Source organism: Molothrus aeneus, chromosome 6 (genome assembly GCF_037042795.1).
Source record: "Molothrus aeneus isolate 106 chromosome 6, BPBGC_Maene_1.0, whole genome shotgun sequence".
Taxonomy (NCBI): Eukaryota; Metazoa; Chordata; class Aves; order Passeriformes; family Icteridae; genus Molothrus; species Molothrus aeneus.
In genome coordinates, this window is record NC_089651.1 from 37463917 (window position 1) to 37707709 (window position 243793).

At 40.2% G+C, this 243793-nt stretch overlaps 7 protein-coding genes across 12 annotated transcripts in view; 3 read left to right on the plus strand and 4 right to left on the minus strand.

The window, feature by feature from the left end:
- CFL2 (cofilin 2) overlaps positions 1 to 2773 on the minus strand; it is a 5716-nt gene extending 2943 nt beyond the window's left edge. The window contains exons 1-4 of one of the 3 annotated variants that reach the window (XM_066551633.1): positions 2652 to 2773; positions 893 to 1200; positions 721 to 797; positions 1 to 629 (exon numbers count right to left, since the gene is read on the minus strand). The exon at positions 1 to 629 is cut by the window's left edge and continues 2943 nt beyond it. In XM_066551633.1, coding sequence (XP_066407730.1) covers positions 517 to 629; positions 721 to 797; positions 893 to 1200; positions 2652 to 2654 — 501 coding nt within the window. In that variant the 5' untranslated portion in view covers positions 2655 to 2773 and the 3' untranslated portion in view covers positions 1 to 516. Of the gene's footprint in view, positions 630 to 720; positions 798 to 892; positions 1201 to 1328; positions 2047 to 2495; positions 2594 to 2651 lie in introns of those variants that run through there. The other 2 variants (XM_066551635.1, XM_066551636.1) reach the window with 2 other exon arrangements.
- An 11467-nt stretch (positions 2774 to 14240) lies between these two features.
- Positions 14241 to 78939, minus strand: BAZ1A (bromodomain adjacent to zinc finger domain 1A). The gene is made up of 27 exons (XM_066552499.1): positions 78901 to 78939; positions 78066 to 78215; positions 70872 to 71150; positions 58152 to 58295; positions 51601 to 51702; positions 49622 to 49709; positions 47923 to 48057; positions 47286 to 47388; positions 45057 to 45223; positions 44135 to 44230; positions 41601 to 41739; positions 41005 to 41151; positions 38556 to 38651; positions 38204 to 38428; positions 37396 to 37561; positions 36995 to 37108; positions 36248 to 36372; positions 34053 to 34661; positions 31292 to 31455; positions 30955 to 31109; positions 28243 to 28391; positions 20764 to 21011; positions 20448 to 20671; positions 18693 to 19162; positions 17507 to 17649; positions 15787 to 15874; positions 14241 to 15254 (listed from the first exon to the last, which is right to left on the minus strand). Exons 2-27 carry the CDS (start codon positions 78176 to 78178, stop codon positions 15064 to 15066), a joined length of 4680 nt encoding a protein of 1559 aa, XP_066408596.1. The 5' UTR covers positions 78179 to 78215; positions 78901 to 78939; the 3' UTR covers positions 14241 to 15063.
- A 32463-nt stretch (positions 78940 to 111402) lies between these two features.
- On the minus strand, positions 111403 to 132572 carry LOC136558080 (uncharacterized). The gene is made up of 8 exons (XM_066552358.1): positions 132473 to 132572; positions 121596 to 121717; positions 120370 to 120508; positions 119426 to 119547; positions 117606 to 117716; positions 114207 to 114313; positions 112735 to 112825; positions 111403 to 111615 (listed from the first exon to the last, which is right to left on the minus strand). Exons 1-8 carry the CDS (start codon positions 132567 to 132569, stop codon positions 111499 to 111501), a joined length of 906 nt encoding a protein of 301 aa, XP_066408455.1. The 5' UTR covers positions 132570 to 132572; the 3' UTR covers positions 111403 to 111498.
- Positions 132573 to 133004: 432 nt separating this feature from the next.
- On the plus strand, positions 133005 to 168419 carry LOC136558317 (signal recognition particle subunit SRP54). 3 transcript variants are annotated; one of them, XM_066552681.1, is made up of 17 exons: positions 133005 to 133150; positions 136670 to 136778; positions 138164 to 138255; positions 138837 to 138921; positions 139811 to 139915; positions 141555 to 141621; positions 141708 to 141765; positions 142451 to 142601; positions 143492 to 143640; positions 145011 to 145111; positions 145219 to 145305; positions 145715 to 145788; positions 145988 to 146096; positions 146867 to 147037; positions 147502 to 147597; positions 165279 to 165376; positions 166195 to 168419. In XM_066552681.1, the coding sequence occupies exons 2-17, from the start codon at positions 136701 to 136703 to the stop codon at positions 166405 to 166407; spliced, it is 1734 nt and encodes a 577-aa protein (XP_066408778.1). In that variant the 5' UTR covers positions 133005 to 133150; positions 136670 to 136700; the 3' UTR covers positions 166408 to 168419. The 3 variants fall into 3 exon arrangements, with proteins under 3 accessions (XP_066408778.1, XP_066408776.1, XP_066408777.1); XM_066552679.1 differs by lacking the exons at positions 165279 to 165376; positions 166195 to 168419 and adding an exon at positions 148225 to 148687; XM_066552680.1 differs by lacking the exons at positions 133005 to 133150; positions 136670 to 136778; positions 138164 to 138255; ... (10 more) ...; positions 146867 to 147037; positions 147502 to 147597 and adding exons at positions 152150 to 152284; positions 156312 to 156488; positions 163518 to 163584.
- Positions 168420 to 169185: 766 nt separating this feature from the next.
- PPP2R3C (protein phosphatase 2 regulatory subunit B''gamma) lies at positions 169186 to 182878 on the minus strand. The gene is made up of 13 exons (XM_066552682.1): positions 182746 to 182878; positions 181938 to 182065; positions 180705 to 180809; positions 179969 to 180081; positions 179098 to 179195; positions 176621 to 176691; positions 175761 to 175893; positions 174617 to 174672; positions 174469 to 174544; positions 173720 to 173856; positions 171998 to 172135; positions 170315 to 170374; positions 169186 to 169623 (listed from the first exon to the last, which is right to left on the minus strand). Exons 1-13 carry the CDS (start codon positions 182792 to 182794, stop codon positions 169435 to 169437), a joined length of 1353 nt encoding a protein of 450 aa, XP_066408779.1. The 5' UTR covers positions 182795 to 182878; the 3' UTR covers positions 169186 to 169434.
- A 109-nt stretch (positions 182879 to 182987) lies between these two features.
- Positions 182988 to 221952, plus strand: PRORP (protein only RNase P catalytic subunit). 2 transcript variants are annotated; one of them, XM_066551982.1, is made up of 8 exons: positions 182988 to 183070; positions 183560 to 184958; positions 186033 to 186080; positions 187421 to 187553; positions 198215 to 198322; positions 218792 to 218940; positions 219563 to 219758; positions 221475 to 221952. In XM_066551982.1, the coding sequence occupies exons 2-8, from the start codon at positions 183961 to 183963 to the stop codon at positions 221601 to 221603; spliced, it is 1761 nt and encodes a 586-aa protein (XP_066408079.1). In that variant the 5' UTR covers positions 182988 to 183070; positions 183560 to 183960; the 3' UTR covers positions 221604 to 221952. The 2 variants fall into 2 exon arrangements, with proteins under 2 accessions (XP_066408079.1, XP_066408080.1); XM_066551983.1 differs by lacking the exon at positions 182988 to 183070 and adding an exon at positions 183133 to 183235.
- A 3712-nt stretch (positions 221953 to 225664) lies between these two features.
- On the plus strand, positions 225665 to 236597 carry PSMA6 (proteasome 20S subunit alpha 6). The gene is made up of 7 exons (XM_066552698.1): positions 225665 to 225836; positions 229707 to 229801; positions 230565 to 230646; positions 230806 to 230961; positions 233907 to 234085; positions 234729 to 234823; positions 236388 to 236597. Exons 1-7 carry the CDS (start codon positions 225761 to 225763, stop codon positions 236443 to 236445), a joined length of 741 nt encoding a protein of 246 aa, XP_066408795.1. The 5' UTR covers positions 225665 to 225760; the 3' UTR covers positions 236446 to 236597.
- Positions 236598 to 243793: the final 7196 nt, after the last annotated feature.

Here is a 243793-nt window from a genome sequence, read left to right on the forward strand (position 1 = left end):
GGTCAAACATATTACAAAAAAGTGCTTTAAATGCATAGTGTTGTGTGCTGCCATGTCACAAAAATAGGCTTGTCAAGGCAGGTGAGGTGTATGAATGCACAAGAGCCTCATGGAACTGCAATCAAGTGCAACTGTAAGTAATACTGTAGAGAGTCTACCATCCGACCAGTGGACAATACTTTCAAGGCATTCGATTAGCTTACCCTTTGCTGTCTGCTAGACTATTTACATTAACTATCACATTCATTGAACATGTTGCAAGGAATGCCTGCAACGTCAGTTTTGGCCAAGAGGATGACGTGAAAGCATTCCTTGGATCCTACATAAAACTACCAGGATCAAACAGTCTAATGGCAATCACTGGTAGACTGCTTAACAATGACATCTCCTTCAGGGTGGTGGGGAAGGGGCTTATTTTTTTGAGGAGGGGAGGGGATGGGGAGACTAATACTATTCCAATTGAACGAGCTGCAGAAATGGAAGCTCCTTAGATCCAGATGGCACTTGTCTGTCTTTTTATAAGGGTTTTCCTTCAAGTGAAACTACCACGTTGCCTCCCAATTTCTCTCCAAGTGTTGAACGGTCCTTAATATCATCCAAACCATTTACTTGCCACTCATGTTTAATACCTGAAAGACAGATGGACAACAATGTACTTGTGAGAACCTCAACATCTAAATGGCACAGTGGTTAACGAGAAAAACATTTTTAGGTCCATACCTGTAAATTTCTTTTTAATGGCATCTTTAGAGCTTGCGTAGATCATCTTGCTTTTTAAAGGTGCACTTTCAGGAGCCCTTTAAAGAAAAAAGCCAACAACAAACAGTTACTAAGTCATCCAGTGGTAGCTCCAGAATATTCATTTTTGACAGCAAGCTTTACTTTCACACACCAGAATATAAATACCAGGTCTTCTTTCTTAGATTCCTTTGTCTCGTATGTGGCATCGTACAAAGCGTATCGGCAATCATTCAAAGGTAGCAACTTCACAAAGGCTGTGTAGGGGTCCTCCACAGTATCACCAATGTCACCAACCAATATCTGCTTTGCCTCCTCTACAATTATTTGTTTTTTGTCATCACTTAAGCAGAAGAGAACAGCTTTCTTTCTTTTTTTAATCTCTTCTGGGGTTGAAGATTTCCTTACTTTCATGTCATTAAAAACCTTTATGACTTCATCATTCACTGTTACTCCAGAAGCCTGTAAAATGAGATCAAAGGAATAATTTAAACAGCAAAAATTAACACTCACCAGAAGACGATGATAGCCCACAGTGCTAGATAAAGAAGTCTGCCTGCCCCTGTAAGAATAAAAATACTATACTCGACCTGAACACACTATGAATTTAGTAATATTGGTAGGACTGGAGCAGAGGATACAAAGGAGGCGTGAATTCAGTAGTTTCTTGTTGTGGATCGCAGCATTTTCAGCTCAGCAGTTCTGGGTAGCAGTTTCATACAAATAGTCACACAACTGTACTGCTCAAACAGTTTTCCTTTACCTTATCATGCATTTGGCTTATTTGGGGGGGAGGGGAAGAGGCAGTGATGGGGGGGTAGGAACTGAAGACAGGAGAGGAGTTTGTAATTTTCGGTTGGGATAGGAGGGGGTGGGGTTTTGGTGGATAGATTTTTGTTGGCTTTTTTTTTTTCTAGTAGAGCAAACACTACAGCAGCAGCTCACATCCAGCACTGTCATGATTCTCATTTTGTTGCGTGAGGTAAGGCTCTACAAGCAGCAGAAATGCTTTCTGCATTGTGTCAGCTTCAACACCGCGCCTTAAGAACTCCCGAATTTTACTTCATACTGCTGCGGGAGTATTGTTTGACTGCTCTTCGTTCATATAAAAATACCGATTACAACTGTACAGCTCCCCATCAGGCTCGCAAGCCGCTCAAAATAAGAGCCTAAAACAGCAAGAAAACAAAACACCGGCAGGGCAAACGGGCAGCTCCAGGCAAAATGAAAATAATTTAGCAAACCCCGCTGCGAGTGAGCAACCGAGCTCAGCCCATCTGCAGCGCCCTTGCTCTCGGTCCAGCAATTACATCTGCCGAGGCAGCGCTGCCAGCGCAGGCTGCCGGGGAGGGAAGGCAGGTGCTCGCAGGGAGCCGCCGGCTTTGTCCCCGGGGGCAAAGCCGCGGGCCCCTCTCCCAGCTTTGTTCACGGGGCCGGTGGAGCCCCGCCGCCCCGCACCCCCCGTCCCTGCGCGCCGGCACCCCCGCCCTGCCCCAGCGCTCCCCCGCGGCCGCTCCCGGGTGCCCCTCGGGCCCGGGCACCGGGCGGCTCCTCGGGAGGAGTGCGGGACCCCTCTCTCCGCGCCCACCGCCCCTCACCGCCCCGTCGGGCACTCGCACGCCCGGGCGGTGCCGCAGGGAGCGCTGCGCCGCCCGCCCGGCCAGGCCCCAGGCCCCAGGGCCCGGTCCCGGCCCCAGCCCCAGCCCCGCCGCCCGCAGCTGCCCCGCGGCCGCTCCCGCGTCCTCTTCCCCCCGCACCCGGCTAAAATTAGACTAAAATGGCCGCCGGAGGCCGCGGGGCCGCGCCGGGCCGGGCCTGCTCCGCTCAGGCTCGCTCGGCTCCGCCGGGCCGCGCCAGCCGCCCGCACCGCCCTCCCCGCCCGTCCACGCCGTGCCGCGCCGCGCCGCCCTTACCATGGCGCCGGGTCCCGGGGCGGCGGCGGCTGCCTGCGGTGCGGGGCTGCTGCACGCAGAGAGCGCTGCGCTGCGCTGGGGGCGAGGCGGGCGGGGACTCGGCCGGGCGGGGGATGAGCCGCAGCGGCCGGGGAGGGCCGGTCACATGGGCCGCGCCGCCACCACGTGCCGCCGCCGGGCCGCGCTGGGCCGGCCCCCGCGGGGAAGGGCCCGCAGGCGGCGGGACCCGCCCGACCGAGGCAGCGCCGACGCCGGACTGCGGGTGCCTGGCCTGGGCCCCGCAGCCCCGGGCGGCCCCTTCAGCGGGCCCCGGCAGCGGCCGGCTGGCTGCGAGGGGGCGAGGCGGCCCCTCGGCTGGGCCCGGAGCAGCAGCGTCAGGCCGGGGCACGATGGCGGCGCGGCCGCTCGGAGCCAGCCACCCTGCCCGCCCTGCCCGGCGCCGCTCCCCGGGCCGAGGCGCTCTGTGCTGCTCTGAGGGGTTTGCCCCCTGCTCACGGCTCGTGGCCCGGCGCTGCCAGGCTGCCCCAGCAGGCGGCACAGGCGGCATTGTGCCGCTGCCGTGTGCCACGCCGCCCTGTCCCCGCGGGAAGGGGATCTGTGCTGCGGCTGCCCCGGGCTGTGCAGGGAAGGGCCCTGGGCACACAGGGACCCGGCACAAAGAGTGCTCTTTCTGCCGTCTTGGCAGAGCTGCTCAGACAGTGGGGCGGGACACAGCACGTAGGGCGGAAGGTGCATTAAAAGATGAGAAAATGACTTACAGGAAAACAAGGAAGGACAGCTTTCCCGACAGTGTTTTACTGTTCCATACTGAGCTGGACAGGGCTTCAGGCACAGGGCAACAAACACAGCATTTTATCTCTAGCCCATCCAAGTGGACAAGAGGATTCTCAGTCCTGTGTGACTCTTCACCCTGAACTGGTGTGTTTGAAAACCAAGGAATCCTAAACACTGAGGACCTCAAGGAGCTGTACCTGTGAGCCTCCAGCCTGCGTTGTGACCAGCCAGCTCTCTCCCCCGAACACTTGAACCGACAAGCCAGTGTTTGTCAGCACGTGTGAATGTGTATTAGATTCCTCTATGTGTTTTAGATACATATATATTCGTATATTCATACTGCATTGTGTGAGGGATGTGTTGACATTTCTCCCCCCATTCTCCATTACTATACATTACCTTGTTGATCAGCTGAGACACTATGTTTCCAATATCCTTTTTGCGTTACAGCCGGCCCTCTGGGTATATCCTGCCCTCTGGATGCAGAATTCAAGACTGATTTGCATAATCAATATTCAAAATTTGATTCATCAGCCTTGAAATCACTAATCCGGAGCTGTATTTACCCCTCAGCTCCTTACAGCCACACATTCCAGACTTCCTGCTGCCACTGAGCTCTGTTTGACTCAAGTCTTTTTTTTCCAGATGACTCGGTTACTTTTACTGCCTGTGTAAGTACCAGCAATGTGGGACTCAGGAAGGAGTACCTTTATTGTATATTTGGCAAGCAGGTGTAGCTGTGCTCATGTGCACTACATCCTCTGGTGCTGCTGACCACGCTTGCTGCCATGGGCTCAGCAAACTTCTAACATGTGCACAGGAGCAGGAATCTGCTGTGTGTGAGTGCCCTAGTCTCATGTCCTGGCCGAGCACCCTCAGCCACCTACATGGTGTTCCAGGCTCCTAAAATGAAAAGTGTGGAGTTACCAGCTCCAGAGTTGTGTGGCTGGATAGGTGCTCCAGGGATGACAACTGCAAAACTGTGCATGACTCACCCTCTGTTTTTAACACCATGGAAACTGAATAATGAATCAGGAGTGCTTGATACTCTCTTCACCTCACAAGGTGCATACTTGAGGTACCCAGGCACCAAGGGCTGCTGCTTCTGCTGCTGCACATCACTGACTGATACTTGGCAGTCACCAGAGTACAGAAGCAGCACAGGCTGAAGGAGTGTGACTTTACAGAAATCTCTGACACAGAAATGAGTTTGCCAGAATTTGAGAGCATTTCTTAAAGGTGAAAAACAGGTCACAGGTAAACAGAAAGGGGTTTCTCATTTTCAAGGAAATTAATTTTGAACTCCCGGTGACTGCAGTGATCAGAGAAGGAATTTGTGACAGAGCCCACTGGTGAACTTTGGAGGCCACGGAAATGGCCAGTATCCAGCCAAAAGCAGTAATGACCAAGCAAATCTTACTGCTGAAGCACACTCAGACAAAGCTGGTTCCTCACTTCGGCATCTCACTGCATTGGGAAGCATCAAGTTTCACTACCCCTGTGCCACAAGACCTGCATCCCACCAGGCACCACCGAAATAGCCCAATGATTCAGAGAGCCCAGCAGCAGCAGCAGCAGCAGCACTAAAAGCTTTGTGAATGATACCCTCTGTGGAGCACATGCCTCTGAGGAAGCCCTCCAAGGCTCCCTTCACCCTCTGTGGATGGAAGCAATGACTCACCGTGGAGCAGGAGGCACTCTTTGTTTGGATTCAGCTCCTGGGTGCTCATTAGTGAGAAATCGACTAAGCTGCCTTATGCACTGAAGCTCTTTGGTATCACAGTCTTTTCCTTTAGTGCTCTGTGCATCCTATTTGTTTTTCTGTGGTCCTCGCTGAGCTCAGTGTTACCACTTCAGCTTCATTTCCCATGGAAGCAAGGCCTCTGCTTGGCCTCCTCAGGCATCCCCTCTCTGACTTGGGCTAGTCCTTGTCTCAGTGACTTTTTGACTTGTTAGCTTGTTTGAGTTAAGTCTGACACAAGAATAGAGGTCACAAAAGTAATTAAGATCCATAATTAAGTAATTAAATTTTATAAAATAATCTCATAATTCTTTGAGATAGAAGAAAGTGAGGCTATATGTCTACCAGTCCAATTCAGGAACCTGTTGGTTTCTGCTAGGGGCATTGGAGCTGTTACGGTGTAGCCAGATTACCTTCAAGAGGACAGAGCAGAGGGAAAGGAAAAGCAGAGAAACTTGCATAGATGCACACTGAAATGACAGAGAGTCTTAATACCATTCAGTTCAAAAAATCAACCTGTCAAGGAAGAGAAATCCATAGGAAACTGCATCTGATGTGATCTTTTGCTCAGGACACTTCTTTTTCTCCTTTGCTGTCCTGTGTACCTCTGCAAAATACCGAGTTTCCCTCTAACAATTCTGTATTTTCAGTGGGAGTGCAAAGAAAGCCAGACAAAGTCTAACTTTTGGTAATGTAAGAGAGCATTAGAGAAAAGCTGTGAAATGCTAACACTGAGTTTTTCAGTTTTTCTCTTTCCTTACATTGCAGATACATTCCTCAAAAAAAACCCAAAAAACCTCCCCAAAAACAAAAACCAACCCCCCCCAAAAAAACCCCACAAACAAACAAAAAACCACCCCAAAACAAACAAACAAACAAAAAACCACAAGCAAAAAAACAACAGTAAATATATTTGTCTCTTAAGTTGTGGATCCTGGCACGATTTTGCTGCAAGTTAGGAAGACCTGCAGTGCCTCCCTGTGAGCTAATTCCGGAGCCTGAAGCGAGGGGCAGTGTGCGTGTGCTGGTGTGAGGCACGGATCCGCAGCCAGCCCCATCAGGGCAGCTCCAGACTCCACTATCCCTTTCCCACGGGTCACTTGTGCAGGTTTAAGCGGCCTCGTCCAGCGGAGCGGTCCCCGAATCCCCCTCGGGCGCCTCGAGCTCTCAGCGCACCGGGCGGGGCAGCGGCTCCTGCCGGGGGCCGGTCCCGCCCGGGGCTCTGCCCGCGGCGGGGCGGGCGCGCCGAGCCCCTTGCGTCACCCTCACCGGGAGCCGCGGCCGCCCGTGCCAGGAATTCCCGGGCTGAGTCACGGCCCGGCTGCTCCCGCCGCCGCCGCCTCGCAGCCCCGGCCTGCCAGCTGCTGCCCCAGGGCTGGGAGCGCTGCCCGCCTTGCCGCCGCCTTGCCCGGGGCTCCCGGAGCCTTTGCCGCCGCCCCGCTGGCTGCGGCGCGGGGATGCGCCGGGAGGGGCGGCGAGCGCGGTCCCGGGGCGGCGATGCCGGCCTGAGCGCTGCGATGCCTCACTTGGGTTAAGCAGCCTCTTCCCCTGCCAGGTGGGGAAGGCCCTTTCCAGCCCGTGCAGGGATGCGGCCGAGGAAAAGCTCCTTTTTCCCCTCCTCGCTTGTAAAGCTCGTCAGCCATCCGCGTTCCCTGGACGAGCTGACCTGATGCCGTATGCCGGAAGGGCAGGCAGGAGGAGGCAGCAGGGAGCGGCACCAGCGTAAGCCCAGCAAGGATGCTTGAGGAGCAGCAGCCGCATGTTTTTCGGGGCAGGGTGGAATTCCCCCTCTCACACGTGTCACTGAATCACAACGCCGGGCAGCCACGGGCCTGTCAATGGACAGCAAAAGAGAGATTTAATTAAAATGTTATGTCTTGTAATGACGTCGTGTTAGGGATGGTATTTAAACACAGCAAAAAAAGGAAATAAAAATTCGTCTTGTGAGAGAAACATGAAAAATAATGGCAGAACAGAACAAAAAATTCCTCTACAGTTTAAAATACAGGGAAACTTCGCTCAGCCTTATTAATAAAAACAGAAGACAAAAACGAGCACATATTCGACTTTTACAAGGGTTTACACATTTGTAGCACTAGAAGAAATTGCTACTTTTATCCTGCTAGCCTTTGTAATTCCCTATGCCCTACAAAATGTGTCTCCAACTGCTGCAGTGCCCTTTTGCTAGGCACATGCATAAACAGCACTCAGCAATTTTTACAGTTTCCCCATGTCTTACAAAATAAGCGATAGTCCATATGCTGGCAGTCTCCAAGTTTCTATCCTCAAGCTTAGAAAGTCAAATTCTGGTGCCTCTTATGCTAGGATTTTAGTAGACTTACCACAGCACAGAAGCAGAAGTTTTTGTTTCTTTTTGAAATCAGAAGAGAGATAAAAGTGTGATTTCTTTCCTTACTCTGTATTGTGGCTCAACTGTTGGTTCTTTGCTCACAAGATTATATTAATTATATTCTATTACATATTATATTATATTTAGTATCTAAATATAATAGATCTTACACAAAGAAGGAGTAAGGACAGCAGTAGTGTTACTGAAGTTCACATCTACAATTCTCTTAGCAGTGAGTTCATCTTGTTTATGTTTCTGAAAACCTGTTGAGCCACAGAGCAGTGACTCCTCTCAGCAGACAAGCATGACAGCTGGAAAGGGTCATTTCTTGAACAGCCTCAGCCTGGTTTGCAGGACAGCTGCCAAAAGTTAGGAAACAGCCAGCCATCTCAGCAGATGGCACAGTTTAAACTGGTGCACCTCCAGGAAAAAGTGGCAATGGTTTCCAAAAGCTCTTTTCCTTTAGGATAGGTGCGTGCAGACCTTTGAGTTGCTGGGGCTGGCTAGCACGTAACATGTATAATGATTCAATTTTGTTATGTTCTTTTTTACAGGAGAGCCCCCCCTGAGACAGGGCTCCTGGTAGGACAAGGAATCCTTGTTTTTCTGTGCTGGACAAGTGCAAAGCACTACTGTACACAGATTGTACAGATCTTTCAGGCATTAATCCCAAGTCTTCCAGGCTTGGCCTGATTCTGCTACTAACCTTCATTGCTCTGTGCCTCTTTTCCTGCTGGGGTTCTGTCATCATGTTGGAATAAAGTCCTTGGAAAATGGACTGTTTCTAATCACGATCAGCACTTCTATGGTATTGCAGGTCTGATTTAAGGAGACATCTTTTAAATACAAAAAAGAATCGCTAGTAAAGGATCAAATACTCTCCAGGAGGTAGATAAAGCCATGACTAAAGTGTGAACATGGCAGAGATTAATTCAAATGGCCTGTTTTGACTGGAAGTTTTAAAGGTCAGACAAAAAGGAGGACAGATGTTTGATGAAGGTTGACCTCAAGGGTTGGTTCTAAGAAACCTCTTAAAAGCAACAACTATGGAACCAAAAGATGCACCGTCTAAACCTATTCAAGCATTTCAAAGCCCACTCACAAGATACAGTGCTTAAAAAGTTGATGGTGCCTTTTAAAACCACAAAGTTTTTCTTTTTCAGACAGCAATCTAAAAATAGAACTTTAGCTCAGCCTAACATGCTAAATACATGAGTTGAGATCACTTTCTGGTGGTTGAGGATGGGCTTTAGGATGACTGAGGCCCAGGAATATTTATAACCATTGCTGGATCGTGGGGCCTGTCGGTCAGTGCAGAAGTGTCCTCTGGTGACAGCAGCATTCACGAGCTGTGCCAGGACTGCAGAGCCCAGCATGTGACTGATGGTGGGATCTGCACAGGAATGCTCATGAAAAGCAACTATGAAGCCCCACGCTGCCCAGTGTCAAATGCAGAACTGCCATCCAAACCCCAAACATTTTAACATCCTGGCTCCCATTTCTGCCATTCTGAACACAGAATTCACAGCAGATGAGCCACAGCACTGCCTGTCTCTTCAAAGTCCTTTCCTCTCCAAGCTAATTTTATCTGTAGAGCGCTCGAAAGAGAAAAATTGGAAAGCACGTAGATTATAATACACATTCTTATAGGACTGTTACCCTAGGAACTATCAATATAAATCCTAAATATATTGGTAAGACAAGACTATCAAATTGGCAAAGCTGAAGTTGGACTGTGTGCTATCCTAGCAGAGCAAGGTAATCCTTGTAGAGGATTCCTTCCAACCCTGTAACAGGGAAATTCTGGGACAAGCATGCCCTCCACATGGCATGGTTAAACTGGGCAGCATGAGCACCAGAATAACCCCAGACCACGATGCTGTGACACAGTGCTGGTGCAGCAGCTCTGTGTTATTCAAATAAAGACCCTTTCTTTCATGGTTCTTTGAAATCAATCTAAGGAAAGAGACGAACAACAGCAGAGAAGACAGAAGTGAAAGCTGATCTTGCATGGCGATCGGCCAGCGTTTTGGAGAGTATGCTGTCATGTAACATCCTTGTAGGAAACTTGGCCCAATCAAACATTTCTCTCATCAAAAGCGAGTGACCTGAACAGCTGGATAAACGTTGTGAGCAAGCAGGGAGGCTCAGGCAGAATGCTGGAGCTTTGCTGCCTTCTCCCCCCTCTGGCAAAGGCTGCAGGACATGGTGTGGGCTGAGCACCTCCAGCCTGGCCGGCTGCTGCGTACCCAGAGCCACTCACAGGGCAGCCGCTGATACAGCCCTGTCTTTGCAGACCCAGGAACACTTTTTTCCCTTCTTTCACCTCTAAAAAAATTTAAAGGTTGAGTTGCACCTTAAAAATATATATTTAAAATAAATTCAGCAGTTTTCCAGGAAAGAAGCACTACAAACCCAGGAACTGATATATTACGGTAAAAAAACAAACCTAAAGTTTTTCTCAGTGCACTTTTTGGAAAACACATGCAATCTGTGGCTTTCTGCCCCAAGAACGTTTCAGGTGTAGCTTGTATTGATGTGCATTTTAATGCAGTCCAAAAAATGCCTTCCAATACCTGAAGGGAGCTCACAAGAAAGCTAGAGGCTCTTTTTACAAGGGCATGGAGTGACAGGACAAGGGAGAATGGCTTCCCGCTACCAGAGAGCGGGTTTAGATTATGTAAGAGGAAGAAATTCTTCACTGTGAGGTTGGTGAGGCACTGGGACAGGTTGTCCAGAAAAGTTGTGGCAGTGTTCAAGGCCATATTGGATGGGTCTGTGAGCAACCTGGTCAAATAGAAGGTGTCCCTGCCTATGGCAGCAGGGTTGGAACAAGATGATTTTTTGAGGTCCCTTCTAACCCAAGCCATTCTCTTAAGTTCTAGGATTCATGAATGTTAACCATTGTTTTAATAGTCAGTGACTTAGAGCAGTTAAAAATCCCAAACTTTGCCTAAGTATATACAAATACATCCACAAATACACAAACGTGTTTTAGAGATGGAGCTACATCAGCATCCCTATTGGGAAACAAGGTAATCAGTTTATTTACCTGCATTTATAATTCTGATTTGCAGCACAAATTATTTTACCTTTTGCATCCGTCTTCATCCAGATATCATCTTCAAACCCGAGTGCCCTGAAATGGGAAGTGTTCTTATTGGTGATAATTGGAGATGAGGAGTTTTTACACAGGCCTGATACTGGACATATACTCAATTGAGCACTTCAAAGGCAAGCTTTTAATTGCACTGCCTAAGGAAGCACCAAATTAAGGGAAGTGGGTAGCTGATGAAGGGCAGGAGGAAGAATGCATCACTTGGTAGCAGGCTGAGAAATCTCAGAGTATGCCCTTGCAGCAGGCTGGGTAAAGCACCAGGAGCAGCCCTGCAGAACTAGACTATGTCACTGTTGGGAAGATCAAGGCACTTGAGCAGTGCAAGGGAAAGATCTCTCAGAGTTACAGCCAAATGCTGTACAAGAAACTTCCTGCAGTTGTCTGGACACTGGCAACTTCTTTAGAGTGAGAAGGCTTTTTGAGGGCAGAAATAGTCCTTGCTAGCCTCAAGAAGTGTTATCTAGAATCACTGTGATCAGTTACAACAGGGATCCCCAATAGGTAACGTGACCTGCGTTAGATGTTATTTATTGAATACAAACAGATAAAACTTGGAAGAGAAAGATCACTGCAGGGTAAGGGTTAACTCAGTGGTTACATCAATGATTCATAGACCACAAATGTAATCTCCTAAATCCTAAAGCACCAGATTACCAGTGCAGCACAAACATGGTGCTGGGTAGGACTCTGGCACGGTCTGCTGTCCCCAGAGACCTGCTCCCTGCACATGTCCATGGAAGGCTCTTCACTTCTGCACTGTGACAGATGCAGGGACAGCTGGTTCTGGGGCAGCTGGTGACTGCAGTGGGGCTGTTCAGGGTCTGCCTCCCTGGAACTATATATGTACATTCAAACTGGTTTTCAGCTGCTACGTACTGGTTTCTAATGCCCCTATTTGCTAAGATTATGCTAAGATAATATTTTTTTTATTGTTAATACTAGTTTAAGTGCTCTGTGCTAAGTCCTTAAAACCTCACCCTCCACAAAAGAGGCATCCAGTAGTGGGTGCTGGGGCACTGGCCCCAACTCATACCCCTCACAAAGAAGAGTGCTAGCTCACATCTATCATGGGCTGCCACACCAAAGCAACACAAGCTTTCCAGCATTGTTACAGACTTCCAGAAATCAGACTTCCAGCAGGTGAATCTGACACTGGATATGCCAGTCAAGGTCATCACCTGCCTCCTAATACAGGTGAAGGGACTTGATACAACAAGTCCTAGCTACGCTGGTGTTGACACCTAAACAGCCAATATCAGCTTGACTGCAACCACCACAGAAGGCTACAGCCAGCATTTGAAGTGGCCTTCACCTTGTGACCTCATCCTGCTTGGGTAGGAAGGGCTGCTTCTAGTACCAGCAGTCACTGTGGGGATTGGTCTTCTGCAGCTTTGGTAGCCTGTGGTGGCCAGAAGGTGAGCAAGCTTTCTTTGAGGAAATTCTGGTGTTCCCTGGACAAGAGAATCCTTTGGATTCTTTGGGCTCTCAAAAACTATTCCAAGAGAATAGTTTTTGAGAGCCCAAAGGGACTGGTCCCACGGCTACTGAAGAGTCATGTACAAAAAAAACATCAGAAGAAATTACCTAGGGCAGTTACTCAGCTCTGAAATGAATGAAAGGGGCAGAATTTGCACAGCAGGAAAAGCAGCTGGTGTTGCAGTATCCGGATACATGCCAGGGCTAAGATCTATGGAAGCTACCAAGAAGGGCAAGACTTTCACTGTTGCATCTTGTTAAAATGCTTAGAGCACAGATGCTACACTTGATGCTACACTTACACTCAACTAAGCCTACTGCCTCTTTTCTATAGCCTCATCAGTCTGAATCCAAAACGAAGCTGTTCACCCTCTCCATTTTGACACCTTTGTGAAAAACTTGCCTGAAGCCCTGACAGATACTGTACAGATCTTACTCTGATGGTAACATCAGGTGGGATGGCTGATCATGGTAACACACTTTCAGGGGGAAAAGATGGATGAGGAGCATGAATATTTCAGCCCTTAAGACAAGGAGGGAGATAGAAGTAACCCCCCTTTTCCCAAAGCCCATAAAAAAGATGTCCTGACACAGCTAAGAAAAAGCATCACTGAAGTCTGAAAAAGCATCAAAGAAAGTACCAGACCGGGCAGTCTGCTCTGAGGACTTGGTTCATGCCTCACAAGCACCACCAAAGCCAAGGACAGTCAGAGCTGAACTGCACATATGGCAGACAGGAGTATTTTGAGCACAGCTGTTCAAAGCAGAATAGCACCTCCTGTATTTCACCTTCAGTGTATGTAAGTGAGGCCTCAGGCTTGCAAACTTAAAGGGAAATCAGTAACTTTGCTGAGCACAAGCATACAAACACCATTGTCAAGCAGAGATTTGGGTTGGACTGTTCCCACTTGCTCTATCCAAACCCAAAAATTATAGCTGCATTGTTAAGGGGATGCTATTGAAGGAAATAGGAATGAACAGCTGGGAGTAGGTTTGGAACAGAAATTATTTAACTTACATCTGCCACAGACAGACTTACTCAGCTCACTGTGCCCCTCCTCAAAATGTATTCACACTCAAGTCAATGGGGATTATTCACGTGAACAAGAATGAGCACAACTGTTTGTGCAACCTACTAGTCAGGACTTTGACAGCCTCACAGGACTGGACAGATGCAGGGGTACCAAGTACAGCTTACACCCTGCAACCAAGTCTTCTGCTGCTCATATTCCTTGCAGAATTTAGCATTCTTTATTGGGAGCATTTCTTTTGTGGGAACAAAAAATGTCTCTTAAATATAGACAGAGATGTCAGCTCTGAACGGAGAGCTTTCTGTGGAAAGCTCCCACAGAAACTCAGAAGTATTAGCAGACATTTCTAAACATCCCTCCCTCTTCTCATTCTTATAATTTTTAAAAATTATTTTTAAAAATCACCAACCCACAACTGCAACACTGAACTGATCAGTCTCCTATCCACCACCACCCATTCCCTGAATTCAAGAGAATGCCCATTCTCACACATCTAAGGCAAGGTAAGCACTACAGCAGCCAAAGAAAGCCCACAATTACATAGCAAGTAATTGTTAGGAGCATATTCAGGCTTTAACCCTTTAACACAAGCTGCATAAACACAGGCGGAAAGATGCTGCAGCAGCAGCAAGCCTCATGTTTGTTTTTCCTACAGCTCCTTCCTATCCCCAGACTTCCACTCCATAGTTTTTTCTCGGATTATGGCATATCTCCAAGAGGACAGGACTGATTTAAACCTATTAACTCAAACTGAGCTTAATAAATTTACATTAATAAATATTGAAAATAAAACTCTCAAGCATACTAAGGATACTTTAAAGAAGCTGCTGGTCAGCTGAACAAATCTGTGAGTTTTACACAGTAGAGATGCAAATTAAAGATCCATACAACTTACACTACTCACGTTACTCCAGACAAACTGATGGACACTTGCATACCTCAGAGACCAGCTAGCACAGTGGCTGCAGCTGCCCAGAGTGCTGGCTGGGGTACTCATACTGGAACCACATTCTGCTGTGTTGCCTCCAGCAAACTGTCCTCAGAAATTAATGGAAAGGTGGTGCAGCAGTACAACTCAAGAGGAAGTCCAAACTCAACATACTTTGAAAAAATGTGTCATTTTATTTGTACACTTCCAAAGTTGAATGTAGAAATTTAAGAGTACAGTCCTGCAAATTTACTCATTGCTAGAAGAACTGCCAGGGACACAAGAAAGTATTTATTGATTGATCATCAAGTCAGAGGGGAAAAAACAAACAAACAAACAAAACCCCACCCTCCAAAATTTAAAAAGTTATGGGACTTTTTTTTTTTTTTTGCCCCAAGTACAAATTTTATAAATACAAAACAAATTCACAAATTACTTTGAATGCTAAATAAATATCTACTTAATAAACTCAGACCGAATACCTCCAGCCAGCACTGGTACAGTACTTGAAAAGATATGCAGTTGTACTCATTAGTGTTGAGAAGATATGCTCAAACAAGTTTTAACAACACACACAGTTTCTTCAACTGTGCTACAGCAGAAGATTTTCTCTGAGTTGATAAAGCCCTCAATACCACAGCTCCTACAAAATCTAGAGGATGAAACAACGTTATTTTGTGCAGGAAAAAACAAAGTACTTCTGGAAGATATCTGGACACATGAATGTATTAAAAATGTACAAAACCTCTGTAAACCAGTACTGTATCCAGTACATCTATCAAAATTATTAGACACTGAATAAAACTGTAGCAAAGGTAATCTTTCCTACATTCTCCTGAGTGCTTAATATTATATTGAGAATATAGTGCAGGCCACACTTCAAGGTGGTTAAACAGTTGTTATTGCTTTAAATAGACATGACGACTGGGTAATTTAACAATCCATTTTAATGAATGTAATAAATTCCGTCAAGAACTCCTTTGGAAGGCAGAGGTTAGATTCGAGATTTCTTCGCCGCGGGAGCGGTGTGGTCCACGTTACCAGATGTGATGGGAAGTCCAAGCTTTTGAGCCTGAATGTGGAAGAAAGCTTGAAGTCTAGTTCCAGCTTTTGCTTCACTTGTGTTACGAGGGTTGTATTCAAAGCAGTTCGAAAACATCAGCTCAATATCTTCAATGAATTCAGCTAGGGAATAAAATAAGTTAATTTAGCATGTTTCAAGTCATCAGCAGTCTGACAAACAGTATGACACCAATAAATCAGTACAGTGATCCTATGCAGAGCCGCAACACAAAAACGTCTTTACGTGTATCGAGTTTCTATCCTTGTATCAGTGCTGTTCCATGTCAACATTCTTCAGTTTCTCTGATTATCAATACAGGAAATACAAATCAGAGACAGGAACAACAGTACCTTTTCTAATTATTCCATCAGTGTCACTCTTTGATATTAAAGGCTTGAGAACTACCAGAAGTTTCATAGCTGCCCATTTCTTATCTATCCATCATGCATGTTAGTAGGAAAGGAACTATGTTCAACAGATTTTATTTAAAAAAAATATTAGTAATTGCTCTTTAAAAAAAACCTAAAACACCACAAAACCCCAAAGCAAACACAATTTCAGCTTTCTAATCATCCAACACAGTTCTATTTTAGGACAAGGATTTAAAGTGAGAGAACATGGTACAATATACCCCTTTCAATAAATAATACTTACATGCTAACTTATATTCACATTTATTCACTTTTTCACGGATTATATTTAAGGCAATAGGTTTTTTGATTATATCATAGTAGTCTGGTACCTAAAAGAAAAAATTCAAACAAAAAGATCAACGGACAAACAAAGGGAAGCTTAAATTCTGCCTATGTAAAACATTAAAACAAATAATGTATCAGCAAAAGGCATTTATATTTTGCTTTTGAATAAACAGAGGAGTCTTACACAACTACCTTCATTCCCTGAACTGAATACTAGTTTTCAGGCACTGGTTGTTTTTTTTTTCTATCATTCAAGTAGCAGATTACAACAAACATTAGCCAGCAATTTAATAAATAAATCTACTCCTAAATGCCCTGTGAACAACTATAAGAAAATTGCATGAGCAGATAAGCATTGTGCTGTTCCAGCTATTCCCATCTGTCCAGTACAAAAATTATTTCCAATCTTTTAAATTTTTTATTTTTCCCGCAATATATTACAATGTTAAAAGCTCTTTAATCATGAGTAATAATCATTTTGACTCCACCACTATTCATTCAAAATTCAGAGATTCCATTCACTTGTGTTGAAGAGCAGGAAGCAGGAGACTCTACGCAAGTACTATGGGATCAAGAGTCAGGGGAGGAAAAGGACTGCCTAACCCTTAAGTGTACTGATCATTTGGATCCAGTTTTGAATTCCAGTAAGCACCAAGTCTAGGGTGCCCGTCTCACAAAGTGGGGTGGGGGAAGCAAAAGAAAAAGGTATCTGATCCAAACATGCCTTTCCCTCCTCCAAGGAAAGGTACCCACATGCACTACCATGTATGTTTTAAAACCAAGGTTTTGGTTATGGCCTGCAATTTTACTCTAGATCAACTGCAACCTGCAAACAAACCTAAAGGAAGAATCAGTAAAGAAACAGAATTAAACTGAAATATTTTTTTTTCCTTTAGGAGTGCTGTTTATGTAATTACTAAAAAGAAAAGTATTTTTCTCTTTCTGGCTTGCTGTGCACTGCCCATTCAATGTATCCTTTACATTGTCTTAAAGGCAGCTAAAAGTTTAAACCAAAATATCTATCATGATGAAGAAAATCTGGGTCTGGTATGGATTTCTCCTTCCAACTATATAGAGACTATCCCTTAATGATGGATTCAGGCAAACCAGAATGCACTGAATTCTAGCAGTTTAGTTTCAGCACCAAAACTAAGTTGAATTCTCCATCTTTCTTTGCATTCACCAGATTCTTGCCCTTCCCAACATAATTCCAATAGTCTATTATTAGGCAGTCACTATTCTCCATTTCATTCAAAATTCCTCTCCTCCTCTATGCTTACTTTGTTCATTCACATTTGTACATCATTCTCTTTGTCCAGATAGATTACCCCTCCAACTATTTGTGACTCTGAATTCAGCATTTCAGGTCTTTATTAAACAGCTATCATTGCTAGTTTTAGCAGAGCCTCAAACACCAAACTCTGGGTTTTTTAAAACCAAAGCATTTCACATTTTAAAATGCCCAGTGAAAAGTTTATGTAAAATTTTGCCAATACCACATAAATTGTGGAAGTTTTTTCTGACACCAAATATCTGAGCTGAAATGCAAGAGTTCTCCTGAATCCCATTGCTTGGCTCTATCCTGCCGTTTGCACCATGCTGTAAATTCCCCAGGTTTACCAGCAGCAAGCAGGGCTCTCAGCCATTACTGCTGCCTCTAGAGTTGTGTCAGTTACCTGGATTTTGGAAACCAGTTTCATGAAAGGCCAGCTGTCATCATGCCGCACCAGCTCCACTATCAGCTGTTCAAAAGCTGAGAGTTCATGGACTCCGCCCTGACGTCCTGAACTTCTCCTGCTCAATACTGGAGGAGATGATTCTGGAAAAAAAACCAACCCAACATCCCCCCAGATAAAGATTAAAAGCCTGACAAATAAAATAAAATTTTAAAAAATTAATAAAAAGCTGAAACACCATTATTTTGGGGTACTAAAACTGTAGTTTAAAAGCACAAGGCATGTAGTTTGACCTAAAGTAGTAACTATACTCCAGTCTTGTCATTTACTACTAAAATGTCTCTCTTGCCATACAGAATGCTAAGTACCAGGCCTTAGCTGGGTGCCTCCTCCATTGCATTAATTTTGGACGTGATTTTTTTCACTGATTTCAATCTTAAAACAATTTGTTAAACACTTGAAGAAAAGCCCTGTTAGAGAAAAACAAGAATAAGCTGGCTGCTCCTAACTTTTACTTTCACAAAAACCTCTATTCAGATTGGTTTTATCTGCTTTCAAGAGTAGTCAGCAGGGTAGTTAAAGGAAAAGTTCAGACATTCTGAATAGTGACAGACAGAAATGGTGAAGAATACAAGGCTGCTACACTGGAGTGCAAGCTCTTTTATGCTCTTCAGTCTCACACTGGGTCCTTTTTGTTTTAAAAGTTATTGTATCTTTCCAAATATTTCCTTACCATCAAAATATTACTTTAACAAGCACAGACACCGTTAGTCCTATACCAGGCAGACAACATTTTTCTTCTGGAAGCAGTTTATTGTTCTGTGTGTATATTCCCAATTTCACTACGTTCCCTCTATATGTGCTCTTCACTGTTTAATTCTTTAATAAAATAAAATCATAAAAGCTACAAGTAAGCATTTCCATTTGTGTGGATTGAGGCACTTCCAAACTTTCAATCCACTTATTATAGAGCATATTGTGTGCAAATATGAAATTTCAAATATGGATACAATAAATCTCAGATGGCTGAAAATTTTAAGGTTCTGTCAGTGTGAAAGAAAAACTGTCTCATTGGAAGTGGCAAAACTGCCTTCAACCACTACTCATGATCTCCATGCTCTACCACGCAAGTATTTTATCAAGGAACAGAATGTGGATTTTGCTGTGATAAACACATTTCTCTAACCTGTAGATTGTCGTTTTCTGCCTCTTCTCTTGGGTTCAGCAACAGGAAGGGAAAGCTTTGAAGCAGCAACTGGCAGTTTCCTGAGCCGCTCAGCGGGCTCTGCAGTATCCACAACTCGGAACCCGAGGGAGTTGGAGGGGCTGCTTCCCAGTGGGCTCTCAGCGCTCTTTCGTCCTCTCCGTCTTCTTCGAGGACCGAGTAGCTCCACAAAAACATCTGCTGGTAATGAACTTTGGCTCTGACGAGTGGTCCGGCTGTGAAATCTTAAAGTGGGCTTAGTCACTGCTGAGGAGGCTGATTTTATGTTTCTCAAACCCCTTCTGGTCGTTTTTGACGAAGATTCAATTGGCTGGCTCCGAGAAGCATATCTTGCCTGACGCTGGCTGTTCTGACTTGAGAATGGATTGTTGAGCTTGGCTGCTCTCATTTTTAATGGAAACTTGACCTGAGATCTTCCTTGTTTTGATGGGCTATAAAGTGAACAATTATGTTTATTTATTCCAAAATTCCATGCGTCTCTCTTCCCTGTTTTCTAATTCAGCATTTAAAAAACCCAGCCATTCAAGATTGAACTGGTAAGCAGCTGGCTTACAACCTGATGCAGTCAGTCACCCAAAATTACCATTATCTTAAATACTCCTCTGGGGTCTCTTAGTGAAATATTATGTGGAGTACATACCTTAAAGGAATTTTCAGAATTATGATCACCTTTGCAGCTTATGCAATAAGAATACATTAACTGGAGCACCAGCTATCAATTTCTTTAAATCACTTATTTCTCACAGCAAATGTTAGCTACTAAAATTTCTGAACATTATTATCAGCCAGATAAATAAAGCGCAGTTGTAAAATGCTACTTATACGAGTTATGCTCTGGTCAGGTTTTGTAACTAATATTTGAGACTCCCCTTCCTTTACAGGGAAGAGACAAGATCCCAGAGATAAATTTATTTCCCAAGGACATGCACATTCTCTCCAACTACTGAATCTCAACTGTCAGAGCTGCTTGCCTTAGTCAATTCAAAAGACTGTACAAAAAAGAGAAGAAAAATACTCTGAGATTAGAAAAGTGTCCTTCAATTTTTATGTTGTTGACATGTGCATCAAATAAAATTTTTATTGAAATTATCACTTTGTATTATTTAGTTGATTGTATAGTGTTTTTTGGTCGGCTGTTTTTCAAAGATATTTTCTTGGGTTGGTTGTTTGGGTTTTGTTTGTTTTGGTGTTGTTATGGTTTTGGGGGGCTTTTTTGGGGGTAAGGTGGTTTGGTTTGTTTGTTGGCCTTTTTTAAACAGCTACTGCATTAGTCCTCAGGGACTCCCAATGTCCTGTGGCCTCCAATGGATTGTTTTCTCTAATGTTCTAATACTGTATGCATCTAGTCCTCAAAAATTCAAAAGTGGACAAAAATAACTCTGGGTTTTCTCCAGAAAACCTTTACTGTTTGAAACTCTTTCCACTTCACATTCACACAGCAGCTGTACAGAAATAAAGCTCAGATGGCCTTCTCTCACCCATACATTCAAAGCTGGAATTTTTATCCTGAAAATGAACCCAAGTCCAGAGGCCCTAGCTTTTGTATTCACTATTTTGTATTCAGTATTAAATCTTTTGGTAAGGGCCAAATTTGCAACAAGCTGCCATTTTTCTAAAAATAAACATTTTTTTCATACTAGAGTTTCAAGATACATGCTTATGTGAACAACTACTCCAAATTAACGATCAAGGTGATATTTTAACAAGTCTGTTTACCTTATCTCTTCCTCCTCTTGCGATTCATCCTCCTCATCTTGCTCTTCTTCATAATGCTCCTCCTCACTTTGTCCCATCTCATCATAGTTTGCCTCTTCTTCCCCTTCTAGTTGCTCAGCAGTCTCTTCATCACTTTCCACAGAAGGTCTCTGTCTGGAGGAGAGGCGTCTAGAGCGCTGTTTTGGTCGGCACTCTGGGCAAAACCAATCTCCTTCAGGAATGACCTAGAAACAGAAGGGGAAATGAAAAAGCATTAGCATTATAAGAACTATTCAAGCTCTGTGTGAAAAGGAAGCAGTCCTTTCTCCTGAGGTACCTTCAGCTTGGGCCTGATGCAGTAGGTGTGATAGCCTCGGTCGCAGCCATCACACAGCACCATGCTTTCCGCATCGCCTTTCTTCCGGCACACCTTGCAGCGAGCGTTGAGGATGGACTTGGACCAGATGACGCTGCGGTCCAACGTCGACAGGTGAAGGAAGACTTGGGACAAGCTGGTAGAAGAAAGAAGTGACTCTCTCCAGCGATCCAGAACTGTTTTATAGGACCGTCCACCATCACTGGCATCTTCCATTGGAGAAGGGGATTTAAAAAAATAAGAAAAATGACAAAACCCCACAGAATTATCAAACTTCTTTTTCAAAGATCCAGGTTATTCTAGAGTAAGAGGTAATACTCTGTCAAACAGACAGCAAGTAGCAAAATGGGAAAATAATTTTGTCTTATCTCTTCAGTACTGGAGTATTTTCTACATAGTTTCCAAGATGCTGGAGCTTTAGTATTTTACTCTTCAATACCTATTAAGCTTAGAACTTGCACATACATAGGTCCTTAATAAGACAGTAAACTCAGATATGAACCTCGAAACCTAATTTGATTCAATTTATAAAGTATAAAACATAACTTAAGATCATGAAAAAAGGATCACATATCCAATTTACCTTCCTTTGTATTTACATCTGGAAATCCCACAATGTTTAAAGAAAGTACCTGAAACTTCACTGGCAAAGAACAGCTTGAAGGGCACTTTTCACCCACACTTGCTCCAGTACGATCTACCAGAGAGCCTTTCAGCCCTCTGCCCATGCCTCACTGCCTTCAATCCTGCCCTGCACTCACTCTGCCTTCACAAGCACCTGCATCTCTGTGTGGCTGACCAGGCTGGATGACTGACCTGGATGAAATGTAACTGTTTCCTTAATACCTTTTAAGCAATGTAACACACAGGAGGGACCCGTGGTACACATCAAGTGTCAAACCAAGTGACACCTGAGTCTCTAATTAAGTTAAAAATAAACGGGGGAGGGAACAAGGGTGAGAAATTAGATGGTATTTTCAAATAGTTTTGGTTTGCAATCCAGGCCATGGGAGCAGCTACGCAAACACACACACTGAGTAACGAGGGGGACAGTACTGAATGGGAATGGGCAGCTGGGAACTAGAGAAGCAAACAGGCTGTTTGAGAACCTGAGAGAAAACAGAAGGTATAAATGACACCCTGCACTGCTGCTCCTGAGCAGGAAGCTGGTTTCTTTATTGAAGCCAAAAGTTATTTCTTGCATTTTAAAGTAAGAGGGTTTGAGAACAGGAAGAGACCATACAACAGTGCTTGTGGTTATGGAGATGTCTGCAGACTTCCCTTCTAAAAGTGATAGTCCAGCTACTACTGAGTGATCTCAGTTGATTAATGATGCACTCCAGTATATAATGCCACCCTGCCTGCTGGACTACTGACAGCGGGCACACGAATGGCCTGTGATGCACCTGTCTGCCAAATGATTTATTCCCAGGACTACAAGAGAAAATATCTAATAACAAATAAGATGAAAGAACAAAAATGAGACTAATTGCTCTCCTGGCAAGGCCCTTCTGCCTTCTCATCAACTGGCTGCCAGGATTTGTCTAATCTTGCATACATTTGCATTAGCAGCAAGCAGCACAAGAGAAGTGATGGGAGAAGGCAGAGGATAAACAGGCAACACAGCTTCATAAATAAAATACAGCCACTCCTGAACTGCAAACCTGTATTTCCTAACATTTTCTAGTACTTAGATCTTAGGCTTGCTGTGTTAAATTCAGTCTTCTGAAGACAGTAGACAAGGTCCTTTTCACAGTACTGCAGTATATTTCCATGGTTTTTTTTAATTCAGTAAGAAAATGAAAATTGCTTAAATCAGATTTGTACTGTAACTCTTACTCTTAAAGACACTTTATCTTAAGCATATATATAGTCTGGCAAGCATTTCTTTGGCTAACAATGACAGCTTGAGCATTATTACTTTTATTTGGAGGTTATTTTCAGCCTGGATTGGCTTATCAATATAGTTCATCACACAACAAAACAAATATATTGCAACTGTGAATTTGCAGAGCAAGTAGAGATGAAAATTCCTGACCACAACCTGCTTCAGTATGTCCTGCTGCTGAAACAAGCAAGCCAAACAACACTCACTGTTTCAGATCCCAATTTGTAAAATAAGAATAACACTTTTTTCTTCCATCCATCATCTTTCTCATTTATATTGTTAACTCAGAGGGAGAAATGGCCTCTTTCTTTGTGTCTGAGCAGCTCTACACCGCGCAGTGGGATACCCTTCTGTCAGCTAAGTCCTCCAAGCCTTGCTACAATGCAAATGAAGTCATTTGACAGATCTATGCACTCATCTATCAATAGCTAATTGAGTTCAGGGAAGGGTTTTCCATTTTAGTTTTTCTAGAAAGGATATGCAGTTGCACAATGCAGTCAAGTTTCAGAAAAAAAAATGGGGACATTAAAAGAAAGGGGGAAAAAACCCCAGGATTATGTGAACAGGCAGATTTTGGTCCCAAAGTGAAAAAAAAAATACAGTTCTTTATTTCTGGTTGCAGAAACCTTTTTCTTAGTTTTAAATATTTGAGCTATATTTGTTTCATGCTTAAACCTTTGGCTTCAATACCTTCAATGTAAGGAACTGGCTACAAAATTAAGTAAAAACCAATAAAAAAAGAAAACCTGATAAAATATTCAATGCTTTCTAATTCTTAGCAATACAAGTAACATTTAAAATTTACCATCACTCTGACTAGTCTTGTCTTTCACTCTCTTCCTCCTTTTATACCCCCAGTGGTGCCTTTCATCATCTTCTGCATTACCTAACATTAAATTCATAGAGTTATTTCAAATACCTTTTTGAAGCATGGCAGATTATTTTTTAATTAATTTTTATATTCCATAAATGTGTAGTCTAAAAACATGACTTGAACAGTGAACAGTGGTTCTCAATATGTGCAGACAGTGAAGGGTAGGGGAGTACTGTGCATGGAGGAATTGCACATCCCAGTGTTTACTCTGACTCCCACTACAAACAGAATGCTTGAACTAAAGGCTCTGAATCCTACCCTGCCTTACCTTTCTGTCCAACTCTGGTGCAAATGGCCACAGGAGCAGATACTAACCACAGGTTTTTCTCAGCAAACAATTTGTTTGGTCTGTGGTACCACAAACCTCCTCAGCTCAAAAAATGTAGCCATGTTATGGGCACAGTTCTCAAGGACCAAGAGAATTAGTTCATCTGTCCACTTGAAACAATGTATTTTGGATGGTTTTATGCAGGTGTGTTCTGGAGTATTAAAATGATTAAATTAACCTCTCAGGAAGGAAGAGCCATGGTCAACCTCATCTGCTCCAATTACAAGGCACCTTCTTTGACTGTCTTCTCTGAAGAGTAAACAAAAATTCTGTATCATAAAAAAGCCCATTTCCACCTTTGCTGCCTCTGCTCATGAAACTCTGCAGGGAAGTAATGGAAGCATAAGAAAAAAGTCTGTGCATATACCTATCATATCCTAGGATACTGTTGGAAGATGTCTGATGCTATTATGAGGACAATTATAAATAGGAAAGGAAACAGCTATGGGAGTACAGGAAACAAAGATAAAATCTAAAAAGAAAGGAATTGAATAAAGACAAGCAAAAAGGAACAAAAAAGTTGGTTTGGATTTTTTTTGTCATGCAAGGAGTGCGTGGCACAAGTTACAAAGCAGGCAAATGGTTCCCTCCATCAATCTCAAAGGTGCTCCCATGAATTAGAATCCAACCTTTTGCATGGAAATTTGAAGGATGCTTAAATGACTGAAGTCCTGAACTACTGTAGAAGGCAGACTTTTTTGTGCGTGCCTCACTGAACTCCAGGGCAACCAAATCACTTCATCATTTTATAACTCAACTTTCACATCTCTGTAAAAGGAATGATGAGACCTATTACTGCACTGCAAAGTATTTTGAAATGCAAGGAAGAGTCAATTTATGTCAAAAAAGAAGCAAAATTCATAATAAAAACCGCTTGTATTTCTTCCTTCTCAAACAATTTTTTTCTGAGAAGCAGGACTTCAGAGTTTCCTTCAAACAACTATTCAAAAAAGAAAAAAGGCTTTTTTACATCTTAACTCTGAAAATTTTGCAGGAAAACAATGTACTGCAACTGCACTCCCTCCCTTCCATGAGTCTCCTGTAACATTACCTTGGGCTGCACTGAAGGAAGAAAAACCAAATTTTCATAGTAATATTTAATGAAAAGATTTCAAAAAGACAGTTCATAATTAAGAAATGCATACAATTAAAATCATGTTACATTTCATCACCAGACAACAGAAGATTAGTGGGCATCTAGCAGCTCTGTGAGGCTGAAGGGGCCATTTCTGGGGTTTCCAGATCTCTTTTCACATCGCTATCTTCTCTGTCAGTCTTTTCTTGCTCTTCCACTTGAACATTTGGTATGCACCTCAACTCTAAACCTATCAGAATCACCAGCAAGGCTCTTGGCAGCCTGATAGAGCCTCAAACAAAAACGGAGCTGAGAGGAGCAGCTGGTCCTTTTATTGCTGTGCTGGGTCCCTTTGTCTGCTCTGCACCCTGGAGGCCACCAGCATAAACCTGCCAGTGACTGCAGGGAATTTCACTGTGCTGGCTTTAGGACTAGCAGCCATAAATGAAAACTAAAAACTGTTAAGTATAGCTCCATTCCCTAATAGGAACAGAGCAAAGTAAAGGGAGGGATAGAGAGGGCAAATAAACTTTGCAGTGAAAGCAAGAACTGAAATAATGACAAAGAGCATTTTCAGTGTGGTTTAAAGCAGAAATGCAAGGGCACTCTTTTTACTGCAAGTGTTCCCCCTGTACTGCTACAAAAACAGAACTCCCAGCACTTGCTTGACTTCCAATATTTTTACTTCAATAGTAACTCAATCAGCCAAAAAAGTTGGGATTATCAGATTGAACATGAAAAACAGATATACAAGGCATTTTGTCGGGAGGGGTGGGGGGGATTTACCTTAAATAATTCGAACAACTATTAAAAAAAATCCCTCCTGTTAGGAAAAAACCCCAGAACAAATGAGTGCAGAGACACAGTAATCTATATAAGAACAGTAAAACAAAACTAAAAACTCCTCAAACTAAACCCCAGTGGTTACAAACTTAAGAGTTAATTTCTATCATCAGAAAACTGTTGGTCACACTTTAGAGGGGTCGGGGAAAAAATGCATCACAGCTCTGAGCACACAGCAGTCCTGAAGAACAAGTGTCCACTTGTCATTAAAAGCACTACAAACACCTTGTCAAGCTGAGTAGGGAACTTTTCTATGTCTGTTGTACATACACAATCTTGCCTTCATTCAGATTCACCTCCTGTTAAAAGCAGCCCATTACGCAACTGAAAACATGAGACATTTGGCACCAAAAAGCAAGAGGGAACCTGACACTGTCACTTAATGATTAGGGCAGCAAGCCAGACCAGAGGACACCTGGGATCCTTCCTGCTTCTCAGCAATGTAGGTTATTCTATACATTACTGTCATCTTAGAGCAGTAGTATTTTTCACAGCAGAAGAGATCCACAGGCAAATTACAGTAAACAAACATCAGAGATTTAAGATATGCAAAACACATCTATTTGCTTTCCTTATATACTCCCTTTGCCACTCAGTATAAAACACCTAAGAGAACAGGATTTCCAGGTGAAAAAAAAAGCCAACCCACCATCATTCCAAAGGTAAGGCAAAAACATGAACCAACATAAGATTATGGCAGAGTTGAAACGCCAAAAAGAAGACAGAAGACTGCTAAAAAATTTTCTCTCCAATACTTCTGGGGCATTTTTCTTCTTTTAGTCTTTTTCCTCTAACTCAGGATGCACGATCAATGGCCACAGCCTGCTAATAACCATATTTTTCCCCTTAGGGGAATAGTAAACTTATAACTGTCAGCAAGGGGCTGTCAGCAAAATACTCACAGACCTTGTATGGAAATGGAGGCACATAATGCACAATGTATTTACAACTTGTACATGAAAAGTAGGACAAATGCTAGAGGCACTGTCAATTAACTATTGCACAGGTTGCAATCTAGTCATATAGCAGGAAATAAGCTGTATCATGCCTGGCTTGGAAAGTGCAGACATATTTGAGTTGACCAAGCACTCAGCCAAGTAAAGCTTTTAAACAGCTGCGGTTTCAACTATTCCTGTGCTCTCCCCTTTCATCTCAATCATTTGCTGCACTTCCCTCTTCTAGAGGTCATCACACTGATATCTAAAGCTTGTGGAAGGGAACCCATGCCCACGGTGTCAGTCTCTGGCACAAATCTAGCTTAAAGCCATCTTCAGTGGCAACTGATACCCAGACAGCAGGCTCCATGCAGGAGCAGCCAAGATGCAGAAAAAATTTCAGGTCAACTGCGCAACAGGGTACCTAACATCTTGTGTTAACACACCAAAACCTGCACTTTTGTCTTCAACTACTACAGCAGAGTCTGCCAGAGCAGAAGGATTTTATACACAGTGACTTTCAGAAGAGTATCAGTCTACCAGAGTGTAGCAGTTGTTGCTCTGGAATGTACTGCACTGGCAAACCAGAGGTGAGAGGTAAAGCAGCCCAGCAAGCACAGAGCACAGCTCATCCTCAGTGTGCCATCAAGACAGGAAGTCTGACCAAGACAGCCACCTTGGGAAGGAGGAACTACCTTTACACATTTCTTTAAGATCAAAGTCCACTTCTGAATTGCAAAAGGATCCTAAGGAATCCAGACCTGAGGGATCATGGGAAAACAAACTGACTTTATGCACTTTGGATCCTCTCTCTCACCTCCAGAGCCTCATCAGAGGAAGCCAAGTAAGAAATACGTGTCAAAGTCAAGCTGTAATCCTACTTTTGTTTAAATTTTTCTTGCAACCTTTTATTTCCAAGTTTTACTGCACAAACACAAAACCAGAGAATCTTAATGTCTGCAATGTAAGTATTTCCTACACTTTACTGTAAGTATTCTGTTATTGCTGAACAAGGTGATCCAGGTAAACTAGGTCTATATTGCTTTCATTGAAACGGTATAAAAAGAAGCAAACAAAATAAAAGAACTGCATGATATACTGGCCTCAACAGTAATTCTGAACTATAGTGTTCCCCCAGAAAGCTTGATCATTTCTGCCTAAGGGTACATTTTGTCTGCCAATGCATCAGTATAACTGTAGCACCACATAAACAAGGTCACTGGAAAAAAATCTATGTTCAATAAGCATGCATTTAAGAATTTGCTTGTTAATTAATACATTTTATATATATATATATATATATATCAATATATATGTGGGTGTGTTAACTTTTTGTTCTTTTCCCCAAGATGTCCTTCTAAAGCATCCAGTCTTACAAAACAAGCAAGTGGGTTAGGGGTCAGGGGTATTACTGCAGTGCTGGGATGGATGTGTTTGGTTTGTTAGTTAGAAAATCCTACACAAGACTAGAGACAGAGTTTCAATTCTGAGACTTACCAAGAGGTGCTTTGAGGAACCTGCGTTCAATTCCTTGTTCTATCTGAAGCAGTGCAGATGCCAAGTAGTGGACCACATTACTGACTGGCTGAGGAGTACTTGTGCTTGTTGATGCAGCACTTGGAGCTTCGGTTTTTAACCCAACAAGTCTAAAAGAGAAATGTATTAAATTATCTTTTGAAGTCTCTGAAGTTAATACCAGAGATTCTTGCAAATGTATCTACAGAAGCTTCTTGTTTTAACTCCACGTACTCACATGGATTACTGACATGAACAGATAGCACACAGTGTGATGAGCTATCCTAATGCTTATGTTTGCTCAGCTAGCCTGGCTGATCTAGACAATTCATCTTTAGGTAACAGTTTTATAAATTGCAAGAAATATGGATGACAAATTTCAAAACAACTCAGACTTCCAAAAAATCTGATGTGACATCCATCAGCTAGTTTATGATAGATTTCTGTGAAGAATGTAGTTCCAACAATTCTTCAATGAAAACACTTCCAGTGGCAAAATGTAGTCTTTTAGAACACATCCACCTGCAGAAGTTCAATTACATAGATCCCTACAATTCAAAAGATTTTTGAAAAGAAAATTAAAAAAAAAAAAACAAAGTAATTTTTAAATGTAAATCAGGAATTGTTAACTTGTATGTCCTCATGCTTGGAGGATCTTTATAAAATACTAACTTCTTATGTAAGGGTGGTTAAAAAACCTCCCAAACAATACAAAAAACCCAAAAACCAACAACCTAAAAAACCCCCTGAAACCAACCATACAAACGCCACAAACAAAAAACAAGCAGACCACCAAAGAGGCAGTTTTCCAACAGAACAGAACAGGACCAAAAGACTAAGCAATAATTTCAAAATGTAGCTAATCTTTCTGAACCACAAACATTAAATAATGTGTAGGAGAGCAGCTCACACTACTGAAAGTAAAATTCCATTTCTACTTGGGGTTTATAAAAAATTAACTAATTAAAACTGTCTGGATTCTGCCTTATTCTCGTGAATAAGCAATGCTTTTGGTTGTCCCTGTTCTTTTTTCACACTTAAAAGCTGTTCATTATATTTTGCAGTCACACACATTTTGAGAGCCTGAAAGCAAACAGAAAGAAAGCTGCAGTGTTATTTACATTTCACTAGTCAAACTCCAAGGTCTTAATGAGATGTCACTTGCTCTGAGGTGGATAAAAAGCCCCACATCAAAAGCAATCTGTCACATGATTTCAGAATCCCATACTCTGATTTAACAAGCAAGACTTTATTAGAGTAGACTTTATTCAGAAACTCTGATGGAGTCAGTATCAAATGGAAAAAAATTAAGCTACAAAGTTCTGCAGTTGAATTAAGAGTTGGCAATGGAACAAGTACCCAACATTAAGTGGAAACAGATAAATTTCAGCTTCTTAGTTAAAACAGTGGAATACTTCTATATTGTGGTTTTCAGGAACCAAATGTCTGTATACTGCATAATTAATATAAAAGATGATCCCACCTATTTTGCATGGAACTAGAGAACTCTGACTCAAAGGACAGTCTAACAGGAAAATTCTAATTCACAGTGATGAATGAGAACTGAAATAAAATGAGAAAAATACCTGAAGAACTTCAAATTCCTAACATCCAACACAGCATTCATTAGTCCACTCAGAAATACAGCTTTTATAGAAGTCTAACAGCAGAAATGCCTCACAAAATATGTAAGGCAAACAATATGTTAGTACAATGACTGTCTCAAATCTTTTTTCCTGATGTATTTCAATATTCACATCCTATCAAGAGATACAATTTCATATGCATTAACTATATTAAGGTAGACATTTATTTTTGACAAGTATGCAACTTTGGAGAATTAAGAATTTGGAAATCTTCACCATTTCTGTGATTTCTCAAGTTTGATTTACAACAAGAACTGCTATCAGAGAGCCACATCTGTCTCAAATGTTTAAAAACTAAACACCACAAAACACTTTACAGCTACAACACTGTAGGATTTGAGGTTTCCTTCCTTCATTATGTTGCAGCTTGCTCCACAGAAGTATTATCATTCCTAAAGTTGTAAGATCACATCTCCATTTTGCTGCTAAGCTTAAAGTTAATCCAGACCATGGCCTGTTGCCCCAGTGGTTCTAACCATGACTCACAAGGTAAGTGAACAGGCCAGTTCAACCAGAGATTTGTTACTATTACCATTTTTCCTTTACAATACCCCTATACTCTTCTCAGAAATTGAAGAGTTTTGATTTTGTTGTTTTGTTTGGTGGGTTTTGGTTTTGTGTCTTATTGGACGTTTTTTTGTTTGTGTGAGGGTTTTTTGGTTTGGGGTTTTTTTGAGGGGGAGGTTCTTCTGGGAAACACATCATCAATTGCCAGTGTAATTTTTTCCCTGCATTTAATATTACTTCAAAATGAATCCACATGTTCCTTCTTTGATAATTAATGTTTACTTTGAGCAGTGTAATATCTGAATACTGAAAGATGTAGAAATTGGTGCCTTAGTCTTAGATGGTAATAGAACAGCATCATTTACAGACTATAAACCAAAGTAAAATCCTGCTTTTTAAGATACACAGTCTTAAAAATCACCATGTAGAAGAATTTGAGGGTAATAATAACTTGAAGGTCAAAATGTTCCCAGCCAAACAAAGCCAGAGCACTGGTATAAAACTCAGAGAGAAGAACCATTATTTAAACTATAGCTCTTACCTGTCTTTCACAATAAACTTATCATGATCATCAGTTTCCATTTCTTCAGATTCTTCATTCACAGTTTTAATAATGCCATTTTCTTTGTTTTCATCATTCAGAAACTCATATCGCCCATGTTCTAGGGCTGCTCTCCAAGCCTGTCTGTCTGTAACCTGAAGCAAATATACAAATTTGAGGTTTCTAAAGAATCAAAGGACACAAGCTTTTAGTACCCATTACTATCTACATTTAATTTAATTATGCTTTCAGTAAAACCATTGCATGCAAGAGTTCTCATTTAAGTTACAGACTTGATGGCACCATGAAGTTCCCACATTCTACCATTTACAAATACCTTAATAGCCCCCAATGTTCCTTGGTAGATCCTGTCTTCAATGTCCAAAAGAAAGTCCCTAAGTCTCAGTTCAAGTTGCTTCTCTGCAGATGGATGAGATCCATCATGGACATTCTGCATCCTTCCCCTTCCTACAGGAGGTCTGACATCACTCTGAGGTTTTTCTGCAAGAACAGCAAGTAATTTGGTGTTAGTAGATCTTGTTCCTTTAAAGCAGCTGTTGGCAGAGGGAACAATAGTACAAGACAGAACAAGCTGAATACATGAGTTCAAAATTCCCTTCTTGTAACGAGGTGCCAACACCAACATCTGTGCCAGCTAAGGAATCTGATTCAGCCAGGCAGGGTAATGATGACCAAGAGATGGCCAATAGAGAGGATTGGCATCCACTCATAACAACTCATGAGAGAAACCCTCGCTAATTTAAAAGTAGTTCTTTTGTCTTAAAATCCTTTCAAAAATAGTAGATAAGTAACATCAACCTTACTTTAGGAGGAGAACAAAAAGAGAGAGAATAAAGTCACATTTCTATTATTTGATTGCTCCTACTTTACAAGAGAACTCTTCAACTGTCTTTCCCGCGTGTATCTTTATCATAGAAACACTTAAAATAAGCATGTGCAATTGAAAATCATAAAACCTAACAGAACAAGACAAGATAAAATCTCTTTTGAAAACCTAACCTTAGAACAAAACAAAAAGATAAGATGATACAGGCACAGACAAGACTGACTGTGTCCTCTAATTAAAGGCAGGGAAAAAGGAGCAAGACAACTAATTTATGAAAATAAGGTGAGAGCTGATGATGATGGGCTTTCAAGTAAAAACCTACTCCCAAGAGAACTCAAAGTTCATGCAAAAACTCAAAAGCCACAGGAAAGAGCTGAAAGTCTGCCCAAATCCTAAATTAATGCTTGCAAGTCTGCATAGGTGGTGAACATTTTTGTTCACAGGATTTACCTTAAAACCTTTGAGTGCAGTGATAAGAAGGTACATGCAACAATTTAAGAGGTATTTAATAGATAATATAAATAAAGCTGCTGCTAAGAAAGCACAGGATGAATTTCTAAAGTGCTCTCAAATTGCTGAAAGAATTCCCTGTAACTGAAAGCAATCATGCAAATACTCTCAAATGTGGACTAGCAACTCCACTGCTTGGATGTGGGAAAAGTCCTTTTTGATTTAAAAGCAGAGAAGAAATGCAGTATTTTTTCTTGAGCAGAACTAGAAAAGCAGCAACTGCTTTTCAAATAATTGACAAGGAGAATTTAGCGGATACTGGAATAAAATCAAGTAATAGCACATACCGATTTTACTTCCATGCTCTTTTGAGCAGGAACTTGAAAAGGCAGAAGAGCAGCCTACACTGCAGGAGAATCCCTCTTGTCCTACAAGTCATTTGAGTGAAGGCAATAGGGCAGCATCAGGAGTCCACAGCAGAAAAGCTCCCAACCCAGTACACCTACACGTGGCTATTTATCCCTGCTTATCACACAGTGGTGTGGCACCATTGGTATTGGACCACTGCATTTGAATTTTCTTGATCTCTAATAAAGTGAAGTTCAAAGCTGCCTCTCTTTTTTTTTAAATGAAAATCAATATTATTCAACAGTTCTAACTTAATTAAAAGAGAAGAAAAATCTGTGACTATGGACATCAAGTTGATTCGGAGCAGAAAGCAACACCCAAAACACAGATAAAGATGCAGGGGTTAAGAAAATAAGGAACCACACATAAAGCTCAAAACGTATCAGAAGATGACAGATATTTGCACAAAAAAGAACCCAATATAGAAAGAAGGCCTCAAAATAAAGCTTAATCACTATGCAAAAACTCTGTCCTGTGCTAGTTTCCACCAAAAGAGATGGTGGATCAGTCATAAATTTAGCAGTATCTGATGTGCTCACAGTGTGTCCTAGCATACCCACTCCAGGAAAACAGAATTTGTGTCTGCTGTGAATAATATTCCCTTGCCCCAATACAGATAACCCCAAATCCTCAAGGTAATTTGTCATAATTAAACATAAAATGCAATTTCTTAAACATCACCCTAGGGAGTCTCACTTTGATAACACTGTCTACCCACCAACATGCTATAAGCAAGCCAGCTGTAAGCTGTATGTGCAGAATTTTATCAGCGATTGGAGCCAATGCCTTGCCAATAAATGCCAAAATACTTGGCTAGGAGAAAAAGGAAACAGCCCCAAACCCTAGGTCTAGGATGGTGTTCAGTACACTTCTATGTTTAAAAAGCTATAAAAACATCTGCTATCCTGCTGCTTCCTTCTGCACTGAGTGTCTGCCAAAGGAAGAAAAGGGAAACAAAACCCAGAAAAGAATAATATCACAAAATGCCACTGCACAGATGTAAATCCATCTAACAACCAACCCAGCTACATGGCTTTTTAACATGTATTAACTTTTATTCCTCAGTTAATCTTTTTCCAAAGCTAAAATTACTTCCTAAAGTTGTCTGTTTAAAAGCCAATCCCGGTTTACTAAGCAGTAAGATCACAGAAAAATTATTGCTTTTTTTTTAGCATGAAACACCAGAAAATACCACAAAGGTCTCTCAAGTAGGATGAAAAAAGAAATAGAAGGCAGGGAAAAAACCAAACTTGTCTTCCATTGAGTCAAAAAAAGCTTAAGGATAATTCTTAGACCCTAGAAATTACAGTTAAATTAGAACTAGAGATTTCTATAATATTATATAGAAATTTAATCCATAGAATCAAATTAAGACCAAGAGCCTTTCATTTACCTGGAATATGGAATTTCTCCACAGGAAAACTGCTTAGTTGTTCATATATTCTACTTTTCTCTTGTAAAAGAGTTTCTTTTAAGGCACTCTCCCTGTGTCCTCGGGAATTGAGAGCCTCTAGGAGTTGGTCCAGTTGTTCCCGAGAACTGTAAAAGCACCAACGGTTTGGTTTGTATACTGGCCTTGGCACCTCTACGACAACACTGGTACGTGAATCTTGGTCAATATTGGAGGTAGATTCAGAGGATTTCAAAGACTCTCCAGTTTTACTGAATACCTGAGGTTCATTTGTGCAAGACTGTCCACTATTCTGAAAGGAAGAGGTTCGAGGCAACAACATGTCTTCTGTGAGACCAGAATAGTCCTCCTCGACAAACAATCCAGGAACAGAAGGGAAAATCCAGTAGCGTCGGTACAGGCGGTCACGACCCAACGGGGTGATATTTGTGCAGGCTGTTGCATTCTGAATCTTTTCTAACAGTTCCTTCTCTTTCTTTTGCTGTTCCTGTTTTAAAGCTTCTTCATCTTCAGCAGTAAGAGGTTCGCTCTTTTCACAAGTGGTCTCTTCTTGTCTTGTAAATTCTTTAAATCCATTTTGCCCTCTCCTTCCTAAGTTAAAAGAAGTGTGATAGGAATTAATTCACAAATTTTTTAAACCAAAAACTCAAGTAAAGGGCAAGTTTTAGTTCTGTCCCTTTTTGGTTATCCAAACTTGCACTGTCAAAGACCATCAGCTCAGTCAAGAGACAATACTGGTTTTATAAAAGAAAAACTCACGTGATTAACCCCCATTCCCTTGAAGAACAGGTAACCACTTTAAATACATCCTCTCTTTGCAGAAACTAGACCAAATCTCATTTACTGACACTGTAATCTTCAATATCATACAAAAAGAACCAAAATTTTAAGAATGCAAAAATGTGTAATAGAAACATCTTATATAAAGTAGAATTCTAGCAATTTCAGTACTGAATACAAACTATGATCCTGACTTTATTTACCATACTCAAAATGATGATCTTAAACCACCAAAGGTCTCAAGAAAGACCACAATCCCTACATAGCAGCTTATATAGCAAACTCAGGCATCTTACATTTAAAAATTAAACTGATCAAGTATTTACTATTATTTTCCCCCCTCAATTTGTACCAGCTGAAAACATTTCAGTTCACATCTTTCATTTACACCAACATATTAAAGTCCTGGTTGTCATCTAGACCAGTATGTCTCATAATTGATGCATGCAACCTGAAAAGTGCAGTCAACACTCAAGTTCTATGCATTTCCAGTGTGACCTTCAGTTCCTTAGCTGCATGAATGAAATAATAACACTTGTTTGTCATCCAGTCGCAATGTTTCACACATGGGTATTTGAGAAACCTGAAATTCTGTTTAAGATCTCATTGCTTTTTCATGGCAAAGCTCTAACAAACATGTTAGCCTGTATTACTGAATGACTCAGAATTCCCAGGTACTGTTAGGAACTGTACAAGTTTGCAACTTAAGTCCACAATCATCCAGGACTTTCACTGGCACAGACACCAGCATGAAGCCTACCCAGCAGAAAGACAAAGATGAGCTAGCGGCCCAAAGCCATCAACGATTCTTCCTCCTGTAGTGACATCTATGTTTAGTTAGGAACAGCAGGCAGCACCATTTACTGCACTGCAGTTCCTACTAGCACACTGCTGAGAAAATTAAATCTAGGCATAAGTCTGGTTTTATTCTTGTATAGGAGGCATGCTGCTTCATTAACAAAGGAAAACTATACCTAAATGCATGATCTAACGTTTTCTTCTGAAATATCAGTTGGTTTTGCACTTTACTAAAAAGAAAAATTTAAAAATATCAAACCCATACCATATCCTATTAGATGAAACTCCTACAACTCTCTCTATGAGGGCAAGTACTTGTAATGGCAACACCGTAACATTTTTTAGACAACAGAGGAATCCACACAGCATGTATGGAAGACAAGAAGAAACAGAAATGTGAAGGAACATACAGCTGACTAGAACTACACCAGGCTGGCTCAATGTACTTAAGAGCCCATTATGATCATATTCTAGTGTGGGTTTGTTTCCTTAAAAGAAAATTACAGCAAAGATCGATGCTTTTACTATGAAACACAAGAGCTTGCCAGGTGCATGCATGCAGGTGCACAGGCACACAAACAAATCCATTATAGCATTACCTCTCCGGCGTTTTTTGTTTGGTCCCAGCTCTTCTTCATCCTCTGTGACTGTGTCCACATCTTGCTCTTTACGTTCCATCTCTTTGCTCTCTGTGCTAGTATCAAGCTCTTCCCGTTCCTCCTCACTGACACAGCAAAATAAACAAACTGTGACTAACCAACCGTAAGAAAGACACAATAAAACATGGCATCTTTGACACAAAGAGTACTTTTATCTCCCAAGTACTTAACTGGTAAAATGCCTATAATGCTCTTAAAAAATCAACTGTAAATCACAGACTATATTAAAGCCCAGAAGAAACCCACTGAACTGTAAATGTGAAGTTCTATATTAAGGACTAAAACCTGTTCTTTGGTGCCCACACTTTCATTTCAAGAGTATTATTATTATAATCAGACCATTTTTGGAGACAGCTTAGTGTAGTTCTATTGCTGTGAGTTTTTCTCATGTCTAAGTAAAGTTTCCTTCCCAAAAGGAATGTACCATTCTGTAAAATGCTTGTTACACATTTATGCCTCATCTTGCAAATATAATTAATTTCCTACAGAAAAACAGGCAGTTTTTACAAGGTAACTTTTTTACCAATTCTACACCACTATGAAGAAAAATAAAATCAACATTAAGGACAATATTCTTAAAATATAGCTTTGTATATGATCTAGTCAATGAAACTACACATGTGAGATCTGGCCACAAAGCTGAAAAGTGCTCTATGTTATACATAACAGTAATACTATGTATCATACCCAACAGATATTTCTACAGCAGGAATCCTTTGCTCCTCTTCTTTCAGCTTTTCTTGTTTCTCTTTCATTTTTAACTCTTGTTCTTTTAACCTTTCTTCTCTTTTCTTACGTATCCTAATAGTAAGAAGGATATAAAAAAACAGTTGCAATTAATCTAATATCTAGTCTGTCCACCAGATAGTTTTCTTTTATACTACAACATCATCCAAAAATAGCAGAAATATGGGAAAACAACATTTAGCCCAACAACATTTAGCACAACTAAGTTTCACTTCTGTCTACTGTCCCAGGAAACCAGCATAGAACAGAAACATTACTACTGTTTCTCATATGCCTTCTGCAGCTGAGACAATAATCTCAATTGTAGCACCAAACTTTAGTTCTCCATATCCTAGTTCTACCTGGCTGCTGCTGCCTCTCGTTCCTTGCGGTGCTGTTCTGCCTTTAGCTCCCGGAACTCCTGTTTTGCTTGTCGTAGCACATCAACAGAGTCCTCAATGAAATCTCGAGTGGAAACGAGAGTCAGAAGTTTCCCACAGAGAGCATGAAGGATCTTCATCTTTTCTCCTAATAAAATTTGCACCAATGTTTATATTTCACTATGTAACTGATAATAAGCCTAAATCTTACAGACTCCAAACTGGATTTGTTCTCACTTAAGAACAAGCGAACAAACATTTGTAGCACATGCAGACACATTTCCTGAAAGCATATCTGCTTTGTTCACAGACACAAGCATTATTTTTAATTTATTAACTTTTACCACCAAAATTAGTAAAATGCAGTATTATCTTCAAAGTAGAGACAAAGGAAGAATTGACAGAAATTTTTCTCCATTTCCAAATAATGAACAAAAGACCCAAATACAAACAGGGAAAAAAAAGCAGGGGCTGAATCAAACACGCCAATGCTTCTTCCAGAGAGATCCCCTTATTCAAGTAACACTGACATTTTTAAAATGAGATGAAAGAAAAGCTACTCAGAAGTAATGAAACTGCCTAGCACTGCAATCTCTGATGTGGTGGGATGTGCTTGTGGGGACTGAAGCATAGGGGGTGAGTGTTGGTCTACATAAAGCCCCCAGAGATCCTTTCCAAACTCGATTATTCTATGATACAATTAATTTTGACCATTATTGGTCTAAAGCAGTTGCAAAATTAATCACTTATAGAGCAATCTAATAATGCCTAACATGTATTCTTTTATTACCTGGCAACAAATCATATACTGAGGTACTTGAAAGTTTCTTCAAGAGACCAGGATTACTTAATCTCAGCTCCATGCAAGCATCATCAGTAGTATCAAACCCTCCTCGTTTCTGGTAACGGTATTTTGCATTGGCTGATGTTATATCAGCACCTGATGCTAGAATGTGAAGTCTGAGAATCTCAGAAAGAGTGCAGCTATCAAGATCCAAGCTTTTCAAATTGCAGCCTACAGTTGAGAAGAATGAACAGTTATTTTATACAGATATTTAAATGTACATAAATATAAAATAGTTCTTTAAAATACAGAGCAAAATAATAACAGTAACAAAACAAGAAGTGAAACCCACACATACCCTGATGTAACTGGGGCCATGCAGCTGCCAAAGTTGCAACTGCAGACAGTGCAGATTTTGTGGGGTCTGCATCTTCATCCAAAGCCTCTGTTAAATCTTTAAGGAAATAAACACTTTATTCTAGTGCAAATTAAAATTTGTACTGTGAAGGGGAGGAAAGGAAGCTGCGTTTCGAGAATTGCAGACAAAGCAAAAAGAGGGATGGTATTTACAGATGCATCAATGTATTCAAAACTCAATTCAACATCCAGACAAAAATTTACAGATCTTGAAATGCAACTAAAAAAATCCATCTAAAAGCTAAGGACATGCACCACATGCTATATATAGGGAGAACAACATCTAAGCTGTTAAAGCAACCACAACACGCAGAACATGCACAATGGCAACATTAAAGGCAGCAAGAACAAATCCAGAAACACACTTGAAAGTGCAGACAAGTAGCAATGCAAGAACACCTGTATTTCCTTTCCTCAAACAAATTGTTTTTCTTATCATAATTTTGTTTTTAGGAAGCAAAACTCAAACCAATAATGTATTTTGATACTGGCTATCACCATACACTTTCTATCTATAACTCACATACAGCCTGTTCTGCACAAACATAATTACTAAGACATTACAAATAAATCATATTTCACCAAATCAAGCACCTGCACTTAATGACCATCATACATAAGCAAACTGACCAGGAAAGCAGGGAAGTGAAAGGGAGAAACAGCAAGTTCCTGTTTCTTAAACAAAGGTTTCCTCAGCACTTACAGGTATTTCTCCAGAGGGTTGGCAGAGTATTTTCAGCAATGTATGCTGTTTCAACAATTTCACTTTATTCAAATCCAAATTATTAAGCACTTAAAGTCACCAAGTCAAAATAAAACCACAAACTATACAAACAATATATAAATGCAAATCCACAACAGTCCTCTAGGATGTTGTTTGAAAACTGTCACCTAGACACAGCAAAATGCATTTCTGCACCACCCCTTTCACTTTAACTATATAACACACTTTGAGAAAGAACTGTACACCCCCAAACCACATATCTGTGGTGTTCCCTGTTGCAGAAACGCTGCCTGCACAGAATTTAACTGAGCAAACATGCTGACTACTGCTAGTTTGGTTAGCCAGAATTACAAAGGCAAGACTGTGTAGATCTTTTATGGGAAAGAAGATGTCTAAACAAGAGTGACAAGAAATGAAAGTTCTGAGGCAAGTAAAACACAATAAATGAAGTGCCTTCCCCACAACTCTGCTAAACTAGAAACAAAATGGAAGACTATTGCAATTATCAGCCCCATTATGTCAAATTAAAATATTAAAGTTACATTATGTTTTTTCTGATCAGCCATACAAATAATATAGAATCTAATCAACTATTCCATTATTACCTGATTGTAATTCCTTGTTTGTATTGCTAAGGCAATACTCTCAGTAGTTAACAAATACAGTTTAATAGCTAAATTCAACAGTAATTAAAATACAGTTTAAATTTACTAACACCGTCTCAAATCTCTATTCAATTAACAAGAGAAGCCACTGTTATTAAAGACAGTGTCCATGCTTTATATAAGTTATAGACTGGACATCAATCTTAAGCATGAAAATAAACAATCTTCAAGGGAGGGGTTAAAGGAACTTTTGTTTAACTCACACACCTGGCTTGCAGAGGCACCATGGAATTCACTTGACCTCAAAGAGGGAGTGCTCTTATGTACCTACCTCTAATAAAATAAAGGCTAGTAGGATGGGTCAAAGCTTCTCCTTTAGTCAGCAAATTTGGCAGTCCATAAACACAGGACTACAAATTTGTAACAAAGCCTGCACTTCCTTCTGATCAGTGGTTAGTATACACTGAATGCCTCTAAAAATGGGGACATCAGCTTTAGAGGAAAGACCAAAATCAGAGTGACTGTGAGAGTCTTTAGTGAAAGAACACACACGGTAGTATCCAGGAGTTGTGGATGCATAACTTCAAGCCTTGAAGGACAATGAATATTTAATTCACCATTACAGTTGTGCTGGGGAGTTTTAGTTTTTAATCTAGTTAGGTACAGATTTTTTTAGATACAGATATCTTTGAGAAGACTTAGGAAAATGACTTGTTTCCTGACCCTCAGGAGAAATATGTAACAGTGCTGGAGAAGAGGAGGAAGGTAAAGATGCTTCCTGCACCTCCAGAACACAAGCAATGCTGTTAAAAGCTTATTATGCTTTGCCGGACACAATCATAGTAACAATGAGTTTCCTTTTTCTCTATTCCCCCCAGACTCTGTGGTCCATGCCCAGTTTAAGGCTTTAATTTCAGATTAAAGAGAAAAAGCAAGCCCATTTACATACAATATCCATGCATAATAAGACAAGGTTAAACAAAGGAGTGCCATAAATCATGCAGCTTAAAGTTAATTCCAGTGCAACTTCAGGTTTTCAGCAGTAAAATTAAAGATCTGACCTTTGGTCTCAGCATCAGCTATTTGATCTTTGGCCACTTCCTCTTCCTCTTCGGCCATTGCCTGAAAGATGGCAGTCAGGAAGAAAAACAGCAATTCACATAGTGGGCCTTCAGTGTCATTTCCTACAAGAGCTTCCTCTAAAACCTCTGTGAATAAAGTTTAAGAAGCGTCACTTTTGCCGCAAAGTTGGAAAAAAAATTATGTACTGAAGAATGAAAACATTTTTTTTTCCCTTCAGGTATGATAATTAAATTACGTTTCCATAATTTACTGCATATATTCCTAGAATGATGGTGCCAGAAAAAGTGTTGACCAAACATTGTTTTCTTAATAGAGAACTGCAAGAAAAAAGTACAGGTAGATCTTCTGATAAGCAGAATAACAACTTGTACACCAAAACTAGTTTTGATTTCACAAGTCCCTTGGAGTTGACCGCGAACTGAAAACTGGATTGATACACGTGTTGGCACTGACAGATTAAAGCCACAAAGAAAATTCTGTAGCAGTGGTACTTGTGCACACTTAAGATGTTTGGTTGTTTGGTAGAAGGGAAACCACCGAAGTGGGGCACCTTGCCATATAAGCCACAACTTGCCTAAAGTCACTCCTTCAGGAAATTCATCTTGAAGATCAAAAAGTTCCCCAAAAGCATGTAAAAACTCCAAAACCATCAGAGCATCACCAAAGATCTCAGGAGGAAGTCTCGTCTTCACTGGCACTGGAATGGGAAGTTCCTGCAAACCAAATGGGACCACTTAATACAGTATTTGGTTTGTGCAAAGTACACAAGTCATTAAAACCAAATTAGTTGAGTTTCTCTGTGTTTTACTAAAATGAGTCCCACAGGACACATGATCAGTTATCATGGTAACACTGGTGATAGTATTAACTTTGGAAACTGAAGAGCATGCAACCTGAATGTAAAATTTTTGAGAAAGAAGTTTACTCATGTCCATGAAGTTTGAATCTTTATTAAAAGAAGTTAATCCCACTACAAGTTAAAAACATTGACTGTCAAGCTTTTTCCTTTATACCTGTATTATTTCACAAGAGTTTTGAATTTCCTTTTCCTGAACTGTCTGAACAAGCCAAAATAAACATACTCTTAGAAGTTACTTATGATTGCTTGCAAAGACAAGCAAACCAAAACCCCAACACGTTCACGTAAAATGCACCCTTCTAATACTAGGATATGCAAGATCATGTCTAACAACTGTGTGTTCTGGCACTGAGTTTTTTGCATTTGTAAGGCATTTATGGTAGCTGAAGACATTAAAGGGAGCTGATGTAACCATATAACAAGACCACTTAACAGAGACACCACCTCCAAACCACAGATAACGGTGCCTAACATCACGTTTGTTTTTGAAATTACTATTTTCATGTAATCCTTCAAGATTTGTCTTCATTTACTGTTTCTTAGCACACATAGTTGAATAATTTTCAGAATTATGTCTATTTTCCACAAATGTGGTAGTTCACAAATATTATAAAGAAGAAAGCCAAATATTGTGCTTCAAAAGAACACAGTAAGATATTTCATAAATTTCCAGAGATGGGAATCTTTTCAAAAGCAGTCCCCACCTGAACTCATCTTTATTTAAAATCTTGTCAATTCACAGAATCACAAAATAACAGGTTATTTTAAGTTGTAAGGGAACCACAAAGACCTTCAGTTCCAACTCCTGGCCCTGCACAGAACCATCCATGTGAACCATCCTGTCCCTGAGAGCATGGTCCAAAAGGTTCTTGAACTCTATCAGACTTGGTGCTTTGACCACTTCCCTTGGAAGCCAGTTCCAGTGCCCAACCACTCTCTGGGTGAAGAAGCTTTTGCTAATATCCAACCTAATCCTCCCCTGGCCCAACTTCAGGCCATTTCCTTGGGTCCTGTCACTGTCACCACAGAGCAGAGCTCAGTGCCTGCCCCTCCTCTTCCCCTCACAAGGATGCTGTAGACTGTGATGAGGTGTCCCCTCAGTCTCCTCCAGGCTGAACAGACCACGTGATCTCAGCCCCTCCTCATATGGCTTCTTCTCCAGGTCATTCACCATCCTCTTTTCCCTCCTTTGAACACTCTCTAATAGCTTAATGTCTTTGTTTTATTGCAGTGACCAAAACCTCACACAGTACTCCAGGTGAGGCTGCACCAGGCACAGAGTGAGGTGAGTAGAGCAGCAGAGTCTCAGTGTAGTGATGACACTGCTTTTCCACCCCTCCTTTTTCTTTCCAGTAGAAATACAGCAGCACTGTTTTCACAGCTTGCTCTCCCCTTTCAGCAATGACCTTTTCCCCTTTCTACATAGCTAGGACTTCTCACTCCCATCTTCAATGGCCATACAGCTCTCCTTGCAAATATGTTCAGCTCTCATATTCCTCCCAATCAGTTATATCATTTGAATTCATTTAACACTCTCCTTTATTTCCACTTGCCCTCCTTGCACTTGTTACAATTCTGTGTACCTCAAACTCTCAACCTTGTGTTTCTGACTATTTTCCTCCTTTTGCTACCCCCTGCCAGAATGAGTCCCAGTAAAGCATACATAAACATGTAACACTAGAAAATATTCTGTGGTGTACAGCCACACTATACTCCTGTGTGAATACTAAGTTTTTTGAGAAGCAAATTCTTGTTACTTTCTACAGGTTTCCAATATCATCATGAAAGATGTTAATTAAACATGATATTTATATTATATTACTACAGTTTAAATCAAAAGAATGCCTCAGGAAGTAACAAGCCAATATCTTCTCTAATTTTTGCAGCCAAAACTTTAGTTTTTTCATTACTCAAATCTTTTATGTAACTCACATTTTTATAAGTGAGTTCATTTTGCATTCTTCACAGAAAAATCAGGTATACTCAATACCCCTCACTCAGTAATGCCAGCACATTGAACATACTCCATTGCAGACTGAGCACAGGCTGTAAAGCTTTTCTGGAGGTTGAAAATGCAGATGCAGATGATCCCATTAGCATTGCCACTGGGAAATATGTATTACACACTGCAGGTGACTCACAGCTTCTAGCATTCCAAACAGATCTATATTTGTCCCTGCATTAGGGAATCTAATCCATCTGGGAACTCTGCAAACTACAATCTTCAGCTATCCCAAATTCAATCATACCTTAAGGTCATCACACTCCATATCTTCTCTAGGCTTACTCCACTGTTTGAGGTATTCCACATATTTTCTTTTTTCCTCACGCAGCTTCTCTCTTTCCTGAAAAAAACAGTCACAATTGTATACAAATATTGTTACATGGTCTTACTGCAGTTTCTAAAACTGCGCCATTTACTTACTACTCAATCACACTAAAAAGTAAAACATCACATTTAATTAGAATGGAGTAATCTATTAATTTTATTTTGTATAAAATGATACTAGCAAACATATTTAAATGAGGTGATACATTGTTGGATTAGTTGTTGCTTTTGTTGTGGGGGTGTTTTGGGTTTTGTTTTCTTTTTAATCGAAATGGCTAAAGAAAAAGTATCAAAAATTACACACATTGATGAACGTTGCCTCAAAAAAGACCATCTACAACATCCATTCAACCACAGTGAATGTCACTGTGGTAAAATATAGTGGAATCTTTAATTTCTTCATATTCAACTTGACAAAAAAGTTACTTAGTAATTTACATCCAAAAAAAATCCACACAGAAACCTACAACCATTAGATATGCTGTCAATCTGATGCAGAACAGATACTTCAAAGAGAAGACAACCATTAAATCAAATAGTTTTATGCATTATTGGCAAAAAAAAAAACCCCTAAACCCACCACATAACTTCAGAAGTAAGTTCAAATTCAAAATGAACTTTTGGTAAACTAAAATTATAGAGAATGTTAACCAGAAATACAATCCATCATCAAATCTTGTAACTGCCTATTTTTCTAAAGTGCATTTCTAGAAACTGAGAATGATTAATGGAAAATAACTTCAAACAGAGACTAAGAAACAAAAAGCCATTATACTGTTCCATTATACTAGAAAGCCATTATACTGTTCCTATATGAAACACAGATACTTCAAAAGCATTACTTTTTCTTTTTCTATTTTGAGTCTCTCTTTCTCTTCTTTCTTTTTCATCCTTTCTTCTTCCACAATTTTCTTTAATTCTTCTCTCTTCTTTTCCTTATCTTCTTTCTCCTTTTTCCTAGCTTCTATAGCATTTGCCTTCTCTTGTTTTAATTTAGCTTTTTCAAAAGCTATAAAGGAAAATGACAAACCTGAGTTATTTTTCTTTTGTAAAACCTTAGTTTTAACCAATAAATAGACTGCATTTTTATAATTACCATATCAGAAAGATATGGTTTTGAAAGCTGAATTGTTTCCACACCAACCAGAAATTTAAACACTTGGACATTTTTTACAGAATCAGAGTTTCAAGCCTATGTATTACACATGTTTTACGAAGTTGTCAACAGGTAATAAAGTTAAATATATCTGGTTTTATGAGTATACAGAAGGTTATTACTTGTTTATTGGTTTCTATCAATTGACATATAAAGATGAGAACTGATTCGAACATATAATTACAGCAACATATTTAGTAATGACTGGTTAATAAAAGCATGTCACAACCAGGTGTGGCACGCAACCATGAAATATCTGTGATAGTAAAAACCTTTAAATAAGTGATCTTTAAATATTTAGTTCTTACTGAATTACTGAAGTCAATACATTTGAAACCTATGTAGTATTTCAGTGTGTTTTGCTCAAATTTTACTTCAGTTACACAGTTTAAGCTGAACTTTAAATAACAATAAATGCTACTGCCTGAAGAGATGCAGGTCTCTTTGCAGTCATGTGTAGAAGAAGAACAGGATATAAATTTCCACGTTCTGTGGGCAGACAGCACCCATCAACCCACACACAGGCTAACAAATAAAAGGGGGTCTTACTGTTTTAACTGATTAAACAGGGAAGCTAGAATCATATGTGAATGAAATGAAAAAAGATCCTCACTCTTACCAAGTGGAGAGTACTAACAAGAAAAACTTTTATTGTATTTTCCTATAACATTCTGAAAATGGGCTAGGTTCCTTCTACAGATAGCTACTGCACATAGCAGCAATGTATGAATTCAGCTAACAAATGCAGTGAAGCTGATCCTTGGGGCTTTCAACACACTCAGAAGGTTAATTTTTCAAGGTACTTGGTAACTTGCTACCTTTTCACATTGTGAAAATGTGTCTTAACTACCCTTCTAGAAGCTGCAGTTTCTGTCCACACAAGACAGGAAGCAGCTTTGACACTGATCAGTTGTTATGTCGGTCTGTGCTGTCATTCCCAGCACATGAACAAATAGATGCTTGTTGTGCAAGAACATGGCCACACACGTTTAATGGAACCCATGAAATTCTAGTGTCCCCATCTGCTATAAAGGAAAGGCCCAAAGCAGTGTCAGACAACTGTGCTGTTATTTAAGCAGATGCTGGACTAGGTAATTTCTAAATATCCTTGCCATCTTAAAAAATTCTGTCTTCAAGAAGATGAGAGGCTGGAACTGAAAGTTCACTGAAATACTTCCACAGATGAAAGCCTTCCCTTAGGAAAGGCAATCCTTACAATCCAGAAGAATACGTCCTTGTCTGACCTCTCTCCTGAGAGAGAATTTGGAGGTGGAGAGGAAAAAAAAAGAGCATAACAACTTTGTCCTCAAGAAGGCATACCAATTTATCTAGTTAAACCCAAACAAAAGGCATATGGATCCCCTTACTACCCTACTTGAAATCAAATTTAACATGATCGGGAACAGGTTAAAACTAAGCCAAAATAATTCAATCAGTCCAAACTAAAAATCTCTGAATCTTTTAAACCCCCCCAAAAAAATCAAAATATATTTCAGTTCTTTTGAATTTTGAGATTGTTGTATGAGGAAAATGCATAAATGGAAAAACTAACGGATTTGTGTTGCACATTCGTGCTTTGATACACCTTCAGCTGGTAAAATTTACACATGACTTCACCAGCCAAGCTTCTACAAGAAATTATTTAGCTCTTTATTTATCTGAGAGAGAAATCAACACAGTTGGGCCACAAGCTTCCTACATTTCCCCAGTTTAATCAACTAACATGGAAAAAAAAATAAAACCAGGAAACAAGCACGCTAACTATTGAAAGAAGCACTTGGCATAGTGGTGTGGCAGTACACTCTTAATACATTTTCCCTTTGAAAGGTACAGCCCCAAAAGCACCCTAATTATGGCCTGCTCTCAAATCTGCAAAAACTAGTTCTACTGGTCATATGAGTAAACTTCAACTTACCTATGGCCTGCACATCTTCTTTTTGCTTCTGGAACCTTGCTCTTTCCCTTGATACTTTACTTTTATTTCCTGGGGTGTTTTGTTTAGGTTTAATATTGTCCTCCTGATAGAGAATTTAGAGGTGGAGAGGAAAAAAAAGAGCATAACAACTACAGTGAAATGGCCAGCAAAAGATATTCCAAATTTTTCAACTGTTCTGTAGAACACAATAAAGTAGAATAGTGACCAAGAGTCTCAGTGTTTAAATACAGGCAAGTGACATACCTGTATCTGAGGGCAAGTGACATAATTTTATATGAGAGTTCAAATTAAAGCTTTTTAGTAAATTATTTATTAATCCCAGAATGGAAAAGTTCTGTTTGTCATCACAACACACTGAGAAATTAGTTTCTTTATGGGATCCCAGAAATAATAACAAAAATAAGATGATAACATATCAATTATGATCCCTTTTACCAGCTTGACTATAAAGTAATTACTTTAAAGCAATTGTGGAATATATCCCAACTGCCCTCAAAATAAAAGAAGCACAATGTCAACCCTGTATTTCAAATGATCTGAAAACTCAGACAAATAGGAGTACTTCCTAGACTATGCTGATGTGTCTTCATCCAGGATTAGAATTGTTATTACTTACAAGACTTGCAGATGCCCTCTTTGGAGGTCGCCCTCGCCGTCTGCTTGCAGGACTGAAGATAAACGTGGGTGGTTCATCAGGAAAGAAATAGGAGAAGTTTTGTTCTGCTAGATTATATTTTTCAATTGATGTTGCCTTAGTAAGAAAGATGAAAATAGATATTCATGGTGAAATTCTTACCTTTTTAAAAATATAAGCTAAATAATCTAAATATAAGGTAACTAATCAATCATTAATTCACAAAAGAAGACAGTAGGAGCAACCATATCCACAACTACTTAACTGAGGATAAGAAATAAATCTCTGAAATAGTGTAAGTGAAGAGTTAATCTACCAAGTTATGATAATAATGTATGCAGCACCCATCTGAAACTAGAATTTGGCTTCATTTGGTAAGATGTTGTTTCTTTATATGCCTTTCAGCAAACACAGCTCATAAGTGTCTTAGCATGTTACTGAAGTGTGTCAAGAATAAATTTTGACAGATAAAAGCAGAAACTTAACTTATTGAAGAGTTACATAATTCTCTATTACACAGGTACTTATTTCTAGAGGAAGATTTTTCCAAATTGTCAAAGGTTCTTTTCAAGTCTACTTTCTCAACCGTGACTTCAGGAAATCTGTCCTTATTGGACAATACAGATGAGGATACAAAGGAGACATTCCAAACAGGACATGTTAACATAACTGAAATGCAAGGCAATCAGCAAGAGGACAAGACACTCCACAGAAAGCCCAAATAAAGACAAGGTGACAAATAAACATATATAGAATATAACCATTTTCCTGAGGCTTCAGAAAGCATCACTAATAGATGACTAGTCCTTAATGTGGTACAGTGAGCTGGGTCAAAATGACCACTAACAAGCCCAAGGAATGAGGTGGTTTATCCCGTTCAGCTCTATTTTCTTCTATTTCCATTTCTTTGGAAGAGACAGACTCTTAGGAGTTACAAATTTATTTAGAAATTCATTGCCTTCGTTATTTTCCACAACTTTCAGAGGCAAGACTCTCACTGACTCTCATCTGTCCGAGCCTTCCTGTGCAGAATGAGCAGTTACACAGCTGTATGAGAAAATAACAGACATAATAAAAATCCCTGCTACTTTCTAAAAACAAGAAGATAGCAAGGATTTCAGGGTCAAGGCTGCAATACACAGGGAAGGAGTCCAGGATCTCTTGTGGTACAACAAGCAAGGAAAGAGAAATTGCTGCCTTGTGCGAAAAGCTGCTCAAATTCTCAGTCCTCTGGTGCCCACTAAGATGTGAACTTCAGTCTGAGTTGTTCCAAGTATCACCATATATCTAAAATTACAAACACATGCACAACCAAAATCCAAGGCCTTATCAAAAATCCATTCCAGCCACCTAAACTCTGGTACCTGTCTCACTGAAGATACGGAGACTGAATTCAATCTATTATAAAATACTTTCCAGCTAAAGGAATTAGAACAGAGTAATATTGGTTTACTGTACCAACACAAAACCAGTTCATTTTTATTCAACTTAGAAGTATCAGCCGCATACCTTGAAGAATGAAAACAATTCATGTCCTAGACTAATCAAAAGTATATTATACTTACAAAAACCTAAATGTGACGTAGTATTTAAAAGGAGCTCTGAGCAGCTAGTAGAGAAGAGCAAAAAAATACTAAATAGTGTCAATATTCTATCCCATAAATTATTTCTTCTTGCTTACCTTAGCTTTAATGACTCCATCATGTGGTTCACAGTGTTGTTTCAGAAAAAGTTTAAGTCTATCACGAGAAAAGAGATGTTTCCTCCGGCTGTATTAGGAAAGAAAGGTAGTATTATCAACTAACATCTTTAATTAGTATTTAAGTATTTAATAAGTATTTATTCTTGCCAAAAGTATGTGCAAGAATACATGTGATAGACCATGTGATTGAACTTTTTCTTATTTTCTTAATTATATTTCTTTGAAAGCACAACTGAATTAAAGTTTTCCTTATGAATAAAACAAAACACAAGTAGTACATTAAGAGTTGGTTTATGCATCTGCAATTTTTATTTTGAAGATTCTGTTACGTCCTCTTTTATAAACACCCTTTTGATCCACAGTAAATCCTCCAAATACTTCTTAAAATTCCTAACTAAAACTCAAGTCTGACTGTGTCAGAAGAGAGGGAGGACAACAAACAAACAGGGACAGCAGGAAAGCAGCATTCACATCTCTCAAGCTGGGAGGCAAGCCAACAAGTGACAAGGTGAATTCACACACTTCTCAGTCAAGCTATGCCACTTCTTTCTACAGGACAGTGTGCACTCTACTGGCTCCTGGCATTCCAGGGAACCTGCATTACTTCATGGGAAGGAAAAGGCTTCATTACATAGGAGTAGTTAATGGAAAAATAAATCCTGATTTGTGCTGGAACTAAATGACTTGTAATCACATAAACTGAAGTTTGTGCATCAAAACTTTATATAAACTGGATGCTTTAAACAATTACTCTAAACAGATATTTTAACTAAATTTGAGACAAGTTTGCTATTTAAGCAGCAAAACCTCTACACCCTTCCATTTTACATTAATCTGATTGCCAGTGTCTGCTCTAACATTTCAAACCAGCAATGCTACCAGAGTGCTCACAACACCAATAGTTCATTATTATCGTTATTAGAGTTCAAACACTCTTTTCCATCTACTCCATCAATGACAACAGTAGCCAAGGTATCAGAAGTCACAGTCTTGCAAAATGTGGAATATATTAAAATTTCCTTAAGAAAGGATGTTCTTTGATGTTTGATCTTTGTATACTTTCAAGCCTAATCAACACAAATGGAAATTTAATGCATGAAATGGAGAGCTTGGTTGTTGGCTACTATAAGTGATGTCCAGGTGTTAGAAAAATAAATTATTTGTTGGTAGAATTGCCCTGTTAAGGTTTAGGGCTGGACATACTTCAGTGGTCTCAGACCTGCGGGGAGGTTAACAAAGCTTGGGAATAAGAATGCCCACTGACAGTGGTCACAAAGAACACAGAATTTAAAGGTCACAAAGACATCTAGCAAAATTCCCAGGGTAAGGAAACCCAACCAAGCAACTATACCAACCCAGCTCCAACTGAGTAAAAGGTAATTCTGCAGGGGAAAATCTGTGGCCACCAACTCAGGACCACTGACACAAGAAACTCGCTGACTCAAAAGAGAAAGACTGAGCAAGTGGACTAATTACCATAAGATGTAGGAATTAATAAATTAATTGGAATAATTAACAAATAGAAAATAGAAAAGTAATTAGTAAGAGAACTTATGTAACTTATAGCCAATGAACACTCAATCTTTTTCTTGCTAAAACATGCTCGATTTATGGAATACCACTGATCCCCTAGGCTTGTGAAATAAAAACCTCTGTCTCTCTTGAGTGTGTAATTATTGGCTCACTGCACACTGGGTAACTAATCTGATTTTTGCAGACAACAACAGCAGGTCTCCTCTGTGTGCCAATGAAAGCAGAGACCTGCAAGAAGGTGGTACCGTGTTAATGCTAGCAAAGCTTGGAATCCTTGATACAGAAGGGTCTGTATTACAGTATTCTATTCCAGTACTTTTAATTAAGAGCTCTAACATTGTTTTAAAATGTCATTTTATATCAAAAAATCTTACACAATTCACAGTTATAAAGTATAGTTTTAACTTCCACATACTAATTTTTACCTTAGTTGAGATGCTTTAACAATAACAGCTTCATATAGGTGTTTTTTAATAGGTTGGACTTTGTATTTGAACAAAGAAGGATCAATTATGGCTTTCTTCTCCCTAGGAAAAAAAAAATTAAAAATTAAAAGTTTACATTCACGTATCATCAGCCTCATATTTTACACATTTAATATATTTATATGCCTATACAATGGACTTCTTAAAAACAGCCAACTTGTAACTTCCACCAGGACCAAAGAGGGCCTATTAATTTATGCCAACTTTTCTGCTACTATATTTAAATCTGCATTAAAACCAGTTCCTGCAAGGAACAGGAAGAACAATGAGGGATGTTTTCTTAGCAAGGAAATGGAAGATAAGAAGGGAAGGAAGAAAGAGAGAGAGAGACAAGTAATGATACATCCCTACACTTCAGAAAATTGTCTCCTTAATACTCTTAAGTACTCATGATGGTAACAGGAAGACAGGAAAAAGGAGGAAAATATGGTGAGAAAGGATTCCAAAAGAGAGAAATAAATAAAATTAATAAAACCAGTAGTCCTTGATCTACCAATTGTGTTACAAAACAAGTAAAAAACACCTAAAATATTTTTCCAAAATAACACTTTAGGAAAAAAACCAAATCAAACACTTTACCAACAGCATAAAATAACAGGAAGTAACAGAAACCATAACATATCTACACTTCAAAATAAATGCTCATCAGGTTACATGCTTTATTAGCCAAAGTGCACTTCCCTTTTACAGGTATTCCTACAGAGACCTGGATGTTTTCCCCCCCCATGGAAAATATTTCTTCAGTTTTAACATACCATTAACTGTTTTGTTACACCTCTTCCTAGGTGGGTAACACCCAGGTTCTGGTGTGCTACCAAAATTCACTCCTTTTCAAGAAAGAGAGGGGCTCTGCCATAGACAATATGCTTTAAGAAGAGTAATGTATTTATGAACAGAGCTGAACTAATAAGACTTCATTTAAATAATGTTGCATTTTGACATTAAACAACAGAACTAACTTCTCCTGAGGTGACAATTTGTAATCAAGACTTGTACTGCTTTATCAGGAAGAATTCAGTCATCGTCTTATTTCATCAAGAAGGAAAGTTGAAGCAGCTATGTAGATGAACTAGGAGATTTAAAACTATGCATTTCATCACTGTCAGTCCTTCCAGCATTTACAAAATGCTTTCAGGTGGAGTTTGAAAAAATAAACCAGTACATCACTTGCTGTTCTTTAGCCTTGTGAAAAACATGCACATGATATTGAGAACTGTACTTTGCAATGCTCTGAAAATAAAATTTGCTACAATTCTTGTTTTTCCCCACTAACTCTGTGAAAGAGAAATACAAGAAATGTTAACCTTCCAATGTCTAATAAATACATTATTAACTACAGATTAAACAAAACAGTACTTATTCACCATTAGTGTCATTTCAGATGAGAATAATTTGCAAAGTTCTCAAGAAAAATAGTTTATAATGATTAAATTATCAGCATAGTTAATAATAAATGGACTGACAAAAAAAAGACAGACTTGGAAACAGGAACATATCTACTAAACCTACAGGTAAGTGCTGTGATTTGCATGCAGTGTCTTGCATGATACTTCATGTACATCACAGTTGAAGTCTTAAAGTTGAGTCACTCAGACCAAACACAGTTTAAGAAATATAACAGAAAAAAGTCCACCCAGCCATTCATATTAGCAAAACAGAGATCAACTGTAATCCAGTATATCCACTGGCAAGATTTTAACATATTTACATAAGTTTGTTAGAAGAGCCTTCATATTCTGGTCATACCATGACATGGTCTTCCATGACCACCTTCAGTCTAAGACAGGAAAGCTAAAGTAATAAAGGCTGTCCCCAGGAATTTTTGGATAGTATGAAAGACAAACTTGCACCTCATCACACACCATTGCCTTTCCAGGCCTTTCATCTAGAAAGCTGAAGAATGGCCCAAACACAATGTTCAGATACAAAATAAAAGGCATCAGAGTACCAATATGAAATCAAAAGTCTATCAGCTTATTTACACATTTTGAATAGGTTCTAAGCTTCAATACTGTCTGCAATCAAATTCAGGGCCCAAAGAATAATGAAATTTTCAACTCTTCATCATTAATCTTTTCTTCTTAGTTTGTGTAAATCTTTCTCAATTTCAGTGGATCATATATAATAGCCCAAATGTAATTTCAAAACACACTAAATTTTTCTGCTTAGTTTCTGAGTTTCTCGTTATTATCCAAAGAAGTAAATATATTCCCGACATCCTCTGCCAAATTTAGAGTAAAAATTTTTACTTAGTGCAAAAGAGGAAGAAAAAGGTAATTCAATACACAAAGCAATCTTTAAAAATTATATAGATTATCTAGCAGCTTTAGCATAAAAATATTATTATTTTTGCTTATATTTTATTTTGTAAAGCATTATATAAAACACATTAGAGTTAGCAAGGGTTAGATCCATTTCACAGCAGAGTTCCCTTACAAAAATCTTCTCAGCACAGCTCTGACACACAAATCCAGGGGAAAAAATACAGAGTATTTTGTAACTTAGTAGGTAAAAACTACAACTGACTCACCCATATCACAATAGTTTCTACTGCAGTCAAGTGAATGTGGTTAGTACTTGTGTGAGAATCTTGCATTTTTAATAAGGTTATAGTGAACCACTGACAGGTAATAATCTCATCAGGCCTTCAATTACTTTGGCATGTTGCCCACATGACCTGAACATAAATTTCTTCTTACACTACAGCTATGCTACACTCTGACAGCACAGTACTAAGGGAGCAGTACTAAGTAACCCCTGAGACCTTAGAACCATGGAATTGTTAATGTTGGAAAAGGCCTCTAGGATTGAGTCCAACTACCAACCTGGCCCCATCGTGCTCATCACTAAATCACATTTTCAAGCGCCACATCCACGTGGCCTTTTGAACACTCCCAGAGATGATGATTTCATGACATCCCTGGGCAGCCTATTCCAATGCCTGATGTTTCAGTGGAGAAATTTTTCCTATTATCCAATATAAACCTTCCCCTGGCACAATTTGAGGCCACTTCATCCTGTCACTTTGCAACCTGGTTTCAGGTGGTTGTAGGGAGTGCTAAGGTCCCCCCTGAACCTCCTTTTCTCCAGGCTAAATAAACCCTGCTCCTTCAACCTTATCCTCCTGAATTACCTTGTCCAGGACACCTATCTGCACCATCTGGTCTGAGTCTTGCCACAGCTACCTGTATCTTACTGTATTTAACAGAAATCAAAAAATTGCACCAAAAAATACTGAAGTTGGAGGATCCAGAATGTTGTCCTGAAGTGCTAAAATGACTGCTGTCCCACTTTTCCAGAAAAAGGCAGTGGCTTTTTTATCTCTTTCACTAAATTTGGGAATGGACAAAACTCCCTTGAAGAATGCTAGGTAAATAACAGAATCATTTATGGTCTCATCACGCTCCAGTGCAAGCCTTGCACAGGTAACCTGTCAGCAAACTGATCCCCATGGCATGGCTGCCTCTGACATCTCTGCAGGTTGCCACTGACAAGGAACTCTGTACTGAGCAATAACAACTGCCCACTTGGAATTGCAAATATTTTCTGCAAGTATTTTCAACAACAAAACAGAGCAACCGGAAGACTGTTAAGAACAATGTTCTAGGGACAACACAACAGCACTTTGCAACAAAATCCTGACTTTTAACTTTTTGGTGAAGATTTTAAGGTGCCTTTGATCCAGGTACTTTGGTTTTTCCTTATAACATAAAAAGAGGACTACCCATCATTATTATTCTTGGATTCAAGCAATGTAGGAATGAAAGAGGAAGAAAGGAAACATAAGAATTACATATGAAGAAAGATTTTACTGTACTGAAGATGACAAGCTATGCCCACATTTTGACGTATCCAGTTAATAATTTTTTTCCTCCAAATAAATTTTAAAAACTCATCTGAAGATGCTAAAAGCCCTGGATAGTAAGGTTACACTGACATTACTTCCAAAAACTGTTACCTCTTATATCCCAAAACTTGCAGCAACAATTAGCCCTTCCCCAAAATTAATCTTCAATTCAAACTGAACAAACACCCAAATTTACTGTCATAAACCAGCCAGCAAACCAATAATTTTTTTTCTAGTATTTCTGATGATTCTTGATGATTCACACTACTCACAGCCCTGACAAAAGGAATGACATGAATAATTAAGTTGCAGCTGAATTGTATGCATTTGGCAGCAAAAGCCCCTCAAACCTCCAGGTTGTTGCTGAGTGCTAAAGCCAACACAAAAGTTCAACCTTACCTTTAAAAGTCTATCAGTTTAAGGTGTGAACACTACTATTCCATGTGACCACTATCCTATGGTACCAGAGGCTCCCAGGGCATAGCAGAAATGTTTTAAGAACTCATAAGATTTGCTACCTTTCGCTATGTAAGCCAGGCCTTAGAGCACAGCCTGTTTTTCTGAAGGAAAGTAAGAGCATCATAGCCTCTTTCTCCTGTACCACCCCAACTTTTACTGAAAAACACAACAGAAAAGGTCAACAGGAACATTTGTATAGACTACACAGCTATTTCTGCCCCACACAGACAGGAGGAGTAGGGTCACAGAAAGGCTGAGATCTCTAATGACGTCTATTTTCAGTTAAGATTCTCTAGCCTCACAGATTCTTTAGGAAAAATATTTGCAGATGGCCCATCAATCTGTGCTGTGCTCCCCTCCCCCTCCCTCACAAACACCCTGAGCATCTGCTGTACCATTGTTTAACAGCACTGCAGCTTTGCACAAAGACAGTCTCAAAACCTGGAGATTTGTGTGCAGGCTGAGGCAGAACTGTCCTGCACATATCAATCTGACATTGGTCCCAAGGTGACTAACATACATACTCTCCATATGCAAGTCCTCCATAAACAGCAAAATACAGTCTCTGAAAGACTAGGGATGCAAAACCATGTCATTCAGTTCAGTGAGATTTGTTTTGAGCAATGGTACAAAGAATCTTATATGCTAGCATACAAAAATTCATGACAATGCTCTACTTACAGATAGGTTTTACACATTCTGCAAATAATACTTTTCAAGTCTGCATATACCCAGAATATATCTAGAAAATTGCTGTTACTACACTCTCACATTTGTTATAAACAGACTCACTTAAAAGTTACAGTAAGCATTTTAAAGACACAAGAGGTTTGCAATTTAACTTGCATCATAAATGTTAGATATGTCCCAGAACACTGCTTCAAAAGCCTGTATATTCTCACAAGAACTCCCCTTCTAAGAGAAAGAAATTATTTTCCCTCCCTTCTCTGCATTGTCAAAATAACTAATCAGCTGGGGAGAACAACAGATTGACTGGGAGTGCAAGACTTAGTCTTACCACCAGCTCTGCATGCATGGAAGTGACAGCACTATAATGGATCAATCCTACAGTCAGCTCTGTGCATGCTTGCCTAATTCCAATAACCTCCTTTCAAATGCCACATGCCTTTTGGAATACTGAAAATGCATTTATTTTTTCATTCCTCAAATACATAGGACATCTTCATGAACAACTCAGACACTACCTTCAAGAGACAGCAAAGAAATTTAAAAATTATTTATCCCATGTTATTTTCTTAACCAAGTGAGGAGCTCTACCCTAGTTATTCTAGGCATGTCAGGACATGACTTCATCATAAAGCAATCAACAAGATTAACTTCTGCATCCATGTGACATCTTAAAGTCAGTAACAGTTCATGCAAAGCCTGTATGTTGCTAGATCCTAGATTAGGGCCCACTTCAAACACTCCTCTTTCATCATCATGCCTATGAAACATAGAAGTCTTTCTTCTCAGTATACTGCTAGGATAGGCTCAATTACTGCTCAGTAAAGGGACTCTCCAACACAATAAACAACACAGTTACAACCAAGAAGCTCTCCTATTCAATGTTATTAGGCTACTCCAGCCCATAGGAAGTTCCTCAAGACAAGACACACAGTTTCACTACACCTAACATCATAACCAAATCCATCAAATACAACGATATATTTATATGGACACATGCACAATGAAGAAAGCTTGTTATGTTTTTGGTTTTTTGGACACAAACACAAGTCTCTGGGAAGACTTTTCAGAGAGCTCCAGTACAGCATGTCCTCCTGTCATACAGTAATCTCAACTCTGAGCCCCATAATGGAAGTGAAGTGATACCAAACTGCACAACTGCAGCACATGCTGCACTTTCTGCTACAGCAGCACAGATGTCCCAGCTCAGAGAACTACAAAGAGGTACACACAGCTCTTCCACCATCGCTCAGCAAAAACACTGTCATTGCAAAGAGATAAACAATGATTAATCTGTAGGTATTGCACTTCTCATAATGCAGTTTTCTGGTGCGTTAGCAGAGCCTGCACCTCAGAAGGTTCAGCTTGTCACCTTCAGCTGTCTAAACGCTCACAATCCATACAGATCAAGTAATTTGTTTCAGTCAGAGTCTGACACATCTAGCTTTAATCTCATTCCCACCCAGTCAGAATGACACTCAGTAAAAGTATCCTGTACCCGTTTTGTGCAGAGCTATTGTGCGTTTCTGAGTCGTCACTGTCGCTGATGACAATGGTGTCCCCATCAGCACTGCTGGTGTGCCCATTCGCCATTCCATTGTGATGGGCTGGAGCTATGACTTCCAAAACCTTACACTGCAACCTGCAATAAAACACAGACGTTTATTAATGGCAAAAGTCTTTCGCTAGTACAAGGAGCCTAAAATTGTAGCAGATGTTATTTTAAGAATACATACGTAACTGAGCATTGTACTGTCTAGTAAGTAAGTAACCAAGAGCCTTGAACTGAAATACTAGGTAAAATATCAATTTCGCAAGCACCATCTAATAAATGGACAAATTCATCAGCTTACACAGCCATCAGCTTCACTTCTCAGGAAACAAATCAAGTTACTTGTGGTTCTGAGGTTTTTCTTCGGTTCTCATTTAAGTAAACTAAAAAGTTAACTTAATGTATTACTTTAAAACTAGACAACAAAACTCCTATGTTATTTTCATAGCAGTCTAAGAAAAGCAAAAGATTTTGAGATCATAAAGTATTTTTACTTGTAAGAGATCATCATCTACTACTGTTGATGACCTAAATAAACAAGGCTGAAATAATCATTATGCATCTAATCTTAATAATGGCCCATTTATCTGCTGACACATATTAAGGCTCCATCTGGCATGCACACAATTGACAAAACAAGCCTATTCCTTTGCCATCCTGAATGCTAGTTATAAAAGGGAGAATTAACTACATATCAAAAAGTAGGATTAATCAACACTTCATGCTGGGTAACTGTACTATAGCTGGTTCTTAACCACTAACTTTCACCCCTTTCTAGAATTCCATGGTTCCTATTATTTAGTTTAACATCCAAAAGCCTTGTCTGATTCATGAAAATTAACTGCTGTAGCCAATGGATGTTGTCACATTCTACCACTAAAAGCTCAAAGCATGGAGGAAAAGAACACATAATAATTTTCTTCTCAGGGCACCAAGCAGTCCCACTTGAAATATGTAAAATGAAGAATACACAAAGTTCTGGGCTTGAACTAGTGGTGTCGAACTTAGGCTAAAAACAAATAAACCTCACAAAATCCGTGACAAATTCTAGATGTTCTTCTTTCTGAACTGAACATTGGCAAAAAGGAAGCAATGTCAAAATATTTCTTGAACACATCTTTCTGCAAGCAGATAGTACTGCCAAAAACTTGCACACATGGAAAAGACTGGGGATAGAGAAAAGGGAAAGGAAAGATGGTGGTAACCTGAGAAAACCCCAAAGAATTAAAATAACGTAATGACATTAAAATATCCAAGGTAGTATTCTTGTGACATTATCAAGGATCAGTAATGCAGTTAGACTCTGTAGCTGCTCTCTCCAATAGGAAGGGAGGTCCAGGATGCTCCAGCAAGTTATTTAAAAATATGAAAATAATTTAATTTAAAAAAACCAACAAAACTATTTACATCCTTATATACTCCTAGAGACAACAATATGACCAATCCTTACAGTGTCCATGGGGACACAAGAGCTGCTTGCATGCAGAGGCAGCCTGAGCCCACTTGGACTTGCTGGCCACAGACACACTGCCATTCCAATGCAGCCTATCTTGTTTCCAAAGCTGGCTGGTCTGGAAGACATGTCTTCCCAGACAGTGGAGACCAAGCTTATTAACTGTAAAAAATCTAAATGGATTCTGTATGAAGAACCGAGAGTGTCCAAGTATAGTGGAAGTAGAACCTGGTGACTGCTCACAAAGTCAATCCAAGTCCAACAAGGCTTATTAAGGCCTGGCCCAGCACCAGACTCTGAGTCCTCTAAGTAAAGTCTATTATTAGTAACTTGGTTTTCCACTATTTGGAACATCACAGTTACCTCTTCATCCTATGTAATATGGAACCAACTGCATGACAGAATGTGTATTATTAGGCTGGGTGTTTTAAAATCCAACAAAGATCATCTCCTAAAAAAAGTCTTCTTAGCAGAATTAGTTTTGTTTCAGATTATGAAATGCATTTCCTAGCGAGTACAACTCAAATGAAGCCACACCTTTAGCTTCTCACGGAAACCAGAGGAGGCTGCCGACACGCTCGTGCAGTTCCGGCGCTCCCCACTAGGGGGGGCGCACACGGCACGGCCCCCGCGCCCCCGCTGACAAAGAGGCCTCAGCGCACGCCCGGCCCGGGCCGTCCTCCCGCACAAAAACACTTCATATTCCACTCACCGAGGGGCTTTCCAGCACTGGCTCTACCTGCTCATCCATCGAGCGCCCCGTAATTTACAGGGCCTCACATCTCTTTTTCTAAGAATGGAAATTACATATTCTATATGCTTGATTCAATAAGCAGCCAAATCCCCAATAACAGCTGCATTCCACCCCCGCCCCTTTCCCCTTTATTTTTCAGCAGGAAGAATGACTAACAGATTAAGCTATCTCAGAAAGGAAGTGATACTCCATCTTCTATGCCATTCAAATCATTACCAGAAACCTTTGGGGAAGGAATCAAGTGAAACACACATTACCTGGTGCAATAAAAGCACAATCCTGTGCAATTTAATGCTTACTGATGGACAGGAGATTAAAGACAGTGATGCAACCATTCCTTCTGGCATTAAAGAAATAATCTATGAATGATTTTTTTAGCTTGTAGTCAAGTCATGGCTAATAGCACCAATTCCCTGGACTAAGTGGCAAAAACACTGTTTCTAGTGCAAGTGGTCTACTCTTCTCGATAACCTAACAATTCCATGAGTTCACTCACAACAACTCTTATTTTATATTATAAGGCACATAAAACAACATAGCTGAAAGCTGAAGCAAGACATTTAAATGAAGATACTACTTGAATTATTTCCTAAAAAAGATACTTCAAAATCTTTACACAGCTTATATCAAACCATGCTCACTATTCCCATAAAATAAGATTTGGGGACAACTCAATCTAAAACTCAATCTAAAAAGACAGCAGCATCAACGTACATAAATATGTACCCAAAATATCCCCATCGGTCAGGAAGCATTTTTTTCAAATTACAATAAAGATTACAGTCACACTGAGTGAATGCCAAAGGCTTTCAAAATAAATTGAGAATAGAACCATTAGGAACTTGCACACAACAGTCCCAGCAACTCTAGCTCAGACACTACTTAAAACAATTTTGCTTACCTATTTCTGCACTACAGGCTGTTATCAACAGTGGGGTCTTCTGGCTCATTGAAAGGATGGCCTCATGCTTACAGATCTAATTTTTGTTAGGCTCAGAAACTAAGATCTTTGAGGTCTGTTATAGTAAGGGCTCCAATAAACGCTTAGCCTTATGGTTTTATCTTTATTCTTTTTAAAAAACCAAAACAACAAAGAACAACACAGGAGTCCAAAGGTTTTCAACACAAAGCCAGAGTTCAGTATCACAAACATAATTTATTTTTAAAATGTATCTTCTCTCTCAAATGAAGAAGTCTGAGAACGTCCATTGATTTCCATTACAGTTGTGTAGGGCTGGTCAGCTGCACAAGCAAAAGAACAGAACTAACTCCAGCAACCCAAGGCTAGGGACTACAGACTGGGGCACAGGACAGTTCCCCAGGAAACCCAACTCAGTCTTCTTCTGCAGAAACTATTCTGGGCTGTGCTTAGAAGAGCCTGCTGCTCCACAAGATGCAGAGATGACTTAATGGCTCCTGTCAAATGGGGAGATCTTCCTTTGCCACTCCTCTTTCCAGCCACATACATGGTGCTTGCTTTTTGCAGCTCTGGCAATCACTTTCATTTATTAATTGTCATGAAACTGGATTCAACTACCTAATAAAAAACTAAACAAAAGAATATATATATAAAAAAAAACCAAAACAAAACAAAAATCCCTAAACCAATGTGAAACGCTGGGTAAGCTTGTTATTATCACCTACTTTAAGCAGCTCACTGAAGGATAGATGAGAACTAGGGCATATGCAAGTTACAAACACTGACCACAGATAAATGCAGAGGAGGATGGAGAGCTGTCCATTTACTCAAGAGGTGGGAGAAGAGGGGCTGCCATTGAAGACCAAGGCAAATAAGTTTTTGATTACCTCAGCCTTCCACTCATCTATTGTCACCAGTTTTCCAGCACTGTTTATCAGGGGGTTACACCCTCTTGACCTTCCGTTTCTGGTTAATGCACGTGTTAAAGCCCTTCCTGTTATTCTTTGCATCCCCTGCAAGGTTCAATTCCAGCTTTGCCTTGCTCTTCCCAGGTCACCTGTCAGTCCTATCTTCTGTCTGTGTATTTGCTTCTTGCTCTTTAGTTTGAACATCAGGTCCCTACTCAGCCAGGCCACTGTGCTATTTTCCAGCAGATGTCAGGGTGGTTGAAGACCCCAAGAAGGACAAGAGCCTGTGAGTGCAATGGTTCCTGTAGGCAGCAATAGTTCCTGACAAAGCAATAAAGTTTTGTCAATACAGACACCTTGATCGGGGTGTCTGTAGCAGTTACCAACCTTTGTTACCAACCTTGCTTCCTTTTGTTGCCTCAGTGTCTGATTTTTACCCACAGGCTTTCAACCTGCTCATGGCTGTTTTTCAGAGACAACTCTTTACACTCAATCCACCTCTTGATGTAGGGGGCAACCTCTCCTCCTCTCTTCCTCCCATCTCTTCTGAACAGCCTGTAGCCATCAATGGTCACAGTCCAGTCATGGGATTTGTCCCACCATATTTCAGTAATGGCAACAAGGTCATAGCTTTCTAGCAGCAAAATGCTTTCCAACTACTGTTTGTTGCTGATGCTGTGTGCTTTGATGCAAAGGCACCCTCAGCTGGGCTGTCAGCTTCCTAGAGGAGCACACCCCTGAATTCCTTAAGAGATAATTCTCTGGTTATTATATTATCTGGTTTATTATTATAAACCCTTTTGGTTTATAATACCTTAGGAGACCCTGGCTCATCTCCCTAACACTGCATGTTCCAACATGGCTCACACATTTCTGAGTCAGTATAATATAGATGCATTTCAGCTAGACTACTGATTTCACCCCCAACGCTGGCAAGCCTGGTCTTATCCCTTTCCTTCTTCAAACCTAATTTTAAGCCTTTTCAATCATCCCTGCCAACTCATGGACTTTTAGACAGGCAAACCCCATTTGTCTACAGCAGGCCTGGTGCCATAGAAACTGTCCCATGATTGCAAAAGCCAAAACACCACTGATGGCCTTTAAGCCACATGTTGATCAAGTGAGTTCTCCTGTTCCTTTCAGCATTTTCCTCCCTGCTACCAAAGGATTTGAGGAAAACACCACCTGTGCTCTTGTTCTTTCAATCTGCTGCCCTAGTGCCCTGAAGTTCTTTTTGACTGCCATGAGACTTCTCTCATCAACCTTGATACTGCCAACCTGCACAACTAGAAGTCGGTAATAATCAGAGGGCTCACTTAGTCCTGGGAGTCTCCTGATGACATCCCTTACCCAAGTCCCAAGGAAGCAGCAGACTTGCCTGTGGAATGGATCCAGATATGGAGCCCTCAGTTTCCCTGCAAAGGGAATCACCTACAATCACCTGTCTTTCTTTCTTAACACCCAAAGTTGTGATCCGTCTGGCTGACTTGTTGTGGGCAAGCTCCAAGAGAGAACTTCATCCCCACTATTTTCTGTCTGACCCTGATATTGCAGACCTTCATACATTTTCTGCAAGGCCACTTGGAAAGGAAGGGGAGGCTGGGGGGAGTTGTCCTATCTCCCTGGACAGGGACCTGTTTCCATTGACCCATACCTTTTAGGTCCCCCCTTCTCCCTGATGGTGAGAGGGTCAGAGTTTCTCTGACTCTTGCCAAGCTTCCATCCACTGCATTTCTCTCAGGGGCTGGAGGATGTGACTCCACCAGTCTGTTTTCTCTCACACTCCCTGATACTCCTCAGCCTTTTCCCTTCCTCTTTAGAATGAAACAAACCAGAACAAATTCTTTCCTTCATCTCAGCAACTCAAAGACATATACACATACAAGCTATTAGGAGTTGCAACAGGCCAGGTATCTCCATCTACTGCTGCTGGAGAAGTAGAAGAACACAGTTTAAACAAGAGAAGAGAATCTGCACTCTACTATGTAACAGGCCCAAACCATTACAGGATACCATCTGAAAAACCTCGACCCTGCAACTATTGGCACTTTTTCTTCCCAGTAAAGTTCTTCCCAAAGGCCTTCCCAAGCAGGCCTTTACGTCCAACCAAGGCTGGCATTAGAGAGGCTCTGAGAGGAGAAACCACTTCTCACAGCTCCTCAATTGAGCATTCTGCACACCAGCTTCTGATCTGGCTGGCACTAATTACTCTGACAGAAATAATAGTCTGGTATTCAGCTACGTCCCCATTTCAAGTCAAAAAAACAAGATACCCTGAAGGCTCAGATGAGTTGTAAATGTGTCTCTTTATGCTTTATGATAAGTAGACAAAACTATCCCTTGGATGGCACATGGCTGTTTTAAATGAGACAGTGGGGGAACACTGCAACACTTTGAAGCCAGCTTTTAAAATAAAACCCACAATGATCAGTGAATCAGAAGCAAATTCACTTTTCAAGACACACAAATGAAAGTAGTGTTTTTCAAATGCCAAAATTAAAAAAGCACACTTTTTCTAAAAATATATAGTTAGTTGAATACAGAAACCCCCATAAGAGTAATACAAGAAGCTGTAGTAGCAAGTGCTAAAAAGCACCAAAAAAGCTATAGCACCATTCTGTTTTGTGAGCTTTTAGGAAGTTTTTAAGAAGCAAATGTCAAGTAAGGGCAGTCACTCATATCCTCGTCCTAACAGTTTTCATACGCTTGAGAGTAATTAAAGAGGTAAAAGACAAGATCTGAGGGAATAAGTGACATCTTTTACTAAGCTAACTGATACTGTTTAATGCACACACAAACAAAAGCACACAACAAGGAGACAGGTTTTATGCACATAATGGATTCCTAAAGTACAGAAAGAGCTGCTGCTTTCGGGTTTTAGCATCTTTATTCAAGTTATAATTAAGATTGTATGTTTCAAAGAAACTAGTAAGAAACACGGTTTTGCTTAGGAAAAGAGCAAGTACAGACTAGCTGTATCAGCTGTCTCCTGCAGAATTAGGACACTACTACACTGGTATATGTATCATTTTGACTGCCCAGCATTTGTTTCATAGCATTAAAAACAAGTAAGCAATAAAACAAACCAAAACCTTTACCTTTGAATTTATATTTATAAAATAGAGAATGTGAGAATGAGAGCTAACAGAGACTGGCAGTGCCAATTGTTGTAACAGTTGTTTTAACAATCCATAAGAAAGGAGCTGCAGGTTCTTTCCCATATATCATCATCTCATAGCTTCCACTACTCAAATACAAATATATTTAATAGTCAAAAAATTTACATTTACATCCCAAAGGATTTAAGGGCAATGGAAAGTAAATTCGTTAAACATGATTTTTCCAGGCCAGAAGTTGACTGTTCCTTAAACAGCTATCCTGAAAAAATGCATACTGTGTTTCCATTATGAATAGGTAAGCTGCTCTCCAGTACTATCAGAGATGCTGTTTCACAGACACCATGCTAGTTTTGATACTTTCTGGAATTTCAAATTTACCTTTCAAAATAAAGTAGTAAACTTCCTTTGCGTACAGGAACTTACGTTTAAGCATTACCACTAAAAAGCCACACAATTAGTAATTATAATTTAAATAATTTAAATTCTCTGTAACTCATTAGTCTAAACATGCAAGACACTTTGTCACTCACTACCTAGTGGTCTTATTATATAATAACTCATCCTAGCACTCAGAAGACAACTACAGATATATAGATATAGACAGATAGATATAAGCAACTTGCCAGTTTGAATAGAAAAGTTGGAAAATTAGCTATAACTTCATCTCTTGCAAGGATTATCTTCCACCATCCTAACTCCTTATCAGCTACAGTCTTGACCAGCAACATGCTTCCTGTGCCCCAGTTAAGACTTACAGAGATGAAAACATTATGCAAATCTTTTAATTGGCCTAATGCAACGCTTAATCCACTCCTAAATGAACACTCCTAAAGCACTGGGACACCAGTGAAAACAACTGATGAGTTAAAAGAAGTTTGATCTCTGATTATCTGTTTCCTGCAGCTTGACAATTGTCAACATCAGATCATTCAAAGCAGAGAAAGGATCTTACCCTAATCAAATGTATGATCAGATGCAGCAATTTTCCTAACAGAACATCATCTACTACTTCTGCAAGTAGGCTCATTTTTAAAAGCATTCTGGTGTTGCTTGGTCACAGACATTAGGCAAGTATTCTTTTGCAGTGGTGTCATCTAGTGGTCAAATTCAATGAAAAAAAGATATTCCTTTCTGTATTATTTTCTTCCTTCTTACACACTGACCTTTAAGCCATCTATTTCAGTCTGTAAGTGGCTGACTTTTTACTTAAGTGCCATACTAACTAATGGACAAGAATCAGTTGTGCTCCAGCCTCCACATGGGGAAGGGAAGACATCACCACATAAGCTATTTTCAAGAGTGGAAGTAGAGTTGTCAGATCTCCTCACTGCTCAAGTCAGACCAAAAGCTTATAGTTTAATTAACTAATTATCAAACTGCTCACTTATATATCCTGATAAAGAAGGACATTACTTCTTGTGATAGCACCCAGACTCAGAATACTGATGATAAATCACAATTTGTTGTTTACATGGGCTGTAAATGTAGTTTTTCCTCCAACAAATTAAAACAGTTGTAAAATCCAAAAAGCATGATGCTGATTTTAGGCAGAAAAGAACAGGTCTTACTGCTGAGCAAGTTAAGCTGTTGAAGGTTTTTTTTTTTGTATGTCTGAGGCATTAGCTGAGGTTACTATTTTCAGGTAGGCCTTCCATACCACATAGTTTCAGCTTTCAGGTAACTGTCTTCAGATGCCAAAATGTTAAAAATCAATTTCACTAGTTTCAAGTATCAATAATAAAACACAGTACTAAGACAGCAACAAATGGACAGGTTCCTGCAAGAGACACTATTCCTTGAGGAAAATCAAAAGACCAACAGGTACATGATGGGTCTTGAACTTCCAGTTTTGAATGTCAAATATAGGAAGCAATTCCAGTAATGTGACCAACATATTTCCTCTCCCTCAATAAAGAGTGAGCTAAAACCTTAGCTGCTTATTTTACATGTTAATTGACTATGGCTAACATGAAATATTGCTCTAATCCTCCCCCCAATAAAATCTCAAATAATTTCCATGCCTTTTTCAATAAACTACTTTCCATAAACTGCAATGTGACATTCTAATGAACAATATTTTGCAATGTCAACTAGTTTCAATTCTTTAGCAACTCAAACTTAATTTTAGATGAAGTTTTCTTTTTATTCTATAATGTTTCTGACCAGTATTTCAAATAGTAATTTTGTCTTTGGTGAAGGTAGTATTAGGAAAATGTTGTTACACAATTCCTACGTTTCTTTAACTGGAAATCTGAGCATCTTGTGTTTGAAAGCATAGCACAGCTGCCACTTTGGAGAAAAGTCAGCCACAGTTTGGCCAGAAAAGTCAGACACAAACCAAGAAAGATGGCCATTTTTAATCAATACATCACTTGAAAGGGTTAAAGAGCAAGCAGAATTATCTCCTTGTTGCTTCTAACAGATTACCAAAATGCACCCATAATTTTTAGAGACCACCTGAACAAGGCATATGATGGGATTGGGGGGGGGGGGGGGGGGGGCTATCTCTGCAATTTGTTTCTGGTTGATAACAGCTGTTGGAGACACCAGACATACCAAAACAAGAGGAGGACAGTATATCCCAAACTCTCCTGAGTTCCTCTTACCAGACCTCAGTAACAAGGCAGAATTAGCCAAATTCAAAACTGAGCACCATAGCAAAAGGCTAGAAACCAGAAGAGACGTAAGACCAGAAAAAGTAATGGAGCATTAGACTCTGCAAAAACCAGAACACACAGGTTTCATACAATCAAAAAAACCATCATCTTCCTAGACTCTGAACAAAGAACTTGTCCTCTCTTTGCAAATCAGCTGTCATCTCTTGCAGTGTTATAGACAACTTCATATGCTCAAGGATAAAAAACATTTATACTAAGCCACTAAGCCAAAATGCTAAGCCTTCTAGTGATTGGGCTCCCTAATGCTTATTTTGTTCAAAATCTAGAAAGCTGCAGTCTATCTTGTGAGTATATTACGCATGCAAAGTAAGGAGTTATAAAATATCAATATTTAAATTGTTTGAACAAGGCTTAGTTACATATGCATTATGTAGTAGGCTTGGAATTAAATGATGCACAGAGCTCAGAAAACCAAAAAATCCTGCTGACATTACACGTGCAAAAAACTTTAAAACAGCGGAAGAATTTACAACACCACAAAACAACTGGGTTTTCATGATCTGCCAAATTCTGTTGCTCTCATAGGATGCTATTACAATATAGATGGACTGTAGTAACTTTTTCTAGAAAAGATCCCAAAAACATAGCTGCAAATGGCTCTGCTGAAAGCCGTACTATGTACAAGTAGCGTGAGTTGGTACACTTAATCCCCAATGCAGTACTTCAAAATGCAGGGCAAAGTCAACTGTTAATTGGCACACAAATAACTACACCTCACCTCCTCCCACTTTGTATTCTTTAATTATGTACCTCTGAGCATGAAAGTCCCTCTGCATTACCATGCTATTTGCAGTGTTTCCTGGATTTAGTATTAAAGGTCGGAAGTAGTACCCTGCTATACCTTTGTCTGCAATATCAGGTGCATACAATCAGCTAAGGAAAGTTTTTTATTCTTCATTTTACACCAATTTATACTTACGTAGTTTAAAACATACAAACTCTAGCAGGCTAATTTGTGATGGAAATAAATTTTATTTGAAACTTTAAATCTTTTGAAAGGTATCCATCTCAGAGGCTCAAGAAATTTAACTTCTATCCTATACATGTACTGATCAGTGAAAGTAGAACACGCACATCTAACTATTTTGTGTTTATCTCAACACAAGTTCAAATAACCAAGAAGGTTGAATTAAAAGCTGGTAACAAACCCGCAGCATTCTCTTAAGGTGATATCACAGCTTTACCTTTGGAAACATGTTTGGAAAGCTACAATGCACACATGCAAATATTTTAGAAAAGTAATAGAAAGAGTTATTCTTGAGGGGAAAAAACTTCTAGAAGAACAATAATTTTTTTTGCTATTATTTTGGAAACTAACTGTTTTCTACATCTGAAGATACTAAGGCATTTCATTGAGCAAAAGAAAAAGAACAGCTGAACAATACTGACAGTTCATAATATTTGGGTTCCTAAATAACAAATGAAACAAACACACACCTCATTCTCTAAGCAAAATACTGCAATACCAGTGGAAACCTGAGTCTAGTCATTTGACAAGTATAAAGATGAGAAAGAGAGAAAGAAACTTTGGATATAGGTTTTCCATACAGAAGGCAGTAACCCTACTGAAGTTGTTCTCATCCTGGCTTTGCAGACTGGCACTTTACTGGTTGAAAAGAATAGAGCAGTGAAGAGAAGGAAAGCTTTTCTATTAAGCACTGACCTTATGTACATAACCATACCAATTCCCTTACAGCTATCTCCTGCAGTGCATCGAGATTTTTCTTCCTGGTGTAGTACAAAATTTGCCATAAATAATATCTGGATCAGCCACTACAAAAACTGACACAGAATAACTGTTCTCCAATGACCATTTTGAACCAGCCTGCTCCTATCACCCAACAAACACCAGTCTATGCACTAAGTATCAGGCTACCCAGAGGAGTGCCTTCTACTCTGAAGTGTAAGCTGTCACCTACCTCCTGAAAAAAAGCAAAATAAAATGATCCTACAAGCAACAAAACCCCAGCAGCAACAGCTGAACCCACAAAGGCTTTAGCACCCATTCTGCAGGTACATCCAAGCTAAGCATGTTTTTTCACATCTTAAGCCTCAATTAGGTAAAACTGTAAACTCATTTAGACAAAATATGAACCTTTTCTAGACCTCCCCTAAAAGCTGCTTTAAACAAAGACTCAAGCTTATTTCTACTATAGAGCATATGTACCAATGATATGAGAAAGAATGCATCTGAAGCTTAAAATTCTTCCAAGGTTTTAATCAGTCTAAGACGACAATAAAAACATTTGCAGTAAATACATCAGTAAGAATAACATTAACTCTGAGTGGGAAGAAACCCCTATCAACCTAAATTCCAGATAATCAACTATTATAAATATTATACAATTAATTCCCAACTTCACTGAAAATGCAGTCACAATTTTTGCACTCCCTAAGAAATAAAAATCCAACATTTATCAGTTATTTTAAGCTTTCAGTAGCCTGGCCATTAATTCTGAATGATTCATGAAAACTGTTGTGTGTTTTTTAAATTTGTATCTTCCCCTAATTTCACACCAAATCTTATTCTACAAACAAACCACCTTTCACAAAAACCAACATTCCTTTGCAAATCCACTACACAGACCAAAAAACATGCAGTGTCAAGACCTGAGAACACTGTCATATCTCCACAGCTACTTCAAAGCTAAGGGAAGGTATCAAGCAAGCAACACAATCCTGCTCTTAATTAAAGTAGAGAAGCGCAGTAATAGTATCGCCAACTGAAGCATCACACCTCACTTGGATGTATTTGTTTGATGGAGTTTATTACCCTGGGGTTTGGGTTCAAAAATGCACACACAAACAAAAATTAGTATTTTTAAATATACTTACCTTGCACCATTATTTCTAAGTACTTCCACTATTTCATCAACAAAATACCGATCCTTGACATAAGCAAAGATTTCATCACAGATCTCATGCAGGCGGGTGCGATGGGTAAGGGTGGCCAAGTAGAGAACTGGAATGATGAGTGCTTCTGGAAAACTTTGAAGATTATGTCTGGCTTTCTTCTCTGATTCCAGAGCTTCCTGATATGTGAGTCCTGGTTTACCTGTGACAGCACAGCTCCACACAAGGCTGTTGCAAAGAATGGTGCGCTCAAAAAAATCACTGGAAAGGAAGAAAGGTCAGAGGGGGAAGAAAGAAAGAAAACAGTTGAGTTCTGACTAACATTTTAAACTTGCTCACATTTAATATAGCAGCAAATTGCAAATATCTTTTACAGCATGAAATGCAAAAGCAGCTCTACTCCTCTACAGTTTGTACATATCAAGGGGTACTTGACGTTTTTCAGGCATGGTAAATTGCTATTGTACAACCAAAGTCTCCTCTCATTACAGACTACAGTAAGAGAATCAAGACTTAGACATGCTGCAAACAAATACTCATGTATAAGAAGCCTTTTGCATAATAATAATCACACTGGGTTTAATAGGTGTCATATCATACTCACATCTCCCCCATTTCCACAAATATTTCTAAGACGAGCGCCTAAAACTGTACAAACACGAAATAACTTTAAGATCGCAGAAACATGTTGCAACTTGAATAAGTTCCAGATTTTGAGTGCCTTAACTCACAAACTAGAAGATGGGAGAGGTAAAAAATTAATGTCAAGTAGTTCTCTAAATAGTTTTTATTCCTTCACTGTTTGCATAGCTCTTACAAAAAAAGCACTGAAATATTTTTTCCTACAGATTCTTTTCCTCCCTTGTTCCGTTAGTAAATATTGATTCTCCTCCTTCCACATATTTCCAATTAAGGCTAAAATTGCATTGTTGTTACTGCTTGCTTACTAGCTATTATATTGGAATCAAGAATGAAGAGCTTTCATTAGTCAAAATCTGTCCATTTCTGACAGGTGTCAGAAGAACAGCAGCTTATTAAAACATTTTCTAAATGAAGTAGATGATGCATCAATTCACAAAGCCATGTTAAAACATATCATATACTATGGATCAGTGATCAGACAGCAAAGCAATCTTTCAATATGCCCCAGTTCAGACAATGCTTTTACTTGCCTTTACAAATATTAATGGACTAGTATTGATAACTACTGAATACACATGACAAACCAAGCTCAGAAAGCTTTGTCAGTCCAACACAGCTATTTCAAAGCACACAGTACTTTCAGTCAATTGCATGCTACATGAGATGCCTATACTGAAGTTTCATTTCATTCCCTTCACAAAAACCCCAAAACTAAACCATACTGTTCCCATTTTTAAAAGGATAGACCTGTTCAAATAATTTCTAGCAATGAGGTTAAGAGAATTGGACAGTTCACAGTCAGTTTTTTCTTGCAGTCTTCCTGCAAACCCAAGCTGGCAAATGTTCATCAGTGACACTGATGCAGATGACAGTGTTCACTGCAGAGGGACAGATGAACCATAACATTTTGTAAATGAAAATGGAAATTTCAGATTGAGGACAATGAAGGGTCTTGGCTCAGATAATCCTTTCTGTATGAGCACAGGATTCCTCTGAGCAAGATATGCTTTAGGAAGAACCATCAGCTGCAAGAAGGACAGAAGAGGAAGGGATAGATAAATTATCTGGATAATATTTAATAGCTACAGAATTTCAGATTTTTATATCATCTGCTATCCTGCTATCTACTTAATATATTTGACAGTATATGGATAATGTGGGCCTGCTTACTCTAAAGACAAAAAGGACAAGAACAAAGGAGAGAGAATTAGATAAACTACTCTTCAAGATATGAAGAACAGATGGCTGTCAGTCATTCTTTGTGCATCTTTATTGTGTATTATACTTATTTAAACATATTAAAGAACAGGTTAGACAAAAATCTGTTTCGTGAGTTTAGATTGGGTTTTTCTGTGAGGCGATAGAATAGATGAAATGTGATCACTTCAGGTCTTGTCTTGCCCTACATTTCAATATTTCTGTATTAGAACAAGGTAATTTTTATGGATGGATATTCAATGGATAAAGTAGCATTTACTTCAATCTTCATTCAGCTGCACTTCTAAATATATTTTTGTGTCTCACTTACCCAAGAGGCTCTTGATAACTATCTTTAGCCAGGAAATAGAAAAACACTTTCAAGAGTTACTAAAAAATGTACCAGAATCTAATTTTTTAAAAATTATGAAAGTAAAGTTTTTAAAAAAAGTCAAGGAGGCATCAGAGAGCAAGGGAGGGACAGAGACAGTGTCCCTTTAAGAGCTGCTGTTATTCTTTGTGAGGGGACACCGGGCAGTCATGCTATTTAAAGCAGCAGCATTGAACTTAGAGGAGAAAAAAAAATTAAAAAATAACAAAAAAAAATTTTAAAATCCCAGTCAACAAACCTCTTTCTAAAAATTCCTAATCCATGATTATTACAAGTACAAAATGCTAAGATTATTTTAACTGAAACATATTTGAAGTAAATATGTTCTATTTACACATGAGCATATTTTGTGTATCTAGTTTCATTCTCCCTCATTTCCTCTTTTGTTTTGTGTGGATTTTTCCCCTGTGAGTTTACAGGGAAGAAAAAAAATAGTGTGAAAAACAGCTACGTTCCATTTGAAAGCATTATTTAGCTATCTTTACCTACAGTGCATCAAAACCATCTGTGGCTTAGTCTGTTAGCAGAGTTTCACTGCAGTGTTTTAAGGATCTCACTTTAACTTGTTTTAGAGAAAACAGAATCCCACAGTATACCACTAAATATACTCCTTCTGTCCCTGTCTCTCTCCAGGGCACATCAGTTATCACAAAACACTTGACAAAGACACAACATCTACCAAATCAAGGAATGGCAGCAGCAGCAGTGATACCCTTTCCCTTTACTTGAAGGGTAATAATGCCCTTGATCATATTCTACATCCAACTTAACTTCACAACAGCAAGAGCATCTGCTGCTACATCACATCTCAAGCATTACCTATGTCTTTATCTAGGGTATTATGGTTTCTGGGGCTTCCTTGCTGGTTCAAGATCTCTGTGGCTCTTGGCAACATGGAGGGAGAAGTTCATACAAAACACATCCACAAACGTCACTTGCATGGATGCATCTGCATTCGAGATGTCCAATGCAACTGCAGCACCCTGGTGATGTCCACATCAGCTCAACTACTCGAGCAGCATGGACTAAAAAACTAATTTGTCTTTGTAGTTGTAATTAACACCAACTTCTCAGCTGGATGCCTCTTTTCATTTAATTAGTTAGTTTTCTATGCAAGGTAAGGCAAACTGTAAAATTATCAGCAAATCATTGAGTAGTAGTTTAATGCCACTACTCAGTAGGTATTTGATAGGAGGCAGGTCATTAACAGAAGCAAGAAATAAATTATTGGCAACCTCTGTGCTGACTGCATTTGCAACGGATATAAAAATCATCCTAGTAATTACGGCTTTTTCTTGAACACACTAAATATTCCTCTTGATTTTAAGACTGACTATATTTTTAGTGTGCTTCAAGAGCATTTATTGCTAATATTTACTTCCATTCTTTTTCTTAGCATATGTTAGAACAAGTAATTTAGTGTACCACTCTGCCATTCTGGATCAGAGTTTTCTTATACTCTTGGTCTCCAGAAGTAGTCAAGAACTTGCATTACAAATCATGCACAAAACAAACAAAAAACCATCATAAATACATTTATTACTTAATATTTGTAGGTTAATTATGCATTAAGGAATACATTTTAAGTGATGAGTTTCTCTCCAAGAAAAGAGGAAAATTCACCTAATTTAATTAAGGGCTTTTAAAAAGCCTTTTGAAAGATCTCTATTTGACTGTAACCAAGAACTCTACAGGTCAGCCTCTAAAGAAGTTTCACTAAGTTTTGAAGGTGAGGAGAAACTGCTCTTCCCCGCTATCACGTTCTAGAATGAGAAACATTCCTACTACTGTGTCTATACTACTCATCATTGTCTTTTTCAAACTATCTTCATATACAGGACTTCCCACACTTTAGTAGTAGCTTTCTCTGCACATCTATATCAGCTATTAACTGTCACAGACAAGGTGTCAAAGACTGGTGGTAACATCCCACTGGTTCAGTATGTTTTTCATGCATTCCATATATCTCATGCACATCCGTACTTGATTTTTCTACTTTGACACCACAGACTCTCCTTGCTGGTCTGTCCCTCTAACCAGGAATGTAATCAAGCATGGAAAACATCAGCTTTCCCAGTTTCTGTTACTAAGGATAAATATAACTGGACGTGGCTCTCCCTTCTGAAAGGATTACAAAATTATGTGATTGTATTTCGAATTAAAGAGGAAATACATTCTTTACAGGAAAGTCACTTTACAAAATACTACTCTTGCCAAATTTTTCTCATATTAGTATAACCATTTCTTATATAGAAAAGAGTAATACTAATGTGTGATTTCTAATCAACTCTACTAAAGCTGACAGATGCATGAAAGCAGCTTTTCACCACTAAGTTTGTGCTCTGCCAAAAAACCCACCAAACAACCCAACAAAAAACAAACACAAAACCAGCTTGAGTCTTAACTGTTTGTAATAGTTAAAAGCATTCATGCAGTTGATGTAGGGCGTGAATTCAGATTATCGTGTATATCTGTACAGCCCTCTTCATCTAGTCGGACTCTGGAATTTTTAAATTCTCCCCTCAAATAGTAGATTCAGAGAAGTCTGACTTAGACAATGACTTTCTTTCATGAAACAGCTAATACAATTTTAAAGAAGTGGGCCCTTCCTTTCCCTATTAATCTACTTGCCCTTGCTTAGGCAAAGAAATAGGTAATACTGTTTTCAGAAGGCATTATCAATCAGCAGAGAAAGCTGATGTTTTGAAAGATCAAAACCTTTAAAACTGTCTAAAAGACGACCAACCTTATGTTCTCCAGCAGATTATGCCATAACCAACAGTAACCTAAACTTACAACCCATCTGTGCCAGAACACTTTGCTAGGTAAAGAAAGTACTACATTTTTCAATCCAATGCACCAATTTTATCCAACCTAACAAAAAGGGCCAGAAAACAAAACCAACAAAAACAAACCCATTACCAAAAACACACACACCCCCATACACAAAAAACAAGCATAGCAGAGTTTTCTGTGGAGTCTTCCCAAATACCACATTCTAAAGCCTGACCTCTCAGCTAACCACCTCCTGACATTTCTAGGGATTGCCTGTGTGAACATATCTAAATTTACTCCTTAATTCCTGAACTTTGGTTAAGTAAGGAATTTGGTCTTTCATACTTATTGACAACACCTCTACAGTATAAATATGCCTGTCAGAATACTTCAAATAGTCACCAAACATTTTGAGGACAGACAGACATTTTAAAAAGATACTCTCCATACTGAAATTTTAGTAAAACTACATGTATCTGAAACATATTTCCCTGTGTCAACAAATACATTAGTCATCTAATGATGTGATAATAATTGTATCCAGAAAAGTAGCTTATCAGAATAAGCAAATCAATATCAATGTAAGCAAAGCAATATCAGAAGCTGGGGGAGGGGGACTTCATTCCTACAGAAACAGGAGGCTGTCACCTGTCCCTTGTTAGGTTCTTATACACCCTATAAGGAAAATACTCCTTACAGAACTCCCAACAACATAATCAGCACCCTGAGAGTATATAGTTCAGGGGAAAGTAAGGCATTACCCTTCAAAGTTACCTAATCCAGCTTCTTTAAAATTTTATTAATCCAAGTGTATTTGAACAACAAAAACAAGTCTAAACATGAAAAAGATTTAGGTGTGCTTTTATTTCATATATTGCAAACGAAAAGCATTTTAGATTTAACCTCGTTAGTCTGCACATTTTAAAAAAATTATAGTTTGGATGTGGGGGCCTTTTGTAGGTGGGAATGCTGCTGGATCAGACCGGTGGTGAAAATCCGTAATTTATCAGCTTTTGAAAAACGTTTTGCTAATACTTTCTGTCCATTGTTCTTACAAGCGGTGAAGTGAGTGGCTGCAAGTTCGGGACTACCCGTGCCATCCGCCTTCACTCGTTAACGGGAATTTCACCTATCCTGTTCAGCTTTGTACACACAGGGGGGGGAAAGAAAAAAAATATATAAAGGATATAAGAGCGATAGAAGAAACGATAAAAGCCTCACTAGGAAAAAAGCTCCTAAGGTGACAGGTGCGCTCGCTGGGCTTCAGGCGGGGTTTAACCCCCGGCTGTGCCGCCCGCCCACCCAGCCGCACGGGAGGGCTCCGGCGGCGGGACCCCTGCCCCGCCGGACAGGTGCAGCGACCCCGCGCCGCGCTGCCCCGCCGGCCATTTCCAACCGGATCAGCCCGCAGCTCCCCGCGGAGGCGGGGCGAGCGCGGCCCTGGGCGGCGCGGCGAGGGCCGGCAGCAAGGGGTTAACCGCGGCGGGAGCCGGCCGGGGAGCCCAGCCCGGAGGAGCCCGGCGGGCCCGGCAGCCAGTATCCCCCGCCCGGCCGTCAGCACAACAATAGGGCACGGGCACACGCCGGGCGGGCGGCCCCGCTGCGCCGGCTGAACGCGGGCCCGGCGCGGCCCCTTCCGCGGGGCGGCCTAGCGCCGATTGCCGCCGACACGCGGCTGCCGGCGGGGGCGGACGGGAGGGAGAGCCCGAGCCCAAGCCCGGCAGACGCTCGTTGCCGCCCGCCGCCTCCCACACGCGCAACTTTCACTTCCCCGGCGGGGGCAGGGGCGACACCGCGGAAGGAGCGAGAGAAGGAAGGGGGAAGGAGCCGGCTGTCTTCCTGCCCCGAGGGCGAAGGGGGCTGCGGGGTACCCCCGGCGAGGAGGGGCAGGGATTCCCCTGCCCCAGGCGAGAGATCCGCCCTCTCTTCCCCCATCCCCCTCGCGAGGGCACAGGCTCGGCGCCAGCCACGGTCCCCCACTCACACCCCCCGGCAAAGCTCCCCGCAGCGATCCGGGGAATCCCCTCTCCTCCCTCCCCGCCCGCCCAGGTGTCAGAGTGGTTGGGGGCTCCAGCCGCTCCCCGCCCGCCGCCGCCGGAGCGCGGGGGGGTTGGCGGGGGAGTGCAGGACGGACATAGGGACGCGGACACCGACGCGGGGCTGTTTCTTACTCGTAGTTCCTGAAGATCTCGTTAGTGACCCTGCAGTAGAAAACACGCTCGTCCGGCCGGAGGTCGGCGGGGGGCTTCACCCTCACGAAGGGCTTTCGGTGCAGCAGCGGCATTGCCCCGCTCCCGGCTCTCTTCCTGCCCCAGGATCGGCTTCAGAGGGTACGAGGAGAATAAAAAACACGGAGGGATTAAGCGAGGCAGAGGCGCCCACCAGCCCGGGGAGGAGGGAACGGGCCCGGCGTGTCCCTCCTCCCGGGGGAGCCAAGGCAGGAGCGAGCAGGAGCGGCGGTGGCGGCTCGGCGGAGCCTTTTGTGTGCCCGACACGCCGTTGCCTGCCTGGGACTGCGCGCGGACCAACGGCGGCACCTTCCTCCGCCTCCGCCCGCCTCACAATGGGGCCATGACGCCGAGCGGCGGGCGGAGGCGGCAACCCCCTCGCCAGCCGCGCAACGTGCTCGGCTCGGGGATACCCCAGCCGCGCTTTGTCTCCTGCGGCGCCTCTGCCTTCAGGTCACCCCCTTTCCCCCGCCTCTGACCCACACACGCCGGGCCGGACACCAACTTCCACTCCCCCGCCGCCGCCTCCGCCTCCTCCTCCTCTCCGCAAAGCAAACACCCAGGAGGGGCAGCGCCGACCACTTATCACCCTCCTTCCCTTCCTGCCGGGTCGCTGCCTAACTGGGGTCCTCGCCCTTCCCGCCCCGCGCCTCGCCTCACCCCGGCCCGGCGGCTGCCGGGCTCCGCCGCCGCGGGACAGCGCGGCCGCGGCGCGGGGGGCAGCCCGGCCTCCGGCCTGTCCAGCGGGGGCTGCGGGGCTCCCTCCCTTCCTGCCCACCTGGTGCGGCCGCAGGCTCTGCTCGCTGCTCGGTCGGTGCGGAGCGCGGTCCCCCTCGCCGCGTTTCTTCCCTTTCCTCAGCCCCCCCCGCCCCCCCCGCCGGCTCCTGGGAAGTTTTTGATCTACTTCTTCAAGCCCTCAATCAGGAAGAGCTGCGGGGAGGAGCCTTCCCCTGCTCTCCCCTACATCTTTATTGGCCGCTCGGTGCCTTCCAGCGTGTGTCACACAGGAAGACAGCGAGCTACATTATTAATTAATGGCTGAGAGGGCGCATCCTCCATTTTTGAATTATCAGCGGAGACCTCCGGTGCGGGGGGGTGCGCGCAGCCCGGCTGCCGGGGGGAAAGGCGGCTCTCTCGGCGCGGCGCTGCGGCCGGGCCGGGCCGGGCTGCGGGCGGCTTTAGCGCGGCGACCCCGGCGCAGCGGTCACGGCTCGGCGGGGCGGCCGAGCCTGCGGCGTGCGGTGCTGCCCGCCCGCGCCTCCGCCCGCGGCGGCAGCAGCCGGTGCCGAGGGGCCGCCGAGCAGCTGTGAGACCGCCGGCCCCGGAGCCACCCCCTCTCTGCCCTTCGTACCTGCCCTGCGAGCCGGGCCCCGGCGCGTCTCCTGCGGGGCTGATCCCGGCGGATTTCGGCGTTTGACAGTGCAGGGCCGGGCACGTTGCTCTCTCAGTTACAGTCCCCGAGCCATAGTGCTATCGGCGCGGGCGGGGGCGTGCGGGTGTATTTTGCAGAAAGTGCGATTGTATATAATTAGGATGAGCGTGAGGGTTGTACGTTGGCCCCCTAACATTGCTTTTCCTTCTAGTTCACCGAAAATGTCATTAAATGGTTTCATTAATGTATTCGGTTTTCATTACCTTTTTTTTTAAACACTAATGCGTTTACAGTGTCCTTGGTAATTAAAACTGGAGTATTAAATTAATTGTGTTCCTAAGAGTGCTAGCCAGGTTGGGAGACAAAAACCACAGAAAGTCCACATCCATTGTACTTAATCAGAACTAAGTGAAGTGTTTATATTAAAAAATCTACAGAGTAACTGCAGAAAGTCCTTAGAACTATTGAGGTGGTTAATATCTGAAGGCTGCTACCTAAATAATTCAACAACTGAAAATGCCGTTCCTGCAAATAAAGGTCCGGTGCTGTTTCCTGCACCTGTGCATGGTTTTTCTTCTTCTGCAAGTAAAGGCAGCAATCGGTGCTGCTGTAGCAAGTGTGACTAAAACCTAAAAGAATGTATACATACAATCCATTAATTATTTTTAAAAGGTCAGGTTTTAATCAAAAACACTGAAAAATGTTAATGTTCACTTCCTCAAATTAAGTTTACAAAGCTTGAACTGCAAACCAGCTTAACTCCGGAGTCTTACCAGTTTATTTTCCTTTACCAGCTGGCTTCCCTTTCAGGTTTTATTTTCTTTCTAGCAAAGGGCACAAATGCTACTTTAATTAATGCACTTGTATCTAACATCTGGTAATTTTTAGTCAACTTTGCTCAAAACTGTATAGTACGCCATGCTTATGACATTTAGTGTTGCCAGCTCAGGGTTGCAGCGATTTTGCAACACTTAGCTTTGTTTTAAGCTCTTCAGCAGATGCAATTAAATTGGAACCTCAGGTCACCTTAAAAATAATAAATCTCAAGTTTGAGAGAAATGCTGGAATGGGCAGCCCCAAAAGGCTTACGAACTAGAAGGGAAAGAAAGCTTTGAGTTATAAATTTTTGTAATTTTTTTTTTTAAGCCAGTATCATGATATTTGGGAACCTGGCTGCTTTTTTTCATGCTTGTATTGTCAGCACAGCATTATTTTAGCACTAGTTGGTATCCATGAAAAATGCATGAGCTGATAGAACTGTGACATCAAAAGCAAATTCCCCTTTCCTCTTTGCTCTCTCTTGCCCTCTTTCTCTTTTCTTCTCACCTTTTCCTCCTCCTTGTGTTCTTCCCCCCTCATTATTCCCTCAGTGATTTTCCAGTGAACAGATCCTCACTGAGTAATAGGGTTGCACTGTGTTTTCGTGTTCTTAGGACAGAGAGGAGCAGTTCATTTAGTTTTCACCTTTGTTCTTTAAAATCTACAAATCCAGGCTCTGGTTCTTCTTCCAATAAGGTCAGCAGGACCTAGAACAGGTTTTTATGATGCCAGCTAAATGTCTACTAAGTGGGCATTGAGAAATCAACATAAAATAATTCTGAAACATCAGAAAAAACTTACTTTCCTTCCTCAGGAATATTTCTTCTATTTTAACACAATGCTTAGTCTTTACAATAATTTGGGACTTTTTTACAAATTACTGAAAGTAGTTTTAATTCAAGATGCAGGAATGGTATGACTGGTAACATTCAGTGGGGTTGTTGATGTGGATTTTACCACAAAACAGCAAAAATGAAGCTGCTTTCCTTTTAGAAGATGACTTATACACTAACAGATATATTAAACATAGTTCCCTAGTCAGGGAGATTGCAGTTCTCACTCACAGAACTTTAAAAATAGTTGTATTTGGAACATAAAATCTTATAAAACACTTGGTCTCTATGCTTTACAAGGGTAGAACAATTTCCTAGGGACAGAGTCAACCCAGGCTTGGGGCAGCCTCCCCCACCCCTGCCCAGCTGCCTCTTCAAAGCTCCCCACAATTTTAAATTTTTTTTAAATTTCTTTTCACTGGATCTTTCCAGTATTACAGATTCATTTCCTTATCCTATTTCTTCCCCTCTTTAAACTACCAGGAGCTGCTTTACACAAAGATGCTCCAAAATTTTTATTCAACTATGTCCATTACAAAATAATTCCATATGTGACTGTTGTTATTCTGAAAAAAGTAGAGCACATGCAATATTTTACAAAAGGGTTGTCAGTTTAAAAATCACACTTGAATTTATGTTGGAAGAACTAATGCTTGTCCAAATCATATACTTGGAACAGTGCAAAAGGAGAATTTTTACTCAGTTTTACCTATATTATCATGCAACTGGGAGAGTATATTCTGCAGTGTGTTTAGCCACTAGCTCTCTTGCTTTTTTTGTTCTTTTTATTTTTTTCTGCAAAGTTGCCACTTTGTTCTCTCAAGGTTTTACTGAATTTAGAAAAAAAATAATTGGATTTCTTAATGAAGAACATCCTTGGACCTTGAATGGTATGCTAGGTTCTCAACTATAATTTTGGTAAAAAAACGTATGGTTGAAAAGATAAATGTGAAAATGTGTAAATGATAGATTGCTAGTAAGTTCTTCTGTCAAATGACATGATAGCAATGACACCTACCTTTTTCACAGTTTACTGGATCATATATAAAGGGAGAAGTATAACATATATGCAAGCATTGACTCATTTTAATGCACTAGTAGATTTTGGGGGACTAGTATCATCCCTTTCCATTCCAAATGCTGTTTTGAAAATGGTTAATTTCTGTAATGTAAACATTAACCATAGATCTCTTTTTTAAAGCTTAGGGCACCCAGAAAAATATTTATCCATTTATGCATTTTATAACTTACTGATACAGCTTTTTTTCACCTTTTGCCCTTTCTCTGTCACCTTGCTAAGTCAATTCACTCTTTTGATCATATATCTTTATTTAGACTTTAAACTATGTGAACAAAGACAATGTGCTAGTTTTATCAATCCACTCCAGCTGTGGGTAACAGTAACATTTGGTCTATTGTCTTTTACTGGCTGTAAAGCACTATGTTCAGTGTTTAATAACATACTCACTTATAAATAACATTCTTCAGTCAAAAAAAGAAGCCATGGAAGAAGTACACATGATTTTTCACAACACATTTAATCTTTCTTTCATTCTGGCGCAGTTATATTTCAACATACTTTTAAAGTAGTTCTGTGATCACAAGAACAGGAGGTTCCTTATTCTGCAGCTGCTGGATGCATTCATTACTTTGTTGTTTTCATGAATCACAAATAAAGGTAAAGAACCAATCCCTGTTGACAGTGAATTTTTGGTGTGGTCACAATTTTTGGTAGTTTCTTAATAACCTTAAGACAGGCATTCCACAGTTGCAAATGCAGGCATAATTGTTGCGTCTGTTGCTATCATAGAGGGCAGTAAGTCATGGCCAGAATCTGCTTTGGCTCTTTTTGAGCTTAAATAACACCCAGTACAGCAGAGCCCATCCCTCCACAAAGCCCTTGGGGAGCACTGGGATGTTTCTTATATCATTGGATTCATTCTGTGAAAAGGCATTCCACATTCTTAATTTTTTTTCACAGTTTAATAGGATTTAGACATATGGTTCTCACTGCTTTTAACAGATATTGCATGTTTAATTTCTGTGCAACTCTAGAAATTAAGAGATACGTTCCTTTAAAGTTTAATCACATCCTATTTTTTCTCTCTCAGAAAATACTATTAAAGGTATTTAAGCTGATAACTTTATACTAGCGGGGAGGAACTCTGACCTTATCTACTTTGCAGCAATGACCATGTATGATTGGCCTCTAACCTGGTTACAAAATGATAAAATGATGTTGTGAAACCACTATTCATTTCATAATAATGTCTCTGAAACCAGCTTAAGCTTTGAGAGGATTGCTACCGCGTTTTCTCTCCTACAGTTATAGTGCACAGGATATAGAGCATTGACACTACTGTAATTTTCTTACACTAAAATATGCTGAATTTCTATTGCTAACTAATATTTAGAATGAATGATGGCTGATTAAGGATTTTGAGTGAATGAAGACTGAATAATGGGCAGATTTGTTAATTTTTGCTACATATGCACATTGTCGCTACTGGAGCAATTTTACAATAGACTTAAATATCCTGAATCAATGTGCTTGAAACCTGGATCTGTATGATTAAGATATTCTTTGTACAGTCAAATTTAAGATTGGAATCTCTCAAGCTGAATAATTCTAACCTACCATTTACTAAGTTTGCATTCATCTTATTTGAATTTCTTACATTGAACACCTCTCTGTCTAGTTGATGAGTAGAACAAATAATTTCAAGGATGTTGCTTTATTATTTTATTATATGACTGTACGGTCCCAATTTGTTTGTTTGCTTTTGGTTTTTGTGGGGGTTTTTGTCACTAATACTGAGATTAGACAAACCCTCTTGCACATTGAAATGATCCCATGCAGTGCAATTTCTCTTGACGAGCACATGAAGAGATCTTCATGTGGCCCAGTAGCTGATCTGGGTTATTTAGTCAGAGTGTACAGTGATGAGTCAATCTGAAGCATATACATCTGCTCAATCAAATACAGACCATGCTGGATTTTCTTTGAGTCATTCATTTGACAAATGTGATGACTCACAACCGTGACCAGTATTCTGACTTATCCCTTTAATATGAGACTCCTTTGGCCTCCACCTTATTTTCTTCTGTCCTGCTACTCATCTCTAACAGAAGACCTTCAAAGCTAAGGCAAAGAGGTTAACTGTCCAGGCACTCTTCTGATGGTAGATCCCAGATAAGAGCAGAATTGGAAGGAGAGAGTAGCTGGCTGAAAAAGACCCTGGATGTCTCCCCACTTGACCACACACAGGTGAGTCAGGGTGTGTACAGGTTGAACAGCCCCACCACGATGCTTCTGCTCATGCTCAGAGCACTTCAGCCAAGGCAGACGGGGGCTGGAGTTAGCTGGTAGCTTGCTCTGCGTACAAAACAAGCTTCAGTTTGGATTTTGAGCTTTTACAGGATCCAAGCCTGCTGAGTCCTATACCTTGAGTCAAGCCAACCATACTACCTCACAGCCACAGAATATAGTCCTTGGGGAATGCTATACTCCAGGGAAATCCTCTGAAAGGAAAACTCTTCAGGCTCAACCCAAATGATCATTCTCCATTCTCCCACAGATGCAGGGATGGACATGTTTTAGGTGGACACCACTGCCCACAATACCCATGCTGGTGCCTCACACCCAAGAGAAAGTGAGATACTGACAGAATTTCTACATTTCTTAAAGTAGAACATTTCTAAAAAAGTAGTACATTTCTAAAAGTCAGGCACTTTAGAACAGGCATAAATATGTCTGTTTTATATAAAGCATGCATGTAGAGCAGAACTGAAGGAAACAACTTTAAAGGTGGTAAATCCAGTGCGTATGTTAGTCTTGCTCTCTTTGGAAGACTTAGGACAGCTGGAAAGTTATTTGGATTGTTACCATACAGTTGCTAATCATTCATAGCAAGGAGGAAAATGTAAACATTGATAGAATGAAATTGCTAGTTTCAGAAACTTATGAATTAAGAAGCAACAACTATTTCAGTTGTAATTTCCAGTCATCCAAGAGGTTCTTAGACAAAAAGCAAAGGCAAGGGCAATCCTAAGACTGCCTTCACACATAGAACTTATAGACTACAGTGTGGACATAGATATAAAGTTGCAAAAATGCTTATATCCACACAGTTTATTGTTCTATAGGAACACTTTCTAGTGATTCAATGTATCATAATATATCTCTAAATGTATGCATGTTTAAGGTTGAATTGGCAAAAATATCTCAGCCAAAAATACATTTTAAAAGTTTTCATCCTTGTTATAATTACAGGATGTTGGAAAACATTGCATGTAAATCCAGATTTACAGAGACAAGAACACTTAAACCAGCATACCAACCCCAGAAATCAGAAAGTTAGTTATAACTGCAATCTTCCTTTAGTGCAAAAAGAAAGAGTCATCTACAGCTCTGCCTGGTCCTTATTGGATGCAATGGACAAGGTCCCTCCTTAAAATAACTTTCACTTACACTCCGTACCACTGACTCATTTGAGGTACAGTAAAGTAAGTGCAGCTGATAATGAGAAAAAAGGAGAAAATGTGCAAGGTATTTCTTTTACACCTTATACCAGTAAGTATCCCCACTAAATCAGTACCAAGAAGAAAGGTTTAAAAGGTCAGATCAAGTTTAAAAATGCCCATGCTTTCCCATTACTGCCCTGAATTGCCTTGATTTTTATTTTCTAATGTTTATGAGTGGTTGTGTTATGCCTCTGTGAAAAAAGTGAAGTTCAGTGAGAGAATTTCCTGCTTCAGAGATAGGTTTTCAACCATGCAAGGCATATGCATGACCTCAATTCTCCATTTCTTGCCTGTTGTGCAACTGAGAGTTTAGCAGAAAAAGGAGTTACAACCCTCAGCATTATCTAATACTTGTGCATATTGCATGCGCACATGCTTGGATAAAAATGTTTAGCAGCTGACACAAGTTGAAATAAAACACTTCCTCCCCCCTGCCCCCAATAATAATTCTTTCACACCGTCTAAAAGAATATCCTTGGCAGGAGGACAGTTTGTCAAAAAGTCGGGAGGAGGAAGGGGAAAGGTATGCCAGGAAACACAGCTCCTGTCTGTGTCCATGGTGGGATTCTCAATGAGTTCCACAACAGCCTGTGAGTACATCCTATCTCTGAGTCCAACACATATGGATTCTTCCTAACGTTCATGTAAAACCTGGTTACAAAAAGTGGTGACTCTCCAAACAGCTTTGCAGAACCAAATAGAAGCAGTGCTCTTCATCTGGTGAATCTCAGTCTGACTGTGTGAATGAGGAAATGCTGCCAGAAGAGTTTTATTTGCTGCCATTAATTTGTTTCTGTTAGGCTGACGTTGCCACCCTGGCAGGCACCGTTTCACAGGCTGGCCTGTCAGTGGGATTTGGATGGACTTTGGCACTAATGGTGGGATCTGGAAAAAAAACCACTTGCAGGAACCACGTATTTTGTGCCTAAACCAGGAGCAGTTCGGGGGTCTCTAGTGGTCTGTGACATCCATCGGGGGCTGTGGCTGTAGTGGGCCATGGCAGCCATACAGGGGAAGGCCCTCACAGCTGCCCATTAGGGCTGGCCTTGTCGCAGGTGGAGCTGGAGCATCTGCCCGCACACCTCTGGGTGAGGAGGACAGTTAGAGCTTAACCAGAGCGGGCTGAGGAGCAGGGACAGCCCTCACAGCTCACCTCACCATCTCACAGGGGTGTGCAGGGCTGGAGGCCACCATTGCCCAGGCCTGCTGCCTGAGGAGGAGGCTCGGCGGTGTGGCTGCCATGGGAAATCCATCCCCTCGGCCTCCTCCACACGTCCGTCTGTCCGGCATGTCCCCAGACGGTGTGTCAGGAGCCCAGGCAGCGCTGGGGCTGCTGCTGGCCCCTGCACGGCAGGCCTGCACCACCAACACACCATGGAGCAGCTCACCACCTGCTCTAGGGAGGCCCAAAGCCCTCCCCAGCTTTATGGCCAAAATTGGGTAGGAAGTGTCTCTTGGCTCCAAGCCAGGTAAAAGCTTTGAAGCCTGTGGGTTGTGCATGCTGGGTTTGGCCACCCCTTTAGCCAACAGGGTAAGAAACAGTGCTGGGTTCAGCACTGCCGGCTGTGCTGCTCCCCTGCACCAGCCGGATCAGGTCCAGCGCTCGCATCGGTGCATTCTATATATAAAACCTCACGGAAATTAAGAGGTCCTTCTGCTGAGAGTCATAAAATGTAATCAGTTCCAGTGGAGGTCAAACAACAAAATGCTCCTGGGAATAATTTGGACTTTGTTTCTTCAGTTAACCAGAATGAATCTACTAGTGATTCATATTTCAATGGTGTATAGACCTTGTGCATGTGACCATCCTTTGTTCTAAAATTAAGTCTGTTCCTTCTCTCTCTTTATTTTGTAAACTATCAGTTCATAAGGATTTAGGGAAAGATAAAAGCTCCTGTAAATTGTTACGGTTTCACAGTGTTAGAGAATGCAGAACAGAACTTTCTTGATTTTTTTTTTAACACATTCTACTTCTAAATCCTACTCTTAGATGTATCATAAGCTTTGCATGCAGACCAGACCATGAACTAGTTTAACTAGAGTTATTCTGGCATCACTTTAGTGTCTCTGCTGAGAACTGTCAGGTGGACACATTGAGAAACAAGGTGTAAACACTACATTCGCACATTAACACAGAGTTTTAAAGGTATTTAGTTAAGTAGGAGTAAAAAGGGGTCTAGATGTGTCAGCGAAAGCTTTGTGCATAGACTACTTTTTCCTTTTATCTGGATTTGGCTTGTGTAGGAACTTTGCTTAATTCTGTATCAGATGACTGGTGTAGGTATATGCCTGTCCCACCAAAGGGAGATTTGCCTTAAACGATCTGAAATATATGTCCTAGTATGTTTCCCTCCTACAGTAGTAGTGAAGATAAAAATCCATCTCTGTCAGCTGACTTACACGCTGTTTCCTTTACACTTAGGTGTAATGTATTAATTCCTTTGGCAATCAATAACTATGTATTTCAAGAGATAATTATTTTCTCCAGATGAGTATGTTTTAAAGCCTTTGCAAAATGTCTGCAAAGGGAAAAGCTTTGAACTTTGTCTACAAGGGGGAAAATGTTAGAACTTCTAAAGAAATTGAATGAAGAGTCCACAGTAAGATGAAAAAGTATTCAGAAGGATGGAATGTTACCCACATAAGTTCAATCATACTAAAATTTCCCTTGTGCTCATTATGAAACCTGATTATCTTTTCCCAATAAAAATAATATGGATGAGTAAAATCTAAATTTTTCTGAAGGAACATGGGCAGAATCTTTAACAATTCAGTGGTGCTCAGTATGTCAAAACACTGGAGCAGCTGTAAGATCAGAACACAAAAGCCAACAAGCAAGGATGCAGCACCCAGGAATGTAATTAAGGTAAAATAAAAGGTGGTTATATGGGCTCCATTGTAGTTGCTATTTAAATAATCCTATATGAACTGCACCACAGTACAAAAAAAAAATAGTCAAGTCTTGCAGGTTTGTGCTTATGCAACTTCAAAACAAAATCTATCAGTTGAGCCAGGTCCTTGGCACAATTCCAATAGTTCAAAACAGGTCTAGAGCCAGCTTAACTGCCCCAGCCATAAGTATTTTCACTTCTCCAGAAACAGCTCTGCCAGGCTTAGGCCTGCTGAGACAGGGTACACTTCCCTGCTTCTGAACTCTGACTCCCAGACCATAGAAACAAAAGGCATGGGAAGCATGGACCTGCTCTGCAGTGAATCTCTGCCACCAGAATGCTCCCCCTGGGCTAAGAACAGCTGATTAATTCTTTAAATAACAAAACAAACTCCAAGATAATTAAACAAAATGTTTGTCATATCTTTCTTCTCCTATCCTCCATTTTGTTTTGTTTTGGTTTTTGTTTTGGTTTGTGTTTTTTAATTCTTCATCTTTGGAGATAGGATAGAATAAGCATTGAGAAACTATTTAATGATAGCTAATAGGGTTGGGGCATGTCTGCTTTTCTCCAAGATATCATTTTAGAATTCCTGTTGCTTGTTTTATACAAACATGCTCTCAAGCTTCTGTCTGATGAGGAAGTAATGACAATTTGTGGAGTAATAAAAAGGAGTCAACATTTTACAATGTTGAAAATTGTTAATAATCAATATCAAAAAGTTTTAATCTGTTGACAGTCATCTACTTGATTTGTACGTCTGGCTGCCCTGCTGTCTCTTCTTTCAGGCTAACTGGAGTCTGCTCTGAGCTATGTGTCTTTGTACAGCAGTTACTCTGGAAACATGGAGGTAGCAGCTCTCCCAAGCAAGGGGCTGAGCCATTGCTGGAGGCCTGAGCAAGAAGTAGTCCAGGCAGTACATGTGATTTTCCCAGGCTGATGTGAATGAATTAAGAGCAAAGACACTGCCTCTAGGAGCAAAAAGCCCCACCAGCCCCAAAACAAAACAGAACAAAACCTCCAACCCTCTGTCTAGCAGTTGCCTAGAGCAAGGGGATGGAAATTTTGGTTTGTATTCTTGTTGCCTAGAGTTATGTAAAACCTTTGCCCTTTTATAACTAGCAACAAATCCTGGGGCTGACTGTGTATTACACTGTGTGAGAAGGAAGAAGAAAGAAAAGAGAGAAAGAGTCATTTGGGGCAGTGAATGGACCTGAGGACCAAGCACAGGTTTTGAGAAGAAGACATTTCTTACCATCTGTTTATTTTAAAAACTTGAAATTAAGGTATAGAGTTCATAGTGCCCTATTATCCTCCCAATAGAAGACAAATTAATTCAAACATTCCAATAAAATCTTCTTATGCCAGGAAGAAAATGTTATTTTTCCTTTACCAACAATCAGATGTTTAGTGGGAGGAACGCTCAATGTGCATCTAAGAGATAGGTGATGCCAGTTATGAGAAAAAGAGGACTTCACACCCTCAAACTAAACCTGTTTGGTTGCCAGTGCAGTAAGCAGCTTGAATAGCGCAGGGATAGGATTATAATAATTTAAATTGTAGTAGGTAACACATAAAACCCCTTATCTAGAGACACCATAAACTTGTATGGCTCGCTTAGCAAAATGAAATGATGGCTAATGTTCCCAGACTCAGGCTTGTCTCTTTCTACATTTGACTGAGAAGGGAATTGATCAAAGACACCTGAGAAAGATGCTGATTTCAGCCTGTTTAAAGCTGCTTCACTGATGTAAACGATCACATTCTGTCCTCTTTTTCTGCAGGTGCATGAAACCCTGGGTCAAAGAAAGATTTTCCTCTGTATCCTATTTTGGAAGGTTAGGTAGCGACAGGGATGAGCACATGACAACCAAAAAATTGAAAGGCAACACAGGTACCTGTTTGAAATTACCCTTTTTTTCATTGTTTCAACATTCAAACATTCACCTTCTAATTTGCTCCATCTCCTTATCACTTTATGTGCACCTTGTCTCAGAAAAAGATAAGAAAAATGTTACACATCAGATGATTCAGATGACTCTCTATTCTGACACTTTACAAAGAAAATGGTGTATAGATCTTATACATCTTATCTGTACAAGGTGAACTTCACCTTGCCTTTCAGCACTCAATTTCAAAAATGATAGATTTATAACATTTCTGTTAATGTCACACTTTTCAGCTTGGTTTTGGTTTTGTTTTCTTTTATCTCTGAACTTGTTACAGTTGTCTAGAACAGATAGTTCTAGAATAGTTTAGATCATAAGGAAATATCAATTGTTGGTGTTACTTTAACTGCATCCTTATCAATTAGAAACACAGTTTGGCATTGAACTGTCATATCCAGCTTCACAGCAGTAGTGTACATCAAAAGTAAGCTTCTTCTGATGTTATAAAAAGTTTTTGTAGGAGACAGAATTCACAATTGCTTGGGATATTTATAGTATTTAAGAATGCTTTTAAGTCACTTGTAATGGCAGATGCCATTGGGTACCCTGTCATAAGTGGTTTCCTTATTCATAACAAGTAATGCATATTGTAGTACATTTCAAACCAGGCCCACATTAAACTTGGTAGAAAAAATAAAGACCATGTCTGTATTACTGTAAGAATTCCATTTGGATCTTATTAATGCCATGTTGTGTTTTTTGTTTTGAATACAGCTCCAAAGAGGGGTTTTTAGCCATCAATTTGATTGTAGGGACTTCATGAAGGTTTTATTGGACTAGACCTAAAGCTCCAACCCAGGTACCAATGGCACAGGCTAAATGGTGTTACCATCAGGTAGATAATGGGCTTGTTACAACAGAACTGCCCCTTGAATGGCTTGGGCAGCAGGCCTGCAGAGTAAGAGTCCTACTCTTCCCAGTGCTGGCTCCCATGTCCCTTCCACAGGTACCTCCTGCTATCTCTACTCCACAACCTCTCCCCAGGAATGCATTCTCTCCCCCCAGGGTATGTGGCTGTGGATTGCTGGCCCTGCAAACATTGAGAAGGATACAGTGCAACCTGGCTTGGATTAGAAAAACAAGAGGGACTTGAAAGACCATTGGGACCTCAGAAGGGCTGGGATACCATTTCTGGAATCTAAACAAGTTCCAGTCGCTGGTCCAGAAGGATCCCAGTCATGGAGTTAAAAGTTATCAATGTGCTGGAAAGACAAAGTTAGAAATTACTAACCTGTAAGTGATAGGATCAATTCACAAAACCACAACTCCTCCTAGAACAGGAGCAGGCCACATTCTAACAGAAATTGCCAAGTTTGGTAAGATTTGACATTTCATTCCGGCTTCTCCAGATTAGAAAGCCCAGCTCCCTTGGAAATGACAGTGGCTTCTCATACAGTATGTGTGAGGCTCCTAGCACTACTACAAGGGTTTTCATCTTCACACAACACATTTTTGTCCTGTATGCACCAGTCCCACTTGCTGTCCCTGCCTGGCTTACCTTTGCTGCCAGTCCTGATCCCTTCCAACTTCTGCTTCTCACCATCCAGTCATAATCTTCCCTTTAAATACGTATGCTCAGTGGCCAGCTTTTCTTCTAGAATGTCTGTGGTCATTCATTATTCTAAGTTACACTGTAATGGCAAGTAATGAGTGATTTCATAGCTGTTGAAAAACTTCTAAGAAAATAAATTTGGAACTTCAGAGGCATGTAGATAAAACTATTTACAGTCATTCTTAAACAGGTTAAAAAATAAATCAGTCTTCTTTCATTTCTACTCTTTCCTCAGCCATCTAACATCACATGAGAGGATTTTGATTTTCTAAGTTACACAGATCCCTTTATCAGCAGTTCTCCCCATCGCATAAAAATCAAAGAGTCTGGACTGGGAGCTTTTCACATGTTGAGGCCTCTAGTCCAAACTCCATCTTAAGCACTGTTAGTATGATCCACACTGGGAAGATGTAGCTCTGCTGATTTCTGAGGGTTTTTTCCTTGTTGTTGTTGGGGTTTTTTTTAATTTTAATACATTTATGTAGAACTAAGCAGATAAGACTCTGTGTGGTTGCCTCAACATGCCACTTGAGTCAGTCTGGTTTCATCAAAGCACTGAATTGACACTCATCTTAGTTTACAGTTCTACTTGTTGCTGCTGAGTCCTCCCTGCTGTAATCATTCCACAGGCTCATAACTCAACAACCTGTCCTTTATCCTGTCAACACAGCGCTTCTCTCAAAAATGCTGTTAACCAAACAAATACCTTCAAAGAGGATGAGACTGCTATTGCATGTGTAGCTTTTTTAAAAAGTCAGTCATTTGCTGAGGTGATGAGAATTTGAGGGATTCTGTGTTATAAATACACGGATGTTTACAGTACATGTATGGCTTGCTTGTGGACAAAGTCAGCACTCAGGAGACTTCAGCATATAGATAGAAATACAAACGGGTGATGTTTAGTCCTGTCCTGGTGAATTATGTACCAGACACAGAGACTGGAAGTTCTATTTTTGAACAGGTGTTTGAATTCTACACCATTTTAAATGCTGTAGATGAAGCAGGGGCTGGAAAAGGCAGATTCTGGTGGCAAAGGGAACCTTTATGTTGCTGCTAGCCTACAGTTTTCACTTATTGCCTTTGATTATTCTTGAATTGTATATTAGGTATTGCTTATTCAGGTGGTTCTCAAGGGCAATGAGTGTTTTGTTTCAGCAAAGTGTAAAGGTTACCAAAAGAGTGACTCCTAGAAAGTAACAATTAAATACAGAAATGTAGATTTCATTTACAGGAAACTATTTTTGAGATGTATCATCACTCAGAGAACAGACTTGGGTTGGTATAAGCTAGTTATTAATGGCTTCTGACGTTGGGCATGGTATAGATCTGAATGTGATTAAGTTAGCAGGAATTCTGCCACTCTTTGCTGACAATGACCTTGAGTCCTGAACTGAAAAATAAGAACATCTTAGCAAGAGAGTACTCTTAATAATTGAAGTAAAATATTAGAAAATTTCAGGATAAATGGGAAGAACAGACCTCAGGATGAGTAATTAAAAAGAGCTACAGTTGTCAAGATCTGATTATTATGCAAAAACTGAGAAGCTTAAAAAATCCTTAATGCAACAGTTACCATTTTTAGTCTTCTGGCCATCTTATTTCTAGGTCATGGCATGATTAACATAACTATGGAAGCAGCTCAAATTTCTTTCAAATGCTTTACTGTTAGCAATACTATCAGCTCTAGCAGAATCTCTAAGCCCAGTTTTCAGCCTATTAGTACAGGAATAATTTGTTTCTCAACTGTTACTTTGAAACATATTGATTTTTCAGCCTACACATGCTTTTACTTGTTTGTGATCTTATCTTACTCAAATTTCAGAACCACACAATTGACTGCTAAGATAAAGAATGCAAAATTATTCACCCGGTTTGGCTTCAGACAAACAAATGGAACTCAACACAAACAAAGAGAGTTGTATCCAAGCATTATTTGCCTGAGTTCTTAATATTTCAATACTTTGTGGAAAAAGCAAGTTGGGTAACAAGCTGTTTTGACTTCACTTCCAGTACACTTTCTGGTTTCTCTAGTCTCCAAAGCCAAGAATCCAATCTAAAGATGCCACAAAGCTTCAGCATGCTTAAGGCAAGACGGTGCTGTGCTCTTTTTCAATCTTTGTTGCTACACTTTGGAATAAAATAAAAGTTTTGCCATAGTGTATAAATAAAAGCAGTCTAAGATGTTACCTAAATCCCCTACACTTATTTCATATGTGATTTATGCTTAGAGGAAAGAACCCTGAGTTGGAACTGGTTACATTTGCGTTTTCTGCTTAACCAAGTTCTGAACTTGAAGCATGTCATTGGAAGCACCCTGCTCTGACAAATTTTCAGTAATCAGAGCTGAAGTCTGACTGAAGTCTCCCCAAAATGGGGCACCACAGCCACCAGGTCTTCAACCTGCTGGCAAATGGCCTGTGCATAGAGCATCCAGATCATCCATCTCAGTATCAGCTGGCACAACTTCCTCAAAGAACAATTGTGATTTTTCTAGGAAAAGCTCAACCCTTGCAAGTGCCCATACTGGCATGAGACTGTTGCTCCACAGTTATGTAGGAAATGGGCTTTGTAGAGAGCAGCCTCTTTCCTGCTTTGGGTCATTGAACCATCAGCTTGAAAGCCAAGCTCCCACAGCCCCAGAAATGTCCTGAGAGCCTGCAAGCCTGAACTGTGGCCCTGTGAAAGACTGCACTTTCTACCTAAGTAAATATTTTTGATTCATTGTCTTCATTTTGTAGCAACTTGTCTGCATCAGTACCAGGGAGGACGAGACCTGACTTTTTGAACAGCTTTTGTTTGTCCCCAACAGGCCTTGATACTCCTTGCCCATATTATCCAAGGCTGGCTACCCTGCATGTGACAGAATTGTCTGCCAAGAATTACCACCACCTTTCTTTCCATCAGGGCCACTCTTTCAATGCCAACTGAATGGAAAGTGTTTGTCAATTTCTGTTTTCTTTTAACTTCCTCTGCACAGATCTGGAGAGTCCCTGCCTATAAATACTTGCTTAGAGAGTACTTGGGAAACTCCTGTCTTCTACAGGGATCATGTTTCAAGTCATATTTTACAGAGGGGGAATAAAGGGCCTGAATTTAATTTTTCTGCATCAGCATCTCAGTCATTCATTTATTTGACCTGGTGGAAAAGCCTCATCACAAAATAAGGGTTGCAGTCTAAAGTGATGGTTTCAGAGAAAGCGGGATCCCAAAGCTAAAGGGCTCCCAGTGTAATGGAGATAAGCAATCTTTTCCAAATCAAAATAAGTAGTGTAGTGATACACACCAAATATGATATGCAAATTTTCAAGTCTTACTATAAAAACTTTTCCAGTCAATTCTGAACGTGTTTCAGACTGGTCTATAAATCAAAAAAAATGTATTAAAACAGAGACCAGAATGTGTGACTGAATTCCAATTCAGTCTTTGCAATTGAAATCCAGACATCATAGAATGATTTTCAAGATGTTATTCAAAGCAATGGAATATGTATTTAAAAGCAAGCTTAATCTTGACTGCATTTTGAATTAAAACATTTGGAAATTCATGCTAATGGATTTTTTTATCACACTTTAATTTTTATAGTATTCAAAAAAGCAATTGGAAATTAAAGGCTGCAATCCTGCAAATATCACCATTAACTTTAATAAAACTACCAGCATGATGTTAGGGGCTGCTAAATACCAAGAATTAATAAATGTACATTTTGTTAAAAGTCTTTGCTGAAGCAGTACAAAACTGTGTCAGCAATAACAATGAAATCATTCCAGTTTTTCTAGATGTTGTTGAAATTATCATGAATTTCTGAATATACAAATCAATCAAAACAACCAGCCAAAAAAATGAAGCTTTGGGAAAGACCAGACCTTTATTTGACAATATACTGCACGGAAATGCTTAGAACTCCCTGAAATGCATGTAAAAGATTTGCTGTGAACAGCTTGCTTTGCTTTTGAGAAGTACAAGAGACAAAGAGTATTCCTAAAAAAATCACCATGTGTTTCACAGCCCCTAGAGAACACCGAAGAAAGACTTTAGAAATGTTTGTCCAGAGAGAGCACATGGAGAGTTTCTATCAGCTTCAGTAAACCTTGTAATAAGTCTCATTGTATTATTTTAAAGATTATTTAAGAAACTTAATCTATAATAGTAGTTTACAGTACTGTCATTCCTGAGTAAGAATTACTAATTTCTTGGTGCTGTTAATATAAGTTTGTTAATTGGAGAATGGTGATCAGAGAGAATGTCAGAAATAATTTTTTTTAAACCTTGTGCTTTGCTTAGCTGTCTTTCCTCTTTTGGGTGAAAGGGTAGTGGTAGCATCTCATTCTTTGTCCTCATTACTCCATGAAATTATTATTCTGCATGTGATTATCTTTCAGTCCAGTTTGTACCTCACTCATGACACAAGGGTGGTAGGAGCATTCTGCCAGAAGGCAAAAGAAAAAAAAGCCATAGAAGGACTATCTAAGTGAAAATGTTTGCAAGTCAAAGGGAGGGCACGTTTTACTTCACAAAAGAAAATGCTGGTTTCTGTTGTAATGTTGGTTACACAATCACATAAGGTTTTATTTTTAAAAGCAAGTAAAAAAATTATAGTGCATCAGCTCTTTGACTGGTGTAAATCAAGATGGTTTTATTGACTTTGATGGAGCTATGTCGATTTATACCAGATGAGGATTTGGCCTACTGTATGGAGATATTTTTATTTCTCTTCTCACTCTATCAGTTAAAGAAAGGGTAATAATCAGCAAGCTGGAAGCAATTATGCGTGTGTGAGGAGGGGGTAGTTTCATAATAGCTAACTTGATATTATTTCCTGTAAAATGCATCAGGAGACTAAAGCCTGGAGCCTGCTGACCAGTTTGTTTTGTAAAGAAATATTTGTTCAAATGTGTTTATAATAATTTGTCAAATTATGGGCAGATTCAGCTGAAGCACTTGCCTTCCACTGACACCAGAGGCAGCAGCTCTGGAGCTGACCAGGGCACCAAGTGGCACCCATGAGGGAAGACCCCGGCAAAATTTGGCTTCCACTTCCATCTGTGTAAATCTGGAATAATTCTACCAAAATCAATGGAAATATTTTCTATTTACAAGTGTGCCTAAAAGCAAAATTTGGCACCGTCTTCAACTGAGCATTTATAAGCTGTTTCTGGCAACAAATAAGGATGGGGGAGGAGAAGATTATTCATTGCAGATGCTTTGTAAGATTACCAGAGGCTTTCTGGTGACAATAAAGTCTACTAACATAGCCACTTTTGGAAAATGCTTTTGAAAATGTGATTTGAGGGAGTTTCCTGTTATCCTTTAATTCTTACATCATTTCACGGTGGTAGAAAATACTAACCAAGACCTCAAGTGAAATTACTCAAATTGTTCTCCTTACTGTGGTGAGGCAAATGAGTGCCAACCTGCAATACCAAGTGGACTAAAGCAATTCATGGCAAGCTAAGATTTCTAAGAAACCATCTTGGATGAATGCATTTCATAAAGTGCAGTTTAATTATTGTTAAGCAGCCACACATTGACAAGGGAGCTGAAGACAAAATAATCACAACTAAAATAAACAGAAAGATTTATGAATTTATTTTTAAGTTACATAGCAGATTATTCTAAAGTACCAACATTAGCATTATAAACACTAAAGTATACCAACCAGTTTTTGCAATATAGCTCATTCATCTGATCTCTTTACTCTCAGGAATGCTCTAATTTTTTGTAATGTTTTTGTAATGTTTTAAACTTAAGAATATAAATAAAGTGACTGCCTGCCCTGCTAGGGTGAACATAGTTCTACTAGGCTAACAGTACTTTTAGCACTATAGCTTATACCCATAGAATTATACCCATACCTCTTTCTGAACTGCTCTACAGGTAAATGAATCCCAAAACCAGCATGTAGATGAACCCATAAGCAATAGCAGACAATTCATAAAAGAGTGGAAGATATGCAGTTCAGAAATGATTATGCATAAATGCAGCTCTTGCCCTAACTAGGGAGAGCCCCGAGGAGCCCTTCATCCCTGCACCAGCCCTCTCCAGCCCTCCCTGCTGTGTCTCCCTGGGAAAGGACAGGTAGCCTATTCATCAGGCCCTGGACTTGGATTTGAACTATGTGTATGTCTACCATTTCCTGGATCCTTTTGAAGCAAGGAAGAAGCAGAAAACTTCCAGGGAAAGTTTGCTTATTTTGGGGTTCTTTTTTTAATAGCTTAAATGCAACCACCTTGAAACAAAACAAGGCATTATTTCAGCTAGGGCAGGGGATGGCATTGTGACATTGAATTTAAATCCACCTTCCTGTAGTGAATATGGAACTTTAAAGTGCTGCCTGGTTTATTCTGTGTGATGCTGCAATACATCTTTCACTAATTTTCTTACTCACCTTTTCAACTATGCATGGAAATTCATGGGGTGTTTTTTCCCAGTAAGTTTCAAATGTATATGCTGTTCTACGCTGAAAAATAACAACTGCAAGGTTATTATCATCTTTTCTAGTGAGAACATAGAATAGAAAATAAATGAAATAATGTAACCAGCAGCTACATTGATTGACAGAATTTCTATGATTACGTCTGTGTACATAGGGGCATGTGTTACAGGTATAAATGAAGTATTCTATTTTTTATAAATGCATGCACTCCATTTTTTTTACTATTTAGTATATTGCACAAAATATAACTGCTTACAGATAGTATTCCTAAAATCAATACCACAAAATCAATTCACACTAAGAATAATTTAAAAGGATGAGAAAACTTTGATTATTTTTCTGCTCAGGTTTCAGATCTTTACAGGGAAAAAAAAAAAAGATTAAAAGATCTCTTTCAAACCTGGTCTGTGCTGTAAAGATGAAGTTCCAGCTAATTTTGACGTGGACAGAGGTTACAACTGAAGTCAGGAACAGAGAAAAGATTAAATTCTAAACCATGACCCTGTTTTCATAGCAACGTATTAAGAAAACCAAATAGAATGACACACCTAAACCAAAGCATTTCTAAGTAAGGCATCTGTCAGATTTTTCCATGAGGTGTAGGCAGTTTATGATGTACTGTGATGGTCAGATTTCTGCATTTTAGTATTGCTCAGCTTTCACAGCAAGAATGGTCTAAAGCCTGAAGATGAATTTCAGAGATAAACTGAACAGTAGCCAGGAAAAAGGTTAATATCACAGTAGTAACAGGTTTATATGAGTCAGCTAACTTGAGAAAAGACTAGAAGAGGTGATCATTAAATCAAGTGAAGCTTGAATGTATGAATGAATTTGAGTTTGGTGTTAAACTACATAGAGGGTCAGGTACTACACCAATATCTAATCCTGTACGTACTACTGGAGTTGGTGCTTAGTGCAGCAGAACTTCAGGCTGTAAGCACAAGTTCTCATGGGGAATATCTGTGGCATGCACTACATCTCTGTTTTGTCCTGATCAGGAACCCAGATATTCCTGTCACCAGGCAGAACTGAAGTCTGCTGAGAGATCTCTAAAAGCCACCTCTTGGGGTCCTGCAGGAACCACTGCTAATCACTTGAGGCTTTGTTCACTTGCTGTTACCCAGATGCAGAAGAGAAGTGACCCAAGCACCAGCTGAACCCTCCAGCCAGAAAGGACTTGGGTAAAAACTGACAAAAGTACCAGATTTCCCTTCCAAGTGCTCTAACCTCATCTGAGAATAATTAATGATATCTTTACTGTCTAAAATACAGACATAGAGTTCAGCTATTCTGAGGTACATATTAGGGTTCTGGAGGCCTCACAAAGTTTTTTTGGGGTTGTTTTTTATTGGTTACTCAAATTTGGTTTATTTTTTTTTTAACTACACATGTACACATGTAATTAACTGATTTACCAGTTAGAAATAAATATTTTCAAGCAAGAGACATCCACCTCATTACAGTCATCATGTTCCCATAGGTATTATGAAGAATGGAACAAATAGGGCTGGAAGGAATTTCTGAGAGTCATCTATTCAAACACAGGTTGAAATAGCAAAGATCAAATTGCTGGAATATTTTCATTCATATTATCTGTTTCTAGTGTGCAGCCTGAATCTGACTCTACTACAAGGTTTTACAAAGAGAATTACTGTGGGACTTAAGAGTTCCTTGGGAAGAAATGCAAACAGAAGTGTAAGTAACAGAATGACTTCCAAAATGCTGTTGCTCAGCTTGACCTCCAATTGAGTATCAATTTAGGAGAACTTTTAATTAAGTTTTGATTAGTCTGGTTAGTCCTGAAATTTAAAAAGCTAGTGTCAAGGCCCATAGAGCCTGAGACCAAGTACAGTCTAGTTACCAGGCTGTAATTTTTACATTACTACAAATAAGAGTATTGGGGGAAAACTGTCATGATTCAGAATTCAGAAACCACATCCTCCCTATTTTCTGGCCATCCCACTCAGCCTCTGAGAGGGAGTGTTCAGAGTGGAGTAGGTGAAGGCAGATAACCACATCCCCAGTCTGCTGTCATCCTCAGACAGCAGAATGTCCAATGATGTGCCTTCTGCTTACCAAAGACAAGTGATCAAATCAAAGAGGGTTTAAGTAACCTCACTTGTCAACAGGTGCCTCCAATATAATTACTTGTAGTTGGCCTTTTGCCAACAGGCAAAATTTCAATTAGCTTTTTAGCAAATTTCTGCCATGTTTCCACTTAGAAAACTCATAAAAGTGTACGATTTAAGGCATCTTAAACTCTACATAGATCCTCTCATTCATGAGCAAAGGGTCTACAAAACTCTAACATATCTCCCCTTCTTGAGGTATCATAGTCACAGAATATTAATCTCTTTTGCCAGGTAGCAGAGCAGGACTCGAGCATTTGCAAGGGATATTCTCATTTACAGCTGGGTGTTTTTGCACAAGCCCACCATTGTTATTGGCTTAAGACAAAGCCCTGGGCTGTGAACAGGAAGGGATGAGGTGTGTTCCCCACCTTGCTCCACTCTGCAGGGAAGAGCAGCAAGCTGCTTGTGCTAATGCACTGAACTGCCTGGCTAGATTAGGCAGAGGTGCCTATCCAAGGTTTTGGTTCATTATGAGCAGATTCTACCGAATAACATCAAAGTAAAGCCGCTTGATTTGAACTGGAAACCTCCATCTTGGGACTGATGCATTTTAAAGGCCCTGACAGATGGGCTCTGCCGACCTGAACAGCAGCAATCTGTAACGCTTTAGCTCCCCCATGTCTGCAGTGCCCTCTCCAGTGCCGTCTGTCCCAGCAGCAGGGGAAACGAGCAGATGCTGAGAAAGGCAATTTCTCCGTGGGGTCTGTGCGGGCTGAGGCAGCAAGCCCCTGCTTTGGCCACTGCCAGGGCAAGGACCCCATCAGGGAGGTGGGGGAGATGGCAGGCAGACAATGTGTAACCATCACTGCTAAACCTGACAAGGTTCCACCAGGATGTCTCACACTTCCCTGATTTGCCAAAACCTGCTGCAGCTGCCTCCTGTGGCACCTTCTTCACACGCATAATAATTTGACCACAGTCGAAGTTTTTGCTTAAAGCAAAGAATAAGAGAGTACTGGTGCAGTGCAGGAGGAGAGCAGAATGTGTTTTAAAGCCTTTTCACAGCTTTGATCGGAAACCTTTTGGTTTCCAGTTAAACCCATTTTGCTCTGCCAGCAGCAATCCTCACAGGAACACAAACAAGGACCCTGTCTCCTCCCTTTTGCAACACTCACACCCTCTGCGTCTGGGCTTACCTGCCAAATTTCATGCAACTCTGTGTCTGGCACCTATGCAAATTAGGCAATCTGTATCTAATGTATACATTGTCATAAATATAGCTTCTGAAAAAAAACACTGGTAGGGGTGATTAAAAGTATTAGGCTGAGCCTTGGCTTTACAGGGAGAGCTTCAAAGATCAGGGTCGGAGTGCAGTGTAGATGGGAAAGAGCCTTCTTGACAGCCAGTCTGGAAAGCCTTTCTCTGGAAAACACAGGCGACAGGTGCATCCAAGGGTTCTTATGGCTCTCTTCCCGCTCAGGATCTTCTCTGGCCAATGAGCATAGCAGTGGAAGACCAGAACTTCACAGAGAGCTGTTCCCCATGGAAGGAGGAGTGTTAACTGATATCCCATGCTACACACTCATTAGGTGCTGCCAGTCCTCCGCTGGCTCCTTGCTTCCTCTTCCCCCTAATCCACCTCTTCCTCTTGATTGGATGCTCAGTGCCCTAAAACTGTCCTGGAAACGGGGAGCATACAGAGGAGAAAGGGATGGCTGTCCATCAGATGTGCATCACCCCAGCTCCCAGGGACAGATAGGTAGACTTCCTTCCTGGCGCAATTTCCCCTAATTCTTTCAGAACAAGCCCTCCTGCTCCTGATTTCTCCTACTTTCCTCTCGCCTTGCCCCTTCCCCACCTCAGAGGAAGACTGGTTGGGAACCAATATCCAGGTGAACCAGTTTGGGCAGAAAGAGATCCCAGTCTATTGACCTCTGTACTCTCCAACTTCCCTCACCAAGGGGTGAGGTAATTGGATAGCTCATATACATTTCTGAAAACATTGTAGGAAGAGTAAAGGAAACATGACTGGAAGAGGTGGGATGGTTCTGCAAGGCAGGGCAGAGAAAAGAGTCCAGGTCATGCCAGAAGCAAAGTGGGAATTTATGGGGAGAAGGCCTCACTGACTTAGCAAACCCAAACAGACAGATGGCTGCTCAGGGCTGGGAGTGATGGAAAGGGCTCAGGTGTGGTGCAGTGCACCCTGTTTAGACAGGATTTAGCACCAGGCTCAGGTCATTGCTGGGTCTGGAGGCTTTGCCTCCTCTCTGGGGCACAGAGCAGTGTATGACTGCTTTTCCCACCAGACAGCCACCAGGCTGCTCTGGTCATGCTGAGAAGTTTGCACCTTGTTTCTCCTGTGCTGTGATCACAGCAGTAAGGTGAGCCCGTTCCCATGCACTGGAAATACTTGTTTTGGAGCCTAGGTATCTCTGACAGTTAATTTAGGCTGTGAGCAGGGATTTCATCCACAAATACAGGATGTTTGTCTGCTCTCCTCTCTGCCAAGGTCCTTCATTACTATTAAGGCCTACATGGGAAGGGGACAGAATTAGTTTCTGACCAGCTCTGTCTTCTCCACTCCCTCCATGCCCTTTGCAGCCACTTGCAGGAAGGATGAAGGAATAATCCCAAGTCTGGATACCTTATCACTGTAGCTACAAGACAGTAAAATAAAATAAATCCTTATTTCTGAAAGGCCATTAGCTCTGGGTTGAATGGTCTGCTTCGAAGTCTCAGTAAAATACATCTTTCTAGCTACTAAATACTCATCCCTATTATCTGTGAGAGCTGAACCATATGCACAGTTATGATTAAATGTGGGTGCTGCAACTAACACTGTTAGTTCAGAGCAGAACTATCAGCTCAAAGCAGTAAGTGCTAAGAACATCTTTCTGTTATGAGAGTTTCAGGGTGGCATCAACTGTTTTGCATGTAAAGTTTGGGTGAAAAAATTGACCAGGAAAGAAAACCCCACTGAACAAAACCAAACACAAAAACAAGAGACAAAACCAGGAGGAGAAAATTAATGCAGTGTTGGATTTTATATCATACATGTACTGTAAAAGAGGATCCATTTGAAAGGGATTGGGAAATTTCACAGAAACCATCTTGTTATCTATGTAAGTAAAACCAGACCTAATTATCAGGCTGTGCTCAGTCATGTTGCTCCTGTTAGCACAGCCCTCTCAGAAAGTGAAAAAAAATCAAGTGATTTTAGGGTTCCTCTTACCTGCAGAAAAATCTGAGGATGGAAAGAAAGAAAATAGTAGCCTTAAGAGGTATGTTCAGCCTTCTAGACATTAGGACTGCTAACCACCTCATGTCTGGCTAGTCTGCAAGTTAAAGTATCATTTAATCAGAGCAAGCAAAGTAATACAGATAATGCAGAAATTCAAAGGTACCTTAGATCCATTTTTGTACTTTCTCTCTCAGCCCATATCTTTGGCTGTAGCTCAGGGTCTGAGCATCTGTGCATAAATTGGTTTAAAGATCCATCTTCAGAAATCTTGATGCTCAGAGTTGAAGGTAGAGATCCAATACTCAGATGATGAGAACTGGAGGAAATTCAGTGAAGTCTTGCACACACAGTTACACCAGCAGTCAGCCAAACCAGCCCCACCCCTCTTTAATTTTATCTAACAATTCCCATGGACCATCTAATGGGTCATGGTGGCTCTTAAGTTGTGTCAGCTTTGTACTGCAGAGATACTTCAATTCACTCTGTTACCTGGTGGGAAGGGATGAGAGGCTTGCAGCAACCCCATTTGCTGGTGCCAGCCTTCTGGCACCTAAGCTAGCAGGTGTTTCCATGTTTCCATGCATGCCCAAGGCACTGGCTCCAGGGCAGCAGTGTAGCAAACCTCACTGCAGAGACACACCAGCATCTGAGTCGAGGCATGGACCAGAACACAGGCTGCAAACCTCAGGGCATGAGCTGAGGCTCCTCTCTAAAGCTGTCACTCATCAGGAAGCATTAAGCAAGAGCCAGGGGAGTCAGAGTTAGAAAACAACCCTGTAAAAGAAGCAGAACATAGCAAAGCTGGCAGCAGGCACAGACGGGCCAAGAGGACCATGGATCACACCAATGCATAGGAAGAGCTGAAAAGGAAAGAGCTGGGACCATGCAGCAGCAGCATGAAATGGCCTGAAAGCTGGATCTGGGAGCGGAAGATGCTGTACTCAGAGTCTGCATGAAAAAAAAAAAGCTATAGCTGAAAGGTAGCTTCCCAGCCATATTCCCCAGCTGAGCATGTGCAAGTAAAATAGCAGAGGTAGCACTGGAAGCTGGTATTAACACCATCACAGCTAAATGTCAGAAGTAGCCTAGAGAGGGAACTTCATTCTGCAAAACACATAGCTGTGAAATCCATCAACAAAACTGATGTCTGCTTCTATTAGTACCACACAGCAGCTTGACCTAAATAGTAATTTCTGTTTGGCATTGAACGACAAACAGGAATAAGGTCCAAAATATGAGTCATTAAAAATAAATAAAGGCCAACAACATGTACTGTACTCCTCAATCAGCCCCTTCCCAAAAGGAGGCCAAAAGCTGTACATATTTTGGATTCTTCCATAGCAAATCTTACTGCCACCTCAGAATTTTTGGCTGACACCTTGATGACACTGAAATAGAGAGTCAGACTATGACACAGAGATTTTAAACAGACAGTGGTGGTCCTTACTAATTTCAGTAAGTGCATTAAGAAACACAGACTCACAGTATTGCAACACCACATGTTGTGCTCACACATGCAGCAGTTTTGACCATAAAATCCTTGAATGCTTGGCAACCCCCTCATTGCCTGGCTCTGGTTTGGATGTTTTTGCTGATGACCTTTTGGGTTATTGCCCTGGCAAAAATGGAGAGCTGACAATGACCTACCAGTCACTGGTTCAGTCTTTCTAACAAGCGGGAAAGAATCAGTAGAAATGTCCAAGATGCTCCTGTGTAGACCTCTGAGAGTGACACCTCTAGTGCATATGTGTAGCATAGTAGGTCAAGATTACTTGAGCTTACTAGCTCAAATAATTGTTTTCCCTAATTGCCACAGCTCCTAACTGAAATGTACTTACTATTCAAAATGCTTTCAAAATGACAAAGCTGATATACTTGTTTACTTACATTCTCAGCATGAACACCTTACACAGGGCTGAAAGAAAACATGTAGGCATCTGTGATCTCTAGTAGAGAATACTGCTTCTCAGCATCCAACCCTAGTTAGTCAGCAAATGCTTCCACAACATCATGCTTAGTCTCATTTTAAGATGCTAAACCTGATGTTTTGTTAACTTTATGTTTAGCTTACTATCAAAATTAGTAATTTTTTCTTTGTTAGTTGCTTTGTTCAAGCAGTTGGAAGCAGGCAGCTCCACCCAAATTCTTCATTACACCAGTGCCCTTAAAATGTTTATCTGTGTGTCAGCTTGGTGCTTGTGTCTTTAATTGTTTTGCCAGGAAGTCACCAGTGATGTCCTGTTCCCCTCCCTTACCACCCCACCACCCCCCTCAGTAAATTGTGTACTACTTATCTTCTTAATGTCATTTTTAAAATAAAGATTATTTAACGGCTATGTATTTTCATGCTCTTTAAGTCCCTAAAAATACTGACTGCAAAGAGTGCACTCAGCAATCCTACAGCAGACCACGTGTGTGCAATTACCTCATTTACACAGTCACAATAACCACACAAAATTCAATGCCCCATCTGGAAGATAGGAAATATTATTTCCTTTCTTCTACCTTTGTCTGTGTACATGGCTGATTCTCGAGGATAAGCAGAGTCTCACTATGTTGGTGGATATATGTACACACACACACAATACATATGCTCACACAATACTGCAGATAATTGGGGCCCGATTTCTGTTGGGGCTGCTAGCAACTCTGGTAAATTATTGTACTGCAAATTTTGGCATGAAACCTCTTGCCACCTTTGCCTATCCTTGCTATTTCCAGCTCAGGCTGACAGTTTTGGCTGGCTGCCTTCTTGGGTAAACCCCTGGAAGAACACCTGAGCAAACCTTCCCTCTCCCCCCCGCCCCATAGGTGTTTGGTGGGGCTTGAGTCAGGTGATGGAAAGTAAGCCATCACAGACACTTTCACAGAGAGAGTGGCAGGTCAGGAGAACCTGGACCTCTGATGCATCCTGTGATGAAGAATGAAAACTGTTTTGTTATCCAAGTGGAAGGAGAGGAGTCTCCAGAGAAGCAGGAATGCAAAAATCCCCAAGACAGGGTCTCCAGGTAAAGTAGTACCACAACTGCCAGGGAGCTGGGACATCACACAAAGCATGCAGCAGAAAAAAAGGGGGGAAGCAAATACCTAGTGAAAAAGACTTACAACTAATAGTGAACTTCTGGGTTTGGGGTTTTAATATCTCTTTCTTGGATGGGGAATGACTCCAGCATGTGTTCACATAAAGAACTCCTACATTACAAGCTACAAGGGATACTGGAGGTGATCAGTTCTAACTAAACCTTCCAACACACTGCTACCTTGTTCCTGTTGGAAAAGACTCACCCCTAGGGTGACACAAACATGTCAATTTTTTAAGATATACAAGCTGCACTGAGTTTCTGCAAAGGAATTTAAAAAACATGTGCACTTAAGCATGATGTTCCATCTCTCTTCCTTCCCCAAAACACTGTGCCACATTAATCTGCTCTCAAATAATGAATGTGTGGAAGTATAGACATTTCCAGGAGCATTTAACATGCATTTGTTGGAAAAGCAGCACTGCCTTCTTCTCCCACTTATTTCTACAAATACAATTCCCTCTACTGCAGAGGGCTTGTGACAGCCCAAGGGCATATGAGAGGCCATTTGTTAAAATGCTGGCAAAGAGTACTGGCATTGTGTATGTCAACCCCTGCTTTACCAAGGGTGGGCAGGGGGCAGCCAGAGCCTGAGTCTGCTTTGAGGCCTCAGAGATGAGATGGAGCAGGGTCTGCTCTTTTCACTGGAGTCCCCACCAGGAATTCCTGGAGAGCGCAAATCAACCCCTTAAAAATGTTTCTGACATTATTCCAGCCTGCAGTGAGTCCTAGAAGCTGTTCAGCTGAAGTTACTGGTGACATTTTCTATTATTGTCTTCCAGTAACAGAGAAAACGTGCAGGCTGCAGCCACACTCAGGCACACTCCTGCTGCACCATGGCTGGTCCTGGCACTGGCAGCAGTGAGAGAAAAGACAGCTGAGAAGAGACAAGAGACAGGAGAAACCTAGGAAAGAGAGGAGGATACAGATGGTGAAGAATGAAGGAGCTGGATTTGGGTTTTTTCAAGCTTGCTCCACTGTCAAGATTTCCTAAGCATGGGCCATTAGCCCCTTCCAGTGTTGCTTACTGGGAAAAAAGGCACATGGAAAATGACACCCCTTTGAGAGCCAGGCTGTTCTCACTAGGCATTTGGTGATTTTTTGGAAACAGTCTCAAGTAAAGATATTTGCAACATGTCCTGTCTGCAAAGTGAATCTATCATTCTTATAGCTTGACTTTTTTTTTGTGCTACTACAGTGGATCCAGAGTATTTTTTTTCCTTCTTTTACTATTAGAGAGTACTTCTTTTACTACTAGCTCTTGATGGATTCAAATTTCAGATGGCTCTTTCTGCAGAAACCAGGGTACTGCATGGGAAGTTATGCTACTGGGGAATAGCAGAGCTGCTTTCCATGTGTGACAGGAACTCCTGGCTATTCTAAGTGCTGTAGATATTCATCTCCCTCATTAATTTTTTCTAATTCAGGCCTACAAAAGTGAAATTTTTGGATTTACAGTTGTTCAGTGTACTGCTGCTGCAGCAGGGGTTGGGACCTCTGTCAGGCCATACAGAGCTGGGTTTCACAGGCAGTGGCAGCACACACCAGCTGTGCAGCCCCAGAGCTGTGCAGGGCAGCGAGGGCTGGCAGCTTATGGCAGCCACCGTGACATCTCCAGCAGCTGTCACAGGGCTGCCCTGCACGCAGGCCTACAAATCTGGGTGCCAGATACTCCCCTCTCCCTTCCTCCCAACATCAGGGGCCAGCTAACAGCAAGGACAGTGTAAAAACAGAGCTCTAGGAAACAATTATTTATGCATTTTCAACACCGGACTGTGGTTAATCTGTGCTTCCTTTTCAATGCTGTCAGGTGAAGGAAAGAGCCAGAAAGTATCTCAGAGAGGTACTGGTATTATCTTTGCCTTTCAGGTTTTTTAAATTAGGTCACTTTACAAAGAAGAGCTCCGCTGTTTAACATTTTTTATATGACAATCTCAAAGCAACCGATACTCAATTAATTCACAACCTTGCTCTGATTTTGGATTTGTTGTTCTCATTTTCACAGTAGACACCAAGGAAGAGAAAAGTTCAATCACTGGCCAAATACCAGGTAATTCAGCAGTAGCAGAACTAAGAAGAAGGACTCAACATGCTGAATATACTCTGGCAGCTTCCTCAAGCTGAAACAGCAAAACCTTAGTTGAGGCAAGACACACACTCTGGGGAGGATTTCAGCTGATGTCCGAGGTCTTCTGAGCCGGCACAGGGAGGACTGATTTGCCCCCTTTCACATGAGGTTTTGCAAACTACATCACAATTTACCTTTGCTGCCCTTGTGTGTGGGAATGTGTAACAGGACTGAAAGGGGCCAGCTGGAAAAGAGACAATTACTACCTTGTTGATACACTAGTTGTTTCTAGCTCTTCAGTAGGTCACTTAGGCAGCTCATAACATCCTAAAGAATGGCCCTGTGATCTCTGGCCCTATGAAGTCGAGTTAGGAAGAGGCTTCTAAAAGGACAGAGGAGATATATCTCTTAATATGAGTTTGATAAAACCAAACTGAATTACCACCACCTCTTCTCAAGTGAACGTGTCAATGTGAGGGTTTTCACCGAGGACCCATCAAGGGCAGGAGAGGAAAACACACACTTCAGCAGCTTGAACTCACCTCTTGAGCTTCTCCTGATGTCTAAAAAAGACAGGGGGAGCTTCCCTTTTGCACCCTCTGCTGCATATGAGCTCCAGATGCGTGCATGCTATTTTCAGTCAGAGGATACAGATGTCATTAAATATGCTGGTGATCTGCTCCAGTCTATTGAAATTTTTTTAATCTGAGATCAACACCCAAAAAAAGCATTTGAAGACTCAGCATGAAGAGGAGAAACAACTGCAATGAAAGTTGTAGTTCCCATATTACCAAAACAAGGTGCAGGGCACAGATCATATCCAGTACCATGAGCCCCAAGTCCTGGTAATTGATTCAGGAGACCTTTCAGGACCTCTGGAAAAAGTGAAAAACATTCCAACATGGTGTTTTCTTCTCACATGGTAGTAGGGTTATGAAGTAGCTTTTTATGACCCATTCAGTTTTCCTTTTATATCAGCCTATATATATACTCCAATTCAGTCACAGATTCCACTGTACTGATCACTACAGTGCTCATTTCCTCATTCTGAACTGCGCATGCATTTCTTCTCTTCTTTTTTATTCTCTCCTTATCAGATCTGTTAGCCTTGCATCCACCTCCATGCTGTTGCTTGGTCTCTCCTAGGCTTCTTTCCTAGGGGCACTTGTCTCACTGACAACCAAGTAACCAATAAAATAAATGTTTTAAGAAAAGCTTTCCATCTTTTTACATTTTTAAACACATGAAGAATAGATTCAACACAGTATTGAGCAGTGATTCAGCATCACTCAAGTTAAAACATCCTCTGCCACTCTGAACAGGACATGAAAGTAAGACTTAAAACTCACTATCCTTTCTACAGTCCCATTTATTTTATTTACTGAGTTGGTGAGTGCCTAAAGGCCACTAATCCTTTTTGCTTACAGCAGGTATTATCAAAGTCACGGACCTGTACATCATTTGAAGACTGAAATCCAATTTAATGTTTTCCCATTTACACTAGACATAAGTTGTGCAGCAAACTTTTTAACAATGCTTCTAAATTCACAACATGCTTAGTCCAAAACTCCTGAAGATAGTATTTTTGCACTTGGGATTGTTAATGTTTGCTAAAACCCAAAACATTCTTCAGCTGACTAAAAGCTTTACATCCTTAGAACGTAAAATCTAAATATAAATGTGGTGGGCGTATGTGGATCTTTTCTCTCTGAGGAGGCTCTGTTACGAATTTCCACTGTTTTACGCCACTACCAAGCCTCTGCTAAGCCATGACACCTGTTCAGAATTTTCAGTTTCTTAACCCCTTATTACACTTCCTACCATCCACAGAAGTAGTGCAGGAAAAGAGTTCCATTGTCCTAGATTTGCTGTATTAATACTCCATGGCTCCTCGGTGTCCTTCAGTATTTTATATTAATACCCACCTTAAGGACAACTAACTAAATGGATGAACTTGCCTCCCTCATAACATATGCCAGTAGATAATCTGGTTATCAAGCAGAACCTGGAGAGAAAACCTAAAAATTCCACAGGAGGAACACCAAATATAATGCTGTTAATAAATATTGTTACTGATAAGAATAAATGCTTTATATCAAAATGAAACAGCACTACAGCTTTTATGTAACATTACGCTAAATGCATTCTTATCATTCACATCAATAAGGATTCACTGTTCCTAGGTTTGATATATTTAGCAAACATTGGCAGTGCATAATGCTACTGATGACCAAAAGTTCTTTTAGCGTTGCTATATAGATGCTCTTTTTAACATAGTGTTGCTATATAGATGCTCTATTTTTTCTGCAAAAAACAGACCATGAGGATATGTCCTCAATTAAAAGTCAAAATATCCTGTTGAGACAAAATGACTCAGTAAGAAAACCTGTTTCAAAAGACTCTTTTTCATTAAAAACCACATATATCACTCAAATTAACCATAATATTAATTTTGACCTGATTTATTCACACAAATCAATCCAAGTTCATTTTAGGCCCAAAATATATATATCATAAAAATACTAGTAAATTTTTCCAGGTACTAGAGAATCTTGTATAAATGAATCTGTTCGAGTGCTTCTCTGTCAACATCCTTTTCCATATACACATCATAGTTCAGCTGCACCTCTTCAACCCATTGACTGATCTGTACATCTGTCTGAAACAAGGAAAGCAGATCCTTAAATCAACACCATGTTAAGAAACAGCAGGAGTTTCAAGGTTAAGGAGTTTCAACATTAAGAAGGCAAGACATAATATGAGAGATTAGTCATTCCAAATTATATGGCAATGATAAATTAATTTCTGGAAAAGGCTTTTTAACTCAAATAGGACATAATAAAGATAACTTTAAAAATTATCTCAGTCAGTAGTCTAGATATTTTGCTAGCATATTACAACTGCCTTTCTTTATGCATTTGTGTAAGCCTCAAGCATCCTAATTCAAAGGGTGACATTCTGACAGATGTGCTGAGGGAGCAGCTAATAGTATCATGGAAGAATCACAGGTATTTTCTCATTTTACACACAGGGAGTATTGTATTAAGGCTACAAAGGGCTTCTCAGCTGCTCTGTGACTACAGCCTGCTCCAAGAAAAATTCAAATGACACTACTGATGGTCATGGGGCTGAGGATCTACTTCACCCATCAGCATACAGGCAACAAATGATTCAATTTCTCTAAAACTAAGTACTGTTGTGAGAAAGTCACTTTATACATAACCTTGTCACGTCTGATCAGTGTTTTGTTTCCTAACTAAAGCTAGGCCACATAATTTGACCAGGTATAACACACATGATCTAAGATGACCAATGGCAGCATGGACAGAGGGCAGAGCGTGGCCCAGCACAGAGCATTCAACACCTCTGAAAGAGGCACTGCTGTTATGTTGCTTCCAACTGCAATTTAAAGCTATGTAACTGATCCAAGATCCCTGATGGTAGTCACTTGGCTAGTTGGGGGACCACATCTCTCACTAATCTGGACTTCCAAAAGCTCATACTGCCATATTAATACACATGTTAATAGAATGATTCATGCAGCCTACTGATAGAGGCTGGGATTTTCCTTTTCACTCGAGGACAATCTAAGTACAGGGAGATGTGCTGGTGGTCAACCTCAAAACAGAATCCTGAGTCTTCCACCTTTTAATCTCTGCACAAAATTACTTATCCTTCCTTACAGCAATACTGGCAAGCAGCTAACTTCAACTACAGAAATGCCACTTTAACAGAAAATAACAAAATGTGTCAGCTGAAATAGGCCAAGGGAACTTACCTGGAGCTTTGAAAGTGATTCCTCAAGACTTGGAACTGTCACTAATAAGGACCCTCTTTTCCTTACATTACAAGCAATAAATTCCCAAGCTCTGAAACATATTTAAAAGCAGGTGACCAGTTTTTTGGGGAAAAAACACACATATCTGATATACAATGAATCTAACACTTGCAGTTTATTGGCCAGAGGTAGTCTATGCTTAAAGACTTGCAATACATGCTTATCAGTCAATATTAATATCTAAGCAAATGTATTTGCAGGAATAAAATCAAGCTTTGGATTAAAAACACAGGGAATATATGGTCTTACAATGTTAGATTTTGTAACTTTATAATTCTCATACATACATGCATATCATTTGGTATCATACTTTCACTATGAACAAGGGTTAAACATTTACATTTGGCCCCTTTGGTTTGAAGAAAATCCAGTCCTGAAGTGCAGTCCTTTATTAAGCTTCACAACAAGCTTCTCTTTATATACAGACTTCGTGTACAGTCGTGACAAAGTACTTCTCTTAAGACATCAGTAGTCAGAGTACTTAAATATAGCCTCCAGCATTCCCTTTTTTAATTTTTTTTTTTTTGATTTTGCAAGTAAGATCATTTCTCACAGCACAGCAATTCAGACTAAAAAGAATTTAATTTCCAGCATTCTTCAAATGTCATTTGTCTTCATGCTACTAACGCAACACTAAACCACTATTCCCAAGTTATGACAGAATCAAATGAATTCTCAGTCCTGTGCCTGGAAATGTATCTCCCGGCATTTTGAAACACCCACTGTCCTTCACCCATCCACTCTGTGCCTGTCTGGTTGGTATTATCACCTGGTATCCAGGGCAGCAGGGCAAGCCTTAGCTGAAGCTGGTATGGAATGGCAGACTTGGCTGGGACCAAGTGGAGACACAGGTACTCCTTTTTTCTGACTGCCCATTCTAAACTTAGGATGATCAAGTTATTTACACTTTAAACGGATGCTGCTAGCTTAGCAAAAGCTCATCTGTGAGTGCCTTGTACCTGAAAGAGAACCTTAGCCACATGTTTGTTTCCTACCACATCCTTACAAATATCTATTAGCAGTATCATTCAGAACCATGCTTTGTAGTCTGTATATATTAAAGCTCTGACATTAGCGAGTCAGTGACTCTTACTTCTGAAGATTAAGCTTTATGCTGATACAGTAATCTCAGGTTCTTTAGCAGCAAGATACTATTTTAACATATCAGTGCAAGGACTCAAGCCAAGGCTTGGGTAAACAAAGCAGCAGTGTTCAGTGGGTTTAACAATAAACAACTGCCAGAACACCTTAGCAGTTAAGTATAACAACTAGAAGTAGACAGTATGAAACAATTTCCTTATATAAATTATGTACATGCCTTCAAAAAGCACAACCTTAAGGTTTTCCATTATTCACAAGGTTACACAGGTATTTACAAAGAAATAAGTAACTTGTTTGGACACAGAGCTTACCTGGCCTGTTCCTGTCTGTCAAGAAAATATTCAAAGACATTATTCATTACAACAACATCAGCCTTCTGCAGAAGTGAGGGCTGAGTACAGATGTCTGCATGAACCACCTGAAGGAGAGAAATTTCCCGAGGCATAAATTAAGAGACAAATACAGCCTTTGAGAAGTCATGAAGCCTGTCAGCCTAATACAGCAGCTGCTACCACCCTTTTGAACCAGTCACAAAACCAGGCATTTCACTGGCTTCACAGTAGATAAAACTGACATATACAACCATAATAACCTTGCAATTTTTTTTTTAATCAGATTTAACTCTTCTAATTAAGATACTCAATCCATTATGATAAGTAAAATAAAGTACATCTGAATTTTGATTTAGAAGTGTGTGCCATAAAAGACGAGATGGCTGTTACATTCGACTTCCCTATATTTTATCAGAAATGTCCAGTGATTTCAGGAAAGAAGTTAAGCTAGTTGAAGCTATTTTGAGAATAATAAAAGGCATCTCACAGGGTCAGTGGGTTACTGAAGGATTATAGCTAGAAAAGACATACAGACCCAGATTTGACAGCTGAATTCTCACAATGCATATTGGGACGGGAAATGTTGGAAAGGCAGGATGCTCAGTAGCACTGGAGGATCCTACTAAACAACTGCCTCTCCAGTCAGCACAAGAGGAGCTGTTTTGATTTCATCTACCTTCACCTACCAAAAAGGATATTAGCACATCATGTCATTTTTCAAAACAAGTGAGACAGGAGAATATGGATGCTCATTAACACTCTGATGTGTTTGATTTCCTCTTAAAGACGGAGAAATCTTATCAATCTGACTCAATGATCCATGTGGGTCCTTTTCAACTGAGGATATTCTATTATTATGCATCCCAAATCTGATGAGAAATGCAAACTGCAATATCTTTTGAAGGGCTAAGTAGTAGTCAGCATGGATTCACTAAAGTCCCGCTTAACAAATCTGATTGACTTGTGTGATGAACCAAATACCTGCATGGATGAGGGGAGATCAGTAGATTTTGTCTATTTTGACTTCAACAAGGCTCTCAACTCTGTTTCTCACAACATCCTCACAGGCAAACTCAGGGTGTGAGGGCTGGATGAGTGGACAGTGAGGACTGAGAATTGACTGAATGGCAGATCCCAGAGGGTCACAAACACTGGCACAGGGTCTAGTTGGAAGCCTGTCACTACTGGTGTCCCCCAAGGCTCAGTACTGAGTCCAATATTGTTATATTGTTTAATTATTCCACACAGGACTGGGATGAAGGGGAGATGCCTCCTCTGTAAGTTCACTGATGACGGAGAGCTGGGAGGTGTGGCTGATACTATGGAGGGATGGGCAGAGAGGAACCTTCTGAAATTCAGCAAAGGCAAATGCAGGGTCCTACATCTGGGGAAGAATAACCCCATGCACAGGATAGGATACTAATGGCAGTCCTACTATTTTAAACCACAGTTCAGATAGATGCTTAAACTACTGGAAAACTTTCAACATATGTCGATGTTTCCTTGACCTGAATGATTGACTTAAGACTTGACCTAAAATTACTCTGCATTTACAGAGTAGGTGACCATACTGACCAAAGTGACCTAAGCACCTCATTCTCCCCAAACATATCCTCACTCCTCTCGGGGACTTTGGGACCACATAAGCATGTCTGGCTGCACAATGAGCTAGACCCAGATACTGCTCTAGTCAAAACCCCAATATTGCTGGGTTTGGTTTCAGCTGAACCAGCTCTCTGATCTGCTTGGCTGTGTGCCGGCACAACAGAGGAGGCAGCAACTGATTTTAAAACTGCCCTGTCATCCAGTGGAATACACACCAAGCCTTTCATGACTACAGTCAATTTCTGAATTGAGGTCTCAAGTTTCCTAAGATCTGTTGAACTGTTTACTTTCCTCCCAGTAGCTGAATGTTTCCTCAAATGGCAAAAGATGCTGAGCAACCCTCTATGTACTTTAACAAACCAAGTGTTGACCAAAGAAACACAAGGTTCACTCAGAGATTTAGCCACTAAAGATACCATTTCACTTTGCTATCTTTTAGGAACATATTCTAATAAAAATTCAGAATATCTTGAAAAAAACAATCTCTATTGAAGAAGAGCCTCTAAAACGTTTTTCAAACTTGTGCCATGAATTATGACCAGCATCTGGATTCTCACAATTTTTCAACTTGATATGTACCTCTAGAGAGAATTTGTTTGGGGGTGAAATAAAAATATAAGATTGAAATGTTCAAAGCAGTGTGATAACAGGAGTCACATGACTAAATTAGCATTTAATGAGACTCAAATAGCTAAGTCCTCCGGCACTGCTTTGAAAACCTATTATCTTATCTTTATGCTCCAAAATGAATACTTCAGCAGAATTACAAGGTGTGAAGAAAATGCATAAAAGCTTATAATAAAAAATATACAGGGCTGAAAAGCATGCCTATAGATCTCCAGCTCCACTGAATTAACTTGACAGAGCTCCTAACTGTACTTTCAGTTTCATCACAGTAAAGTGTTATGAACATAAAACATGTACAAAATCCAAAGGTTATGGATAAACTGTCAGCAACTGTGACTGAATTGAGCAACCCACTGCTACTGCTTACCCTGTGGTAAATATGTCTATTACTTATTTCTAGGTTAAAATTGGGTAACCTTAATACCCAAGAAATTACCATACTCAGCAGTTTGTGTGACTCCATTCAAGAGCACATGCATACAGCACAGGATTAAAGCCAGTATTCTATTCAGCATATTCTACTTACCAACTTTTGCTGGTAACAAAATCATGGGTCTGGTCCAGAAAGGAATTTTTTTTTTCTCTTTAAAATATTAGTAGCTATTCCCATAGTTAAACTAGGGAAGTGATTCCCATAATGATAGCACTTTCTTTGAAACCCATTTTGTTTGTGGTAGGTACATATACATTGGCATTCTATGAAAGGAAATATGAATAAATCTAAGTCCTTTAGGTATCCTTAGATGCAAATTTGCAAATCCTACAAACATTTTTCTGCTAACAAAAGTGAATCACAGACATTTACTTTAGTGTTTGTGACAGAAATTCTTTATACACCCAGTTTCACAGAAGTGAGTGGCAATGATGTCATTGATTTGACTGGGAGAATTGGCTAAGATTTATCTGTTTTGTTTGGGCCAACGGTTAAGTCCAGTGAGGAAAAAGGCTAAGTGATTAATATTTTGATAATTTCCCTCTTCCTCTTTACTATAAGGTCTTTATTTCCTAATGCAAAGCCTTTGTTTAGGATCAAAACAAGCTAAGGCAGAAACTTCTCAGAATGCTGATTTACCAGCCACTCACTTAAACCAGATGCCTTGTACACAGTGGTTAAAAATACAAAACCTAAAACATATATTTGGTTACCTTTATTCTGTCAATGAACTCGTACTTTGTAATCATAATTTCTTGCAACTGGCAAAAGTCTGCATTCATTTCTACTCCATACAGCTGGGAAGCTGAGCTATAAAGATAACCCTACATTAGGAAAAGGAAATTTAGTAACTGTGATGCCTTTAAAACAAGTTCAAATATTTCATTTAAAAAGAAGAGAATCAAACACAAGTTAAGATTAGAGAAACATTTTAAAATAGTCAGTTGAGAAATGTCTTTCAGTGGATGTGAAATATTTTTCAAAGCTAAGCTCCTGATTTGGCAATTCCTACTTAAGCCTCACAAATGTTAGTAAGAGATCCAAAATGACACATCAAAAAAACAAGAAAAGGAAAGCTCCAAGTTCATTTGAACTGCAAAACAGATGGAAAATAGTCTAAGAAAGAAAAAAGGTATACAAAACAAATTATGAAAATACTGTGAAGGGAAAAGACTCTACATGTCATTTTTGTTTCTTGGGAGAATTGAAGAAGAAAATATCAAGAGAAAAGAACAAAAACATGAGACATAACAGAGTCAAAGTGAGTGAAAATGGAGGACAATATACCAATAATATAGTGGGATATTTTGATACCAAGTCTTTGTCAGCTTCTCTAAGTTACTGTATTACTGACATTTTCAGATGCTTCATACAGGTATATATGAAAAAAAAAAGCAGCTAAATTATGACTTAATATTAAGCCCAAAAAATAGTTCAGTTTTGGGCTAAGATTTGGGGAAGCCGTTGGAAATGTTAGAGAAAAAAAGTACAAAGACTTGAGCGTACAGTGCCCTAACAAAGATACTGCTTTAAGTGCCACTGTCTCTGAGCAGAATAATTACACTTTGCCAACACTGGCAAAGACAAACAATGTGAAGATACAGAATAGCTGAGATCCACATGTATTACAACTTCATTATTAAGGTTTTCTGAAACCATTCTACTCAGAGAGTAGAAAAGCAACCTGTGAAGTCACCCCTCCTCCAAGGCAAGACCATATTACAAAGCAGAACTCTTTTTGTGAAAGAGTGTTTTGAAAGTATCTTCTACTATAATAATACAAGCATTTGAATACTTCAAAATAAAAATCAGCCTAGCCAAAGTGTTACCATTTAAGGACCCAGTGCTGCAAATATTTACAAATGGGAGTAACTTTCCTCATTTGAGTGATCCCAAAATTAGACTATTCAAACGAGTAAAATCACATGCTCAAGTGTTTGCAAGATTGAGCCCTAAACACACATTGACTTTTTTAAGAAAGTAGTAATGTGTGTTTTGCATTGCTGTTGGCCATATGTTGTACCAGCCATGCCAAAAGCAATCAAAATTGCACTCAAGGTTCTTGATGAAGTATTTTATGTGCATTTTAAAATGCAGAGCAGGACAATATGTTTTTGGAGACAAATTCATATCAAAGTCTTCCTTTGTATATTTTAACAGTTTATCAGCTTCATAAAGGAATTTAACATAACTAATCTATATATAGGCATGGTCAAGACATAAGAGGACAAACTCACTTATGAAAGAGACAGCAGGAATGAGCAAAAGAGCAGCATGTGTGACAGCAATATGCTATTCTGTTGGACAACAGACTTTTCCTCTCCATAAGCAGGATCATTTCTATTCCCTCTTGTGAGGAACACAGGAAGAACTGAAATTGCTAGTAAACAGCACCTTACACTATTCAGAGAGTCAGATCAGAGGTGCCTCTCAGAATGACCCATCCAATATTGAGTAATGAGAGTAGGCAGTCAGAAAAGAGGGAAAATGTTTGTCACAGTAACAAAATATGAATTCCTGTGCTGGAAGTTACCGCAAATAGCACTGCACCAAGCCTGGAGCCAACGTCAACCACTACCTTTCCTGTCAGGTCAGGCAGTACATGGTGATAAAGAAACTTCAGTTCCATGAGGGAAAAGGAATGCGAAATAAACTCTGGGAAATAAGAACAGAACAAAGGTGTTGGGTGGGCAGTACTAACTACTGTGTAATTAACCATTGAAATAGTAACCTGAAGTATTATCTTCACTGAAAACTTGGTTTCTTGCCTGCACTAGTGCACTAGGGCAGGGTTTGCAGATCAGAGGTAATCAGCCAAGAAGCCTGTCCCAAGTTTGAGGATACCTTGCCTTACATGGAGAATTTTGAAATCCTTCATGAAACTGAATTACCTTTTTCTGAACAGTATGTTAAAGAATACAAAACCAAGTATCTTGGAACTGTTTAACTGAAAAAGGAAACGTAGTAAACACAATTTGTGCAAAACTTTTTGTGAGCAGACATATTAATAGCTTTAATTTCAACTCCAAAGTTTTAATGAATGGAATGTTCTCCATATAAACCATTCCTTCAATGGCTGTGCTCTACTGGCAACAGCACTGATCCGTACCACACACAAGCTTTAAGACAGATGGTGATTTCCACTGTTCTTCAGCATGTGAGAGGAGACCCAGGCTACTGCATGGACTCTAAAGTATTGTCTTCCTCTTGCATCTTCCTCTCCAGTGGTACATAGCCTGCTTCTAACCTGCCCAGTTTTTGTGGGCAACAATTGTCACTCATACACTGCAAATTAATTCAACTTACATGTGTAGGAGGCTACTTCCACTGGTTATGGGAAATAATTCTGGCCTGTATATTGCAGCAGTCTGGACAAAGTCTCCCATCAGCTGGATGTTCTCATGTCCAGCTGAGTCACTGCACAAACCAGTTTAGTTAAACTCAATTTGTTTCTCATGCTCCCGAAAGAACACTTACCTAAAGATGCAGTTTTGTATGAGCCACACTCTGTGCAGTAGCTCCTACTCATTTTCCCCTCCTCACACAATGAATCAACAACATCATCATCATAAAGGAATGCATCAACATGAATCATGGGCAGTGGATGCTGGTGTATCTGAGAAGAGGAACAAAACCTTAGAAAGGGATAACCAGGTCTCTTAACTTCAGTTACACTGTCACATGTTAACTGTCCCACCATCCTACCTTTCCCAAAATCCCTGAGATCCATGCTTTTCCCTATGCAACAATTACAAAAAAAAAAAAAAAAATTAGCTACAGAAATCCTGCATGTAAACTGGGTTATCAAATTCCACTGAGATAACCAGTAAGTGGTGGTCCACAAACAAAAGCAAGCTGGTTTTGATATCTGAGTAGGGAGAACTATGTGAATTTTGCCTCTTTAGTGCTTGCTTGGCTAGAGAACATACAGGGTAAAAGAAGCTTTTCCGCCTCTTTTAATGAGGAGAATGTAACTTAAATTTAGCAGAAAGGTCAATTCTGCTTCTCAGCCTCAACTGACTGTTTTCATCATTGTGCCTTATGCCTCTATCTAGAAGCACCCCTAATTAACATGGGTGTCACTTTCAATCAAAAGTATACCAGTTGGGATGCTTGCCCTCTCATTATTTCAAGGGGCATAATCTTCATCCTCCTACTCATCTTTCCTTCCTTTTCCAGGCTTGCTGCATGTGGCCAATCCACTTCTCCCACTGAAGAGCCACACATCACTTTTCTGGGAAATGCATTAACTTTCCTTGCATACTGACAGGTCAAGTAGGAAAGGTGCACTCTCCTCCCACAGGACTCACAGCCCACCTGCTTCTGAGCCATGAGAATCTGAAAAGAGCTGGATATCATCTCTGGGCTGCCCACATTATGGTAACAGCAAAACATTGGCCCGTGTTCCTGCTGTCTTTAAGGGGGCTGTTAAGAGTCTATTATGGAGCTAGCATTGAAGAATCACTGTGACAGATGCCATATCACACAGAATGAAATCTATCCCAAATAACATATGATCAAAGCATTAAAAACTATGAAGCAACTTTCTTGGAGTCATGCAAACACAGAGCAACAGACCTGAGAACCAAACTGAGATTTCCTATACTTCAATCCATGTTCATTTTCTATTATAAACTACTGCTAAAATGCTATCAGAATAAATGATGTGGGTCAGTAAAATCAGACCATAACAATTAGCTTACTTTCTGAACAGCTTGATGTTCTGAAGTGAACATTGCCTCAATGGGTAAACGATTCCGCAAATCTTCAGCGATATTTCTGAGCACAACATCATTGTTACTCACCACAAGCTCATCAAAGTCATCTATAAATCAAGACAAACAAAAACCCCTGAACAATCATATGCAGATCATGTGGACTAAGTGATGACCAGTACAATACAGTTGCAAGACATAAACAACACCAGATGGATAAGGTTTTTTATTCACATGCATTTCTGTTAGCTTTTCCAGCCAATGACTGATTTGGATTGTAATAACTTTGCCACGTAAAATAAATGCACTGCTTTTCTGAGATCTCAAATTATTTTCATATTTATAAATTTATAACTCACATATGATGGTCTGGGCTGCCACCAAAGTGATATTGTTTCAGTTTAAGATATAAAAAGCATCAAAGATGTTTTTGAACTATTGGAGAAATTACAAAACTCAATAGTTGCCTGAATGCAGGCTTTTTTTAAAATACAAGTTTCTTTTTATACGTATGATCTTTCTAGTAAACGTACAAAAAAATTGAGGATAATGCACAGTTCAACAGTTCAACTCACAATACATTTTACATCACCTAAACTATCAAAATATTTCAAATGAGAATGAAAATAGGAATAAATGTAAACCAATACATTTTTGCAAAGCCACTGAGTAAATTTTTGCTATTTTTCCCGGACATTTCTGCATTACTTTAGCTCATTTTTTTAAAAGACATCTAGAAAAAAAATTCAGAAGGAAACCATGTGAAGACACTAATCCTTTTTTCTTCCAAGGCTCAGTCAATAGTAAGTGTCACTGCTTCTTCAAACTGCTCTTTTAAAAATGACTGTTAATGCTGGGGACTCTACAACCACCCTTAGCCATCTATTCCAGTGCTTGACTACCCTCAATATCAGAAAGGAAAACCCTTCTTAACTACTGATTTTGATGTCCTCTGCCACTACTTAGTATTTTCTGCCCCACTCACAATGGAAATAGCAAACTTTGTTCCTTTCTATTATACAGTAAGTATTTACTTCCCTGAAGACTCATCACGTGTCACATCAGTCTCCTTTCCAAGAAAAACCAAGATTTGCCTACTCAGATCGTTCCTGTTTTTTTTTTTTCTTTCCAAGTGTGTGAGGATTCTCAACACTTCCCTTTGGATCTCCTGGACTCCCATCCTTTCTGACCTGCAGTATTGAGAACTCCAGCTAAAGGTTTACTTGCTCTTACCAGAGTTTTCACATCTTGCAGCCAACATCCTGCTTATATCCCCCAATTTCATGTTAAGAGTATGATGTTCCTAACTGGCATTAGCACAAGATCTGCTTTATGCCTGTACTCTGCTCTTTTCTTGTTATGTTTTCCTCAAAAGAAGGATTAGATGAAATTCCTTTTTGTCTGGATATCTTACTGCTTGAAGGATGTTGAACTGGTTCTAAACAAAGGAACATCTCAGCTCAAAGCTACAAACCTGTAAAAGACAACCACCACCACTAAAAAGCAACCACTAATCTAATCCTGAAAAAATGTACCAAACCCATCCATTGAATCTTGTCTAAAAGTGAGACGAGTATGTATGTCCCCACTTCTCCACCCCTTCTGGCTTGCTTCTTGTTTTATTTAGACTGCCAACATGTTGGGCAGTGACTGTGCTCTTTTACATGTACATGCATCACTCACAAAAAGAAAATCTTGACAGCTTTTACAGGTGTTTTTAAAAAAGGCAATGTTTGCTAGCATTGCTGTTCCAGGTGGGAACATTAGTACAGAAAAGCTTGATGGAAAAGAGGTTCAAAATAAATCTACAGAACACACTACAAGTTTCTCTATGCTAATATATTTAATCTTTCCTGTGGATCACAGGAAATGCTAGAAAGACTGAGAAATTTTAAGGCTAGTATAGAAATCAGAAATCTGCAAACCTTTAAACTATGAAATGCTTCTGAAATGGTTTTTGCTTAAGCACTGTAGTGAAAACAATATGATTAAAGAAAGCATCATTCATTGGTGCAAAAGGCTCTCTTCTTTAGACTGCAAATGTAAATGGTTCTTTCAACACATCCAAAAATGGACCCAAACAGACAATCCTGAATCCCCTGTAGTAAGCAGCAGAAACCTTAAATTATTTGTATTTCCCTAAGATATATTTGGTTTATAATTTATTAAACATACAGTAGTAATGCTCCAAAGCCTTGATGGGCCATTACCATTAGTAGTTGTTATACTTCAGGAAGGCAATTTACTGCTCCAAAGTGCTCACAGTTAGGTTCTCCAGAAGTTCAGCTCCTAAAGAGATGCACACTTTGCAGCAAGGAACACAGACAGAGGCAGCAGCTGCAACAGCAGCAACATCAACACAACAGGTGCAATGCAGCAGCTCCAGCTCGTCAGCATTTTAATTTGAAACTTCTAATGAGCACCCATCCTGGTAAACTCACAGCCCATCCAACAATTTGCAGATTTGTTATAAACATCCCAGAAGCACAGTGATGTTTCCAACCAGCTCAGGGAAGATTTCTATGGATGTGACACAGCACAGAAGCAAACCTAGATATTATGGGAAGGGAAGGTGGACAAATCTAACTGTAGCTTAACTGAGACCATCAGCACCCCAACATGCCCTCAGAGTGCCAAGGCACCAGTTTGCTGAGGTGGTTAACATCTGAAGGAGCAAGGGGAAAAGTCATGCTATAGACAGAACAAGAGAGTAGAAAGCTGATATTAGCAGCTGAACAGATCAGTGCCTGTGGGCAATAAGCCTCTACATCTGGCACTTGCTTTAAAACAATACTATTACTATGCAAGAGAGCTCATCCAGCTGTTATAGTGCCTGTTAAAGAGTATCAAATTCAAATATAGCATTTAATGAAATGCAGGAAGTGTTCCTAGACCACCAGGCCAGCCACATCACACTGCAAATACAGAACTTCAGCTCTCTTCCTCCCAGATCTAGTGTGTCAATAGGATCTGCTCCCTCATGCCCTGGGTGACCTTTCCTGGCCAACATTAGTGATGGAGAGCTCTCCAGACCATTCAGTGTTCCAGCTCCACAGAAGAGAAACACACACCTTCAGTGGGACACAGGCAGCACATCCATCTTCCTCTAACCCAGAATATCCCTTCCCTGCCCTGAGTTCAATCTGTGCAGTACCTGGCACAACGCTGGCCACCTTGCAGAGGGCCCTCTGATCTCTCCTTGCAACGCAAAGTATGACACACGTGAGTTCTTGTATGCTCTGTACAAAACAAGTCCTAAGGACAACACATATGCAGCTCAAAGCAAAAACTGTTGAAACACTGACCCTGAAAAATAAATGACAAATGTGCTCCTTTCTAACTAGCAGTTAATACTCTAAAGTACAATAAGCAGGAACAAAAAAGGAGAAGAAGGTCTGAACAGACTTCATTTGAGATGACAAAATGGCAGCTGGAGCAGAAGCTGCGTGTGCAACACTCCACACCTGTGTGTATAGTCTGTGACTGAACTCTGACACAGAGAGTCAGGACTCCTTCCTGTCAAAGCAAGAAACAGCAACAGCTACCACAATAACCCATTTGCTTTTGCAGTATGTAAATATTTGTAGATTGCCATCAAGTAGGAAACGCCAGTGCCAAATATGAAAATATACATCTCTGCTGGTACAGTTTTATCAACTCCACCCTCGTGTTTAACAAATTGTTCACTCTTGAGAATCTCAGTATCGCCTTAAAAGGAATCTTCAAAGAAGAAACAAAAATAGAAAAGTATTTTATATATAATTTTAGTACCTGTTACATACACGAAATGTATACAACATGAAATGGAGAGTGTGCAAGCCAACCTGTGTTCATTGCACAGACAACTAACCAGGAAAGAAACGTACAGTTCATGAAACACTGCAAGATGAATCACAATCATTTGTTTATGGAGGAAGTCTGAGTGTGTAGTGTTTGTATTTTACTTCAAAAACCGGTTCCACTGGATTTACTCAACATGCATTTATAAAATTTAATTAACACATTGCAAAAAGCCTCATTATCACCCTGGTGCTAGTCAGCCTTTCTACAGAAGCTAAGAAAACATCACAAAGCCTCACACCAGATAGAGAGCACCGCTACACCAATATCTGAACACGCTGGCACTGCAAAATACAGGATTGAAGACAAGCAATGTGTGATTTCCAAATGACAACAGAAGATTACATGTCACTGAAAGAGAGGAAAGAAGAGAATTTAGCAAAGGCAACCATAGCAGCAAGCACCTTATGGCCTTCTAGATATAGACTCCGACTCACAGAAGAGAAAAGCAAATATTAACAGCTGTATTACTGAAAACAAGGTTGATTTAGTAATTCAGCATTTTTAAATAATACTAGAGAACCAAGTCAAGGAAGAAGCACCACATCCCTAAAACTTTAGTATTGCCCTTTTTGGCTAAATAATTTGAGAAGCAATATGTGACCTCAGTATACCAAGTAACTCAGGAACTCAAAATGTTATTTCTGTCCCAAAGCATACATAGTTATTGGTAGAAAGTAATTGGCTTTTTGCAACAGAAATATAACCAGAGTTCATTTTATAAGTTTAAGTCTTTTACACTGGTTAATTGAAAGAAGCTTTGAAGTTCAATTTTAAACAAGGTAAGTCTCATACTGTTTCACAATCCCTAGTTTCCCCCACCATTATTACATTTCAATGACTAACAACTTAGAAGTACTTGGTATTCTTCTTGAGACCTCTCTCACAGCAGTATCACTTGTCACAAAAAAGGAAATTAATGCTAATTCCCACAGTTGATGATTCATCCAATTATAGGTAACATCCCATTTTAGTTTTTCAAACAGAAGAGTGGAAAAGATTTTTGGTATGGTATCATTTCAACAAATAAATGCTAATGTGAAAATGCAATGCTATTTTTATCTCTTCTGAAAGGATATTTCAGTTGAATAAATCACTTCTACAAATTTGGATATGAAGCCTTGTACTAAATTACTTTTTCACACAAACACAAAACCACATACTATACTTGTCACATTGCAGAAACCCACATTTTCATCCTTTTTAAAGATACTCGTTCCACTTTACTTTCATCTGCAGACTGAAAGGAAACATTTAAAGAATCAAGTTTTTTCTTATCCTGTTTCCTCTTCTTGTCTTGTGAAAATTATCATCTGATAACTTTACCTAGCATGTCAGAGAACATGCTAATTCCTAGATAATAAAGTACAAGAAAATGCTGGACACACTTAGTCTGCTCCTAAGAGTATGATGAGAAGTTTCTTCTCTGTACTCAGAACACTGTACTAAAGCAGCACATCCTCTGTTATCAGTTAGGTTGACTTTGTCAGATACTCTTCCCTCACTGCCTGTTAAAAGCCTGAATTTACAGCACTGACTGCCCTCAACTTTCAAGTTACAAGACTAAATTGTACTCCAACCTCTTAAAAAGCTGGTTTGCTCCCAGTACAAGTGAATCCATCAAAAAAAAATTTGTACTTAATTATATGTTGTTTATCCTTAAATTAGAAGATTTGCAATGATTATTATTCAATTACTATTTTGAGTGATACTCTTGATATTGAATATTTTGAGTACTGCAGGAACAATCAACAATTCAGACCAGTATATCACTTTGAAATCTAAGCTTCATATTTTCTCAGGAAATGCATAGATTGGAAATGGTTTGTAGAGTGTTTTATTACACTGTTGCATGAACTGAAAAAAATTTAGAAGTTTAGAAAAAAATTTTAGAACTGAAAAAAATTTAGAAGTTAGTATCACAACAGTAATATTTACCCATGATGGAAAAATATTTCAATCTTAGACCCCATGACAGAACACAAGAAGCATAAAGGGTCTTATCACCTTATCTGTGCTTCACTGACACTGACTGAGACACAGGCTTTGTAATCTGCATTTAAGCACTAAGTACAGCAAAAGCATTCAGTAGTTGCCAGTAGGTAGAGTGGTTTGGTGACTTCAATCTCAAACTCAAGATTCAGATTCCTGTATTTACTTCCCCTGATTCCTGTGGTGCTGCTCATGTACACAGATAGCTTGGTCAATTCACTGGTTATCTCCTCCAGCATTCATTCTTACCAAATGCAACCTTGTCTGCTACTGAAAATTTTAGAAATCTGGGCAGTGGAGGCTCACGTGGGAATTTGCCCCAGCTCTACATCAAATGCTGGGACCCAGCTGAGGGGGATTGTCAGGGGGGTTTCCCAAGTGGTTTGAATTAGCTCTTGGGCTTCACCCAGGTTTTCTTAGCCGGAACTTCTGGAACATGGTTATTGCAAAAGGATATTAAAGCATTAATCATGCTATTATAAAAAAGTTAAGACACGAAAGGTTCCTGTTCTTTTTTCCAGCTCTTATTATTTAATTTTCTTTAAGATCTAAGACAAACTCAAAAGAAAAGCTGGAATGCAAGTCACCGTGAAATGACGTAGATCTCACTGCAGTGTGTGGGAAGAGCTGGCTGATTGTGAAACAGCCAAGCAGTGTTGCTAAGCAGCTGCTTTAAAACACTAACGTCTTCTTCCATCACACATAAAGATTTGGAATTTCTAAAATTTTCAATACAAAAAACCCCACATTCGTAAGAAAAGGAAAAAAAACCTAATAGAATCTTTCATTCACTTACATTCCTGTAATTACCAAGTAAGGTTAGTCAAAAATCATTGGAGTGAGAATTATGTTCAATGTTCTTTCAGTTCAAAATATGTAAGGCTTTACGTTAGGTCAGATAACTCGCTTTACTATAAACCAATTTGAGTCTTCCATGGAAGTTTGTCAGTAACATTTCATGCCTTCAGTGCCTGAGTCAGAAAACACCAACTAAGTTACAGTAATAAATAAGGCTGTCTTTGCAACAACACTAATCTTAAAGGTCATCCACCTTATGCAGGACTTTAAGGATGCATGTACACTTTAATTCAGAGAGAGGTGTCAAGAAGGAAAAAGCCTGACTCCAGCTAACACTGGAATCATGCCCAGTTCTCCTCAGCTGGAGGTAAAAGTATAAATTCAACATCTTGACAGAAACAGGAATGGGATACAGGAGGAGAAGGCAGGGAAATGACACCCCACAGAAAAACAGTTTGTCTGTGGAGATACAATTTTTATTTCCATTTTTCCTATCCTAGTTTTCATTCACAATATTATCTCCCCATCCCTACCACTTTTTTTTTTTTTCTTTTGTTCATCAGAGGTTTGTTTCCTTCCCTACATCTGTATCACCAAAGACTAGGCTTTTATTTCTGTGTGGCACAGAGATCTGGTAACTTTTTATGTCTCCCATAAAACAGTCTTCTTTATGCACAGAGAGAACACTACATTCCCTAGCTGTATTCAGGGTACAGCAACAGAAACCTCTACCAGCTCCTCACTATCCTCAGTCCAAGCACTATTAATTATCACAGGATTAGCTAGGTATTAAAATGGGCAGTATAATTATTCAAATGCAACAATTCTGAGAGGAAAAAAAAAAGCCACACTAAAAGTTACTGCCAGTATGCAGCCACAGAAGCAGCTCAGAGAAACAATACTAAGAGAAGCATCATCAAGAGTGTTATGCTGGGGACATCACAGAAAATATTTGCATCTCTGAGGAAAATGCAAAAAAGCTAAAGGAATGTGACCTGCAGGACAAATGCCTCTGCTCACTTACTGTCCAATGCTGCAAGAAAATAAAACCAGTAAGGTACAGATACTGATCTTGTACTCGAGTCCTGTCATCAGGGTGAAAACTAGAAATAAAGCAGGACATAGCCATCCAGACAAAAGAAATCAGAAAAACAGGAACAGGTTAATGACCCTAAGAGGCAGTGAAACATATATTGATTGTTTAACAATGAAAAGTTTTTACACATAGGTATAAAGCTTTCTAATTTCCACTCTTTTATCATAAATCTACATGCAAACATATATGTATGTTAGAGAGGGAGACTGCAGCACCCTGAGAGAGCACAAAAGAACTGGGTAAACATTGATATTTTTCCACTGGCAACTTCTACAAGCATTAGCATGAGGCCAAATTCTACAGGCTCTAAATGTCTCCACAAATGTGGCAATCAGGGAAATATGATTAGTCTAAGTCACACATTCTAAATTACACACCTTGGAACAAATGTGGTTGCCTACAGTTCTATACTGCATCAGCAATTCACAAAATACAATCACAACATGTAAGCAAATGCTGAGGATACAGATGACTAAAGTACAACTTGATTTCTCAGAATATTAATTAATAGCATCCAGCCAGGATATTAACAATGAGCATTTTTAAAGAGAAAATTAGCATAAAATATTATCAGAGCACAAGCCTGTAAGCAAAGAATCCTAAACCAAAAAAGATTCTGAAGATGGCCTGACAAGGAGACTACAGAAATGAAATTATATTCATTACTTCAGCTGCTTGATCCTGATTGCCCTGTCCACTCTGTTCCCTGATCTGCAGCATATGAGCTGAAAAGCCATTGAATGGCAACTGTAAAGCTAATTATGTTTAAAGATGATGCACATATAGTGAAGCAGCAGCCATCACTATTGATGCAAACAGTATAAAAATAGAAGGACACAGATTGCTCAGATGTACCACACACACAAAGTAGTTCAAGATTTGGAACTTAATCTACTCTTTAGGTTGCATCTTAATTATGAAGAGCAAATATGAGGCAAGAATATATGAATCCTTTCACTGAAAGACCTAGGCAAAAAGCTAGATCATTAAAATTCAGAAAAAATATTTGAGAGATCATAATAAAGGCTAGTGACCATACCATATCATCTTTCACAGAAACCATCTTTAGTAAGTTTTGGAAGCTGTAACATAAAAAAAATATTTAAATGTATTCACTGACAAAGGATTTTGGAGTCTACATAAACTATGCTCAAAACATTGGCTAAAAATTCCTATGGCAGAAGTAAAACATGATCATAGAATTGAAACAGAGAAAATAGTAAGCATTAGTTTCCTAACTGAAACAGTTCAGCATTTTCAAGTTTCACTAGTAAGCTCCCATGTGCTTTGCTGTATCTGTAAAGGGGTCAGGAAGCTGAGAAAGCTCTATATGCACACCACACAAACTAATACAGTGTGTAGGAGCTGCAATGATTTATGTTATGTGAATAATCAATATGAATGATTGCATGAGAAATTGAATGAGATTTTTATATATTAGAGCATATGGTATAGAAGAAAACCACTTTTAACAAGATTATTTACAGTAACCCAAGCACTGTTTAGGAAGTGTCCAGACAAGACCTCAAAACTGGAAGGATGCAGTACTGCTTACAGCAGATTGCTCTAGCATTATGTCTACACACACACGCAGACACATGCATGTGTAGATAGATACATACACGTAAGTATGTGAACATACACACACAGAAAATAAGAATGTTTAATTGCAAGTAACACTGACTACTTCCATCAAAACTCAGCCTTCACGTTCTAGGGAGGCCCATGTCTGCTCTAGCCGTGAAGGCTGACTCCCAGATGCTCTGGAACGTTCGGCGATGTCTCTCCTAGGAAAGAGCCCGCCTGGGTGGGAGGGCCGCATGCCTGTCACAGGCAGCAAAGGCTGCTCCCAGCTGCTTCTCTTCCCACAAATCCAGCAGAGGGCCTGCTCCCCCTGAGAAGGATCTGTCCTGCCTCTCCATCTGAGTGACTGCGGGAGCTACAAACCACAGAGCAACACGGCGTGAGCTCGCAGCTCCAAGTACCTAGACAGCTGGACAAGTCCTTGGTGTCAGAGCTGCCCTTTGTGCCACGGTCCCTGTGTGTTGGTGCTGGCTCAGGAAGTTGTTTTCACCCTAAAGTGGACGTGCTGGAGCAAAGACCCAAACAAGAAGCATAATCTGAGCAAAGCAGGGGAAGTACTGTATTATATGATGAATTTCTGCTAACACACCATCATCAGGGTAGGTTTACCACCCCAGGAGACAATCATTAATAAACAGGACACACACATACTGGATCTTGAGACTGGGCCACAATATTGGAGGGGTCTTCCAGATTCCTATCTGCAATGGAAAAATGCACATATCCCCTGAGACTAAGCAGGGTTTAGACTTTATTCAGCACAGCACTATGTGACTATAGCTTTAACGCACTGCCTATGATGAGGTTTTCCGTGTCATCTTTTGGGTTCAGTTGCAAATTTACAGCTTCTGCACTGACCCATATTTCCTTTCTTCATCTGCCACAGAATGCTTGACTGCAGCACGCTGATGAAATTACATCCAGGCATAAACAAGGGAGTAAACAGAAAGCTATGTTCACTTAAGGTAACATCAAGTGCGGAAAGCAGCGTTTGTAAATGAACTCAAACCGCTATTTCCAAACTCCTGAAAGACTGCCGTGTACACGTGTGAAGCTGCACAAGACAAGCCTAAGACCTAAAGGCGTCTCGGCGCGGCAGGAGCAGGAGCAGGCTGGCTCCGCACGCCCGGTGCGCCGCGGGCTTTGAGGGGCAGCCCGTCCTGCTCCGCTGCCGGCCGCGCCCGCGCCGCCACACCCCCGCCCCTGCCACGGCACCGTGGAACGGCACGGCACGGCACCCGTGGCGTGGCACAGCAAGGCACGGCACCCCGGACGGGCGAGCGCGGCCGCCCCCGATGGGAGCCGAGCAGGGCGGGCGGCACCGGCCGCGCTCTGCTCCAGCCGAGCCGTCGGGCCGCTACCCGCCGGTACCCGGAGAGCCACGTGCCCCCGGAAGGGGGCGGTACCCCGGTCCGGGCACGCTGCCCCTCGCCCAGGGTCCGCTCCCCCCTCCCCCGACCCTGGCTGCCGCACGGCGCCCCGGGCCCGACCGGCCGGCGGGGCCGAGCCAGGCCCGCTGTGCGGTGCGGTCGCGGCCCCGCTGTGCGGCGCTTACGGGTGTTGCGCATCCAGTGCAGCAGGCGCGGCAGGTCGGCGGCGCGCGTGCCCCGCACGGCCGCCAGCACCGCGCGCCGCGCCGCCGCCAGCTCCATCGCGCGCCGCCGCGGGGGGGCGCCACGCGCGCCGAACCACGCACGTGGGCGCCGCGGAACGAACCGCACCCTCCGCGCGCCTGCCCGCCTGCCCGCCCACCCGCACGCACGCACGCAAGCACGCACGCAAGCACGCGAGAGGGCGACACCGACCGGAAGAGGCCCTTTGCGCATGCTCGGCCCCGCCCTTCGGCGCACTCTCCCGGCGCGTGCTCGCGCTGCCGCTTGGCGCCGCGCCCGGCCCCGCCCCCCGCTGACGGCGCGGCCTCGGGGGAGGAGCTCCGCCCTCCCTGCCCCGCCTTAAGGCGGCCCGGCGCAATTCCCTCCTGTGCCGCGCGGGGTGCACGAGGGACGTTTACACGGTGCCACCTTAACGACGCAGCGGTCCCGCGCGCGCCCCGGAAACGGAAGCCAACGGGGGCCTGTGGGGTGACGGCCAGTGCTGACGTTTCCCTGGTCGGTGGCGGCCGCCACTCCTCGCGATCCAGCGGAGTCTCGCTGGGCAGCCTCGCCCCGGCGGGCTGGGCTGGGCTGGGCTGCGCTGGGCACGGCTCCGCCGCGGGCCCCGCGCCGCGCTCCTGGTGAGTGCACGCGCTGCCGCTGTAGCCGCTCCGTAAGCGGGACCGCCACCGGCCGCGGTGTTTGGTGACGCGGAGGGGCCCCCCCCGCCCAGTCCCGGCGGGGAAGGAAGAGACACCGGTGCCTGCCGACCCCGGGAGGGGCGGTGGTCTGTTCTGCGGCAGCCCGGGCCGGGAGGGGCCCTCAGTCGGCCGGAGCTCCGCGGGAGCAGTTCTGGGCCTCCCGGACCCGGCCGCTGCCGCCCACAGCACCGGGACGGGACTCGCCCAGCCGGGGTCCGCCCGCTGTCCGTGCCAGCTCAGGGCAAAGGCAGCGGCCGGGCACGTACACCGGGCTCTGCTCTCATCACTTTTTCCGAGAAAACGAGGGCATTGGGCTGTAAGCGAGACAGCCGTTCCCGGCTGCTGCCTTAGGGGCGCCTTCCCGTCGTCAGCCGGGTAATTTTAGAAGGTGGAAACTCGTGAGTTGATGTTGAGCGTGGCTGCCGTAGCTCGAGGCATTCCCAGCTGTGAAACAGCCGCTTCTCCCTTACAGTGTTAGACTTGCAGTTGGTCTTAATCCGTGTATGTGTACATGTAGTGCAACTTTATTGTACAGTTTTTAAGTGTTCGTTTTGCTTCTTATCTTTTTAAACAGATGCTATCTTTTAAAGCAGCTGCTTAAACTGCTGTTACCTGTTAAGCCTATTTTTTTTTTTCCAAAACCCTGTACATTAGATATTGCTAGTTTAGCTAGAGTGATCTGGTTGGAGGTTTATGCTGGGTGTGTGGGCAGGGGTGGGCAGTCTGTCTCCTCAGAATTGCTTCACTGCTGGCTGGCTATGCCTTAGTAAGACATGCACTATTCCTGCTGCGCCTTTGTCCCTGGAATGCCCGTTTGTGGTCGAAGCACAGAGCTCTTGGGGCTGCAGCAGACCATGGCCTGGGAGCTCAGTGTGGCGGTGCCAGGCTGCTGCTGCTGGTGGAGGGGATCAGAGTGCACAGAGCTCGTGGCCGTGCTCAGCCCTGCTCTGTGCGTCTGTGGGGTGCTGCGTTCAGGGTGGACTGCCCAGAGCTGCAGCTGCTCAGCACACGCACCTTCTGCACTGCAGTACTGCTAATGCCCATCTGGCTATCTGCCAGCCCACGCTGGCTACCTGCTAAAACATCTTCTGTGTCTTTTTGTCTGGAGTGTGTCTCTCAACTTGGATGGACTGTCACAAGTTCTATTAATTTCTGTACTTGACAGCCCTTAGAAATTCTGATAACTTATGATTTTTTAATATGCTAGTAATAGCAGTTTATATAAAAATGCTTAAACTCATCTCCTTAGCAAAGGATTTGAATTATTCCTGTTGTAAGGCTGTTGGAAGAAGCTTTTGGAATTCTGCAGAGGAAACATTCATTTATTAGAACATAATTAACCTTCTGTATTTGGAGATCTGGAGAACTCTGGAAACTAATTTTAAATATTGAGTATTAACATGACTGGTATGTTGGTTATCCTACCAAATTTCTTAGCTAATATATCCAAGTTTTATAGTTAAGTGCTGTCACTGGTTGCCATTTTAGCAGCTCAAAGCTTACTGAGGTGCAACACCGTTTTTAAAAGTTTGGAGGCTTTGTTTTTTCTTACACATTGTGATTATCACAGAAAATTATCTGGAAAACGTTTTGAACATCTGTCTTGCTGAGACTGTTTGGTAGAACCTATTGAGGTTTAAAATGCTTTTTTAGAATTATTCTGCAATAATATGACTTCTATGCCTTGTAAGGAAACCTTGGAGTTTTACCACTTCAGATAACATGTAGAAGTCCCCTTCCAGCAGTGTAAGCAGATGGACATAAATTTCTATTAGTGTACTGTAGAGTACATTAATGGAACAGTAGAGTACAGTAGAGTATTTGCAAATACTCTGCTGGCAGAGTTCCTTAAGAAACACAGACTTGTTTTTTAAATTAATATTGAGATGGCATTTTAATGGATATCATTGCTTGTACGTTCAACGTACATTAAATCTAAAATGTGTAAATATGTTTGTGTCATTTGCCGTTCCCAACTCCTGTACTTACACTGGATTTATTTATCCTACATCTTCTGAAGCTCCTGCAGACTTTGTTCTGCATTGTGACCTTAGTATCAGGGGAGTGTGGGTTAGCCTGGCAGGTATTTTTGGGGTTTTGTTGCTGGTTTAACCTACCAAGTTGGTAACAATAGTAACTCTCAATTAAACAAAGCAGTCTGGAGGTTGGCTTACATGGGAGCCTTGTTTTAGCTCTTTTGGAATATATGTTTTATTATTTATAGGCAATAAAACATTTTAACATTTTAAAACATTTTAAATGGTGCTTTTTGGGGTTTGTGCAGCTGATAAATCTCAATGTGTGTATACAGTGAGCTGCTTTGTTAGCCACATTGATGGCCAGTATATTAAATAAAATCAGAATGTAGCTAGTGGTGCATTCTTCATTTCAATAAATGGACTGGCTTTTCTTCTCACTTGAGGCAGGAGGAAGTCCCAAAAATCTTTGAAACTCTCATCTGTTTTGATTACAGAGACTCCCATTATTGAGAATTTGGCTTTCAGTACTGAAAGGAGGAGCTCAAATGTGAGATTCCAATTTGGGCTATGAGCTAGGAAGTAGTTTCAGCTGAGTACAGGAAAGCAACACTGAAAGTGGAAGATAAACATGAAGTATTTGAAGTGCTTCATTTCAGCATTAGCTGTGGTGTTGCAAATTTTTGCTCTTCAGACAAGTTTTGGTTTGCCCTTAATCAGAATTTTAGGTTGCCGATTCTACCAGGTGTTCTCCTGAATATCTTGCCACCTAATATAGGGAGTGGAGTGGTTTTGCATGTTGACTAGAATGTGTACCCTTCAGAAATTAACTTTTTATGGTTTTCTAAGTGTAAATTTTGGTATGGTTTAGGCTTGTATGTGAGATTTGTGTTTCTAGTGAGCAAAAATAGTCTGTTTTTCCAATACAGCCATTAAAAAATACAGTATTAATGTTGCTTATTAAAATGCAAGTATGTTTCTAGGGTTACTGAAATGGGAAATTCAGCTTGATTAATGAAAGCTGGATAAAATGCGACTGATAAATAATGTTGAATTTTGCTAGCAAAGTATTTTGCTTCTGGTCATACTGTCCTTGCAAGATGCAGTGTTTCTAGGCTGTTTTGCTTGATTTTATTCTGTTATGTAGCCTGTTGCTGATAAGAGGATAAAAAGCAGCTGCCATTCTTTCTGGAAGTCTGTCTGGACTGTTTTGTTTGTTTTTCCATGGTGAATTCAATGCACATTTATTCTACACAGTGAAATCCTTCCTAATTGAAGTGTGGTATCTCTGTTTTTAAGTAGGCCATGAGATTGCCTAAAATTAACTTCAGGCCAATATTTCCTAAAAATAACTTTAAAAAGTAAAACTTATGCACTTTCTGGAATGCAAAGCAGGATTCTTACCCAAAAGTTACTTGAATAATTAATTTGTGAAAGCATAGCTTCAACTAGTTTAAAATGTTATTTTAAATTTTTTTTCCAGATCCTTCTGAGTCGTACTTGAAGCCGCCAAAATGGTTCTGGCAGATCTTGGAAGAAAAATAACTTCAGCATTGCGCTCACTGAGCAATGCCACAATCATCAATGAAGAGGTATGTCGTGTACAAATGTCATGGCACTAGCACTGGAAAAGTTCTGACAAAAAGTTCTCACAGGCTGATGAGAAGCTTGAAGTGGGCTACCTAGACTTTCTTTATCTTCAAGTAAAATTTCTGCTAAAGGTTTTAACCCTCTAACAGTACTGCCAGAAATTAAAACTAGATTTATATGTGGGTCATCACCTCAGACATAGTGGGTCCCATGGTCAAAGGTTCCTTGAGCCTGGTGCTGTATTTAGGGAGATTAGTGTCCTGTGGAGGTAGTGTGTGCCTAAGGGTGGATGGAAGGTAGGTGCCTGCTCCGGTTTATGTGTGTGTGGGACAGGCAGACTATGCAGATGTGTATTAGGCTGCTAGAAGCTGAGATGTGGAAGAACAAATGTAAGGTTTGTTGTCTGAATTGTGAGGAATCTGTTGTGTTTGCTGCCTTTATGTTCAAACCAGTGCATGGTTCTGGAGTTTTGTTTGGCTTAGCATGGCCTGTATTTTCTCTAAGTAAGAGTTTGGAAATAGAACTCAGTGTGTTCTGTCATAGAAGTTCAATGCAAGATGGAAAACTAACTAATGTGATGGTTTCAAAGTGTCTCTGAATACATAGATTGCTAGAAATTCTTTTCAGGTGGAAAGATGTGTGGCTTAAAGTAACTAAAAAATAGGCTAATTAAAAGCTGTAGGGTTAGAACTTATGCATAAAGAAAATGTTTTAATGTATCTTCTGCCAGGAGAAAAATCCTCAATTGAATCAAATGCAGCCCAATTAATTTTTTCAGCAATGGAAGCTTTTATTCTGCAAGAACTCAAGATGTGAAAATGAGGCCATTTATGCAGGTGTTACTTTCACAAAAATCTTTATGTTCAAGACTTTGAAAACTCAGAATACACAGGGTTTCTAGCTGAGGCACCTGCTTGCCTAAAAGGCATACAGTCAGAGCAGCAGTCCAGTTTCTGAAAATTCAAGTAGCAGGGTATCCATCTTTAGCTAAGGAATGCTGTAACAGAAATGGTGTTGTGATCTGAGGTGGTTTTTTTTGGTGTACTCTCTAAGGAGTACCCAGAGGGGAGTTCAGGAAGTCTTGCTGCCATATGAGCTGTGGGCCATAATGCAGTAAGAAGTGTTTTGTGTTAGTGTTCTATAGTGTGCAGTTGTTACAATTGAGAACCCTTCCCTCTCAGATTTAAATTGTTTTTATGTAGGAACAAATGCACAGACTTTTTTTTGTGACAGTTGATTTCATGATAGGACTACATGCATTTAATTTGTGAAAACTGTGGTTATATCATAAATAGACTTTCACATTCTTATTTTGATCTAATAGTGGCCTAGTTAATCTCTGTGTATTGTAAAACAATTTTTCTGATTTTTCTTTTATATTCCAAAGGTTTTAAATGCTATGTTAAAAGAAGTATGTACAGCATTACTGGAAGCTGATGTTAATATCAAACTTGTGAAGCAACTTAGAGAAAATGTCAAGTAAGTGAAATAATCAAAATGCATTTAACTTTTGATATTTGTAAAAGTTGTAATTTGAGGTTACAAAAGAACAACTAATTTATAACTTAATATGTTGGGGTTTTTTTAGAAGCACACAGTTTACTTTGAACAGGAAAACAGCTGTTTGAACTAAATGTTTAGCAAGTTCCATCAGAAGAGTCTTTGGTCAAATTTAGCCATTTATTGCTGTTACAGGCTTGTTTCAAAAATCTTTTGCTGTCGTCAGTTGAGTCGTCTGATAAACAAGTTCTTCATTACTTCCTAGACACATAATCTTCACATGTTCTGTGCTGGCTATAAATAAATCTGTGTATGTGACTAGCACTATTACTTTGCCTATTTTCATATTAATTTGAGTAAACACAAGTCTGAAAGATGCATTTTAGAAACCTGTTATTGTGCTCTGCATAAAAATGTCTCCAATGCGTGTCACTTCTTAAGTACATCCTATCTGAAGACTCAGAACAAATCAGGATGCTGTTGCAGTTCCAAAAACTCTATTACTAGGTTCAAGTGATGCTTTAAGTTATGCTAGTGTTCCATGCTTTTCTCAAACTCAGGTCTGCAATTGATCTTGAAGAGATGGCATCTGGCCTTAACAAAAGAAAAATGATCCAGCATGCAGTCTTTAAAGAGCTTGTTAAGGTAGGACTTCAAAATTCTGCATTGCATCACTTTCCTTGTACAGTCTGGGCTTGGAAGTAGTGCAGTAGCAAGGAAAGCTTTTAGGTGGTTATGTGGTACCTGCAGTCAGGTTTTCTGATGTGAAAGCACAACTGCAGTACTGCAAACAGCAGTATTATCATTGAAACTGCATCCTGGGCATTTCTCAAACTAAGTTCAATTGTTCTTATTCTTCAACTGAAATGTAAAGACAAGAGTAAAGTACTGCTAGCTTCTAGACTGCCTCTGGTTGTCCCAGAATACAGCTTTGCTACCCTAATGTTCCAACTATTGATAAGCCTTTGGAAAAGTGATAAACAACAGCCCAGCAGCTCAATGCAACATTTCTCATTAATCTGCCTGCTTGGTCAAATCAGGGCTTGAGTGTCTGTCTTCTGCCCTCTTTCCAATTTACAGTGTAGTCATTTGCTCCTCTGTAGACTGTGCCCACAGATATGGTGGCTCTCAGGAACATATCTACCTTCTACTAATTTCACAAGTGAGGCAGCAACCCTACAAAGCCCTCTGTGCTGTAGGATTCTCACTGGAAGAAGCCCATCCTGAGCAGTGACAAGAGGGGTGGAGGTCACCTTTCTGTGTTGGTTGTTACCCTTGTGCCATATATACAGGCCACAGCCTGACTGTGCTTGGTGGTACAAAGAAATTAACACTGTTGTTGTTGCAGAATTATTATGCAGAACCTTATAGATACCTTGTAAGGACTGTTGTTGTTCACAGTAAATCAGCAAAAATCTAAGCCAAATTAAGATGAGACTGTGCAAAAACTGTTTTTCTCCTTTGAATATGAAACCAGGCACCTAGCATTACTGTGACACCAACTGTTCTGTGCTTTCTGTGCTTTGTTTTTCAGCTTGTAGATCCTGGAGTCAAGGCGTGGACACCTACCAAAGGAAAACAGAATATTATAATGTTTGTTGGTTTGCAAGGAAGTGGTAAAACAACAACTTGTTCAAAGGTAAATGCAGGGGATCTCTTTGCATGGTTTTTGGTTTGTTTGTTGGGTTTTTTTGGATTTTTTTTTTTTTTTTTGCTTGGGGAAGCTGGTGGTCATTGGGCTCCTTAGGTAGGTTTGGCTTGTGATCTGTGCTGGTTTTGTTAGTAGGAAAGTTCTAACTCTCTACATATGCAGAGATATGTTTGCAAAGGGGTTTCTGAGATGAAATGAATGTTGAAAGTAAAATTCTTTTGGGACAATTTATGGCTTGTAGGACTTCCTTCAAAGATTTTTAAACTGAACTCTTGATGAAACAATACCCTATAAGAGAGTCTTTATTTGTCCTTGTACTTAGTTAAACCACAACATTGTAGTTCACTTTCTAGGTTTAAAACTAAATACTAAGAATGGGTGTTCATGCCATTACTTATTTAGAAAAACAGTGGAATTTGGCCTTTGTGTTAGATACAAGGTATCAGTTAAGTGTAAGTTGATGGGAAACCTCTTCCAGCCCCAGATTCGTTGAGGAAATTTGTGTTTGTATTTTTTTAAGGCTAAAAAAAGAATACTCTGAATTGACATATGTTCACATCTGCAACAAGGCCTTCCCTGTTTGTTAGTGTGAGGTCAAACAGCATACCATTCCTTGTGGGATTGTCCCCCTTCCTGTGACAGGAAGTTGTAATCCCTGCTTTCCATTTTCCAGGAACTTCCTGGACTGTTTGTGCTCCGCTGTGTTGCTTCTCCAGTAGATGTCAGGGTAGTTAAAGTCCCCCCCAAGAACCAGGGCCTATGACTTTGAGGTTGCTTCAAGCTGCCCATAGAAAGCCTCATCCACTTGCTCCTTCTGATCAGGTGGCCTGTAACAAACACCCACAACAGCATCACTCTCACTAATCTGCCCTTTTATCTTAAACCATAAGCTCTTGACTCACTGATTCACCCCAGGACAGAGCTTGGTACATTCCAAGTTGTGAGGAGAAATTATCCTGTGGAAAAAAGACACATCTTCATTGTTTTTTGTCATCTCCTTTTGAGATGCACATATAGTGAAATATTCAGCATAGCCTGCTCTGATTTCAGAAGACTTTCTTAGTGCTTATGTAGGTGAACTTTATTTTGAACATTTGTATTTGGTCAGTGTTTTGTGAATATATGTAGCAGCCGTGAAGCTGAGTGTTGTAGGAAGGTTAAGGATTCTGTCCACTGCTTTAAAACATGTCCTTTCAATGGAAATATCCTTGTTCCTCTGAAAGTACAAAAACATAGAGCTGTACAAGTTGTAGCCATTATGGTACTGGATATTGAAGCATTGCATTGGGTAGTTTCTACATGCTAGTCCAATCTGCAGTATTAACACTAAGAAGAATTCAGGAGTTAGTAAAATGGGAACTTATTTGTAGTCATTCCTAGAGATTGCCATTTCAAGAAATTGAAATCAGAAGCAGAGTCAAGCAGGTGTTTTCATCTTGCCATTAATAATTATTTATGATATGCTTTCCTAAATAATGGCCATGCTAACCATGAACAGTCTTACTCTGTGGCCTCACTTACAGAAGGGCTGGCTTGAGTTTGTGTCCTCTGTGTGTGACTTGAGGCTGTTAGAAGTGTCATGTCAATGGGACTTTGGTGTAACTACTTGTTTTGGGTTTCATTTCAGTTAGCATACTTCTATCAGAGGAAAGGCTGGAAGACTTGTCTAATATGTGCAGACACATACAGAGCAGGTAACACAGACTTTAATGATGTAGTTCTCTATCTATAATATTTGAAGATTTCCTTAAGTAGTCCCTTGACTATACCTGTCTTACAGGTGCTTTTGACCAGTTAAAGCAGAATGCCACAAAAGCAAGAATTCCCTTTTATGGGAGGTAAGCTTCTTTCAGAAACACTTAGGAGAACAATTCAACTCAGTTATGTATTGTTCTGTTCTGAACATTTTGCACTAAACCCCATCTAGCATGGCCTAATTTTTTTCATTTTAATAATATATTCTGGGTAATACTTGCTCTGATCAGATGAACATTCTGTCCAGTTCAGTATATTGTCAGGAGTAGCAGGTAGGATAGTGTACTAAGAGATAGGTGCCCAGGAATAATTCCCTATGATGCTTACTCAATGTATAGCAGCTCACAGACTTTTACCAGACATGGCCAGATTTTTGAGACGTATCTCACAGATCAAAGGATATAATTTTTGGATGCTTAATTTTTATTATCAAATAGAGACAGAGGTGGACCTGAAATGTCTTTTTATAAAGCAGTAAATAACTTTCCCCTAAGATTTACTGAAGGTGAACTGTCTAGATGCTCAGCTAAATCCTATTTGAGAGAGGGTCTTGTAGAACTTACTGCTGCTTCCAGCAGGTGAGACAGACTTCAGGCTTTGTGCTTCAGTTCACTGAGCAGTAAGGGTAAATGGCTTAGGAAGATGTATTTGTAACCAATTTTTGCTTTACATAAGAGGAGTTCCCTCTTGAAATCCAGATAGACTTATAGTTAACAAGTTTATAGTCAAATGATGAAATTCTGAATCTTTGTTTCTCTTTTTGATCAGTTACACAGAAATGGATCCTGTAATAATTGCCTCAGAAGGTGTTGAGAAATTTAAGAATGAAAACTTTGAAATCATCATTGTTGATACAAGTGGACGTCACAAACAAGAAGACTCTTTGTTTGAAGAAATGTTACAAGTTGCTAATGCCATAGTGAGTAGTTTTGAGAAATACAGTAACTTGGCATTTGATGACAGTTGATTAATCTTTATCCTAATGTTCTGTGTGCATTTTGCTTTAACTCGTAGATGATATTAGAAATTACAAACAGATATGAATAAGAAAAGGCTAAACGACCAGTGCTTGTTAGTTTTGTGATGGTTTTAATTCTTCTATTCTTCTGATCAAGGATGCTTGTGTATAATCAGACTGCCATTCCTGCTTTAACTTTTCCTTTTCAGGATCTTTGCATTGAAAAACTAGATGAAAGAACCAGTCTGGTCTGGTTTCCTTTAACTATGAATACTAAACTTTCCGTGATTGTCACAAATAATTGCACTGAGACAGAGAAGATGATTGGATAACTTTCAAGAGTTTTGATATGTAAATGAAGTTGTTGTTTCTATGGGTTTAAAAAGTCTGGCTATTTGTTTGTCTCTGTGGTCTTGCATAACAATATGACACTTCCCACACAATTCCTGGTAATGCTAACTTATTTTTAGAGGAATGGATGTCTTAAATATCTAAATGTAAAACCAAATTGAAGATGTTAGTCACTAAGTGCTTGTAGATACTAATTATCTTACTGGCTCAAGATACTGGCTAAAATCACTTGAATCATAACTAATAAGCACAAGCGTATTAAATTGTAATATTTTGTGTTGTAGATGAGTCATATAGTCATTCAGCATCAGAATTTTTTAAATGGTCCTTAGATAATACTGTTCATAAAACAGTGGTCCTGTCTTAAACTCTAGCATACAGCTCTTATATACTGTTATTGCAGTAAGTTCTGCTCTGAACCTATATAATAATAATAATAATGCATGAATATTGTTTAGTAAAGCAGGAAATTATTATTTTGTGTATCTCATTTCTCCTAGCAACCAGATAACATTGTTTATGTGATGGATGCTTCCATTGGCCAAGCTTGTGAAGCTCAAGCTAAAGCTTTCAAAGACAAAGTAGATGTAGCTTCTGTAATTGTCACTAAGCTGGATGGACATGCCAAAGGAGGTGGAGCCCTTAGTGCGTAAGTACTAATGGGGTATAACAGTGTCCAACATCTGGCTGTGCACAGCCAGCTGTGAAATGTGTTAGTGTCTCACAGAAACCTGTCCTGGGGAGTGTCACTGTCACACTGCACAGAATCTAAGTCGGTCACAGTCACACTTAGATTCTTATCCTTCTTCTGTGGGTAGGATCACCTGCTGATTGTACTTAACATCAGCATTCAGTGATAGGATGTATTTTCAGTACAGTAGTTTGTATTGTCACAGGTCAGACTTTTGTCTTCTGAAGTCAACATCAAGCAATATTCATTGCCTATTGTGTATTAGGCATTTTTCCAGAAAGATAAATTTGGGCTCAATAGATATGACTTAAATGAAGAGTTTTGCATCTCAAGAGATTTTTTTCCAAAAGGGGAAAAACTGTACCTCATCATATGTGACCTTAAAACTACAATGCAGATCAAACTTCTGGATTGGCAGTGTCCAGAAACTTGATGAAAAGTTGTCTGCGGTCATACTTAGCCCAATTCCATTCTTGTTGGACTTTCCATGTCCTGTATCTTGGCAGAGTTTTGACCAGAAAATGCTACATTTTATCTTCAGCCTTATATGATTGTTTCAACTGCCTTTCAGTGCTACAGCTTGTTTAGAGCTGAGATGTTTGATCAAAACAGTCAAAATAACTGCCCCTGACTTCCTAAATCCCTGCTTGTCTTTGACCTGAAGTGTTAGAGTTCCTACACTGCCATGTGTATTTTGCTTTATCTATAGCATAATGTTGGAAGACTAAAGCTTTTGGTATTTTCATTTTGCTCTTGTTCGAGTTGTCGTATGCTTGTGTGCTTTAAGTGTGCTGTATTTGCCCTGTACTGTCTGTGGACTGGAAACGAAATTTTATCTAAAAGATAGTGCCAGTGTGGTGGAAAGGTTCTAAGTTTTCTTATGTCTGAGCTTTTTCCTGTGTTGAAAATGAGATTGTCTTTTGTATGAGGTACCTTGAAGAAATTGTAATCAATGCCTGTCATCTGACAGTATTATCATTAGTATCACTGGATGTATCAGTAATAGCCCAGTATTAGGATAAACTGGAGATGATTTATTTTCCTTTCTTTCCTCTCAAGTTTTTTAAACTCAGCAGTGAAAATTAGCAAATTCTATTTCTGATTTTTTTCCAAACAGAGTTTGTATTTTATTAACTACTAATTAGAGAAAAATCTTTTTAACTACTCTGAGCTAAACACCCAAGTGCAGGGTGTTTTTTCATTAATAATTTGAGGAGTAAGGCAGATACTTCAGAGAGAATGCATAGTGTTGATGATGCCTAGCTGATTATAGTATAAAAGATGAATGGTGTTTGAGAGGCCATTTCATAAAATATATTTTATTGCAGAGTTGCTGCCACAAAGAGTCCTATTATTTTTATTGGAACTGGCGAGCACATAGATGACTTTGAACCCTTTAAAACACAGCCTTTCATCAGCAAGCTGCTTGGTATGTCCAATGTACAACTGTACTTAAAAGACACTTAGAACTGGATAATGGAAAGTCAAAGTTTTTTTTTTTTTAATGCTAATTTCAGATCTGTTTTCTTTACCCAGGTATGGGTGATATTGAAGGATTGATAGATAAAGTAAATGAGTTAAAGTTGGATGATAATGAAGCACTCATAGAAAAGCTAAAACATGGTAAGTTATTCTCAAGGTCTGAATTGCAGATGCTTTACAGTGACCTGACCATGGCAGGTGCTCTGTGACAGAGACCACTGAGTTCATTTGTGCTGTGTGTAGACACAACTTGTTCATGCTCAGTGAAGAACAGATTTTCTTTCTCCAGTAAATGTGGCAGCCAAGTTAATTGAGTTGTGTTTTTCAAACAAAAGTCTGTCAGACTACAACTGCAGAAAAACTAGCTTAATGGTTCAGCATGTGCCATCTGAAACTGCTTAGCCATATGAAGAGTGAAGAGGTTTATTTATCTACTTATCTATGTAGTATAATATTTACCTTATGAATACAAAGAGTAATTAAAAAAGGACAGTAAGAGCAAAATGCTGGTGTGACTTCCGCTAACTTTTCTTTTGTTGTTGTGCTTCAGGTCAATTTACATTAAGAGATATGTATGAACAATTCCAAAACATCATGAAAATGGGACCATTCAGTCAGATCTTGGTTAGTTATCCCCAAAATAATTTTATTTTAAAACTTTTAATTGAAATTTGTTATAATCCATGTTCTGTTTTTAAAAAGGTGAAATTATTTGCCTACTGCAGTATGCAACTACTGAACTAACAGTTGCTGTCTATATTTTTTTCTGCTTAATGAAGTTAGCTTTTCTGACACAGCTTTTGTTTCCCTTTCTTGAAACAAGGGCATGATCCCTGGTTTTGGAACTGACTTCATGAGTAAAGGCAATGAACAGGAATCAATGGCAAGGCTAAAGAAACTCATGACTATTATGGACAGTATGAATGATCAAGGTAATGCAAATTTCACCCTCTGTTTTTTTTCTTGATTGTTGAACAAGCTTATTTAGAGAGATGTTTCTGGAAAAATTCATATTGCAGCATGTACAACGACAGAAAATGACAAGAAATATTTAACATTCTTGGGAATCGCAAGGAGTACATGTGTCTCCAAATTGCTTCATAAATCTAAATATCTAGAGATACTTTGCCTGTTGCTGCTCTGTCTTGTGTAGAGTAGGTGGGATTTCAAATAATTTCCATTCTATTGGAAATCAATGTACTTTTATTCATTGTATTGTAACTGTTCATAAATTATAAATGCTATACTTGTAAATTGATAAGGTATGTTAATCTTTAATCTGGCATTGCTGTCTTTTTTCTACTCACCCTCAAATTTACTTGGTGACATAGCCTGGTCTCTGGAATTCAAAGTGTTGTTTCTATTCCACCTAGAATTCCTTTAGTAGTATGCTCTTACCCTTGTGCTAAACCCATTAATATGGCTTAAGACCAAGTATCCCAAGAGCATAATTTATTCATACAGCTTTTTTTCTATCACAGTTATTAACATATGAAGAGCTTCTTAGTATTACTTCCTAGAATATTATGCCTCAGTGATTTATGTAAAATTTTGCATTGTCACTTTTAAAACTTAAGTTTTTATTCTGTGTCTCAAAATTAAATTCTCAACAGTGAAAACAGGTTTGATGTTTGTTACCAATTGTAACAGTTTTTAATGTCAGTGACTCAATGGATTTTTCCTTTCCACACTGTAATTGCAGAACTTGACAGCACAGATGGTGCCAAAGTTTTCAGTAAGCAGCCAGGAAGAATCCAAAGAGTAGCAAGAGGCTCTGGTGTTTCTACCAGAGATGTTCAGGAGCTATTGACCCAATACACTAAGTTTGCACAGATGGTGAAAAAGATGGGAGGCATCAAAGGGCTTTTCAAAGGTAAAAACAACTCCAAACCAATACCAAAAACCCCACTTTAAAATTTATTAACTAAGGCGGGAGGTCACTTGATATGTGTACACAGAGGAAATGAGAAAACACTGATTAGGGAGAGGAGAAGGTGAGTTGTAGCTTGCTCATTTTCACAATGTTTGAAATTTCTTTTATGTCACTGGTAAGAGCTGCACTGTTCTTCATGACAGCAGTGTGTAACTTAGCAAGGAAAGCTACTGTATTTATATCAATGCAGATTTGATTGCTATTACAGTACTAACATTTCAGTCTAGTTTGTGGAGTGCAGGGAGTGTTGATCCTAAATGGACTTTTAGTGGCTGATGTAGTAACTTCTAATAATGGGCTCATGGATATGAATCTAGAATTGGGAGGTAACATTTGGATTTATTTTATTTCTAGCACCATTTGTTAATCCACTTTCTTATGATTGCTCTTTTCTTTTTATTTAGGTGGTGATATGTCCAAGAACGTAAACCCATCTCAGCTGGCCAAACTGAATCAGCAGATGGCAAAGATGATGGATCCAAGAGTTCTTCATCATATGGGTATGTGCTGACTTTTTATAGCTTCAAGAGAGGACTGTCAGTTATAGTGGAGCATTTGAGATACAGAAGTGAGGAAGGGGATGAGAGACTATCTGCAGTATATATCAGTATTAAGTATTCTGGGGTTTTCTAACAAGAATCAGAAAGTTGAGTCCAAATACTTTGCACTTAGCAGTGCTTAATCTAGTCTTTCATTTGGATTCAGCTCTCAAAATGAGTACTTGCAATGGTGAAGGATGTCTGTGGTAAAGCAAATCTTCCTAGACTTCCCTTCTCTTCTAAGATTTGCTCAAGTGATTAAATTTGAAAAGAGCAACTTTAAATAAGGACTCCCATAACTGAACCTTCCTGATTGATAATAGTCATTCCATCAAGTTTTTTTCTTCTGTCTAGTTCTTAATGCACAAATCATCTTAAAACCTACTGAAAGCCTGGTGTTTTGCAGACCTTTCTGTAATTACTCACTCCATTCTTTATTTTCAATAGCTGTTTCAACCTGGTTTCACAGTTAGGGCTTCTGCCTTTGTATGTTACTGGAATAGTGTGTGTGCAGTAATGATGCCTCGAGCAAGAGAGCCGTGCCTCAGAGTTCATTAACACTTTCATGTTCTCACTTATTTTCTGCAGGTGGCATGGCTGGTTTGCAGTCAATGATGAGACAATTTCAACAAGGTGCTGCTGGGAATATGAAAGGCATGATGGGATTCAATAATATGTAAAGAAGCCTTAATACAAATGGACTTGGTTGACTCTACATTGCAACTTCAGTGAATGAATTCGCTTTCTTCCTTTTTACAGTGATGAGAGAGTGGTCTTTTGAAATCTTACCCAGCTTCTCAGTTTCTACATCTAATTCCTGAAAACTATTTTTGCTTAAATTAGTTCCTCTCCACTAATAACTGATGGCACAAAGAGCAATTCAATAAAACAAAATCATGATGTAAAATTTTAATATTTAGAGACACTTTTTAATCGTTTACATCAAATGGCAGCCATTATATTTGTAAACAACCCTGATCTTTGGTTATAGTAACATAAAATGTCACAAATATACTGTAAAATAAAATTTAAGTGGTTATAAACAAGGGAATGGCCTGTGTCTTCAGTTCCTTTTAACTGTCCTTTTAGTGTGTAATGAGATTGTTTTCTTAGTTTGATTTTTTTTTTTTTTTAAGACTGTTGTAACTCATGCTTGGCATAAATATGATAAGAATAGCCCAGTACGTAAAAATGTGCTGTTGGTGCTCATCTGTGGAGCATTTTTAGAATGTGGATGTGCTGTGCTCAGGTTTGTACAAGACTTTGTCGTATAGAATTTCATCATTCTTCCCCTATACACAAAGAATCAAGGGACTGAAAAAATACAGGTGTGCAGATACCAAACTGTCTTGTATACTGAAGATAATCTTCATACCAGGCTGCCAGTTAAGCAGTTCCTTTTTTCTGGAGGTAATTTCTAAAGCATATTAGGTGGAATTCTGTGCTGGTACTGAACTTTAAAACAGAGAGAGCTGTAATTAACAGAGCATATTGCCCCAACTCAGCTACATTCTAATCTTAATTTCCTATAGCAGTTTAATATTTCAGTTTACTCTGTTAATATAAAAAGGGTAGAATCCACAGGCACAATTCAGAAACTAGGTAGACCAAGATGAACCTTGAAATCTAGCATAGATCTTGTACCCTTATCTTAGGGTAAGAGGGTGTATTATAAACTTTAATATACTGCAGTGTTTAGTGTGTAAATGGACATGTATTGCTGCTGTCTAGATAAAAGTTAAATGCAGTAGTTAAAAAAAGTGGGTCCCTCTGTCAACCAGTTCTCTGAGATGGCAGCTGACAGGGAATGCCTAATATGACATTAGACTCTTGCACTAATAAAACATGAGCTATGCTGTAATGTAGTTTATAATGTGAAACTATCTCCTGCTTAATTAATGGTATGTGTTCAGTATATGGAGGATGCTGAAAAATCTTCACATATGCCATCTACCTAAGTCCACTGCATTAATCTGCACAAGGATCAGTTAATTTGAGTCTTTGTATTTTAAACAAAACAAAATAATGAGTCCTTGCATATCACCAGCTTTTTGGTGTGTGAACAACAAGCTGGTGATAGTGGTGTGCTTATTGGTTCTGAAGTGGTGTGCTTACTAAAACCTGATTTTTCTTTTTTATAGTATTTTCAGTTCTTGAGCAGTATAAACCAATGCAATATGTAAAACCATGCAGGAAAGAGTATGAAATCCTGATTTGAAATGCAGTCCCTAGGGGAGAGTGGATGGTTAATGCATTTGATGGAAATCAACCATGAATAGGGATATTGAGGATGAACAGTGAAGCACTGTGCTCCAGGACAGGCTCAGTCAGACTGTCAAGTTACCAACAATTTAACTCTATTTTCAGCTTGTGGTCTACATTTAGTTTTAACTTTTAGTTCACCATTTCCAAAGGAGTAAAACTGCAACCAGATACAAAGAGAGCTGTCACTAGCTGAGTGTTGGCAGAGACAAGGGCACGTTGAGAATGCATTTCCTTTTAAGTATGTGTTAATTGGTATTTCTAAGATATATGCTGGAATTAACAAACTGTATATTGCTCTTACATTAGGAAGCCAGGTAGAAAATACTTTGGAGCCTGCTTAGAAAAATTGCCTAAGCATCTCAAGCCTGGGAAAAAACACATCCATGATGGAGGCATTAAGAACAAGAGTTCAACTGTATAGGAGCACATCTAAATGGATTGGTGACTTACATGGCCTTTCATAGCTTGATGCAAATAAAACTCTCCTGGCAAATGTGTAACAACACTCCCAGCACCATTTTCTTGCATTAGGCTTTTTGTCCTCACCCTCTATGGCATCTCAGAATAGTCTGCAGAAAAGTTTTGTCTGGCATACAAGGATCTTGAAGAGCTAGGGTCAAGCAAAATTCACTGGAAATGCTTAGAAGACTGAGGTCTGTCTTCCTGTGTATATCTTGCTGAAAGCTGTTGCTGCTGTCAGACAAGCTTTTGTCTGAGCTGTTTTAGCTCAGGCTGCTGCTGAGCAGCCTCCTAAGAGGAAATGGTTATGATGGTCAATGGATAGCTGTGTGATGGGAGCTGGACAATTAACTATTCACACACACAAACAGCTATGACTTTATTTGTTAACTCTTTGCCTTTCCATAGGACTTTCAACATTAATGTGCTAAATTTATTAAGCTTGTCGAAGTTGCAAATGCCAGTTTTTCTGGGAGGTGAAAGATTAAGTTCGATATGACTGTACAGCTGCTATAACCACCGCAGAGGTGAAGGAAAGCAAGTTGGTTGGTTGATGATTTAATGCTCTTGAGGAGCTGTTACTCTATCCAACCAGTCCTTCACTAAACAGAATGTATACTCTGTTGAGGGTAAGAAATATTTATCCTAACTTTAGTTTTTTTCTTTGGAACTTTAAGAGATGTATGTTTGTTGTAATCCCTTAAGCAGATATTCAGCTCTGTAGTGTCTAAAATAATAGTCTAACCTTTCATTCTGTAATCATTCTGTTTCTGTAATCATACATTGTATGTCAGCCCTTTTCACAAGCAACATTTTCTGCCTTATGCTGGTTTAAGTGTAAGTCTGATGCGTCTGTGCTTTACCTGGGCTTTGGTCATGGGCTCTGGATTATGCTTTGATGATATGACTAAGAAAGTGTCTAAGAGCCCATATAGTCCTATAGAGTGTAATTTTTTGGAAACTGTTCTTAATGATACAGGGTTGAAAGATGGCTCTTGCTGTCATGTAAGTGCATGTTACAGCCATTGGTTCCACCCCTCGCCCTCCAAAAAAATTTAAAATTACTCCCTTCTCAATCCCATAAAAAGAATGTTTCAGATGCTTCCACCTCCAGCTGTTTTCACTGGTAATTGACATTTACTAATGTACATTTTGCCGGGATCAGCACACACTGGAGGCAGGGCTCCCACCTTTCTCCAGGAGCAGCTGAGCAAATCTTACCTGGCAAACACTTCTCCCACCCTCCTGGGCATGCATGTTATTTTCTCACCCAGCCGCAGCCCAAGGGCCAGGGCCCTCTTGGTCTGCATTTCTTTCTTATTCAAGAGTTCGTTCGTTCTTTACAAAGGGCTGAGTTACCTGAACCATCACCCAATCCTGCAAGGCTGAGCAAGGGTGGTCCTGGGCTAGTAAGCCCCTTAACTACTGGCAAGGAACTCCATCTGCTTCTTAAAATATTATTCTATTATTTTGCAGGTTTTCACGCTATTTTGGGGAGATGATGTGTGTGTTGCCCCAGAACGGTGCTTTTCCCTCAGCGCAGTGAGGGTACGTTTCCGCCTCTGTGGCGGTACGGCTGTCCCTGGCAGCCCGGCCGCCCTTGGCCTCTCCCGTGCCTCCCTCCCGGCTCCGGTTAATGCCGGGCTGCGGAGAGAACCGAAATGACCGAAGCCGGTGGCGGCGGTGCCCCAGTCTCTGCCGGCCGGGTGCCGGCTCCTGTTCGCGGCCGGCCCCGCGGGCCGCAGGCACCGCCCCGGCGGGCGGTGTGACAGGCGGTGCCGCCCGGCCGCGCTCGCCTCCCCGGGCCGCGGCGGGCCCGCTGCCGCCCTCCCCCGGCGCCGCGGCGGGCGGGAGGATGGAACAGGGGCTGTCCGCCATCACCCTCTACTGCGCGCCCGCCGCCGGCGCCATGGAGCCCGAGCAGGTGAGCGGGGCCGGCGCGGCTCCCCGGTCGCTCCGGGCGGGCGGCGGGGCCCGGGCGTAGCCGCTTCCGGAGCGGGGCGAGGCCGCGGCGGATCGGGCCGGGGCGGGAGTGGTGGCCGCGGCCTGAGGCGCCGGGGGTGCGCGGGGCTGGGGGAGCCCCCGGTCCCCGCTGTGGCGGCGGGGTGCAGTGGCCCGGCCGCGGGAGAGGAGGTCTGTCTGTCTGTCAGCCAGTCTGCCCTTCTATCCAGCGCGCTGTAATTACAGACAGCGCGGCGGGCACGCGTGTCTCCGGTGTCTCCTGCTCGTCGGCGGACAATGCCTCTGACAAACGAGCTTGATGAATATTAGAGTGAGACAGGTTTCCACTTCCCTCCGTGCTGTCAAGTTGGCGAAGGCGTGGGAGGAGGTCAGGGACAGCAGCTCTTAATTACAGCGCAGCCCGGCGAGCTCCCTGTCCTGCCGCTCCTCGCTCCGGCCTCGGCTGCGCCCTGGGTGCTGTGGCCGCGGCCGCTGCCCCTTCCCCGCTTGTGGTGCCTTTCCGAGGCTTGTTGGAGGCTATTTTCTAATAGCCGTCCTCCGGCTCTGTCATCTTGTCTTTTGTTTCTGAAAGACTTATGCTGTTTAATTTCAGTTGAAACACAAGGGTGGAAAGTCAAACAAGCAGTATGAAAAAAAACCCAAATCGCTCAAGCCTAAACAACCCTCCTGCCCCCGAACCCCAGCCAAAAAAATATTTTCAAAAAAATCAGTAAGACAGCCAAGATAGCATTGTAGAAATATTTTTCATTAGCTGTTGCCAGCCTTCCAGTGACTAGCAGTATCTGGTGAGTAGATCTATGCAAATTGAATTACTCGTCTTTCTCTGGGAAAGTGGGCACTTTGGTGCTTTGGTTCATAAGCTCTTACCAGGATTCCTGCATTTGACAGGTTAAATGTCAAATGCAGGGTTAAAAGAGGCCAAAGTCAATAGCCTGGTCTCTCCCTATTTCATTTTACTTTTCTTCTTTGTCTCTTTCATGAAACTTTATGTTATTGCATCACCTAATACTATTTGTGTCAGCTCTCCCAGCTTGCCTGCAGGTGTCCAGGCACACCTTATCCTTAACAGTAGTTTATTTATTTTGGCATTTTATATGCGGACTAAAATTCTGTTGTGCTGGGTATTCTATCAGCACTGTCAAGATTCCCTGCTCCGTCTCTGTTTCTGGTCAAAGGGTGAGGTAGAGTAGGTGTAAAGAGGATAAACAAGGAACAGGAACTTCAGATCCTGACTGCCTGACAGGTAAGGTTTGTATGTGTGCCATAAAGCCAAGAAAAATTCCAAGGGGACATTTAAAAGAAAGGGGCAGTGGCCTTACAGTGTTTACCGAGTGCCTTAAGAGTGTTAGCTAGTGTGGCAAAAGCACAAGGCTGACCAGCCTTGGTGTCTAGCAGTTGCCAGAATAGAAGCCAAAGTAAATACTTCTGTGACGTGGCCACAAATACTGAATCTTTCAAGACCATATAATGTGTTAGAGAAAGAGGAGCCTGTGGGAAAAAAATGAGGTCAGAAACCTGACTAAAGCCACACACTAGAAGAAAGGTCTTTGTAAAAACTTCCTAAATTGGAAAAGAAGATCACATTCGTAAAGGAAGATCAAAAGTATAAATTCTCAAATAAGAAATACCGTAACCTTTGAGCTGTAAAGTGAATCTAGTTGATAACTCTAGAATAAATTTGCATTACCACAGTTTTGGAAAGATAAAATTTATTGGTGCTGAACTTTCTGCTCACACCTGGGAGCGTTTATCAGCTTTTATTGCTGTGCTGGTGAAACTTAAAAGGCCAGTGATGACTAAAACCCATACAGGTTTGTTGACTAGGTAATAACCAAAACAACAGATGACATGCATTATTTTATTTAATGATGTAGGACTTTGAGCTAGATTACTAAGGGAACCAGATTCACTGTTCCTTGGTGAATCCTTACTCTCTTGAGCTACTGCATTTGTCTGAAATGTTCTACCAGTACCAGCTATGTGGAGTTGCTTACTGTAGGGAGTGTGAGTGTGGGAGGGGTGTTCAGAGAACTAAAGCTTGCTTTTAAAACTTGAAATATTAAACCACATTTTTTTAAAGTTAAAATATTTGAAGCATTTGCACTAAATGAGCCACAATCAGATTAAGAGACTGTGCTTTTAGAAGAGCTCTTAAGGAGGGGCTCACATTGCTTGCTATTATTAATCACAGTGATATTTATGATGTGTTTGCAAGAAACAGTGCTCTTCAGTACTGTGCCTAAATATAAAAACAGTGTCATTGTATGATGCCAATAAAGGAGTGTGGAATGTTAATGAAAAGCTGATTCTGTGGTGCTTTTTGCACAAAAAGATACAGAACGGAGTCCCGGGAAGTGGCACTTTTGTAATGGCAGCAAGCAGCGCTCCCTGGGCTCAGGTTGCTTCACTGTTCTCAGCATTTGTGTTTTTGTAGCTTTGCTCTGTTCCCAAGACTGATAGACTGCAGAGAGATTGCACTGGGCCCCAGATAGTCAGTTTTGTCATTCTACGTGAAAATGTGATTCTGCCTGAAAATACTGTTTCAGCTGAATTACCCCATTGAAAACTTGCTGCTGGATTCTGCTCTGCTCCTCCAGGAAAATGCCTGGAACGTGCCAGCCTGGCCAGAGCGGTGCTGGGGAGCTGAGATGACTTGCAGATTTGAGGAGTGGCGGTACAGGGCATCAATCACTCGGAGCGATGGTGAATGGGTGCGCTCCCTCTCCACGCTGTGGAGCTCTGCCTGCCTCCCTCCTCTTGGTGGGCGCGGGAAGAATCCGTGGCTGGAATGAAGGAAGCAGTTCTGCTCCCCAGGACCCTCTGCTGCCTCTCTCCCCCGTGCCCACTGTCTTTCCCAGCTAACCAAGCTGCTTGCCTTGCAAAGCTGTGTTGTGTAATCTAGCATGAGGATGAGGATGGTGATGCTGTGCTTGCAGTGATTAAGGGATATTTTACAGCTGTGTGATAAAATATGTATTTTTATTTATAATTTTGAACTGTGCTCTATGGAGATCATTAGGTTTGTGTAGGGAAGAAGCTGGAAACTGGAATGCATTTTATGCAACCTGGATCCTGCACACACTGTGCTTGTCATTCCTTGTGATACAGTTTCAAATTACATGAACTCATGCATTTTTAAAAACCTTCATGGTACATTAAAAACATGTGGTTGGCATTTCCTAACCTCTCTGGCCTTCTCTATATGACAGAAGTGTTTTCAGCACAGTTTTGTGCATTTGATGCAGCAGCATCTAAAAGCTCTACCAAGATGAAGGCTCTGTTTTGATAGCTGCAATACAAAACCTTACTAAAATTCTCTGCCTGCAGGAGTGACTAGCCTAAGGATTTATTGACAGGCTTCTGAACTAGAAGTATATATTCTTAATTCTTGTGACCCAAAGGCTGCATTGTAGCATTCAGCAGTTGGAGGACACAGCCAGACTTCTCACTTTGTATGTTCTTAGCCACAAAACTAAGTGTTGTCCTTTTAGCCTGGTCCCTTGCACTAATCATGGTTGCTGATGAAAGCCCACAGGGGCAGATTCCTCCATGCATCTTTTTAAATCTTGAGCCTGGCTGCTTAGTTATTCAGTTCTCTTTTGTGTTAGAGGTGTCTGTCTGAACTTGCAAAGAGGCAGCTACAGCCTATGAACTACTTGATTAATTTCATCAGATATTCATTCCAAACCCAACAATAAATATTAAATATTTATTCAATAAATATTGATATTTCTATGCTTATCAAATTATTTAATGAAACATGACCCCCCAGAAGAAACCTGTTTGTTACTTTTAGAGAAGGGATTGGTTTTTACATATCTGCAAACAAGAGTGTTTCAGTCTTTTATCTACAGGCAAGCTCTAATAAGTGTCCACTGTAAATGCTAATTAATCTAAAATATTTTAAATATCTCATGAAGTTTGTTAAGGGGGAACTTTCCAGTTCCAGAAGCATGCACTTGAGATAATGATTTTTTTTTCCTTTATAGCAACTTTCAAAGGGAGAAAGCGGCTTTGAGAATGTGGAGCTGGGTGTCATAGGAAAGAAAAAGAAAATTCCAAGGAGGGTTATTCATTTTGCAAGTGGAGAAACAATGGAAGAATATAGCACAGATGAAGAGGAAGATGAACAAGAGAAAAAAGATCTGTTGCCACCTGTAGATCCTGTAGGTATTTTACTTGATAAATAACTACTTCTGGTTTGCTGGGCAGCTATAAACATTTTATACTTAATTTTTTGTGTCACAAATCTGATACAGTCTTTCTATATAAATTCTAATAATTTGATTGGCTTAACAGACTCAGAAATCTGTGAAAAGTATTACTGGGCAGTTTTGTCCTGGAGTTCTCTTCCAACTAAAGTAGCCTTATTAATTAGAAATGGGTTTAATTTCTTCACAGTTATAGTTTGTCCTCTCCTGCATTTCCCTTCAAACAATACTTGCTGTGTTGATACAAGTAGATACCTTGATTTATATTGTTGCTTTAAAAAAAAAAAATGCAAGGGAGACATTTTTTCCTTATGTTTGTTGACACTGAATAATTAAACCTGTAATTTAGGGTCACCATAACAACAATTTTATATTATTAAAAGAGTAAAGGAGGGAAAGAAACAGATGACTTGCAGAAATAAAGGAAGACTTGTGTAATTCATGATACATAAAAACCAGATTTTAAAGGACCTGCCGAGTCCATGTAAGTAATGTTCATTTGTATTGATGAGATGTTGCTCAGCCTGTGAATGGAGTTTCCTTTTATTGGTCCAGATTCAAGTGAAGTCTCAACAATTAAACACAGTAGTGTGCATTGTAGCTGCTAAAATGCATTTTCCTTTTTGTCAATGATTGTAGATCTCTACATAGAGGTAAAATGAAATATATAAACTGTTTTATTCTGTTGGCCTGTCTGATAAACTATTATGTAGTGATAGTGTGATTGCAAAGCTTACAGCCACATGTGCCAACACCTGCAGCAGCAGCTGCCCCCCTCTGGCAGTCAGTCCCAGAGAAGATCCACATCCTGCTCTTTGTCTCTCCACATGCCCAGTCTCATGTTTCTTTTATGGCAGACCCAGAAACTTGTATGCCAGCCACCTCCACCCTTCTGCAACAATCCTTGCCTCAGTAAATTGAGTCTGCAGTCCTATTCCCTGCCTGCTGGCAGAGTTCTCGGCCTTCTCTGCCCGTAGTGAGCTGGAGGCTCCCAAAGTGGCTGTGTCCTCCCTGCTGTGCTGCTGTGTGGTCAGGCAGCCAGGAGCCATGGCTTTGTGCAGGACTGCTTGTCCTGCTTGGCTGCACACTGGAGGCAGACACTGCTGTGGAGCTCCTGGTTCCCACACTTCAGGGAAGAGGCCTTGCATGCATGGACAGCAGTGCCCTGCTTTCTACTTGACCTTGCTGTCAAGTAGAATGTCTACTTGACATTGCTGTCTACTTGACATTGTTGAAATGACTCCTGCACCATTGTGTGGGAATCCATAATTAAGAAATGTTGTGATTGAAGCTTTCTATTTACCCTACGGTAGTAGACCCTGTATTTATTAGTGTGTGTATCCATCCTGGGAGAGCTTGGCTTTCTTGAAGGGACTGAAGATTTTGACTTTCTGCTTATGCTCTTCTGAAGAACTGGTGGACCATAAGAGGTTTGCTCTGACTGCCAAGCAGTACCTCTCTTCCCCTCTGTAAAATTAGTTTATCTTGAAAAAGAAAAAAGGTGGGTTGAGGACTAAGCTCCAGTGAGATTGCGGGAATTCAGGTGGGATTGGGGGTTCCACCAATAGGTGAAGCTATTGCAATGCATTTTATATGGATGGATGGCATTGCCCTCTTTCTTGGTAGGCAGTTATTGTATACAGCAAAAAAATAACATTAGCTTGATAGCAGGTAGGATATTATCAGCATTAAATACACACAAAGTATATAGTTGGAAAATAACTGTACTGTAATCACAAACAATGAGTGAGATGTTAAGCTGCCTTGCTGGGTACTAGGGTGGTTTTTTCCTCCTTAAGGATCTTCTCAAATCAAAGCAGGAACTGTGAACTTTCTGACTGTTATGGTGGTGTTCAGGTATCTTCAGAGTGACGTCTGTTCCCCACTTGGCAGTCATGTCAGATATCTGTGGATGTCTGAGAGATTTTTGTTCCCAATTACAATGATCAGGGAACAAGATGTGTGTAGTTTTTTGTGCCATTTCCTGACAGTAGAAGAGTTCCATGGTGATGCAGTGACAGAAGGCTCACAAGCCTTGGTGTAGGTGTTGTGAGGGCAGAGACATGCATGCTGCTGTGCACATGGACACTTAACTGAAGAGCCCTCAAGTGTGCACAATAGCCAGGAATGCTACATGATTGTTCCCCTCCTTTCCTAACACAGATTTCTTTTCTGAGTACCAAAAACAATATTGTATGGTGGAGTTAAGATTGCATTATTCTCCTTTTATAGTTTATTAAGTCCTTAATTTTGAATACATTTTTTAATAAAAGCACCCCCCAAGCCAGGGTAGTTTATTGTGAAGCACTCTATGCCTTATTATGTATTGCTTTTTACCTCGGACAGAATGAACTTGATTAGAGCAGGGGTTGCCATTAAGTGAGGCTTACTTTATCTCCTGCATGCTTTGTGTATCCCAGCTGAGCCAGACAATTGAAGAAATGCTAGTCCAAGCTGAGCTTTGGTGTTTTAGCCAACAGCTGCTTTTAAAATGTTTTTTTTGTAGGATTTCTATAAAAGCAATTAAATAGTCAGTTTGCTGAGACCAGCATGTCTAAAACTTGTTATCTCAGTTGGGATACAAAAAAGTATGTTTCAGGCAATAGCTGTTTCTGGACCAGTTTATTTTCAGAAAAAGCACATTCAATATTTTGAATAGAAACTTTCCTTCATGAAATATCAAAGCTCTGCTGGTATTAGCCTCCTTGCAGTTTCTGAATGAGTTTAAGGGAAACAAATATTTTGCTGTGTTGTAAAGAAATGTCTTCAGTAAGTACCTTGGTTTAATTGTGTTTTACAGCTAAGCAGACAATGCCAATGTGTTTCTTACTAAGCAAAGTAATATGTATATATCCTGGTAATACCATAACCAGAGCACTTGGTGTGGTGGATTCCTGTTACTCCTAACAAAACAATTCTCAAAAAGAGCTGGGTTTTAAATTTTCTTTGAAAGAACTTCTAGTGCTTCAATAGGTCAGCACTCAGTTCATTAACATTGTTGGACTGGGGTGCCCATTCTATTGTGCTTTGTGTTTTTCAATCCAGAACACAGGATATTATTTTTTTAGATAATAGCATTCAGTAATATCTGAATGTTCTCACACTGAAATTCAAATGCTTTAATAGCATAGATGTGGTTTTGATTATTTTGTCCTAAAATGTAGAGGTTTGCACTCTATATATATATATATATGTATTTTCTTTTGGTTTTGTCCACCAAAACTTTATTTTGTATTAATTAAGAAGATAATCCTTCTGTTTATTGGTGTAAACTCTTTGCTGTATTCACCTATTAGATGAGTGGGCAGAAGGTGGAGTGTAAGTCTGCACAGAGGAACTGTGAGCAACATGACTTTGGTGTGATAACTTTGGAATCCATCCCAAGAAGACATCTGCAACAAAGCTCCAGGAGGGATTTGATTTTATTAACCTTCAATGCTCAGAAAGATTGAAATACATCCTTGCAGGAAGGTTATCTTGATATCCTGTAGTTAAAAGGGCTTTATCTTCAAATAGCAAAAATTTCTCTCTTGAGGACCATTGAACTCTGGTTTTAAGAATTTGAGGATGAAGGAGAAAAATAGTCACTGACCAAGTAATAACTACTCATAATATGGTAGAAGCTCTTGATGGAGTATGGTACGTGTGTTCCTGATCTTGTTTTTACTGGCTTGTCTTAGATGCCACAGTTTTACATGGTCTTACACAAAAGAACCTATTGAACAGTCATTGATTAAACTAATTAGCAAATTAATTGAAACTTTGTCTTGGCACAGTAAACAATAAAAAGGTATATATTTGGTGGTGTATATTAACTATTAATTACAGGATTTTGTTTTTGCTAATCAGGATATTATTATTTTTCTCATTTTGCCATTTTCTCTGACAAAAGAAAACCCTACATACCTTTGAAAGTTTAAGTGTTATTAGGGCTGAAATCTGTGAAAAATAAATACATATGTGGATTGTTCAGGAACATGGTGCATTCAGAAATTCAAGAGAACATGTGTGTTACCTTCAGCAGTTCCACACTAGGAAACAAAATCATAATACATTATTTAACCAGAGGCCCCTTGATTTTATCAGTGATTGAATCCATTATGTGCATTCCTATTTAAATTAAAATGATGCATTAAGATTTTTTGTAATTTAAAAATCGGTTGTCAAAACTATGATGTTTTCCATTTTGACAACAAAATGGGTAGTTGAGTAATATAATTAAACATTGTTTAATTATATTAACATTATATTACATTAACATTGTAGAAACGTCCACTAAAGAGACTGATTGCAGGAGAAATACTATAAACAGTGTATGTGTTTCATACTGTCCCTTGTTTCCTGTCAAGAAATACAATATTGCTATGTCCTTGAGTTGATTAAAGACTGAAGATGAAGGCTTCTCTGGCTGGCCAAAGAAAGCTGCCATGCAGTGTCTGCGTATGTGGTTCTGCAGGTCTGTAGGACCTGACTTGGGTATGGTTTTCCAGTTTCCAGCTCAGTGTATTAAAGCTACTTCACTGACAAGGATTAATTTGTACTGAGCCATTGCTTAAGAGTCCTGTTCGTGTCACTTGAACGGTTCCAGTTTCCCCAGTACCAGTTCTTGCCTCACATCAGCCATTTCTGCTTCCCTCTCCAAGGTGCTCTGGGAAGGCACCCAAATTTACCCTGAAGATATAAAGGGGGAATGTGTGGAAAAAGGTGATGCCTTGGATGTGTTCCTTTGTTCCTGCTTGTTCCTGGTGGTTTACTCTCCAAACCTTTCTCCTGTTGATTTCCTGTGATGTGGCCTCTCATGATTTTATATTGCCTTTTGAGATGCTGGAAAGAAAGTTACTTTTTAAACTGAGGAGTCTGGCAAAGCCTGCCTTGTCAGGGATGAGGAAATGTCTGGTTGGGCTTTGTCAGAAAGCAGAGGTTCCCACGAAGCTGAACTTAGAAGTGCTTCCAGTGTACCAAACTGATTTTTGGCTGTGGTGGGGGAAGAGTAGCAATAGATTCTCTGTGTCTGCTGAGCCTCAGCTGTTACCCACATTTGTGTTACCACAAACTTGTCAGAATGTTCTGGGTCTGACTTACTTCTGTCACATTGAAGCTCAGCTTGTCTTTTCACTCTGAAATATTATGGGGGCTCTTGTAACTTCTTTCTTACAGCACACAGCAGGCCCTTGTTTGTCCTGTGCCCTGCATGAATGCTTTTTAACCTTGTCACCTCATCATGAAGGATTGTGCAGAGCCCTGTCAGTGCCATTATTTGCACCTGTGGCAACAAGTTTTTCCAGCACTTTTTTTGACTTCTTCAACTGAACAAACTCCTCGTTAGCCTTTCTGCCAACTGAGCACATAATCAATGAGCTGGAGGTGCTTTTGTGTGAGTAGGATAGCAGCTGGTTTTGCTTACACTTTTACCTTGGCAGGACATTTTCCATATCCACTGCCAAAAATATATAGCATCTGGCTTTTTGTCAGCCTGCCCAACTTGAGTTTGTGGCTTGACAGACAATTTCTTGTTGTACTGATTTGTAGAGATGATGCTTGGAAAGCACCAAAGTCTAGTGCTTGTGTACATATGTACTGAGGCTATACCAGATAGTTTCTGTAGCTGTATTATTTAAAATAATACTGGTTGTTGCTGTACACATATCTGTTAAATAAGATCATAGAAAAAGGTTACTACCAAACAGTTCTTAATAGCAAGTTATAAATACTTACATAGCTGAGTAGAGCTCATGTGTTTTACTTAATAAAAGCTAACACTTTAAATTGCTACTTTCCAGAAGAAAGGTACTTCTACAGAGATCTTTTCTGAGGGGAAATATGTATCAAACAGCTTGCCTGAATACAGCAGCCTGTTAACTATAAACATATTTTAGTTTACTGTGAAAGTTGAATTTGCCTTTTCACAAATGGGAAAGCCTACAATTTTTTCCCCATTTGCTTGGCATCTGCTTTTCCCCCTTTTATACAGTTTGGTTTGTTTTTTTCTTAAACAGATACAGTCTCTTCCCTGAATGAAAAGCATAGCCTGTGCACACCCATTATTTTATAATTAATTTAATTATAAATCTTTAATTTACAATATATATATCTATGTATCAGTTCGTGTGGAGGCTGCAGTATTTTTGCTGTAGCTGTGAATACACCCCAGTCGTGCAAAGAGCAATTCCTTTTGTCTTCCTGGCCAGCCCTTCCTAAGCAGCCTGCATCCCTCCACAGCAGCACTCGGTGTATTCACTGTATCCCTGGGGTCCTGATGAGATCCTACCCCTGCAGCAGCACACAGATCTCCTCATGTTTGTGTCCCATGTTGTGTGCCCTGGTGTGCAGGCTCTTCAGAGAAACTTCCTCACTCACAGGCAAATGCTTGAGGTGACCCCAGCTGAGCCCTGTTTATTCCCGGTGTGTTCCTCGTGGTTCACAGCACCCCAGGGGCTTTGCTTGGCTCCATCGCTCCCTCAGAGCTGCAGTAACTCCCCCCCACTCAGGGCTCCTGGCTTTCTTTTCCAGGTGTAATTTCAAGGGATAATTTCTGTTTGGTTGTAAATGTTTTAAAGCAGCCTCTTCCTCAGAGGTTTGAAGGATTGATTTGATTTTAAACAGTCTTTTGCAGTTCACTCATTATTGTAATGAGGGACTACTTTGTTACCTCACTTCTCCTCTTGGCCTGATGGAATTCAGAACGTTGTGGAAAGCTTTTTCTAGCCGAGCATTGAGTTGGCTACTTGTCATTTCCCAAGTCTGGAAGCAGGAAACAAAAAGCAGTGAAAGAAATTTTCCCAGAGGTAAACCATGGTTATATCTTAGGGTGATATTTTGCTTCACTTTTCTGGTCTATACTTATTTTAAAGCAAAAACATGGTAGTAGCTGGAAAACAGAAAACATTGCAGGTCTTTCTTCTCCAGCCATTTTCAGTTTTGCATGTGTTATTTTGTGCCATGGCCACACAGCTGTACATACTCACACTACTCTTGTTCCTGCAGACAACACTCACATGGGGACCCTACTTGTGGTTTCACATGCTGCGAGTTGCCACATCAACCTTATCAGGTATTCCTTTAGTTAATTCTTGGGTAAACCAGAAGGGGAATACTGGAAGTCACAAAGTCATGTTGACAAACTGTAAATCATCTTTGGGTTCTACTTGTTTTTTCAGGAGTATGAATTGAACTGTATTTAATCTGTGGAGACATACTCTCCTGCCTTAGGCATTTATAATTTTTTCTTTTTTTTACTTTTAATAAACAATTCTTGCATGGAAGAATGAACAGAAAATACTCTTGATGAATGCTTTTCCCCCTTTTTCTTCATATGGAGATAGATTGATGTTGGCAAGGGAATATATCAGTTTTCTATTAGATTTTGTATGGAACCATTTTGTGTGATGTTACCTGGAAAGAATGCTGGCTGGTGTAACTAAACTGACAGTTTTTCTGAAGACAATGAGAAAGTATCCCAAGAACACATCTGGTTGTGTGCTGTACTATGAACTTCTGAGGTTACAAAATAAACAGGACTGTTGTCAAGGGTACTGCACAGACATTTATTTGACTTGTGGACCTCTTAAAATTTTGCCAAGTTTTAAAAATGCTTGTCATAGTCTGTGTTCTTTCCAAGGTAAAGTATCTTTACTGGGTTTTTTCCCACAAATATTATGGAGCTTCTGTCATTGTACACATAATTTTGAATACTTTAATATTTTTTGGCAGTCAGTTGTATTAGTTAACCTATCCTTATTTTTAGAAATGCCTTTTCTCTAATGTACAGTGTAACTATATTCCTTGATGTATCTGTTCTTCATATGCAAGGGTAGATATTGCTTTTCCTTTTTTTAGAAGCCCTTTATGAATTTGACGATCAGTCCTTTCTTCTTTGCACTTCAGTTTTGGCTCTTACCCCTGTAATTTGAACTGGTCTTTTGCACAGCACTCAGGATGCCAGGATATCTATAGAGTTAGTTTTTCTGAATGTTCATTGAAGCAGTCAGTGACTGACTTCTGTTTTTTTCCCTGAAGATGACTAAGTCATTTGCATCCTTGGGGCAGATTTACAATTTGAAGTGCAGAATATTTGACTTCTTGCCTGTCTTTACTCGACCAGTGTTATCTGCAGCCATCACCGTGGCAAAGAAACTGACTGACACAAGCTTACCTCTGCTCCATACTTCTGACTGTCCCCTACCTGTTTTAGCAAAGTAGCACTGAATGTAGCCTACACCTTGAAAATTGAGACAGCTGAAACAAATATTTTATTAATCCGTTAGTATGCAACACAGAACATTGTTAAAACTGACTTGAGGTATGCTTATGTCAGTAAATCCTGTCTGGTTTGCTAGTACCACCAGATTGAACTGCCAGTACAGTTGGTACCCATGTACTTTTGTCTAACCTTAATTTTCAGTTTAAGTTCAACTCAAGGCTTACCCTTTAACCAATTCCTAGCAAAACAAACTTAGATCCAAAGCTGAAACTAGAAGAATTCAAACCTTATCACCATATATATTTTCACTGAATTTCATATTCTTCTCCATTTGTTCATTCTTTATCCTAAAGAGCAATTATTAGTATATTCAGCTAATAATTACCTATAAGGAGATAACCTCACATGTTTTTGTGGTATTTTGTGAGTGAAGTAGGACTAGAGAAAACCATTCAGGAAAGATGGTGATAATTTTTATAATAAAACAGCATACAAGAATTTTCTTCTAGATACTAATCCTATGTAAACCTCCCTTTATTTTTTAGTGTGTGATTTCCTGGGGGAAAAGATTGCATCTGTTCTGGGAATAAGCACACCAAAATACCAATATGCCATTGATGAGTATTACAGAATGAAGAGAGAGGTATGTGTGGGAGCTAGGGTTCTTGCACTCCTCTCCCAACTTGTCTTCCCTGGTACTCTAAAAAATAAAATTTGTATTCTAGCATTAAAATGAAGCTTTAGACTCTCAATTCCAGCTTGCCTCCAGTTTTCATTTGATGCATGATTAATGCTTTCTTATCCATCAGCCTTTTCTCTCCAGCTCATCAGTCTTAGAAATGGGTGGGTGCTGACCTCTGTTCTGTTTCTCTTGTACCATGCATTCTTAAATCAGCAGTGTGAGAAAGTTGGGTGGACAGCTGCTGAACACTGAAAAAGGGGTATTGCTGCTAGCAATACGCTTTCCAGCTCTAAAACTTGTTCAAGACAGTCTCAAGGGTAAATTGAACACGGGGTTACTGTTTGTTCTAAAGCATAAAGGGCCAATACTGATAAATAGCCAGTGCTTTAGGCAAGATAACCTAACCCTTAATAATCTTCCTTTAGAAGAGATTGAAAACATATTTAAAGCTTTATTACTTTTTTTTTAAATTGAGAGCTGGAAAAGCTTTAGAGGAGGTAGACCTGTCACTATTGCTGTTAACTAAAACTGCTTCTCTAGATACGTGTCTTTTTTCTGTGTTTAACACAGTTTAATCCTTCACTTTTGGGGATTTTTTTTTCCATAATGGGAGTGGAGTTTGGAATGTACCTTATCTTATGATCAACTAGTGACTGTTTTCTAGTGGAACAATTGTCCTTACCTTGTAATAGTAACTATTATGCTCTTATGGAAAGACTTAATCTAAGTAAGTGGTAAATAGTAAATAGTAGCATATGAATGTGGTTATCTCTTTCTAGGCAGAAGAGGAGGAACAGGAAAACAAGATGTCAGAAGAAGCAGAAAGACAGCATCAGGAACAGCAGAACAAGCCACAAGTTGAAGCTCCTGTCCAGACAGACCAGCCTGGAGCAACAGCATGCTCTTCATTCGTGAATGTAAACTTTGAAAATGAGGGAGATTGCCCACCCACTGCGGAAAATAAACAAGATGTAGTTCCTGTCCCTCCTTAAGTGTAAAGCTCTGTATAATGTAGGAAATAAGAACTGTCAGGTGTCACAATCTGCCTATAAACAGGAAAAATAGGATTACGCTTGTTCAGTGAAATACAACTCCTACCATTCTTATTGATCAGGAGAGAGCTAGGCGATGTCTGTTCAGTCAGTCTGCCTAATAAAGGCTGAGGCATTCTGCCAAATTGGCACTTCAGTTAAAATGAAAATTGCACTACAAACATTTGGTCTAAAATTGAATGTGTGAGCTAATTTCTGTGTAAAGTAAGTAGAAATGTCTTTTCTTTGAATTGCTGTGTCTCTAACACCTGTGGATTGCAGAGGCAGTGCTGTTTCCTACTTCTAAAAACCTGATTTGCACATTGTTTGCAACTTGGCTCTCTATGAATAGATTAATAGGAATTAATATCCTGTAACTCAAAGGTAATTCTAATAGAGTCTTATCCCCCCTATTTATTGTCACTGTTGTATGCATGTATTTTTTTCTGTTGTTAACACAAGAGAAAAATGTTAGATTTAATGTTAATTAGATTAAAGGGTCCACTGAATTTTTGTTTATTAAGTAAAAAAATCCCAACTTCCAGGAGGCTATAAGCATCCTTATGAACTTACTAACAGGTACCAGCACTCTTAGAGGCTAATAGTGATCAGCTGCTCCAACCAGTGCTGTTGTAGCAAAGTTCAGAACTAACATCAGTCTAAGATGTTCTCAAGCCCAAGAATTAAGAGACCCAGGTGCTTGAATGCATGCTCTCAGTGGTCTGGACAAGAAACTAAAGTTTGCTAAATGATATTAAGTGCACGGGACACTCTATGTAGTACCAGTCTAGAACTAGGAACTTTTTGGACATTGATTACACAAGTCTGTGTACTTGAGTAACCTAAACAAACTGTGTGTTGAATGTTAAATTGCCAGTAAGGGATGTGCCACTGCAGATAATTTTCATCCTATTAGCACAGAACACATAAATAACTAGAAACAACAAAACCAAACTTAGGACTCTTTTCTTCTCTTAAATAAATACGTGATACTGCACTTACAAAACCAGAAATTTTTATTTTTGTCTAAATGAAGTGCAGCTCCACATCTAATACCAATTAAGACTGTTTTACTGCAATGACTGTACCTGTAGCTTGTAAAAGGTGAATAGTTTACTTTGCAACAATCAGATGCCATTGCCCCAGTCATTTTCTGTGGACAACTGTTGTAGGTAAAGGAGCAGAGAACCTGCACCATTTACCATGTAGAACATTACTTCTGTCCTTGAGATTTATTAAAAAAAAAAAAAAAGTTAAAAATAGTCCTCAATGAAATTGGGTTGTTGGGTATCGTGACGTGTCCCTGGCCTTGCTCCCACTGCCAACTAAGGAGCCTGATGTAACATCACAGGCCTGGTAACTTGGCTCTTAGTTTCTGGAATTCATTACATATTTCAGATGACCCTCTGCCTGAACTAATGTCCTGTACAGCACAAATTTTTCCTCTCATCTCTCTGTAGCTCTCCAGTACTACAGAAATGTAAGGAGGAGGATTCAATCATCACCTCTAGTCCATCTGTTTTGATACTCCATTCTTTGCCTTTTCTGAATCGTAAGACAGGGTGTGCTGACCACAGTGTAAAATCACTCCTTTGCCTTGAACATCTGCAAGGGAGAGCTTGATTCAACACTGAGGGAATACACAGAAAACCTGCTTGTTAGGAGTTCATATAGCATCAAAGAAAGAAAACATCAGATATCTTGAGTAATACTTTGACAGCTGAAGGATACTTTGCTTTTCTTCCAATAAATTAATGTCAGTTTGGTTTTTTTACTTCCTTTCCCTACTATTTGTTGCATAACAAATGCTCTCACTGCCTTCTTTGTATGAAATACTGTATTACTCACTGTGCCTTAACTTAATCCTTCCTTTTTTGCGAACTGTATGAAAGGGGTTACTTTCATATTGGTTTAATTTTTCTGTAAATGCATTAATTGGTTATTTTATATTTAATATAATTTTTGAACTGGAAGTTGGCTATGGATTTTCCTTTAAAACTGTGTGGGCTTTGAAACTTTATGCCTGTACACAGGTGTGTGTGCCTGGTTAGTGTTTTCATCTTCACTAAATCACACATCCTGGTGGAATATTCAGGCACCAGATTTCAAAATATCATTTTACTCCCACCCTTTCCTTAGACTCTCATGTGTTCAGCACTACCTCAAACTAATAAATAATGCAGGATTGTAAACACTTCTGGCCTGGAGCTATTGTAATTCTGTCTGAAAGCTGAAACATTTCTCTGGCTTTCTTAAGGATTAAGAGAGTTTTACAGCTTTAACTGCTACTGCTGTAGCTCAGTTGTACAATTAAGATAGATTACATAAAATACTTGCACAGGAGGTTAACTTGGTGAAAGCCTGTGTACAGATGTTTGGATTAGTTTTAACTAGATCTAAAGCTAGTGGAGTTTTATTTCTGTCAATGAACCTCTTAAAATTAGGTAACTATCCAGTTCAATAATTTACTTATCCTCCCTGTTACACACTTAGCGCTGGTCATGCATAGAAGAAAAAGGCCTCAATTCTTTACTTCTTAATGAAAACTTTTGCCTTCACAACAAAATGCTCAACAGTGATGTCATTAGAGGAAGCCATGGAGAATGGAGAGGGAGGCTTGGGATGGGTGAGCGGATACAGGCCAGTGCTGAAGATACCAAGAACCACATTCTTACTTTCAGGTTAAATTCACACGTAGAATAAGGTATTTAAATAAGAACAGGGCTTGGTACACATGAAAAAAGTCCAAAAATATTTATTTTTAAAAAAAAGTTCTTTTTGCTCTTAAACAGCACTTGCTTTTTTGGTTTCAGAAATTAGTTCTGTGATTTGTTTATGTACCACATTTTATATCATATGTGGGGCAGAGGAGGAAGGGAGAGAAGTAAAATGGAAGAGGAATTAATTCAGATAATGAACATTTCCAGCTTCCAGCAGTTGGCCCATGAGATGGAGATCTCTGTGGATACAGTCTGCTCCCACTGGCAATCACGTATCATCACCATCAGCAGTGCTGTCACTGTCGCTGGCCACAAGGACCTCTCTGTTCTCATAGGTCCAGAACCCATTCAGATCAATCAGAATGCTGGTAACAGTGTCTCCTTGACTGCTATTGATCAAGTCTTGAAGGGAGATTTTGTAAGGGTCCTTAGGCTTCACCATATCAAAGATTTCATCCTATGAAAGACAAGTCAAAATTGGGAGAAAAGCCCCACACATTAATGAGCAGAATAATGGCTATTTCATACCATATACAGAATGATCTTTGGGTAACTAGTGCCACCCGCACCAATTCACAAAAAGCAGCTGTTAAGCCCCAAAGCATTTAATTCACAAAGCACACTGACTGATTGGCTACAGTTCAGAACAGCATCCTCAGCTCCCACATCTCAAGAATTTGCTTTTCTGGGGAGGCTTCAGCCTCAAAGTGGCAAAATGAATCTCAGTTCTCTTGTACGAGCTAAATTTTGTAGAAGCTCTCATACTTTAAGTACTGAAACTAAATATACAGTAGGCAGTAATCAGTTTTATAGGCTGTTTGTTTCAGTCACCAGTCTGCCCCCTGTCCCCCAAGGAATGATCCCCAGAACTGTAAAACGGACTTAGCAACTACTTTCAAGTGTAAGAAACAGCAACATGTATTTAACAGGTAATTTGTCTATTATTAAGGAAACTACGAGAACACATCAGTTATTTTACAGAGCAACTGCTGACTAGAAAGGCATTTTCAAACCTACGAGTGGGACAAGTCAGCTCATTTCTGGTACTCTCCAAGTAAACATACAGCAACCTAGAAATTATGATGTAACACAAATTATTAAATGCTTATTCACAGATTTTACACAGTACTCCATTTGGTAAAGCTAACCTTGACATCCTGAAAAGAAACTGGTTCTTGTCCATGAATTTTCATTTGTTCCTGAATAGCCTAGAAAAAGGAGAAGTTAGGAATGGCTAGTGTAGTATTATACTGACACTGTACAAAAGTTATTAAATGCTTCTGCATTTTAAGCTGTATTGCCCTCTAACAAAGCATTCATGGTACAGCTTGCAGTAATTTTTCTTCCATATGTGAGGTGAGGGTGAGTTAAGGCATTATCAATGATACACATCTCTAAGTTTACAGTTCTTAATGAATATGATATGAACCTCACTTTTATTATGACCAGTGTTTGAGCAATTTGCATATTGTGTCCCTCAACACTCAAAACTTAAGATATTACTACACTCGAGCCATAAGGTTCCATTTCTGACACAGTATGAAATACAGGCTAAGGAAAGAGAAAAGGAAAATGACCAATGAACAGAAAGACAAAGCAATTATTTTAATGTGGTACTATTTAAACACCTGCACCACCAAACCTACATCTGCAAGTAACAGCTGTGAACAAAACTGTTTCACTAGCACAAGCTGCACAGCCTCTGTAGGTGCAGACCTATCGACAGTTAATGCTGGCAGAAAAGCAATCAATCATTCACAGTCAAGAGGAAGTGTTCTGATTTCAAGGAAAACTTAGAATGTTCCATGTCCAAAAGGAGACTTGGTACAATACAGAAATAAGGTGTGTATAGGATCCTGCCTTGAGCAGGCCTGAATGCTTTACTGACTCTATGTAGTCTGTACCTTGTTCTTCATCCTTCAAGCAGATAGCTAAGCACAAGGACATTATTATTTTATAATGCAAAGATCCATATAACAAAATCTGGAGTGCTTGTCCCTGTGTCTGAATAGATACTACTGAGGGAAACCTGCACATGAATAAAGCATCAAGCTCATAACTCAGCTGGAACCATCCACAGCAAAAATACTGTTTTACTGCAGAGCACTTCCCAAGATATCTCAGGTATCGATGAGAAAAACAAGATGGAACAACAAAACACCTGCCCCCTTTCCCAACCAAAATCACCACTAGTCAGAAGAAAAAAAAATCCAAAACAACAAAAACCATCACATACAAACCACAGTTTGGAGAAAGATTTGACAATCTTAAGTTAATTTGAACAGCAACTAAAAAAAAAATTAAGCTTAGTTTAAATCTATTTTAGAAGCAACAGGTATAAATGCAGACTATGAAAAATGCAATAAGCTTTTTTCAAGCAAAGCACTGAATGAAAAAATCCCACAGCTGTATAGGCCTATCAATAAATTTCATTATCTTCATCTCTTTTAGTGAATTTCAGTATTACAGTTGAAATTAAAACCATGGGCAATAATCAATTAGAACTATCATAAAAGATTTTAACAGGCAATCATCACATAATCTTAGGACAATTTTCAATTAAAAAAAAAAACATCCCAAATCAATAGAAAATAGTTTTCCTACTCAAAATCAAACCAGTTAATTTCAACTGCAGATAAACTACTGAAAATACCTTTTGAAATCTTTCCAATTTTAGTCTTTAAAAAAAAAATTAAATCTTCTTATAAGTCATTACTAGCCTGCCTGTGGCTATTGGTAATTTAAAGTCATTTCCTGCAGATCTGCATGCAGAAGCACATAGGCTGCAACACCATAAACACAGAAAATGGCCTACTTATAAAGAGACTTACCCTAAAGAAATAATTAAGGGAAAAGACATTCAGGTGTCCTTTGTTCTCTATATCAAGCAGTTTGAAAATATATTGCAGAGCTGCAGGCTCCTTTCTGTTTTCTAATGCAAGCACAAAGTCCAGGTAGGTTTTATAGTCCTAGAAGTAGATACAATCATGTTTATTACAGTCTTCTTTCTAAATTGATTTTGCAAGCAGGAACTCTATAATTGGCAGCTATTTCATTCTAGGGAATCAGTTTATTTTCTGAAAAAGACAACATGAAATAGAAAATGGCTGCTACCACTAATGTGCACAGAAAAGTTAGTTTTTAATGTCTGCTGATAACGGAAAATCCTGCAATTTTAGAGGCAAAATAGCATTCCAAGTGAAACATGCCATATATATGCATTTAAACAATGTTTACTATATATTTAAACTGCTGAACATACCCAACTAGTGAAGAAAAAACATATAAAATGTTTTCATTATCACAAATTAAATGTCTAGTGGCAGTAAGCCTACTGGTACCAAATAGTGAACTATATGGCCAATTACATAATCCTTAAACCAGAGTCAGTGGTTTGGCAAATTACATGCAAGAAACATTAGTTAATGTTCCAAACAAGTATCACACTTTTCTTTTTCATTAGTATGGATTCTTGGTTTCCCAATCAAGATACAGCTGTGACAAGGTCAGAACTCCTCCAGCCCTGTGTGTATAATTACCCTGTTTACCTGTAACACCAGGGAGTTGTGCTGTCATTCAGAGGGAGCTTGACAGCCTGGAAAAATGGGCTAACAGGAGCCTCACCGAGTTCAACAGAGGGAATGCAAAATCCTGCATCTGGGGAGGAATTACCCCCTGTACCTGCAGAGCTGGGGGCTGACTATCAGGAAGCAGCTTTGCAACAGGCCCCTGCAGCAAAGGCTGCTGCCAGCACCCTCAGCTGCATTAGGAAACGCTTTGGTGGCAAGCTGAGGAAGGTCATCCTTCTCTACTCAGCACTGCTGGTGCTACATCCAGCCACTGCGTCCTGCCCTGGTCTCCCCCACACAGGAGAGATGAACCTACTGGTACCAGGCCAGAACAGGAAAACCAAGAGGATCCCTCATGACCTCAGTGATTATGGGATTCTAACAAAAAAACTGCTCAGGTGGCAAAAGGGCTGTATGGTGAATTTGTAACTTATCACTTCACATTCCAGTCATCTGAATGCAGACAAGAATTGTGGCTGAACATTAAGTAAAGCTTCAAACAATATAGATATAAGGTGTTTAAATTAGTTAGACTTCTCATTTTTCATATCTATGGAAAGCTTAAGATGAAAAACAGTTGTCATCATGAAGAAGTTGACAGCTTAGCTAACTTGCACTAATCTCAAGTGTGCCACTTGTCTTTGCTTCTCTTTAAAGCATAACATATAACTAGAAAGTATTGCTGCATCTATACATTTTTTCAACATGCACTTTTGTAACTGAATCTACAAGTGGCTTTATCCTAGGCTGTCTGGATTCTCTATCACCTCTGCTTTTTCAAACAAGCAATTTTTTTAGGCCACACTACAATCACCTTGCTCTTAAGAAAATCAACTTGCTAATATGTTGCATGGTCATTTGAGTGCACAATGTTAAACAAAAGTTTCTTCACCTCAACCTACTCTTTAAAGATACTATTAGACATTTATAAACTCAATAAGCCAAAGATGTCATGCTGTGGACAAAGGAAAAACATGTAATTACCATTTCACCATCATAAGTTAAGCACTCCTGAAAGACACGATCCAAAAATATGTTGGTCAGAGTCCCTGTTCCATATCGGGATAGTTCTTCTTTGCTGAGCATGCCATTGTGATCTTTATCAAGGTTTAAGTACTGACCTAGCAAGGAGATTAAAAAAGCAAACCATAATATACCTCTATTAGAAAAGAATTCTTTCAACAGAGAAAAATAAACAATTAAATACTAAATTTTCCAATTTCCATAATAAATTAATGCAGTTAAGTGAGAATTTACTAGATTCACAATAATATTCATAAAGCATCAGAAATAAGTACAGAACATGGAGGGAGAGAAGTGAGATTCCCATAATGAGGTGTCAGCAGTTCTAATATAAGTGAATAGCTGTGGATACTGAGAGAGGAGCAGAAGGCTAAGAGCATATTACTTTATAGAAATATGCTGTAAGCATTAATAAAGAGCTAAAGAGGATGCAAAGGCATGAACAGAGCCAGAAGAGAAGGTTACAGAGGAATCTTGTACCTTGTGCAACAAAGTGACAGATTTTAACGCCACAGTAAAGAGCAACAGCGGAGAACCAAAATGATAAAGAAAGTCAGGAAGATAAACTGAAAGGGTGAATAGAGGATTTGAAAAGACAAGTTAGCAGGAGGATTTAACATGACAAAAGCAGAGGAAAAATAGCAGTAATAATGTGACTAAGTCATACAAGAAAGAGGAGAAGAAAAGCGTTGGCATATAAAGGAACCTACCATAAACTCTTAATGCAGAAGGAGCAGAAAACCAATTTGTTTCCTGACTTTCTTTAGAAAGTTCTTCATCCCTTAACTAAGTGAAACATAAAGTTAGAATTCAGAAAGAGTAAATTAAAATACAACAGTATATGTTAGAGACCTTTACCTCCAGTAAATCATCCAGGAAGCTGCAAGCTAAAATATCCTGTATCTTTATTTTCCCTGCAGCAAGAAAAAGAAAATACATTTTAACAGTTGCTCAGCCAACATATCCATTTGACTATTCTCATTTAGGTGGTTCTACTTAAGAAAGAAGTATTTGGAGCAGAAAAAGATGCCCTTTTAAGGAACAAAAGCTAAACAAAACTCATGTCTAACATCAAGGATAAGGCTCTAATTTCAGAGATAAAATAAAATACCTTTTAAAATGTTTGGACAAAACTACTGATATTGGCAGGAGCTATCCTGAAGCCTTAAATGCCAGAAAACTAGATTAAAATAAATGTGAATGTTCAATATCAACTACTCAAAATGTAAAATAAAAATGCAAAGAAAGCATGCTTAAAACATTTGATGAAATAGTAATCTCCTAAGTGACATGGTATTCTTACACCTTCAAAACTCCAGCTGTGACACAAAGCTACGGCAGCAGAATGCACTTCTGCTGGTGCAGCTCTGACTGGTGCACAGAAACTGTGCTAGCAGCTGTGCAAAATAATGGCACTTAAAACTTCCCACCCACCTCTCCAAACGTTTGCAATTACCTCTGCCAGAGGCTGCTGCCCACACAATTCTGACCTTTACAAGGGGCACAGCTGGACCTTGAAACACATGCAGTTTGTGACTTAAATCGAGGCCATAGGAGGGAGCTACACTTGTAACAAGCATTATCAGACCTAACTGCAGACCTCTCCTAGTGGGTCTACATGGCACATAGGTTTAATCACAGGAAAAGCACATCACTCTAACCATCCTGAGCATTTCCACAGCTCTGTGGATGTTCTGACAAGCAGTTGTGTTGTTGGTTGTTGTCTATTCACCCTAAACACTTAAAAAATTAGCTACTGCTAATGGCTCATTATGATGAAACAGTATCTTATTTGTCAGTGTTTGAGAGATAATTCTATAGTACCTCAGCTGATAGGTATCACACAGAAATTCATTAGCTGTAAAAGTAGATTATTAGACTACAATAAAGAGTCATATTCAGTGGAGAATAATCTACAATGCTGAACAAAACCCTACCAGGACAACTACACATTGCTTTGAAAACACAAGTAGCTTCAGTGGAAGCATTTTAAGAGACCTACCTGTTCTGAGAGGATCCAGAAAGAAGAAGAACTTCCTAACTGCTGTGCAGACATAAAAGGAGTAAAAAGATTTTTCTAAGCCATCCAGTTGTGGCAAAGTAGGGATGAGTTCCAAAATATAGTTTTCTAAATCCTGCAGAATTAAGAAAAGCATAGAACATTATTATTGTTCCATGTTTGCTATATTCCCTCCTTGCTTTCAAGTGTATTTTGTTAAAAATACAGTCCTGCAACAATGCAGAAAGGGGCATGAAAGCAGGTAAAAAAGCTTCTGTCTATGTGCAAGAAATCCCAGATCATATACATGCACATGTTATTCTAGGGCTGAAACAACCCATTAATGAATCAGAATTTAACAAAGTACATGATATCTATATGTAAATATAAATGCATTCCACTGTAGCTTTTTCAAATATTAGGGGGGTAACTCCTGATTGGCTTATCCCATTGCTTAATATTCTTCAATAAATCTTTTTTCTTTCAGTTGAGTGGTAACTAGGACATTTTTATTTACTTTATAATATTTACCTCATTTTAGAACAGGAGAATAATTCACTGAAGAATAATTTGTGATTTTTATCATATCTTACTAAATCTAGTAATCTAGTGCTAATGACAAAATCTTTGTAGATACAATCCTTTTTTCAGAAAACTACCCCTAAGTTTAAAAGGCTAGCACCACTCTCACCACCACATCTCTTGAATATATGAATTGCAATTTATCCAAACAAATGTGCCCACCCCAAATCTATGTTATGATATAACCTTTTACAAGACAAGGCTAGAAGAAATTGGGATCTTTCTGATGCTCTGTCATTTGATTTAAAGAGAGACATTAGGTTAATCAAGAATTTACTTACTGATTCTCTGAGGTAGCCTTGTCCTGCCACATCATATAAACTGAGACCTATTCTTGTCTGATGAAGCCATACTGTGAAACAGAAAACAGAATTACAATGCAAGAAACCTATGGGGCTTTTGAGTTTATGTCAAAATCTAGAGGCCAGGCACAGCTGGATTTTAAGTGATTCTTCCCATTTTCCTGAGCCTTAAGCAAAGCCATGTCATGTACTGCTTAGAAACACTGTTTCAGTCTCTAAATTTTTAAGAGTCACTTGCAGTATACTATAAATATACACTTCATAAATATATACTCTTTATAATATAAACATACACCATTGCCACGACTGCCTTATAATAACTAAATGTGAAAAAAGGCTGAGCAGACACCACATTTTATTTGGTGTATCATAGAATGGCTAGGATTAGAAGCAACCTTAAAGATCACCTAGTTCTAGCCTCCCCCTGCCACAGGCAGGGATGCCACTCACTAGATCATATTGCTCAAAGCCCCATCCAACCTGGCCTAGAACACCTCCAGGGATGGTGCATCTACAACTTCTCTGGACAATCTGTTCCAGTGCCTCACCACCCTCTAAGTATTTCTTCCTAACAGCTACTCTAAATGTCTCCTCTTTTAATATAAAACTGTATTGTCCTACCTACTGCAAAACTGTATTGTCTTACCTATTGCAAAATTGTATTCTCCTTGTCCTATCACTGCCTGGCTAAGAAGTCACTCTCTCTCCATTTTATACACTCCCTTAAAGTACTCAAAGTCCACAATGAGGGCTCCCCCAAAGCCTTCTCCTCTCCAGGCTGGACAAACCCCAACTCTCTCAGCCTGTGGTCACAGGAGAGGCTCACATCTTTCCTGTGCTGACTCCAGATGGGGTCTCAAGAGTCTCGGAGCAGAGAGGGAGAATCTGGCCATGCTGGCCATGCTTCTTTTGATGCAGCCCAGGCTTTCCAGGCTGCAAGCACACACAGTAGATGATATGGAATCATATGGATTCTTCTCTCTTACTGACTAAGAAATGTGTAGCAGTGCATTTTCACTGCACTAAACAGCTGCACTATGTCACATACAGATAGATTTCTCAATCCCTTGTATAGCACCAGACACTGCAGCTACAGCCAAAGGTCAGGCCCCCAGAGTTACAAGACAAGAATTAGAATCATAGAAACATCTGTCTTTGTAATGAGAAGGCACATTAACTGGAAAATCTACAGGACAATGTGCTTGAAGCCATTGTCAAAGCACTGTAACAGTGATGGAGTATAAGAATAATTAAAATTAATAAATTAGATTAATAAAAACTATTATTCACATACTCAATTAAATTAAAAACTCAAAAAAACATTAAATTTAACTCCCATTTTCTGAAGAAACAGTTCAAAAGTCCCTCTTATGCAATATAAGCTGTCCTTCAGAACATTCACTCTTCAACGTAAGTGTTTGGCACAGTGTGCTCAGAGTCAGATAGCAGGCATTATACAGTGAGGCTGTTTTGTTGTTGGCTTAAGTTTAAAGGTAAATGTATCACACATGAAGTGATTTGGTGGTGGTGGCTTTTTTTTTTAATTACTATTTTGTTTGCTTGCTTAGAAGAAAGGCATCATCCTAAATACACAAGACTCAAAACTTATGGGTGAAACAAGCTCTGAAAAACCTCTGTCTGTCTGGGTGGGCCTTTCTGAAATGCATACAATCCTAACAGGTTTTGCCACAAGTCTCCTATCCTGCAGCTTTTGGGTTTGTTGCTGGAAATGAGTCTATTACTCATTCCTTGCATATTGTGCACACCTGCACATCATGCTTCCTGTTCAACACATTTCTCATCCTCTGCACCACAAGACTTTAAGTTAGGCAGGCTGAGCTGCTCAGAGAAAGGTGCTGTTCTCTTAAATCTGCTTTAGCAGAGCTAAGAACACAGTAGCCAAGGCAAAGATAATGAGACAATCTTCCTTTCTGCTAGCCAGCCCAGTATTTTTAAACAACATCTAATACATATTAAAAAAAAAAGGGCATTTTTCAGTCCAAGTGGCTATTTGTAATAAAAAAATAGCTGCAAGCATGGTAAGTGACAAGCACAGAAACACACTGAAATATCTGACACACAGTTAAAAAATACAGACATCAATGTAGAAGGACAAATGGCAAACAAAGCTATCTGCCTGATCACGGTGGTTAAGATCACACTTGCCATGGAACTGTATTGCTTTGCACTTCACAGTATTGCCTGAATAAAGGAAATCAGAATGACATGTATATATTACAAACGTAATAATAATAATGGCTGGGGAGAGGTGGATTTCAGAGGTGTGATGGACTCCCACCTTCCAGTAACAAGAAAAAAATCCCAAGCCTCAAAATAAACAGCATTTGTAGTTAAGGACAGATATCACTACCGTTGAAGGGAACATCAAGTAACAAATAAAGCTGAAAAAGCCTTAAAATGAAACAACTTCTAACACAGAAGAAGCACTCACTAACCTTTTCGCATGACATAATTGAAGAACTGCATGATAGAGATTCTCCCATAAGGATCATTATGGAGTAATTTAGCAAAGATCTTTGCTGTAAAGAATTGCCTGCAAAACAAACACCCATCTGATTACACTGCACTGACAGATCCAGTTACAGTATTTGGCATTTACAGATCCTGTAAAATAATGTTTTAACACAGAATGTGATAATACAGTACACTGCACTCATCAGGTGGAATCCTACCAAGTAACAACAGTAAACTGCATAAAAAGCAGCTACCTCTTCTGCTCATGAGACTTTTCAGTGAGGTACAACTTTAGAGAGCTTTTATTCAATTTCTCTTCAGTACAATGTGCTTGGTAGCTTCCAAACTTCTACAACAATATGCACATAAAAGAAACTGCCAGTACTGACAAATAACTGGCTTCTGCCCAAATTTCAATCACAAAGCTATGTGCACAGCAGCCATCTCCAAAAGGAGCATAAAGAACTACCATTCACTGCACACTGCACATCTGGTAGGAAATTCTGCATCAGAAGATATTAGGGAAGGTTAGGCAATACCACTGGAGACATATTTCCAATTCATTTACATAATGTGCTGTTTGCTGACTACTGACATCTAAAAATGTTGATGCTGATAAAAATTTTTCTTCAAAAAGATGCACTACCATTCTTTTAGGCACCTCTATTACAAGTCACCTCAGAGAGGCAGAATACACCTTTGCAAGGATGTAAAGGAACCAGTTAATCAGTAACTACATGGATATGATTTTTTTCTCACCATTAAACTGTTCCCATCTATTTTAGCAACTGAAAGTTACAGTAGCACTTAGGTTTAGTCAAAATGAGCACATACAAGAGAAGAAAGTCTTACTTGCATTTTGGTCCAGCTTTTTCACCAACTTTCAAGAAGTTCTCATAATTAATCATTGCTTCTTCCCCAATCATTGGTGATGTCTGATGTTTGTCCAGTAGAAACCATAGATTCTTAAAAGATATTTATATTTATATAGAAGATATATTTTATATATCTTCTTAAATATTTATATTTAAGAAGATATCTCTTTAGAGATGTCAACGTGCTTAAGATATAGCATTTAAGAAACTCAGCAAAAATGTGGGCTTGATGCAAGGGTTTCTCAATTAATCAGGACACGTGGTCAGTTCAGCCAGAAAAGTCAGTGTGTGCTACTTCCATTCCCTTAAATGCTGCTAAACACATGCACACTCTCCCTCCCTCCCTAGCATTTCTAGGGTCACATCCCTTTTGTCTTTGCAGGGTAATAAAATCATCCATCTTAGGAGTCTCTCTCAGTGATACATAAACAGAACTTATTTTATCATCTGGGCCCACCAGGGAAATCACTGCAACATGCTGGAGAACTGGAAGCCATCCATTTAGTCTTCACATACATCATAACAAGGAAGCTTCACGCTGGCATTACCAGCCCAAGGTGAGGCAGCACTTCAGCTTTACCAAGTATTGTGTGCCCAAATACAAAGAACCTTACCACAAGATTCTGTGGGCAGACAGGAGATCAAACTCTGACAGGACATAATCTAAATCCATTCAGAAGCCATTACAAGACATACAGAAATAATTTTCCTACCTGCAGCTCCTCATTATCCAACAGTTCTCTACTTTTTCTTTGCAGAAAGACAGCTCGAGATTCTTCTCTTAATTTCTGAAGCAAGACTTCATCTTCAGCTGGCAGCTGCAAACATTGTGGCATTTTAATTTTCAGCACAGGAGCATTCAAAAACTACACATCCAGCAAGTATTCTTAGGTAGTCTTGAGTCACACACTCTGAATAAAGTTGTTCACTTAACAGAAAATAGCTAGTATACCAAACTTGCTTCTGCTACAAGAGGTATCACTTGCACACTGCCTCAAATCATTTCAATAATGAAGCACTTACCTAAAACAGGACATCTTTAACAGGAGAGAGAGGTACCTAACACCAGATAACCCACTGAGTAAGCACTTTCCCAAGGTTGCTAGGTATGAGGGCTCACACATAAAAGACATTTACTGCTGTGTTTTACTTGGGAGAAACAGAACATTCTGTTTTGTCGTAGGCCTGACTTTCCAAAGAGTGAAAGTCTACTAGACTTGTTTGGCCAACAAATAAAGATGATGAAAATGATGAAAGAACACCTAGTGTGAAAGTTCTGCCAATATTTACGTGCCAAACTGTACAGCACCACTGGAACTTGGAGAGTTGCACAAGTATCCATCAACTGAAACACAGGTACTTGAGAACTGCACTGGCAGAAATGTGAGACCCTAAGGAATACGTGACCATGAGAGGTTTGGCAGCAGCTGAACAGTCACGTTAATGAGTACCAGCAATATCAAGATGTCAACAAGTGCTCTCATCCTAATCTGATTCATGCTTACAAATAAGTTGCTGGACCAAGCATTTCTGATGGATGATGCAAGCAACAGATCCATCTCTAGTCTGCAAGACCAGTGCCCCACCATTTTCATGAGGCAGCGTCCCACCGTGTCTAAGCAGGAAACAGAAGATACACACATGTAACACCAGTACATCAAAATTTTTTTAGAACTTTAAGTGCCTCTGAAAGACAACTTCCTATCTTTACTAAGCAGACTGATTAGCAAAATATTTCACTGACCCTGATAAGATTCTCAGTACTTATTTAAAACTGCTGAAATTCACAATTGTACAAAACAAAAAATTAGACTAAGCGATTCACATCACTCAGACTTCAATCTACTTTGGCTTCTGAAGCTGCAGGGTCCCTGTGAGCGAGCGTAACTTTTTGTTGTAACACAGAATAGCCTCTTGTTAAAAGTTTATCCAGATACTTCACTTACCCTGTAGTAAAATCGTGGTATGTTTGCATATGACATGTTGTCACTTTTTTTCCCTCCTTTCCATTCCATGTAATATTTTGTGAACAACTCCATTTCTTCATCCTTTAGCTCTTGCTCACTCTTTTTGGCTGATTGACATAGAAAAGAATGTTCACGCTGTACTCCAGAGACAGTTCTAATGTAAAAAGGGGCTCGAAAAACAGAGTTAATACTGGGGATTATCTGGCTGCGCTGTTTGGTAACACAAAAATGAGGTGGAAACGAGCGGAGCACAGAGCAATCACATAACAATACGTTCCATAAGTATGTTGAGTATGGTCACAGCTCTCTTTCCATGACTGCACACACCCGATTCACTGCAAGGTGTGGAATAGCTCACGGAGCAGCTCCGTGAGGCTGCCTGGCAGAGCAGCAGCGCTGTCTGAGACACACCTGGGAGCTGCGGGCCGCCCCTCAGACCGGCTCGGGGCTGTCGCTGCGCACCTGCGCCAGCGCTGGCTGCGCTCCCCCGCCAGCCAAGCGCTCCCAGCCGCGGCTGCGGCGGGGCCGTGCGCCGGGCGGGGCCGGGCAGCGCAGCCCTCGCAGCCCTCACCGCTCCCTGACCCCTGAACCGCGGGAGTTTGGTTCTCCGCAGGGAAACTCCGGGACCCGCCCGGCCCCTGCGGCAGCCCGGACACGGCGAAGCACGGCAGCACCGGAGAGGCCGACGCTCGCCCCGCCGGCCGTGCCCCGCCCGGCCCCACCGCTGACTGCGGGTAGCCCAGGGCGCTTCCCCGCCCGATCCCGATCCCGCTCCCGGGGCACTCACGCGCGTGGCGCGCGGCCAGGCGGGCCCGCAGCCTCCGCTCCCACTCCATCGGCACGAGCCCGCCGCCACCGCCTCCCGGCGCATGCGCGCTGCCCTGCACGACGCGCCCCTGCCCTTCGAAGCTTTTTTGCCCACACCCGACATGGCGGAGCGGCCCCGTCCCTCCTAGCGGGGCGCGCGGATCACGTGTCGCCCCGCCCGCTGAGACGCGATTGGCTCCACGAGCGAGCACGGGCCCGGCACGCGCTTCCGGGCCAATGGGAAGCTGGCCCGCCCTGCCGTGGGGCACGCGCCTGCCGCGCATGGCCGCCGCGCACAGCGTCAGGTGGGACCCTAGCGGGGGCTGAGGGAGAGAGGGGTGAGTGGGAAAGGCTGTCCCAAAAGCCGGGGCTTTTGCGGTACGGCTGGGCCCAGTCCGCGGGGCACCGAGTGAGGGACGTGGGACCCTGCGGAGTCTCCCCGTAAGGCGGACCAGCGTGCGGACCTCCCGGTATTTACCTGTATAATCTAACGTGTCCCTGGGATTTCAGTATAATTAGTGCCCGCGGTGTTGTTCTGCCTCTTTGGCAGCTGTGTTACCAAGGATTTGGGGTTGGAAAAACAAGTTAAATGGAAGTTTGTCACCAGGTGGAAAATGTGAGGGAAGCAATGTAGGAACCGCCTCCTGGGGCTGCCTGAAGGATCAGGATTGGGATCTCTCACCTGAAATCATCACCTGAGCTACCTTGAGTTTCTTGTTTGCTAGCGTGCAGATGGAAATATCACAGGAAACCACGAAGCAGATCATGATGTTGTGATGTTATTTTATTTTTAGGAAGTCTCCTGACTTAACTTGGACAAAGGCAGGAAGAAAAACCCCGTGCTTTTTGTGTAGCTGCATCAACGTTGCCTTTCTGCGTACAACATTGACGGTACACGTCACTGCTGTAACCAACAAACAGGAATATGTAAAACATCTTCTCTAGAAAGAAAGATGCCCTCATTTTGGATGATTGCCCTCACAGTCTAAGAGATTGACTTTCATGAGAAAAGATTTCACCATTGTTTGTGTCCATAAGAGACAAAAAGGACTCACAGAACAAGCATTTGAAAACAGAAGCTTATACACCTTGACAGCCCTTGGGCTTCTATTAATAACCATCCCCATAGAAACTGTATTTTTCATTTTATAACTTCAGATACAGTGTGCTAATAGTGAGACAATTTGATCTTGTGATGGCAGTCTTTTCTCAAACGAGTCAGGGTTTTCAGGCTTTGCTATGGAAATGTCACATGTTCTGGCCTGTCTCAAGATGCCGACAACTGTTTGCTGCCTCTTTCAGCATCCCTAATAGGGGAAAAATGAACTATTTCAGTTCTATGACATCTTCCAGCACTGCTTTACCAGTGGACCCCAAAGAAAAAGATGTCTTACCTGCCAAGAAAAGGTCTGAAAATGATTGCAAAGAAGGAAAAGGATGGGATGAGGAGACTAAAGAAATACCTGAAGGGAAATTCCACTTTTCCTCCTCTGTTGGAGCTGCAAAGAAATGGTCAATGAGTCCTGCTGTGGCAAGGCATAGGTTTAGCAATGTACAACCTCCAGAAAAACCTTTGCAGGCTGAGGAATGGGACAAACTAAAGGAAGATTTCCAATCACCTGAAATATTTGAAGAAGTGATGCTGAACAGTATGATCAGGTGTAACAGCCCCATTGATGTGGCCAAGTCCTTGCTGACCCACCTGGCAAAGCGCAACGGTGACATTGCATACAACATGCTGGTCAAATACCTGACACTCTGTGTCCAGCAGGGACAGGTGTCAGAAATCCGTGATGTGTACGACATAATGAAAGCCAGGTTCAAGATTTTAGAAAGTGGGGCTTATGGCCTTCTAATCAGGGGCTTGAGCAATTCAAATCAATGGAGAATGGCCTTGACTGTTTTGGAAGAAGTAAAAAAGATTATGATTCCCTCACGGACATGCTATGAAGCTTGTATCAAAGCAGCCAGCCGTCACCAAGAAATGAAACTCGCCTTTGAACTGTACAGTGAGATGTTGGCTAAAGATGTGGTGCCAACCTTGCACGTCCTGCAGTCGTTTTTTGACTTCAGCAGGGGTATGAAAGGTGCTGAGCTACAAAAAGAGCTCTTTGGTGTCCTCTTATATTTGAGAGAGAACCAAATATACCCTCACAGAACATTTATGCAGAGTATAAAGCTATGGTTTGAAAGGTAAATAAAGTTTCAATTGCAAGATGTAGTTCACGAAGAGGAGGGATCCAGATTATCCCACAGATCAGCTCTGAGACCCCTCAACATCTCATTTTGATTTTTGCTTCTTCACAAGTGACATGTTGTCATGAAAAGATGCATTTTATTTTTGCTCACAAATTACTGTGAAAGTTTAAAATTTTTACTGATTTCACCATTTCTTTTACCTGTTAAATATTATTCCTTGGTACAAAAATTAGGAAATCGTGTTGGGTCATGGCAATTCAAAATAGCTGACCTCATCTCTTTCTGGGGTGCTAGATAAGGAATATTGACAGATGTATGAGGGCTTTTCCTGTAATTTATTGGAGTGTAGAAGTAGTAAGCTAGTTTAAGGTTAGATTCTTTCTTTAAAGGAAAGAGGCAGCAAATTCCACTAGGTAAAATGAAGATTAAGTGCATTGACTTTGTTAATCTCCTAGTATTCTGTACAATCTTAATAGGAGGCTCCATGTTTTAACACAGTATTTAGCTGGTCCCATGGTTTGTCATGAGTAGTGATTGTCAGACTCTGCAGATTACAGCTAGTTACAGTGCACATGCACAATGGGGTTCACCTGAGCCCATTCCATATTTGTCATGAGGTTGGATTTGAGCCCATCTGTGATTTTTTGGCTTTGATTTATGTGAACTACAGAGCCATTTTACAAGTTAGTCTGCCTGGATGGAAAATGTGGCAGTGGGAATGCGCTACCATTATTGGAATGACTTATGAATGTGTAGGGCAGTAACTTAGAAGTTGTCAGTGCACACTGATTGTTTGTGTGGTTCTTAAAATTTGAGGACAGCATAAACTGCTGAGGTTGACAGTGTTAGTTTTTTGCATGTTGTTAAATGCTGGTTCTTTATAAAATATTTCCAGGTGTTACTAAATTAATATGGATTTTTATATAATTTCTTTGTAACGTAGATGATTGTTTGGTTTTTTTATTTCTAAATTTGACCAAAATATAATTATTCTTACATGTAGTTTGGATATTGTTAAATATGAGCCTACCTAATTTTTTTATTTATCTTTTCCTCTGTGCTTATTAGTTTACCAGGAGGGAACTGGAGAGGACGCCTGACCAAAATTAAAGACAGGTAAATGCAACATTCTATTTATAAGTAAGATATTGTCTTGATTAGTCTGTATTGATCTCTTCCTTCAAAAATATAAAAACATGGCTTTCCTTATATACAAAACTATTTCAGTCCTTGAGAATATGAACCTTTGTTGTGACATATGATTTCACAAACTCCAGTTTCCAATTTGTACATTAATCAAGACCCAGCATGCACATTTGAAAAAGAATTATGCTTAGCAGAGCCAAGGCAGAAAAACACAGTAAAAAATAAGAGGTGCCGTTTTACTGTGTGGCTTATTTGTCTCCTGTTTAGGATTTAAAGACTTTCTTTTTTGTTGACTTTATGATACTGTTGTTTAACAAGATCTATAGTAGAGCAGTGTGTAAAATATTCTCTTTTTGAAAACTGATACTATTTGCACACTGCAGTTAATTTGTACAGATGAAAGATTTCTCCCCATCTCATTTTCAGTGAAGACAAAATGGTTCTTAAATTTTCACAGGTATATTTGGGTGTGTGTTTCTATTACAGTGCAGTTTTCTTAATTTCTGTAAACTGCTATTTTAAATGGTATTCTATTTGAAACCTTGTTTTATGCTTTTGTAGCAATTTGGCAGTTATAAATGTATTAATTATGAGAATGCCTCCAATGGATTATGAGAGTTTTAGGTGGTTTATAAAAATACTCTATGTTGCATACTGTGAAGTAAAAGCACATGTAGAGCCCACAGTTTTTGAAGCCCTTGAAAGAACAGGATATCTCACTCTTTTAAGAGTTGTTTGCTATAAAATAAATTATTATTATGTAAGAATGTGTGTGGTACTCTACTCTGTTATAATAATTCATCATATTTTAGACAGACTTTTCCAGCCTTTAAGAGTTTTAAAATTCTAAAGTCAATTGTCGTGACTGAGAGGTAAGTCTGTTTTCTGTCTTACTGTCTGTAAGCAGTTAAAGACTGAGAACTGAACCAACCTAGGTCGCCTCACATTTTTTCATGGGTTAAGAACCTGTGAACAAAATGGTGACAAGTGGTTCCATAGCAGTTATTTTGTTAGAACTGTAGAACACTTGATTTTGAACTAAACAAGTTTGAGGTAGCCTACTTGGATAAGTATTTGAATAAAACTGAAATGGTTTCAAGAAAATTAAAAGAGTATAATAGCTAGTGACTTTAGTAGGTTTTGGTTGTATCACAGAAAGAGTACAACTGATTTTCTGATGATTGTACTGTCTTGGGGTTCTTCTAAAGAATTGTGCTCATATACAGACACTTGATAAGTTAGTAATATTTAAGGAATTTCTTATTTAAAAGCCTTTTTCCTTCTATTTTCTTGTTTCACTATTATTGCAGTGGACAATGCCCAGTTTGCAACCATCAGCTGGAGGACAGTAACCTCACTGAAGAGGAATACAGTCATCTCAGTGAGAGAATAATGAAGGATGTGATACATGGAACTGACACTTTCAGAAAGACAAGTCCAGAGGTAGGTCTCGTACCCTGTCAGGTTCATTGCCCAAAAGGATAATATGCAAGTAATGTTCAGGCACTTTGAGAACACCAGAAATTTTTCCCTTTGCTTTAAACATTGGTAGGTCATTAGATAGGCCATGAAGTATCCTGTGTTTATCCTGTGAAGTATTCAGTTGTGTTTATAATTTGCATCTAAATCTCAACATCTTTCATATTTTATTTGTTCTTAAATTTTCAGCTAGCTGTTAATGGATGCTGAAATAATTAAAATGTGGGGAGCTTTTACATTAAAAATTAAAGTGTTTTGATCTTCTGAAGGCTAAATTTTAACTATGGAATAAAACCCAGTGAATAGAACAAAATAAGACATCTTGAGCTTACAAAAAAGTAAAAGAACTGGTTATAGTTTCATTCTGTCAACTTTTACAACCCACCAACCTATCAACTACTCCTCAATTTTAAAGATATACTTTCATATTTATAATTACGGTATACAGTATCAGGCTTTTCAAAGGTCATGGTAAACATACAAGAGGGCACAATTCCAGACACTACGGTATATTGCAGTTCTATCACTTCTGTAAAGCTTTTGACACTGCCTCCCCAAGCATTCTCCTGGGGAAGCTGGTGGCCCATGGCTTGGACAGATGTGCTCTCCCCTGGGTGAAAAACTGTCTGGGTGCTCAGGCCCAGGGAGTGGCTGTGGAAGGAGCTGCACCCAGCTGGCAGCTGGGCACCAGTGGGGTTCCCCAGGGCTCAGTGTGGGACCAGTCCTGTTTAGCACCTTTGCTGATGTTCTGGACGAGGGGATCAAATGCACCCTCAGCAAGTTCACAGACAGCACCAAGTTTTGTGGGAGTGTTTATGAGCTGGAAAGCAGAAAGGTTCAGCTGATGGGTCTGGATAGACTGGATCAGTTGGTCAAGGCCAACTCAGCAAGGCAAAATGTCAGGTCCTGGACATCTATCATGAAAACCCCAGGCAGTGCTACAGGCTGGGGACAAAGTGGCTGGAAAACTTCCCCGTGGAAAAGGACCTGGGGGTGCTGCTTGACAGCAGCTGGACATGATCCAGTGTGTGCCCAGGTGGCCAAGAATGCCAATGGCATCCTGGCCTGTATCAGAAATAGTGTGGCCAGCAGGAGCAGGGCAGTGATTGTCCCCCTGTAATGAGCACTGGTGAGGCAACATCTCTAATCCTGCATGCAGTTCTGGGTCCCTCGCCAGGAGAAGGACATTGAGGTGCTGGAGCATGTCCAGAGAAGGACAGTGGAACTGGTCAAGGGTCTGGAGAGTAAGTCACAAGAGGAGCAGCTGAGGGAGCTGGGTTTGTTCAGCCTGGAGAAAACGAGACTCGGGGGAGACCTTACTGGTCTCTACAAGTACCTACCTGAAAGGAGCCTGCAGCCGGAGGGGGTTGGTCTCTTCTCCCAGGCAACCGGCAAAAGGGCAAGAGGACAGAGCATCAAGCTGTGCCAGCAGAGGTTGAAGTTGGACATGAGGAAGAATTTCTTGACTGAAAGGATGGTAAAACATGTAATGGGCTGCCCAGGGAGGTGGTAGAGTCACTGTCCCTAGAGATGTTCAAGAAGTGACAGGATGGGGCACTGAGTGCTGTGGCCTAGTTGACAAGGTGGTGATCAGTCACAGGTTGGACTCGATGATTTTGGAGGTTTATTTCCAACTCTAATGATTCCATGGTTCTATTTCTGACACGTTTTGTGTGGAGATAACAGATTTGGTGGTAGTGATACGGACCAAAGCTGAGCCCCACTAGATGGAGCCCACACCACATCTCGGGGCAGGTTTGCTTTGTCTTTGAGTATTGATTGGGCATTTGCTGCAGCTGGCACCTCAGTTCTTCACCAGCTTTGAAAGTATGGAAGAGGACACAAGGTTTATTCTTCAAGCTTTCTGCAAGCACTGTCATTGAGCATGTTAATCAGTTACAGAAACTTGAAACAGTCTTGGGTATTGTAGTACATGCAGCCATCTAATTTCCACACAGATCTTATTATTAGTTCAGGACTTTTGATCTGATCTGGCTGCAAATTGTACAGAAGAATAAAATTCTCCTTAAAAATGTAGCAGTCATTTTAAGTATTTAATAGGTACTGGTGTTCTATAATATCATAAAATAAACAAAAGGCTGTGTTTTATTGAACGCTGTATGGCTTGAAAATTTCAAAGGTGTCAAGTAGACAGGGGTGGTTTTTTTTGGTTTTTTTTTTTTTTTGAAGTACCAGTTGAAGGTGGAGAGATTTAGGAAGGGAGTTCTGGGTAACAGGACCTTCACAGACAGGCTGAAATGTAGTAGAAATTATGTTCCGCCTGTGTGAGAGCCTGATTGAATAAATGCATACAATCTAATGAAACAAAAACTCAATACACTACATTAAATTTTGATGTCGGTAGATTCTGTTAGACTGTGTGATAGCTGAAATTCCATCATTTATCACTCTGGGGCCACCTACTTGTTAGTTTCAAGTTGATCTCATTCCAGTTCTGTATCAGCAGGTAGTCCCTGAGTGGAGATGAACTTGGTGTTTACTGTTGTTTGTACAGCTTAAAGTCTGCTTCCTCAGTGAATTTTGGACATGGATGTGGGGGTAGTGGCAAAACAGTGTCATGATCTTTAATGATGTTTCCAGAAATAAAATTAGGACTTTTTAGTTGCCTTTGTGCTAGGAAAGCAGTCATGTGGTGATGAAAATATGCTGCCCATTTTAGGTATGTCAGACTGTGGGACTTCTTCTGCAGCCACGGGCTTCCAGAGGGGAACGGGGTGATGATGCTTAAATAAGGATGTGGATAAATACATCTGAGAGGGTGGGGGGGATTTCATTTTCCAGTCAATCACTTTTTTTGTAGTGGCTGTAATTCAAATAGGAAACTTTAGCTTTGTATTCCTTCTTTTCTCCTAACTAGTTTTTTTTAGTGGATCTATATTTCCTGCAATGAAATGATTAATCAGGGAAACAGTTTGAGTTGCTTTGAGCTTTAAATATTTTTTTCCAACAGTGTTTCAAATTGAATATATAAATGCTTTTGGAATCTGTTTTTTTCTTCACTGAGGAATAATTATTTGTCTTACTTTTGCGACAGCATCATTGCTTTATTTTATTTCTGTCGCTTAAGAATAAATGTGATCAGAGTAGAAAATGAGTAGCAAAGATTGGTTTGTTGAGGATCCCCCAAAAGTAATTTGTTGTGCAGAGATTAAAAACAAATAAGTCCTTTTTGTAATTAGTTTTAGGAAAAAAAATCAAACAACATAGATTTGTACATCAGAATGGTAGTGAACACTATTTACAAATATGTTGAAAAGATGGCTTGCATGAACTATAAAACTGATTATCTGTGATAAGGAAATGTTACACATTAAAATAGACATCAATTCAGATCCTTATGGATAGCTTCTGGAAGGTCTATTAGGATATCATATGATGATCTAATACAGTGAGCTGTAACCTTGCAGGCTGCCATAGAAAAGAGACAGCTACAATAAGACTGTCACCTTTCGTACCAAATTTCTGTGTGGTATTTTCTGTGAGATGCTTGTTTACCCTGGCTGCATTTAATTGGGAGCTGTGCCATTGAGCCTGAGAGGATATAATTGGTGTGCTGAGAGGCAGAATCAACTTTTGCTGTGATGACTTTCATGTTGCAGCTGCTCCTGGGTATTTACGCAAATGCTGTAATTTCATTCCCTTTGTGGCTCCTACTTACCTCTGATAAGCCTGAAAGGGCTGGTGTGCAGTGGGAAGGAAGTTCATGGGAGACATGTATGTGCTGTCAAGAAGGCTGGAAGAGGTGGGTTTGTGCTCATGTGAATTCCCACACTAGATCTGGGCTAAGCAGGGATTTTACATATTCTTCTAGCACATAGGGGACAACAAAGAGGAAGTAGCCCATTCATCTCAGTGTTCTTTTGCAGCTGAATGAGGCGGTGCTATTTGGAAGGAACCTTGAACATTAGGCTCTAACTCTTACCTTTTAGATTGATACTTTTATTTGTTCTGTAGAGCTCTGGTTCTCCTTCCAACTCCATGATTTGCCCCAAAGGCCTAAGTGACCCAAAGGGCGCTTTGGGTGTGTGTCAGTCCTGTTCTGTCAACCCGAGATAAGTGTGCCATTTCCCTCCTCTACCTCTATTCCCATGGATGTTAGCTGAGTCCTGCCAGCAGTGCCCGCTGTGGGCAGAGGCTCTGAACAGGCAGCATTGTGCACATGCACATCACAGTGAGTGCCTGCAAGCACCTTCCTGTTCCTGACAGTGCCTCCCAAGGCTGCAGCCACAGCAGTTCCTGGCTCGAGGATTATTTGTAAACTCAGAGACCAAACAAATTGTGTGCAATCCAGAGTACACAGAGATACTGTACTGTAGGGTTTCAAGGGGATTTCCAAGCTTTGAAACTGTAGGGGAAATATTCAAACCCATCGGGCATAGCAACAAATAGATTTAAGAGTGCTCCACCAAGGTGCATTTAAAAAAAGAACTGGCTGGATTTCATTTGGACAGCTGAATTTTATTTCTCACACTTAATATTCATTCCTGTGTTTTTCTTCTGATGCCAAGAAACATTGCTGAAAACAAAGCAATCCCCATAACATTGCATTTTATGAAACTGTTAAAAATGGAATGTTTTCACTTCTCTAAAATACATCCTGTTTGATAATAGGGGGAGTTACAGTATAATTAAGTGCAGTATAATGTTCTGTTAATCAAAATTTGCTGTTTCCTTGCACTTGAGGATGTTGTCATTAAACAAGAGAGGAAGCACTGCTTTTTCTGCTGTACAAAGCTTAAAGTATTGTGACTTCTTCTGGAAAAAATACATGTTGAACATTGTAGTTTTACTTTTTTAAATTTAACTAGCGTCTCTCCATCATTCCTGAAGTGAACAAAAATTTTATTGTTCAGAGGAAGTGACAAATGGCCTTTTCTGCAGTGATTTGAATATGTTTTAGTGTGGGTTTTTTAATTCTTATTTTTGAACTCTACATTGGCAGGAACATAATAGCCTTTCTTGTATTTGTAAGTCCTCTGTGAATTTGCTCATGTATCTCCTTTGTATGTTAGATTACTTTGGCTTTTGGCATTTACTACTTTGGGTAGTAGACCTTTTTGGTTTGAGAATTTAGCTAATGGCATGATTTTTATTTCTAGTTGCCAACATATTTCTTATTTAGACTTGAGAAGAAAAATATTAAAGAGATTCATTTTTTCTGTGATTTTAAACTTATCATACACTTAAAACTGTTATAGACATTAAAATTATTTCAAAATACTCATGTGGATTACTGCTCATTGTTCTTACTGCTTGTTTAGCTCTATTTTCTTTGTTTTGAAACATTTATTTCTGTTACCATGTTTAACATAGTATCTGTAAATACTAATAATGAATTCTTTCCCTCATTTTTGTTGTGGTCTTGAAGCTCTTGTATGTACACTGGTATGGGAAGAAAAACATATATTTCTTTTCTATAATTCTATAAATGTATTTACAGAAGCTGAAATAGTGTTGTCTTACCAAAAAGTACTATTTTCATATTTATTACTGCTGCTTTTTCAAATACTTCTCGCTGTGTAAACCAGACTTTTGAAGTCTGGAGCTACACTTTTTAAAAAAAAACTTGAATTAATTAAGGTAGCAAAACTAGTCATTTTTCTGGCTTGCTTTTTCAAACAATAATTCCTATAGTTCTGGTTTTTTACAACCAACCTCTCTTGCTTTGCTGTAATATTCCAGGCTGAGAGTTACATTTCATAAAATGTTGTTTCATCATTTAGCCAGTTAGCATAGTCAGGGCTACATGTGGGAAAAGATGATCCCAGTAGTCTCACCTGCTACCAATCTCATTCCATTTCCTGGCTGCATTTTCATGCCAGGACAGTCCTCTGTGTTGTAACCTTAGCAGAGGGACTGGTGGAGACTAAGAACTGTTGTATGGGCTGAGTTCATCCACTTGGATCTTTCTCCATAAGATGTGTGCATAGGTAGGTGAGGGAACAAAGCCAGGAATGAATGGCTGAGGACAGGGAGAAGGTGGAAACACCCCTTTCTGGGGCAGCACCGGTACATACCAGTATAAGATGGTGGTGAAATAGTGCATGAGCCACCCAGCTGGTGTGGAATGCAAAAAAAAATGCAACTCTTTGTGCTTTTGCCAAGATATGAATGGACTTGAGCCACCCACACCCTAGTGATTAAACAATAAATTATTTAAAAGCTCTTAAATTCTTTACATCAATATAAATTCCATCATGGATTTGGTTATAGCTGGCTTTTTCTTTTAGTTGATTTAGTCAATTGTGTATCCATTTGTGAAGAAAAGATTTTTTAATAAAAGGTGCAGTGAATCATTTTTAAAGGTTACATAGTTGGCATTCCCCTGTTTTCCCAGTAAGACAATGAATGAAATCAGGTGGGTTTTTTAAAATTCCCTTTTCTTTTGTTCATGGTGTGAAACAGGATATCACTGGAGCCACTGTGCTGTGTGTGGGGAGGGAAGCCCTGCAGTGAGGTAACAGCCCTGGTGTGTTGCAGTACTCCTCTGCAGAACCTTATGGAGGGTCATGTCAATAAGCAATACAAAATGTGGTTTTAGCTTAGTTCCTTCAGTTTGAGTCATGTTTTCGAGTCCATAAGGAAAATGAACTTTTCCTTAAAAACTTTGTGAGATGAACCCAGTCAGAACAAGTTAGAAATCAGAATAAGGTTTGCTGTGTTTATTTTGGTGCTTTTACCTGGAGGGGCTGGGGAGGGAGGGAGAGAGAGAGATGTGTTTTGTTACTTGTTGGCTTATTGAAGGAATTCATCAGAAGTGCCCCTTGTCCTGTTGAGCAGGATGTTTCCAATAAATGCTCCTGTGGCATACACCACCTGTGGGGTGTGTGTAGATCACATGTTGCAGTCTCCATTTGGAAGGGTAAGCCTTTGTGAATAGCTTGCTTATTTTTGCCTAAGCCAACCTGACTCTTGGGGATGGTCCTGTGCAGGGCTAAGAGAGTTGGACTCAGTGATCCCTGTGAGTCCCTTCCAACTCAGCATGTCCTAGGATTCTGTCACCTGCATGTCATCATTGTACTGCATTGATAGCCATTGTGTCTGAGTTCACTTGATTAGTTGTACCCTAACTGCAGCTGTGCTCTACTTCATTTACTGCTCAGAAAGAAAGCCTTTAATTTCTTCCAACAGTTAGCTAATTGGGGAGATATCTTTAGGGAACTGTGGATGAATCATCTGTTTACTACTGTGGCTGAAGTAAGAGCTGCATAAAATCCAGACAAGTTCCAATCCTTAAAAATCAGCATTCTTTGAATTGTCTACTTTCTCTCTTTGTAGTGGGTTGGTCTTGTTTGGACACCAGGTGCCCACCAAGCTGTGCTATCACTCCTCTCAACATGTTAAGGTGTAGGGGTATGAAATGAGATGGAAAAACACTTGTGAGTCAGGATAGAGACAGTTTATTAAAGCAAGAGCAAAGGCTGCATGCAGAAGTGAAGAAAAATAAAATATTTATTCTCTACTTCCCGTTGCCAGGTGATGTCCAGCCACTCCCTGGGAAGTAGAGCATCAGTAGGCATAGCAGTTCCTCCAGAAAACAAAGGTCATAATAATAAACACCATCCCCTCGCCCCCTTCTTTCTCCTGGATGTTTTTCTGAGGGGGTGTCTCATGGATGGGATATCCCTTTGGTCAGGTTGAGTCAGCTGTCTTGGGGATGTCCCCTCCCCAGATTTTGCCCACCGCCAGCCTCCTGATGAGGGGTAATGTTGGAGACACACCCTTAATGCTGTGGGGAGCATTAACTCCAGATCAGCCAGACCCAGTACACTCCTACTGTGTAAGGCTTTGGGTGCTATGTCTGGGTGAGGTAGCCTGCTGCTTATTTCCAGGCTTTGCCCTTTTCCTTCCCTGTGTCCAGAGAGAATGAGAAATATGGCAGCTCAAAAACTGTCTCTCAGGGGAGGAGACCTTCTCTGTCATTCTTTATGTATTTTTTTTTCTGGAAAAAAAAAGAGCAACACTCTCATGTGTTGCTGCGGAAATATGGGTGGTGAGGAGAAAATAAACTGACCCTTGGGATTTTTAGTCTGTCTGAGGCTTTTTATTGGAGTCTTCTGTAGTTGGTGACATGAATTAAAGTTGGCCATTTGTCTTCTGCACTTTGCTATTAACTCCTCATTTCCCTGCCTGATTAAGTCTCCTTGCCACCAGCAAACCTTCCCTCCCTCTTCTGCACAGTTTGTGCCTAGAGAAGCAAAGCATTGAGCTGACTGGGAGGCTGGCAGGGCGTGCTGGCTGGCAGGCATCTGTTCAGAATGTTGGGAGACATGGACAGGAGGAGATGGTGCAGAAACATGCAGTGGCCAAGGGAATGACAATGAAAAGCTGCAGCATCTCCCCAGCTCCAGGAGTAAACCCCAGAGAGCCAGGAAATGGCTTTCTGGGGAGTGCTGAGCCTATCCTGGTGCCTCTTAGGAGGACCCTTTTGGCAGCCCTGCACCATCTGCTCTTCTGGAAGATGAGAGGGATCCAAGCCAAGAGTGGGCAGAGGAGAGTGCAGACCTACTGAACCCCTGTGCTGCTTCCCCAGCTCATGCTGTAGTATTCCCTGAACAAAACAGTCTGCTCTGCCCATCAGGGAAAACCACCTTTTCAGGAACTGCTCTATAACCATTGTCACTTGAAATAAAATACCACTTGAAAAATTCTCTGCAAAGTTTATGTTTTGTATTGAACTGAGTCCATAAAAACAAGATTACTTGTACAGTTTGCTTCTTAAAAATGTCTTGACTGTAACTATTTACTTGAAATAATATTGCCAATTGTTAGCACTGAGAAAATAACGCTGTGTTGTAATGTTTACCACAGGTTTCACCTGCTTCCACTTTTTTTTTCTATTTTCACTCATCTTTGTCTCAGAGCTTTTCTATCTTAATTTCCTTTGGGCTACATGTCTTTTGCTTCTTTTAATCTCCCACATTTCAGGCAGCCATCCAGTATTGCAGTGATGGCTCACCAGATTTTGAACCAAGGAGGTCCATGGGTGGTGAAGTCCCAGAAGTCAGGAATCCATGTTGTTTGGTTTTTCACTTGTTTCTACTTGTTTCTACTGCCTTTACTAGTTACTTCCTTCTATGTCTTGGTGTCCCTGTCAGATGGCAATGATAATTTTTATTCATCTATGGAAAATACATTGAGATTAGGGCAGAGGAGTGGGGAAAATATTTCACAAGTGCCAACAACTTATTTTTTCTTTTAGATGATAATTTCCTTGTCCAGTGTTTTATACTTTCTCAGTAGTAACATTTATTTAAGCCATGGAGAAATGAAAGATCACATAACAGGTGATTGATTCACAGGGTGCTAGACTGAGTCCTGTGTTGTCCGTGTTCTTACCACTGTGCTTTTGACTGGTACACCTCTGTTCACCTGGAATTTATTCCTGAAATTTTAACAGCTAAGTGAGCCATCTTATCTTGCTTGGTTTGTACTCTTAGTACAAGTAGCCCTTTTCCTAGTATAATTTGTCATAAGCATTCCAACTAAATTTGAAGTGATCATTTGTTACTGCCTGACAGCGTTGTACTTTCTGGAAAAATGAATTCTTTCTTTCATTTCTTTCTCCAAGGAAGAATTGTATATGCTCTGTATGTTTTTGGGTGCTGAGGCAGTGGCTTTTATTTAGATGTATGTTGCCATATTGCTACATAGAAGAAGGCAAGATTAGAAGAGTATTTCTTGAACCTTTTGCAGAAGGCATGAAATATTAATTGTTTTGAGTTCCTGTGAAAGTTAATTTATAGCCTGGATTGTGAAAGCTCTGTCAGGGAAAAATAAATCTTACTTGTTACTAGAAAGGTAATTTATGCAACTAGGTCACTGCCTATCAGGATAATGCAGAGTTCTTGGCCTTATTAAAAACAGTCAGAAGCAAAAAGTACAAATCTTATGCAAGTGTCTGCAAAAAAACTACTAAATCTTTCCCCCAAAAATCAAGGGAGAAATTCCTGAAGATTTTATTATAGCTCTGTAGTCTCTTATGGGAGAGCGGTTGTGATTTCCATATGAGGGAAAAACTGGATGTTTTGCTCAATCAGTGCATTACATTTCTGACTTAGACTTCATGGTTTTAGCCTTAAAGCCACGTGTTTCTCACAGATGAGTACTATCTTTCTAAATGGATGTTTATTTAAGTATTGACTGGCATTCATAGATTTCATCATTCTTTCAGAGAACCTAAGTATGATCATTATTTTTCATTTGGATATGTTAAGAGCTAGTAGTGGTGAAGCTGTCTACTGGACTGTAAAGCTGCTTTGTTCAGCAGCTGCTGTGGGACAGTGACTATAGCATGTAACTTTATGGAAGTGCACAGCTCAGATTGTAATTTTGAAAATTTGGATAGCTGTAAAGTTTTGGGTTTTGGTTGTAATGTAATTTTTGGTTGTAATGGTTTTATTGGACGTATCCAATGTAAGACTTATGGCTTAAAAGATGGGGTGGGTTTTTTTGGTGTGATTGTTAATGATGTGAAGTGTAGCCAACAAAGGAAAAGTAAGACATTTGGACTTTGTTTCCTTTTTAAATAAAAATTGAATGGAATTTCTTTCTATTAAACTCAACATATTATTCCCTTGTGTTTATTTATTTATTTATTTCAGGAATTGGAGGCCTTTCAAACTTTTGTTGAAAATCGACTTCCTTTTGATATTGTTATTGATGGACTCAATGTTTCCCACATAAAATCCAGAAAGATGCAGTGTGAAAATGTAAGTGCTGGTTAAATATTCATTAAGTGTTTTGTGTATACTGATTGTAAAACAGTGAGTGGCTCATTATTAGTTGTCCTCTAGAGAAAATGAGCAAATACTTTGTCGCACATTCACAATGAAGTTCAAAGAGTTAGATCTAAGTTTCACAAATTAAAAATTATTAGTGGGAAGATGGTTCTTCTATATATTTGCCTGTATTAGCTGTAAAATGTCATACATTTCCTCATATATTCAGTGTTTATAGTTACAGCTAAGATGTCAATAATAACATAATTACACAAACTCTGTGATTGTGTAAGTTTTCATAGTAATAGGGATTTGGCAGAACTGGGTAAATCTGCTGTGTAGAAAATTTAGTCGTATATAGTTATGCTGGTAAAAGTTGTCATTAAAATAACCCCTTGCTTAGTTCAAACCACATCCTGTACACATTTAAATATTATTTAATTTCGTATTGCTTTGAGACTTGAGTCCTGTTTAACAAGGGTAGCTCAAACTGGTTTCAGTTCTTTCCATTTGATTTGTAGAAGAAAAATCCTGCTCCTTTGTCAGTGAGAAACCTATGTTTGAGACTTCTTGATACTCCCTTGTAGCACTTCACTAAGAATTGGCTTAAGATTATTTAGGTTTTTTTGTCAATCAAATTTACTCTAAATTAGGAGTAGCAAAGTAGCTGCTCACACATATTTCAAAGCCAGAATTTAAATTTTCTCGCTCTCAAAATTAAAATAAATGTATAAATGAGCTTGATAATAAAAGAAGAAATTCACTTTCATTCATTACAAGAAATACATTTTTGTTCTAAGAATGACTTTAAAGCTATTGTTAGGAAGTAATGTATACCCATCTATGGAGATAAAAGTGAGCTGGGGAGGTTAGATAAACTTGCTGAAAGATGTTTCAGAGTTGCAGTGTAGTTTTGTGAGATACTGTCTCACAAAGAGAGTACTTTACTTACTACAAAAATAGCAAAAAAAGTTCACAAGTTGTTTGGGTGGGATCAGGGAGGAAGTTTTGATTATCTGAGGAGAATTCCAGGCAGAACATAGTGGCACAATATTTTAAATGTAGAAAGACAGATCTATGCTGCCAAAGATGAGGAGGGGAAAAGAATGTCCTTGCTCAGTGCATGTCTTTCCCACTGTGGGAGCTCTAAACAGGATTCTGAATGGAAATTGGAGGCAATCAAGCAAAGAGCCAGCCTGATTTTGGCAGATAATTACTCCTGATTTCTGATCAGAAGTCTTACTAGGAGGTATTAGCATGCTGAGCAGCATAAATTGCCTTTGAGTTTCTCCTTAGCTTGGGCTGTAATGGAAGCACTTTGGGATCCATGGTGCCAAAGAGCTCCAGGAGGATTCTGTGGAGGCATCAACTTTCGTTTAGGTTGTTCCATATAGGTGCAGATCAAATTTCTCTTGAATCCCAGCTGTTTATTGATTAGGAGGATTTTGGGAAGACCTGACTTTCCTTCCTACACAACAGAACAGTAACTTTGGCTCATCCCAGCTTAACCAGAAGAGGGTTCTCTTAGCTAAAATTTACTTGTCCTATGAGTTAGTTGCTGTGAATGATTATTACATTTTGTCATGCACAAAAAATGTGGGGGTTTATCATGCACAAAAAAATCATTGGGGTTTCTGCCAGTCTTTTTCTGCTCCTGTTTTCTGGATCCTGTTTTTTGGGAGTATGGAGACATTACATGAGAGATTAGAGAAGCCCATTATTTTTGCCATAGACCTGTAGATACTCACTGGCTGAATAGTTCCTGTTTTGGCATGGGAAGTGTATATTTGCACTCTAAACAACAAAATAGCTGCTTCACTACCCAAAAGAAATAATCTTCTAGACACATGGACTACTAAAGACTTTTTCCTGCATTGATCTTCTCAACTAACTGAGATCCTTTTAATTTTTTTTAATGCTAAATGTCATTATACACAATTACAGTGTTAACTATTGAGTTTATAGTTTTTTCTAAGTGGAAACAGTTTAAATGCGAGATCATTCTGGATGCTGGCAGATCCTGTTTTATTTCTTCACGACTCTGAACTTCTATGTTGTAACATGTTGAAAAAGGACTATGTTTTTGTTCTTATTTTGGATCCTTCTGACAAGAAGCATGCATTCTTGTTTTCTGACTTTTTTTCCAAGACTGCTAAAAACAGAAAGAAACCCGCAAAGCAGAGCAATCCTTTCTTCTGTCTCCAAACTCTTTTCAGATGAGGGAGGGGAAGGCCACAGTAATCTGTTGATGTGTTGCTTTTCTGGTCATGGTGTTGCTGCCAGGCAGAATCCCATCTGTGAATGCTGACCTCCCTGAATGCTGTAGTCTGTCTTTTGAGGGCTGGCTCTGCCACAAAACATCCTCTTCTGGAGGCTCCTGTCCTCACACCGTGACAGCCAAATGGAAAATGTGGAGTGGTATGGATGGGGCATTTACAGCCTGCCTTGTGAAGCTCCTCAGTCTGCACAGGGAAACACAGTGCTGAACTGAGAAGATGGAGAAGAGAAATAATGTGAGAGAAGTGGGAGGCAGAGCACAAAGGATGGAAAAAAACAAGAGTGAAGGCTACTGAGGTCAAGCTGGCTGGCTAGGGTAGCATGAGAGTCCCATTTTGAAGAGAGGTATGCAGTGACTTCTTCTGCTTGACTAGAGAGGTGGTAAATGAGCAGTGTTTCTGAGGACCTATGTTAAAGCTGTCCAGCCTGTCAAAAGCTAAATTATTTAACTTGTCAAAAAACTAAATTATTTTGAGTCTCCAAGTGTGGGTCAGTCTGTGTCCTTTTCAAGGGTTGATTACTGCATCTATTAGACACACTCAGGATATTGTTTTATAAACTTTTCTGTTAGAGTATGTAGTTAGTATGCAGCATGGTTGAAAGAGAAAATGAGATTGTTGCTGTGTTTCTAACACACTCTTAAGTGTTACTATTTGCAAATTATTAGTTTCTTTGAAACCTGTCCCTTATGGGATTTAGAGAGAATGGCAAATTAAAGGGTGTTGTTAAACACAAGAGAAGGCCTAAGATTTATGTGACAAAAACATGGTAATTTAAATGCATTCTGGTCTTAATTTAAATTTAACAAAAAGTACTGTTTAACTTCATGACTTAGCTTCCAGAACTGCAGCTGTTCTGCTGAAGATCAAGACTGTAGCTAATTCTTAGTCATATGATTAGAATAAGAATACATTGATGAAATTTTCCTCTCTGTTTCAAACAGCCTAACATTAGTAATTCCATGTCTTAGGCATCTTGGGGAGTGGCAAGGCACAGGTACCTTGAGGGATAAGAGGAGACAGAAAAAAAGCAAAAGTTGAAGGTAAAATTTTTACTCATTTAATTCCCAAAGTGTTCTGACTTTCTAGAAAGCTAGATATGTGACTTCCCAGGCAACTTCAGTCCTCATAGCCAGCACTTAGCAAATCATCATGATATTATTGACTTGACAGGTGTATTGGAACATACTGTGGCAGTTTCTCTGTTTATGACACTCTTGGTTTGTAAATATAATCCCAATTGCCCTTTTGTCCAGGTAGGTTTTATTCTTGGTCTGTTTCCTGGTAGAAATTATGATGTGGCTGCATAAATTCCTCAATTCCTGAAAAAAAAAAAAAAAAAAAAAAAAAAAGAAGGAGGCAGCATGAAGATTGGAAGAAAGACTTTTTGAGGGCTATGGAATGATGAGCCCATTTGATTTGAGGGCACTGCACACATAGTGACTGTAAAACTGCAACACCAGACAGCACCTCCTTTCAACCCTTTGCTTCCTTACTGTAGCATTTTAAATTAGACATTAAAGCTGGCTCCTTTTTAAAAGATATTGTAGAATGGAAATTATTTTTGCTATATTATCAAGAGAAAAAAATTCCAAATCTCCCTAAGTCTAAAATCTCCCTAAAGTCTTACAGTCTGCTGCTGTAAGACTGTATCTAATGGGTTTTGCCTGAGTCAGTCACTGTACTGCAAACCTGTGGCTTGTAAACAGAGCTGTCCTGGCAGTTTAACTAAGCAAAGTGCATTCAGGCTGTGTCATGACGTGTTATCCTTTCCTCCAGATGTATCTAATTACATAAATCCTTACCCAACACAATCACTTTTGGTACTCTCTGTAGTGCTCTCACCTTTCACCTTGTAAAGGTCAAGAGAGGGAATTTCCACACACTAACTGTCTGTTTCTCCTACTAAACAAACTGTTACATAGTACTTAAATGGATGTTTTCCTGTTTATGACAACTTTCTGCAGAAGTATTCCTTTGAAATGAAAGGGAATCTCAGTACAAGCAGGATAGCTAGGCTCTAGAGACTGCTCTTGGGTTGCAGAAGGGGAATGAAGACATTTTGCTCTGCTTCAGCTACCCCTGAGCTGTGGAGGACCAGGGTGGGAGGTGAAAGAGAGGTGAGAGAGCATGATCTGCAGGAACAGTCTGAAGAGTATTTTGCTATTTTTAATTTACTATGAGTTTGGTATGTTGTAAATTAAGTATGCAGCCAGCCCCTTGTTTTTAGCTGTGCCCATCTGGTGTTAGAAGTAACTGAATATATGTTTCAAATCTGTGTTGGATCAAAGCTAACTCACTATTCCCTTCTGCAAACAGTTTGGCAATTGGGGTCAGCTCTGCCCTAACTTTACCCTCTCTAATCTCCATATTAAACTCAGACATCTAACGATTGGTAAAATAGTTCCAGACTGAGTTACTCAAGGCTGACAATGCACAAAGGAGTAGTTTTTGCTCTTGGCAGATAATTCAAAGTGGATCCTCCTAAACTTAATCAGCACTTCTGTAAATGGACTACATGAGTTAATTCCCATATAAATTGTATTAGGCCTGTAGAATAGCTGAGGAAGCCAGATCCTTGCTGTTCCTTCCCATCCCAGTCTGCTGGCAGCAGCCAGCAAACCACATCTTTGGCCTGAGACAGCAGTCAGCTCCTGCCAGGAAAGCCACCAGAGCTGCTCCCTTGCACCCCTCACAGGCTGTCACAAAAAGCCAGGCTGTGGCTGCTGTAATTGGGAGTGCTCTGTGGCAGGTGCAGGGGACACCTCATATTTTGCACCTCTTTCTTGTCTCTTCCTGGGAAAGAGCAGCAGGCTTGTTGAGTGGAGATTGCCCTCTGAACTGGGGAAGGGACTAAGAAAATTTTGCAGTAGTAATACATGTGTCTAAACATTACTGCATTTTCTTTTTCTGTATATTAAAGATCTAAAATTATATTTAACAGGAGGATTCAAGGTTTAAAACTAACATTATACTTTTAGTTTTTCTAGTAGTTCTGCAGTAGTTTGCTGGACTCCTGGCTACATTAGCAGTAGAGAAAACAGTGGGTAGAGAGAGGTTGCAGTCCTGAAAGGAAAGCTGGTCATGGAAAAAAGCTTCATCAAGATAAGGGAGAAAAATAAGACATAGGGTAGTAGTCTACAGGAAAATGGTGAATGGTCCTGTTAAATTTATGAAAAAAACTCAACTTTGCCCTCAGAATTAAAGAACCTTGATGAATTACTCTTTGTGAATTCAGCTCAGAGCCATTGCTTTGGTATGTACTGTATTCAATTTGCAAGGCTTATTTTCCAAATATAAAGACAATAATTATTAAGACAAGAAAGCCTCAACTCTTCAAATAAAGGCAAAATTTTTAAAAAGAAAAAAAAGAAAAACAGGGCATCTATGACACACAATTCTCTTGGCTTAATAACCCAATTCAATTTTGCAACATAATTTTGCTTCTTTGAAATCTCTTTATAATGCCTATAAATCCTCTATGATGAATCAAGGAGAGCAAAAAACATATTGGAGCTTGTAGTGTTTGAGAAAAATAGTGAATACAACTTTCTCTCCCAAGTTCCAGTTACTAAACCATTTTTGAGGCCATGAGACACACAAAAAATCAGCTCCTATGCATACAAGTATAGTTGACAAATACACATACTGATATGCTCAGGTTTTCATGGGGTAAGCTTTACGAGTCTTCAAGTCAGACTTAACTGTGCAACATGCCTAAAAAATCATCTGTACAGTTATTGAGACAGTGATGCTTTGTACAAAACCTTAGCTCCACTCCATGAGCTGTCCTACAAAACAAGCAGTTATTAATAAATTTGACCCCAAAAACATCCATGGGAAAGAATTTTTTTCTTCTCTGACTCCTTTGGCAGCATCTGTGATTTGTTCAAGTACTTTACTGTCTGTAAATGAAGCAAGAGTGAAGTAGATCCATGAGTCATTCTCTGTTCAGAATCAATACATCCAACAGAGGTCTTATTTGTCATACTGTGACAGTTCATCAATTCTGCCTCCGACCACCTCTTGTCTTGCCACTCAACAAAGCAGACGTGTTTGTTCATTTGCTCTCAGCCTTTTCCGTCTTTTTTTTTCCCCCTGTCTTCTAATGGTGGTTCAAGCTTGCATTTCCATGATAACAAAACAATTGTCCTGTTGCTCAAGATTGGAGAGATTTTTATCTTTGCAACATGTGTTTCATTCTTTAGACCTGTACTTTCATTTCCTGTAAGTACTGCACAAACTGTAAAGATGGAGATTTTTGGTGTTTTCACTGAAAATCACCTTCACTGTCTGTGTAACATGATCTTAGAAGAAAAAGAAGGTCAAGCAGTAAGGGGTATTCTTGGAACTTCACCTATTTTAGTGTTGGAGATTCATGAGTGAAATATTCAGCATTGCATCCATATCTCATCAGTTACTTTCTGGGGGTTCCTTGGATATCTCAGCAGAACTCCGTTCTCTGAAGACACATCTCAGAGATCAATACTAATCTGCTGAAATCTGTCCCCTCTCCTCCTATGTTGGGGCCATCCTAAAATAGCATAGCTCAAGCTCAAGCATTGTGGTCACCAGATGCAGAAGAACAAGGCTGTTCCAGGAGAGCTGAAGGAGATAGACTCAGTTGCCAGTGGAACCTAGAGGGAAGGCCTGGGCTGCAAGTTCTCCTCTCCCTGCAGCTCTTCTGAAACCTGGCAGTTCCTGGTTGTGGCTGAAAGAGAAATAAGAGGGCATTTAATATGTTCAGTTTTGTATACCTGTACACTGTAAGTGCAGATGTATTGGACATCAGTGTGTCAGAGGTTCCAGAAGTGCTCCTACAGTCGGTTGGCATGGATGCTTCCCCCCAGGAAATGCCTGTGTTGCCCACACACCTTGAGCCACCAAGTCTGGCTCTTCCCATAGTGATGCGCTCCACTGTCCCTCACTGCTTCTGCAGCCCTGGGACAGGAGAGTAGGAGGTAGGTGGGACATCTTAAGAAGGGAAACACAAGGTCAGACTTGTGAATACAGGGGAAACTTTCTCAAAACGTTTAAATTCCCAGCATTGTGAGATGGTGGAGGGGAAGCTGACAGAATTTCCTGAGTAAATGCCTCATCAGTTGGCTGTAAACAATTATTTTTCTTTTCAGAGGTTTCCACTCTAGTTTTGCATTTCCTAGTGAGAATAGAGCAGCAGAAATTGATAAAGTAAAAGAAATCTGACTATCAGGCAATTTGACAGGTTCTGTGTGTTACTTTCTCTCTGAGTCAGATTCTTCTTGGTGTTGCCTCCCATTACTATTTGCAGCCTTTGTTTCTGGCTATAAAATTAATAAAGACCCATGTGGTTAAATTAATTATCTCTCTTGGTTTCCATCTGGTGTTTACAATTTTTACCTTTGTATTTGGTGATAATAGCAAATCAAAAGTTAATGTAAGTACAGGAGCACCCAAGCACCAATCATACCTTTTTTTACCAAGTGAATTTGCATCACATCTTTCATAATAAGATTCTTCTAATCACTAGGAATATAAGCTTGAAATTCAGCAGGGCAGAGTGAACCTGCCTTGATGATTCACGTCCCAGTCAACTTAGTAACTGTGGCAAACAGGTTGGTTGTTGTATGTTGTAGAGAAGTCTAAAATCTAGGTGATAAAGTCAAATGAACATGTCTTCTGAACTGGATGAGTTTCTATCTTGCTGTTTTCACTTTGTCCCTTAGAAACGTCAAGATGGGGGTTTTCTCTGGGCAGCTCAACTCTTCACATGATCATGTGGCAGTAAGAGGTGTGCTGGCCCTCCAAATTGGAAACCTGGTCTTTGGGGAACTGAACTGCTTCTTTAGAAGTGATTTTCATATGAAAAACCTCCATAGTCGTGAGAGGCTATGGGAAGCAGGCCAGAAAATGTGAAGGCTGGGTTACTGTAGTCCAGTCCTCTGTAAGAACAAATATTTGATTTGAATGTGAGAAGTGCGGGTTTCAGTGTCATCTTAAAAGCAGCATAGGTAATCCTTAGGACAATGATTGTGTTCATTCATGTGTACACCTAGATTTATTTATATATTTGAAAAGCAACCAATTTTGGTTCACGCTTGGCTTTCACATTTAATAAGCTATTTCTAGTAAAAGTAGGAAAGAAAACATATTTGAAAGTTGTGTTATCTGAAGGTGAAAAGGTACAATGTAACAAAAGCCTAAAGTCCATTTGGATTTATTTATGAAGCTATGAAAGCCTAGTTTTTTGAACAGTATGTTATTCCTAAGGATCTCCACATATTGACATAATGTTTAATGATCCAACATTTCATTAAGCTACATTTGTTGTTTTTTCTCTAGTTGCATTCTATTTGTAAAGCAGGATTGGAAGAGACATTTATGTATAAGTAAATATACTTAAATTGAAATTATTAAATTATTATAACCTGCAATGAAGTTTAAAACTGAGGTTAAAGTAATTTTATTTTTTTTTAATCTAGATTCATAGAAAATAAAGTACAATTGTAAACAGCTTTTAATCTAAATCTCTTCATAAACTGATTGTTTTGTGTTGTCTGGAGCATGGAAATAGGAACTCCTATTTGAATCTAGGAGACTGATTTTAGCAGAATTAAAATTCCATTCTGGGGATGACAGTCATGCTGGCAAGTATTCTTGCTTGAAACCAATTCACAAGAATTCCTGTTTCAAACAATTTCTGAAAAATGGTAAGAACTCTTCTTACCCAAAATACTGCTGCCCATTAGAGGTGACATTCTGTATCAAACACTTCTTAATGCAAACCTCACCTTTTGCTGGTATTGATTTTGTACATCAGATACAGACATGAAAGGGAAGAGGTTATCCCTATTCTACTTTTTACTTATTTTGTTTCAGGGTACATTTGTGCAGTTCTTCCAAATAAGGGAGGGGAGACGAGGCAAGGGAAAACACCTAAGGGTCAAAATAAAATAGTCCCCATGCTAATTCACACATGCCTTTATCTGTGGTGTTAATCTAAATTAGATCAAATTAGATTAAACTAAGATGTTCACTTGTGTTAATATAAAGAGGACATCTCATTCAGATATCTGTCACTTCTCTGAGGACTGCTACCAGAACTGTGCCATTAAGCTGGTATTGTACATGCTGAGACTTGAAACAATTTTGTTGCTTGGTATCATATGAGGAACAGGAGTGATGCAGTAAGAGCACCAGTACCAAGGACATAATAAGATAACTACGGCTACCTTTGCTGCTGCTGTTCTTCAAGTTCTCAGGAAAGTAACTCTTATACAATAAAAATCTTCACTCCCGTCCTTCAAGAAAAATGCCTAACTCAAGATCTTAAAAATTAGTACTTACAAACCAGTAGATGAAGAAACAACCTTATAAGGCATAATTTGTGTTGGTGTTCTCATTTTTCTGTAGATCTCCATAAAATAAACATTCAAATCTTCTATTCTGTAGAAGATAATAATAATCCCATTATTATTTCCTAAATATGATGCCCCAAAATTACATTTTAAAATCACTTGGAATGTTTTATCTCTGGCATTGTAACTGTTTCCCCATATCATTGTTAGGAAACCTTTTTCTTAATGAGAAATTCTCTATTTCAAGTATTTCACATATTTACTTCTAGTCTTTACAGGTATCTACTGATTTTTCCTTTCCACCCAGAGATACTAGCTTGTGATGCTGTTTCTTCCTGATTTATTATTAACTGGTCAGTTCTTTAATGAATAGGTCTTTTCACAGTTCCAGCTGGAAATATGCATTGAATTATAGTGAGTCAAAAGCTAAAGAGGTTGTCAAAATTATGTAAACATTAGGTACTCTATTTCCAACCAGTTTAATGAAGAATTTATTCCTTCTTCTAATTTTTCTGAATAGTTTCTACAATTTCCAGCTGCTGTATTGTCCTCTCCTTGCACAATGCTTCCTGTAGTGACTGTTAAAACTGAACCTGTGCTTCTGTCCCATGGGTAATACCAACTTACCTCTTAGATAAATCAGAAAGTATTAGTGATGCTTATGCCCGTCCTTATTGTCCAGCATGTATCCACTTACCTGCTCGCTTATATGCTCAACAAAAAGGAAGCAGTGAGTTTGCAGTAATATTTCTTCTGCCTCTTATATTTTGAATTATTGACTCTTGAACTTTTAAGGAGTCCAGTTGACATTGCTGAGCAAGCTGTGTACAGTGTGTGTCATAAGCTCTCTAACAGCAGGTAAAAAGCCTGTTCAGTTCCACTGGTTCTAAAGTAGCTGTAATTCAGAAGTTTTTCCTGACTTATGTAGTGTACCAGTGTGAGAATATCAACCTTGCTGGGCTTTCTCTCCTTGCTTATTTCCTAATTGTGTGATACTTTGGTAAACTAGATAGTGCTTACACTATACACTGAAAAAAAAAAGTAGAAGTATGATGCAGGTGTTTGTTAAAGATGTGGTTCTCTGGAGTTTGAGCTTCTACACTCAGTGCAAGCTTAAGAAAAGGACACTGGAATACCTATTTCTTGAATACTGCCTGTACTACTTCTTGATTGATTGACTGATTGATTGATAGGAGTTTTATTCCACCACAGCCCTAAGTTGCCACACATTTGGGTAAATAAAATGAAGTAGTAGTCAGAGGGTTGCAAGTAATCATAGAGCAGAACCAGACAGTCTTAATGATGGTGATTTGATGGTGATTTACCATGCTCCCTGTGAGGAGTAGTTACCCTGGGCTTGTCCATCATTAATGTCACTATTCTGCTCCCCGTAAAACACTGCACTGAGCTGTGTAAATCTGTTTGTGTGGAATGGCCATACATCTCAATAGTGAGAGGAAGTGTCTTAAAGAATTGGAGGGTTTTGACATTTTCACTTCTAGTTTATATGTATGTATCTGCATATCAGACCTTAAAGAGTGAAATCTCTTAACTTTCCATTGAATGGGCATTCCCAAATGGGCTTTCAGAAATTTGAATGCTATAGGTTAGGGATTTCTTTTTTGTCATCCCACCCACTCTCATTTCCACAAGCCTATTTAGTCTACCAGCCTAGTTAACATAACCACTAATAAAACACAATTTTAACCATTTGCCATCTGATAAATTTGGTAAACAGAACATTTCTGTAATTATAGTTCTGCATCAAGCAGTGATGTTCAGTCCTGGATGCTCCAGAGTTGTTAGCTGGGTATCTGCATCTTTTCCAGGGAAATGGACAAAAGAGGGCAAGATGCAACATAATTCCTCAAAAGTGCTAGCTGATATAGTCATATAGATACCTGGAAACTGTAATTCTGAGTCCCCAAGCTAAAAGTTGCTTTAAAAAATAGATCCTTTTATGAAATAGGGCTGGGGCTTGGGAGTGGTTCTTACTTGGCTTCTGTTGCCCAACCCTTTCTGATGGTCATATTTTCATATTCTCAAGCTTGTTTCTCTTGACAAGGGGAAAAAAATGGCTAAGTATACAAAGTTTTTCATGTAACTGGTTGTTCCCAGGAGGCCAAGCCTTTAGACAAATGCCAAATATCATCTATAATTAATTTGTGGGAGCTGACAATATCATCTGTTTGTCAAATTGCTGTATCTTTAAAGTTAAAGAAAAATACTTCAGATAAAACATGGCCTGCCCAGTGTCTAGCTATTGAGTATTGCAGACTGCTGCCAATATACTTACATGAAAAGCATCAAAGTACAAAAATTAGATCTTGTGGACTTTAGCTATCATGGTGGGCTTTCACAGACTTTCACTGCCTAGGATGTCCAGGAATGGACACTGCTGGCAGTGTTACTAGTAGTAAAATGGCATGAGTCTGCAATGATCAAAACTAATGGCTCTGTAAGATAAATAATGCTGACCCACGTTTTACATCAGCTGTGTTACACTGCATCAGATTTTTGTTGGTTTTGTAGGAACAGTGAGTTTCTTGCCAGGGTAAGCCTTGATCCAGCTGAGACAGTTGAACTTCTGCCTAATGGTCCTGGCAGTGCAAGGTGTGCTGATGAATGTGAACATCTCCTGGGGTTTTTCCAATCTGGTAAATACCAGTTATGCTCTTAGCAATATTAAGCAGATTCCCTCCTAGGTTCCTCCTTGCTGAAAGCCTTGGTTTCATGGTTGGCCCAGGACAGATAGGTCTGACTATGACCATGCAGCTGCTCCTCCATCTCAGACCTTTGGGCTTTTTTTGCTCCATCTCAGACCTTTGATTTTTGTAGTGTTGAAGAAGAACATTTTATATGTTCTCTTTCATATTAAACATATATGAAAGAGAAATCACCACTCATTTCAGTAGTTAATGTATTTATGCGTTAAGAGCTGCAAAGGTTCTTATTGAAACAATTGTTCTCGAAGGTGTATAAAAGTTTTGAAGGTAACCTCTGTATAATAATCTGTAGCAGGCAACTGGAAAATAGTACTGAGAAACAGCAGAAAGACAGTGTGAAAATTGTGTTATAAATATTTGCTGCATGTTGTACTCTGATGCTTTTTTTCAACTGCAAGTTGTCAGTTTACTGATGTTTCCTTGGTTACCATATCATTCTACCTGGATGTCTGTTGTCCTGTGAGCTTAGAAATAATCCTAATGTTAAAGTGTTTCTGGACCTGTCAAGTTTATTAAAATGTGGGATGTCTCTGCAGAAGCATAGGTTTAATATACCATAACAGCATCATGCCCGTGCCTGCTGTAACAGCGATGTCCCCAGCTACTGCAGGACTTTCCTCAAAGGACAAAAGTATTGTCTGGGACTTTAGGACATGGGAAAAACACTTAGCATCAGACAAGATCTGTCACTCTGTGCAGACATCTGCATAGGACAGTGGTGAGAGCTGGAGTGTTAGTACCTTCTAAACTGTCAGTTTCAGTCTGACAAAGCCATTTCAGTCCTGCCCTGAGTTATTTCCTATCTATGGAAAGGATCAGTCAAGCTTGTGCTTTCATTTTCACAACATCCCATTACCACTGCCGCCACCACCACCCAGAGATCCTGCTCACATTTTGGATTTTCAGCACTTAAATACAGCTTCTGACCCACGCTGAAAATCTTAAGACTGGCGCAGCTCCATTGGGCTCACAAACGTTCCTTTGAAACAGCTACATTGTTTCTAGTTCATTTCCCATGGCTACATTTTAACATTGTTTCTAAAATGAAATATGGTGGGAGAAACTCCCTTATTTCCTTAAAGTCTTTGTATACACTGTTCTGATAATTGTAGAAAAGCAAGAGTATCAATGTCATTGCAAACACTGGATTTCCAGTGAAAGAAGGCAGACCCCTGAAGCTGTGACTTCAGTTGGGAAAATTATTCCCTTTACAGTCAGTGGCTCTGAGAAGTAAAGTTCCACATCTGAATCTTATGCAAGAATAAGTAAAACCTCATACATTTTCATTTTTATTTTACTTTCTTCCTCAAGAATATAAAGATGATGTATGTGTAATATTGGTGCAATGAAGTAATGTGTAGTGATCAGTAAGAAAATACTGTGAGAGAAAAAGCAGTGCAAGCAGAAAGAATTCAAGGATGGGAACAAAGGATAATATTGATATGTGGAAATGCAAAGGGAACACTTTCAGGTTTTACATGTTTCTTTTCCTCTTTTTGTGTAATCACAGGTAGGCCGTATCATCTAACTCCTCTCCTTGGTGTGAAGGGTTGAGACTTTTTAATGTTTTGTAAATCTTCAGGTTTTGGTACAAAATAGTAGGTTCTCAGGAGATGTCTGGATAAAATCAAATCCACATAAGCTGCCCCTTATGCATTGTCAAGGTCTTGGTATTTATTCTTTTTTACAAGAAAGAAGATGAGGAAGAGGAGAGATAAAAGTATACCATGATATAAGCTATGGAGAAAAAACATCTCAGAGAAGATCAGAAAAGGACAAATACCTTTGTCCTTTTACATGACTCTAGAAAGAAAGACATTCAGAAAATTCAAATTCATGAACAAAAATGCTTTACTGCCAGCCCACAACTGCAACAGAAAATGTTAAGTTTTAATTAAAATAGAAAAAGTTAGTTGTTAGCATTGGGCTATAGTTAATGGTGAATTGGATATTTCCCACTTGCTACCCCAGAAAAATGCTGCTTTGGATTTCAGATTCACCCCTCTCTTCCATCATTATTCCTACTTCATAACTGCTGACACAACATCAAAGAGTCTGCTTGTACATTTAAATCAACATCTCATTTTTTAAGTAAGTGATTGGGAATGAAAATTATATTATAGTTGCTTAACAAAACTTTTGGATTTAGAAACTTGACTGGCACTGAAGTAACTTGCAGTATTCAACTTCCAAAAATGCAATTAGACAATATTTGAATTTGTCTGTATATTTCTTGAATTGTAAGAGTCAGAAAAATTTGCCTGTTCTTCTCTTTTGCAACTTGTACTATGAAATTCAAAAATTCCTCAAATGTCCATATCTTCTTTAGTCATAATTTCTAGAGCTCTTTGCATTGTTCATTTAATAGCATACTAACTATTGTCACTACCCATTTTTATTTTTTTTTTATTTCTGGATGGACTGCATTTGTCTGTACATCATGATGATAAAAATATTACCATTCAAAAGCAGAGACATTCGAAGAGTGTGAGCAAGAATGTTCACACTAAAAGGTTTCTCAGGTGTAAGGTCTGACATAGTGGCTGAGATCTTTTAAGATGACAGTCCTTTCTAAAATGCCAGAATCCAAGAAGCTAATGGCTCTTCCACTTGATGATCCCCTGCCTACCTCCCCATCCATCATATCATACACACACTTTAATTCCATGCTTAAATTGTGTGTATATGTCTTCACTCTCTGCATGCATCCCACTGTGATTCTGTTAATTCTCGTAGGAAATACTGCTTCACTGTCCATCAGATTACTTCTTGTGCCTTTTGGGAATAAGACAGCAGGATATGACTTTAATTAAATAGAAAATACCTATTTCAAAGCCTTCTTTTCTTATATGGCTCTGCTGGGAAGGATAGGCACCTATCCTGCCCTATCTGCACAGGAGAAATTCATAAAACTCCTACCAAATCTGAGATTGTTTTACACAGTTTTCGTTTGTTTTTTGATGTTCTCTGAGCTCATCAGTAGAATAAAAGACAGGGGTGGCTCTTCCAAGATTGTTTGAAATCAGAAACTTTACCTACAGTTTATAATATAGCAGAATGCAGTGTCAGAGACTATTTACAAACATGTTACTTCTACATTCAGAATTGTTTCAGGGATTGTCTTGAGCAGATTGCATCTTCAGTTGAATTCAAATGGAGTTGTCATTAAAGATATCCCCGTTACTGGCATAACAGCCAGGGTATCATGAATACAGAAAAATATAAATTGTGCTATTGCTTCTGTATCTGACCTGAATATATTTAGTTACTTTGCTTCATTCTCCCCACTACTCAGGATTCAAGATGGTTCATTAGCTTGGTCACAGTCCATGGAGTATTGCTCTAGTCAGTTTGACCTGAAAGTAATGTGTTTACATTCACCCAGTGTTACAATTGAGCCAAGTCCTTCAGGCAGTGGGAACACTGGATTGTGCAGGAGCACCAGGTGTCTTGGTACACACTTGGTACCAGTCAGTTTGGACCTGGCTGCAAAAGCATCTTCAGTCTCTGAATACAGACTACTCTGCAAGTAGCACAGCTGTATTTGGGAATTGCCTCATCTGAGCAAACTGAGACTACTGTACCATCCTCAATCTATATTAAATCAACTTGGGAATCTGCTTCTGTGGTTTAGTTTTCCTGCTCAATCAATAATCTGCCTTTGATTAATAGTGCTGACTGTTAAGAGTAAAAGCTAACATCTAAAAGTGAACTGCAAATTTTAATGAATTGTGATAGGGAGTTAAGACATATCTCTAGTGAATGTGTCAAGAGAGGATAAGTCAATTCCAGGTGCAGAGTCAATGCAGACAGGTTAAAACACGTTAAACATTGTGTGATAGCCATCACTGATGTGTGAAGAGCTGTCACTGGTAGAGTTTTGCATGATGATGTGTTACATCAATTTCAATAGTCTTACTGTGACACAGGATTACAAATATTCCCTACAATATTGTTTCTGCAGTATTGCAGAGATCCTTGGTGTTGTAAGGGAAAATTCCCAGGAGTTACCTGCTGACTGTCTAAAGAGTAGAAAGTTAACCAGGCTGATTAATCTCTGTGACTGTTACTTATTCATCCATCACTGCTTTCCCTTTGAAGTAGCTGCCCCTGTGTTAATCAGGGACAGATAAACTCCAGAGAAATCAAGAAACATGTATACTGCCCCTGTTTTAAGAGGACTTGAGACTAATTTACACTGTGTCATCAATAATAATGTAGAGAATGTAAGAAGCATTTGTGTTTGGTGCTGTGATAATGATCTTGAATATGGTTTGGTGAAATTACCAGGCTCAGTGAGAAAGTCCAGCCTTTCTTGCAAGCAGCACACATGCCTTCCTTGAGTAGCTGGCTGGGGCAAAAATCTGTGGCTGCTCATCGTGTCTCTCTCCTGTATGTGGGACTGAAGTAAACAGGTTTTTATTGAGCTTATTTTCTTGATCTACAGTATGGAAAAAGGTAATCAAAAATTGTGAAACTGTTAAGTCAAATAAATGTAGTCATGACAGGGATTCATTTATAGAATCATAGAGTGCCCTGAGTTGGAAAGGACCTACAAGGATCATCGAAGTCCCAACTCCTGGCCCTGTGCAGGACACCCCAAGAATTGCACCTTGTCCCTGACAGTGTAGCCCAAATGCTTTTTGAACTCTGTCAGTCTTGGTGCTATGACCACTTCCCTGGGGAGCCTGTTCCAGTGCTCAACCACCCTCTGGGTGAAGAAGCTTTTCCCAATGTCCAGTCTAAACCTCCCCTTACCCAGTTTCAGGCTATTCCCTTGGGTCCTTGTCACTGGTCACCAAAGAAATCAGTGCCTGCCCCTCCACGTCCCCCTCTCCCATGGAAGCTGTTACTGCAGTGAGGGCTCTCCTCAGTCTCCTCCAGGCTGAACGGACCAAGTGACCTCTGTGCTGCTCATAGGGCTTCACCTCCAGCCCACCATCTTCATTGCTCTCTTTTGGATGCTCTCTAACAGCTTAATGTCTTTTTAATATTGTGGCAGCCAAAACTGTACCCAGGACTCAAGGTGAGGCCACACCAGTGAAAAGTGAAGTGGGACAATCACCTTTTTTGACTGGCTCCAATTGCTGGCTAAACTTTGGAGACAATGATCATGCCTGACAGTACAGCAATGGCAGCTCTGAACCTGTAGTCTGTGTTGGGCTTTCTTCTGCAGTTTCACAGCTTTGTTTGGGTGGGAGGCAGCACTAACAATAGGTGAAAAAAGCAGTAATAGAGCAGTTTGTTGCTCTTATTAGCAGATAACCTGTAGGTGAGCTTTGCTTTTAAATGGCAGTTAGTGAACCCAAATGTTTAAGCAATGTCAAACATGATTTATTCATAAAAAATGTGATTTAAATATTTTTGGTGGTTACTTCTTCATGCTCTATGCGTATAAGGGTGAGTCACCTTCTGCTGAATCACTGAGTGGTGTGCCTCCCAGCAGCAGTGTGTAGGGATTTCCCATTTCACAAGTGGGAATCTACCAGTAGTACCTAATGAGAAAGCTACCTCAAGCTAAGCTTTGAAACTGGGGACACATGGCACAGCGGGATCTAGCGATCAGAAAGGGACTGGCAGTGAAGTCTTAGGAAATCTGTATCCTGCTCTGCTCATAGTTCCTTGTATGGCTTAGAGTAATTAACCTGTCTTCCTTGTGCTCCATTATACACTCATGCAACTTCTGGAGATACTAGATTAATAAAATAGCCTTGACTTTTTAAATGAGAGATCACTACTGCTGTTTTTGTATTAACACCATGATGTTCAGTTACTTTCCTGTGTGACTGAAACAAGTGTTAGTGTGTCTCACATCTTCCTTTCTTGAGAAGCAGCCAGGTGTGGGAGTAGGCACACTTAGGAAACCCCCCATGTAAGTTCTGTGACTCCTTGTAGACCACCCCCATTAAGTGCCCAAGCCTAAAGTGAGAGAAAAGGCTCTTTAGTGAAGTTGTGCAGAACAAAATTATCCTTATCTTATGAAAACAAAAGTAATTTCTATCTTCTGTATTTTAGTTGTGTAAGTAAGGTTAATCTCTGTGTTAAGTAGAGGAGGGACAATGGGTTGTTATGTAAGCAGGAGTTTCAAAATTTTAAAATGCTGACTCCCTTTAATTTCCCTACATTTTAAGCCTTTGAGTTTTTCCATTGCTGTAGCTAATTTATACCAACCTTTCAATTTTCTCCCAGAAGCACTTCACACTAGAAAACCTCATATGCTAAAAATATGTAGGACAAGAAAGTCCACATGACTAACAGGTACAAAGTACAACCTCCAGAAAGAAAGAACCTACAAGAGCTGAATCCAAGAATACTTGGGAATAGCTACTATTGACCAGTCTGTATCTGGAGCTGCTGTTTTTTATCTACTTTTTTTTTTCACATGATTTTTTGCTAACCTTCTCTTAATGTAGCAAAATGTTAGGCAAAAAGAAAAAGTATTTTCATTTGGAATTTGTGTTTGTTAAAGTTACTCATTATTATTTCTTCACTGTTGACTTCTGTACGTGAAATGATTAACCAGCTTAATTCTCCTTTGGTATTCAAATCCAGCTATTTACAGGACTGGTTCAGTGCATGAGAAGTTACTGCATTTGGCCTTTTCCTGCTCACATTATGTTTTGTTTGTTTTAACCAGGGAAAAGTAGATTGTACACATGTGTAGCCAATATCCAGTGTGATCTCCTGGAAGCAGGAAGTCAGTTCCAATAGGTACTGTTAGGTGTTTGTGCTTTTCATTAGCACCAAGGTCCTGTATCTGTATTAAACAGAGCCTTTACTCCCTCAGAATCAATACTGGCAACAGCAACTTACAGCTCAACGGTTAAAATTAATGTAGAAAATCTTCTGGCTTCCTCTCCCAGATCTCAGATCCAGATTCATGGCATATTTCATTTGAGCCATCTGCAGGTCCTTTCCTGTGAAGGGCAGTCCCACATTTCCTGTCTCACCACCTCCAGCGATGTATTCCCATCAGTCATTGAACCTTTGACTCAAGTCTGTCTGTTGGGTTGCTGCTCAGCCCTACAGAAAAGTCTTCTGTTGGATCAGTGAGCTGGTCTGTAATTGTGATATAGATCTGACACAACAGAAGTAGTGAGATTGTGCAGCTTGAGAGAAGACTGAGTAGGGCCACCCCTTTCTTTTGGTACTTGCAGGTAGATAATTCTTTCTAGCCCCTGAAGCTAGAAAAGCAGGAAGGATTAAAGAATGATCAGGAGATTGTATGTTGGCTAATAGTGGTAGCAAATGCAGGTAAAAATTAGGAAATACCTTTCCCTGGTTGTTGAGCATACTGTTCTTGTCTTTCAAATACAATAGATGCATGAATCTCAAGAAACAATTCTTCTGTCTTTCTGGGTCGAAATGACATGCCATTGTTTTGTGAGCAGTCCATGGCGATAACCTGGATTCTGAAAGCCAGAACCTTTGCCCTCCCTGAGCTCAGTCTGGGTGAAGCAGGGAGGGAAAGTCCCAGGCACAAGTGCCTGTCCTGAGAAGCACTTCACGCAGAACAGGCACAGCCCTAAGAGACTGCTGAAAGTCCCTCTGAAGTGAGTTTACCACCGCTATGTTGGTTCACAGGCGGGCGGCTGATCTGGATGTGGTTTTCATAAAGCCTTAGTCCCGAGGTCACGGATTTCCATGTCCTGCCACCCACCGCCTCCCCGCAGGGCAGCGCGGGCCGTGGAGCTCTCCAGCTCCAGCAGGTGGGGCTGGAGAGGCCGTGTGCTCCGGGCTCCCCGTGCTCCGTGATCACCGTGGGTTATCACGTAAATCCAGCGTGATTCATTCCCTCGCCTGACTTGGAACTTCTGACATCTCCAAACAAATCTGCCCGAGGTCGTTCGTGTCATTGGAACTGCATGAGCTGGAATATGAAAGCACTGTATTTTCTGTGTGGTTGAGAACAGCTTCCTTCAATGAATTGGTTTGTTGTTTCTTTTTTCCCTTGTGATTAGGGAATTGAATTAGTTATCTGCTTAATTCACATTGCAGTTAAGAACGGTATGAAATGAGAGTAGTCTAGAAGTCCTTCTAGGTGAGACACACCTGAAAGTATTCCATGTCACTCTGTGTTTACAGCTAGGAAAATCTTTGGGTTTGCTTTGTTTTCTGCAGCTGTTTGATGCTGTCAACTGCCTGGCCAAGGAGAATGCCCGGTTGCTTGTGCTGGGCCGCAAACATATGCTGACAAACTCTTCAAATTGGAAAAGAGAAATTATGAAAGAGATGCAGAGTAAGGCAGACTTCTTCTTTGCTGAAAATATGTAAGTTGAAGAAAACAGCTCAATATAATAGAGACCAACACCTGTTCTATGTGCATTTTGCTCTAGCTTTTAGTACCATTACTAGTATCTCTATCTGTGTCTGTGAAAGAAACATATCCCTTGCTACGCTTGCTTCAAAAGTACATTAAAAGTTGCGTTGTGAAGACTTTGATCACTTAGAATCATATCAACAGCTGTATGGTTTATTAGGATTTATGACTGATAAAACCATTGCCAAGAGCATAGTGCCCTGAACTACAGAATTTCTGGTAGCATCCGTGTGCAGTTGTGTCTGCTGCTGTGTGGGGGTACACTGTTGAGTTTTAGCAGTTTTGTTCTACATAGCACAGTATTGTTAAACTTCATGGCAGGAGATTATATTGTTCTATTGTCAGATGTGAGAAGAGGAAAAAAGTGCTCTAAGTAGCACGTGATTAATTTTTATTGCACTCCAGCTTTTGGTGCCCTGTGGTAAGCAATTTTTTATTTTACAGGGAACTAGAGTAGTGGTGGGAATTTTCAGTGTTGCTGATGAATAAATCTTGATCAGCATTTGAATCACTTCCTGCAGTCACTCACTGCCTTGTGAATGACGTCTGTCTTTTCCATTTGTTTTGTGAAGCTCTGAAGATGACCCCTTCTTGTTGTATGCCACTCTCCGCTCGGGCAAGCACTGCAGGTTTGTCAGCAGAGACTTCCTGCGGGACCACAAGGCTTGTCTGTCCGACAGTCTGACACGCCACCTGTTCCGCAAGTGGCAGCGTGGCCACCAGATAGTGTTCTTCCCTTCTGCAGGAGGAAGGAGTATCAATTTCTTGGTAAGTTTTCCCACTGCAGTCAGAAAACACCCAGAGCATATTCATTGAAAATACATTATTTCAGATTCTGGAAACCAAAATATCGTGTTGAAGCCTAAGAAATGGATTTGTACCGGTGTGCTCAAGATTCCCATGTTAACTGAAAATCCACTGGATTCACAAAGCATGCCACAAACAAAAAAACTATAAGAGAGCCAAGAAATGCTACCTAAATGTTTAAAATGTAAATGTAAATAAAAGTTTATGTATACAAATATTTCCAGTACTGGAAACTCTGTAACCATTACTGGCCTCAGTAAAACCTGAGAGCCAATGTTTTAATTTTTTTAAAACTTTGAAATCCCTTGTTCTCCTCTACAGCACTATTATAAAATATCATACGTCCAATTTTACAATAGAGTTTCTTTCATCTTTATTTTAAAGAAGCTGAAAAAATACAGGTATTTCAGTATTCACTGTAATAGTAATCTAACATAGGTACAAAGTTTCATGAGGGAAAGTCCATAACAGCCAGGTTTATAGTTTGTATTCAGCTACAGAAACTGCAGTAATGTCATGTTATGGCAGAATACTACTCTTATTGTCTAGGAGATATGTATCCTTGTGATCAGATTTTTCTAGGAAAAAATCCATCATGTGACATTCTATATGCAGTTCTTTTGTTATCTGCTCTGTCTGTATTGTTACTGCCTGCTTAAAGGAATACTGCATACCTATGCATACTGAATACTTATGCAGATTAATTTTCTTCCTTTGCTGGTTAAAATTGTAAAATAACATTCATGATTACAAACAGAGATAGCAGTTTGTAAGAATGACGGCCTTTCATTCTTTGTTGCCATACATACATTACTTCTTATGGAGCCAAATAATGAATGGTGGGGTCACCTGAGCTACAGCTATCACAGCTTTAGCTGTTTCTTTCTCTTGTACAAAGGGACTGCTAATTTTCACATCTTAAGTCCTATACAAGTGATTTGGGTGATTGATATTGCCAGTCATAGCTGTCTTCTAAGTTTTTCTGGAAGCTACCACAGTAAAGTAGACTTCCAAGACTATACATGTAGAGTGATTGTATGTCCTGGGAACCATAATTACCAGCCAGTAAGGTTTCTTTTGTATTTGTCTTATATATGTTGAATTAGTGTACCTGCAACATAATAGACCTGAAAGATTGTTTATTCTATTTGTTCAACCAGATGCTTCTGAAAGTGTTAGTTATAAGCTCTTTTCTTATATCTCCTTTTCTTACTACTCCTTGGGACAGAGCAAGTCAGCTCTGTAAAGAGACACGCTGGGAGAACAAATACAAGATGTCATTAATGTCATTAAATCCTACATTCAAGCCTATAAACTCCACATCCTGAGTAATTCCCATATGATTTCATTTAACTGAACAGAACAACAGTCATTTTGTCATTTCTAGTAATTGAGTGCATTATCCTGAAATCATTATTATCTAGTGCAGATTGAAGACAGAATTTATAATGACACCTAGACCACAAAATACTAGAAGATAGTTTAGTTTTTCCTCCAGTACTAAAATTTAGAATTTGTTTTGTATAAGAAAATAAAATGAGAATTGTTAAGAGATAAAACTGTGGAGACTTTTAAGGTAAGCATTGGAAGTTGTAACTAACTACCTGTAACTGATATTTCAGTAATACTTTGTACAAAGTCTAAACAAAAATGTTTTCCCTCTGTTTTTCCCAACAGCCAGCTTTCCGTTACGACTGTGTGGTACAGACCACAGGTGATACATGGCATATTCCCTATAAAGATGTTTTTGAGGAAAAATATTCATATCAAATACCAAGAAAATGGCTCTGCATTCACCAGAAATGATGAAGAATGTAATTGGAGAAGCTGAAGTGGCCTCTTTTTTTTTTTTTTTAATTATTAAATCTCTGTTGCTGGCTAGGAAAATTCAGCAGAACAGTTATGGGGTGAGGTGTGTTACTAAAGAAAATTGAGTGACTGCTTTTGACAAAATCATTCCTGCGTACATCTCTTAACATCAGTGGTGGTCCAGTGGGGGTGAATTATGTCCATTATTTCTATTTTTAAAGGCAATTTTTGTGATTTGAATTAAAACATGCTTTTTCTTGTTGGAATTAGAGTTTGGGCATTTTTATCTTTTATTTTTTCTCAAACTTTTCATCTAAATTGGAATAAACTACACTGAAGAAATTAAGCAAGACTTGCAAAGTACCTTCAGAGTTTGTGGTGCTGAGCTTGCACAAGTGTTACACAATGTCTACCTCTATTCAGTGGAGCTAAGGGGGATAAATGGTGCATTTACCATTCACCAGACACACACAGACTTAAGACTTTCTCACTCTAATTAGAGTTTGTTTGATAACATAGAATGCAAGAGATTGGTTAGAGAAACATATAGCAATCATTTGTTTGGAAGAATAAGGAAAGAACCAGTGGAATGTGGCTTTTTTTTGTGGCTCTTCCACACTCCTAAATTTGCCATTTCTGACAGGATTTGGCATTACTGCAATAGTTTGCTGATGGAAATGCATGGATTTTTTAAATAAAAATGGATAGCTAGAAAATCTTAAAGACAATAATAGGACAAAATTGATTCTTGTACATTTCTATAAAATCTGTCCCAAATTATAAAGCAAAAAAAAAAAAATAGTATTAATTACAGTAAAAGTATTCTGAGTTATTTGTAAGTGTGTATGTGGTAAATGTGTTTATTGCACTTACAACTTTAATGCAAACCTTTCTCCTCCCAAAACGTAGAAATGCCACATAAATCTCAGATGAAATATCCTGAGCTTGTCACATCTGTCTCATACAAAAATCCTCTGTTCTAAACTGAGATGAAACATTAAGATTTTTTTGTATAGAACTCGCAGTTCTGAGTTCTTGCAGGCCCTGTGACAAGCTCCCTCAGGACTCAGCATTCAAGCATGTTCCCTGCTATTTTTTTCCAGGACAGTCCTGACACATGTTCTACCTCTGGCATGAGTTTGCAAACCAGCAGGTATGATTTGCATACAGTCATGTCCTTCTGAAGTGTCCTTCACAGTGTGCAGAAAGTGTAGAGGAGCTGGGTGCCTCTTAAGGTAACATAAAACCTTGGCTTTAAATTCATCATATTGTTGGTAGTGTTCATCACAGACCCTTTTCCTGACAGAACATGACAGCACCTATGAAGTCCAGAAGGAAAACCAGAGGGATTGGATCTACTTCTCTCATTCCTTAATACTTCTAATTTGTCAGAAGATTGCTTTTATAATTCTTTAAGTTAGAGAACTGCCACATCATCTTGAAAGTGGAAATAGTGCTTTTAAGTTAGGTGTCTGCTCCTGTGCAGGAGTGCTTAGTTAGCAGCTGCTGCTCTGTTGAAGGCTCCCACACCCCTGTGTGAAGCTGTGCATGGCCTGAGCTGGTGTCAGTCAGTGCTGTTACAGCCCTCCTTTGGTCCTAGGTCTGATGGTCGTGCAGCCCAAAGCAATGCAGAGATGGGTCTTAAAACTGTTTTGGCTAGGTCAGAACTGGCATTGTTGCACTCAACTAGCACCATGGCACAAGTACTGGTACCTGTGTGGGAGTAGGGTTCAAATGTCAGCCTGCAGAAGGTGGGTCCCTGCAGCAGCTCTGCCTTAGGTCAGCCCTAGCTGAACAGAAACTGCACCTTCAGGGTACCCGTTTCATTGTCATTAAATTTTGTATTTTACCTCACCCTGGTCATTAACAGGCATGCATAATATCCACATATAACTGCATATATAATAAATGTAATAAATGCATCCTCTACTTCCTTTTAGTCAGAACATGTTCCTAATCAATCACTTGGGTTTCACCTCAAAAACTGTTCTTAGAGAGATACTGTAATGCCTTCTAAATAATAACACTTCCTAAATACACATTACTAGTATATTTAGGGGATGATGGAACAGAATATGGAATTTACAATTGGAAGGTATTACAACATTGGTGTCAGATTTGTGACTTCTTTTTTCTATGTTTGCTGCTAATACACTTCTCTGTAGATCCTTACAGGAAATAATGGCCTCTGTGGAACCAAAGGGGAAACATTAGTGATGACCCTACAGACTTCTTCAGGTGTATACTATGTGGAGACAAACACACTGGCAAGATAGAGTTGAGAAAGAACTGATTCAGTGTGCACTCCAGCTATTATCACCTCCAAGATCTCCCACTTACTGCTTACTATGTTAAAAAGATGGCAGTGAGAACAGCTTTACTCAGGATCCTGCAACACAGGATTTGACTCCATACTCATACTCATCAGAAGTGATTTAACATTAAACCAAAAGCATGATTGCTCTTCTGAAACAATGCTGTACTCTGGAAGCTGTATCCTGAAAGTAGCATAACTTCCACTCCATCATGTCCATGGTATCGAGCAACTACACTTTTTCCTTTATCTAATTCAAATACTGAATCTTTGATTCCAAACATAAGGATTTTCTTGGTTACTCTTTGGCAATTAGGCTGAACACTTGATATTTACTTAGATTTTCTCATGCCCTTTTTCTCAGGAGAAAAAAAAGCATTCCAGAGAATCAAAGAGCTCTGTAGATGGAAGAACTGTAAAGGTATGGATCATCAACTTGGAGAAACTGGTCTTACAGAGGTCATAAGAATCACAGATGTTATGGAAGGAACACCTAAGGATCTATCGTTGGCTGTGTCAGTACAAAAGCATCAAGTGGTACTGGCAGATAGAAGGTTCAGATAAAAAGGTGAGGTTTCAGGTAAAACCACACAACGTGCTGTTCTGCTGACCAGCTCTTTGCCATGGTGTGTTGTGGATTCAAGAAACACAGGTGGGTTTGAGGGGAGACCAGAAGGTTCATGAAAGAGAACCAGCAAGGCTTACTAAATAACCATACACTATCCCTGCCTTGGGAAGTCCCTCCAGATGGCTGGAAACTGGGAGAGGATTCAGGGAGTGTATCATGAAAGGCTCTCTCTAGTCTTTAAATCCTTGGGTATTCCCCTTTTGGCCACATTTGGAGAGAGAACATTGGATAGGACTGGCTCCGTTCTGACCCAGCAGACGCAGTCATATGTGTTCATGTTCTCTGTGTCCCTAACAAAAGGGACAAACTGAGTCTTGTAATGCATATGGGACGTTATTCTCCCATAGTATTAATGAGCAAGGAGAAGTATTTTGAAAAAATTGAGAATACAGACTTTTAATGCGTGGCATACACAAAATCCACCTTTATTCTGCTATTTCAACAAAGAATAAGCTCTCCTAATAATAACTTCAAAGTAGAGGTGTGGATACTAGAATGCAGCTTTTCCAACTCTTTTAATGACCGGCTTTTAAAAAATGCCTTCCCACAAAGAGCAGGGGAATTCCAAGATGTTAAAAGGCAAAAAACTTATAATCACGAGTTTCAATTTGGGGAATTTCCTTTTGGACTGGACACCGATGAAAAGTCTTTTAAACATCGCATTATAACGCAGCTGCGGCAACAATTACCTACGAATACCTTAAACATGATTTTTTGAGGTACTTGCTTTAAAATTATTCTCATTCAAGAGCACAGGCGGAAATACTTCGTTCAGAATTTTAAGAGGGGTTTTGTTTTCCCGGCTGGCTGGTGATACTTTGATCCAGCGTCGATGGATGCCGCGATGATACTTTTATTCCGTTTCCTGCGCATTCCCTCAGGCACGTCCGGCGGGCTTCCAGGTTTCCACGAGTTGAGCCTCGCCGAGCCTCGCCTCACTGTCACTGTCGCAGCCAGTGTCGCAGTAGCAACAGCAACAACAGCCACCGCCGCGGCAGAGCCCCGCCTTCCGCTCGCGCCCTCCGTGACGTGTCTCGGCGCGGCGGCCGCGGGACTCGCGCATGCGCAGCGCCGGTACCGGACCGTGACGGTGCGGGAGAGGCGCGCGCCTGCGCGGGGTACGCGCGTGACCCGGAAGCGCTCCGGCGGTGCCTGCGGCTGCGGTGGGGCCCTGCACGCGGACAGCTCCCCCCGGCCCGCGCCGCTCCCGCCATGTCCCGCGGCTCCAGCGCCGGCTTCGACCGGCACATCACCATCTTCTCGCCCGAGGGCCGCCTCTACCAAGTCGGTGCGTGTCCGGCCGCGGGGCCGCCGCCGAACTGCCCCGTCACGGGCCCGGCCTGCCCGCGCTCCCCGCCGAGCGGGGCCGTGGCCGGCGGCCTGTGCGGAGGGGCGAGGCGCCGCGCCTCTCGTGGCTCGGGAGTCCCGGCTCCCGCCTGGCCTGGTGCCGCCGTGTGTGGGGGAAAGCCTGGTGGGAGCGTGGAGCGGCGGCGGTCCCGGTCGTCCCGCCGTGGGGACCAGGGGAAGGGATCCTCTCGCATGAAATCAGGAAAACCTAGAGCCAGGGTGGGCTCGGCTCTCTCGAGTGTCCCCTGGCACCGGGGGGGTCTCCTCTGAGCCCTCGGTGTTCCATTTCAGATGCTTGGAGACCAAAGCTGCCGCTCTCCAGAGGCTGTTTAGTCTCCCTTAAGTGTTTCTTTGAGTGACTCTTGCCAAGCCTCGGAGCGCTGCGTTTTGGGATCTGAGAGCTATGATAAATGATTGAAATGGGATTTGACCTGCCTCAAACCCTGCATGCCGGAGTGACAAAGTCACTTCTTGGGTGTAACTCATGCGCTTTCTTGTTACTCCTGAATGCCGCTTGTTCTGTGACCTGTGAGATAGCAGCAACCATCCTTTGTTTTCAGGTTTCTTGGAATAATCTGAAGCCAAGCTTCAGCTTCTGTAAGCCACTGATTCTGTTATTCCTATTTTTGCGGTGCACCAGCTTGTACAGAAGCACATCCTGGTGCCCCTTGTGCAGGATACAGCCAGCTCAGAGTGTGCCAGGACAGTAGTTTGGGAGTGCCCCTGGAGGAGCCTCTCAACAGGGACAGATGAACTGTTCTGCAGCATCATCCTGATGCTGCCTTCACTGCACATCCACTGCATGTTATGTCTGTAAATCCACCTGTTCTCCAGGAAAGGAGCTTGCTGGAGTTAGATTGCATGAATTGCCCGTGGCAGCCATGTAGTTTTTTTTGTGACTGCCCTTGAGTTTTTCTCAGGAAGAAGCCTGTGTGGATTAGGCCTCATAGACAGGTGGCCCACTCTTAAGCAGTCCCTTCTGCAAGGAAGAATTAGGAAGGTGCCTGTACTAGATACCTACATGTGGATGCTGTCTTATATCTGGAGCATGTGTGATGTTTATTGTCCCTTATACGTAGGGGTGGTAGGGACAGTGCTTCCTCACACAGGGTTTCAGTGGTTCTGTGGCAGAGGAGTCCTGGGCTCCCACCTTCAGCTGCCACTAAAACAGGCTGGTTGGTCTGCATCACTTCCCACTGTCTCTGTCACAGTGTTGCTTGTTGGGAATGGTTTCTGCATTCTGTAGCAGAGAGGAAACAGCCTTGGTTTTCTGCCTCTGGGGTGTATTTAGCCAGTAGGTTAATATATGAGAAATGTGTGGTACCTCCATACCTTTTAACAGTGTCTTAGAAACAAGCATCTGTGTATTTGAGAGCTTCTGCACTTTAAGACAGCCTGAAGCTGTCTTAAAGCTATTTTAAGTATCTCTGTGCTATAGGAAGAAAAATATGTAGATGTTAACTTCAAGCAAGAATGAGCTCACTTTACTCACAGCCAGGCTGGTAACTTGGGCATGGTGTCCCATGGGTGTCTCTGTTTGCCAGCATCTAACCACAGCATGGGCAGAAATCTCATGCTTGTTTGCAATCAAATGTCCACATCTAGGTGGTTTTGTTTTGTCTCTTTGCTGGATTAAGGTTAGCTAGGGGCTGTCAAGGATGAGCATGGACATGTGTTGCTCTAAGATTGCCTTAAAACTTGAGTTTTTTCTGGAATTTGGCAGTATGGGAACAGAGACTTCCAGCATAGTGATACTGGACTGAAATGCCTATACTTCGTCTTAGGTCTGTCTTCTGCTTCCAAAGCTCAGAAAACTCATGTGCCTTTGATCTCATATTAGAAAACTTAACAGTTATTTCACATTACTGTGGTTAAAATTTCTCAGAGCATCAGTGTCCTCTTGCTACCTATTAATTTCAGTCTTCAAAGGTGGTGTTTCTTCTCAGTGGAGTTTTGGGAGAAAAGAAAAATTACTACAGTAAAATTTCTGGCTGTTGCCATGTATTCAGGGAACAGAAAGGGACTGCTCTTTTCAGAGAGAATGTCTGCAGTGCTGCTGAAATACTTTCATAGCAGTAAACAGACTTAAAACAGCACTAGCAACTCGGATTTGTTACATTGTAAGAGCCACTTCACCTTTTGGCTTGTTTCCTTGAAAACTGGGCAATCGAGGTGGTAATCAGGGGCTACAGTTTCTCAAGCCTGGTTGTTGGGAGTTGTGAGCAAAACCCAGTTTGTGATAGGCATCGATTCCTACTGCCACCTAAGTGTCACAGAAGCACAGAGTGGCTGAGATTAGGTGGGCCCTCTGGAGATTGTCTGGCCCCAAGCCCCTGCCCAAGGAGGCCCACCTAGAGCTGGATGCCCAGGAGTGTTTCCAGATGGGTTTTACAGGCAACCGGTTCCAGTGCTCAGTCACCATCACAGTAAAACATGTTTTCAGGTACTGGACCCTCCTGTTTCAGTTTGTTCCAGTCACCTCTGATTTGGTCCTGTCATTGAGCATCAGTGCACAAAGGTTGGCTCTGTCCATCTGCTTTACACCCTGCCTTCAGGGGGTTGTACAGATAAATAGACAAGTGGTGCAAAGCCTGTGCTTGGGGCTTTGGGCATGGCCAGTTTGCAGGCAGTGCTGGCTCCTTTCTTACTGGGGTTTGTGCTCTGCTGCAGGCTGGCACTGATCATCCCAGGTGGGCACAGTTGTGCAGAGGGAAAGGGGGAACATCCTTTGTGGCACATTTGGGTAACCAGTAAATAGGTAAATAGCAAATGCTAAAATAAATAAATAAACAGTAAATAAATAAATAGTAAATGCTCTGAGAGTAGTAAATGCAGTGCCATAAATACACCACAGTGAGCCCTTCCTTAACAATGACTCTGCAGATTGAACATTAATATGCAAGGTTTGAATTTTTTTCTTCTTCAGATTATTACTCCTCTGTTGTGCAATTTCTTCTATAGATCTGAGTGCAGCTTTTAAAATAGCCAAGTTTCTTGCTCCCATTATTTTAAGATAGTTTTAGCAATTTGCTATGCTATTTGTAGACATATTCTAAATTCTGGGTTCACATGCATGGCTAACAAAAAAACTCACCTACATTTAGCTGCTGTCTGAAACTTACCACTCAGCCAGATATTAGGAATTTCTGAATGTTTATCAAATGTTGCCAGGTTTTTAAAGTTCTTGTGCCTAAGGCTTTTGAAACCATCAATCAGGAGAAATTTGTTTCTTGGATATTTCCATGACTGTTACTTTAGTGTTTGCTTCTTAATCCATTGTACTTACACGAACAACACTGTTTAATTGGCATCTGTGTAGCTTTCACTATAAAAAGTAAAAAAGCATTGCAGTGTTTGAATGTCAAGTCAGAAAATATGATAGTTAAAACCTGTCTCCTGTGTCATCTTACCACTTTTCATCTATATCAGTAAAAATTAGAAAAGAAGCTTGTATCCTTTAAAATACTAAAATTCATGTCAAGAATTCTTCTGTAAGAATTTATGGTTACTGTAGATTCAGGTTGGACAATTTTGGTCAAGTTCAAAACAGCATTTTTGTTCTAAAACTTACTCAGTTGCTGTTCAGCTTGAACTGAACAAAAAGTCAAATTAGAAGAAACATTTGAAGGAAGCAGTGACAGTGGTTTTGTGAAGAGAGTCAATGCACATTGTACTTAAGGACACAAGGTGTTGCACAAGTATTAAAGTATTAAAAGGCCATAAATTAGTGGGATCATGTGTTGGGGGGAATTGTTACTTGTACTAGTGTCTCTGACACAAGTTTTTTATTAACATTTGTATCTTTTTCTAGAATATGCATTTAAGGCCATAAACCAAGGTGGACTTACATCTGTAGCTGTTCGTGGGAAAGATTCTGCAGTAATTGTAACACAGAAGAAAGTACCTGTAAGTAGTCTGGTTTTGAGGGGAGCTCTGGAAGGAGAGGAGTAAAAAAGATGGGGTGAGACTCAGCAATATTGATATTATTCTTATTAGCACTGACAGAAATTGCTATTTGAACTGAATGTATAAGTATCATTCTGCTTATTACTAGTTCTAGTTCCATGTAGTGCTCAACTGTACATTTTCTCACTAAGTGAGAAAGTGCTATATTGGTTTTCTCTGTAGCTGTTGAAGGGATAAATCTAAAATATAAGTTGACCCTGCTGTATTGAGCATGCATTCATTGCTCTGGCTTGTAAAGGCTGAGTTGTCCATACCCAGTTCCCTGATTCCTTGAATTTCTGCTGACAAAATATTGTACCAATAGCACATAGAGCATGCTTTTCATAGGTTTTTGAGAGTGTTTCAGCTCAGTGGTGATGTACTGTTGAAAAAGGGGGGAAATTCTTTTATGTTTGAAGGGCAGCATGCAATAAGAGAGCGAGCTTTTGTATGTGGGTTCTCAAAGTTTCTTCAGAGGGAAAAGGACTGTGATGTTGATCGTGTTCTTGTTGTTCTCCTTCTCCAGATCTGTGGTTTTATTCTTCCCTGTTCTCCAATTTCTTCCTTTGCATGCCTACAGCAGTAAAAATTGGAAAGCCTGAAAGACAATTTGTAGCTGTTATGGATCCTTTTGGGCTCTTCTGTAAAAACCAGAGGATTCAGAGTTTGGGGGCTTTTTTTGAGGACAGTGTTTGCTATTACATTATTTCTGTTTCCTCTTTAGGACAAGTTACTGGATTCCAACACAGTGACTCATTTATTCAAGATTACTGAAAATATTGGTTGTGTGATGACAGGAATGACAGGTATTTAATTCACCCATCTGGTTTTGGAGAACTTACCTAGTTCTCATGGGTATATTTAAAGACAATGTAAAGTTGGACCTGGAATTTATATTCTTAGGCAGTGCTAGAAATAAAGATGGTATATATTCAGTGGAATTAATATTAGTTCTCTTTGTCTAGCTGACAGCAGATCCCAGGTGCAGAGAGCCCGCTATGAGGCTGCTAACTGGAAGTACAAGTATGGATATGACATCCCTGTGGATATGCTGTGTAAAAGGATTGCAGATATTTCTCAGGTCTATACACAGAATGCTGAAATGAGGCCCCTTGGTTGCTGTAAGTACAGTGTATGAAAATGATCTTTACCGTTTCTTCTCTAAGTTTGCAAATTTGTATGTAAGAAATTCTCACCCATTTTCAAAACAGGTAACTGAGGGTGTAAGGGGGATGAACAGCTGAATGAGAGAGCAGTGTTGTAGGTCTTGAACTGGAGCCCTGATTTTACCACTAACTCAGCATTTGAAATAATGTAGCCTCTGATACTATTTCACCTTAGATTTTGGGGGTCCTGATGTGTTTGCACTGTGCAGTGGTATCTGTGAGCAGGAGATGCTCTTTGTAACTGTATCTGTTTGTGGTGGTTTGACCCTGGATGGATGCCAAGTGTCTGCAAAAGTCTCTCCATCACTCCTTTCCTCAGCTAGACATAGAAGAGAAAAAATACCATGGAAAACCTTTGGGTCAAGATAAGGGCACGGAGGGATCACTCACCAATTACCTCCATGGGCAAAACAGATCCACCTTGGGGAAATTAACTGAATTATTAACAAGCAAAACCAAATCTTCAAAACACTTGCCCCCTACCTCCTTCACAGATTTAACTTTATTCCTGGTTCTCTATATCTTCCATAGTGGCACAGGGAGATAGGAATGGGGTCAGTACATAGTACGTTGTTTTTCTGCTGCTACATCTTCCTCAGGGGGAGAACTCCCCGCACTCCTCCCATGCTCCAGTGTGTCTCCCACAGGAGACAGTGCTCCAGGAACTTCTCCAAAGTGAGTCCTTCTCACAGGCCTCAGTTCTTCACAAGCTGCTCCAGCAAGGAGCCCACCTTATGTGGGGTGCAGTCCTGCAGGAACAGGCTGCTCCAGTGTGGGCTCCTTTCTCCACAGCACCACTGGTCCTGCCAGAAGCCTGTCCCAGGACAGGCTCCACGTGGGGCCACAGCCTCCTCCAGGCATCCACATGCTCCAGTGTGGGCTCCTCCAGGGGCTGCAGGGCCACAGCTGCCTCACACCACAGGCTGCAGGGGAGTCTCAGCTCCAGCAGCTCCTTCCCTCCATCATTTGCCTCAGTGCCTGCAAAGTTGTTCCTCTCACATATTCTCACTCCTCTCTTCTCTGTCTGCAATTTCCTTCTTTTTATTTTCTTTCTTAAATATGTTATCCCACAGGCACTACCACCACTGTGGATGGGCTTGGCCTCAGCCAGCAGCAGGTTGGTCTTGGAGCCAGCTGGCTTCAGCTCCTTTGGACACGGGAAGCTTCTGGCAGCTTCTCACAGCAGTCAGCCCTTTAGCCCTCTCACTACCAAAACCTTGCCATGCAAGCCCAGTGCTCTGTGTCTGGGTAAACAGCACTGTAAAAGAGAGAGATGGAGAGTGCAGTTATCTTTGTGCAGGTTTTTTGGCTTTTTTATCTAAGTAGTAGGTATAGGACAGATTTACGAATTTTTTTCTCCTAACTTAGCTATCGTATATGTAATGTAGAGGAAAAAGTGTCTAAAATATTTCCCTTGCAAATATTTCTACGTGTCTTCTTTTATAACAGCAAATGCAGCTTAAAAAGAAGTTGTGTGTTGAGTCATTTTTTGTAGATGTTCCCGGTCATCTGTGTGTTCTGGGGTTGGTTCTGACTTGTGTTTCCTCTTACGTTTGGCCATAAGCAAATTATAAACATGCTGTCAGGCTGTTCAGGAACTGAGGTAAAACACTTAACAGGTTTCCTCAATTACTTTTTCATTAAACATTCTGAGTTTCTTTTTGATTGGTTGGGTTTTGGGTTTTGTTTTGTTTTTTTTTTTTTAAGGAGAGTAGTTTCAGAATTGATGAATCACTTCTCGTAATCACAGTAGGACAGTAGGCACTAAGACTTCTCACTAAAGAAGCAACATTCAGAGTTGCACCACAGTTTCCATGATGGGGCAATTCTCCTATACTTGTGTGCTTGTAATTTTCAGGAAAGATTGTTTCTTTCCTCCCTTGGCATTTCCCATGCCTTGATACTGCTGGAAATTCCTTTTTTAAAATACATGAATAAAAATGCATTTTTCTTTACTTCCCTTAGCCTTTTTGAAAATATGAGGGGATTTTTTTTTCTGTTTTAGTAATAGCTGCTCAGAAGTTTATCATCTCTAACTACTAGTTAAAAGTTACACAAGTGTAAAGTGAAAATAATTGAAAACCATGACCTTGTTCTGTATTGGGTTTTTATTGCAAGTATTGGTTTTGACTTTTTTTTTAATATGCATGTTGAGACAATGCAGCTGTAAATCAAGAAGTGAGGGTGAACACATGAATTTCAGTGATGTGGTCAGTTTGTGTTACTTGAAAACTGTTCAGCTTCACAACACTTAGTCAGATGATCTTCAAGGACTCAGTTATGTCCTGATATTTCCACTTTTCATTTCAGATTTTTTTTTTAAATTTAAAGAGAAAAAGGTATGTAATGCACTGTTTTTCAGGGTTACAAACAAGAAATCCAAATTTGATCTTTTAATATTTCCATTCATTTCAGTATGTTTGTAAAGTTGCTTTCTAGTAAAAGGCAATGGTAATTGAAATATTGTTTAGACATTTGTGTCTGAAATATTTCAATGGTAATTGAAATATTGTTTAGACATTTGTGTCATATAACACAGGATGTGAGCTGTGGCTTGGTAAACTTTCTATCAGGATAAAACTTTATTTCCTGACCTTATGATTCTCTACACACTGAGCATGGCAAAAATGTTTGTATGTTCAGTGAGAATGCCTTCTTTGGGAATGACAGAAATACAGTTTCTGCTGAACTGGGTTGTACACCTGGTAATGAGATGCTGGTAAGAAATGGCAAATTAGAGATAAAAAGGAAATCACAGCTCCAGGTATGGGACTGATTCCCAAAGATGTACTGCTGTGCATGCATGTTTTTTCACAGAGAGGACTATCCATTCTGCTCTTCAGTTGAATTAAATTGCCAAAATGGGGAAAATAAATAAATTAACAAATTTTCTCTTCAAGGTATGATTTTGATTGGTATTGATGAAGAACATGGCCCTCAGGTATACAAGTGTGACCCAGCAGGTTACTATTGTGGATTCAAGGCCACAGCTGCAGGAGTTAAACAGACAGAGTCAACCAGTTTTCTTGAAAAGAAAGTAAAGAAGAAATTTGACTGGACATATGAACAAACAGTAGAGGTAGGCCAGCAGAAGGAAATTAAAATTTGTTTAAAGTATTTTTTATGAATATGCTGCATGTAGGCTTGCAATGCAGAGAAATGTTTTAGGCATTTCCTCATTCACTACAGTTCTGTATTGCTGCCAGAGCAAATACAGCTATTCCAACCAGAAAATCCTTTGAAGCTATTCTGCAAGTATTTGAATGGTCATCTAATCTGCTTTTTTTTGCTTTATGTTAGCTGAAGCAGATTCTATGATTGTAGCACTCCCACTGTAGCTGCTGTTTGGTTACTACAGTACTTGATTTTGGGGATAGCAGTATGACTTAACTTTTAGTGACATTTAAAATAATCTTCATATTAGAAGGTATTTCAAACAGTATCTTCGCATGATAAAAGGTTTTGGTTTTGTTGTGTCTTTTTCTGCCATGAAAACATGTCCCTTTGCTTTTTGTAGATTAGGCTTTTTAGAGAGAGGACTGGAGAGGGGCTGTATTCTGTAGCAAGGGGAAACTATTTGGAATTTCTAAGCTGAGATTTTGAAGTGAGAGGAAGTAACTTTAAACCAGAAGGAAGGATAGTTGTTAATGCTATGTCTATTAAGAGAAAAAAACAAGAATTAGTGCTTTCTTTCTAATGATAGGGGTTTTTTCATCTTTCAGACAGCAATAACATGCCTGTCTACTGTACTATCCATTGATTTCAAACCTTCTGAAATAGAAGTTGGTGTAGTCACAGTGGAAAATCCTAAGTTCAGGTAAGCAATCAGTGTTGATAAAACTTGGTGTGTTTCTCTGGTTATGTGCAATTAGTTTTACCTTATTGTGTAATTGTAAATTGAGAAAAAGAGATAAATTTAAGGGATTGAAGCTTTGAAGGGATTTTTACTTGTAACTCTTCAAAATGTGTAGAGGTAGAAAACGTTGTGTAAAAAGCATAATGCAGTTTTAAAATGTGTGACATGGTTAAGGGATTTAGCAGAGAAAAGCGATCTCTTTCATGTCTTAAAAGGGTATGGCTTTCTGTGGTGATTGAAATGTAGTTACATCTGGTCTAGATGTGTTTTCATGCATAGAAGCATAAAAACTTTTCATAGTAATGGTATCTGGAGTCCACTTCCAAATCATAGTCATACTAACTAATGCAGTAAAGTCTGGTTTATATTATGGAATATTTACAAGTCCCTTAATTCTTTATTCTTTTTCTAAAATGAATCTTTAAATTATTCTTGCTCATCTTTTAACTGTTAGCATTTCTTAACTTCTAAAATATGTAATTAATAGATTATGGACTTGTGCAGTTTAAAAAACTGTATTTAAATTTGGTAAGATTAAAAGATCATGGATTTAAAAAATCACTAGTGATTTGAAAATGGCTGAACTATCTCCTTTCCAAGTACTCTGCAGTCCCATCTAGCATGAGAGCAAGGCACCTGCTATTTCTTCCCTCCTCCATTATTGCCTGCAGCACACTGTGTGCACCAGGATCACCTGGGCAGTGTATCAAGGCAGTGCCTGGGAGTCTTCCTGCTGAGGGCTGGAAAGCTTCATGTGGGATACAGTGTACTTGGCAGCCTGCTCACAGCACACTGTATAGCTACAGGAGTATGCATGAAGTGTGGGAGAAAAACTTTGGGGGAGCTTTTATAATGCAAAAGAGCCCTCCAGGTATTTAGCAATTACCTAAAATTTAGGTAAGTCTGGCTTGCTGCAGAGGGATTCAGTTATTTCTGCTTTAGTCTTTAATTGAGGGGGTTTTTGATTTTTTTTATTAAAAAAGAAGAGAGGAACGAAGTAAAATTTGGAACAAAGTCTGCTGTTACTTTAGTATAACTACTTGGGAAGTGGGAACTGAGCCCAAACCTTTGGGCCCTTCAGGTTCAGTCTTTTTAGTGCTTCCTTCCTAATGTTTTTAAGGTGGACATGGTGATGGTGGGTGGTTTTGTATTTGGTGGTGTGTGCTGAGGACAACAGAGCAGCACAGTGTTTGTGAGAAAGCACACGGGAGCTGCATGAGCCCTTTTCTCCTGCCACTCAAGGGATCAAGCTACCTTCTCACTAGGTCTCAACTTGCAAATACATTACTCATGAAGAATTACCTGTTATTTTTCTATCATTTGTTACCTCCTTGCTCTCTAGTGCCTTTGATTCTTCCTTTATTTTTCAAGAGAATTGGAATGTCAGCCTGTGGCACTGGCAGCAAGGCTTTAAAGGGCAGAAAGATGTATTGCTGTAAAACTTATTTGAATAGATATTAGGTAATATTGGAGCTTAAAGGGAAGAATCATTTAAGCTATTTAAGATTTCTTTTTGTTCTTTCAGGATCCTTACAGAAGCAGAGATTGATGTGCACCTTGTAGCTCTGGCAGAGAGAGACTAATTAGCATTCCCATTTCCATTGTCTGTGCTTCTGGCCAGGATGTTTGGTGAAAAGAAAACACTTAATAATGGTTTTAGATTATGGGTGGGAAACAGTGTTCACTATATGATGTATTTTACTCTGTACAAATAAAACAGAGGTTTTTGAAATTCTTGGTGTCTCCTTTCAATGTTATTTTTTAAACTTCCAATTCTATGAAATTGTCATCAAAATGCTTGATGACTTTTAGTGTTTCTGTGGTAATTGCCTGCCTTTTAATTGTAGTTTAAGAGAAATTTTATGCTCTGAGCTGTATTTTCCATCTGAGCTATTTGGCTCTTTGTGTAAAGTTAATATCAGCTTTTGTGGTGTGTGTGTGTCTTGAGATAATTCCTACATTCGTGTTTGTTCTCTCCATGGCCTGATGTTGAAAGCCTTACAACGTTACTGGTTTAATTGTGGGGAAGTTAGGAAGACCTTATTTGCTCAGGTTTATATGAGGATATAGGGCAAAAGCAGAAGGAAAAAGCTTGAGCTGTGAGTCCAAGTCCAGTCCTTTGGACTGATTTATTTGCAGTGCATGTAGTGGATTTAAGAGATGTCTTCTATAATTAAACAGCTCTGAAGCTGACATTTATTTAGGGAAAATACTCTGTGTGTAGTGTACTTTGGGATTTTTGCTTAGTCACCTACCAGGTTTGGAGGCTTTGAGCAGTGTTGGGGCTAGACAGGGCCAATAGACAAAGTCCTTGAACAGGAAGGTCTCTGGGAAGCAATTCTTGCTCCTTCAGAGGTTTAGGGTTTGGAGATGAGACTGCAAAAACTTGAAGGTGGAAAAAAAAAACTTTTTGTTTTGCTTCAATTAAAGAGGTTTCAGCCTCAGCAGTAAAGAAGGAGATGAAGTTGTGAGGGAGAAGGCACTGAGGAGAAAGGAGAGATTACCAGGCAGTTTTAGTTTGTTGCACACAAGTCTCCTTGAAAGAATGCCAAGTTAATGCAGCATAACTCCTTACCTTCATTCTCTGCTGTGCACTTCTCATATTGGCTTTAATTATTCCAAAATTCTCTTTGATTTTTTTCAAGACATTTGGGAAAGGCCTCATAAGTTGTCAGAAACTGAGATTGGGTTATTTTTTTTCTTCATGCTTTACAATTAAAGCTCCTTGAATATGTATTTTTCAAGTTCATTGTAGTAAAGAAGCTGCAGTTCAGTGTTTGGTGGCTTCAATAAAGGATAATGCTAACCTTAGGTGATAATTGAGTTGAGAATCAGATGTATAGTGAATTGTGGAGTTCACAAAGCTTCTCGAATTTCTGTTCATGCCTCCACATTTCAGCTTCCCTCATGTCAGTTAATGCAGTGTAGATAAGATAAGGACCTCTGCTTCTGGTTTTGGGTTGGTTATCTGAGAATTCTGTGTGTGTTCGTGCAACAATCAGCAAATTTGTGCAGCTAATGGCACATTTAGAAAGGTCTGTGTCACTACTGCCAGTGATAGCTCAGTTTCTGAAAACCCCTAGGGCCTTCCTTCCTAATACTTCAGTTGTATAACAACCTGGAATTTGAGTAGGCTTAGGTCATTATTTAGTCTGCCACAAAATATCATCCATCGATAGTTTGTTCTTGATCAGCTTTGATAATGTATAGAAAACATCACTAATGGCTTCTTGAACAAAAATTAAAGGGAAGATGGCAATCAGGGATCCATATGACTAGAGCACATTTCCATTGTATCAGTACCAAAATTCCCAGCAAGTCCTTTAATTCTAAGTTTTGGAGTTTGTATGGGATTGTATAACTCAGGTGGTGGTTCTGAGAGCAGTGGATGTTTGTTCATACCTTACCTGTTTTGCAATGCAGAGCATCCCATCTTGTGTTCAGAGATTATGAAATAAGCTGTCTACAGCTTATTATATATTAACTGTGAACGTTGCCTATTTTTTTATAAAGGCAATGGTGAATGTTGCCTTTTTTTTATGACATTTTTGCTAGTATTTTTCCTTGTAGAGAAAATTTGTGGTTCTCTTTTCATATTAATAATGGGGATTTTTCTTTTTTAGTCAAAGCTTTTTGCTTCTGAAGATAAGGCAGCAATGCAGGTGGGTTACCTGACCGAATGGGAAACCCCCATGTATTACATATAACACATTCTTCACACCCTGGAGCAAGTATCACCTGCAGCCAGGCTGTACAGCTGTGGCTGGTGCTGAGCTGTAGCTAGTATCACCTGCTGTTCCAAACCTGGCACTTCAAAGGAGCTGGAGTATGTGTGGTACAATCCTGGTGCTCCTAGTTTGGGTAGAGCTTAAAAAAAAAGAGACCAGACTTGGGATTGCTCCATGTGTTTGTGGTTTGTTGTGCCAGTGCTGAAGACTGGCAGATGCAGTTACAGTGTGAATGCACAAGTAGTTAAACAGGAACAGGACTGAGTTATATTTGCATACCAGACCCACATCAGTGCTACCTGTCCTGGCTCTGCACCTTGTAACTGTCCACATCACATTACCAGTGCTCTTTATCTCTGGTGTAGTGTAAGGATGCTAATGCCAAGTACATGCAGTCAGCTTAGGTAACTCTGAAAATCATCTGGATTTCTGATGAGTAACCTCCCTCCCTCCATGCAGATGGAGCCCCAAAGACAGTAATGGTATGTGTTATAAACAGAAGTAGCTCAATGGGGAGCCAGTTGCTCGCCCATCCCATGATGTGTTTATCCAGCTGTGTGCTGGACATTTTGTCCAGAAGGATCCTGTAAGAGACAGTATGGAAAGCTCTACTGAAATCCAAAAGGATTAGATCAACTGGCTTCCCCTGATCAGCTGGGTGAGTTAGCAAAATCAGCAAATCAGGTTTGATAAGCAGGACTTTCCCTTCACAGAGCTGTGCTGGCTGTGATCAATGACCACATTCTTTAGGTATTTGAAGGCATTTTCCCATTTTACTAATTAGCTTTCTGAGCAGCCTGAAGTCTGCTCTCTTTGTGCCTAGAGCTGAAGTTTTCCTGGCACTTTTCCTCCTGTGAGCACAGATTTTAGATTCGATCACTTGGTGGTCACTGTGGCCAATCTCCACTCACGAGACCCTCTCTTTACACACAACAATCCTGGTAAGGCAGGCAGTAGTGAACTTCTGTAGGATTTCAGGTACATCTTAAGAGCAATATGAGCTACTGTGTAATGCACAATGTTTGGCTGTGTATTTTCACTGTATAGCTGATGACAGTCTGAGGACAAGGGTAGATGGGGATTTCAGATAGAGCCAGTACATGCAGATAGATCACAATAATTTTAATGACATGGAATTATATGCAGCATTCTTTTTTACCTTCTCTGTCCTGTTTTGCATTAAATCAAGGTCCAGGTTTACCAAATAAGAAGTATTTTGGTTCAGCACACATTGTTGGGAGTAAGATCAAAGAACTATATCTGTCATTTTCTAGTATCTGAAGGAAAAAAAGTACATAACTTTCCCATTTTTTTCCCCTGGCATAGAAGCAAAGTCTGCTATTTTGAGTTCTGCAAAACAGTAGCCTTACTGGGTCATGAGATCAAGTTTTGTGAAGCATATCCATAGCAGTATTCATGTTTTATTCTAGGAAAAAAAGCTACCAGGGTAGTAATGGTAGGGACATTGCTTTTCATTTTATGATCAGTGAATTTTTGCTTTTTCAGATGGGAAATTTTTAAATTGTCACAGCTTGTTCCAGCCAGTTCTTGCTAGTAACAATTTGTTCTGTTCTGTTGTTTTGTTGTAACCCAAACTACTTGGAAACAATGCAAGACATCCTGTAGTTCAGGATCTCTTGGAACAGTAAAGCTCTCATGCCCAAACTAAAACAAGGATCATCACATGCTTATGCAAAGCTGTTTAAAATAGTCTGGACTTTGTTTATTGTGGTTCTCATATTTTAGAAAACCCCATGAAACATTTTAACCAGTCCTTTGTAGTATATCTATATAGATAAAGTTGCATTTTTAAGGGACTGACAAACCCCTTAGTTACTTGCAGTATTTGCTCCTCTTCATAAGATTTTCTTAACATTCTCATCTTTTCTGTAGTGATGATCTTACCCACGTCATCATCTTCTATGAAAATCCTGTGCTGCAATGTTAAATAAGGTAACTCCTAGGTACTTCACTATAAAGCTGATGAATAAATAGAGCCACCATATCACTAAATCAAAATCCAGCTAACTGCTTGGCAGAACTGAGTCATCTTCCAAGTAGTGTGTGCTTCCACTTTTTGGGGATAGTGTTTTTCTCCTGGTTCTTTTTAGAACCTGCCAGCCATGGCTGAGCTTCCTGGCACTGCAGAGGCACTTCATGGCTGTCTTCTACCTGCATTGTGGCTTAGCTGATACATTCATTGGGCCACAAGCCTCTGGAATGAAGTTTTCTCTCTGAGCCTCTAGCAGCACAGTATGCAGTGCAGATTAGCATACCCAAGCCAAGACTTCAGTTTTTTGCCAGCAAATTGTGTTTGTTTCCTCCTCCAGAAAACTGACTCTTGTGACACCCAGTGGCATGAAGAGTTGTGAACATAAGGTATTTAATCCTTTATGAGATTCCTTAGACTAGAAAGCAACCCTCTCTCAAGTTAGAGTCAAATTTACTAGCTGATGGAGAAAAATAGCATGAATGTGCATGGACCAGGATTGCATGAGCGGGAAGAGGGATGCCACTCATTGCCATCTGATGTTGCTCTCATGTTTGCAGGTGTGCTCAGTCTCCCTGGGTTTTTCCCTGGCTCTTCCTTCAGCAAGCAGTGGTGCTTATTTGTATTTGTAAAGAGCCATTCTCTTTGCTTAATTGATGGAAAACATTGGGGGTTTTTAGTTCAGTTCTCTGTTGCATAAGTGACCTGAGTCGTCTTACTCTGGGTCCAAATTGGCTCTAGTGCAGGTGTGGAAGAGGGAAATGGGATTGCACTGCCTCTGCTCTAATCCACTGTGAAACCACAGCCTGCATCACCAAAGAGCAGGAGTTTCCATAGCTCATTATCCCCTTGGCTAGTCTTTGATTTAAACCTGTATGATGACACCCGGCTCACCAGAGTTGTGTTTGCCTTTGTCAGCAGCTGACTCGAGCCTTTGCTTGGGCAGCATCAAGACTAGTCCCATCTCCTCTGAGGAAGGTTTCTTTGGGGACAGTGCTGTTATAGCAGCTCCTTCTCAGTTCCTCTGTTCCTGTCACCACTGCATAGCCCAGCAATTTCCAGGGCTACCCAGGGAACCTGGTACAGAAACAAGCTTATGTTTAAAAAACCCAAACCAGCAAAACCCAGCCAGAACAACAGCTCGGTGTGGACCCTGGTTTAACCTTGGTGCTGGTGCTGCAATAGCAGTGCCAGCACAGGGGGCAGTGCAGCACAGGATCCATGAGGAGGGGTGAGTTAAACTGGTGGCACAGCTGACAGGAGTGACAGTCAAAATCCTCCCTTGTAAGTAAATATTTTCCTCAGGGAAAGAGGGGATATTAGTTGTCATAATCCATGGAAACCTCCTTCATGGGATCTAACTGCAGGCTGGTGTGCTGGGCTAGGCAGGGGGGGTCTCTCTGGGCAGTGCACCATGAGGTCTTTTAGGAACCCAGAACTTTCAACAAGGTATCAAGAGAACCGGCAGCAAGTTGGCTGCCAGAGGGGATAGCAGCTGCCTTGCATTGGGTTTTAGCACAAGTGGGATGGGCAGCCTTTCTTTCTTTTCTGTCTCTTAAACCACTTGTAGCCTTGCCTAGCTTTAGGGCATTGTGAAGAAATTTATTTGCATTGAATGTTAGCCTAGTTTCAGTTAACAGTATTTGGAAATGCCTGCTGACAGAAAAAAAAAAACACAAAAAACGTTTCTTATCTAAGGATGTGGTGAACCATGAAAATCGGCTACCAGGTTAGCTTAGTTACTCACTGCCCCTGAAGGTAGCAGGAAGCAGGCTGAGGATTGCTGGAGTCAGAGGTGTTAGCAGAAAGGATGGGAGAGAAAGGAGGATTTTTAGTGGTGACCAGGAAGGCTGCCTGACTTGCCACAAAGTCGTGGCAAGTTGCCCAAAACCTCAGACTCCAGTGGATTTTTTCAGCCTGTAGCTCCTGGTTTCTTCACCTGGTGGGTGTCTGCACACATGAAATGTTTGTTGAATACTTGTTAGGAGATTAGGTGATGATGTCCCCCATTCCTATCTCCAGGAGAAGTTTCTATTACTAACCTCTCTTACCTAGTAACAAAGCAAGTAAATAAAGTACTAAATAGTGTAGAATTGGCTTTGGAAGTGCAAAAATAGTTATATCCTACGGGTGACAAGAGTACTTACAAGGAAGTAATTTTGTAAACTTTTTTTCCTACTTTGACTACTTTGCACTGACACCTACATCTTTCTCACTCCAACGCAGGAAACAGACATGGGCTCTTGTGTAGGTAGCTCATCAGGGGACATCTGTATAAAGTGCATTCATAGTCCATAGGTTCAAAGTCAGAAGTTACAGTACAGAGATGGGCTGCAAAATAATTCTGGAGGGAAAAGAAAAAAAACAGACCCAGATGGTGTGAATGTCCTGGTATGCAGGTGAGGAAAAGAGAGCAGTGTTGTCAAAAAAAGGAAGATAACAAAACAAATTAATGATAAGTAACAGTACAAGTGGTCTGTGTTACAGGAATGAAGTAGCAAAGGTCAAGAGGGGAATTTAGTTACTAATAGAGAAAAAGAGAATAGATTGGATTTTCCTGCTCACTGGTGCTGGACGTATTGATAAATAAAAGCATGTGCAATGAGTTCAGCAGGAGAAACGGCTTCTGTTGATGAAGTGCGTATTTGCAAAATGATGTTACAGTGTTTATTTCAAATACAGATAATAACAAGTGTGTGATGCTTTTCCACTTTGGTGGCAAATCAAAACACACCAAACAGTACCTGAGCACTTGTGCTTTGTAACAAGAATCGACTTGTGTGGATAGATCCATGCTGTAATGCTGCTCTGCTGGAACTGGAGCTTTCACAAGCGCTGAAAGACCGAAACGTGCTGCAAGTGCAGAGTGGGCAAAGGGCCTTGTTGGAGCTTCTAGGCTCAGGTGCATGACATTAGGCTCTTGGTGTTGTCAGGAAAATTAATGCACAAACATCAGAAGTTTATGTCCAAAAAGGAGACAGAGGAGTTCTTTTACTTTATTTGAATAAAGGGAGAGGCCATGGGGCATTCCCCTGGGGTGTCTCAAATTTTTGGAGGATGCAGCCTCCTTTTTATCCTAATTTCCCAGCCACATTTCCCTTCTCTCTTTCCCCATTGGCTGAGGTACTTGAGAGGTACAGACTTCCCAGAACACCTGATACCAAAGATTTCTCTCTAATGTATAACCCTCCTTTTTAATTTTTAATTCTTATG

What these genes read in the sequence shown, in the direction of transcription:
- BAZ1A (XM_066552499.1), bottom strand. Translation starts at nt 78,178, where the DNA reads ATGCCGCTGCTGCACCGAAAGCCCTTCGTGAGGGTGAAGCCCCCCGCC. An exon ending in TCAAAATAGAAAAAGAAAAA is followed by an intron (nt 44,231 to 45,056) that starts GTAATGCTTTTG and finishes TGTTTTTTTCAG; the next exon opens with GAAAGAGAGAAGCTGCGTGA. An exon ending in GCTGTAGAAATATCTGTTGG is followed by an intron (nt 36,373 to 36,994) that starts GTATGATACATA and finishes TTGCTGTGTCAG; the next exon opens with TGAGGAGGAACGGGAAGAGC.
- LOC136558080 (XM_066552358.1), bottom strand. Translation starts at nt 132,569, where the DNA reads ATGGAGCTGGCGGCGGCGCGGCGCGCGGTGCTGGCGGCCGTGCGGGGC. An exon ending in AACATCAAGCTGTTCAGAAA is followed by an intron (nt 120,509 to 121,595) that starts GTAAGCTAATTG and finishes TCCTCTTCTCAG; the next exon opens with ATACACCAGCATCCACTGCC. An exon ending in AATCACTTTCAAAGCTCCAG is followed by an intron (nt 111,616 to 112,734) that starts GTAAGTTCCCTT and finishes TCCTTGTTTCAG; the next exon opens with ACAGATGTACAGATCAGTCA.
- LOC136558317 (XM_066552681.1), top strand. Translation starts at nt 136,701, where the DNA reads ATGGTTCTGGCAGATCTTGGAAGAAAAATAACTTCAGCATTGCGCTCA. An exon ending in GGAGGTGGAGCCCTTAGTGC is followed by an intron (nt 143,641 to 145,010) that starts GTAAGTACTAAT and finishes ATTTTATTGCAG; the next exon opens with AGTTGCTGCCACAAAGAGTC. An exon ending in ATTACAGAATGAAGAGAGAG is followed by an intron (nt 165,377 to 166,194) that starts GTATGTGTGGGA and finishes ATCTCTTTCTAG; the next exon opens with GCAGAAGAGGAGGAACAGGA.
- PPP2R3C (XM_066552682.1), bottom strand. Translation starts at nt 182,794, where the DNA reads ATGGAGTGGGAGCGGAGGCTGCGGGCCCGCCTGGCCGCGCGCCACGCG. An exon ending in TACCACGATTTTACTACAGG is followed by an intron (nt 180,810 to 181,937) that starts GTAAGTGAAGTA and finishes CAATGTTTGCAG; the next exon opens with CTGCCAGCTGAAGATGAAGT. An exon ending in CCCTTAATTATTTCTTTAGG is followed by an intron (nt 170,375 to 171,997) that starts GTAAGTCTCTTT and finishes TCCTTTTTCTAG; the next exon opens with GCTATTCAGGAACAAATGAA.
- PRORP (XM_066551982.1), top strand. Translation starts at nt 183,961, where the DNA reads ATGGCAGTCTTTTCTCAAACGAGTCAGGGTTTTCAGGCTTTGCTATGG. An exon ending in ATAAAGCTATGGTTTGAAAG is followed by an intron (nt 184,959 to 186,032) that starts GTAAATAAAGTT and finishes TGTGCTTATTAG; the next exon opens with TTTACCAGGAGGGAACTGGA. An exon ending in GAAAGATGCAGTGTGAAAAT is followed by an intron (nt 198,323 to 218,791) that starts GTAAGTGCTGGT and finishes TGTTTTCTGCAG; the next exon opens with CTGTTTGATGCTGTCAACTG.
- PSMA6 (XM_066552698.1), top strand. Translation starts at nt 225,761, where the DNA reads ATGTCCCGCGGCTCCAGCGCCGGCTTCGACCGGCACATCACCATCTTC. An exon ending in GGGCCGCCTCTACCAAGTCG is followed by an intron (nt 225,837 to 229,706) that starts GTGCGTGTCCGG and finishes ATCTTTTTCTAG; the next exon opens with AATATGCATTTAAGGCCATA. An exon ending in AATGAGGCCCCTTGGTTGCT is followed by an intron (nt 230,962 to 233,906) that starts GTAAGTACAGTG and finishes TTTCTCTTCAAG; the next exon opens with GTATGATTTTGATTGGTATT.